This window comes from Anoplopoma fimbria, chromosome 20, assembly GCF_027596085.1.
Source record: "Anoplopoma fimbria isolate UVic2021 breed Golden Eagle Sablefish chromosome 20, Afim_UVic_2022, whole genome shotgun sequence".
In the NCBI taxonomy this organism is placed as follows: Eukaryota; Metazoa; Chordata; class Actinopteri; order Perciformes; family Anoplopomatidae; genus Anoplopoma; species Anoplopoma fimbria.
This window is the reverse complement of record NC_072468.1, coordinates 7,829,214-8,037,397: the sequence shown is the minus strand read 5'-3', so window position 1 is coordinate 8,037,397 and position 208,184 is coordinate 7,829,214. Positions and strand designations below refer to the sequence as shown.

The window sequence follows — 208,184 nt, the reverse complement described above, 5'->3', positions numbered from 1 at the left end:
AAAAGATTTTGGATTGTGTTCACTTGTATTTTTGACTTTAATCTTTTATGACATTTTGTCTGTTGTGGGGCTCTTTATTGCCCTACATTATTGTCATAAAATTGCATATTCTTTTTTAAATGTTAGGTCAAAGGGCTCCATGGCCCCTCCAGTGAATGAAGCAAAGCAAAAGGACTGTTGCAGGGAAAGGAATACGGCGTAGATGTTGTGAGTTGTTTTTGAAGACATCTGCTGCTGGTTACAAGTTAATGAACGATTCACAGATGTCATCCCCTGGGCCAGACTATCACTGCTCCAGACTGAGGGATTAAACCTTAAGGCTTACGGAGAGGAACTGCACTGAAGTGGATTCATTAAGCACAAGACCACCAACTTCAGCACACATTGCAGCTTCTACAATGGAAAAAAAAAAAAGGGATAGAAAGAAAATAACATTGCACGTATTAAAGGAATGATTCTCTTTATTTCCTCTCACCTTTCCCCTCTGACATCCATTCATTTTTTTAATCTACTGCTGTGAGAAACAGGACACTGATGGTACTCTCTGTGTTTTTCGGAGGGTTAGCAGTCATCCACACATCAGAAGGAACGGTCCTCCCTGTGTAAACCACTTCTGTAAACTATATGTGTGCACGTAGGCCTCTGCGTGTGCGTGCGTTTTACTGTTTGTGCCGAATGTGGTTAGGTGGCCGAGACTGAAGCTCCCTTTTAATCTGACAGAGAGCATTTTCATTAGTTCTGTTTGGTCCTATTATTAAAGCCTGCTTCAAAGGCACAACAAGTGAAACCACCAACGGGAAATGGACCCAGTGCGTTCTAGACTCTATAGATCAGTGATAGCAATCTGTGCTATTATAGCAGGTTGTTATGGCACCCAAATGCATCTATTGTACACATTGCATGTACCTCACAAGACAGTCAAAGGACGAGCGAGGTTCTATGGGACCTCTGCTCTACATTCGCATACTGTAGCCTACTGTGATCGTGCAGTTGTGGCACATGTGACACATTGGTTCCAGCGCAGATGGCAGGAATGGAAGTTATGACATTGGTGGGGCAAATGGGATTGCCTGGGATAATAAATGTTGTAATAATTTGCAGTTTTTAATAACTATATAATGAGCCATCGCTTGCCCTTAGAGTTGAGGGGAAATCCTGGAATCATTAATCTTCATGTGGGTTAGCCATGGTGTTTGGCAGCGGCCGAAACAGCAACGAGCGGGACCATAGCGGTGTCAGAGGACAAGCAGATCTTAATAGTTTGAACGAGTTGGCCATATGCAAGCCATCATGGTGCGTATGCGCCCCTAAATGGTGGCATTAATGGGTGACTTTTATTACTAAACTCGCTCTTAATTGCAAAAAAATGCAATCCAAAGTAAACTCTCAGCGCAGATTCTGGTTTCATTCAGAAGTTGCTAGGAAACAACTTAATCCCCAAAATAAATATGCTCTTCAATAAAAGCTAATTGTCTGTGACAGTTATTTGCTTTTCTTTAGAGACGTTCGAAATGAGAAACTGTAAAAAACGATTCTGAGCCGTGCTAGAAGTACAGTCATTTAGCCCCTCCACATCTGCCTCACCTGCTGGACAGGAAGTGAAAAACATTAACGTTTCTTTATGTTCACCTTGCGCATTCATATCACCAGGCCGTGCTTGATTTGACAAATGGGGGAATATTTATGAGTCACTTGCTGTGGCAGTGTTTCTGTGGTTCGGCCTCATCGCAGCAGGTGCAGTGGGGGACACGGGGTTTTTAATCACCATCTATTACATGGACAGGCATTACTATAACGACCTGGTTTGGTGTCTCCTATGGGTGCTGTAAGTATTTTTTGGGGCTTATTTAACCCCACGTTACTCTGTTTCTTTAACATTATGATCCAAACACAACACAAAGCCATTGTCCCTGTTCACTTAAATGGGGAACATAGGCAGAGCAGGTCTGTCCTTCCTCTCAGGATGTGACATGTGAGGGCTTTATGACCTGAACTGAATCATACAGCGCACCTTAAACACATTACAGACCGGGCAAATATTTCCTCTTACCGGTGCTCTGAGAGCCATGGGCACAGCCATTATATGGGGCTCAAGAGCCAGCTGGTGAGGACAAATCCACAAGGATTCCTATTTTCCCCCTTTCTGACTCTCTGGCAGCCTCTCTCCATTCATTCAATTTTTTTATGTGCCTAGTAGCCGTGTTACTACCGGTTTCAAGGGAGAATTAATCCAAAACAGGTCTTATTAAAGTATATTAAGACCAGTTGAAATTGCATATAATGCGCTCAGTATGGGCCCAAAAGGGTTGTATCTGAGCCATTGCCGACACTTGTGGCTTCATAGGAGCGGGTCTGCAGTGGCACTGCACTGGTTCCAGGGGTGCTATTCACTTGAGCCAAGTGTTGCATTGTGGGTAAGCAAATTTTAAGTGGGTATGAGCACAGCGGGGGGTAAAGGAGGGTCTCATTGTCCAGGAATGTTTATCTCCCCCCCCCACCCGCCTTCATTCAAGGCTGGATTATGCAGCGCCATGGTTCAGAAGCAACCTTTGCCTCCACTTGGAGGGTCTGCGGAGGAAATATTCATTCATACATATAAGCACGTACAAACAGGCATTATCCGCCCTATAAGAAGCCATAAAGGTTGATTGCTCCCTCAGGGCACAGCGAGTAGGTGGAAGTGGAGCCTGCTGCGGCAGGGTGTTACACCTCGCTCTCACTCGATGGGCCGGTCTCTCTGGAGCCAGTGATGCTCCCAGTGCAACACAGTCATCATCATCCTCAGCACAACACGTTTTATTGGGCAGCGTGTGGGTTGTAGAAACGTGTTTAATCAACTCAGCTGTAGGGGAGGTCTTGACCTCATGTCAGTGGTTCCAAGCCTTGATTTTGTGTGTGTGTGTGTGAATGGCTCCCAGGCTTTGCTGTGGAGTGTGACCTGCGGTGAAGCCTCTGGTTCGCACTCTGCTCTCTGCTGTTGCTGGTTTAAGTGATTAACTGTAGAAAGTGATGACTAATCTGTCGGTTGAGACCCTGAAACAATTGTAGTCAAATGAGTTATTACAGGCAGTATTGTATGTAATGTGGCGATCTGGTTCAAATCAAGAGGAACAGTAATGGAAAAAATAAATTCCAGGGTTCTATTCCTTCTCTTAAATTATTATTCACAATGCACTGTTCACTGTAGGGAGATCAGTCTGATCATGTTTTTGTCTTATGCCAAGCACAGAGTAGAGCTAACTAAGATGCTTTGCAAGGAAATATACATGACTAATTTTGTGCAGGAAAAAAAGGAAAATTTGATTCCATCGTTCGTTTTTAGCCACGCAAAACAACAAACAGATGGATTATACGAGACGTCATCAATATTTCGTTTTTAGACGTTTATGGATTCTGCGTTCAGCATGAATGCATGCGAGAATTCAAGGTAACACATTATGATTAATTTATATACAAATGGTCATTCTTTATGGGGAAGTGTTCCTTTACAATCCACGCCCCACTAACTATGTTATAATTGTTATTCTGAGCATGTTATAGCATCCTGATGTAAGTATTTAGCTCAAAGCAATGCTCTCCTATAGCCTCACTGAGCCTCTAGCGTAGCTTTAGAGTCTTTGTTTTTTATAGGGACAAATAAAACAAATTAATGTGTTCACCTTCTCATCAATCTTATGGCTGGTCTATCAGAAAAACCAAAGATTCCAAAAACTACCTGTTGCTTCCAATTTTGTGTGTGTCCACAATGGTAACATCCGGTGAATCCTTCAGCTTACCACCAGAGCACTTTGTACACTTTAGCTTGAGGATTTATAGAGCTAGTATACTGTAGTTCACTGATGAACAGGCCCCTAATTGCTGCCTGCCTGCCTTCATTGTGTTCCGTGTGTGAGTATGTGGGTATGAGTCAGATAAAATAAACCACATGGTGCGTGCGTGTGTGTATGAGTGAGGAAGCTGAACGTTTACTATCTCCTTGTGTGGTTTGGCAGCAGCTCTGTTGGCACGGGGGCGTGCAACGGGCATCCGTCTGGGCGCGAGGCAGGCCTGGCACGCCGCTCGGCCCCCGCAAGGCTGCATGAGGGTGGGATCAGAGCAGGAGTCCACCAGGCTCCAGACTGGTAGTCTGTGTATGTGTGAGCGCGAGCAAATGTGTGTGCTTCGGCTTGTATGTGCACTTGTGTGTGTGGGGGGGTAATTAAATCGTAATCGCATATGTTTAAATAGCAACAGGAGGTTTGCCATTGTTCTGCTTGTCACTGCAATGCGTCGACCTCTCTGTATGTTGTTTATCCATTCACGACATTATCACAGAATCCGTCTGAGTCTGTGTGTTCCCTAATCATTTCTAAGCTGAGCTAACACCAGACCTTTTATTTGACCTTTGTGGTCTTTATAATTGCAATGTGCGATCCAGCCATGCCGTAAAGTAACACAATAGCATGCGTACCACCGTGGCCAGATGCCATACCTCCCCTCTCTGTATCTGTAACAAATGAAGCAGAGCTGAGCTGAGCTGGGTCTGCTTAGCACTTGGACAGCAGACCACCCTTGGAAAATGAAGTTGCTTCTGGAAGTGTTTTGTTTGTCAGAGTCCAGTGGAGGACGATACTTCCTTCACACGCCAGTGTTTGGGCCTGCATGGGGGCAGGTATTAAGTGCTGGAGTTACATTATATCCACTTCTGTTGTTGGAACGAAAGGGTCTTACACTCTCTTTCTGATCGCCACAGTTATGTGTTATTGATTGTATGCAATTAATGCTTAAAGACAGAGGAAGTTTGTAATTGAGGCACTCTGTCAGTTGCAGCAGACAGACACTAGATCCTCAGGTGCTCCGTCTATTTTCCCTTTAACTGTAACTTCCCTAAAATAAAATGTGTTTCTTCCAGATTACATTAATTACATAACTAATAATGTTTTGAGAAGAAATTCGTCAACATGTTGCGATGGTGGTTGTTTAGTTTATTATTGTGGTCCCAAGAGACCCTAGTCCGTAGTTCTTGTACCTTGATTATGTTGGTAGGATGAGGTTTAAAGGAAAAACACATAAATTTACTCATTTGAATTAGCTCACGTTATACGTCTTAATTTATTCAATCACCATCCATGTTTCCACCAATGTCTCTTAATGTGCAACTGGACTGTCATTGCCTCCTCCAGCTCCTGTACCTGTTAATGCATTGCGGACATTTAGGGACATCTCTTAACATCCTGACGAATCACTCATAGATAACAAGCAAATTAAATGAGTCATGTTCCTACATTAGTGGATGGGACAGCAGGGGTCTGCTAAATACAAATAAAGGTGAGTACGACAGCCACTGCAACTGAAACACTGACTGTCTTCATATAAGGAGGGTTGACTATTTTAAGTTTTTTAATTCTTCCAGGGCAGATCAGTTAGATTTGTTGAGATATTTAGCACTTTTTATCAGCTCTCTGAGTCGTTCTCCTGTCTGATGGCTGAGTGTGTAAAACATGCAGGTAATTAAACTCAATGAAGCCACGGTTGCTTCATCACTGGCAGAACTCACTTTCCTCCAGCTATAGGCTTGCATCACTCCCTGGGTGATGCTGGGAATGGTTATAGGAAACTTCAGAGGAATGGGAATGGGATGCTCTCCAGTTTAAATTTCAATATTCTCAGGTTGTAAGATTAGAGTCTGGATAAGGGCCCAGTGTCTGTCGCAATATGAAATCAACCATGGACCATTATATAGAACACAGTTCCACATGTAAAAGTTGCTGACTGTGTTTTAAAATATACAGCAAGGGGACAAAATGTACTGTGTGCTCATGTGCACTTGGGTGAATTTTAAGAGATATATATATAAAAAATGTATATGTACAGTACTGTATATATATTTTCCGAGGAGAAACATGGAACAATCTTTCTCCAGAATACTTTTTAAAACCTTTCTCCTTATTGAGCACTATTGCAATAGTAATCCTAAAGACTTGACATCTGTTACAAATTGTTTATAGGTCAATGTCATATTATATTTTAAATATTCTGACAATGATGCATTTACATTTTTTTAATAATAATCTCAATTGTCAACAAAACACCTAGCTATAATTAGATTTAAACAGGCCCTATTATGCTATTTTCCGGGTGCATATTTTTATCTCAAGTTACAGTTACAGCATGTTTACATGCGTTAATGCTCATAATCCACCTTTTTTTTCTCATCCTGGCTGTCCTGCATCACCTCTTCTCACCCTCTCTCTGAAATGCTCCGTTGTAGCGCTTGCTCCTCCCTCCAGAGAGCAAAGTCTGCTCTGATTGGTCAGCTAGCCTGCTCTGTTGTGATTGGTCAACGTTTCACATTTCAAAAAACTCTTCCTCCATGAATGACAAATGATCAAAACAGCTCTTAACAGTGTTCAATCTTTTTCTTTCATGTTTGAGTGAGGGCCAAACTAGCCGGAGAGTTTTACATGGCTTCCGTTACATTGTGACCTCATAAAGTTACGGAAGTGAATGAGAGAAATCAATTGAGCTGTTTCAGGCAGCTCAGGAGCAATGATTCTGAGGGGGAGGGTGGACTTCAGGTTTTACGCTCTACGGACCTTTTACATGTACAAAAATATATATAACACACTAAAGAAGAGGGAAAAAGTAGAAAAGCATAATAGGTCCACTTTAAATATATTTTTTAGATTGTCTTGATTGTAACAGAAACGTTATATAAAATAAATAAATAATAATAATCACTGTGCCATTAAATGTAGGGGCCCTCTAAATCTTTAGTAACTTCAGACTTTCCAAAAAGCTTGCGCAATAACCAAAAATCCCTTCTCTCCTGCCACTCTGTCTGACCTGAGTACTTCAAATGATTACATCAATGTAAACAAGCAGAACCATGAATGGCTCCACATCGGTTGGACTATACAGCTGATGACCATTTTTAATTTTTTCAATATGAGAGGAGAGCATCACCATCAGAAATTCTGAAAACTACCGTTTGAGCTATTTCATTGTATCCGATCATGGTGATCACAATTTCAATTTCATCTCTTAATCTATGCTTAATCATATTTGTACTTCATGTGTGGTATTTATGTGTCATCAACCCGATATTACAGCTGCTAAATAAAACACAGTGTTTTGACTAGAGTGGTTGGATGGACGCTCTGCTGGAACAGATGTCAAAGTTTTAGTCTTTAACCCAACTGGTTAGCTGGTTTGTGCTTCATCTTAACAATTAAAGCTGCTGAGTTAGTTCCTACAGTTCAATGTAGCATTTTCTGACACAGTGTAATCTTTGTAAGTGATGCAAAAGATATGTTGGGAGTGTTTACTGGTTAAGCCAAATGAGGGACAGTTTAGGAAAGATATTTTAGAAGAAATAGAGAAGGTTTGTATTATTGGTAAAAGGATGATCTGTGACAATTAAAAGGTACTGATCATCCACTTTAATAGATTTTAAGAAAAATATTAGCATGATACAGATGCATGACTGAGAAAGAATTGTCATCCAGAGAAATCCTTACATTTTTTTATATAGCATGAATACAAATCAAAGTTTTACAAGTTCTTGAAAACAAATGACAAAATGTGTTAATCAGCACAGGTTCTGATTATGCTCAGAACCTGCAGCACAATCCACAGACCCCGGGTCTGCAGCAGCCGCAGCAAAACTTGCACTTAATGCCACGCTTCTCTCTGTTGTTGTACGGCATCTGTGTGAGAGATAAAAGACATGAGCAGTGTGTTCATCTCCAGCATCATCACTCACTGTGTTTATTCTCTCTCCTTCAGAGAGCATCAGGCCACTTTGTAGGGAAAACACATCCACTTCCTCTTAAATGAGCTCGTTGTGTTCGGCCACATTCATTCAGTCAAGTGAACATACCTGCCATGAGTCCACTGATGTCTCCTCATGTTCAGCCACTGGGTTGTCAATGCTCATTGGCTCCTCCAGCTCCTGCACCTGTTGGTGAATCGTGCACATTTACAATAGGGGCCACATTTTAGGACCTGGACAAACATTTATAGATAATAAGTGAATTAAATGAGTACAAGTCAAGTTCTTACCACAGTGACTGGGACAGCAGAGCTCTGCTGAATACAAATAAAGGTGAGCACGATGGCTACTGCAACAGCAACACTGAAAGTCTTCATCTTAGCACGGTCAGACTGGTTTAAGGTTTCAAATCAAGTAGATTTCTTCAGATCTTTTGGTGACTCTTGTCAGCTCTTCTGAGTTCTGTTGTCTGATGGCTGAATGTGTAAAATGTTCTGGTATTTATACTCACTTGGACCACTGTTGCCTCATCACTATCAGCACTTGCCACACTCCCTTCCCAGCATCCCTACATGATCCTGCAAATGGGAAATTCCTGAAGACTGGGAAATTATCTATGTTTGTTTGTCTGCCACAGTTTTTGTCCAACGTTAAATCAACCATTACTTTTGTGTCTTACCTTTTGTCTAATTTGCTTATAAGTACAGCTCAAACATACTGCATACTTATTCATTATTGATAAAAACAAAATGCTACAAAGTGCATGGAAAGAAACTTGACAAAGAATATATCATGATGTATGAAGCGTGTGACTTCCACTCCACTGAAGAGACAGAAGAAAAACACACAGACCTGTTTGGAGGAATGCTGTTCCTTCTTTCTTTTGCAATTGTTTAATGGCACCTGACAATGACCCAAACTTTGAATTAAACCTAGGTTAAACATTTAAATGCTATCACAGTTGAATTAAAATGTATCATCATTTAAACCCCTTAGGATTACTTGACCTGTCAGTATGAAAACAAAAAAAATGCTAGATGACGAATATCCATAAAACTATAATGGTGGACATGGAATAAAAAAATAAAAAAACAGTTGACAATGATACACTATGAATTGTTTGCATTAATAAAACCAATGGCCATTTAAATCCTTAGTATAACTCAAGTCTTTCAAAATACCGTCTGTTGTGCAAAAAGCAATATTCCAGTCTTCACTCACTTTGATTTACTGAAAACCCTGCTGGCCTGTGTGCTTTTTTGTGGCACGTGACCACAACATCAGTATCAACAAACAGAACCATGAATGGCTCTACATCTGTTTCTTTTATATGAAGAGGAAGCATCCCTTTGTCTTTTAACAATAAAACACATTTCTACAATTTTAGTAACTACTATCAGTGTCCTGGAGTTGTTGGTCTGGTCGCTTATTTGTTTTAGGGAAGTTTTTCTCAAATCAGTCAAAGCAGCTGAAGTTAAAAACCAAGCTTGCTTCCACATGAAGATAAAGAAATGTAAGTCTACATTATGTGCCACAAGATAATATCAACAGTGACTGTATATTTCATTTTCTTAAAATGTAACCTGTGGAATTTGTGGAACTTTTATGATACATACATCTTTACATATTCTAAACGTTCTGTATTTGAGTTCATTTCCAAATGTCTCAGATTAAGTCAGATTTAGTTATCAACTCTCTGTTTAAATATCTAAGCCTATCTGTAAAGCCTTGTTACCCAATGAAAACTTCACTCTTCTCTTGTTTTAGTTCCAACAAACACGTCACTAAACTTTCTGTACTTCTTCATGTTAGCAGAAGGATTGACAGTTTAAGTCTTCAGTGGGCAAAATCCCCTTTTATTAAATTGAAAAAATGTGTCGTTTGAATGATGACCAGCCACCTTCTAAACACAGCCGCAATATTTTTTCATTGCTTTTAGAATGGACGCTAATGTATTGCCATCAATACTTAGACTGTTAAGTAATGTGAGGTTTGAAACAAAAGCTGTGTGTGATATTTGTGTTTGCTGATAGATGTGCATCAGCAGCCATCACACCACCATCTGCCTTTTTTCACAGCAGACATTTTGACTTGTCATGTAGGAAAAGGACATGAGTTACTAATAACATTAAAGGTGTTTCAGTTCTATTCAAGTATCCCAGTAAGTAATGACAGTGTGCCAGCATTCACAATACCAGGACCCGAAGCAGCTAAATGGAATTCAGCCATCATTCATGTTTTTGTCTCCACCTGTGTTTTTCCTACTGTGACATTTCAAAATGTCTTCTGTGAAAAAGCTGTATTTGCTTTTGTAATTAAAACACTTTAACACATGTTCATATAGTGACACTAAAGTTTATTGTGATAATACACTGCAGTATCAGATATTTAGCAAAATAAGTGGACGAGGCAGTCACATCACTGACGTCCATGCACATTAACTACAGCATGACCAAAAATCAGAATTTTACAACTATGGTTGTTGGAGCAGGACCTCCTCAGAACCTGCAGCACAATCCACAGACCCCGGGTCTGCAGCAGCCGCAGCAAAACTTGCACTTAATGCCACGCTTCTCTCTGTTGTTGTACGGCATCTGTGTGAGAAATAAAAGACATGAGCAGTGTGTTCATCTCCAGCATCATCACTCACTGTGTTTATTCTCTCTCCTTCAGAGAGCATCAGGCCACTTTGTAGGGAAAACACATGAAAATGATATCACATTTGAATAAAGTTTTCTCATCATTTGAACACTTCAGGTTTACATTACACGTCAGTATGAAAACAAAAAAAACAGCCAGGTCATGATAATACATGAATCAATAATGAGGGACATGAAATAGAAACTATTCTAAACTAAAATTAATGGTTGAAAATGTTAACTATGTATTGCGAGCATTAATAGAACCAATGGCCATATAAATTCCCCCGTATAACTCAACTGTTTCAAAATACAGTCTCTTGTGCAAAAAGCAATATTCCAGACTTTCACTCACAAACCCCTGCTGGCCTGTGTGCTCCATTCTGTCACGTGACCACAATATCAGTGTCAACAAACAGAACCATGAATGGCTCTACATCTCTTTCTTTTCATATGAAGAGGAAGCATTACCTTGTCTTTTAACAATAAAACCAATTACTACCATTTTAGTAACTACTATCAGTGGCCTGGAGTTTGGTCGCTGATTGGAGAACGACCCTGCTCTCCACTACGCCACAGCCGCCCAATCTTCACCCTCTTGTGTCACTTCTGATTGCAAAGGGCAAAAAACTAAAATGGCAACGGTAAAAATGCAGAAGTCGAGGCTTCAAAATGGCAGTCCACAAACCAATGGGTGACAGCACAGTGACTACGTCCACTTTTTATACACATCTATGATTGTCATTCACACTTTCTGACACCATTTGAGAGGGCTATACACGAGGGTTGACATCTCATTTTGTGATTTTGTGGTTTTATAATATGACTTCAATCATTTATTTTGCTAATAAATTTGATTAGGAACGACATCTTAACGTTAAACCGATTGTAAATGATACACATAAAATGATTGAAGTCATGTTCTTACTCCAGTGACTGGGAAGGCAGAGCTCTCTTGAATAGAAAAGGTGGCGAGCACAACGGCCACTGCAACTGCAGCATTGAATGTCTTCATCTTTGGAGAGAAGAAGTGGTTTAGTTGTTGGTATCAACTAGATTTTTCTGATTTTCCGGTGACTCTTGTGGTCTTTTGAGTTGTTGTCCGTCTGATGACCAAGTGAGTAAAACGTACTGGTATTTATACTCAGTTGGGTTGTTGTTGTCTCACCACTGACCTTTGGCGCAAACTAACCTGCTTCCCGAAATGGGCCTCGCTGGGAGCAGGATTTGGAAAAGTTCTGCTTTTGACCTTGGCCCATTTTGTCTGCTCCAAAACAGTAAATGACCCATGAACCTATAAAATATCTTACATCTAATGTGCTTTTACCTGCAGGAAACAGGCCAGAGGACTTACCGACAGTAAGACTGCACAGGCCCAGCTATTGCATAGATGATTTAACTAAACAACAATATGTCCCTGTTTGAGATCTCCATTTTATGACCTTGACTTCAAATGTAACATAAGAAGTGTGACTGTTCTAGCATACGGCCAATTTCATACTAAGTCTGTACTCAGAGCTTGAAGCATCTCTCTGGCACATACAGTATAATTAAGATGCATTGTTGAAAGACCTCAGTGGTTTCAAATATCCAATGCAATAACCAAAATCCCCTTCTACTTCATGATTTGATAACCTTGCTGGCCCATGTGTTGGCTTCAGCGGACCACAACTTCAGTGTCAACAACAAATGGCTCCAAATCTTTAGGAATACGCCCATATTTTGTTAATTATTACCTTGTCTTATCTTTCTATTGCACAAAATGTCTAGTCACGATGAACCAACTTACAAAATGAGGTCTAACTGGTGTAATCATGTGAACATAATAACATTATTAATTTCGGATTGACAGTTTGACCCATCTTTGTTAAAGAAGGTAGAGGATGCTGTGTGACTGTTAACTGTGTGAGGAAGTGGGAGAGCATCTAAGTGTCTATTAAAACAACACTTAATACTCTGTTTTAAGTTGGTGTTTGTTGTCCCAGTTTTACCAGGATGAGAGTGGACAGACAGTTAAGACAACAGGAGCAGAGAGGGAAAGTGGACGAGTTACAAAACAATTGGTTTTCACTAAAGAGCATTAGCAGCACACACACCCTCACACAAAGTTGAGCCAGAGAACCAGGTAATATACAGCAACAACAAAAACAATTAACTTGTTTATTAATATCTCTATACGTGTCTAATGCAGCCTCTATTTTGAAAAAACACCCTGTGTAAGTGCAGGACCTTTAAACCACAGTTAATTTGTGATGGCTCTGTTCTTTTCATTTAACTTATTTTTAATGACATACAGTCCTCTGTTGAACACAGCTGCAATATTCTGTGTATGTAAAAATCACAATATTATGTCATTTTTTGGTTGTGTAAAAGATAAAAGACCTGAGCAAGGTGTTCTGTAGTTTCTGCAGATATTTAGTAAAGTGTGTATGATGCAGTCACATCACTGAGCACATATGAACTCCTGTAACATCCTCAGATAGTTACAACCACAAGTACAATTTAAATTTGTAATATTGGGATTGCCTTGGTAGGTGAGTGGGACCTTTGTTGCATGTCTTACCCCTCGCTCTCCCCAGATACCATTCGGTCCCTGATCTGTCAAAAGAAGGCCAGAATTTTTCTGTCTGTCATTTTTATGAGCATATATTAGCCAAAAAACAAATTTGAAATGAATAAAGTTTGTTTGGCCTGCCTCTTTCTGAATATTTGTCTCTTATCAGCTACCATGGCTGCTAATGTTCTGGCCAAATAAAGCAATCACAGCTGACAGATCAATACTTCATAGCTCTCTGCCCCGGTGTAGGGCATTGACCCCGTCCGTCCCCCTCTCAACATCATCCTGTTTGGGTCTCTGTCCAGTTTTTAACCCCTTTTCCCTCTGCATTTCTGTTCCTATTAGCTCTTAATTGTATGACTGCCCAATTGCTACCAAACCCACCATATGAACGCACTATGCTCCTTGCACTTCTCTCACCACACTCAGGTACCACAGGTAATCTATCTGTTCCCGTGCCCTGGATCTTTACATCCTCCCTCAAAAACCATACCATGTCAGAAACCGTGTGGGTAGCACACGGGAGCCACCTTGTTAATCCACTATACCTTGTTGGCTTCCATTGTTGCCCTCCCCTCCTTCCTTGCCTCTCCAAGCATGGCAGTAAGTACCACAGCCAGATCCAGTGAGGCGCTTTGACACAATACTGGGAACGCTGCCAAAGCATGTGTAACACAGGAAGAAAATCCAATGGGAGACCATTGTAATTAGTCCAATAAATGTTTTCACTTGGATGTATTCGAAACAAAGCGGTGCTTATTACAGCGTGCATGGGTTTTTATTGTGAGAGCTTGTAAGCGGATGATGTCTTCTGCACAGAGTCAAAGGGCACTGCTTTTGCTGCGGCAATGAAACAACTTAACGGGAGCCCTTGCACTAACAAATGTGTTCTGCCACTGTGGACGCAAAAAAAAGTAAAACTGCCGCTCTATTTCCAACTATGAGGACGTAATAAATGCATCAATGGATTTTGCTTTCATTCAAGCTCTGTTTTATCCCTTTCCACTAATCCTGATAAAATATATAAATAGCAGATACCACTGCAAAGGCACACTGTTTTTAATTAAGTAACGTGGATGCTTATGACTTTCATTAAAATGGCGCAGTAAGGCTGTTTCAGTAAGATTATAGAGCTTTTGAAACTGTCATGTGTGTTTAATACGGCACAGCAGACTGCCATGCTCATTGCTGAAGTCACATACATGCCCAGAACAGCCTTTTGTAGCCTGTAATACCTCCACACACACACACACACACACACACACACACACACACACACACACACACACACACACACACACACACACACACACACACACACACACACACACACACACACACACACACACACACACACACACACACACACACAACCCTGACATCCCGGCTTTAATGGGCTGGGGCAGCCAGTTAGGGCCCTGAAGGGATCCTGCGATAGATGTGGCTTCCCAGAGGGTGTCGGGGGAGGGGATTGGGATTGGGGGGCTAGAGGGGACAGAGAGGGGGTCAGGCACATTCACCACTGGGTGTCGGCCGGCCAAAAATTGCTGCCACATGAATGGCTTGTGCACTTGTGATTAAAGAAATAGAGGGAATGAGGTGTGGAAGCTGGTCTGTACGTCATCGGTAGGTAGGAGCACTGAGTAAAAGGCTGAACAGGGAGTAAACATGTGAAGTGTGTGTGTGTGTGTGTGTGGGGGGGGGACTGGGTGTGCAATATGGCATCGATGAGTGATATGAGAGGCCATTTGCATTGTGGTCGCCATGTGGAAAAGCCCACAAAGCATCCACTCAAAGAGCCTCCACCGGCCCTTTAATTAGTTGCGCCCGTGTCCTGTGTTAGTTAATTAAGCCACAAGATAGCCAGTCAGACCCGACGGTGGCCTTTCTTGCTCGGCTCCCTGGGAGGCGATATATTTAGCCGTCTCGTGTGGCAACGCGGGGCGGCTGTCTTGAGGTGACAGAGCTGTCTGTTGCGGCCCGCTCGGTCGCAGCCTCGTCACGCCTGTAAAAATGTTTGTGAAGTGAAGAACCCAGAGAGCTGTGGTCTTGTGCCAAAAAAGGGTCTTCGCCCGCTCTCGGTGTGTAATGACAGAGCAACACGTAGGTCGAAAAACTCAGCGACAGATCTGCGTGGGTCTGCTGTGAAGCCGCTTGGTCTTGAAGCCGTAAACAAGCTTCTTTTTTATCTTTTATCGAGCATTACACCAGAGAGTAAACAAGGGGGGGAGGGGGCTTATTTGTGCAGAACCCATCTTCTGTTTGGATCTCATTAAACGTACCTAGCATGCAATTAGCATGGCATCTTAATTTGCCTGGAAAGTTAATTAATCCATATAACTTTCAAGGCAGGCTCGTAAAGACTCACACTCGTATGGCTGTAACACGTTATTGGAGACACTCGCGATGGAAATGCTTAGTCTTCCAGCCACCCAGGAGTATTTAGTAAGCAAAATGGCCTTTTCAACACTGAATCCTGTCCCCCTCTTCACATTCTCGACGCCCACCACTTATTCCGAGCGGGCGGTAAAAATGAGGCGCGCTGGAAATCGCTCCTGTTTTATCCATGTCGCTTTACACCCAGCTTTTATAACGTAACGTGGCAAGCATTACACGATGAGGGACTAATGATATATTTTCTCAGCTGGAACGTGGGAAATGCACCGCCGACCCAAAAACAGTGTAGAGTCTCAGTAAATTAGTGTGTGCCGCTAAGTGAAAAGTGAACAGCTTGCCAGAGCTGCACTGGCTTGGGACCCATAGGGAACCCGCTATACCGCACGGCGGGAGGGAGAGCCAGAGGAGATATTGAACCTATGGGGAAAGGAAGCCCACTGTCAGCGAGACTCTCCAAAAACCCAGACTTTACCCTCTGACAGCTCGGAAATATCCATTTTAATGAGGGGGAAAAGTGGATTTGGCCAGACGTCTTCGTTCCTCCCATGGAAACTCATCTGTCCTGGTGTGAGGCGACACCCTCAGTGACTTTTAACTAAAGGCTTTTGAGCGTAGCAGACTACTGCAGACCAGAGGGCCCCACAGAATGTATCCTCAATTCTGTCCTCTGGTTTCTTTGAAAACGAATTCGCTACAAATCCAATGTGCATGAGGTCCTCTGACTGCTGCTGGTTGTCTTAAGTAAGTTGTGTTTTTCTCACGTTTTTATCTATTCTCTTCGAAGTTTGCATCTCCAAAAGGGTTCTAAATGTCAAAGGTCACCACCTCAAGTCCTCTAGTTATATCAACAGTCTGGTATGTCTACTACCTGCTGATTTACTCGGACGTTGCTCTGGATAAGACCACCAGCCATCTGCCTGCAATGTCATTGATGGGAAATATGTGGAGAGTGAGTTTTTTGGGGGGGGTTGACACTTACAAAAAGATTGCTAGCTGTGTTGAACCCAGGAAACCATTACAAGACCACCAGGACACGGCGTTACCCTGATGATTCCATTGTGCGGCTGCAGAGCCTGTCTAGTGTTGAGTTCGTTGGAATTGACAGTGTTTCAGTGTTTCAGTCAATATGTTCTGTAAACTCATTCATAACAAGGGCACTTCCCAGGATGCCCCATCTGGTCAATAGAGCAAACAAGGAATGTTTACATAAATAGAACTTGTAATCACATGTACCATTTCTTTAAATACGTCTAACAGAGCAATATATTTGTTAGAAATAATTGCTTCTTTGATGGTTGCTTAATCTGTTTCTTCCCAAGAATCAATTAGGAACTCCCAAAAAAAAATGCTCACAAAGGCTTGAACTCTACATTGGTTAACTTAAAATTTAAATGTTTAAGAGAGCCACATTACCTTTTTTATGATTTTGATTATAATGGGGTCTTATTTAAAACACATGGGTGTAGTAATATTCAGCAGCTGCGCAGCTCTGCCTTTGGGGCATTCTTTGTTCAGCTAGGAGGAAAGGGAGGGGGGAAAGGGAAAAGAAAAACTTCCACATGCTAACATTTACACAGTGATTTCTTTTAATTGCACTCTACTTTTTAATTTGCCCTGGACTAATGCTTTTTAAAAGCAGGACTGGAGGTATTTTATTGAAGTCGTGCCTAGCGCCGGACCAAGTTCTCCCTGATTGCTGTGGCCTTGTAGTCCGGCTCTTTCCAAACCTGACAACCTGCGTTATTCCTCTCATTCGCTATGTCAAACATGCCACACGGCATTTGGACTCGGAGAGGCGAAGGGAACACACTGACTGGGCGAGCTTCCTCCAGGTCCCCTCTTCAAAGGATTACGATGAATTAACGTTCCTTGTACTGGGTGAGCGGCAAAGTCGAGAAGAATCATGTTTAAAAAGCGGGGTCGAACTGGAAACGCAGATGGCCTAATAGATATGTGTTGCTTTTTAAAAGGGAAGGAGAAGAATGTTAAACAGATCCTTATCTAAGCAGCCACATGGCGGGCGTAACGTTTAGTTAAACACTTCCAGTCGTAATTAGGTATCTGTCAAACCAGTGAAAATCCACCACAGAGCTGATGATTAGCTGCTTATCATTTTTTAGGCTTTTTCCAACATATTCGGTCCTCTGATGGTTCATATAAAGCATCAGAAAACATTTCCCTCCTCATATTAACGATTATGGGCAACCAGTTACTTTGACACCCTGCATTACAGCAGCCACCGCCAGGGTGTGAGGATAACCTGGCAGAGCCCAGGTCAGCAGTAAAACAAGCCTGCTGCTGGACTGCGTGACAGCTCCGTCCTCGAGTGATAACTACCTCTATAAAGACACAACCGGAGACCAAACGGAGTCACATTTTTGCAAAATGACTGGTTAGATAAGAATTAGGTCTAACCCTGTCATGACCCCCGACCCTTAAGTTTTACTTCCCCATATCTCAGCCGCTATAAAATGCTCTTTTTATGATCACAGCTTCAAGTGTGTTTTGTGTTTGTTTGTGTGTATGTGTGTCCGTGAGGCTGAAATCAATACATCAGTTTGCAGGTATACTCTTTTTATATAGATTCCCTATAACTTTTTCTAGTACATTCTATTTCGTTTTACAGCTTCAGAGGAGGCAATCTGTAAAACTTGCAATTAAAACCGACCTCACCCTGCCAAAAAGTAACTATCCCTAATATATACCTGTGATTAAATGTCCATTTTTAATGCCAGTTCCTACAACAGACCTTAATCCTTTACCAAATGTGTATTTGCTGTTCTGCCCAGTGCTGTTTCACACTGACATAGCTCTCCTAAGAGAGATGTGTTTCAAGTTTATAATTTAATAGAGGAAGAACTGGGTAAACAGTGATTCTGAGCATGGCTGAACAAAAGAGCACCACAAATACCACTCAGTGCTGGCAATAGGGCTTCAGCTATCATTGAAGACAGTGAGTTAATGTCCACCGGAACTTGATTTCTTAAGATTTGACTACTTTTAAGGCCAACAAATAGCAAGCAGGTATGTCGGACTCCAAGCAAATGACGCAATTCTGAGTCAGAGGGACACCAAGCTGAGAGCATGACTGAACAGAGAATAAACAGGTGGTTTATTTAACATGTGTTAGTGTGTCTGGTCAGGTAGGCTGACTCCCTCCTGCGGTGCACATTGTCACGATCTGTTACTGCCTTGATCCTTGAGGGCCGTGAATTTGGTGTCCCGACCAAGAATTTTGTCACAAACAAGCTCACATTTTTGGATAGAAAGCATTCAACATGTTTCAACGGTAGCCCAGAACAGACAAACCGGACACAGGCTCTACATTGGGCCGTTCACTATTTACGTTTTTCACGCGTCGGCCACCTTAGTTTGGCACACGGTAGAAGTATCAGTTGGTTGCAATCTGCAACCTCACCACTAGATGTTGGCAATTCATAAACACATCATCATGACGTGTGTTTCGATCCACCTGTTTTAATGCACATTTTCATTTTATTTTTTTTTAAACGGAGAGAGAAAATAAGTCAAAATAAAACATTTTTGTTTTACGCTTGGCTGATCCACTAAAGCCTCTGCCTCACTGTGGTAGACAAAAACATCAGACCTGTGTGGTCTCATGAGGAGATTTTCCTAAAAAGAATGAAAGAAACATAAACGCCATACATACATCATGTTCTCTAAATTATTTTTATTCATTTTAGGTTCGATAAGTCATCTCTTTTTGTTCACCAGACTGGACAATTAGCTCCACCAGCTGTTTATCTCATTTCCTCTCAAAAATGTTAATATGGAAGGCAACTTGGTGTTTATGACTGTTTCAATTGTTCTTAAGACAAAATGTTCAAACTGGCCTTTAATATCAGGTAGCAGCATCCTCAGCATGCATTGGTATAGCATCAGCCCTTGAAAACCACTGCGTCCGATGCACAGTGTACAGTGCTGTTAGGCTGTTTATGCTGGGTCCTGTACAATCTGTATTTGTTGACATCCCTCATCATGACTCATCAGAGTGGATGCTGTTTTTTGTGATGAATCGGCAGCTCAGAATAAACAGGATTGCTTCATTAGAGGGGTAAATTTAAAAGTGAGTGTTTATGATCCCAATTACCACCTTTACTTTAGTGCCTACTTTAATCATAGCCATATCCCTTTTTTCCTCACTCAACACTGCAAAGCCTCCCACTACAACACCACACACACACACACACACACACACACACACACACAAATAAAACTGCAGTTCATTTGTTTCCAACTGCCATGCAACGTGGAAAGGAAAACAGCTCCGTCAGACGTTTACAGATTTTGTGTCTGAGCTATTGTCTTTTTTTAAGTTTCTTTCCTGACTTGTAAATAATCTTCATCTTCTTGTTCCATGTGGTAGAATATGACTCTTAAGGTCCATGTGCAATATTCTCACACTGTAATCGTTTTAAGGGGTTTTCCTTTTTTAAGGCCTACTCCACGCAGGACCGGCTCACACAGTCAAATAACCTGTGGCACAAAACCTTTCACCATGATGATCATCATTATAGTTAATCACCATTCATTTCCAGTTTCACAAGAGCCCACAAGATCAAACATGGGAGTATTTTGAGCATTTTTTTTTTCCTATGGCATGGTCTGCAACAACAGTTTTGCAGTAATTGAAACAATATGCAGCGTATCAACACTCACGGTTACCGAACCATCACCGCAGTTCTGCAGATATCGTGATAATGATGCGAGGCCTGTGTTTTTTTACTCTTTTGTTTGCTGCCACAATAGAGCTGGCACCGGCAGTTTGGAAGAGTTATATGACACGCCGGCGACGCCATCTTGTGGACAGGACAGGTAAAGGCCACTAAGAAATGAAGCAGGATCAATCCCAGTACGGTGGAACCTGTGGTAAACAAATATGTTTCCCTAAAAAAAACCTTGAAAATTAAATAAACAAGCAATCTTCCCTGAAACATTGGCTCGAATCTGACATGAGGACGTTTGCGGCTGGGAACCAAAAAGCACTTGTTTGGACACAAAAAATAAGCATGGACTGCCCAAGTCACTTGAAACCTTCACAATACATTCCCCTCTATTATGGCCAACATTTGATTTGTGGCTTTTTGTCACAGAGACAGCTATTGCTGTATTTGCCTCCATCATCAGGGTTTTTCTTCCCGCGTGTTTCTTATTTCCCTGCGTCCTCCTTTTCATGTTGCGCATGCCAGCGTTCAGGGCCTGGACTGCTGTATGGTGAGATGCGACAGTTCAAACACACTGTGGTTCATTAAAGACATCCTGTTGGCTTCGAGAGGGAGAAAAGAAAAAAAAAAAAGATTCCTAACCAGCCTTCTGGTGCTCTGGTCTGCCCTCTAAAACCCACACGGGCCAGACCACATCAGCGTTGAAGCTGGAAATCACAGGACGGTCCGCGGTCAAACCAAAAAACACACACAATACCATTTCCATTTGTCATGACTTATACCCTGCACCGTTCAATAGCCGGTACCATAGTGGGTAGTGTTGCTTCGGAACGCTGGTAAGCCGTGCAGATGGTGCCCTGTGATGTTTAATGTCACGTCTGTAGTGGCAGGAATGTCACAGCGGTCTCAATCCCTGACTTGCACTGCGCTTCACTCAATGCTGAATTTCTTTATTTTTAATGAGACGGATTGTGTTCAAAGTGAATGTAATAAGAGGGGACGACCACTGGCTGTAACTAATGGCATCGGGCTGAGGGAACGTGAGTTTCGGGCGATGGAGGGACAGTTTTTTGGGTTTCAAATAAGTCATGTCGTAATGAGCCGAAGGAGTCACCACCTCGGATGACTCATAGGAAGAAAGTTGTTAGCTGAGGTTGGTGCAGAAAATTGCTGGGTTCAAGGAGGAAACACAAAGGAAGAGAGAGAATCCTGAAGGATCAACGGCGGTGACTTCCTTCATTGTGGACAGTTAACTTAGGTAACCGTGGTCACAGTTGTTGAGAAAACAAACATCTGAAGATAAATCAATTTCACATCCTTTTTTTAAATAAACTTTAACTCTTTACATGTATTGTTTAGAAGCCTTACTTTTTTAACATACAATATACACTTGCTTTCTTATACCACAGTCTTACACAGTCAAGTCTGTAAGTAGTAGTACAGTGACACATTTTAGTAATGTGGCCTCTGTTGCCTTGAGACAATTATTAAGACTTTACAGCCACCCGCCCCCTTTTAATTTAATTTTAAATTAAAACCTTTTTTATTTTTGTATTATTATTATTTATTTTTTTGGTTTAGTTTGGTTTGGTTTTGTGTCTCTTAGTTGTTTTCTATTATTTATTAATTTATCTTGAATAAAAAGTATAAAAATGCATTGGACTATCTGGAAGATGGATGAAAGATGGATGAAAGATTGCAGCTAAGTATATTTAAAAACAAAAATGAAAGTGCCAACTTTCCGACTTAGTTTCTGGGTGTTAATATCACATTAATTATATGGGGATTTGTAGCCCCGGTTTTAGTGGTCCATTAGCAGTTTTGACAGTTAACAAACAAATTAATAGACACTCCACCTGTTCGACCGGCTTTGGGCAGTCTGGTTGTGAAGCAGTAGTGAAGCAACATTAACATTCATGTGGTTCTGTGTTTCTATCAATCTGTCAAATATAAGTCCAATATTCACCCTCCTTTTAGCTCTGTTTTGGTCTGTTTTTGTGCCTTCAACTCCTTAAGGAAAAAAAAACAGTCTCTTTAGCTCCAATGCTCCACCAGCTAAGTGTGCTAACTGTGTCTGTCTGCTGTTTGGTGCTGGTCAGTTAGCGCACAGTGAGTTAATCTGAGCTTATTGCTGAAAACAGCTGCTGCTGGAAACTACTCTGCTGAGAGCGGCAAGATTGGACTTAAACGGTGAAGTTGTGCGCCGTAAAACCAAAACAATGCGCTGAAAGATGCTAAAACTCCCTATGAAGTTGAGGAAACCTGCAGAGTCCGGCGAGAAGAATTCTCTCTTGATTGGTGCCGCTATAATATTTGGCTGCAAATCCTTTGACTGAAGTCTGTGAACCACAAACATTATCAGAAACCTTGTATGTCCCCTGACAGGCCTGGAGTGAAGCAGTCTCTTTCAGAGGACTTGTCATATTCTGTCTTTTCTTTTTCAGTGAAACACTTGACATTTTGGCTTACACTCTTGGGTTGGCACTGTTTAATATGGATGTGAACATATTCACTGTCAGCACTTTATCCTCATGGTTATTCTTTCATTCCAAATACAATGTGCTAGTCTGCCAAATAAGTGAAAATCTAACAACTCATTTGTTTCCTTTGGATTTTTCTTGCAGATACTTAAATTTGTTATATATTCTCTTCTCTTTATCTTCTATTTTCCTTTTTCTCTTGTCCTAAGTTCTTGCTTCAAGCTAAAATAACGTCACTGTCCAAACACTTGAAGACAGCCCTGGACATCCCGTGTGCGGCATTTTAACATCAGTAAATCTGTATGGTAATAGTGGTCGATGACCTCACATGTTGGGTTGTTTAACAGAGCACCAACAATGCATCACCTGTAAATGTTGTGTGAGTAAACACTGGAAGCAGTATAGGCAGGGGCCCATTCAAACAACTTGAATGAGTTCGTGCTCATGCATGCATGCATGCATGTGTGTGTATGTGTGTGTGTGTGTGTGTGTGTGTGTGTGTGTGAGTGTGTGTGTGTGTGGGTTGCAATACAGTAGCTGTGTACCCGAGGCTCCCATCCAAACAGCTGGTGCCCATCTGTTTCTTCTTCTACTCCTGCGGCCTGCGGCTCGGAGAGCGAGGTGCACTGGCATGCGGTGTCTGGGTCTGGACCAGTAGTGGGGAGGTATGCGCTGCAGGAGTGTGCGTGTGTGTATGAATGTGGTTTAAGGCCAGCGAGTGCTTCTGAGTGTGTATATGTGGTTTTGAAATTGACTGGTATGTGTGTGTGTGTGTGTGTGTGTGTGTGTGTGTGTGTGTGTGTGTACCGCCATGTGCGTGGATTCTGCATGTTTGTGTGGTGCTGTATCCCGCACGCCTGCGTGGTAGGACTTTGTGTGTATGTGTTTGGCGGTTAGTAATATTCACAATATGTATCCACTTTAATATGTTTGACACACAGTTGTGCGTTACAGCAAACATAAAGCACCCCGCTGCCCTCTCTGCTGCCCGCACAAAACTCTCCCATGATGCAGTCTGCTCCATTAGTGACTCATTGCGGACAAGCGTTCAGTCTTTCCATTTATTGTTTATGTAAATCATATAGAGTTAACGTAACGTCTCCCGTAGCGTTTCAGATTTCCGTCATTACTTTATGGCTTTATTGGCGTGACGCTGGCTGAAAAATATGCGCCTTCCATCACACAAACAGATAAAAAATACGAGTCTTGTGATGCTTTAAGCAGAAAAAGGCTCACAGTGGCTAAGGTGGTATTTCCGTTGGGTAAGGGAGTAGATGCCTGGTGAATGTTAAGTGCTTGAGGGATAGGATGATCTTTATTGATGTGGCCCATGTTATGTCTGAGGCTTTGTGGATAAAACAAAGTTCCTTCCATTTGCTTTAATAAGTCTGTTAAGAATTGGTCAAATAATCCATGGCCTGCCTTGAACTCAATCCTACTTTTTAATGGAATTTGAGGAAATATATATATATATTTTTTCTTTTGTATAATTCCACTGGAGGGCAGTGTTGGTTTAGTAATAATTCCCGGCTGCTCCAGGTGAACGTGTGTAGGTGTGTGTGTTGCCATTGGAGACGCAGACAATGTCAGCATCTCTGAGGTCGACTGACTGATGTCTCCCTCCGGTTAAACTGTGCGGTTATGTGCTCACATGACACACAGGCCCTCCAAATCCTCCATGGTGAACCACAAAAGCTAGTTGTATGAATTCACAATATGGTTGCCAATAGCAACCTGGCAGCCCTTACTGTTGCTGACCTGGAAGAACCTACAGCTTGTTGTATCGTATGTTAATTTTGATAGGACAGGACCATAATAACAACCTCATCATAACAAAGCTTTTCTACTTATTGAACTCCTACAACAATGAACAGCACTCTGTGTGACTGCAGTGTCAACCCCAATAAACCGGTCCCACCTCTCAAGTCTCCTATAAGTACAATGTTGAACGCTATTCTGTAGGTAAGCCTTCTTTACAACATATACACTAATACTCTTTTACTGTTTGTTCCAAAGTAAAAAAGTAAAAAAAAACAAATGTACCCACAGTTATTTATTGCCTATATACTCTGCCTTTCCTCATTTTGTCAACTGTAACCTGTACCCAGGGTAGTATGGTAATTTTGAAATAAATCACAGCATATTTCAGTTCTACAAAGCTCATTCACCCATCTCCACCTAAACTTCTCACTTTGTTTTATTTGTTTATTTGATTATTTGCACACGTAAACAGTTCAATTTAAAAGAAAAGTTGAACATTGTGCAGGAGAGGTAAAATACCTTCCCTATAAGATATGGATAGTCATACTTAAATAGAAAAAGATAAAGACAAAACTTTGTAATTCATTAAACTTTCAAGACTAAGGAGTAAATCAAACATTAATAGAAATGTTCAATTTACATAAAAATATATCTGTTTACAACTTGCATTGTACAACAGACAATGAAAGCCATGAAGTGTTGTATAATCTTTGCTAATAAAAGTCCTTTTTAAATGTTGAATAACGATTAATGCAGATATTGATTGTAGTGATGGAATTAGGTTGTTCCAGAGAGACGGTCCTCTGTATTTCAATTGATATTGTTCAGTAGATTATACTGTACTAAATAACTGTACCCAGTAGTTAAAAATGCATACAGTATATATTATTTTAAAATTCACAATGGTTACCCTCTTGTTCCCTAATATCTTGTTCACTTGTACTACTGTACCTATGTTTATGTACATATCAATATCTACTCTATTGGTATATGTGCTGAACTTGTTCATGTACTGTACCAGGAAACCGTTAGTAAAAAAATATGACACTGTAAATTGGAAAGAATTATGGTGTACATTGCGGGCAGTAATCTAAAGCGTTACTAAATATTGTTATATTTTGTGACAAATATGACATTCAAACTTATAAGCAGTGAAAGGGTCAAATAATGTGAAAATAAAAGTATATGAGTATACAAATTGCACCAAATTGCTGTGGTGCACCTTGATTCACAGTAATCCTTATTAATATTTCATACACAATTGAGTTAGTCAAAAATGCCTCTTTTTGAATGTGGTCAGCTCTGTAGCTTTAACATTGGCTCCACTTTGATGCTGCCAGCTGTAACTTCTCACAGGGTGTCAGATTGCCACATTTATACTTATTCAACCAGACAGCTAACAGCGATAAGTACAGGTACTGCATTAGAAAGTAGGCCATTATTTCATACACAACAACAATTACACTGGCAGCACCGCACCAAATCAGCTTGTCAAGTAAGGTCAGCCACTTGGTATAACAATGGAAATGTCTCAGATGCCTTTAGCTCCGTATTAGAAAGTTTTCTCAAATTTTTTAGTGTTCAATGTCTGCCCTAATCCTCTCATTATTAATATTTTTTCCCAGATGTGTATCACTTCTGTTTCTAGGGTTCTCCTTTATGCTCATAATGCTGGTTCTGTGCATGACCTCAAAGAACCTGTGTGACCCCATTAAAGATGTTGTCAGATGAAGAATAATCAAAACCTCCCATAAAGGAATGCAGTCTGGACCCATAGGCCCTTTCCAGGTCACTGAAGGTCTGGTTATACATGCAGTAATCGTCTGCTGTATGAGCTGTATGCACTTGGCTGTGAGGGAATAGTGAGACATTTGTCACTGACGAGATAATTGAGTTGTCCTTGGCAAGCAGAGGTGAGCGGGTACACAGACAGCGTGTCTTGAGAACAGAATGGTGATCGTGGTCTGTATATGACCTTCAGCCAGGGTTAAGCGAAGAGTTGTCTGGCTTATGTAAATAGATAGAACAGTTTGTATTTTTGGAGACAGATACGTTTTATAAAGCAGACATTCACTGACAGCATTAAGTGATATCTGCAATTAAGCTCTGTGTGGAAATGTCAAAAAGCTGTTTCACTGAGCAGATGTATTACCTGACCTTTGCATTTGGGTTTGACTATGTCTAGACGTCTCAGGCTGCAACAATGGGCATAGTGCTGCAGTGTGCTCTTATAATATGTATGTGCTGAGGATGTCCAGTGGTTGTGAAATTATAAGTGGCGAGATTCACAGTCCTTTCCTTTTGTTGCCTTGGGATAAATTCCACAAATAATTTCAAGCAAGGCATTTTTCTTGATGCAGGGCCTATAATGTATAATACACAGCAGTTGTGGCCTTTGACCTTTTAAAATGGAGCAACGTCCCCTTGTCACAGAGTAGTGATCAGTTTGACCAAAGAATGATCATTCCTCCTGATTTTTTTTTTTTGTTGTTTAAGGATTTTTAGAGGCCTGAAGATGTTTTGAATATTTACATGAAAAAAACCAAAGCATTCTTGGCCACCGCTGGGTAATTCATTTTACATTCTCAGACAGGTTTTCACGCCACATTGAATTATTATTTATTGTAGAGCCTGTGAAGTAATTTCTTTGTTTTACTTGCCTAAATAATGTATATTTAGGAATCTGATTGGCTGAGCACATGCGCATTACACAGCACAGCATAAAAGCAGGAACTAACTGTTTATAGTAGGCTGGCCTTGTGTGGGCTCCCTGGTGACATCCTTACATAATCTTAAATTTAAATACTGGTCTTTTGCTGAAAATATTTTTACATTGTAAACCCATATTAATAAATGTTGACATTGACATTATCTCAGGTCTCACTGCGTTTATATATTTTTAAATCTAGCAAAGCATATGTGTCACGTAATATCTGTTAACAAGTGATTTTTTTTTTTAATTGGAACAACCTCCTAATAAGATAGTCTTAGCATAACATATTTTCCTCATTTTCTTATTAAACTCTTGCCTCTGACAGCTCTGCGGACACAACGACACTCAGCCCAGGACACAGCCAGCCAGGCAGACCAATCGAGCAGCGAGTGGTGCAGCTTTTCACCGCAGAACAAGACCCTGCTGGTGGCGAAACGCCGCTAATTGATCTCTCGATCGGGGGGGGGCAGCAGCTCCACGGCGGGTCCGCGGTGGAGAGGATCGACCTGCTTCCTATTTACCTCTGCAATTATGACGAATAGAAGCAGCATTGTGCAGCTTGTTTGGCGGTATCAGGTATCGAATGCATGATTGATTGCCGACCTTTAAAAAAAAAAAAAAAAAAAAAAAAAAAAAAAAAAAAAAAAAAAGGTGAGGTGAGGTGTCGCCTGGGTGGCGTGTTTAGATGAGGATGAGCGGTGCAGAGCAAAAACATTGCAGCGGACTGCGGATTCTGCACGGCGGGTCGGGTCGTCTCTCCAGCCTCCTCCTCCTCCTCCTCCTCCTCCAGCAGCAGCAGCAGCAGCCCTGCCTCCTGTAAAGGGAGTGGCTTATCACCTTAACGTTACTGGCACACACATGCAATGAGCGACTTTTATTTGTTTTGACTGGCGATAACCTCCAGGACACGGACGGAATCGCCTGGATTCATGGCTGTTTGACAGACAGGCTTTTACGCACCGATCCAGCACAGCAGTAAGGTAAGACAATACTGCTCAACACTGCTGCTACTGTGTGTGTGTGTGTGTGTGTGTGTGTGTGTGTGTGTGTGTGTGTGTGTGTGTGTGTGTGTGTGTGTGTGTGTGTGTAAATGGTGTGTGTGTGCATGGGTTTGGGTGAACAGTTCAGGAAAAACTGTCAGGTTACGGAGAGTAGAGTGGTCCAGTGTTGGATCAGTTTGTTGCAGGTGCATCAGGCCGGGGGTGCAGGTTCCTGGAGTCCTGAAGGTGTCCATCAACATAATGTCTGATACCAATTGCACCATAGCCCTGAATAAAACGTCTCACATAGAGCATGTTTTACTCATACTGTAGCTGGCACCTCTATTACAATTCATAAACAAACAGACTGTTTAGTAGACTGATTCTTATTACATTGTGAGCTAGCTGAGGGGTAATGAGATCTCAGACTCTGACATTACAAAATGTATGAGCCAATTAGTAGCCTTCCTTTTACTGTAATCCTGCAGCGCCGGCCATTAATTAATGTGTGACTAGTGTGTGCTCTATAATGCAGTCTAGTAATTATAATGTGTCTGAGAACCCCTAGTTGCTGGAGCCTGTTTTGTGATGACATCATGACCAAAGACATTTACATTTACAGCATGATAACTTCACAAAGGACTGAACTCTGAACTTGCGTCAGCTGAGACAGTGTCGAGGCATTTTAGTTTGTAAATGAGGAAGAAAAAAAAGAAATGGGGTGGCGTGGAATTTAAAAGAAGTGAGCTTACCAGACCTATATAGCCTTCTTCTAGTCCCTGATTGAGGTTAGCGGCTTGGGGCTACATTAGCAGCTACTAGCATGACATACATGAATATGTGACTGTTGTCATATTGCTGGTTCTGCATCACCGATTTATACTTAAAAAAAAGTAGAGTCTAACACAGTTACAGGAATCCAATTCTCAGTAAGTGGAGTTATACTTTAGTAATTTATTTATGCTCTCTGGTAATATTTTACTTTACTCATCTCTCATTTCCTTATCAAAGTCCACGTATGAAGAGAAAACCAAGTCATGCAGCTGCAATGTAACATCTTGTGTTTTGCATGAGCTGGTGAAGGTCCATACAGTGCTGTTATCTTGGTCATCGAGCCTCAACCTGCTGCTGACATCACCACGCACCACCGAGGATATTTCACAGATGATTGTGTGTCTATCTCCGCATTTTGCATTTTATGGGGCTCTATTTTGAGTTTTATCTGGTCATACATTTCAATGACAGTTCAAAATTAGGAGAGTGAAGTCACAGCAGACAGGAGATAGCTGACACAACGGCTGACCCTGGCTACTTTAATTAAGGTCTCTAACACCTCGGTTCTTGTCGGTTAGATTCAAGATTCACTAGTTTAATAATAAGCGTAATAATAAGCCATGATCATTTAAATTTGTTTAGTGTTTATCTAATTTCAGAGGCCTTGCACCACTTATGATCAGTAATGACAGGATTTAAACTACGTTACATTATGTGACAACTAGGACAATAAGCATGACAGTTACTGCTCCACCTCCTCCAGCTTTTCTCAAACTCTGTCTTTTACTCTCTCTGGAAGGAAGGTGATGGCGTCCCGTAAAGACAGACGCAGGGATCAACTCCCAGTGGAGGAAAGCTACGATGAGAGGAACAGCGTCCCCTGTCCCGGAGACACCCTGCCCTGGAACCTCTCCAAGCACCAGAGGGTCAAACGCTCCAAGTCAGCCTCCGCGGAGGTCCTGGATCCCGCAGAGAGGGCTGTCATTCGTATCGCAGGTAGGATGAACAGAACAACTGCAATGTTACTCTCACACATGCGATTAAGCACGTACATGTACTCAGTGATGCACAAGTGATGTAACCAACTCACCGTTAAGGCCTGATCACAGCAAAATTGGAACATGCAAGCATTTGTTCCCATTGTGGCTCTTTGAACACTTTGTCATCATATACAGAGGTACTGAAGAGGGAAAGGGAGGAAATGCTGGGATAGCTTCTCTGCTGACTGTCATTAAGCAAGCTCATTAGTCGCGAAAAGGATAACAACTTTTCACATTCTAAAGATATATTTGTACCATTGACTTTCATAACTGTCAGCAGTTAATATTATGACAGAGGACAGTGGATGGTACGACACAGCTAAAAAAAACTACAAAATTCATCAATCAAATGTTAACACTTGCACTAGCTGTTGGTCAATGGCTCCATGAGCAGCACACATCTGATGTGTGTGGTCACTTGTGCAACAGACTTGAGACTTTAAACTAGAAAAGGTCAGTGAAACAATGCTTTTTAGCTTATTGTTACTTTCTGTTTGGAGAGGGAATATTGGGGAAATGTGAGCAAGTGTCCTTTCATGAAAAAGGTGAAACACGTGACTTAACAACAATAATATGGAGTGTATTTCAAATCTTGTTTCACACGTGCATCAGTGGGTGTCGTATAGCCCGACTGAAGTGGAAATCAGACGACTCACCACTTTGAAAATCAGCCTTCATAATCCGAGAAAGAAAGAACTTTATTCATAATGTTGACTTTTCCACTTCTGAAAAGCAATTGTTCATTTATTTATTACCTCAGTTCCATTGTCCTGTGTGGGAATGGCCTTGTTTGCATTCTGGGTAGAACTTGTCAGGCAAAATGACATCAATTGGTAGAGAGCTCAGTTTGAGATATTCATCCACAGATAATAAATTCATACTATGTGTATAATTTTTGGTATAATTGTTCTTTTCTGTGTGCAGCAAGAAGTACCAGTACCTGTACAGGGACACTGATAAAGTAATAAGTCCTGAACTTCTGTGGGGGTTGAGAACAGTTTTACATGGTGTTTTGTCAGGATGCTCTTGTTCTTTTGTTGCCCTACTATACATTTGAAGTTGCCTTGACCTGTCCAGTGCAACTTTAAATGGCAACTCACCAAGGAACAGTTAACCTTACTGAAATAATGTAGGCAAATAGGAACAAAAACAAAACATATGTAAGGTTTTTATTCCCCTGCAGACTAGTAGTGGGTTTTGCCAGCTGAACAGGATATACACCTTATACAGTAAGGAAAGGGCAGTAGTAGCAAGAGACTGTAGTTTTCAAAGAGTTAGGTGTGGTTCTCTTTGCTCAAACAATAGACTGGGATCCTGTCCAGTTCAACTGTAGGGATGCTGGAAACGCATTATTTATTTACACTACGTGTTAGAAGTCGCTGTGATGTGCTGCTTGTGAAGAGCTCATGCAAAGCTGACTGCAACAATCAATCAAAGACACAGGTTTTATTAGAAATACCAAGCCCTAATCATTCCTCATTATATGTTATTATCAGTGCCACCTCTACAACATGACTTATATCAGTAATATAATAGTACACTAGTCACTTTTAATAACTGAAATCAACCCCTAGTGATATAACTGTTATGATGGTGTCAATGCTATTAACTGTAATGGCTTATACTTCATCACATTGCAATGCGGTGCAGTAGAGCTCAACTCAGCAGGCTGAGATTATCAGAATATTCACATATATATTAGCATCAGTGTTGGCAGATTTGCCAAAAGAAATTGCATAATTACAAAATGGTGTTGCCATCACGGTCATAAGTCAGTGTAGAAAGGCTAAAATGATGAAGAGATGACTGGTAAATTATGATTAACATTATCAGTCATTGAGACAATCATTAAAACCTTCCCTAAAACATGTTTTATTTGTATGACTTCTTTATCATTGTAATGTACAGTACTCCCCTTTTATGTTTTATTTTTTAATAAGCCAGTTTTAGCACATAACTCTTTGATCAAGTTTGTTTTGGAATGCCGCGTTCCTGCCGGTCTAAGAGGAAGTTTGGATAACTTTAGCACCTACAATAGGCCTGCATCCACATCCTGCACTGCTCTTCCTCTATCAGTCAGAAGGCCAGGTCAGGCTGCGTCAGCACCCACGGGCGAGGCTGAGCTTTTGTTGTGGGCTCTGCTGACCGACTGACTAACTGGCTGCTACAGAATCCCTGACTGTATATAGATGAGCATTTGCTAGAGGGGTATCAGAAGTGGTCTGTGCATTATTGTTGTCAGTGATTAGCTGCTGTGTGGCTGAGGCAGCACTCTAAACTTTCTGTGGTTCTTTAGAAGCATTATGTCTTCCTGAACATAGAAATCCTGCGGTTCTGCCATTTATCAAACAGCATTAGTATCAACTGGATACATGCTGAAAGGCATGGACATCTCAGTGAGAACAAGGCACTCTTGCTTTGTTCTAGCTGCCATTTTGGCAACACGTTACATCGTTTTATGTATTAAGGAGTCTGAAACAACACCTAATTGCTCCAGATTTTAAGGTAACAGTTCAACATTGTGAAAAAAAAAAGGTTTTTTTGCTCTCTTGCTGAGATTTAAATGTGAAGATACCACTCTCATATCCACCCAATCAATATGAAGCTAAAGCCTGCAGCAGGTCAGCTTAGCTTAGCATACAGACTAAAAACAAACAGCTAGCCTAGCTCCATCCGAGCAAATGTAACAGAAACCACCTACTACTCAATAACTAATCTTATTATCTTATTACCTAGCAGTGGCATTACAAGGTTGTAATTAGTAATGAGGGGACTCCATTGGGACTTGACAGGACCATCCAATGTAACCATCAAAGTCTGTTGCATAAAACACTCACTACTCCATTGATGATTTCCTGCTTCCTCTCTTGACACAGTTTGGAATGATCTAAAATTGTTGAGTTGTGTAATGTTTTGACATCCTGATTACCATATTTTTAGGGTAAATCTCCAGGTAGAGTGGGTGCCCCATGAACTGGGACTGAGTACTTACAGCAGCGGCCCGGATTTGAATTTGACCAGTGGCCCTTTTGCTGCATATCGTTCTCTCCGGCCCCCCTCTGGTCTATCTTTTCTATAATTTAATATAGGCAAAAAAAAAGTCAGGTCAAAGGTCATCTCTGATGTATGGTTAAGTCACTTTAGTGCATGCATGAGAGGGTTACACAAGGACTTGCACCATGTTCTGCAACATAACTCAACATGAGGTAAAACGCTCCACCCTGCCCACTTGTGGTTAGCTGTTTTACCTTTCACTCGAGGGGTACGGTACACAGAATATGTCAGATCTTAAAATTTTACTAAAGAAAAGTTTTCCCACATAACCATGGTGGTATAGTTTCCTAAATAGTTTAAGTTGTATCTATCTTGGTTTTTAAATCTCCGTCACAGAGGCTTCTACCGACACCAAAATGCAATGGAGGTTAATGGAATTTCACCACAATACAGCAAATAAAACCAAAACTCTTCTACTCTTGATCTGTCTAGATACCCTGAGACGCCAAAAACACTTATGGTTCTTAGAGTCTTCTGGTCCGTTTATTGAATGTTTTAATAGGTTATTCTGATCTCATCCATGGTTTAATTTTATTAAGTTATGATGTGCAAATGTTTTGCAGTATATCTTCTTCAAACACTCATACCAGGAAGAGAAGTGCTTTCTTCCAGTATCAGGTTACACATTGACTGATGCTGTCAATGATGTGTGTATTCTGGTTACACATTATTTGAAATTGTACTGAAAAGTGCATTTCTGAAATGATCAAATTATGTCATAAGTGGACGTTCTGTAGATATTAAATAGTAAAAAAACAACATTCACACAAACCTCCCAGTGATATTCATCTTGCGTAGGATATGGGACTTTATGGTAGCGTCCATTCTCTCCAACAGGGAATCACAATTTGTGAAGTAATGCAAGAACCAAACGGCAATGAGGATGTCATTACCTTAATCATAAGCATGCATTAGCCATAGCTATTTTTTTTAAAAGGCTGTTATAAAAAAAGGTAATATATCATATGCAATGTGGGTTAATTGTGGTATTAATTTAAGTAGTTCAAGTATAATTTTATTTCATAAATGTTGGCTTCCCCTGCTATCCTAGTGTGTGTGTGTGTGTGTGTGTGTGTGTGTGTGTGTGTGTGTGTGTGTGTGTGTGTGTGTGTGTGTGTGTGTGTGTGTGTGTGTGTGTGTGTGTGTGTGTGTGTGTGTGTGTGTGTGTGTGCGCTCCAGTGTTGGCCTTGAGGGTCCAAGCTGTACTTAAACTCCTCCTAGCATCCCTGCTGAAAGAACTCCTCAATTATTAATTACGAGGAAGCTATGATCTGATACAGAGACGCCGCCACACAGAGACTCTCTCACACACTGTGGCCTAAGGTGGAAATGATCAGTGTAGAGGAAGTATTTAGTATTTAGCTCATATATTACAGGCTTTATGGGGGATTATGTGAGGCACCTACTGTCTGTTCTCCATATTATCAGTACCACTGTGACAGGACAAGAGAAAGGATGCCCCCTTTTTAAGGTGTTAATCTTCAGTACCACATGGACACATACTAAGACTCTTGCCCTCAGGCGGCTTTCATGATAGGGCAATAAAACAGATTTAATGGAAGCATTAGAGCTGAATACATTCATCATATTATGCTTCGCTGTTTCTGTCTGCTGATCTGATTTACCTACAGTATGAAAGCCTCTTTGTGTTTCAAATGGTATTCGTCAGGTTTAAGAAATGTATTGTGTGATCTAAATGCTGGGATTGTAGTTTTCTTAACAATCGCTGGCCTTTACCTATTCTAGGATCTCAGCTGCAGTGAGACTACAATGGCTTATTAAATGTCATCTCATCGTGAAAAGAGCTCTACGCTGTCAAGTGCACTCAGCTATTAGTCCTCCTTCATTAAGGGCAATAAACCATTTGCCCACTAGGTGTCACTTTCTGTTTAAGAGGCCAGCAGCCTGAAAGTTTTCATCCTGGAGAGTCATCACTGCTTCTGGAAAATGTGTCTCACTTCCCACACTAGTCTCAAAGAGCATTGACTGCACAGTGTGTTCCTTGTGCGTTACAGTGCTCTGCCCTTATTTCAGTGGACAAAAAGTGTTGCGCTCATTGAAGGAGTCTATCAGACAGAACATCTTTATTTCTTCCTTTTTTTTTTTTTTTTTTTACAGATTTGACCTTTCCACCTTTCCCCTTTACATACATGAATCAGGGAAGGAATGCTGAACCTCACCACCAGTTTTGAAATGTTGTAAATGAGCCGTAGCGAAATGGACAGACCCAGGCAAGAAAGAAGAAAAGCATACAATAACTCCTCACTACTGCGCATCAGTGCGTTTCAGTTAGACAATGTTTTGGATATCCAGAAGAGGGAGCCAGGTCTGTTTCTGTGCTTGTTTAATGGTTATTACAGCAGCATTGCAACATTATTGCACTATGCTAGAACAGACTGGTACTGGTGATAATGAGTTGATACACTGACAACGAAGAATGATGGAATGTTGAAATACTGAACACAATCATAGGGTTTCTGGACTTTTAATGCCTCTGCAATGCTATTAATCGTCGTCTAATGTCTGCTATACACAATGGCATATGTTCAGTTTTTGGTCAAAGTAGATATAATTTATAGCAAGGGGAGCTTTAGTTGAAAATACAAGAAAGGGAAATAATCACAGAGGGATTCCCTTGACTTTCAAACCATGTCTCCACTGACAAAATAATTTCCATTCTATCAAAATCCAGCAGAGGATAAGTCCTGTTTTAGTGCGAGCCAGCCATAAATTCTCCCATAATAACAGCCATCACACCATTGTTGAGAGGTTTGTCATCTTCCAAAGCCAGACTATCACTCTAGCTGTTGGCTAGTGTTAAACTCCTGCCTGTGTGTGTTTATATGTGTTGTGCACATTCTGGGGTGTCTGTGTGTACACAATGTTTGTTACCCCCATGTCTTTTTCCATCAGTGGTGAGCTGTGCTTCAGTATCCCCCTTGACACGTAAGCATAAAAGATGTGCTGTGACTTGTGAAGACTGGCATCTCATTCTCAGAACAGAATGGTGTGAAAAACAACATTAATAACGTTAATGATGTATCTTCCCTTGTCTTGAGAGTCAGCCCAGCTAGAATATCAAACAGACAGAAACTCACCTGGAAAAAAAAGAGAAGCAGGCTGTTTACTGTCCAGCTGTGTACTGTAGCTTCTTTTACCGCCAATGAATGTAATAAATGGTCTGAATGTTGCTAAATGGATTTTTATAGATTGAAAATGTAATAATATATTTTAGTAGTATGATGCAGAAAATATGTAGATTCATATTTTACAATGTCTATATAGTTTTGAGGAAAAAATGTGTATAGTATTCAAGACAAGAAATATTGTAATAATGTAATATCACATTATTGTGATTCCAATGCATTGCATGATCCTTGGCCTGACGCTACCAATGGTTGGTTGACCGCAGTTTTGAAGCCTCAAGTTTGGCATTTTGGCCGTCACCATCTTGTTTCTTTGCAAGCAAAAGGGACACTATTTAAAAGTGACATGTGGAGTTAAGTACAACCTCACGGTGAATAAGACATTTTTAGATGACCAAAAAGAATTATAATAATAACTTTCATGAATTGAAAACGCACTGTGAAAGGGTTAGAGTTGTGAAAACAAAACACAGACTACTGCCAGACCCGTCAACGCCGTTTTAGTGACCTGTCAATCACAAGGTAGCCTTGCCCCTCAAGCATTCCCTGCTCAATGGTCTATTTAACTCTAAATGGGATCAGAATTTACAAAATGAACATCATGTTGTATTGAGGAAGACTTGAAACTAGCGATGGAGACCATAAACTCACGTTTGCAATGTTTACTAAGGTAATAAATCAAGTTAAAAGTAGGGTCATTTTCTCTGGGCTTCCATACAATCACACTTCTTTTTCCACCAGAGGAGTCGCCCCCAGCTGGGGAACACAACGCATTGGCTTCACTTTTCAGAACTGAAGGTTGTCTCATGACTTTAATACAATGTTAACCGGTTAGTGTTTTATAAATACTGTATTTTTTTTACATGTCTGGTATACAGGATGCAGAGAAAATCATTAATTTAACAGATAAGGGCAAATGCACACACACACATACTACATTACATTACATTACAGTCATTTAGCAGACGCTTTTATCCAAAGCGACTTACAGGAAGTGTATTCAACATAGGTATTCAAGAGAACTACTAGTCACCAGAAGTGCATCTCCTTTCTTAAACAAGCATCTTAAAGCATAAGCCAGAGCAAAAGTATAGTGCAGAGGCAAATTACTACGAAAACAATAATTGCAACAGACTAATACGAATATAATAAGTGCTACAAACTACTACGAATAGGATAAGTGCAGTAAACAAATACGAATTCAATAAGTGCAGCGAACTGATACGAATACAGTAAGTGCTACGAGGAAGGCTCAGGGCAGTACTTCTTGAAGAGGTGAGTTTTCAGCCTGCGCCTAAAGATGGGCAGCGACTCTGCTGTCCTGACGTCGGTGGGGAGTTCATTATACAGAAGCCAAGAGTTCACACACATGTTGAGGGGTTCATACATTGGAACATGTACAAACACATTCAGATCTTCTAATGTGGAAAGCTTGTGCGAGCAAGCTGACGAACACTTCACCCCTGCATGCACCTGTTGAGTATTGTTGAATGATATCTGTGAAACAAACCTGATGCTTCACACACACACACACACACACACACACACACACACACACACACACACACACACACACACACACACACACACACTCTTACATTTTCACATACTCCTTCAGATCACAAGATCATGAGCCATTTAAAGTGGCAGCTTAAGTAAATGAACAGATGTGCTGGAGCCAGATTGGGTTGTCAAGCTATTTAGGAGCTGACATTAAGCTGGACTTATGTGTCACCACTGTGTGTGTCAAGCAACATGACATGATGAGATCCAGTATGAGTGTTAGTGAGTGTTAACGGGGGCTGAGGTGCTAAACGTTTAGTTTTTTAAATATCTTCACCTTGCTTCCCCTTCTATTAGTTAGCAGTTTAAGACTGACTTCCACTACTTAGAAACCGGAAAATGTGAGTGTGGCCTGATGGGAATAGTTTTTGACGAGCACATCTCAGTTACATCAACATGGACATTACACTTAATCATGTTCTGGTTATCGTATATGACGGATGAAGAGTTCATTCTTTTTGTGTGCTACTTGTGGGCTTCTGTTTATAGTTCTGAGCAGTTTTATCAGTCAGAGGCCTTCAGGCCAGAGTCAACATGTTGATGTCATATTTTTGTTAGGCATCAACCCCATTTAAAGACATACATAAGCATTGAGCTGATGTGACTGCAAATATTAATCTCTCTATGTGCACTGGGCTTTTAAAGGGTGCTTCTATGTACACCACCCACTCTTTTTTTAATAAGACAAGCCCCAGCATTTTATGGTGGACATGCACTCTTCATAAAGAATTATGTGAACAATTTGGGATACACAGTTGCACATACAGTTGTTGAATTGAATGTGTATTATGATATGCCTTAATTCATTTGTGTCCACCTTTTTACATTCATGTTATAATGGACACTGAATGCTGTTCCTTAGCGCTCAGCTCTTGCATCAGGTCCACTTATTATATACTCTAAAATAAAATAAATAAAATGATTGTTATCAAATCAATATAGGAAAAAGGAATTTTCTCGACCAAATAAATTCTTAGTTGACTAACACTTGCCTGCAGACTAGTCAATTAGTTGATTTGATAGACAGATCTGTAAAACTGAGTTTCTCCAGAAAGAATTTAAAGAAGCACCACTCTATATCTTTAATTTACTAGAGATGTACTCATACGTTTATAGGAAATAAGCCTTCAGCATTAAAAAAGCATAAAAATCCTAGTAGACTAAGACCAAAAAGACTAACTGGTCGACTTTGAGGGGGAAGCCATACTAGTAAGATCTGAAAAAAAATGTGAAAACATTTAATTGAATGGAATTGGGACTGTTAATTCTGTTTTTGCTTGTTACATTTCCTGTTAGAGAGATTGTATAGATAAACACACACACACACACACACACACACCTCTGCAGCAGCAGAGAGTTTGGAGTGGCCTTATCGTGTTTCCTCTCAGGAAAGAGTCCTGGCTGAAGAGTTCGGCCTTGGCCAAAGACATGTCTGATAATCAGTCTGAGCTGCAGGGATTTTCCTTTTCCTTCATCAAATTTCCACTATTGTGCTTCCGCAGACTCCTACGCAAACCAACATGGAAATAGTGCAGGCTGATATCGTCTTTGCTTCACTACTTTCTGTTTTAATGAGGCGTGTCATCATAAAACTACTCAACAAGACATCATTTTTAGATTTTAACACAGTCTAGCCGGCTTCAGCCATTAACTATGCATAGTATGTCTCTATTTGTTGACACAATCGAAGGTCACGGTTATTTATAATTTTGAATGCCACAACTTATAAAATGTATCATGTATTGGCACAACAAAGCAGATAAATGTAATTAAGATGACCAGTGAAGTCTTGGGATGAATGAATTGTAGTTGTTGTTTTTTTTTTTACCCATAATTCATTCTGGTCTGGGCTGTCATCAGCTTGGCTGGTCAGGGCATCTGTTGAATATTCAGTGGCCACTAGCCCAACTGTTGACGTTCCTGGTGGATGTCAAGGGCATATCTGCACTTTGAATGTATTCATCGTGCTGCAGGCATCAACTTTCTCTGTGTCTGGCTGAAACACAGCAGCTACCAGCTGGAGTTTGTCACTGCGGCACAAACAGGTTGGACGTCTTCTTTGTTATGAGATTATGTCCTGCAGCGACTGGCTGCTTCCGTTTCAAATGTGATTAAATTAAGGCATTAGAACTTGGCCTCAGTATCTTTGAAATAACAAGGGACGACTGAGTATTCAGCCTGATTTCATTTTAAGGCATCTATGAAGGTTTTGCAGCGAATATGGTGATATTATTTTGACAGAAACAATGTTGGGGTTTTAGAGCTGATATATGGACCATTTTTTTTTTTTTTTACAAATATGGCAGCTTGTCAGAAACAAGTAAAATTACTGTTAAGAGGTAGAATTGTTCTTGGCATCTCATTCTGAAATGTCTAGCTCTACAGGAAGTAAGAAATTAAATGTCACAAACCTTTTATAGGCATCTTGGGTTAAAAGCTCAAAAGCCCTCAATCACGTAACGTTGTCATATAATAAAGCCACTTGCTGGCCTACACAAGTTCTGGATATCAGTCAACCAACCAACCAACCAACCAACCAACCAACCAATCAATCAAACATTATTTGTACTGCACCTGTCTTACAGGTTAGTACAGATCAAAGTGCTTCACAGGTGACTGAAAAGCCAAAAATGAAGCCAAACAACAACAAATAAACCAAAAAAAGAAAATCTAAATTTAGTTTAGCTAAGAAAACAGTTGTGGTAGTTAATCAGCTTGAAATAAAAACTAGATTAATAAAATAACAATAAAATAGTAAAACATTCTAAAAGTTATATACAACAAAATAAGTCAATAAAATGGTTAGGATTATATTTGTAACTTTAACATGTATGAAAGTCTGGTTCTTTACTTTCCGCTCACAAGAAATTGTTTGAGTTTTAATACGATACTCTTCACACCTGTTTGAATGGAGCTGATCAGCAAAGCATCCATCATAGAGCCGGATTAACGTCTGCAATGCCTGTAGTGAAGTGCCTTTTTGTAGATACTGAACTGCCGTCAGTTTTATGTAGATTTATGATGATATATTTCATTCTTGAGTATATTAGAGGGTCACACCCAGTTGAATTGAAATCAGTAACGTTGGTCTGACAGTAAGAGGAGTGTATCTCTCCTTCAGCGGTCTTCTACAACCTGCTTGCCATCCATCACAGTCTGATCCAGTTGTAGTGCTACCAGAGAGCCTTACTGTAAGCTGCTGCTCTGCCTCTGCTCTGCTTGCTGCTGTGCTCGTTCCTGGCAAGCAGGCAACGCATGTGTATCTTTAAGAGGAGGGGCCTGACATTTCTATTAGTATTTCCGAGCCGGGCTATGGGAGGGTATGGGAGAGAGGAGGAGGAGGGGTGGTGGTGGGTGGGGATGGGGGGTGGCTGTGGATTGAAGTTGGGAGCTGTGTGGAGGGTTCACACACAGCTGAGAGAGAGCAGACAGAGGACAGCACAGGCTGCCTCACTCACATCCACACGCACAGAGAGCTGACACCAAAAGAGAAAAAAGGGAGGAAGCAGAGAGGAGAAGGAGGAGAAGAAGAGGGTGAGCATGGCCATGTACGAGCCCGCCTTCCTGCCTCCGAACGCCGATGAGCAGGACTTCATCCAGGCTTACGAAAACGTCAGAGAGAAGTATAAAGGTGGGAGCCTGAACTCACATTACAGTGATGACAGCCACGACATGTGATGATGGACGAGGTGTCTTTGCATGCTTGTAGACGGAGAGGCTTCTATTCATTTGTCTATTTTTGGGGGTTTTATTGACTCTGCACAGGTGCAAACATGTGACTGTTTGAACCGTGCTGCTGTGTGTGGAAACAGAGCGGCAGCAGGCGCACGCGCTGCATCTCTATGGTGCTGAGTGTTTTATTGATTGGTGCACATGTTCACTGTCACTCGTCCAAGCCGCCTCTCTGAGTGTGTGCTGAGAGAGTCCGGCGGATTTACAGGAGTGCTTCTCTTTGATATGTGACCCAAGCAAACAAATCCGCTCCGCTGACCTCTGACCTTGGCGAAGCTAAGAGAGGGGGTTAAGTTAAAGTCTGAGCGCTCCGCTTGATTGTTATCCAGTCACAACAGAGGTGAACAGGTGCAGTTGAGCACCAGTGAAATTCATTAATTCGGCGCAGGGAGCTCGAGTTTTCCTTTTCCATTCATCTCAATGTATCCCTCTATCCTTTTTATCTGCCTGTGTGCAGCTCTGCATGCCTTTACTGGATTATCTTACATACTTTACTTGTATGGGGAATCTTCCTGTGGTGCAGAAATGAATCTAGAGAGAGATGGCGGTTTGAAGGATGAGGGCGAGTTAGTTTCGGCGGGTGCAAAGCAAATCCACATCCATAGCAGGGCCAATCCATCCCATAACATATCTCTGCACCCTACTTTCGAGTTTCACTTTTTGCCAGCAGCATCCTCCAGGTGCTTTCATTTCAAAGTTTGGTTTAGGTTTCATCTCGTTCCATATCTCTTGTTAATATTCTCTCATTCTTCCCTCTGTTAGATGTTTTTCCTCCTGCATGTTGCATCTGTTCCGTTCCAACAAATCATCAAGAAGAGGGAACGCTCCTCTATAAATATTGCCCCAGTTTTCTGTTTCTCCCCCCACTCTGTCTCTTGTTGAGGATCTGGCGACTGGGCTTTTGCTGAATCATTGTTGCTTATTTTATCTGTATCAGCATGTTTGCATGTTTTTCTTTGTCAGTGAGTCTATTCCTGTGGATTTCTCATATGTTTCTTCTATTTTTTTTAAAGTGCTCCCTGTTGTTTAACATCTGTGAACCATTCATCGATTTTAGACGACAGTTTAATTCGTGTAAACAAACAGCGTCGTTGCCAGAAAGGCAGCCTTTACTGGCCCCTTTATTGTGTGTCATTGGGTTGGTTTTTGATTGGAAATCCACAGGACTAAGGGTAGATTGCTTTGTGACACAAACCAGGAAGAACGTGCTGTTATCAAGTGCAAATAGCGCTGAAGGCTTTGGGGTTTTTGGCAGTTGTTTTGTTGAAAGAGTAAAAGACTGATAGTAAACTGACTTCCAACATCTACTGTAGAGTAAGGAAATTAGCAATAGGGTTCATTGGAAATGCGGTCCTGAATTTGCAAATCACTGGTGGGACACGGGCTGCTAATCTTCTTGACCATACTTTTATAAATGTAGAATTATGTATTGATAAAACATCAGAATGCACTTGTGAGGGTGTGTGTGTGTCAGATGTCTGTTTGCTGTGCTTTTTGTGTACCAGGAGGTAATGGGAAGCAGGAGCCGGCTCTGTGGCAGGTGTTTATGTTCCAGACGTTCTGCTGGGTTCCTTCCTCGACAGCGTCTCTGCTCCACAGAGGTCCTGCTCTCCTTATTAAGGCACACTGATGTTGTAGCCAATCAGAGAGCTTTCTTTACCTTGGACTTTGTCACGTTCTCCTTCTCCTATTTAAAAACGAAAAATGTTTTCTCATATAACACATAGACATATTCTGCAGCATCCTTCTAAATCATGACACATAACATCATCTTTATTTCTGTAGAACATTTAACACTGTATGAAGACTTGTAACCCTATGAGTCTTATTCCTACTGTTGGGACTCTGAAGGTCTCAGTATACATCATAAGACGTGTGTGTATGTGTGGATATACCTCCTGATGCTTCATAATGGAAAGCATTTAGTCTGTAAACATTCTCAAGGTACCCAGCAGTACCAATGTCTGTGTTGCTCAGATACACATTTTTATCCTGCCAGAACACAACCAGACTGTCCTGAATACCCGTCCTTGTCCATATTCTCCTCATACTGGCACTTACATAGGCAGACTCCATTATTTTTCTCACAAACATATTTGTTGAAGAAATATATATGTCCTACATACTGGCTCAGATACAAAGACTAATATTTCTTGCTGCCATCAGACGGCCACAGCTACTCCACTGGCTACAGCTACAAGGTGATATTATGTAAAACCTTTACTGGATGTTAGAAAGCTGTCTCATGATATCTTAAACACGCTGCCATGCAAAGAAATAATTTGCCTATGTAATCACTGATGCCTTCTAGATACAGCTCACAACTTCCAGGTGTGGATGTTTGCCTATCAGGGCGCTGTCAGCCTACACTAACTTGTGAGGAAAGACTGTCCCCTCATTGGCATGATTTGTGTTTCTTAATTTCCTGTAAATGCCTTTGCTAAGCCGTAGCAAAGAGGATGTTACAACTCGTCAACTATTCATTCCTCTGTGGAGTCTCTGTGTGTTTACATCATTTCAGATTTATCGAATCAATAAATGGTCCAAGTTTTTGTTTTGCTGACACTTTTAAGAGCGGCAGCAGTGGGGCTTTATGGATGGCAATGTCAGCTTGTCGGTTTGTTGGTTCATCACTTTGGTGTAGACTGAAATATCTGAACAACTATTGGATGGATTGAACCCTGGACTTTTCTCAATAGTGCCACCACGATGTTACAATTTGTGGTTTAGAAGGAAATGTTTGGACAACTAGTGGATGGACTGTCGTGAAATTCTGTACCAACATTGATGTTGGGGATATGTTTTTCATCCATTTAATTTCCTCCATCATCAGGTCAAAATGTAGATTTACTCCACACTTAATACTTTATTATGAGCAAAAACTTGAAAAACGAATGACATTTCCATCAGCCTTAGCTGTACTATGTGATAAGTGCTAAAAGCTAATGTTTGCATGCCAACGCACTCAACTAAGACTGTGAACATGGTGAACATTGTGCTTGCAAAACATCAGCAGCGTTAGCTTTGTCATTATGAGCATGTTAGCATACTGGCTTTAGCATTTCGTTCAAAGTGCTGCTGTGCCTAAGTACAGCCTCTTTTAACCTGCTGGCATGGCTTAGATAGCCAAGCACTTTTTAGAATCTTTAGATTGTGTTTATGCTTGCAGCATCGGTGAGGGTTGCAAGTGTTCGCACCGCCAAATTGATGTCCCACCATCAGACACGGCCCTTCGAAGGGGTTCTCTGCTTCAGGTTTTCACCTGGCAGTGCACATCAAACATTTTACGTAGAATAAAACACCCAACAGTTTCCCTGTCAAGATTCCGCGTCAGCTCATATATATATATCCCTTCAGAAAGTATAACCAAAACTTTAATCTTGTTCATCTCTGTAAAAGGTAGTGAAAAAGATACACTTCCAATCTCATTTATAGATCATACTATAATAATGTCTACAGATGGTGATCATTTCCTAATGGTAAAATATTTGATTCAACAAATTTAAGATAAAAACAACAAAACAAGAAGACTAGAACATAAATATCATGGTGGATTTAATATCAGTTATATTTTCCAATTGGGTTGAAATGCAATTTTTGTCCATCAGTCGGTCTGCTGCTTTCTCTGATGTTACTCACTGCTGTCTCATTGTCTGCTCTAAACTGTAGCCGTCTGGACGGTAAAAGCCTGGCTGTCTTCCCACTGTCCTCTAGTGCAATTTGTGCAAGCAGCTGATCTTGATGTTGCCGGGCGGCCTGAGCAGGGGGTTGCCCTGTTCATGACGGGTTGACTGCTGAGGGTGCACAGTCACGGCTGGAATCCATATTTCCCCCCACCGTGTGTCCTGCGAGGCCCCGTCCTATGCCCCGCAGGGCTTAAAATAACACCTAAATTTAGCCGTGGCCATGTTCAGCCGGCCAATTAAACAGTTATTTTTGGCACGTCTGATTGTCTGCTCAGGGTAATTTAAATTCCAGTTTCTTCTTGCCGGACAAAAAAAAAAATCAAACATTTGTGAATTATTAAGTTCAAGTCTAGCTTTGATGTGCTTAAAAGAAACCGCAGTGTCTGACAAGAATATAAACCATAATGAACGCATCTTTATTTTGACAGTGATGACTGTATTAATGATTTCTTTTTTCGACCATTACCAATATAGACATACAGTGTAGCTATCTTTCTGAATGACTGCAGTGGAGGGTATTTAACAGAAGCCTATGTGTCATTGTGTGAGGTGAGGAGTGGAGTGGGAAGTGATCTATCACACAGACTTGTGAATGAACGAATCTTTAAAAAGCAGAGAGGCGACTGAGAATGTGTGAGTGTGTTTGCATGCTTAAGTAATGTGTATTTTTAAAACCTACTGTTAGGGTGTGTGTCTGTTTGAAGCAGCTGATTGAGTGAGTCGCCTGCAGGATCCCATCGCACACTAGTGACTGGTCAGAACTTGTCGCTGATGCCAATGAGGAATTTTCTTTTCCTGTCCTGCTTCTACAGTATGAAAAATTACTTTACTTTCGAAAAGTTGCGTTTGGCTCCTGAGCGCTGACAGACATCTTAGAAATGTAGAGTTCTTCTTTTGCCATCGTTTCCCATGTGTTTCAGAGTCCTATGTTGGCTGCCTGCCAAATGTTGAGGAGTGCTAACAGAGAGGTCGGAGAAAACAATAGACCCGCGAGAAAAGCACTTGACCCGCAATAAGTGGTAGCACTCACTTATGAGGTACTTATTCCAAAAGTTCAATAAGTTCTTATCTAGTTTCTGTTTCATTGTGATGTCAAACACGAGTTGCCCCTCAACTCTCGCTATTACCACTTTTAGTCCTTTAATTACGTGACATTGCAGAGAGACTAATACAGTTATAATAGCGACATTAACAGCATTAACAACAAGAAAGAATGGGAGAAGGTACATCTAACCAGTCTCCTGGCTGCATTGCATTATCGGTCTATGCCCTCCGCCTGAAGAGTAGAGAGAGTTATCTCTGCCTACTACCACTCTGGTGGATTTGCATCTTCACTAACTGTCATTTAATGTCTAAGCTAGAATTTCTCTCCAGCCAAACGAAGATAAACTAGACTGAGAGTCTACAGCCACGCTAGTGGCTCTCTGAGCTTTGAGCTAACATTTATCAGGTTATTTAGTCCCACTGGCCAACCGGTCAAGGCAAAAAATACAGCTTCAGAACAAAATGTGTCACCTATTACACATAACACACGTATAAGAACCTTAAATAAGTATGATGACTGTTTTATTGCTGCCAGTAATATCAATTCAACTTTTGCAGCTTATTTTCCTTCTCCCACTGCAGTTTAAACTGTTCTTCAGCTGGAGCCCACTCTGGCTCTACTACTACAAACACAAAGTGCTGAATTCATATTGAGGTCAGTTATACACGGATGTCAGCGCCAGGTGAAACGCTCATGGAAAGTAGGCCGTTGGTTCAAAATCTGTAGATTTGGTGTGTGTGAGCCTTTATTCAGTTGCATTTTAGGACATTTCCCCCAACTGCAGGTCAGCCAAACAGTGCCCTTTTAGAGTTGAAGCTGCCAGTTACCCGCCATTCAAACCAAACAGGAAAATCTCTGTAATGGAACTGTTCTACTATTATATTTACTGTTAAGCCTACCCACTGAAATGAAGCGCCCCATTAAGCTTATGCAGGGTGTGTCCCTGTGTAGCGTGTGTGTGTGTGTGGCTCAGAAAGTGCTTAGCTTTGTCCCCTTTGCCATGCTGCTGCTTTGCTGTGAGAGTTGTCACAATTTTGTAGCCAAAAAGACAGTGGGTTGTTCCTGTTTTTTTATTTTGTTCGTTTTTTTTTTTTTTCATGTGTGTCAGCATCCTGCTGCCTGGGATAGATCAGTGCTGACACACAGCTCAGGCCAAAGGTTACTGTGGGACAGGGCTTGAGCACGACTATGCTGGGATTCCTTCAGATCCTTTTATGGGGAGAGAGAGAGAGAGAGAGAGAGAGACGGAAGCTCCGGAGGGATGCTCCCCAAATCTGTCGGCTTTCCCGTTAAACGCTCAACAATTTCCCAGAGCAGAAGCTGCTGTTCTTTTATGCTTGAATCTCTGGTGTTTTATGACTGTTAGTGTGTGAGTGGGGGAATGTGTGAGAGAGAGAGGGAGACAGAAAGGAGGTGAATAAAAGTAAGGAATAGAGAATGTTTACAAGAGACAGGGATGTTGGATGCTGTTTACAGTTAGCGATGAATATATACTGAGATACATAAAGCAATAAAATATTATACAGAAATGTTTTGACACTAAACCAGATTTTTAGAATACAGAGGCCCAATGTAGCCCATGACAGCTAGCTGTATTTAAACAAGCAGCTTGGATTGCCAAATTTAAAAAGAAAGCAAACACAAAAAATTGCCTAATCTGTGTTTTGTAAACTTCTTTTCCAGCCATAGTCCTGTGTCCTGGGTCAACTTTGACAGACTGTACTTGCTTGCATTTTCTGTTTGACCTCCAAATGAATGAATTCTGCATCAATTCCACATTTTGGAAGCTTAAAAATGTCAATGTGCTGACAACCTTTCTTTTTCTTTTGTGTGCTGTCTTTAGTCCTGACCCTGTACTATCGGGTTACTTCAGTGTCTTTATTAAGCAATCAAACAACTTTCCACTGCAATCAAAAAATAGATTTAAGAGCAAAAAAACTATTGTCCCTTTAGTCAATTTTTTTTTTTTTATTGCAAGTAAAAACTATTTGGGATTAAAAAATGTATTAGCGCAAATCCAAAAGTTATGATGCAAATCCAAAAGGTTTGCTTGCTAAAACTCTCTTTGATAGAATAATAAACCCAGCTTGGTTCAAATGTCCGCACTTGCCATTATCCTTGCTTTTCTTTCCTCCTTTGAACTTTTTTTCTAACGATAGAAACCAAAAAATGTCTGCAATAAACTGGAAATTTAAATGAATTCATTAAAATCCAACATTCGTCATAACCAGCACTTTCTTATATTACAACAAGTTACAGGATCTTTTGGCATTTAACTCATAATTGGAAACACTGATGTGCCTTTCCCAGCCTCAAGGACATCAGGAGTGTTTTTGATAAAATGTACAAACTGAAATTCAGACCCCCTGACTTAGATACAACGTCACCTTCAACCTTCACAAGTTAACATGATGCTAATGTATACAGACCTCACACACATTCAGTTAAACCCATTTAAACTCTGACTCAGCCTTTCAGAGTCATGCTCCTGCCTGAGTGTATGACATTGCTGAGCCAGACACATGTATATCTGCTGTCTCACTGCCTATTGCTGCGCAGCAGTCCTCTAGATGATCATGTCCGCTACTGACGGCCCTGATGATCCCATTTAATCTGACATCTTGTTTGCGTCGTACTGCAAAAGAACTGCTTAACCAGCAGACTGAGTGGCAGCTTTCAGTTCATTATGCCATCATGCATCACATTTGAGCACCAAACCTTTCAGTCTGCAACTTGCCAGGGTTGGACCTGTAATTTTAACACAAACCAGGAGCCTTGTGGAATCTCCCCCTGATTTTTTACAAGGGCTGAAACACATGGCTTTGTGGTTTGAGAGGGGAAAAAAAAGTGTGGAAAACACATTTGTGTGGAAAGTACTTAGGTTGTAACACCTGGGTTGTTTCTAACACAAAGACTCTCTGTTTCTCTGCTTTGTACTGCAGGGTGCTTTATAAAGTCCAGTATTAGTCTGGGATTGTAGCTTCAAGGCTCCAATGAGCCATGAAAAAAGTAAATTGGGGAAAACAAAAACATCCCTATGTAGTACAGGTTAACACACAAACACACACACACGCTCACATGCACATCGTTGGAGCAGCATACTACTGTAGATGGAAAGGTCTGTTTAAAAGCCAGAGGAGTCACCACCTCCAAAGCTTGGAGAACATTCCCTCCCCCTTGTTTCCCACCCCTCCCCTCTCAAATGAAAATGAAAGTTGTACATGAAAGTGCATGCATCTGTGTGTGAGAGAATCAGGTAGATAAGGGGATGAAGTGAGAGATAGATGTGTCAACCAAAAGCAAAGGAATGCTTGTGTTCATCGATGTTGTTAAAGGAACAGTTCAACAATTTGGGAAAAACTCTTTCTACCATTAGATGAGCAGATTGGCTACACTGTAATGCCAGTATGGTAAATGCAAAGCTAGAGCTAGCAGGCAATTAGCTTAGCTTAGCGTAAAGACTGGAAACAGAAGACAACAACTAGCCTGCTTCTGTCCAAAGTTAAAATAAACCTCCCAACTAGCATCTTCAAGCTCTCTGATTAACATGTTATATCTCCTTTCTCCACTGTTTTGCCTGGAAACCTTACACTGACGACATTACAAAAAAATAATGATTGACTAAAAACTCACTGCACCCCCGCCAAGAAATAGTCCTGCACATAATTTAAAACCACAATTCTGTTTGTATGCAGATCAAAGGAGATTTTATGTGTTAATTAGTAGAACTAGGTACTTGTGTCTACTGGACAGAGCCAGGGTAGCTGTTTTCCCCTGCCTCCAGTTGTTATGCTAAGCTAAACTAAGCTAATCACCCACTAGATTTACTTTCATTTTTGTCCTACCGACGGTTAGCAAGTACTAAGATAGACTTACTATGTAGAGTCCTTTCTAAGATTGACGCAGAACGAGTTCATCTTTGCACTCTTTCTTGCATGTAGTTGTTGGTGAGTTTACACAGATGTTGTCCTGGTCTGAAATATCCTTATTTCTAATTTTAAGTAATGGAATGTCTTAAACCACAGACTGCCGGTCCTATTTCCTCCGCACAGTGACAGGTGTTTGGGCTTTATCCTGAGACTGCCCCTGTAGAATTGTGGAACCAGGAATTGAAAAGGCATGTTTGATCTGAAACAAAAGCTGTTTTGCCAACATTTGACCCTTTCAAAAGTGTTCAAAATGACCATGAATTTAGTTCCGTTCCATTCCCTTATTTTGGAAATGGTGAGAGAAGAGTGTGCCAGTCACACGGAAAGCCCTGTATCTGCCTCGCCACTGTAAACACCCACCAATTTTCATGAACAGAAAGAAAGCAGACACATAAGGACAGGATTCTGTGAAAGCGGACAGTGCACAGGCTGTTTGACATACTCTTACAGTAATTAGAGTACATCTGTTCAACAGTTCTGTTGAGTTGATGGAAACCTCTGTCTCCGCTGTGAAGGAGCACTCTGTTGAGGGAAGACAAGAACTTTTTGATAGCTGGAGTAATTTCATTCACATTGAATAGCGTCCAGATTCTGGAAGCCAGAGCGAGTGGAAACATTTCTGCTTTATTGCCAACGGTACTGAAATAGACTTTTGAGTTACTACATTCAAAGTGAGTAATAATGGAAACACCCCTCCGCACATGATCTGACGCGTGGGGATGTGTATTACCTGGTAATGATTTATTAGAATAGCGGCCTATTTATTAGTCAGCCCTGTCATTTTCTAACACTGACAGGCAATGAGTTTATTGCTGGTCAGTGGTATTCAGGGCAACTGGAGCCGGTCAGCGTGACGGTCACCACACAGGCCGGGAATGTCACAGCAGGTCACCCCACACAGCTGACAACGTGGGGGAATGTGCCCCACGACCAGACACACACACACACACGCCCCAAACACATTCTACATATGCATATATCTTCACTCACACGCACACCCTCGGGGACTGCAAACGCGCCACAAGGAATAACTTGTTACATTCTACTCTGTTAGCAGATCGGCTAATCTCTTTGGGTCTGAGATACCAAAGACGGAGGAGTAAAGCTTGTTAGCAGCTCCAAATACTTTCCGCAGACGTATTCTCTCCGGCTTTGACAAGAAGCAGTTAGTTAAAAACTACCCTAAATGGTGTGGCTGACTCCTTGGTTTCGCCAAAAAAGGGTTGTGCAAACTGGCGTTACACAAAAAGGGATGATTTGTTTCGGAGATAAAGCAGCTTCTGAGATGATAGAAAAGTAAACAGGGCCTCCGGTGCGTTCGTGTGTCTGTTGACCAGCGGGTCTCTGAGGGGTGTGCCCGTTCTCCCTGTGACCACGGGGTCAACCAACAAACCCCATAAAAATTGCCTGTTGTTTGCTTTCTTATCTCAAAGTTCAAATCACTGCTAATTCTGGCCTTCCTGTACTGCTGTAGCTGCACTATGACACGGTCTAACTATGTTGTGTCGGGACACAAAGAATGGCCGGGCTCCAGTTGCTCTCCCACAACCTTTCATCTCATCAAGGTTGTGTGTTTTGAAAAGTGCATTTGCGTGGAATGAATCCAGTTTGCAACATATTACTTTTCTCTCACTTAGTTGTTACAGCCGTACACACACACTTGATGTGTAGCAGAGTCATGGAAGCTTACACGAAGGGGAGGGGGGGGGCATGACCTCCGTTATACATCATTAATCGTTGGACTTTATGTTCATTCCATGAATTCACAGCTGAAGGCCAGGAGTGATGGTCATGGATATGATATGACTACATTACTCACTTAGTTGACGTGTATACTGTTTACTTAAAGTTGTGCCTAGAGCAATGTTGCACTGCTGAAGGACTTCTACAATGATTTCCAACAGTGCAGTATGTCACATGTAGACACAGGGGGTTTCTAATAACCTAAAGAGTGTTTTACAGAAAGACAAAAAAGCAAGAAATACACCAAATACAAACTTAGAACTTCTACTTTAAACAGATTATTAAAGACCAAATAAAAAATGTTTAACCAAGGTCAAATTTGGAATACAAAGTGACAGCCCTCTTCTGTGTTTTGGTCAAGGGATCAGTTGAAGTCCAATATAATCCTCCATGAGTCTCGACTAAAAAAACAAGGTCTGCTGAATTATACTATAGTGAGACCAGAAATATAATCAGCTGCCAAACTATGTCATTTGACTTCCAGTAGGAGGCAGTCGACTGCACAGACCGCTGTCATTTTTGGGAGAGCTGAAAGGTCTGAAAAAATCAATGTAAATCTGTCAGACATGTAGGAAGAGTCCCTCCATCCATCCTGGGAGCAGAGCTTAGGGAACCAGCCGTCAGAGCGGCGCCTCCGGCAGAAACTCCCCGTCATGCATAGCAGAGACAGAAAAAGATGATGAGGTACTCAGGGAGTGTGGGAGAGCAGGAAGACAGGAAGTAGGGAGACCGGGTGGCTGAAACGAAACTGAGACAAATAAGAGATGCTAAACAGAAATTAAGAGGAAGAAAAAGCAGAGCACGTAGGAGCATTGATCACTTAACATTGATCAGGTTTGTGGTTGCAGTTTGATTAGATGAAGAGACGAGTGTAAGGTGAGATGGGAGGCCTGTTTTCATGTTGGGCCTCTTCTCTCCTACTGGAGAGCTTTTATGTTTGGTTTCCAAAACTGTCTCTGCTAATTCAGTGGCATGATACTTAGTTTTATTCATACTCATACTGTACACAAAAATATATACTGGTTACAGAATGTTTAATACTAAAGCTGAAACAATTAGTTATTAGTGCCATGACAGAAAATAACAATTAAAAAAAACAATGTTGATAATCTGTTAATCTGTAACACTGGTTGTAGCTTCTCAAATGGAAATTATATTCTGGTTTTCTTATCCCTCCATGGTTGTAATGTGAAAAAAACTTTTACCACCACAGTCTTCCAGAGTACAAAGTGATGCCTTCAAATTGGTTGTTGTGTCATGAACAGTCCAAAACCCAAAGATATTTCATTCACCACCATGAAGCTGTAGCAAGACAATCTTTGGCTCTTTCACTTGAAAATGTCCAAAATAATGAACCGACTTTCAAAATAGTTGATGATTAATTGTCTTTCAATCAACTATTCAATCAATCAAGTAATTATTGCAATCTGAATTTCTTCGAGTTTTTTAGTATTGTGCCAAAACTTCAGCTTTTGCGAATATTAACATATAATCACTTTGTGTATATCTGCTAGTATTTGCTTGTATTGAAACATGTCAAAAAGTTAAAGATTTGATGCAAAGATGTAATATTAAGTTAAATTGATCTGACTCACTTTCACTTTTACCAAAGGTGTCATTTAGATGGAACACAACATGAGCCGCCTCTCATTTGTTTCTCTTCCCAAAAACAGCATGACTTTCAATTTCTGTCTCTTAGCTCATGTTGTCATCTTCCCTGCTGTTTCTACAACAGTAAACAAAGCACCAGTGGCGTGGCATACCAGTATAATCTGACTGGTTTGAACGGTGACGAGAGCCCGCGGCAGTGTCACGCTTTTCCATCCACACACGCACTGCCAGCTCCCTGTACTTTCCCCTCAAGGCCCATGGGAGGCATCGCTTGGCAAAGACAGTGTTTCCAGCTTCATGAGAGCGTCCAGCTGACAGGCCTCTGGAGTCTTTATGCCTCTCCCTGTAGAAGCACTGCGGGTTTAGAGTATCTGATGAAAGGGGTACATTCCATTTATTAAGTGTACATATCACTAAGTGAAGTATTCATAATTTATGGAAGTGTTCAACTACTCTTACATTTACCACTGCTCTTGAGAGTACATCGTTGTGAATAAGACTTTATTTAATATTTAGTTTTCATACATTGTTCATAATCTTCTTGTACATTCTAGCACCAAAAAGGATCATAATATTTAGTTTGCTGTCAGCTCCTCTCACTTCTCTTGCCGGTTGAGCTTATTTGGGCTTCACAGGGTAAGCACAGCCCCTAGTGGATCATTGTCCTCACAACAACAGACCTGACAATCAAAAAAAGTAAGAGACTTTTAAGGAAACATCTGAGGGGATAAAAAGCTTTCCAGGACATCTAGAACGGTAGCTGAAATGGATGACCATCATATTCCGTTGCATAGCAGGGCCTTCGAGGTCTTCTAAAATCATCTTTTAATCAAAGCGTGGATTAACCTCATCTCTTCTCCCTCAGTAGCTGAGTCTATATAAAGGTGAAATGACAGCATCCCTCCAGTTATGATGTTGGTCCAGATCCAAGCAACTGTTTCTCAGTGAAAGCCAATGAGTCAGAGTGTGGGTGGGGGACCTTTGGGGCCCTAGCTTGCTCCTTGTCCACTGAAGAAATCTCTAAATCCCACCCTCCATCTCATCTTTCTGCAAATAGGATTTGACTCGGAGCAGAACCTTCCAGTGTCCGCCTATCCGCTGTGATTTATCCAAATCTCAGAATGGGAGGCTCTTGATAGGGAGCGACCTCACACAACATGAAAAGCCCCCGTGGGACCTGGCCTTAGGTCTTTTAAGGGTGGTGCATGGGAGGAACCCCACAGGGGTCATTTGCTCCGTGCAACGTTTTCCCCTCCGTCTTAATTCCCAGAATTCCTCAGCAGTCATGCTAGTATCATTATGGAAGGAAAATCAGCTCCCTGTCAGGGTTTAAACAGCTGCATGATTGGCTGTTATCATGGATGCATTCATTTTCAGCTTTGTATGCACTTACAAGACATTATAATCATACAAAATGATGATTTAAGAGATGGCTCTCAGTAAATTATAGCTGAAATAGCTGAAACAACAATGTCTAACAAATAGATTTACTTTCCCTTCACAGTACACCACATCCCTGATTAACAGGCTGTGATCTGTTGTATTCATTCCCTTGGCTTAAATATTCTATCACAGGCTAACACAGAGTCCGTCTCTCTCCGGCGTGGAGGCTGGTCTCCTGCTGACTGCTGCCCAGGGCTCATTGGCCCCGGCACATTGGGCAGGAGCTTTGAGTGGCCGGGTGACCTCAGACAGAAGGAATGTTTTGTCTGGATGTCCACAGCGGGGCTACCAGTCTGATGTAGACCGAGCCGAAGGGATGTGAGCCAGCAGGGACTGTGAAACACTCGTAGGTGAAGAGTATCAAAATGAAGGGGTTAGGAAAGTAACTTTGTCCTGAACAACAATACCTAACAGAGAAATAAATGGATAAAATAGTCATTGGAAATGTTGCAAAGTCTGTAAGTCAGTTTGCATACCTTCATACTGGTACTTGGTAGCAAACAAGGCTAGTGAGCCCAATACTACGGTACGGTTTTATGTTTTAGACATTTATAACAACTGTAAATGTGCCTGGAAAAAACTTTTTGAGGCTTCTTTCATGAATACAAATCCTGCACTTATATCTAGCTCTTCAACACAGAAACAGTCAACTTCATTTAAGTGGAATTAAAGGGTCGAGCTTTGAAAAGAAAAGTATGCCTTTATACCAGAGAAGTGCTGAGTACTACAGAGTTTTACACACAAACTGACCTGCCTATGGGAAAGGGTTGGATTTGTTTTTTGATAATTACCAATGTCTATTAAAAGTGGCAGCCAGGCCTTTGCCCTGCGACTACATCAAAGAGTCTTCGCCAATTTGATTAATATAATGTCGCTATGCTCCAATCTGAAAGCCGCTCAGTGATGGGGAACAAAGCTGTATGTAAACAACTAACACAAAGAGTTTAGTTTTTTATTTGTGAACCATCATGCCATTTTGAAAATTGTGAGATTCATTCTTGAACTTGTAAATATTGAAGTATTCATTCAAGCATTCAACTGCTTAGACATTTGATTCTTTTTACACAAAATGCATAACAGCGTTGAGTTTTGGAGAATCTTCTTCTTCACTGCCTCTTATGGCGCTGCATTTGTTGGCACGTTGCCACCCCCAGCTGTTCACCAATGGAATAGCGTGAAACCATTAGCAGGTCAACAGTATGTATCATGTTGTCAAGTATACACGGTGTGTGTGCATAAGATACTATAGATACCCGGTCTTTAAAAAACATTGCTCCATGGTGCCATGAGAGGGTAAAATCTCCACAGAGGAGCTTTAACTGTTGGTCACATGATAGCAGGTGGTGGTACATTTGTTTTCTTTCTGTGATTTTTCACTTTTTTATATGTCAAATAAGTCCACACACTCTGTTTCTCTGACAAGGTAATAAAGTGAAGGAGAGACAGGATTCTAATAACCTAGCTGGCGTGCTCTGAAGTGATAAACTCATCACGAATGCGGTGAAAGGCGGCTTAGTGAGAAGCCAGGAGAAGATTTCCATAGCAGGCCTTAACAAATAAACCTCAGCAATTTACTGTCCGTCCGGCTGCCAGTAAACTCTTGTGTAGATTTCCTCGCAAACTGCACAGAAGCAAATACCTCCGGCTTAGACTGGGCTGGCATGACAAAAGCCCCGATCCTCATAACTCTCATTCCTCACAAGACCCAGTTATGAAACGCTGCTAGCAACAAAGAGATGTAACCTTGACCAGCCGAAGAGTTGGAGTTTGACAATGTTTGTTGCAGTGTGTTGCAGTTTGAGCATCTGCAGGCCTACGCTTTGTTTAACATCTAAGTAAAACATTTAAAAGGATGACGGAGGACAGTGTTTGTTCATTCCAAATGTTAAGCATGGGGTTAAAGTGAAGTTTGGATCCAACAGACATGTTATACACTAAAGAATATGTTGCCATATTAGAATGAGGTAATGTTAGATATTCCTTTAGTCAATGACATTATTTCTAAAGACCCTCTTCAAGCATTTTACACATTATGTAATAAATCTGCAACAAATACAGACAATATGGAGAAATCTGAACAAAGTCTGCAACCAGACCTCCTTCTGGCTCTGCATCAGACACAACTTAGTCACAGGTTTTTATTGCATCCATAAATTACTGGTAAATCCCACTATTAGATTTCCAGTCTTCGCTCTGACCGAGGAATTTACTCCTGCAATTAAAGGCATTATCTGCGATTGAATATCCAGCTGCAGGCGATGTATTAATGAGCATGATGTTGGCAAATCTGCCCCGGCTCAGCAGAATCAGTTCATTATTAAACAATTACACACGAGTCGTGTTGGCGAATAAAAGACACAAACGCATATTGCTCACTTCCCTGATTTGATAAGAGAGTATTGTTCCACCTTCAGGTGACTTAATGTTTACTGAGATTTATTTTCTGACTAAAGCACACACAGTAGCTAAGCTCAGCAGCTTTTGAATTAGGGAGCAACACACTTGTGTTAACTGGTTGTCATCACAAATACCTTTTAAGTTTTTAATATATATTTTTTTTTAATTAGATTTCTATACAGCGTCAATTGGCACATTTTTATGTTGTTTGAGTGCTTTGACAAAAATAATGTATGATGATGTATGATCAATTTAAGGTACATATCAGTCTTTGAATTAGGGTTTTAGTCAAAAAAAACAAAACGAACATGTGATGTTCTTGTCCATCCGAATTGTGGTAAAGGCAGTTTATTGCTTTATACCGGACTTATGGTCCACTCACACACATATTCCCTATAGTCGTTTGTTTAAGACACAAACATCTGGGTGAAGTTTTAGGTGTTTTACGGCCCACTTTAGGCCTTGGCTCTTAATCCAGATGGCAACACAAAAGACGCCTAAGTGAAAGTATCATCAACGTTACATCCACATTTACAGATAATTTTACTCTTACATTAGCCTAAATGACCTGAAAGTCTGCGTGCTATCCTGCCCGTTTCCGTGTCAGATGTTTTGTTGCCATTCTTGCTTAATTTCCAGTGCGATTGTGGGTGAGTTTAGTCTATGACTTCTTTATTCCAGTAACAAGTAACTTTACCTAACACTACTGGTTAGATAAATTCCTAAAGAAGTTATGACTGGCTGTTTTACCAGTCAGGAGTATATGTGATTCTGCAGATGCATGCAGGTAGTTGAGTAAGACTGCATTGAAACAGTAATCGGTTATTGTGTCCATTGTAGTTTTCATTTATTAACAAAAATTGTAAGACTAGGCGCTTATAGGTTGAAATTAACATTTTTCATCATAATTTTTCTTGATGAAAAATGACTACTGCTTACATTAGAAAAAATGTATAACTACTATGCCCTCCAGAATCATTGGCACCCTTAGTGAATATGAGCAAAACAGGCTGTGAAAAAATGTCTTTGCTGTTTATCCTCTTGGTCTTTCACTCAAAATATTCACAAACATCTTACCTTTTCATTGAAGTAAAATTATTGAAAGAAAAAAAAAATGTTGACATTAAATAAATATTTTTCTCCAAAACATGTGTGCCACAATTATTGGCACCCCTCGAAAATCTCTTGATTAAAATCTAACTGAAGTATAATTCCAGTCATATTTTACATTTTTAAGTTCACCTGTTTGATTAGGAACTCTTAAGTGGTCAACCAAGACTTCCTGTTTCACTGGGGTATAAATATGAGGTGACACAGGCCAAATTCCCTTAGTCAAGACCCGAGAACACAATGACGATGTGCGACGAAAAGTTGTTGAGCTGCACAAATCAGAAAATGGATATAAGAAAATCTCTAAACAGTTGAAAATACCCATTTCCACTCAGGGCAATAATTAAGAAGTTTAAAGCGACAGGAGATGTTAAGAATCAGCCTCGAAGAGGACGTGTGTGTACATTGACCCCACGCACCGTGAGGAGGATGGTTCGACTGGCAAAAAAATCTCCAAGGATCACAGCTGGAGAATTGCAGAGGTTAGTTGAGTTTTGGGGTCAGAAAGTCTCCCAAACTACCATCAGACGCCACCTACATCACCACAAGTTGTTTGGGAGGGTTGCCAGAAAAAAGCCTCTGCTGTCAATCAACAACAAACTAAAGCGCCTACAGTTTGCCAAACGTTACTGGGACTTTCAATGGGACCGGGTTATATGGTCAGATGAGACCAAAATAGAGCTTTTTGGCAACAAACATCAAAGGTGGGTTTGGCGTAGACAGAAAGATAGCCATACAGAAAAGCACCTCATACCCACTGTGAAGTATGGTTGCGGATCTTTGATGTTGTGGGGCTGTTTTTCTTCCAAAGGCCCTGGACATCTTGTTAGGATACATGGTATCATGGACTCCGTCAAATACCAGCAGATATTAAATGAAAACCTAACAGCCTCTGCCAGGAAGCCTAAAATGGGCCGTGGCTGGACCTTCCAGCAGGACAATGATCCGAAGCACACCTCAAAATCTACACAAAAATGGTCCACCGACCACAGAATAAAGGTTTTGCCATGGCCATCACAGTCCCCCGACCTAAACCCCATAGAAAATCTGTGGGATGAGCTGAAGAGGAGAGTCCACAAGTGTCGACCTCAGAATCTGAAGGATCTGGAGAGATTCTGCATGGAGGAATGGTCTCAGATCCAGTGCCATGTGTTCACCAACCTCATCACGCATTATAGGAGAAGACTCTGTTATCTTGGCAAAGGGAGGCTGCACAAAATATTAAATGAAGGGGTGCCAATAATTGTGGCACATATATTTTTGAGAAAAATATTTGTTTCATGATAAGAATTGAATGTTTCTTTCAATTATGTTACTTCAGTTAAAGGTTAGATTTTTGTGAATATTTTGAATGATTTTTTACTAAAGGGTGCCAATAATTCTGGAGGGCACTGTAATTACATGTGCAGTACATCCCTGGTTGAATTGTCTGGCCTCGTTAATGGTACTTGTTCCAGTGACAAGAGAGATGGGCACAGGTCCAGAGGGCTGCTGATGTCAGCCAAAGCCAGCAGACACAAAACACACAACTGGGTCCATGTGTAAGTCTGCACGCTGTGTGTGTGTGTGTGTGTGTGTGTGTGTGTGTGTGTGTGTGTGTGTGTGTGTGTGTGTGTGTGTGTGTGTGTGTGTGTGTGTGTGTGTGTGTGTGTGTGTGTGTGTGTGTGTGTGTGTCATTCTGTTGTATAAGTACCGCCTGTTATATAACAAATCCTCAAGAAGTACTCAGAAGCCTGCCACAAGCTGCACACCACACAAACATAGACACACATGATGGAATTATCCTTGACTGTGCAGAACAGCAAGACTTCCATTTTGCCCACTGCCAAAAATGTGTCAGTCATTTCCTCCAGACGTCTTTTATTATGTACAACGGGCCATGCAAGAGCTGAATTAAATAATAGCCCCGCAACAAGGCCGCCCGCTGTCCGATACGAGACGGAAGCTAAGTGATTATTAGAGCGTGGATTGATTTGCTATTATTTATTTGTTCGATTTTGATTTGGTACAGTCTAGTCCACTTCCTGTGTCTTTGAGCGCAGCCTGTGCTACTGACTACAAGCAGGGCCTCCTGCGTGATGTCGGGGGGGGGACTCGATCAGTGGGTGATGTTAATGCTTAGCCAGCCAATCACTACAAAGGGGGTAGTTTATTGACTAAGGGTAGTTTGGGATTTGTTCACACAGTTAGTCCCTCAATTCATTCTCACATCAGAAGCATTTCAGCAGATTTTTAGGAAATGATTAATGCTTTCAGTGCATCACATCAGGGGTGCAGGAACAACAGTAGATCTGTGATTTGACAAAAAAGCTGAAGATAAAAAAGATTCTCATTTGAGGGTTCTTTTAGTCATCTGTTGTAGGGCTATATTTTCTTAGTGAGCGCAATGAATTGGCAGACTACTCCAAGAAATAACAGCATGTATGAACAACTGTGTTGTGAGTATATTGCCTATGACAGAGCAAAATGAGGCTTAGGGGCACCTTCAGTTTAAGCACTTCTTTTATAATTTTTTAGCATACCTGCAGATATGAAAATGAACAGCCAGTTATCATTCCCCTTCCTTTGGTACTTCAGGCTTTTTGTTAGCTTTTCATTGACCGAGCATGTCTTAAAATGCCTGTGGAGGTTACTATTCTATTGAAACTGCCTCTTCTGCTGCACAGTTGTTGTTTTTCCATTTTTCCTACAAACCCAGTGTCCACAGCAGCTTTAAAAAACTGTGCGGGTCTGAACTTTGTTATAGGACTAAAGGTATACATCAGTTAATTATGCTTTTGACATTAGTCTGTGAAATAATATGTTGTAATTTTCTTACAGATACATATTTTATTAAACAATTACAGTAGGGCTGGGGATTACGTCCATATTATATCAATATTGTGTTATGAGATTAGATATCGTTTTCGATTTTGGATACTGTAATATCACATAAGTGTCTTTTCCTGGTTTTACAGACTGGTTTATAATTAAATGATTTAAATATCCTATATTTTGTAGGACGTACTCCACCAAAATAATATTTTGTAGGACTTTCATATAAATTATGTAAATACTTTGGGAGAGAACCAACAGTCAACCCTACAGAATTATTACAATATTGATATCGAGGCATTTGGTAAAATACATCCCGAGATTTAATTTTCGTCATAGCCCTGATTAACAGTTATACCAAAACAAAATTTGATTTGCATTATTGAATTATTATTGAATTAGTGTTTTACTTTGCTACTATCACAAAAAGAGCCTTGTTGCTTACAGTGATGTGGTAAGATACTCACAACAAGTGTAATTAGCGCTGAGCTCGTTTGGTCAGGACTTAGAGAGAGACAGGGGTTATATCTCCCCTTTATGTTTGTGGTTGGTCTGGGTAAGCAGCAGGCTCATCCTGGGATTTACTGCAGGGATCTGGGTGTGGCTCTGGGAGTCTGTTCCTCTGCATGAACACACACGAACACACACACACACACACACACACACACACACACACACACACACACACACACACACACACACACACACACACACACACACATTACATTACTTTATCTTTTCTCTGTGTCAACAAATGGACATAGCAGGTGGCTGTTTGAAAAGCCAGTTTTTTAGGTGAGAGAGGAGGTGGAGGAGGAAGAAGAGGAGGGGACAGGGGAGGAGCTTGTGCACTGTGCTGATGCTTGCACACAAAAAATGTTTGTGTTGGTGTGTGTATGTGTGTGCACATGGTGTATCACAGGAACCAAAACAGAGCAGAGTGCCGGTCAGCAGAGGAGGAAAGTGACCAAAGAGAGACTGATAAGACTTTGCAGCTGTAACACTTGAGACACAGGGGTCTTCTTAGACAAGCCATTTATTCTACCATCACTTCAGCTACACAAGGAAGGAGGCAAAACTATTGAAGCTTCAACATCAACATTTACAACATTCACTATCATCATTCTTCCCAAGGAGGCCAGGAAGTGACTATGGACTACGGCAGGTCTATCCAAAATGAGATCACGTCTCTCAAAGGTATTTCAACATTATGAATCAAATATTCGGGTATTTTACTGCACGTAAAGGCGGGATTGAAATTAAATTAACAGGCCGAACCGTAGAGAATGGGAGGGACATTTTACTGTGCCTCTATAGGAAAGTGGACAGGGAGGGGTGTCCGACACAGGCATTGTTTGAAAAGCAGCGGAAGCTCTGAATATCCCCCAAGCTCAGACACTTTTGACTCAGCTTTTTACAATGACATTTAAACTGAAAAACAAGAATTTAGGTGGGATACAAGTAAAGAATGAGCTGCTGTTGTTGTGTTGGACTGCTGTGTTTAATCACCGTCAACAAGCTTTTGTGACAGACGAGTGTGTCACTGCCTCCCAGCTAGGGTAAACAGACACATACTAAAGGAGTGAAGCACTTTTTGCGTGTTTGAGTACACTCAGACCTCAAATTTGTCATGCAAAACCCACCATGCAAATGTAAACATCATCCTGCCTCACCTGAAATTAGCAGTGGAACTTTTCTTAATGAATGAGCAGCTTTGCCATCAGTCATGTGTATGTCTATTTCAGTGTGTGTGTAAAAGACAAGGGGATGTGTAGATTTGTGATTATCCCATAAGACATGGAATATAAGATTTTGGCACTTTTTGCAAGCACATACTTCATTTTTGTTAGCAATCAGCTGATGTTGTGTTTTTTCTCCTTCTTGTTTCATCACACTCTGCCATAGTGTACCTCTTCTCAACATGTGACCTTTCAGATTCTACCTCTCAAAACAAGTTATGCACCGGCGTCACTCCACTTTCTGCTCTCTTAACAGGGGAATGCTAAGAATTACATCATCACTGTGAATAGCGGCTGGCCTTGTGTTTTGTTACACTGATGCTGGTGATGCTGGGGGAAGAAAGAAAAGTTGATAATAAAGGTTTCGTAACTGTAACCTGCACAAGCTGATAGGCGTATTGCTTAGCAACATAGCTTGTTAACACATACTGGCAAATGAGCAAAGACATTTGAGTCAGTTTAGTTGTGAGGAAGGGTATACAGTGTGTCAAAGGGCTTTCATTAAAAGTTCCCTGTGAAGGCATGGAAACGTTTCTCATAGCCATTAGCGTCAAGGCAAAGTATAAGAAAACAAGAGTAGAACCTCAGGAGAGGCAATTTAAACAGAGATGTTGCCTTCTCGGGCAGCCAGTGGTGTAGCGTTCAGAAGATGCAACAATCCATTGTGATCTAAGCCCAAATTTAGTGTACTTCAATATTAAGTCCCAATACTGTAGATCCAAAGCAAGATGGTATGTGATCCGATGCCACTCCCCAGCTCTAAAGGCCTGGGTGGTGGTGGCTGTCAGGGAGAAATAATGGTGGATGATGGAGGTGGTTTTATTGATTCCCTGTAGATGAATGAATGCTGACTTAACACACAGACCCCAGCCATCAGCCACACAGGAAGTGTGCTCCAATATGATGGTGATATTGAATGGCATCATAAATTAATTAAAAGCCAGACGGTATTTACGATCAAAACATCAGAGGGGAATGCATTAAGCGAGCTTGTCAGGTCTCATCTTTATGTAATTACAGCTATGTCACTGTCTGATGCTTTGGTTCTATCTGTAGACCATGTGTGAGAGTCTTCACAGAGTCACGCTAATAGGAAACTATTTATTGGATCTCACCATGGTGCAAAAGTGAGACATGGACCTCAGAAAGCAGGCCTCTTCGTGTACAGCATCATTAAATAATGCACAGAGGCGAGTGCAAAGAGGGGGGTTGATTCCAGGAAGCTGTCAATCATAGCGTGTGTGAAATGAATGTGATCTCTCCGGTAGTCTTACCTCGGATTGATTTCAGTCTCAGTTGCACTTCCTGGGGGGGGGGGGTGTATCCCAGTGGCCTCCTTTTACCTCATGACGGATGTCCACGGACAGCTACTGTCTAGTCTATGCATTAGGATGGGAGCTTTAGCTTCCTGTTGTCACCCTGCGACCGCTCTATGGTAAATACAGTTTAACAGTTCGGGTAACGAGAAGCAACCTGGAGACTGCCAGAACTTTGATTGGTCAGCTTGTGTTTCTCCTTCAAGCATCTGATGTTGGAAAAGACGGAAATAGAAAAATCTTCTCCTTTTTAGTAATACACATGTAGATGAGATGTTTCCACTGCACAAGCTACACGGTGGGTAACCACGGAGACACTGGATAAACAATAAACTGGACTGGACACACAACACTGACACCCTATACAGGAAAGGACAGAGCAGGCTGTTCTTCCTAAGGAGGCTGAGGTCCTTCAATGTGTGCAATAAACTGCTCAAGGCATTCTACCAGTCTGTGGTAGCCAGCGCCCTCTTCTTCGCTGTAGCGTGCTGGGGTGGTGGCATCAGGACTGGAGATGCCAACAAGCTCAACAAGCTGGTGAGGAAAGCCAGCTCTGTGGTGGGTCTGGAGCTGGACAGTCTGGAGTCAGTGGGTGAGAGGAGGATGAAGGCCAAACTCGGAGCCATCCTGGACAATCCCTCTCACCCTCTCCATGAGGAACTGTGGCAGCTGGGCAGCTCTTTCAGCCATCGGCTGATTCTACCAAAGAGCAGGACGGAGCGCTTCAGGCGCTCATTTGTGCCCACTGCCATCAGACTGTACAACAACAGCGGAGACCACAGTCTGTCAACATGCTGACCAGCCCCCCCCATGTGGATATACTGTACATTTTTTATTTGTATTCTTATTTTTTATTTTATTCTATTTTTATTTTTATTTTATTGTATAATATGTGTATTTATTATCTGTTTCTGTGTAGTTGAGCTGCTGCAACACTTGAATTTCCCCCATGGGGATCAATAAAGGAATATAATAATAATAATAATTATCCCTTTCCTTCAAGTATAAATCCACCTGCTCCTTCTAAAGGTTTTCATTGGAGCACCTGCTTTTTTCCAGATTTCAGACATCAGGCATTTAAATAAACAAATGTTAAAACTTTTAATAAATCAGTATAATAATGATGATATAATATTTAATTAAATATATTAATACCAATAAAACTGTATTTATGCTGCAGATTTCATACAAAAAGTTGCAATTCAATGTGCTTCTCAAAAGGCACATGCAAGAAATATGACTATCACTATTGTATTTCCGTACAAAAAATGCAATCAGACAATTATTGAATTGACAATGTTACAGAATATTTATTTATTTCATAAAACTAAGAACAAAAAACAAAACTTAACTCAATGTGAGAAATATCATATTTGCTGCCCATTAGTCCAAGTGAGGAGGAGGGTCAGGCCCTTACATGCGTGCACCCTCCTCTCCAGCATTGTCTGAAGGAAATAACTGTTATTATGCAGGAAATGTTCTTTAGTTCAAAATGGGTTTGTATTGCATTCCATCATGTTTGGAGAGAAAATTGGATTTTGAGTCAGACTTCTATTTGACCATATGTCTGCCAGCCTGCTTAAACACTGCATTGCGAGCTCGTAATATTTCTTTCTTGAGATTAAATCCTTATGCTCCTGCTTTAAGTGACTGATTGCATGATTACACAAATACCCCTCCTTTATCCATTGTTTAGACAATGTTATCTCTAAAGTGTCTGTATAGAACTTGCTCTCTGAGTCCCTGTGCTCAATCACTTACACTACACACACACTCAGCATACTTTTTACTGTACACTCCGTAGTCAGCGTCAGAGGGAATTCCCTGACCTGTGTGTAGGTATTTGCAGAGTTCCTGTCTCCTTTTCCATGTTTCCGTACCAGACATTTCAGCCAGTGACCTGCCTGACAGACTTTATCCCCATTTCCCACTTGTCGAGCACGCTTACGTAGACTGTGTTTCCTTCTGTCATAGTTGCTGCACCTCTGTTTCCTGACCAGAACAATCCGTGGCAGAGGTGGCATTCTGTGCCATTAGTCATATCTGATGTTGATGAAAGGTAAACAGAGAGAAGGAACTGTAGATAGACCAGGACTTAGGACTTAAAAGCAGTGCAAGCAGGCTCCCAAAATGTCCAAGTGTGATGAGAAAGTGTCCTACTGGTGCATCAGGGAGTTTTCAAGCCTTCCTCTGGTTGTTTACCTCAAACCTCTGAAAGATCCCTTGTCACATCATCCTGAAATTGCTGCTAAACCACACCAGAAAAGATGTATAAAATTGTGCAGGGAACGAGCACACAAGTAGTCATTAATAGTCTTCTAGGATGTGTTTTTCCCAGAATGGCATGTCGTGTCAGAGTGTAAAAGGGCTGCCTGAACACCCTTTGAAGTGTCTCTCTGAGCTGCCTTCATGGTGCATGGTTCATGTGAGCGACGAGCCGTGCCAGTAACAAACTGGCCGGCCACATTATTACCAGTTTGCTGATTACAGAGAACACTGTTTGCATTCAGGACAGTTTCAGGCCCGTGTTTGTTGTCAGACATGAGGAGGCGCCACAGCATGGGATAATGTGAACGCGTGCTCATTTGACAACAGAGCGAGAGGCAGTACGTCTTCTGTTTACCTTGCACCGCTGTAGTTCAGAGCGGCGTGGGCGGTGTGTGTGTATGTGTGCTAGGGAGACAGTCAGTTTGTGTCAATGCATCTGTGTGTTTGTGTGTGGTTGTGAGTGTGGAGAAGTATGCCCTGAATTTCTATCCCTGCAGTGTTATTTTCCATCTCGTCATCACTGGGGCCTGGTCCTGATTCTTGCCTCATGAGACACACACTAAGTAACACCTTTAGGGTGAGATCCCATTGACAAAGCCTGTTTATAGTGACTAAAGCTCTGATCATCAGTCATTAAAACTTAGTGTCTACAGCCATGCCAGCGGCTCTGTGAGGCTTCGGTTAGGCAGCGCTTTGAGCTAAATGTTAACATCAGCATGCTAACATGCTAACCATGACAATGCAAACATGTTGATGTATAGGAGGTTTAATGTTTACCATGTTCCCTGGTGTTTACCATGTTCCCTGGTTAGCACTAAAGACAAAGGGCAGCTGAGGTTGATGGGAGTTCCATTAGTTTTGCAGACATTCTATCATAAACTAAAGTAATGGACCAATTTAAATTTGGTTTTGATGATATTGCTTGATTAAAAGTAAGGGACCCACTGAAGTTATTACAATCCTGAAGGGTACATGACTGTCTGAACCAAATTTGATAGCAATCCATCCAATAGCTGTTGAGATACTTTTTTACTCAAAACTACAAATGTCAACATCATGGTAAGTGGCGATAGAGGAAATGTCAGGTGATCACCAACGAGATCTTTAAGTCGGGAACTAAGTGGCTGGTAGAATTTAGGCCACATTTTGCAGATTTTTCCTTCAGTCTTTTACCCTTCTACCATTATCATACACTTCTGTGTCTCAAATAGTTTCCGTTTCATTTGGCAGAAAAGGCTCCGATCTTCAAGGGGGCTCTGAGAAACAATGTTGGCAGATGATTCTGCTGGCTCAACTAATGTAAATGGCCATGCTTTACACCTCTATGGTTATATATGGAGTTGGAAGTTACTAGTCAGCTGTTGGCGAGTAACTGTTTAAGCATGAGTGAGGCAGCTGCTGCTAATTAATTAATGCTATGCTCCATATTATCATTTACAGTGACTTTGTGCATTGACGAAGCAGTGCCCTCTTCCTGTTTTGTTCTGTATAGCAATTGACTGAGCAGGTAATGTAAGGCTACAGGAGAGATGACTGTATTATTGTCTCAAGTCTAGGAAACAGAGAGCACAAAGAGAGGAAGGAAAAGTTGCAAGAGGCTTTTGAAGACTCAGGAAGTTGTAGCTGCTTTAATGTGGACTGGCGATATGACCTAAAACGTGTTATTTATCTCTAATATGCTGCTGGGCAGTTTTTGCAGTGGTGGAAGGAGTGCTTTGTAGTAAAAGAACAAAAGTATCAGCATTATATTGTTAAAATACCAAAATTACTCATTATGTAGAATGACCCAAATAAGAATAATGTACAATTTATATGATAATAATTATTATTGATGCATTTATGTTTGTATCACTTTGATGTTGCAGGTGTTAAATGAAAATGCATTAAAATATGTTTGCTAATTATATTTGTATGAATAATCTGAATCTGCAAAGTAACGAATCAAATCTTTGAAATAAATGTACTATATTCCCCTCGAAAGTTAGTGGAGCAGTATAAAGTAGCATAAAATGGAAATACTTAAGTGAAGTACAAGTACATCTAAATGATACTTGAGACAATACAGCTTTCTTTTTCTACTGCTCACTTGTGTTGAAATAGATATGCTTGCTTGTTCAGTATTACAGTAGCCTGGATCAAATCAAAATAATCCTACCTGGCTGCAGTTCTGAAGTAAAACATGATTACCAGAAACATTTAATCTTTGATCTGAGACTTCCAGCTGCCAAAAATGCCAAAAAAGGCAACAAACTGCTTGCCAAAAGCTGCATGTCAGAGGAATGGAATGAGACTCTGGTTTATTTAAGCTCAGATGAGAATAAGATAAGAATTTGGGTGGACAGTTCATTATTTAACTCTGACCTTAAAGGAATAATTGGTAGCTGGCTGCTTGAACTCTAAGTGTGAACAAAAGTTATTATTATACAGGTCGAGTGTGTGATTTTAACTCCGTCTCAATCTGCATTCATGCCAGTGTTGATTTTTCAAGAAACTGAGCAGCTTCATCAACTAAATGTCAGTTTGGGCAGGAAGTGACTCACTGACCAATCTCTGTTTTCCTTGGCAAAAGCGATGCATGATCAACAAATGATTCATGATTTCTGACCACAAGCAAATGAGTCATACTGACAGACTGCTCTCTGATTGGCAGCTCCCCAATTTACTGATTACCAAATCCAAGAATGCTAAATTGAATGTCCTTCAGTTGATGACAAACTTCCTACTTTAGGATAATGAACACAGAGACACAGATAAATGTGTGATGTTGCATATCAGAACCCGCTATTATCTTACTCTGTAATGATGTTCATGAATTGCAATGACTCATGTAATTAATATTTGAGCACTCATCTTTTTTTCTATTTCTTTTTCATTAACTGATTGGAACTGTCCTTCTGAAGAGAGAAAAATATATGTTAATTCGGAGGACTTTTCTCCTCGTTGGCAGAACCCCTCAAGGACTTCAAGTGATTAAATAAAAGTAGGGCCTGTTCCTCCCTTAATGTTGCAATGCTTCAACATGACAACAATTCTTCATAGTAGTGTGATGTAGTTGAAATAACTTTGTTAAAGTATCCCGCAGTGACAGTACAATATGTCAGGAACATTTTAAACTGTCTGAGCTTGTTTCGCTTCTCGAGTGGAAAGCAACTATACCAAAGAAGCATTAGTACCTTTTAAGATGATTTCACACAGACTCAGAGCAACATTAGCATTCATTTGAACCTGTTGAATGCGAGTCGGATATTCACTCTGTTTTTGCTCGTTTTTGGTCTCCACCAACTCCTGACAGAAATATCTGGCCATATAGCTGCTAAATACTGTTGTTCACCAATCCAAAAGTTTCCCATGGGTTCTTCATGCGAGCGACCACTTTCTAGAAGATTTGATCCATTTATATTATACATTTCTTTAATTGTGGTCGCTTTAGCAAAAGGAAAACTTTTAACAACACATTTGCCTAAATCACAAAGTGTAGTCTCTCTTTACTATGTGCCCAACATCTAACTATTTAATCGGGGGTAAACTCTTGATACACAGAAATTCTCATATGAAATTGGGCGTGTATTACAAAAATTTCCCCACTCAGATAAAGCTGGATTCTTTAACAATGATTGGACCTCACCAACATCTCGACCCCACCAATAGTGTCCAGTGTAAATACAACATTTATTACAGGCATGGGAGTGAACTCTGATTGTCATCAAACTGTTGAGGTCAGCAGGCTTCTGTGAGGTCTGAGCTGTGTGGTCTATGTTGATGAAGATATAAAAAGATAGGGCAGGACAATGGATTGTGCAAGTTGTGTTATTGTTGACTTGTGGAACAGCTCTTCCTATTTTTCCTGGTATTCCACCACATGGGAAATTACATCAAATTCCACTGCTGTTTATTATGTGTCAGGCTTTCTCTTGCATGTTACAGCTGTCCTGAATCGCTCCTACTGTTCTGATACATTTTTATTGTGTGGAAAACTTCAACATTGTTTTTCTCACTTCTGTACATCAGCACAGGCCCTCTACGTATCTAATTTCACACCCCTGTCCAGAGTCCCTTAAGCAATTTGTACACAATTCAGGACATTCCTGTGACATGGTTATCCCTACATCCCTGCTAGGAAATGCATCATGGGTAGTTTCCCCTCTCTGTTGTTGAGCTATTTTTGGTGATAGTGAGACCCCGGAGGGAAAGACCTTGTAGTATAGTCAGGCTAACCCACAGCTGTGATTTGACTTGGTGTCTCCCTCCAAGAGAAGAAGAGAAGTCAATAGAAGCCTATGCTGTTCACTTCCTTGTATTTACTATTTCCTCAAGAAGTGAAAACTGTGTGTGAGTCTGTAGTTTCAGGTCCTGAGTGGGTTATGCCATTAGAGTCACAAAAGCAAGTGGGTGGTGTGGAAACGTGTTTTCATGAAACACAGAATCAGTATGCCAAGTGCAAGGGCAGCACAACAAGCTGTTAACACAACATTATTAGCAAACGGTTGCCTATGTACATGTCCAGTAGACACAGAGCAACAATAGTACCGTATTTTCCGCACTATAAGGCGCACTTAAAAGCCTTTAATTTTCTCAAAAAACGACAGTGCGCCTTATAATCCGGAGCGCCTTATATATGGATTAATTCTGGTTGTGCTTACTGACCTCGAAGCGGTGTTGTGTGGTACACGGCGCTCTGTCAACATGTTTTAGTAGACTTAGTAAACTACAAAGCCGCACCGCAGCAGCATCACGGCCACCGTAGTCAGGAGCGTCGCGGAGTAATACATACTGTGCTTCACCATAATATTACAGTGTGTGTGTATAAGGACCCAACATGGCTCCTGTCAAGAGACACGCTTACGACGCGGACTTCACACTCAAGGCTGTCAGTCACGCAGGAGAACATGGGAATAGAGCAGCTGCGAGAGAATTCAACATTAATGAATCAATGGTACGGAAGTGGAGGAAGTTTGACTGACTGACTGTTTTGTTTCGCTTAATGCGCCTTATAGTCCGGTGCGCCTTATATATGAAAAAAGATCGAAAATAGACCATTCATTGACAGTGCGCCTTATAATCCAGTGCGCCCTATAGTGCGGAAAATACGGTATTAATTTGGAGGACCTTGTTTCTGGGGACCTGGATGTAATTACAATTTTCTTTCTCCTTTTCTTTTTGTCCTCCACCGACTCCTGAGGGAAATATCTGGCTCTTTAGCAGCTTTAGCTTTGTTGCCACTAGGTTCAACAGCTAGTTGCTAACTCTGGAGTTTGGCACTGGGCAGGAATTGTACTGTGGGTTTATCTTATACAGACACTGATAAGAACGGTGAGAGTGAACCAAAGCAGTGAGATAAAAGATGATAAAATACATTGTATACCTGAGGGGAACTGTAAAGTGGAGTGATGATTCTCTGTGAGCTCATCATTACGATAATTACCTTTCATACCACACAGCCATTTGATTCATTGTTAATATGAAGATAATGATTAGTGCAGCCTTAAATATATAATATCAGCTTCTTAAACAGGCTCAGCACCGAATATCGCTGTCAAATAATTACATTACTGGCCAATTAAATAGTTATCTTACTTCTAGAAAGTTTAGTAATGATAAATGGGGATTTCTGTCTTTTAAAATGAAAACTTGTTTCCACTTGAGGCAATGGCATTACAGTTATCACTTAAATGGGAAGCAAGGAAGATTTTTATCAGCTGCAGAAAAGACCTCTAACAGCACAACTATCTGAAGATACAAAACAAATGTTTTCTAGATTTAAGTTGAAGTTGTCCTGGAGGTAACACAAAGACTTAATCAGTGTTGAAATAAAGAAGGACAGGTATCAGTGACGTTTATTAGATATCTGCATCTGCACCAAGCATTACAGTTTAAGTTTAATGGGAGGTAAAATGCACAAGTGGAAACCAGAAATATATGGTAGAACGACTAAAACTGTCCTTTACAGTTAAAATATTTTAAGCACTAAAATGTCAAACAGGAAGGAAAATAACAGGCACAAGAACCAGAATGTATAATAGAAATAGCAAAAAAAAGGAAAAAAGAAATCAAGTAAATCAACACATCTAAAATAAAGCAAGGGGATTAAAATGAATAGAAAAGGAAAACTAGTTTAAAAACTTAAGGTCAAAATTTAGCAAAGGCAGCAAATGCCTTCCCTCATTTAAGTGCACTGGGAGAATCCAGCAGACACAAGGGGCTTTAACTTACTGAATTGACACAACAATTAAGAAATGTACTCAGGGACTACCCCATATACTGTATGTATATGTGCTATTTTTGCAGTGCAGCTGATAGGCCCAGCGATATCTACACTTTCATGATACAATGAAATAATGGAAAGCAAACATGTACCACTGCTTTTACACAAGGAAATGCTTTAGAGACGACAAACTTTCCTCTCATAAAGTAGGTGTGCTGCACTGTTGATTTTTCTCAGCAAATTAACTTTTGGCTCTCAGAGTCAGAGGAGGATTATAGTGGGCTGATCAGACTCAGAGATCAAAGGCTGCACCAATTTAGGATTCAACTTTTACTTCCTATTAACGTAGAACTTCTATTTAAGTAGCTACTATTTAAATAGAGAGGGACCATTATCCAACAAAAACATTAATTAATTCGTAATCTTTAATAAAGGAATTATTATGACCACTAGTAACTTGAAACTGAAGCTTTGTCCTTAGGCTTCATTCACAGTTCTCTCTCTTATGTGTCCACTTGATATCTCCATGTTGGGTTAATGTGTGTGGTGCTATGCTGCAATTTAAGAATACCTGTAAATCATTTACCCACACATTCAGCCAAACACTTGCCTGACCAGACACTGCCGAACACTGCAGCTACAGCTGATATTTACTTTACATGCAGGTTATAAATTAATTTGCATGTTGGACTTTTACTGGCTGTGAAGCATCCACGTGCACCAGCTTTAACACCGCAAGCCTGATGAATTTTAGGAGACCTAGTTAGACGGCCTGATTGCATACATATACTATATATAACTTTGACACTTTTTCACCCGCTGACACTTATCCCCCTTTTGCATGAACAAAGCTACAGTGTGTGGCACTGCAGTTAAATGCTGCAGCCCTCTTTGTCCGTGTTATCTGTAATGCTCTTGTCTCTCTCCGTCTGAATGCCACCCACTCTTTTTTTTCTCTGTACAGTAGAGGGAATTTGACACACAACATATTAGATGGTGAAAATGTCCTTTTTATCCTACACAAAGCTGCACGGAAACCTTGCATTTAGCTTCACAAAATACTCTGTGAGTATTGAATTAATAATTTCATCTGCCGTTCCAGCAGGAACAGATAGTCGGGGCTTGTGCCAGATTTAATTTGATCCTTTCACTCACGTTCTCCGTTGTTCCCTTTTAACTTTACGCCCTTGTTTGTCTTTGTTGCAGCATCGACATTTTAGCTCTCAAACACTTCAGCGCTGTACACACGCACTCTCACACACGAACAGAGGTATTATTATGGAGGGCGGCTCTGACCTGTGAGGCGGAGAGGGTGGGGGGGGGATCTCCACAGTGGGACGTGTTTGAAAGAGAGAGTTCAGAAGGAACATAGATTGTGTGAGAGGGAGTCAGAGATCCGGCGTGACACACTCAGATCAAAAAGGAGAGAGCGATCAAAGAAAAAGGTGTCTGGGAGAGGGGGGGGTAAAGACGCAGGAGTAACACCTGAGGTTCCAAAGTTCTTCACTGTAAATCTTCAGCATGGAGTCCTTCTGCTCAAGCAAAGGTAAGCGAGCCGTTGTGTGTACTTGCAAGAGAACAGAACTGCAGCTGAAAAGGAGAGAAAGGAGACAGGTAGTGGAGCCAACAGGTAAAGTGATACAGGTGGAGAGCAGAAGGAGAGGGTTTTTTTCAGGCTGTGGGTGGGACTGCACAGACTATAAAGCAGCAGTAAATGCGTAACAGGTGTGGGTAAGAATCTGATGATTACCAGTCCAGTTGGATAACATGAAGATAAACGGCCTACCATGTGACAATGGAGATGTGTAATTTGTCAGATTTTACCATGACATTGAAGGGAAGCTGTTCCTTGAGTGTGTCTGGTTGCATTGAGACCAGGATGTGTTGCAAATCAATGATCTGGACTGCTTTATGGCATTACTGGACTGACAGGATTTTTGCGTCAATGCGGTGTAATACCTCGATTTATCAGGTATTTGTATTTCTGAATTAGCCTAAAAAAGACAAAACCATTTGGTTATTTTATCTGTTACATGATTTAAATCTCAATTTACATTATATCACGAGCATTACCTTAAATGACACATATGCACATAAATAATTCATGCAGATAGTCACTTTTTCTGTCAGCTGGACAGTTGCTCATCTAACTTTGTCAGAAAGTCAGCATAGATTATAACATCATCCGTTGAGAGTTTGCTTGAATATGATACTGTTACAGTAGATATTCCAGCAGCTATCATGTTATGCAACAATGGTTTAACCATGGTTTAAGTATGTGTATACCCTCAGGGGATGGATACGAATGTTCACCTGCTCTGACTGGCGTTACAATGACACAAAAATAATTGTATAATTAGTGCAGAAACAATTAATTGATTTTTGTCAGCAACATTAGTAATGGTTTAAGTAATTTCTCAAGGAAGAATACCTTAATATTTGCTGGTTCATGCTTTTCAGATCAAATTATTTTATATCATTTGAAATTGAATACCTCAGGTTTTAGATGAAACAAGCCATTTGACTATTATCTTGGGATCTGAGAAGGACAAATTTCATTTTTTCTTTACATTTTGTAGAATAAGTAATTGATCAGTTAACAATTAAACAATCTACTGATAAATTGATGATGAAAGTAATTGTAGCACCACTACATATAACTGAATTGACCAAAATGTATAATGTGTAAATGTATTCTGCTGGTAGTAACAATGGTACAATGGAACTGCAGTAATCTCGCTTCCAACTTGTCTTTTATAATGAAGAAGACCCCGTTAGCCTTAAATGAGTTGGCATTTCGAACCAACACACCTTTTCTCCACAACACCTGAAGAGCATTTTCTTCTCTGTCCTCTGTGTTTGTCACTGGATCAGTGTTTCATCCACATCTTGTAGCCTATTTGCTTTTTCTTGTCTGTGCTTGCAGGTGAACACAGCACAACGTGCTTTAAAGCTGGTAATGATTGTGTGAACTGTAGTATAGCAGACTGCAGGTTATATGTCCTGATACCAATCCTCCAAGAATTCTCATGGGTTTGTTTGTTTTATTCTTCTTGAGAAGAAGTGACATTTTACAGGAACCAAACCTCAATGAACAACACTCACATTAATCCTTTACTCTAACTTCTTTTTACAATTTATTTTTTATTCTGCCACAGATTAAAAGCAGTCATGCTATTTAACAATACCTGGCTTTTGTGCAAAGGCAATAAATACGGTGTAACAGAGTGACGTGTGGCCCTTCCTCCGTCTTAATGTACTGAAAATTCTGCATTAATCTATGTCCTCATAATGCTGCATCAAGATGAATTAAACCTTTCAAAGTGTAACTCAGTAGTGAATGGATGCTGACTGTGGCTGTGTAGTCCTACAGAGATATACTATCTTCTCTTCACTAGCAGCTCCCTAATTTCCCAGTTTATGCCCCCGTTTTAGCAGCCTGAGCAGTACCGTATATTACCCTCTGTGTGCTCTGCTGAGCGAAATACTGCCGGGCTGCTGACTTTCAATCCAGAGCCCACAGGGGAGGGATTTTTCCTCTCATTTAAAGGCCTTTTGCTGTCACACTCTCTGGGATTACCGAGGAAGAATTTCCCACTGAGCTTCCAGTCAGGCCGCAGCACGATTCAAAGACCTCCCACAGAGCGAGAAGAAGTAGTGTACTGTCAGTCGCTGTATGAGTGTCTGGCCGGTGGAGGTTTGTCTGTCTGACTGGCAGTGACCAGTGTTCCCAACGCTGCAGCAGAACTGAGAGGAAAAGCCAAGGGCAGATTTCTGGGGCTGTATTGATGGTGGAATGTGTGTTAGGATTGCAGTGTTGACCCACTAGTGGGCAACCAAAGAGTAGTAGGTATCAAAACAGGAGTTATGGACCCCCAAGAGTCGCCATCACTGCATCATTTCACAATGCATAGTATACCTTTTTATTTTTCAATTCCAGTCTTTGACGAAATATTCTTAAAGTGTCACTCCAACTATTTTACACATAGAGCTCATTTTACTCTACTTAGTGATTTCTATTCTGTCTGTGAATTTCTTGTTTGAGAAAACTACCCTCATGATGTCATCAGGGTTTGTATGTCCTGATGATGTCATCCAGTCATCTTGAGTTCTGTTTGAACCATCAAACAAATATTTATTAGAAATCCTTAGTTATACACTGAGTGTGGAGACGTTAAATAGGGAAAGATCTATTGACTGACTCTCCTGAGTTGCATTGTGGGAATTGTAGGATCAATCGTTTTTTAAGCTTGACACTAGGGACTGAAAGTCAGGGTAACTTGGCATTTGCTTCTGTTAATTTATTTATTTGTTGTAAATCAGTCTCTTGCAAGGCATCACAATGTATGAAAGTGCACTAGTCCCTTTAGCATAGTCCCTTTAGAAACACAGTGACATCACTAAACAAAGGTCTAGTTTGACATTAAACGCAATTAATCATACTGACCTAATGCACTTATTTTCTGCTTTCTCAGACTTTGTAGTAGACATGCCCCCTTAATGAACAGAAAGCAGGGCCAATTACACTGGCTGGAGGCCATCCCATGACAAATATATGGCTCTGAGAATCTTATCTCCTAACATAATAATGCTTTCCTGTCCCATGATGTTGTCCTTGATACGGATATTTTGCAGATGTCACTATCCGGCAGCAGACTGTGCATCCAGGAAATGTGACCATGGGATGTTCCAGAGGACAGTCTGACTGCTCTTTCAGGATGCTTCCTCTAACATTGTGTTGTTCTGTATTTGATATTTATTTGTCGCGTCCACAAGCTTACACCAAAACGTGATTCTGGCAGCAGTTGGTATCACATATCATATGAGCAACACAAGGCCTAGAAATATTGTGACATGATGTCTGGAGCTACTGTAGATTTCTCCGTCCTTAGTGGTGAATCTTAAGTTGCTAAAGATCCATTGTTAGTGGCCAGTTTTCTTGTGTTAAACGCATCTCTGAATGCTGTTTTAGACACTTTTTTATTTGAATCTCTTCACTTTGAAATGTCACTTCTGTGCACAAATTTCCTGCCATACACACTACTTTATGTCATCGTACCATGCATAAATGGTTTGTCATATCAATAGGAATGGGACTGGATAATTAGTCAATTGATTGACAGAAACAAATAATTTGCAGCTTCTGATGTAAAAAAAAGTTGGTCAAAGTAGTACTCTGAAGATGTCACCTAAAACTGTGCTGGAGATTTTACAAATTTAAGACAAAATAATTGATATATCAATAAAAGTATTTGCTTAGAGTTGTTAGTTTCAAACCTAAGCCTAATTATCGACTGTAATTTCAACTGAAAAATATTTAGTATTTTCGCAGATTAATGACTCTAGCATAGTTTTAAATATCACTATCCTAAATCTATTTTTTTATATCTTGTGTTGTTGTTTTGTCTCCTATTGGTCATATAATATGTCTGATTGGATTCTTGTTTATTGAGGATATAAATCCCTGAGCTGAAGACATAACTGTTTAAAATGATCTGCGGAATGTAAAGGATGGGGAACCAAAAAAATGTAAATCCTTTAAACCTTAAAAGCTGCCCACGAAAATGTTGTTATTCTCACCATAACGTTATAATTTATTATGTAAAATAATTACCACACGTATTCACCATAAACACTTAGGGCAGTCAGCTGCTTGGTCAGTTTGTTTTTAGATCACAGATGTCATAAGGTGATGATTTAACACAGTGTTGGTTACTCCAAAGAAACACTAGCAGGGCTGACGGTTGGTAGCCGGTATTCATATGTGACTCACATGCACAGGAAGCTCTACTGGTGCTCACGTCGGGGAGTGTCCTTCACAGTAGTGGTGCGATGTGGGTGGTCAGGGCTTGGAGCAGGCTGGAATGACCCCAGGGTGAAGGACAGCTGTAAAATCTGAGCCTTTCCTCTGAAATACTTTGGAAAATGTTTGAGCCAACACTTCATTTTTCTGGAGCTTGAACATTGAATCTGATTTACTGAGTTGCACTTTTCAACATTTTCTTATTAAGCATTGTTTTAAATGTGTATCTCGTTGATGTTAGGACAGTGAAAAGTAGAGATAGCAACCACCAATGAGAAAGAAGTTTTCAGATCCTTTACTGAAGTAAATGTACTAATACCACACTGTGATAATACTTGACTACAAGTAGTAGTAAGTTCTGCATTCAAAACCCTTCTAAAGTAAAATATGAAAGTGTAATGAGAAAAAAGTATCAAAAGTAAAGGTCGTCATTGCAGCATTCATGCGTGTGTTTCATTTACTGCTTTATAAACCAAACCATCATATTATATTAGTTAGTAGCTTCCCTGTCCTGTGAGAACCATCTATCTGTAAAAAGTCAAAAAACATTAATGTTTAAAGCTTTCCGTGAAAGGCATAGAGGGAAATTTCCCAACACACAAAGGAACACATCATCCTACAGTTTTATCACAAACATTCATATTCAAAATAACTTAGTTTGGAGATAGTCGGTTTTCACTGGACAGAAAGGGGATCAAAAATCTAATCTGAAAAGTAACTAAAGCTGTCGGACAAATGTAGTTGAGAAAAAAGGACAATATTTGTCTCTGAGATGTCTTGTAGTAAAAAGGAGAAATTTGCCTAAAATGGAAATACCCAAGTACATTATAAGTACATTACGTACAGTAGTATTAGTTAATATTCTTAGTTACATTCCTCGGCTTGCTTTTCTATTATAATTGATTTAGACACGAGATCGGGTTGTGAATATTCAGGACCCATGCTCCCTTTATTCATGTACTAGACTGTCCCTGATGAATCATGACACTGATCAAATAATTAAGATGTTTTACAAGTTATCAATGTCTCACATGAATTATTCTGTATACCATAAGTGAATATGGAAGGTATGGTAACATGGAATTTTAAATAGCTAGAGTATAGTGACCCTGCTGTAAAGCTTTGTAATTTACCATCACGCAGCTCCAAACTTGCTTGTGTTCTTTTTGTCCAGTAGATGGTGATATTAGCCAGGTAACTTGAGTTTGCCTCCTGGACGTTGTTTTTTCATATCCAGGGATTCTTCTTGCTTTAATCTTCCGTGCAGCGAGATTCACAAGATCAAGATCTCTCCTCTCTTTTGTGCAAAAATCCCTTCAGCTGACGTAAACTTCCCCAAAGGCTCAAGCGTGGTGATTAATTTGTAACTTAGCTCATTGTCGGACAGCTATGAAAACCCGAGTGTTCCAGCGTGTGGAGAAAAAAAATGCACCCATTTCACTGAAGTCTTTCCAAGTGTCTCTGCTAATGCCACACACTTGGAAGACCAGTTTCTGTCTTGTCTAATAGTTAACCTCGCTGGTTACAATTTAACAGACATGTCTATGAGAGATTTAGTAACTTTACCCATATTTATAGTTTGTTATATAACATAGCGTACTCATATTTTTATTTACCACAGGTGTGATTTTACTAATTCTTTGTTTCTCTTTCTGTTTTTTAGGTGAGTGCCTCTTCTTCTGTGGTTTCATTGTTGTCGGAGGATGGTTCCGGAACATCTGATTACTGAACCAATAAGTACTGCATGAATTTATCCAAGAGATGTTTGTTTGAGCTTTGAGTGTCACATTTCCCTTACTGACATGGTTGCATCACTAGTTTGGTGATAGATATTCAGTGTTACACACTTTAAACCATCATACTCTCAATTCAGCACATGCTTTTTTTTGCCGTCTTAAAAGAGAAGGGCTCGGTCGAGACCTGCCCTCACAGGCCATCGTTTTCCTCAGAAGTACATCTGGAAGTCTTCTCACCCAGTTTGATGTACCAGCGGAGGGCCTGTAACACCTGGGTGTAGCTTGGCCCCCATAGCAGAGAAGGTCACTTTTTCCTTTAAGTGTGAATGCCAACTCATGGCGTGTCCGGGAACGGATGGCACACTAGGTCAAAGTAGGATAGTATGTTTTCTCACAGTGTTTAAGGAGCCATTGAGACTCTGTTGGGGTTCTGTTTGTGTGGATATCTGCTGTGCAGTGAACGTAGAGCGATAAGAGGAGAAATACCATCAAATGTTGCTGAAATGAATGTGCGGGCGTGTGATTGAAGTGTGGGGCGGGGGCAAAACAATGCCGGCTCAGTTACTCTGAACTTTACTCACAAAGCAAAAATGCCAAGAACGTTTGTGTGCCTGTGTGTGTGGTTGGCCAATGTCGGCAAACTTGTGTTACTGTTGGTGTTTGGAACAAGACGTGACCATATGATAGTACAGATATCTCTGTGCCCAAGCTTTTAGGCTTCACATTTCTTCACCAGAGGGTGAGTAATTTCTCCTGCCAAGACCTTGTCACACATCACATGGGTGCTCTTTAGAAAACGAGGTATATCATCGTTGAAGCAGATCCAACTGGTTTGTCTTTCCCTTCAAAGGGCATGCTGCTTATAAATCCATTTGGGACTCATATCGTATCTAATTCCCCTGCAGCACATGTGTCACTGTGTGGCTTCATTTTTTTGCCACAAGAGTGTACTGTTCGTAGCTTTTTCTGCTGAGCAATTGTATACATGTGTGCAAGCAACAAAACTGACCCCAGACCTTTTATCAATGTTTTCAGTCATGGATTCATTGCAGTAAGATCTTTGAAAGCTCATACTGAACCATGAGAGGAGGCTGGAAAAACATAAAGCAATTGTCGGATTTGTCAGTTGAGTAAGCTGATAGGTTGTTGGCTGCAGTTACTGTGCTGTTTAGTCCTCACAGGGGCCACATGCCCTCAAGGACAAACTGATACTGACTGTTCCCTCTCTGGGCTTTCATGTAGGAGTTCTCTTAGGGCTTTTTTTTTTTTTTTTTTTAGAGCAAGTAATGCTAAATGACTCCTCTGTATTGTTCAGTGTTGAAGCAGCTCCCACTCACTGTCTTTTATTACACCTTGGAACGGGAAGCTGCCCATTGTTTGGACTGTTATTCTCTCTTAAAGGCAGGCTTGTTATTTATAGGTGTTACGTTGGAAAGACAGGATGTGGAGTCAGCTCAGCCATGCCGATAGGAACAAGCAAGGAGGAAAGCAAAATTCTATCTCCTGGGGCAGTGAGGACACTCAAACTCTTACTCGGCACATGAATAGCCTGTAATTAAATACAAAATTTACAAGTCAAATGGAAACTCGATCATTTGGTTTAGTGTAGGTGTTTCTCATTGCTTCCAGTGTATTGTACTTTGATCATGCACCTTAACAGACCTGATAGTTTATTAATCCAGCAGCGGAGCAGCTTTGGGTGGGGTGTATTATTTCCCAGCCTTTGTGCCATGGACTCTTGCCAGTCTCACAGACAATGCTGTGTGTGAAAAAAAAAAAAAAACATCCAACCCTTTGGCTATAATTATAACTTATAATAATTCAAATAAATAAATTCTAATATCTCACTCCACCCACTGGGTGAAGCTCTGATGCTGCATGATTAATATCTCTTGTTGTTATCGTGGTTTAGTGGCAAGCACAGACAACCTTACGAGTTGTTCTGCTACATAGGTGTCAGGCTGTGCATATTTTTGTCACATTGTTGCATGAAAGGACATGTTGGGTTACATTTTTTCTTCTTTTTTTTACTCCATAATTAAACTCTGCTGCAGAGGTGCTGTCATTCAGACAACCAGAGCATTCCTTTAGTTCATGGAGTACAACTGTTTAGTTAGAAAGTGAAAAGAATGTTCAGGGAATGTGTTCATGACTTATCAAGTATCATATCTGCAGAAAGACACTTTCGTTTCTTCATACCTGTCTGCTCTGCTCAGGCGGTGGCTGTCTGTCCACATCTCTCAGGCGACAGTATTTCAGGAAGTGCGTCTGTGCATCAGATAAAACACACTTCATGAGTCTTGATGACTGTCTCTCACATGGAAATATCTTAATCTCTCAGAGCTCCAGTCAAAAGAGCAGCAGCATTGATTCAAATATGCCATGTCTGTTGTGTTTCTTTCCCACACGATGGAGTTACAAGAGCCCACTTGTGGGTGGTTCAGGTCAGTTTATGAATGTCACAGAGATTATAATGATGGTGAGTCACCGCTGTCTGAAACTGGACTGAAAAAAAAGCTGCATGTGGGAGAATAGGCCTTTCTATTTCCTTAGCCACAAAACACTAAGTAAGTTTACTGCAAGTCTTTCTTTTGTGAAAGGAGCAGCCCATGCAGTCACTTTTTTTCCCTCTGAAGTTCGAGGAAAGAAAGAATGCAACTCATTCATTCTCTCCAGATGGAGCCGTTTTATGGTAGTGAGGATAATAAATCACCTGTCTCTCTGTGTGTGTGTGTTTGTTTCGGAACATACGTGTGTGTAGTACGTGAGGAGTCACCTGTATTTTGTTTGTGTGGGTGCTGATCGTCAGGAGGCCTCTCCTATAAATAAAGCTCAGACTGTTCAGGTTACAATGCAAATCCTCACATTGTGGCAGACAGTCCGGAAAGTCAGAGCCCGGATCCTGTGTCAAGTTTTGTTGTTTGATAGCTGGTTGCCCATGGCAGCAGCAGCAAGCCCAAATTTTCCCCGAGACCTCAACCATGGACCGGCACATGGTATTTGACTAACCTGTGGGCTGCGTTGCTACAGCAACCAAAGCCCGGCATGGCCACACCCGTGTGTGGTTTGCAGACGCTGAGTCATCATGCAAATATTCTTTTTTTTAATTCCTAACATGTGGCTTTGTTACATTGTTTGGGATATATTTTATTTTCGGCAGATGTTTCCTCTCTTGTGCTTTTGCCACAGAAACACTGTTTAAAGGAGGAATGAATGAGCTTTCCCACTGGTGTGGCACAAACCGGTTGGTCCCAGCTGGCTCTGCCAGACCTGTCACTCCCTTCAGCCATTTTATACCCTCCTCACCAACCAGACTGGAGCTCCATTTTGTGAAGGTCAACCTCCATTGAATCATAATTGCAAATCAAGGCTACTTAAACGATAGCTTCAGATTTTCTTCGTTTATTTTCATACAATACTCACATGTAGTATGCACATTTTTGATCTCTTTAATAATTCCTGACTAGGACTGCAAGACCCTGGCCAAAATGATAATCACAATTATTTCTGATCAATATTGAGATCACAATTATTTATCACTTTTATTGATTTAATTTAAGTATTTTTGTTGCATTCCTACATTTTAAGAAACAGAGCACTGCTTTCACTTTCATGGTGTGCTACAGTCCTGCTTTTGTGCAATTATTTGCATCAGATTAAGACTTGAAATAAGGTTTTCTTCACCTGAATTCTGTTTTTTTTCATTTAGCAGAACAAGTAATATACAACATAATAATATCACAGTGAATCGTGGCAATTTGATTGTGGGAAAACAAAAGTTTTCCCACAATCAATCCACAGTCCTTTTTCAGTGCAAAGATTGAAATTAAAGTCTAACTGAAGCTCATATGAATCTGAGTTAGCCAAAAAAACTTGGCATCTAAAATTAATCTTTTAGTACAAAACTCCTTTATCTGTGTTCTCGCTGAGCCTTGATGGAGAGATAGTAACATTAAGAGACAATTTCGAAGAAACAAGGCTGTAATTTTGTGAGAGATTGACGCGCTTCAGCTGAACTTGCTGCATATGGTCTTGCACACAAAAAGGACTGATGATTTTGTCGGCCATCTCTTAGAAGGGGATCACATTGAAAAGGGATCTCTTCATGACCAGTTCGGACATGAGGAATAATGGCAGCAACCAATAACTCATTCACTGTACACGCAAAACATTGCTGTGCGTTAGACGTAATGTTTCCGTGTTTTAAATCCTCTCTTGAGTATCTAGTCATGTATGTCAAGACTCCACAAGTCAAGGGCCAATAGAGGAACCACATTGCTGTTATTGACATAACCAGGATGATTTTGCTTTAACAGGTTCAGCGGCTCACAAATTACAAGGTGCTGCAGTGTTATCCTGTTAGGCTCCGTCTGATCTCTATCTCTTGGTCTTCCCCCTCAGGGTCAACTGCACTCATCGGAAACAAGCCAGCACTGATAACGACTCAACAGTATTAGCTGTTCACTGCTTTTGAATTATGGTTACACCAGTTTCACATTGAAAGGAAATTTGCATATGAGCTCTACATGGCGGGACTGTTGTTTTTGGTTCCCTAATACTTGTCTCTAGTTCTAAGATTAACTCACTGGTCTTAAATGAATTACAAAAAGCTTAATTGCTCCCCATAAACTGAGGAGTAAGACAAAGCCAGAGTTGTTGTTTGGTTACTTGTGGATGCCTTGGTAGTGATTTTTGAAGTCCGGCTATTAGTTCTTTGTCTTCTGTGTTTCTCCATCTAGTTTTCTTGTTCTCCCTTTTTATCCTGTGTCCACACTTCATCTTAACGTCTGGGGCTGTTATTTGCGAGGTTTCTTGTACAATGCGCCCAGTGTGTATCTCCCAGTTAGCTGTTGTCGGAATAAAGCGTGGGCGCCTTGGGATGTATGGGACATGGCTCAGGGTATCCGGGGCAGCAGAGAGGATGTGTCCAGGCTGGCAAGGCCTCTCAAATTTATGGTGTAGATGTTCCTCTGCATTTATGGGCCACAGATGAAAAGATTGCCTTGTTCTTTCCTCACAAACACCCTCCCTACCCTGAACTTGCCCCTCCACTCCCGTTCCTCCTCTCTCTTAGACCCATCTTGCATGCCCTGTTGTTCCGCTGGACAGGCGGTGGGTCTCACAAGGGTGAAAATAAGGAGTAGTAATGTGGTGTTGACTGGGTGGTGGAAGCAGAAAACAGGGCGTTGTGTTTTGTTGGAGTCACTGAGGCCTTTGTGCAATCAGATCAAAGCAGCATGGACAGCGGCGATCTGCTTGGAGATCGGTTCTGGCTCAGCCCGAAGAAAGGTAAGTGGCATAAATGGATCATATAATGATACAGGAAAAGGAGGCAGGGTGCAGTGAGTGAAAGGTTGTCAGCATTGGTCCGATGAAGGTTTATGTCATAAAGAAGGTGTGGCCACATGCAGGCAGCAACTCATTTTTCACACTTTTGAATCCGGCAAACTAAATTGGGAGTTGCGCATGTCAAAGATCCATATTATGCAACAATAGTTAAGCCTTTTCTAGCACCTAGATGGTGTAATACCTCTCTTGCATGCTGATTCTGATCCCTGGCCGCCGTTTAGCCGAGCTGGCATACAGCTCTCACAGAGGAGAAAGAACAAGAGAGTCGAGGGCTGGTTTAGATTTTCTGTGCAGATCCCACTGCTGGAACTTGTTTGCAACACAGAGCGTTTTTGTAGTCTGTGGCTGTTTGCAGAAATCCCACCAAAAGATGATTTCTATTAGAGAATGAAAAGAAAACTATTCTGCTTTTTGTCTTCAGGAGACAAAAAAGTGCTGTATGTAAGTGCTGTATAACAGATGTAGAATGTTGGAGCGAGGAATACTTTGGAATCCTCTTCATCAATCATAGGGAACATTATCCATTACTATCCACGGACGATGCTGTTCTTAGTGTTAGACATGGCATATCTGTCAAGTCACAATTCCTACCTCCAGTTTGTCCTCGTTCGACCCCCCCCCCGTGGTTGGGCTCCTGTCCGAGTCTGAGAGGCTGCAGGGGGCGTTGTGAGGCTGAACACATAGAGACCCAACCACTACCACATGACATGACAGCTTGTTGGAGAGAGAGTGAGTAAGAATGGAAAGGGACTTGGCAGTCCTTTTGGGTGCTCCTGCTTATTTTTGGTCGGTAAAGAGGGCAAAGTGAGGCATAATCTGTGACTTCATTTCTTTCCACTCTGGAAAAGGAGAAGTCTGTGTGATCCGTGACGCGATGGAGTTGAGAACACAAGCAGGGCCTGTCATATTTACCTCAAGAGCACATTAGTTTATAGATTTTCCAATGTGCACTTATGGGTAAACTGGTGAGACAAAAGCCAAGACTTGGATTTATTTTCCTTTGCTCGCACAGTAGGCTATTCTACTTGTGACGTCAATACAGTTTTATATTGCTTAGCTTAACATTTCTGAAAAAAATTACTCTTTGCTGAAATTTTCTTTCACTTATAACCAGTAACAAAAACTTTATTTTATAAAACAAAGATGTCTTAATCCACATTTGCTTTTAACAAGCCTTATATAACTCGAACGATATTTACGAGGCAAGAAAATCGTTGCCAAAGCAGCAAAACGGTTCCTATAGCATCTGGATTGATTTCAGATCATTACTTTGTCTATTGTTCTTGCCCCTCCGCTCTGAACACAGTAAAGAATTTTCCTCTTTCTACTGTAATTTGCCCCTTGTTTTTTCAATCCATGAACAGTTGATTATTTACTTTCGCAGCAGTGTGAGGCATGCCAAAGACACCTCTTAGTTTCCTTTCATGCTCACCAACCTCTAACACACAGTGCTTCTTTGTCTGTAGCCATTCTGTGGTTTTACTCACTTCTGTGGGTTTGTGTTTGGTGGAACAGTATGAAAAGTGTTTTTTTTTGTCCTGGCCACCCTTTAAATTATCACTAGTCCCTTTGGCTATGCATGCAACTAGCAGTTCCCTACAAATCACCGATGTTTAACCACTAGATCCCCCTTATTACGTACAGAGTGGCCAGGGATCAGTCAGTGCCGTGGGGTTAGTCCTTCTGATCCTCTTGCATTATCAAAGGCTACTTGCTCTGCTTGTACAAGCACTTAATGACACTGTTGTTCAGCTGTCACATACAAATATCAGTCAAGGTTGTCTGTGGGTGGGATCAAGGCATCACATGCCCTCAATCAGCATGTTCAATTGTCAGGTCAACGAGTCAAGTTTATATATAGCCCCAAATGACAAACTTATCCCAGAGGGCTTTACAATCTGCACAATATGTAACACCTTAAATATTTAGGCCCACATTAAAAAAACTTTGTTAGCAGCTATTTGAGGCTGTATTTAGTTATAGTGGTGCTAGAAGCTAAATTTCAATGTCAGCATGCTTCAGTGATATTCTACCAGACCCAATCTGCTGCAGTTATACCATGTCAGTTATCGTAGTTTAGCATGCTAGCATGCTAACTATAGCGCTAAACACAGCGGAGGCTCTGGTGAAATAGCTCTAGAGCTCCCAGTCAATCTTATGGTGGCACTACAGAGAAAAGTCAAGACACCAAAGTCAGTCCACTTAATCCTCTTGGGACCATGAATGTCTTCGCAAAATCCATCCAATTGTTGTTGAGATATTTGAGTGCAACAGGCGTACAGATAGTCAGCCCATGAGCATGGCTACAAAAATAGTGTGTGTCTTGACTGTTGTCTTTACTCCTCCACTTAAACCTACAAACTTCTGATATCAGTGGAATAAAAAAAGTATATACTTTTATTTAATTTTGTTTTATTTTATTCATAATGTTTAAAAGCGAAAAGACAAAATTGGAATCTCTGGCATATCTTTAATTTGAATCATAGTGCTCTTTCAGTCTATGGAGGCACTTTCCCAATAATTCACTGTATGTGTTTTATTGCACCAGTTAAATTTAAATAATTAGTGAAAGCATCAATTCGTTAATCAATTAGAATTGACCAGTGGGATAGCCTTAAATGACTGTGGTGACAACCCCCATTCTATAAAAAGCTGACAACAATGTCTAACTTTAGCAGGTGCCTGGGTCAGAGGTGTTTGTGCTCTAACATGCGTCAGCACTGTCAGGGGCCACAGCTGTCCACGGCTGAGGGGGTCCCTCGCCACACTATATCCATCAAGGGGAAAAGATCTTCAAATTAATATGCGCTTATTGTCCAGATAAAAAGGGAGCTATCATGCATTGCAGATTGACTCTTCACGAACACAAATGTGCAGGTCATGATTTGGGGGCCACCGTTCCCAAAAAATATGTTAAAAATCCCTTTCTGAGTTTTTAATCCACCTCATACGCTATCATAATATGTGTCTCATTTAAAGCACTTTGCGAGAATCAGTTCCTACTACTCAGCTAAACATTAACAGTGTGTCATCAGTGGCTGGCAGAGACTTATTGCATTTGTCCCTGCTTAAAAAACTAAATTAAACCTTACCGTAAACTGTAACAACTTGATAGTCGTGTATTCAGCTGACCCCTACACTAGAATTACATGTGTCTTTCATTGGAGGACCCATCATTCTGACATGGTCTTCAGTTTTGACACAGGTGCGACTTCACACTAACTTCTGGTAATGTCAGAGCATACATTAATGGGCAAGAAAGGCTCTGCTGACCTTTGCTCTGCCTGGAAGTGGCTGGATTGGCTCGGATCTGATATCACACAGCCACCCTCAGTTTGGTGGTGACAAGTCTATTCTTGGACCTGTGGAGGTCTGAACCAATGAAGCAGAAGTGGACTCCTAACCAGGAAACTATTCAGATAGTCTTCCCCAAAGTCTTATTACTCCTTTATCTGCTTCAATCAATCAAATCATGATTCCATTTTCAGCTGTCTGCTGCTGTTTATAGACTGACTGCAATCAGACCGCATTGGTTCTATAGTGAGCGTTCCCTTCTGAGAGTCTCTTTCTAATGATTTATTATGTTGCAACCTCCTCCTCAAACCTTCACACAGCTATTGTAACTACCAGGTTGCTGTAAAAAGCAGCAGCACCGTGTTCATAGCCAGGGTTTGTCAGGCCCAGCGGTACAGTTTTTCTATTGAAGCCGGGCATATTTAATATTTGGTTGGCTGAAGGGGACCGGGCCTCAAGCCAGAATACAGGTCACTGTGGGATGTTTGAAGTTCACTGAACACTTTGTGCATAAACAGTGCATGAAATCACACAGATATGGGGCCAGGAGAGCAAAGCACCATGCCTGGTGATGCAGATTACCCCAATTTTAACACATAGTTGACTGTCGTATCATTGGGGCTGATGTATTTGGTTATTTTCTGTCACAAATAAATTCCTTAAATTGTTTTACATGACTTCTATAACTGCCAGCTAGACAGCTAGACAAGTGTAGCACAAAATACCAAAGGGGTTGAGTAACAAAATGCTTCACCCCTTTGTCACTCTTGTACACTTATTTAAGCCCAAACTTGCCGATTCACACATGCATTCACACACAGCCAGCTTGATCCAGCTTTCAACACCACCACCACCACCGCCTCTGTTTCAATGTCAGGCAAACTTCAGCAAGTCAATGATAAAACATTTGTTTCGTAATACAGAGGAATGCCTGTCTTGAACAATAAACCTGAGAATTCTTTTGTTCCTCTACTGAAAACTCCTCCAAGCCGTCAGTGTGAATCATTAACTTTACATGCACCGTCAAAGAAGATGTAACACCTGGAGGGATGTTTCAGAGCATTTCTGCTATAGGTGAAGTACACACATGGCCTGGGGCATCACCTCCTAGTCTGACTAGATGTTAAAGAATTGTTTTCATGACAGGATTTGTTTTCATGACATTATTAGAAGTGTCACCACAGTACTGCCACAAACGTTTTTTATTGTGTTCATATTTAATGTACGTCTGGGGTTTTAAGCACATTGACTATAATTTTGCCCTCGAATCATTTTTAATTTTCTTAATTGCTATCAAAAGCTTAACAATGTGCTAAATGGTTTGTTTCAGATCACGGTGTCTTTGCTAAAAGCTCTCATTAGTAGGTCTGATTACAACAGTTTAGTCCAGCTGTCCAGGAGAACAGATTTATGTCCCGCTGCTCCACTGCAGCCCTGAAAACTCGAAACTGGCTCACTTCGTTTGACTGTTGCCATGGCAAACAAAATGAAAACAGTTTTCGGCCAGTGTTTGGATGTGTAATAGCGCGTGTGGTTTCTACCAGCATGCGGAATGCATCATTTTATCACCACCACAATTTCGCAACTGGATCGCTGTGTTCCAGCACAGTACCGTGTACTTACTCTACTCCTCAGTGTACCCTTTTATTTTTCTTCAATGAGATGAGTAAACATCTGCTCTGCTCTATCCAACAACGGTCAGTTTTCCTGTTAGTTTGGCTCGGACACTGGCTGTGAGAGGACACTCTCACTGACACAGAGAGACAAACGGGAGACAGATGTACAGAAGGGAGAAGTGATCTCGGGATAGAAATCTGATATCATGTTCCTGGGAGCACTGGAAAGGTTAGCTGTAATGCACACCTCTTTATATAGTTGTGCAAGACAGATTCACGGTGCCCAGCTAAATGGAGGCATGAAGCCTAAATGTTAGCCGTCCGAAGCAGCAACACAACTTTAGGGTGCATTACAGCCTGTTGCATCACTTTAATGAGCTGCAATGGGAAACACTTATTAGTCTATGTCATTTCCTTCACTTGGTGTTTTGGTTACCCTCCAACAAACACAGCCATGAATAGAATCTCTCTCTCACTCTCTTTCTGTTAGACTAAATTTGCATGGGGTGTATCAAACTACCAGTGTGTGAGTGAAACTGTCATGGCAGTTTTGTCCTTATACCAGAATAGATGGATGGTGTATGTTTTCTCTTCAAATGGCATCTTTTCCTTTACACATTCACACTGTGTGACATGAGATCTGTAAGCCACACCTTGTACATAGAGTTAAAACTCCCCAGTGATACCTGATCGGGAAATGTGTAAAGCTAGACGCCTTAAACCTGCTAACCTACATAGATGCTCAGGGCTCAGAGATTGACGCCCAGTGGTTGACTCTCTTTTCTATAGACTAACCCTTTTTTAGAACAGCCCATTTACTGTGCCAGTGTGTGTGTGTGGGTGTGAGTGACACGCCAAAGGGTGTGTGTCAGCCAGTCGTAGTGTCTGTTTAGAGGTGTGTGTACATTACGAGGGAGGCGTGTGCTTTCGTGTGTGGTTCGGAGTCTTCGTAAAAGCCACAGAGCTGCAGAACATGTGCTCAAACACACTCCATAGGTGTGTTGCTCCTTTCATATGACTTAGTGCTATCTTGATTTCAATCAATTTATTGCGTACACTTTTTTCTTTCGCTTCCTACATCCTGCTGTACTATTTATTTTAGTGGGATACTTTTTCCATGCCCGTTTTTTCCTAAGAAATAGAGAGAGAAGGTAGGAGGAGCCCGACTGAGAAGTGTGCCTCACTCTCTCTCTCTCTCTCTCTCACACACACACTCTCTCACACACCACGCTCCCTCTCTTCCATTCTGTCATTGCCATCTCGCAAGAACGGAGACTGTTCATTCCCAGCCACGCTGAATGTAAGTGGGGGACAGCACACGTTTGACTTTGTTTAAGTTGGATTTCACAGAGGAATATTCTTTTTTCTTCACGTTATCCAAAGGATCGGCAAGAACGAGGAAAAGAAAGTAAGCAAAAAAAGATAACAAGGATTCCTTCCTCCATTTTTTTCTAATTGAATTGAGAAGCATGTGACAGCCGGTTTTGCCAATGGATTATTTTAAACAATAGGACGTGAGATTGTCTTATTTATGTTCCTTTCATGTTGTGATTTTCAGTTTTACTTTGAGAGAGCATACTGACATAAAGCACAATGGTTGCTGGAATGCTGATGCCCCTGCGGGAACTGAGGGCCATCTATGAGCTCCTGTTTAAAGATGGTGTCATGGTGGCCAAGAAGGACAAGAGGCCTCAGACCAAGCACCCTGAGCTAGACAGTGTGAGCAACCTACAAGTAATCCGTGCCATGGGGTCTCTTAAGTCTCGTGGCCATGTGAAGGAAACCTTTGCCTGGAGGCATTTCTACTGGTACCTGACCAATGAGGGCATTGTTTACCTGCGTGACTACCTCCGCCTGCCCCCTGAGATTGTCCCTGCCTCCCTGCAGAGGATCAGGAAGCCAGCTGCCACCTTGGCCATTGGCCACCGGGCTGCACAGGTCCAAACTGTGGAAGGTCCTACATCTTATGTTCCCAAGCCAGGGCGAAGGGGCGAAGTAGAGAGCCAAGAGTCTCTGACTGACCGTCAAGGCTACCGCCATAGGATGATGGGTCCTGGAGAAAAAGAGAGCTACTCTGATAGGACCCCTAGGTTTAGGGGACGTCCGCTGGCTGCAGAGCCAGTCAGGCCAAAAGCATCATGGGAAGTGGAGGACCAGACTCAGCCTCTCTTTAGGAGGGGGAACAACTTTAGAAGTGAGGCAGCGGTGATGGAGGAGAGCAGGGTAAGAAGAGTCTCTCGTCAGCATCCTGATGTGAGCAGTGAGAGGCCAACAGCAACACCACAAGAGAGAAGAGTGTCTGAAGTCCAAAAGGAGAGAGCACCAATGTCTCTCCAGATTCAGAGAGAAGCTTTGAAACAGGATGCGACGCAGACCACTCTGACATCAGTGTCCTCCAAGACAGCCCTACCATTAACTGTGGCTTCAGGTGCTGCAACATCAAATATACCAGCTGAACCCTCTTCTCCCAAAACAAATAAAGAGAAGCTCAAGATCTCTGAAAAAGCTCCCATGAAGCCTGGTTATGTTGTAACAAGCACTTCAGCTTTCACAACGCTTCCTGATACAAATATCAAAGAGGAGAAGACAAAAAAGGTGATCGTGGATCCAATTACACCTGGAGAGGTCAAGGCTACAGTTGAAACTGCAAATTATAAAGCAAAGGCCCAAACAGTTATTACAATGGCTGCTGCTGAGAAAACAACCACTCTACTTACTGCCTCTGCTGCCCCTGTCATCACAAAACCTGCCAATAAGCATGTCAAGGAAGACATGACAAAAAAGGTGATTGTTGATTCAGTTAAATCTGCCAAGGTCAATGCTACAGCTGAAACCGTTACCGTTAAGACGCAGGCTGCTAAGGAAACCTTGAAACTCTTTGCTGACACTTCCGCATCCACCCCTGTCATCAAAAAACTTGTCAATGACGAGAAGACAAAAACGGTGATTATGGATCCAGTTAAGTCTGTGCAGGTCAAGGCTACAGCTCAAACAGCAACTGATAACATGAATGCCCAGACAGTTATTACAGTGGCTGCAGTTCAGGAAACCTCCAAACTCCTCGCTGACACTGTCACTTCCACCTCCACCTCCACCCATCTCATCACAAAACCTGTAAATGAAAAGAAGCCTAAAAGAGCAAAGGTTAATGAGGAACCAGTGAAACAGGCAGAACTGAAGATCCCAGTTGAATCCAAAATAGATAATGAGAAAGCCAAGAAAACTGCCGAAGTAACTGTCACTCAGGAGGCCACCAAACCACAACCTGACAGTATCACAAGCAAGTCAGTTAAGGAGATCTCTAAAGTAAAAGTCACTCAGGACCCTGTTGTTTCCAAAGTGACCTTAGTAAATCTCCCAGCAAAGCCCAAAACTGATGAAGCACCCCTTAAAACTACTCAGGTGAGTGAGTCCTCAATTCTTCAAGTTAAAACTACCATTAGTACAACAACTCTCTCAGCACCTTCGGCCACATCTAAAAATGCAAAACCCGTCAAGGGCAGAGCTCCAGAAAAGGAGATTATTACGAAAAGTGAGAAAACTGATGTTAAAGTGGCTCCTCACGTTCAGAAAGATGAAAAAATAGTGCCAGAAGAGGTGCTTAAAGTCTCAGTACAGGGTGGCACATCCCCTAAATTGGGTCCAAATGTTGCCACCACAGAGCTGGTTTTGGAAACCAAACAAGCGGTTGAGGGAAGCTCTAAATCAAAAAGGAAGAAAAAGAAATCTCCAGGTGAGATATCCAAGATTGTAAATGCCGAGGAACTGCCCGACTTTAAGTTGGAGAAGGAAAAACCCTGTATAGACAAGACGCCTGAGAAGGTGGCTGAAAATACCCTCCAACCCACACCAACGGCTACCTCAAAGCCACTGAGCATGTGTACCAGCATAAAGATTGAGGGACCTGTAGAGGAATATACAGCTCAGGCTAAAATAGATAGCGATGGGCGGAAAATAGAGGAAGTCCCTAAACAAATTCCAGGGAAGCCAATAATGGAAGTCCCTAAACAAACTGAGGACCAGAGTATTTCTGAAGTAGTGTCACTACCATTAGTTCAGATCCCAGCAGCGCCCCCAGTGGAGCTTCGAGACAATGCAAAAGTAAAAGGGAAGGCTGAGGGAAGCATTGTCAGCAAAGTAACACATGGACCATCATGCGCCGAGGACGAGTTAAACGCTAAATTGCCCCACATGGAACCACTGAAATCTGAGGGAATGACTGTGACTAAAGTGGAAACAGTTACGGTGCAGAAAATAACTCAAGTGGAGCTCATACAAGAAAGTTCTAAACCTGAGGGCAAAAGCCCTGCAGCAGCGTCAGACTCTCAGAAACCAACAGTTGACACTAAATCCCTTATAAATACAGGGAAAGCTGCAGAAGAATCTTCAAAGGGGAAAAAGAAAGGGAGGGGGAAAAAGCAGGCTCAGGCAACAGTAACAGACACCGTAAACACAAAGCCTGTGTTTTTGCCTGAAGCATTACCATCCACTAACATTACATCATTGCCCAGGGCTACAGTTAAAGACAGCCGTGTCACGACCCCTGAAGTGCCTGAGCTGAACGTTTCTCCAAAGATGACTCCCGAAAGAATGTGCAGCGAGGAAGCCAGGCAGGCAGCAGCTGTGCTCTGTGAGGCCCCGGCAGACAAAGGGGAGGTGGAGCCATCAGGGCTCCTAGCAGAAAAAATCAAGCGGGAGGTTCCGAAACCAAAAACATCCTCCACTGCGAGGGAAGCACCCGCAGCCGGAGAACTAGCGTCAGCAGCACCAGCGGCGAGAGCAGAGGCAGCTGTAGCTCAGACACAGGCCAGCCCCCTCGGCAAGCAAGAGGAGCCTCCCAGAGTTGCACAACATTCACCCAGTCAGGCAGCAGAGCGCAGCACAGAGAAAAGGCTCTCTGTTGGTGAGGCCTTGAAGCAGGAGGGAGAGAAGAAGAGGGACTTGCAGGAGGACACACCCTCTGCCACTGACACACCCGCAGCTACCCAGCTTGACCAGCGTCACCTGGGGGACACCTGTGAGCCCGTAAGCCCTGACACGGACGAGGCGGCCATGAAGAGGAAAATTGTGGTGGTTGAGGAGATAGTTGAGGTGAAGCATGTTCTTAGTCCGGAGGCAACCGGGGAGCAGTCACCTCCTTCACCTGTGCAACATGAGGAGGAAGGCGAGGAACTGGACATGGATGTTCTGGAAGAAATCGCCATAGAGCGGGCACTTTTGGCATCTGCGCCGCCACCGGGGGCCTACGCGCAAGGAGCCTCACCTGAGGGAACCTGGGACCACTCACTGGAGGAGCCGGAGGAGAAGACATGGCCACACTTCATTGAAGGTTTGTTTGAATGCGTGCCGATTAACCTACTTCCTATCTTCTCCGACTCTCGCTGTGCATGTGATGTAATTGCTCTCGTAGCTAGTCTCCCACCTTTCTTAAAAGTGTGGGAGGTCTTAAGTTGGATGTTTGATCAGGGCTTTATTGTTGCCCCTCCATGTTGTCATTGTACTTAAAGCAGTTCATACTCAGAAGAATATAATTGTCTGTCTCTGACTTCTCTTCCAAAGTGTTATTTGGGGTGATTTGATTACAGCTTATGGCTTAAAGTTACATGCTACAGAGCCCAGCCTCTACTTTTTGTGATGTGGACGAGAGGCTTTCTCTCTCTAGGAGTAGTTTCAGTGAGCTGGTGAGAAGAGTCAGTTGAGGTGTGCCTGTGTGTTTAAAATAGATGAAGTATCAGTAACACTCTCCCTGTAGTGTGTTCGAGACACTGTCAGATTCCACACAGGCATTATCACATAATCACAGGTGAAAGATATACTTAAAAGTTATATATAAAACTATACTTGAGCATTTAGTACTAACTGCATCTAACCTATAATTTACCACACTGTTTACATGCAGATTATGTTCCAGTGGCAATTATAATTCTATTTAACAAACTAAAAAATCACACTTTTTTGGGTGGGGAACTGGTTATCTCTGGAACCATCTCTGAGTGCCAAATAAGATTATGCAGACCTGCAGTCATTCCAACAAGGTGGGGCTGTTTGCTGAGATTCAGCCTCGCCTGTTCCCTGCAGAGATAGTTGTGCGTGAGTTAAAGCCAGAGGCAGGGAGGTGTGGTGCTTTTGGGAGCATTTGTCCTCTTTGCTCCAGTAAGACTGTGTTCTTGGCTCTGTATTTTATTCTGTGATTGTTTTTTGGGTTTCTGTTTTCAGGCTGTCTTGTATATAGGAGATAGGCATGCCCCGTGCATACCATTATGCAATGGCGTGCGTAGGATATGGGAGTTATTTACACAATGTGATAACAGGAGTATATGTTGGCCCCCTCCTTTGCTGGATCTGGAAAATAATAGTTCCACACCTCCCTGGAAACGGTGGCATTTGATGCTGCGGTTGGTTCTGCTGAAGTGAAACTCATGAATCATAATGCTGTAGCATGTTCATGTGACTCCTGGTTTTGGACAATGTCTAATATTTCCTAACTTTCAAAAGTGATATAATGTGTTATTTTGACTATCATGTGCATTTGAGTGTATACTAGGGACTTCACATGGGCGTTGTCTTTTGTGGGTGTGAGCAACAGGACAAAGAGTCAGGAAGTTGGAATAGCTTGCTCACAGCTCACTGGGTGTGTTTGTTCGGTTCCACATGTGACAGCCGATCTGGATTCAATTAGCAGCCTGGCTCCTTTAGTCAATCTGTGGTACTCATCAGGGAAATACGTCCTTTCTGCACGTTGATAAAGCTGTATTTAAGACTCACATGTACAGAAAACAGCATATGCAACTAATCGTAAACAGAACTTCATCTTATTGCTTCAACATCTAAAAAAACTATTAATCGGAAAATTCCCAAATATTTCTCTTTTGCTTTTAATTATGGAGGTCTATGGTGCTATCAGATGTGGACACAGCAGTGCCAGTCTGTCAGATGACCACAGTGTTCAGTGACCCACTGCTGACATCTGCTGTCCATTACCAACCATTGTCATCTGTCAGATAGACCAAATGCTACACCTCTAATCATTTTAACACTCCTAAGTGATGCATATTTAACATCACATAGTGGAGAAGCCTTGTTTTCTGTTTTGTTTGGCCAAATTTTTTGCACTGTTGCCAAAGCAGTTTCTCTCTGATTGAACGTCAGATATGACGTTAGACAGGGAAGTGGTTTACATAGGTACATAGTTTTAGTGCTGGGATCCTCCTGACTCTGGTATTCTTGGTATGTTAGCTGATGAAATAGCTGTTAGCAGACGCAGTTGCGCCCTGGGACATAGTTGCAGTTGAGCAAGTCTGCTTTTGTCTTGTCTGTCTTTAATTGCATCAGTGATGTGGGAACCAGGAGAAAGGGAAAAAAATGGAGAAAATAAATTGCGCTACGAAAAAATGCTGCTTTCTAAAAGCAACTGGTTTAGATTTGAAGGATAGACTCTAACAATACGCCTGGAACTTTAGATTTCTTGAATGGAGGACCCTGTACGTGCTTTGAATGAAATGGACACGCATGAGAGGCTGTTTAAACTCTGCCCACACATGGCACCAGGGGCAATTAGACTAAATCACATCCCAGACATGGCACTGAGGTCCTCCATGTTATTTTTGATGTTTTTTTTATACTTCCTCTGAAATCATGCCTGATGCATACTTGTCTGATTGTTTAAATGAAGAGCTGCAGTACGCTGTAGCTTCTTGTCTTTCATTATGGCGGCACATCATTTTGATGTTATGACTCACCCGGACTGTTCTGAGAGCTTGAGTTATGAGCCTGACCTTTTTGAGTTAGAAAAAAAAAAGAATGGGGGACATAATGAATGTTCAATCTCATGCTATTTATCAATAGCCTGTGTTGTGAGCTGGCAGCTTAAGTAGAGTCTGCTGCTGCTGCTTTTGCTGTTGACCACCAGCAATGTTTTGCTCAAAACAAAGTGAATGACCTTTTCTGCTGTGCCCTATCTTTTACCGCTGACTCAGCCTGCGAAATCACTTAATATGCTATTGCACCCATAAGTGTCGGAACATACCGACCTTCCTTTCGTAAATTGAGACAGAGACACATCAAGCAAACATTTTGACAGTGAAGAAATCTTGTTGCTTCAACAGTGTTTGCTGGAAATACAGTCTGAATGAAACTTGAGCAGATGGCTATAATCCGACAAAGCTGCTGCATCACTCCTGTTAAATCAGGATTTTTTTCAGTTATCAATACCTTTGTCAGTCTAAAAATGTAAAGAAGAAGCAAATGATGTAAAGTGTGCAGACATGACTACGCAGAGTAATAAGAAACCAAAAGGGTGATCCTGTCTCATGGGCCGCTTGTGTGTGAGTTTGAAGTACCACGTTGGCGAGCACAAAGTGTTTGATATCAAATTGAATAGCAGTCCATTGCAACCTAATGACTGGACAGTGACGCAGAATCAGAAATCTGTTAAAGCAATATTACAAACTGTAGACCAAACCCTGGGAACAAGAGGGATCGATAACATGTTGAGCACATTGAGGGTTTGGTCAAAATGGTTATGATGTTAGTCATTTCCCAAGGGCAAATGTTTGGCCCTGTTACAGGGGCTGACTAACTCAACATCAGTTTTGTGAGTGCTTTGGTGGAATAGATGAAGTTCAGTATTCTGTTAAGTGTTCTAAAGTGGCCCTATTATGCTTTTCCACTTTTTCCCTCTTCTTTAGTGTGTTATATATATTTTTGTACATGTAAAAGGTCCGTAGAGTGTAAAACCTGAAGTCCACGCCTAAAAGGAGTTACCCTCCCCCTCAGAATCCCTGCTCCTGAGCTGCCTGAAACGGCTCCATTGAATTCTCTCCTTCACTTCCGTAACTTTATGAGGTTACAATGTAACGGAAGTCACGTAAAACTCCTTCCGGCTAGTTCGGCCCTCAAACAACAAAAGAGAGAGACAGAGCTGGAGCTCCAGAGGAAGATTTTTTTGGAATGTGAAAGGTTGACCAATCAAAACAGAGCGGGCTGGCTGACCAATCAGGGCAGACTTTGCTTTCTGGAGGGAGGAGTTAACGCTACAACGGAGCATTTCAGAAGAGGTGCTGCAGGACAGCCAGGATGAGAAAAACAAGGTGGATTATGAGCATTAACGCATGTAAACATGTTGTAACTGTAACTTGAGATAAAAATATGCACCCGGAAAATAGCAAAATAGGGCCTGTTTAAGCTTTATTTAGTATATGAATTTTCGATTTTGACCATTGCTTAATGCGGAATTTTCTCAAGAGAGACCCCACCACCTGTTTAGTCAAGACTGTGTTAACAAAATGGCGCTCCAGCAGTATATGGGTGTAGATTGAGACAAGAGGTATATTACCCCTCTTGATGCAGGCTTCGAATACCTTTCGGCTGTGTGTCTTAACATGAATGATGTTAGTGTGAGACTCGGTTAACTTCAGGAGTTTGTGAAGGATGTTCACTGAAGAATTCCCTGCAATCCTTCGTAAAGCCCCCTGTGTGGTTTCTCAGTATAGCTGCCTGTGTCCAACACAGGACATCCATCTATAGTGTCCATGTTGCATGAGAGGAGACAATCCCACCTCTACTCCCCAGACACTGGGTGGAATTGCTTTTAGCATTACGGAGATATGGAACCAGTTGTCAACACTGAGCCATATGCATATATTAGAAGCCACTATATTTAGAGAATGTTGTGCATTGCTGTGATCCCAAAAGCAATTGGGGATGAACATTGAGAGCTAAACTCTCTTGCACTCTGTCCATCACTAAACTCTGTGTGTGGCTATATGATTTCATAATTATTCCATCAGTCGTAGTTGTCAGTTTTTATATTTACTGGCTTTGTCGCTATTTCTGTCAACTCAGTTTTACTGGCTATGCTTTTTACCCATAATGACACCAAGTATATCCAGTCAGCCCATCTCATTTACAGTTTAAAATGTCAGACGATGAGTTAACACTCCTATTATAAGTGATGCATCATGAGAGGAACAGTAGAAGAAGATGATGTTCCTACATCTCAAAACATTTGGAAAAATAAATCAGCAACATAAATCAGCAACAAAGTAACCCAAAGTTAGAATATTAGAAATAGATTTTTTAGAGTTCGATGTGTAGTTTCGTCATCAAGCATATTATGTCCGAATGATGCCTCTGACCTATGCTGAGAATCGTTTTTCTGGCTAAGAGCTGTGGTGTAATATCACAGAATAAACCTGCCATCCTCATCATCAAACAGGAATAAGGGGGGGGGGGGGGCTTGTGTTTGTGGGGGTTGTCTCTAGGGGGCGAGTGCAGCCAAGTGTCCCGCCAGAGCTCTTCCATCAGTTTCTAACTGTGACACTCTGTGATCATCTGGCTTTGGTGGGTATTTATAACCCTCAGTCAGCTCCAGCCGGTCCCCCCTCGGCCACCCACCCTTCTCAGCCCTGTTAGCCCCTTGCTCCTGCCCCCTTCCCCCTGCCCTGGCGTGTCGTCCCTCCTCCCCTGGCCACGGGAGAGCAGGCTGACGGATCCGAGCAGCAGGCACAGCCTGTCAAAATCCAACACAGGGGAGAAACAAGGCAGTTCAGAGCTAACAAACAGGATCCTCTCCCGTCCTCTTCATTCCCCCACAGTAAAGCTCTCCTTCTCTTCACCCTCGTCCTCCTCTTCCTACCCGTACCGACTCTTAGATGAAGATCATACCTGGTAGGTCCACAGAGTGGGGTTGCTGTGGCGTGTCTGTCCGTGTCTAACTGCGTTTGTCCGTCTGCCGTCTGGGGAGTTTTTTTTGGCAAACGCCCCCGTGTGAAGTGTTGTTGTGTTCCCGATCGGTGCGCTCCCTCAAACACAACAGACGCACACGTTTAACGAAGAGCAACCTTCAACACTGATTCTATTCCAAATTTAAACATGTCTTCAACGTGACTAACTTGAATCATGAGGTTGGCTGCCTTCTGTATTGTCCTTTATTTGATGGTATGTAGATAGAAGTGGGTGAGGGCAGGGGTTGAGGAGAGATATGTCCCTCCCCGCTTACTCTCTTCAGGAGGTCTCTCTCCTGCCAATCATGACATCTGATGGACGTCAACACGCTGGGATTACTTAAACAGAGTGTGTTTTTTCATTGTCTGAAAGAGACGGCCATGTGTGTCTGTCCCAATGCGTCTGCTTAAGTGCATTGATTATTGTTGTGTCAAAAGTAAAGAGGTTTTTTTGTTATTCTTACCTTTTTTCACACTGTGTCACTGTTCTTTAACTCTTGCTGCTTCAAGATATTCAACAGTGATACATTTGAAGGCTGTGGTAATAATCACAAAGTCCTTTTAGGTGGACTGTATCAATACCTGTCATTGCTCCGATGGGTTTGACCCTATTCTCCAGAAATTAGTTATCTGCCAAGAATGCAGATGACCTGCCCATCAGGCGTGATAACCTGAGGCAGCTGTTACAAGACTGAGTGAGTCACAGATGTGCATCTGATAAGAATCACAAATACACCGTAGTTATTTTCCTACCTGCTTAATTGACACAGAAAGAAGCCCAACCTATTAGACAGAGATATTTATGATATGGATTAACAGTAAAACTTGGATCCAGAAAGTTAATTTCTTTTAACACTGTGCTTTGGTAAAGTACCACATATTTCGTAATGTGACGAGATGCTCTTATTTAATAGAAAGCATCTGTCAGGCAAGTGTTTGAAAAACAGCTGAACAAATCAGGAGAAGCAGACCAGACCTTCAGTAATAGCTGCAGACTGGAGCAGCAGGAATGCGTCCTTTTTTTCTTTTCTTTTTTTAAAATATCCTGCCACACCCACACTGACCCACTCCCTCCTCCTCACTCCCAGCAAAGGCCCACCTGTCACCACAGCCAGGGCTCATTGCCTGATCCCCCCCTACTTTATCTCTATCTGTCCCCACAAATGCCTTCAAGCCCCCCAGGACCCACCCTGGGGGGTGGTTTTGGGGCACTTAGTTACCCTGTTTGTATTCTGGCGCTTGAGACAACACAAGAGGAAAGGTAAGAGAGGAGATTTTGTAAAGGTTCAAAAAGCAATGAGAGAAAGTCAAAGTCTCTAATGCTAGAGGAGTGTTTGCTTTATCTCTTCCTCTGTCCCTCTAAATTGAGTTTAACCCGCTATGCTAATGCTGTGGTGGTGCTAATACAGCAGGATGTTTTTGCATATTTGTCATTTTGCCTTGGTCTTATTTATTATGTTTATGCCTGCTTCTTTTTTATTATTGATTTTTTGATCTGTACAGGTCATATTTCTAACACTGGGAGGTCCCACACATCTTCACATGTGGTATGTTTACCCTGTGCATTAGTCACGTTCATGTGTAACCTTGAGACATGTCAGCCGTTTCCCACTGTGACCAGTCGGAGGTGCCACCAGGCCTCTCTGTGCCAGTTTCACAAAGTGGCTGCTCTTAACTTCCAGCGACAAAGAGATTAGCCCCCATTACGCTCAGACATCGTGGGAGGCCTTCTCCATTTGGCTCACGTCGCAGGTGCCCCGAGACTGACGGCCTGACATGTCACCGTGTTTTGATGCAAACCAGTCCAGACAGCATCGGGCTGAACTTAGCTCATTTTCCCATGTTGTGCTGTATAATGGCAGATGAGTACTGGTGTAGCAATGACTTATTGGGTCACTCCCAAAACCTGTTTAGTCAAGTTTGGTTACGGATCAAAGGTGTGTGTGTGGGTGTGGGTGTGTATGTGTGTTTATGCTGGTGGGTGTCCTATTGTCTTTTCAGATAGATGAATGTCTTTTTTCTTACCACTGGTTTTGTACACAATCCCTAAACCGGCTGCCAGCCTTTGAAACGACATTTCCTACAAAAGACATGAATGCATGCATATGCTCTCAACAGACTGTAGGTAAACAATAAGCTGTTTAATCCTGCGACTTTGCATTAGTCTTTGATTGCAACACTTTGATGTATCACTCCCAAGTTACTCAATGTCTCACCTATTGCTTGTAAATTTCCCCGCTGCGGGATTTATAAAGGATTATTTTATCTTATTTTATCTATAGTCTATCTCAACTTGGATGGATTGCCATGGAAGGCATTCACTGTCCCCAGGGGATGAATCCCACTGACCTTGGTGATCCACCATCATTAGTCCAAATCCAAATTTGTCCAAACTTGCTAAACTAATTACATTTTATCAGCCTAACTGTGTGTTTAGTGCTGATTCACAAATGTTAGCTCGCAAACGCATTGATGTAAGATGCTGAATGTTCATGACATTTTACTTGCTAAACCTCAGAGCGTTTGCATCGTCAATAAGAGCATTTACTACAGACACATATCAAAAGTGCATGGGTGCCGCCTATCGAAAGCATTGGTATAATCTTATCTAATCTAAGATAGCTGTCATTGAAAGAAACAAAACTGTGGTGAGAGAATAAGTATGAGGAAACTGGGTTGAGATAAAGTTTATGTGTAAATCAGCTTCCATCTTGTAAAGGTATGTGGGGTTAATGAAATCAAAACTATTTTATATTGACATTTGGCCAGTGAGGGTAAAGCCATTAATATGATAAGCGCTGACCGGAGTAGCAGGATACTACTTAAATATACTATTACTAAACTATTTATTAAAACAGATCCATTTTAACTCTGCTGAAAAGATACAAAAGGCAAGTTTTAGAAGAAAAAGAAAGTATACATTGAAAGTATACATTGTGCCACTTGACGTTTTGCACACACATTTCTCCTAAAGTGCCCAGATATCACTCCAGTCTGATGTCTTTGGTTTTGGCTCCACATTAGCTATTTGACCGTAGATTACATGACCCTGACCTTACCGTGCTCTTACCGCTAATGTTTTTTTGTCTGAGATACTGAAGAGTTAAATGCAGCTGCTGTCCCTGGTTATCTCTGCTCTTGGGGCTTTCTGGTCTTAGCTGTCCCCTTTCCACTGGCATCCATTCAGCACGATGACAAACTCTTTCCTCTAGTTAGCCCCTCAGCTCGAGCCGTCGCATGTTAGAGCAGTAAGAGCCGCTTCAGCTTCTTGTCAGATGCTACACACTGTGCTGTGCGCTCAGAGGTGGGAACACGGATCTGAACATGCCCCTCCGACCATGTTGGAATGAGGTCAGCTGAAAGGTCACGAGGAAGGGCGGAACGGCTGAGTTAGACTGTTAATACTCTGTGTCACACACAAGGTGCATCACTCGGCATTCTCTGGCTGAACTTTGACCTTTCTTCTGTGTTTGTTTTCCCTTCCTCAGTTTGCTCCAGGGGGATACACAAAAGCAGATTTCCTCATTCAAACTCACATTTTGTCAATTCAGGTGTTGCAGCAACATCATATCTGACGCTACATCCATATTGAATTTTCTTTTAGATCTCTGGGTTTTTCCCCAGGCTGTTAATGGGACGTTAAATTGCTTTGCATAAGTCGTTGGTGAAGAATACACATAGTTAGCATAACAGGATTAGAAGGGGGCGGTTTTTATCTAAAGTGAGCTTGCACTCCATCTATCTTAGCTGAAAGTTGAGAATGTGTCAAGTTATTTTTTTTACAACTGGTAAAGAGTAACATCCTGTTAGACATGCTAAGGCCACAAATGCCATTTGACCAAACACACTGTCAAACAAATGCTTCAAGAGATGAATGTAAGGCACACACACATAGCTGTGTGGGCTGTGGTGGTTGAGCTCTGGCTCTGGCTTTGGCCTGGTTTGTGGAAAAGTCGGCATTCTTCCTGGAAACGGCAACGACTTCTGCTCTGGAGCAACCCAGCTACTTTACTGTACACCAGTGGGTGTATGTGCCTTATTTTTTCCAGGACTCATGAGTGTATATAAAAAACAGCCTGGATAGCCTACACCACTGTGACTGGTGCCAGTGAACCAATGGGCATGACTCATAAGATAAACAGTGAACGTGTGCCCCATGGGAACCCAAAGGGGCTGTGGATACTCTTCGTATGTCCTCTGGGAATAGAAAACGAACCCTGAGGAGACAGACAGACACATGGAGCACACACATTCATTATTCATGAGCTGTAATGTGTACGTGGATACACATCCGGTCCTGTGCAGGGAGTTTATTTAGACCTTATGTGACCTCCATCAGGGATTTCTCAGTACTCCTCGGGGCATATAGTGTAGTACATAGTGACATAGTTTACTTTAAGATGCTGATGTCACTTTATGACTATGGACGCAGTGATAGTGATTAATGAACGACAGAAAACATCAGTTCTGAATCAAATAAACAAAGGTTGATTGAAGCAACATGTTAAAAGTTTCTTGAGGCATTTTTCATGACTTTTTTTCAGACTGGGCCTCTATCCAGTGCCCCTTTCTCCTGATGACCAATCTGTCTTTACTGTTCAGTTAATGCTGTCACAAAACCAAATTTCTGACTTTGGCATGGCACAAAACTATAATGCGCTTATCTGAATTTCAAGTTATAGTTTTAACAATTTGAGAAATTTGCTTAGAGATGGAGGAGAAAAGATTGGACTGGAAGCAGGGTGAAACAGCTAGCCCGGCTCTGTCCAAAGGAAATAAGATATTGGCCGGGAACAGTGTTTTTCCTTGAGTTTTAACCCCATGGGGTTGCCACCAGCTGTGACTGTGCAGAGATAATAACTGTGCCTGGCCAAGAAATAGTCCTGCACGTGTCCAGGCTAGCTGTTTCCCTCTGTCTTTATACTAAGCTAAGCTAACAGGCAGTAAATCTTTATATTGAATGATAGATGAGGAGTATAGTGTCAATCTTCTTATCTAGCTCCCTGAAAGAAAACAAATAAGCATATTCCATAAAACGTCAAACTATTCCTTCCACACTTTCCTGAAGATTGAAGCTTAAAGGAAGAGCAGTGGCGCGCACCAGCTTGTCAACTATTATTAATGAACTGATATGATGATGTCAAAGATTTCTGTATGATTGATAGCCATCCCTTTGTTATCAATGATTGCATTAGGATATTATGGCCAATATTGGAATACTACCCTCTTTTGTTTGGCTAATATTTAAATTAAAATTTTGAATATCCAAATTCCAGCTCCGTCCATTCTGAGGTTGCTAAGATATGATGCCACTGATTAAATTCCAGACCCTATTAACACAACCTTTCAACTCTTGAATTTGGAATTCTTGAATCCAGTTATATTGCATATCGCACTGAAAACCTGTTATTGACAACAGATTAATATTAACTTCAGGTCAAACAGGATGATGTTTGCTGTAAAAAGACTCCAAGGAGGTCTTCCAAAAATGCCGCTCTGCGAGTGACTGTGGTCAACATGTGAGGAGATCATAGAGCATCCTGTATGGTCCTGGGTCAGAGGTCATTGCCTGTAAGAAGAGATCACAGCGTATTCAGGTCACTTTCCATTTTAAATGTGACCTAGGAAGAGCTCAGCTGTGCCCTGTCGTAAATTGTCACATGCTAAAGTTGACTGGCGACAGTAGGTGCTGCTCCTTTGACCGCACACAAAATCATGTCTTGTTGATCGTAACACAGTCAGGGTTTATTGTTTATGTTTATTGTATTTAAACATATCATATCCTTATGAAAGTTGTGCAGCTAAGAGAGTGTGTTTTTGGATTGGTTCTAGAAAGCCCAGTGGAGAGAAATTATTATTAATAATATTATCAGTAGATAATTGTCTCTGTAGCTCCAGGGCTTCATTAAACCTGTCACATACGCAAACTCCCGTTTTTACTGCCAGTGTATGCAAAAACTGGAATATAAACACCGACTCTGGACAAATTACACATTCAGGTACAGATGGCAGATAGATATTTCACTAGAGGTTAATACAGTACAAAAAAAGAGTCCAGTTCAGAATGTATAATAGTTAATATTGAGTCTATCAAGTATCCATCAATGTTGCTGTTGTTTCATTCCCCGGCCTGGCTAGAAAAAAATTCACCTCTGAAAATAATTAAGAAAGAATAAGCAACAAGCTTCCTGTGTATGGGCAAAGAACATGAGCAATGTGAAACTAATGTTGAATACCTGTGGGCAGGGCCAACTCTCTGGCTTTCATCTGTTAGAATGTGGTTCCTGTTTCCAGCTGGCACAGTGTTTATGGAACACAGAGTTCTACCGGTGATCTTGCGTCGTGCCCAATAATGGCCAAATTATGGGACTGTGAGCGAGGAAATTATCTGCATGAGATGGTCTCATATGGAGAAAGAAGCAGATATTTGTACAGTAAGATGTGTTGTGCAGGTGAGTGGAGAGACCAGAGATATGGTAATGACTGGATGTAGGGAGCTAGTTTGTTGTTCTGTAGTATTTTTAGTGTGGTGAAACCACATGGTTGTTACCATCAGAGCCAAACACTTGGAGACCGGACAGGGTTAAACGTTTTTGTGTGAATCTACTTTTTTGTATCCTAGAATTTCAGTTATTGTATTATATAGTGTATAGTTGTTTTCCATTCTTACATTTTGCTATACCACTACTACTAATAATAATGATATTAATAATAATAAAGATATTAATAATAATAATTATTATTATTATTATCGCTATCATTTTTTAATGCCATTTTTTCATTAATTTCAAGATTAATTTGTACAAATATTATTCATATTTTACACTAGTCACATGGTTTTATGAAAGAGTAATGAATGAATGAAGGGGTTAGATGCTCAGAGACTAAGTCCATATTTGTGTGTGCGTGTTGTTTTTGAGTTACCTTGGATTTCATCATTGAATGTGTAGTACTTGTTGCGCCAGTTGCTCAGCAGCTCGAAAGCCTTAACATTTGTAAAGTCCTCAAATTGAGTCAGACAGTCTGTTCTATAGCTGTAGAAGATTCATTCATCCATCCATTTTCCGTAACCTGCTTATCCAGTTAAGGGTTGCAGGGGTGCTGGAGCCGATCTCAGCTGTCAATGGGCGAAGGCAGGGTACACCCTGAACAGGTCGCCAGTCTGTCGCAGGGCTGACATATAGAGACAGACAACCATTCACGCTCACATCCACACCTACGGGCAATTTAGAGTCTTCAATGAACCTTAGCTGCATGTCTTTGGAATGTGGGAGGAAGCCAGAACCCGGAGAGGCTGTAGAAGATGACAGAAAGAAAATAAATAAAGAATATAACCGAACTAATTAATATATTAAAGGTGAAGGGTTATTTAATATACTTTTGTACACACATAAACACAAATAGAGAGGTCACCCTCTGCTTTCTATTTATTTCAGTCCTGAGGGGGGTGCTCTCTCACTGTACACTATAAGTTATAAAAAGGGGTTGAACTACTTTTCTGAACACGAACAGCTGGTTTAAAATATCTCACGCAATGCATATATTACAACCATCAACAGCTCTTTGGCACACCTGTGTTATTATGGGGGGAGGCAACATACCTACGGGAACATTCTCCCTAAAGCCAGGCTCCGAGCTGTGGTAACATGTCTGAGGATAATACATAGAAGTAGGTGTCATGTGTCTGGTTGTAATGAGTAACTCAAATAGATATGAAATGGTTGTTGTGGTCAGAATTATCTTTGTTAGCTAGATAAAAAGCAGCTTCCCCACCAGGATAATGTCAACTTTTATCTAAGAAATGTAATATATAGGCTGGAAGTTTCTATAGATAACTTATTTAGATAACAATTGCAGTCATCTTCTGAATAACCAACAGTCCAATTATGAGTGATCATAATAAGATATACACTTCCTTACCATCTATAGAGAGTTAAGGACGTCAGTGTGTTAGTGATTACTTCCTTTTTTAATCAGAAAGTCGTTCTTAAAGCAAATTGTTGTTTTGCTGTTGTGTAACATGATTTACTAAATACAAAATTATGAAAAAAAAAATCTCTTTCTAAAGAAGGTTTTGCATCAAGGGGGTGGTTTGAGTTTGATACAGGATTTAGTAATTAATATTATTCCTTATTTCCTATATTTTTTCTATATATATTTAACCTCTGTAAAAAACAAAAAGGACTGTATTTTGTTGTTAGAAATTCATCAAAAGCTTACAAAGTTATTGGGAGAAAGCAATTTTTTCCCTTCTATTCATTATTGTTGTAAATAGTAGTCAATCTTCTTATCTGCCGATCTTTTTTTTATCTTAGTTCATAGCTTTATAGTTGCAGAATATACTGGGAAGGAGGTTGGGTGTGGTTGTGTTCGGGCGCCATCTAGTGGTGAGATCAATGTGTTGCCTTCTGCCATTGGGAGAGAGCAGTGTATCGGGTGGAAGATGGTGTTTTCCTTTCAACGTCAAAATGGTCAGTTATGGGAGACTCCTTTGTCTAAAAATACAGCCCTGAGTAAGAGTGTGTCATAGCTACCACTACGCACATGGTTCTGTATGTTTGTAGCTGTTGTCATAGAAACCTGCTCAAGTTCCCCCTTTTTTTCCACATCTACAACGGTAAAATGGAATATGAAAATACCACATGTCATAATGAATCATTCATCAAACACAGGAGGAAAGGGGAACCTACAATATTCTCCTTTCAGTTTATTATAAGGTCTTATATTCCTTAGTGCTTCTTATAAATGGTGGAAGTAACGCATTACTTACTATTTAACATTCAATTTTTATTTAAAGTAATAATTCACAACTTTTCCATAGAAAAGTCTGCCGACTGATTAATTGACGCAAAATAAATCTGCAACAATTTTGTGAATTTTTTAATTGTCATTTTTAAAGTGCCAAATGTAACTTTTTTTACAGCGTCTCTCAGGAGGCTATATAGGTTTACCAGTTTGGGTTTACTCCAGTTGGGTTACTAGCTTGTTTGGAATAGGATAAGAAGTGTGGTGATAGTCATTGGCTGAACAGCAGAATGCAAACAGGATACGACAAAGACGGCATGTGTATTTAGTGTTTTTATTGAGGAAGAAAATTTCCCTATGGGGTGAAGTAAACAAGGCAAGGAACGTTGGTGGACATAACCATATCCAAACCCACAGTCACGGCTATTTTCTATTTATGTATCATCTCTGAACATAAATATGAACCCCAATATTGAATCCCAAATATGAACTTGACTAGAAAAAACACTAATACTGCTGTAAATGTTTGCTTACTTTGTAAACTTAAATGCAAAAAATTGTTACAACTAGTTCTATAATAAAAAAAACATAATGCAAATTTTTATTAGATTTTACTTATATTGGCAAATTAATATAAATTGCCTTTTTCATGTGTTATTTGACATCTACATTTCCAGCCAAGTGACAACTGCTCAACTGCGTTGCTCTCACCTGCAGAGGGAGACACATGCGGCTTTAAACGTTCTCCTCTGAGCCACTAGAACAGCCATCTCAGCTATTTCCCCCATTACCCTGTTGCAATAGATTTCACCAACTTAAACACTAGCAACTGACACAATCCCAGATGTGGGTCTTTCCACAGAGGCTTCCAAAGGTCAGCGCTGAGCTATTTTAAAACTCAGCTGTTGTGGCCGATCGAGAGGCCCGTTAAGTCTGAATTAAACCGGGTTTGCAGCTTCATTGTTAGATCTAATTCTGACAACATTATCTGGAGTATGCTGACGGGCTGGAGATCCGTGTGGATTATAACTGGTTTATAACACATCATGGCACAGTTATGACACACATCCCATTAAAGAAAATGATTACAAATGCATTTTACCTGATGTATTAAATGTTATGTAATGGCTCATTAGCTTTGCTCGACAAAAAAAAAAAAAAAAGCCACTTTTGACAGTTAATCCCCACAGAGTCTATGTTTTGTTTTTGACTTTTTCTGTTTTTCAATAGAATCAATTCATTCATGCCACAATATAAACAGGCTTTAAAATGTTTTCAATTTATTGTGCAATATGCAATATGCATCACAGCCTGGATAATACTGCTTCTGATCTTTATGAATCCTCACTTTTAAAAAGACAGTCGTGTTGCGAAAGATCTCTTTTTGCTCACCTGGCTTCTTTTTTTTTTTATTATTCAAAGTGCAGCAGAAATCTGATACAGTCAGGTGTTAGCTATCTTGCCTTTTCTCCTCCTCCTCCTTTTTATAGAACAACTGAGGTGATCATCCAGGGTGTGTTTAGGCTGCTCCTAGTTTTAAAACGTTCCTTTCCCTACGGGGTGTGGTGGCCAGATATCGCAATAAATATTGGCACTTTCACCTGAATTGACCATGAGAGACTGGGAGATAAAAGGGAGGGATGGACAAAAAAAGAAGAGAGGTAAAGAAAATCCTTTCTGTGGCTTTTTCCATCCTCTACGGTGAAAGGTGTTGTCCATCCTCCCTCTGTGTAAACCTTTGAAATTGCTCTGCGGTTCAGCGCTTTCAAAAACCATAATGACATATTCTTAGAATTCTTTTGTCCTGTAATGTGTTTTCTTGGTTTCAGAATGGAGTCCTCAGTGCTAGAAGTAAATGGATGCAAGCTCAGCCCTGTGTTTGTTGGTATTAGAGGCCTACTGTACATCATTTACAAACAACATAGTGTGTTGTATGTAGTTTGATTTAAACAGATTGATGCTAAAGGACAGACTTGAGGCTAAGTGATTTTAGCTCGCCGGATCCATAGTGTCTTTTTCTACTGTACTTTTGCTGCAGTAATAGCAAGAAACAAGATATGTCAAAGGCACACATGACTGATTAAAAATTAGATTGTCACAAATGCATGTGAGTTACTTTTATACAGGATCACAAAACAAAACAAAAAATGGCAACACCAAAATAGTTCATGGCGACTGTGGTTTTCAGAACCACAAGCACTGGTTTTGGGATAGAACCAACCCATGATGTTGGTGGTCAGATTTGTTTATGGTAATTATACCAAACCATTTTCACAATGATACAGTATCTTGTTTGGTAACAGCCACGCTAGCGGCTCTGTGTGTCTGCATTCATGCACAGTGGTGCCTTGAGTTAAATGCTAATATATGAGCTAACATGATTACAAAGATAATGCTAACATGCTGATGTTTAGGAGGTGTATTGCAGAGTATGCCATGCTCAGCATATTCGTTTAGCATTGGCTAGACAACAAAAATTAGAGCTGAGACTTACGGGAATGTATTTAGTTTTGCTGGTATTAAACCAAAGTATCAGACAATTAATGGTGACTGAAGTTTGCCAAAGTGGTTTACCGACTGAACAACCAACTGACATTTCCAAAATTATAAACAGATTAAGAAAGCTATCTTTAGACTTATAAAATCAATGCTAGAAGTCCCAATTTACCAAAACCCAACCTTCCTTTGAAAACCAGCAAGCATGTAAATAGATAGTTTGTATCAGAGTGGGCAGAGGGAAACCAAACTTCCCTGTCACTTCCATCATTGAAAAAAAACAATCAAACCTCAAAGTTGTCATTGAGAAAGAAAATACTTTCTCCTCTTACTTTTACTAAGCTGTCTCCGCTCACATAAAAAGCCCAAAGTGTTCCATCTGGTTTTGATGAAGCCAGATGAGGGAGCAGTGTAATAAGCATGTTGAGACCTTAATGATATGCCTCCTTTTAGGTGGAAAGATCTCATGACTAAGATGTTCCACACTTTTTACATTCTCTCCTGTTCGTCTCCTGCTAGTGTTTCCCATGAGCTTTAGAAAGCTTTAGTAGGTGTCGGTGCTAATTTCTCTGCCAGAACGTCACTTAGTTGTCAGTTACCGTCTACTGTTGCTTCTGCATCTCAGATAACCTGGAAAACATTTAGTATTATGTTAGATCTAATTACATTACATTTTATTCTACGCTGTATGTCGTTAATGAAAACTTTATAGACCTTTCGCTGTTCTCATTCATTAAAGCCTGATATGCTACAACTATTTGATTCAAATTAGTTACAAGGCTGCGAGGATAAATGAAAGTTCTACAATAAATTGTGTGTTCGGTATGATTCCTTTCCTTTAATTGCCTACCCACATACCACTCCTTAATTCCTTAGCCTGCCTAGGCACTGTATGGACCCACAAAGGAGTGTCTCCGAAATCTGCTAACGTGGCTGGAAATGAGTCAATCACACACCCACAAGGACACACTTACGCTGACACATGAAGCACCTTCATGTTCATACAGGTAACGTTCAGCCCCCAGCGCTCTTGAAGAAAAAGTGGTTTTAGATGCCTGATTAAATGATGTGATGGAGGGGGAATGGGATATAGTATTATTAGTGCTAGAGGGGGGCACACCCTGCCCTCAAGCTCAGCTGTCAGCACAAGACATATAGGGGACCATTATGGAGGAACTTTGTGTAACTAAGCCCCAAACTCCTCAGATAAACTGTGAATACATACAGGAACTATGTGCTAGAGAGACACTTTGCAGCAAGAAAGAGTTTTGAAATGAGAAATAACACAATCTTCCTTTCACAAAAGTAATAAATATGCACCGTGCTGCTCTTGGTCTAGTATGACCAGTAGCTTAATGTGGCTAAAAATTACTTATATAAGCTAAATTTACGCAGACATTGCTGTGTATAATCTGGCATAACTGACTCCCTGTACTGACGGTATGCCTCTTCTCAACCTGTGCTACATTTTAGCATTTAGCATTTGTCCGTGATTAACAATTTAACAGTAATTTGGCTGATGACACTGCCAAAAAATGCCTACATTTGGATCTCATGACTGATTGAATAGTCAAAGTTTTTTTTCTCTTTTTTCCATTGCAGATTAATCTATTACGAAAATTAACTTTGTATTCAGTGTGATCCAAAAACAGCGTTCCTGTAATGCCTGTTGTTTTGCCTTTACTGTTCTAAACACTGCCTGCCTGCATCTCCTCCTCCTCCTCCTCTGGGTAGCAGGAAGTGATGCATCTGATGTTTCCCAATTTGTTAGGATTAGCCACCACAGAGCAGGAAATGTGTAGTTAGGCTGGGAAACAATGGTGGCTGCGGCTGAACAGCCAAAGAAAGGAGCTCCGGCTAGAGTTACCAAAACTTCATCAAAGGGCAAAAATATCGAACAGAACTGTTACATGCGCCTCAATGAAGAAGTGAGAAATGCATTGAAACAAAAGATGCTTCGACGTGTGTGTTGAATTCTTGGAACAGTCACATTCACAAGCATGCTCAAACACTGAGCTACAAGCTGCTCTATCTCTCTCAGTAAATCAGTGATGTTTAGGGTGTGGTCATTCATCACTGTCTGGAATCCATAGCAGCCCTTCCCATAAATATGTCATCCCCCATCTCTTCTCTTTTTTTTTTAAATTTATCGTCACAGTGAGTAACTCTGAATGTGAGATGTCTGAGGAATGCTGTGAGTAAGTAATGATTAACTATGAGGATGTATGTGTGTGTGTATGTGAGCATTTGACTGATATAACTTTTATGGTACTTCTGGTAGTAGATTGTATATCAATCATTAATGTTCTAATCAGTGCAATATAAATCCTTAGGATGGATTACTCAGCTTGTGTGTGTGTGTGTGTGTGTGTGTGTGTGTGTGTGTGTGTGTGTGTGTGTGTGTGTGTGTGTGTGTGTGTGTGTGTGTGTGTGTGTGTGTGTGTGTGTGTGTGTGTGTGTGTGTGTGTGTGTGTTTTCTTTCGCAAACGGAGCGATTAAGTGATAGTCCATGCAGCTAGGTTACCACACCTCGTCCTAAGCTAGGCACGGCGTGCTGCAGGAGGAAGGGGTGTGTTCAGAGCCCTGCCTACCATGTCCTCCACACACCAGCGCCCACTAAATACACACTCTCTCATCACACACAGGGACAGGCCCAGACTTCGTAGCCCGCAGGCACCATTTGCTATGAAAGGGATAGAGTGAGCGGGAGAAGAAAAAGAGAGAAAGAGAGAGAGAGAGAGAAAAAAAGAAAGAGAGGCAGAGTCCAACCCTAAGAGGGAGTGAGGAGTTTGAGAGGCAAGAAGGGGGAGAGAAATCATAGGTTTGTGAAGTGCTGAGTGGATACTGGCCACAGGACTGCATACTCCGGGACGAACCGAGGGCCAGAGGGACAGATAGAAGCAAGAAAAGCAGAAGTTTGCTCTCAAGGGGGGGGAAGGATTAATATTGTGCGTGCTGACAGACAGTGACAATGAACTCTAAGCAGCAGAAGTACAGTAATTTCACTTTTGACAACACGGGCAGAGAGAGGGTGCCCTCAGATGACTCCTATTACCAGGGGATGCTGAAGGCTACCGACGGCAGGAAAGGTACCAGTATGGTGGCAGTTGACTGAAAACGGCTCCATTGCAAGTTTTGATCTTGATGTATTTGTTCCAATTTGTGTGAGACGCAGTTGCAAGAATTAAGTGTTTTTTCACGAAGAAGTGAAAGGAGCGTTGGACAATGTTCAGATTTGATGCTTTTTTTGTCTGTTAGAGCTTGAATAGGTTTATGTGATGGGCTTGATTGGCTAGCGTGTTGTTTTATGTATGATTTTGTACACCAGTTAGCTCATCTGTATGCAAGTTTGAATGTCAAAGAAATCTTACATTGATAAATGGCAGAGATGCAGTTCTGATTGGACTGTAGTGTCCAGTGTTTCTTCACTCTGTGACTTAAAGGAGGAAACTCCCCCTTTTCTAATGCATCAGCAGCTTCCTCACTTCGTATTGGTCAGCAAAGCCCATTCACAACTTTTGTTGTGTAGCATGCATGTGTTTCGGGGTGAATGAGTCACTGCAGCTGCAGTCCATTTCCCTTAACTTGTGCTGTAGACGGGATGAATGGTGTGCTACATTTTCTTCCTTTTTTTTTTACCCCCCTAAAAAAGGAATTCCCTGTTTTACCATGCAGTGGCATACATTGAATAGAAGGCACTTTTGATTCTGCAATTGTGATTCCCAGGCTTAAGAGCAACTGACCAGGGATGGACAAAGTATTTGGTTTCTTAAGTGAAAGTAGGAATTAAAACAACAATTAAAAATACTCATATTCAAGTAAAAGTTGTAGATAGGTAATATCCCCTAAATGTACCTACAGTACTCATCACACGGGGAAAATAAACTTGTTTTCTACTGTGGTTAACTACATTATTATTACTAATGCATAATGAGTAAATATTGGGTTAAGGTGGAGCCAATTTTAACAAGACTGTTGGTTTATTCCATTGATAAGATTAGATTGTGCCTTTATACGTTTATTGTATAGTATGTTTTGCGTGTACAATCTTCATCTGCAAGGCAACTAAGCTGAGTAGAGAATTTAAGTAATCGACTTTCCACCACTGCTATTCACCTTTACGCTGTTTTGGGCTGTAAACTCCACACCTCACGGAAACCTGTTTGTGTCTGGTGACATTTGATCCTTGAAGTTCTCTCAGCCCCCATCCACTTGCATACTCTTCACTTATAAAGAGCAATGAGTCCACAAAGAGCAGTTAAAACAGGATTACGTAACGTGATGTGAACAGAATGCAGAGACCCGACAGGTCAAGGTGCAACTCCTGTGGGAAACTGCTTTCTCTACAGCAGCCTCCATGTGATTCTTTCACCAAATCGTCACTCTTCCACTTTGTCAGGAGGTAGAACCACGGAGCTCACTTAGTTATAAACTCAGGCCCCCATTGGCTTGAATGATAAATGAGGTGGTTAAAGGTCTGTGGTGTCTATACAAGGTTTCCATGGAAACGTAGTTCCATAACACACTTGTGGAAGTCATGCTGACACCCTCCTGAGAAAACAAATGCAGACTCTGGGCGCCTATATTGTTTTAATGTTGAATCACAGCACTTTGCTTTTCATTGCTGGGTGTGTCGCTGTATGGTTGGACTTTTACATCACTACCTTTAAACTGATAAGACAAAGGACTTTAAGTCGGTGTCCGTAGTTCATTCTTGCTTAATGTTGATGGAATTATATGCTGTGTGAGTCAGTGAAGGTGGATTTTTCAACAAAAGAAATTAATGGAAAAAGTTCCTAAATATGCCTGATTGGCACCTTCAGATTTCAAAGCGCCACTTCTCATCCTGTAAAATCGAAAACTGTTCAGTAAAGATCAAGTTGCTTCACATGGCTGAAAACAGACCCGATCCATTCGCTGTGTTCATAATAAACATTGCAGCGCCGCCACACCTTGTGGGTTTTGCCTGAACTCCAATAGGAATTGGGTGTACGCAGGTTTGTTGTCTCAGTGGGCGAACTCCTTGCCATGATCCTGTTGTTTCTTGTTGGAAAATTGCACTCTCTAATAGTTATGCCGTGTCTTGTTGTAATCATGCAGAGTATCTTAACACATCTGGCCTTTATGATGGAATCCGTTAATGAATGTTTGTGTCAAAGAGCACAGCTGGCAGCGGTGTCAAATGTGACCCTGCATATACAAAGTGTCCCAGACAATAGGAGAGCATCTGCCGACAATGCCTGTCATCTGATGCGGTCTGACTCACATGCAGGCGTGCATAGTCAGGAGGCATTTTTTTAACCTGGTGATGAATCTGTTTGTCTTAGAGATATGAAACAAGTCTGGTATTTTGGGGATTTCCTCTTTTCTTTGCTGCTTTCATGCCAAATAAATGGAGATTCAAACCGCTATACATCCATTATCACAAAGCTACAGCACATGTTATTAAACGTTTAGGCTACATTCACAATAATCATGTCGAATTTTTTCCTTTTTGCACTTGTCTGATAATTAACTGTGGCGTCTCTGTTTTGCAGATGAACGAGATCGAGTACAGAAAAAGACCTTCACAAAATGGGTCAACAAGCACCTGATTAAGGTAAGCACCCGTCCTTGTCTTTAACTGTTTCTTATTCTATACCCTAAAGGTACATTAAAGCTCAGACACGCCTACAATGTCATGTTCTATGTTCATTTTCACATGCACAAGGAACAGTGTTGCAAAACAAATGCCACCAAAGTTTCACCAGAATTGCCCACACATGCTACTTTCTCTGAACCACACCAACATGTGGTTGATTGCTTTCTTACATAACAACAACATTTTGCAATTCAGATGTTGACAGGTTAGTGAGCTCTACATTTAGAATGAAATCCATGTCCTTTAATTACAGGTGCAACTAGTTTGGGATTCTTTATTTTTATTTTGGCAAGAGTTTTGATGCATTCTTTATTTTTTCTCTGCATAATTATGGGCGTTAAAAACAGTAATCACGTGGGATAATGTCCTTTTTATGAGACCATTTCAGTTTAAGTATAAGGGGACCATTAGCTTGGCAGTTATTCTGTCACACTTTGTCTTTAACATTGCACCGTGACGGGGGAAGCTAACCAGAATCCAGTCCTTCAGCAGCTGGGAGAAAGCATCCGTCAGCACTCGTCCACCCTCGCCTACATCACGCTCTGTTCTCAAGCTACGACCTGAAAGCCCTCCGATGCATCACGCTCAGGATGGGGCCAAACTCCTCACTCTGGAGTTCCTCATTATAAGTGAAAAATGTGCCCCCGTAACACAACACCTCTCCTACAGAGCAGTAAAAATAGCCCTGCTTGTGCCACTTTTCTTCTGGAAACTCCTATTGGCAGCAATTCATCAACAGCCATAATGCTTCCACATAATTTGAACATTCACTCCACAGACATAGAGCCATTCATTTTTTTTTTTTAAATGGAACAAGAGGGAAAAAATAAGCACAAAGACAGCGTTTTACTTTTATGAATGTGCGTTGCAATATTCTGCTACCACAGTATGAGAACATTCTGAAGTTCCTCTTGTTCCTCTTAAGTTATCACTGTGAATTTCAGAGGGTGAGTCACAGGCATCTGGACTCAATTAGCTCCCGCTGAAAAGACAAATTCTGGTCTTGGCCCGGAGCCCACGGTGGTTAAGGCCAACGGTACCACATGTGCTGCACAGACTCCTGGGTCTGGGTGTTTACCTGCGTTCATGCACGGCCTAAACTGATGTTGATGCATGGGAAGTGGCATAGATTACAAGTTTTCACATCCATATGGTACGGTTTGAGAACCAATCGTATAACATAAGCACAAGGTTGTTTTGTTCTCAAAAGATTGAAGGATTGCACATCAATATTTTGTATGAAAAATGTAACTTTCAACTGAAGAAGAGCAACAAATAACAAGAAAATGATCATCATCTTCACCTACATTCAGCTACTGAAAACGTCAGTGGAGAAAAAGGCACTCCTCTAATGTTAAACTGATGTTAAACTGATTTAATGTCTTAATGCTTGGCTTGACAAGGGAAGAATAGAGGCAGAGTGCGGCCATGAAAAGCTGTGAAGGGCCACTGAGTGGTTTCCCCAGTGCTGTAAATCTTTTTATAATGTAGAATGTCACACCAGCTGCAGGGCAAAAATCTGCTTCTAGCTTAATCCTACATTTGATTCAAATAAAAACTACAATTGTTAAAGATTTATTTCATAGTATACCTTACTATTATTGAAAGGACCTCCTTGAGACTTGAGAGGAATTGTGCAAGATGTCGAAAACATTACGTTAAACCCGAAGCATGTTAAGCGTTTGTTTCCATGTGGAGGGACCAGGATGATTTTCACCTTGACAGGTTCACAGAGCAGCTTATTTTGCGTCTGAGAGGGCAATTTGTAGCATAACACCTACCTTTCAGCTGCAACAGTGTGGTGGATCACATGGAGCAGAGTTTGAAGTAATTGAGGGGCGATGAAAGCTGGTTCTTGAGTAGAGAACTCTATGCAAGTTGATCAAACCACAAAACATAGCCTCGTGAGAATGTTTTAAATGTGCAGACAGTGAACCCTAGTGGTGACAGCCTTCACTACACTCAGATCCAGATGTGTTCATCTCCGCTCTTCCAGAAGGGAGGAGCATATCTAAGGTTTGGAGAACTGTGTTGAAACTCTTGCCTACATAAAATGAGCCACTGTTGTAACTTGCAAGGGAGATGTTCTTACATTCCATTCGAGGGCGGAGGCCTCTTTCACCCACATCAGCCAGAGCATTAAGATAACAGATTCACCGTTTGCCATAAAACACAACTGAATTTTAACTACTCTGTGTTTCATCTTTCTGTCCCGTATGCCATCGTGTCGATCGTCTACATCATCCAAATGATTGCTCTTCATTTCATTGTAATTTATTCCTGCTCTTCTCTCTTCTTTCTTTCCGTTCTCTCTGTTTCTCCATTGCTCATCAATCTGTCCTCATTCCTCCATCTTTCCTCCTTCTACACCCAGCATCGGAGGGCAGAGGTAGGTACTGGCACGTTCCAGCAGGGACTCTACTAAATGTGTCTGTTCATGGGGATGACTTTGCATGGAGACCTCCCTCAATTCTTTTTCACCCCCTATCCAATCTTTTCTTTTCTGGCATCACCACAACATCTTCCCTCCCTGTCTGGTTGCAAGTACACCACACCTCACTTTTATAACCAGGGACTGCACTTCTGACTGGTGATGGATTGAAATCCATAAGATTCATGTTTTTTTTTTGGGGGGGGGGGGTTTCTCAATTTTTTTTTTAACCCACTGCTCTGGCTTTTATATGGTCCCATCTATCACTCTTCAGGGATGACAGCTGATATTTGGAGCTGGAGACAGGCTTGGCTGCTCAAGGCGATGCATTCCTGGCCTGTGTAGAGTTGTACCAGTGGAGAGAACGCTCTGAGCACTGTGCACATATATAACACACGCAGCAGTTTACAAATCAGTATAAAGCACTTCTATTACAGCTGAACTGCAGCGTATGTTGTTGCCATTCATTTTATTAAAAAGCCTCTGAGACCATTGTGGGCATCGGCAACAACATTTGTAAAAAGAAACCAGTATTGTGATTTGATTGAATGCAATCTAAAAAGAAATGAATACAGAAATACTGATTTGTGTTCTGCTTCAGTCACTAAAACAAATGTACCAGCTGTTAGTCCTGAATAGCTGTCCCTGTATATAATATGGGGTTGTTGGTGTAATTCATGTTGCTTGCCTCTTGTATCCTTCTAACATCCTCTCTCCCCTTCGTCCTGGCAGACACAGCGTCACGTGACGGATCTGTATGAAGACCTTCGAGATGGACATAACCTGATCTCCCTGTTGGAGGTCCTCTCTGGAGAAACACTTGTGAGTATAGCCACGATGTCTGATTTCTGACCTGGGTGAGGGGCAACAAATGGCTGAAAACCAACCTGCATCTTTAACCTCTCAGCTGTCCTCCAAAACAAAACCAAATCAGACTAATTACACAAGGAGTGCTTGTATTCAGTCGACCTGGAATATCATCCCTGCGGCAACAAGTTGTAACCAGTCGCAGCCACGTTGTCAGCCAGAAGCTTAACCGGAGCTGAACTTCTCTAAACAAAGACTTATTTACTCACTCCGACGGCTCTTGAGTCTGCGATTGCTCTCTCTCTTTCCCAACTATCTATCTAATTTAATTAAAATGTTACTTCTCATACACCCTTTAGTCGTTCCATGTCTTCAACTAGAATCCTAAGGCTTACACACCAGATCTGTACAGAAGCTGCTCTGCTGCTGTAGTTCACCGCTCCCTCCACCAGCTCTGCTCATCTTCTGAACGCATCCATAGCCTTGACACATTAACCCCACTTTGGCCTGTGTGTGTGTGTGTGTGTGTGTGTGTGTGTAATATACTTCTATCTGACTTACGGTTCTCCTTCTCTACTCCTCCTCCTCATACTCATACTTTTCCTCTTACCTCCATCTGTGTGTGCTGATCTTTGCCGTCTGGCCTTTGCCTCCTCTCTTTGCACGGCTCTTGCTGGGGCTAGTCGAGGGAGAGAGACGTGGTCAGGAGCGTTCGGTTGGTGAGTGGGTTGATAACTTAAAGAAAACATCCTATTTTTTATTTTAATATTATTATTATCATCAATATTATTATTCATCTGCGCTTTCTCAGTGAGTTAGCTGTGCATGGTATCCAGACCTCCATTGCGATGTTTTGTTGCCTTTTTCTTTTCATTCATTGACATGCTTGCTTGAAGCATTTGGCTGCTGGATTTTAACTAAAATATTAAGTTATCAATAATCGCTGCTGACATTTATATTAATTAACTTGGCAGGAACTTTTTTCTTTGGTCAGCTTTACTTTCCTGATTTACATTTGAATTTCTAAGGACAAACTGAGGATTATGCATCATGAGCTCTTCTTAGCTTGCTGTCAGTTGATTTAAATAATACAAAACTTTGTCTCAGTGTCTTAGCCTTGCTTATTTTCCTGCTGTATTATGTATTCTAAAAAAGTGTTTTATTTCCAACATATAAACATCCAAGTGTGGGATGGTGGTGAACAACAGGACTGAATCAAAATAATTACTCACATGAAATCCTAGAAAAATATCCTGGATTTACCAGTTATGACTTCATTTATTCTTTCTGTTAAATGTCTTTCCATATGATTTTCTGTTTTTCTTTCCCTTCATTTCTCTGTTGTGGTTGAATGATTATTGTTCTCCTTCACCATGAGTATACCAAAAGGATCATCTCTGACAGTCTAGTGTCAATCATGTAACCAACCATCTCTTTATCTCTTTTTTTCCCTCCTCTTCAGCCAAGAGAGAAGGGCCGCATGCGATTCCACAAACTACAGAATGTACAGATAGCACTGGACTTCCTCAGACACCGACAGGTACGAGGCATAAGATGATACCTTGAACCTTCCCCTGTCATAAAACACCCTGATAAATATAAACACCCTGCATTTTGTCTTCTCAGGTCAAGCTGGTTAACATCAGAAACGATGACATAGCGGATGGAAACCCCAAGCTCACCCTGGGGTTAATATGGACCATCATCCTCCACTTCCAGGTCTCCGCATCTGTCAGTGTTGTGTTTCATTATGTTATCGCTCCATACCTCTGTCTCTGGGATCTACACCTGCTGTTTCCTGGGACCAATCAGAATGGATTCTGCTCTCCAAATCCCTCTCAAAAAAAGACATTTTATAATCAAACTAAATCAAACGAATAAATCTAACCATATTTCTAGAAGCAATTACAGTTACATATAAACACTGCCACCACTTGTTTGGTGTGCTTTGGCTGATTTATGAACAACAAAAGGAAATTAAACACCGTCAGGGTGTGTACGTATGAGTCACTCTCACCCTGACTCCCAAGGGGAGGGTGTGTCATGCCGAGTGTACAGCTTGTTGTCATGCTACCCTCCCGACCACATCCCGTATATACCCAGCCCTTTTCCTGACGTTCCCCTGAATGCCAAAGAGCTGCCAGGCAGAAATCCCTGGGCCCGAGCCTAACTGGCAGAGCCACACCTTAGAATATCAAATGGATCAGGTTCACGTTGCAAAAAGCAGAGCATGGGAAATAAAGGAGACATTGGTGGTGAGGGTGGTGATCTGGTGAAGGTGTCAGTGTGCCCTGTAGATACACATAATGAGGCTTTATACTTTTATATAACAGGGAGGGACAAAGCTGGGTCGTGGCAGCTGGTGAGTCATAGAGATCAGAGGGGAGAGGAAAATTCCAGTCTTATCATGTAATGTAGTTAAAGTTAAATCTCACAATTTGATTGTCCTCAATTAACTTAATTTACAGAGAAAATAAGATTTTGTACGCTCTGAAGTAAATAAGTGCATAAAAGCTCTATGTTTAAATAGTTACTCTAGGACCTACCTACATCATCAAACCATCGAGATGAGTGGTAGGTAAAATCAAATCTCCCAGAATGGTGACATCACTTTTTTTTTCAATTACTCCTCTTTTAAAAATGATTGCAGATTTGCAGGCTTTGCAGGTGTGACAGGAGGATAATTTAAATGGCACTTACAAATTGGTATTTACACACAAGCCTACGAATCCTCTTTTCTCACCCCAAATCCTCCAAATTAAAACTTATCTGGATGCTGCAACCTGGAAGGACATTAAGTCAGGGAATGATAAAAGGTGTTAATTGAGACTGTGTCGATATCAACATTTTATTTAAAGTTAACTATGGGTGTCTGGTGATTAAGTTCAAATTACATCTTATGGTTTCCACTAATGACTTATCTCTTCCACATTTCTTGAATATGGGATATTAACTCACTGCTCACATTTTCTAGCAGTATATTTATATATGTATGTATTTACATTGTTTCAGATCTCAGATATCCAGATCGGCGGCCAGTCAGAAGACATGACGGCCAAGGAGAAGCTGCTCCTCTGGTCCCAGAGGATGACGGATGGCTACCAGGGAATCCGCTGTGATAACTTCACCACCAGCTGGAGGGACGGCAAGCTCTTCAACGCCGTCATACACAAGCACCAGTGAGTGGGCCATTTATTGCTGATTAATTGTGGGATTGTAAAATGATGACAGCAATGTAAACAGCAGCGAGAGAATGTGAATCATTACACTAGCATCTGAATCATTTTGGAGAGTACGTAAAGATATAAAGACACATCAAAAAAAATCGGTACAATGTCAAATAAAACCAAGTTTAAAACATGCAGCACCTCTGTAATAGGACAAGAGGTGCTGGGTCTTGTCATGACACGTCACTATCCATGAGTTTAACTTAATATATTGAGTGCACTGGACCAGGAGTGGGATCTTTGCCAACATTTTTAAAGTCAAATTACAATTCACAATGCCAGATTCAACATGCTCTGTGATTAAATCCCACTCTGAGTATTGACATTGAGTATGTGTCTGTTTTAGTCTTAATCATTTTAGACATGATTTTAATGGCATTATATATTTTTTTATTTAAGGGAAAATGAATTAGTAGTGTGGAGAGACTCCATATTTTTGCATGTTTTTGCTTTACTTTACCTTTTAAAACATCTTCTGTTGACCTTTTTTTCTACTTACTGTTCCTGACAGTACTGCTGCTTTAATAAATGCTCTATTAATGGCTCTCCATGAACATTTCAGGGCCCTAGGCTAGGAATAACACTAGCAGGCGTTGGCTGTGAGTAATACTCTACCAACTTAAGATCATAACTCTCATTCTCTATTAAACATTATTAGCTTATTAGATTGTTTGCAAACCTAGGTATTAAAAAGAAAGAAACTGAAGTCCTTGCTGTTGACTACCAAATATGCTAATTCCCCTAAAGTTGTTGTGTGTCTTTATCATAGAATTAGTGGTTAAGGATCGCTTTGTGTGGTAGCATCCTGGGAAATGAATGCGCGTTTGTTTCTCAGGAAGATTTTGTGAATGCAATTTGCCATTGGTTGGTTTCTTTTTAGATGTTTCAACAAAGGGATTCGTGCAGAAGAGTCCAGAGAGCAAAGTGGTATTAGATGAGAGAAAGTTAAACGCCGAGGCACATTAGAGCCATTATGCGTTGAAAGAAAGTGATGCCTGCAGGGGCAAGTTCCCTTAAACTGGAGCGTGCACCTGAAACCTTTTTTCTTCTCTCTTTTTTGGAGACACCAGAGGCTGGATTAGTGCCGCCTTTCATAACGGCCAGGGGTGTGGTGTGTGGGCGTAACTGTGGCGCTCTGTGGCTGCTACATGAAAACTGTGGCGTTGCTTCGTGTGTAGGCACAGTTCAGGGCATCCTGGTGCAGAGTGTGCGTTCATGCAGAGACTTTTCCGGGGTTTATGTAGGTGTGTGAAGGGTTACTAATTAAGTCACAATGCCACAACAGGCGAATTAGTTGTCATGTGGAAAAAAGCAGTGACTTGGCTGTACCACTAGGAGGCTTTTTTCATCTCAGCAACCCTGCAGAAGGATTAAAAGGATCTCCACATGATGATGGACACCTGAGACAATGCATTGGATTAATTTACAAGCAGGCATCCAGCCACCGAAAGATTTGTAAAGCTGTAAGGCCAAACAACTAAAGAAAAAACTATTTTATTCTCACTGGACGAGGGCCCTCCTGCAGATTTTTAAGATGCTCAGTATAAGGAAGAAATCTAAGAAGAAGAAGGGAAGCATCGGCTTCACTGGCATCATGTCAGGATCTGTCAGCAATGTGGACGACCGGGTTGTCATGTTGTGTGAGGACATCCCATCAGAGGGATCCTCCTGGGACTCAGGGCAAGGTTCCCAGAGCTCGGGGGCCCGCTCCAGCGGTGACGAACTGTGCCACAGATGCAGGTCCCGTAGCTTTAATGAAAGAGAGGGACAGAGAATGACCGGCTCCTCTAGGCCAGCACAGCAGTACTCTTTGCGAGAAATCCGCCAGGTGGAGGCGTCCACTCTACGCATCAGAGAGCTGTATGAACCTGCTCCATCTGTTACTTATTGCACATATTGGATTTGATAACTAAATATCAGAATCAGTACTGCAGGGATATGCATTGCACTTTTGAATTTGTGGATTTGGTAATGCATTTAAAACTGAAATGATTAGAAGTTCTGTAATAGTCAAGTATGCATGCGTGATAGATAAGGTTATGTGATGCATTCAATCATGCTGCTCTGCACTCTGAAGACGTTATCTTTTTTTGATGTCCTGGGAGGCAAGTAGAGGGTTGCTTTCTACTTAAAATGTGTTGGCTTCGTTTAAGTTAGCTGCCCTATAAGTTACATTCCAGCTATGGATGCTCTGACATCTGCCAGGGAGAGTCAAACACCCAGAGGACAAAAAGGCAGTTGCTCATACAGGTCTGTCAGAGAGTGGGACAGGTGAGAGGTAGCCATTGGCAGAAGGTCTTAAAAAAACACATCCATCGCTTACAAGTGAGCCAACTCGTACAGACTTCATTAATTCTGTATTCATTTTGATGTTCATGGCATCTAGCCCTTGCTTCTATGCCACTTCCCAAGTTTTAACTCTGGATTTTCGAGGCTGAAAATATAACCCAACATGTGCGCATAGAAGCCACCAATGGCGCTTAACTTTTTAATGGCAGCTTTACAGTTGCTCTCATACATTGCTATCAAATGTGTCAGGGCAGTGTTATTGAGACTCAAAATGTATGTCCTTACACTGCAGATTGTAGTCGGTCATACTATTAAACTCTCATGAAACGTTTAACTAGACAGCCCTGACTTATCACCTGGTGATTAATTGTCCGCGTTTGTGTTCCCCCAGTCCAAGACTCATCGACATGGGCAAAGTGTACCGACAGACCAACATGGAGAACCTGGAACAGGCCTTCAATGTGGCAGAGAGCGACCTGGGAGTGACCCGCCTACTGGACCCTGAGGGTAAGACTGGCCGGAAGGCGATTGAATCTTGTATTTATTTGGTGCGTTATGCTGCCTTATTTTTAGTTACTGACTGTTTTAATTTGCGTCATTAAACAATGAGATGTCCTTACAGATGTCGATGTCCAACACCCTGATGAGAAGTCCATCATCACTTATGTATCATCCCTGTATGATGCCATGCCTCGGGTTGATGCACATGATGGCGCCAGAGCTAACGTGAGCAGAACTTGTTTCATAACATGAATCTTGGTTGAAGTGTAACTAAAAAAAGAAATGAATGAAAGCTTATTAGATAAATGTTCTTCAGGGTAACACAAAAATTTGCTCTAATTGGATCGGATTGAATGCTTGATCAGATTTATTCAAACCTGAAAGGGCTTGTGACTTCTTATAAATTAGCTTTCTTTTTTTTGCAGCGTTTAGCGATGCTTTCAGGCTTTCAAAGACAAATAGAAGTCTTGTGAAACCAAGTATCACAGGAAATTTGCAACCTCGGGTGTTTACACTGCAAAAGCCAAAGGGCATAAGCTTATATTTATCGACACGCATCATCTGTTCACATAAAACATACTATATAGTAGTTTATACACTCATTGGACTAATGGTATGCTGCTGGGGCAATTAATGTCCTGTTGTATCTCAAACCAAGTCCCAATTTAAATTTGATAAGTCAAGGTGAATAATGATATTGCATCTGACAGCATCCAATTACTCTGGGAGAACCAGAGAAATATTTATTAATTAGTTTTTTGTTTTTCTTTGCTATTTCGAACATAAAGAAGCAAGAAGCAGAAGTAAATATATAGCAAACTCTAAAAACATAAATTCTCATAAACAATATAAATCAACAATGAAAATAAATATCACATGTCTGAAAAAGGAGTAGGAAAATGTTTACGCTTATAAGATCTTACCCCTTCTCCATAACTCAAACAATGATTTATCATATACACAATTCTTAAACAACTACCCCACAGCCATTATGTTTAACCTGAATATCCACCCATTGGCAATCAGATATAACTAACACAATTACATCACATTCATTCAACCAACCCTTCCTCATCCCTATACCTATTAAAATATATATTTTGTACGTGTTCTTGAGTTGATTAATATTTGGACTTTGCTTGAGTTCTATATCCAAACCATTCCACACATTGAAATACATAAACTCTTCAGTTTTAGGAACACAAGGCTTCTTTAAATTAAACTTTCCTGCTACTGTCTGCCACCATTGTCTTCCTCCCCCTCCACTTTCTCCTCCACCTCTGCCCCCTCCATCCCCCCCTGCTCAACTCACACAAGACCTGGATTGTTTGGTACCTAATTGAGTTAAGCTTGGTGTGCAAGCGATCGAAACATGGGCGACGCTGGAGAATAAGTGCCCTCCTGTCTGTTGTTGTTGTTAAACTCCTGACTGTCTTTTCTGCTGTGCTGGCTGCAGGAGCTGGAGCTACGCTGGCAGGAGTACTACGAGCTGGTGACTCTTCTGCTCCAGTGGATCCGCCACCATGTCATGGTCTTCGAGGAGAGGAAGTTCCCTGCCAGCTATGAGGAGATAGAGGTTAGATGATATCCTAATATTATGCCTCTCTGTCAGAGATTTGTCTTTGTTGTGCTTGCAATTGAGCAGCAGTGAAGAGCTCAAATATCTTAGTATTTTATGTTACTCATAATAAACAATTAAAACAGAGTGCATGTCTTAATAATTAAAGTATTATGAAAAAGAGGTTTCCATTGTTAGATCAAAGGACACGCTTACATTATGTCTAACTTTGGGCAGATGGAAGTTACTGTATTCCCAGACATTGTTGTATGTAGGTGGGGCAGTGTCTGTGCTGAGAATATGCAGCCAAAAGACAGATAATGCTGAACCTAATCCTGAGAAGCATGACTGTGCCACTCCCTGTCGGCGCTGCAGAACAAAAGCGTAGCGTGACTTTAGTAATTTTCCTAATTCTCTTTAAAGTCAAATTATCAGCAACACAACATCATCTAAAGTAGCGGTTTAGCTGTGCTTTTTCAAAGCAGATATGTTTGTTTAGAGAGCCCGTAACGTTTTTCGTAGGTAATGCAGACAGGCAGGTTTTTTTGAGTCATTATATAAATCCAACTCAATTTAATTTAACCAGTCATGGGAATGAACAAACGGAGGACAGCACCCCATTGTGTAGAATTGTAGCGTGATGTGTTAATGTGCTTATGCTATTTTTTAAATTCATTTCAATGAGCAAAACATTATGTCATTCAAGACATGAATCAAATGACGATATATAATACTAATGTAAACTTTTTGTGTATTTTTTGTCTTTAGCTTCTTTGGCGCCAGTTCTTGAAGTTCAAAGAGACAGAGCTGCCCGTGAAAGAGACCGACAAGAGCCGGTCCAAGCACATCTACCAGTCCTTTGAGGCAAGCTAACCCTGATTTTCTATCCTTTTGTGTTTTATTGTTGCTCTGTTCTATTGTGCGGTTGCTCACACATTTTGCTCCTAACTCTCCACAGAGTGCTGTGCATGCCGGTCAGGTGAAGGTCCCACCAGGCTACCATCCCATTGATGTTGAGAAAGAATGGGGTCGACTTCACGTAGCCATCTTGGAAAGAGAACGGCTGCTCAGGATAGAGTTTGAGAGGTTAGCACAGTGGTGTAAATGCCGAAATGTATTCTTTTTAATTCCCACTTTACTTTATTTTACCAACCAAGGAATGTTGTCAAAACAAGACAGAACAGTTAAGAAATAAAGCTTCTAATATTATCAAGCTACTTACTGAGAAAACTCAACTGAGGGTTATTGTGTCAGCTAGCCTGCTAACCTTCCGACATCACCAAAGCTGTGCTCATGAAGGTATGATAAAAGTATGTCATTGGCAATAATGTTCATATTTACCTAAAATAAAGGTATTCAGTTACTTTTTTATCAAACAAACAATGTTATTTCACCATCATATATTTTTAGTTGTAGGTGCATTATTTCCCCGCTTTGATGGGAAATAGAGAAACATTCTGACTGGTGAAAGACTTTTTTCATCAAAACGTGAGAGATGTGTTCCTCAAAATGTAGAGTAGCGTGGCGTCATGCCTGGATAATGGGATGATTTCATGTCATGAGATTGTCTGGTCATCTCGCAGCCTGATGGCCTTGTTTATGGTTCTGTGATGAGGAACAACTGAATGAGCAGACAGGGCGTCTTTGTGAGAGGACATTTCCCGTCTCACTCTGCGCTGCTACGTGGCAGAGTATTTTCAGAAGACCTGATGGGAGCGTGAGGAGAGCTAACTCTCGTAGCTGGAGCTGTAATCTTTATAAAAGGGTTGAGGAATGGCGTTTGTGAGTGACCCTCACAAATTGGAGTACTTGCTACAATGCAGGTGTCCGTCAGTTGTGATTTTAAGCTTATGTTGTTCTAAATGTCATGTGGTTGTCTAATTTAATGTCTTATTGATCTTCATTTTATTTATTTTTTTATTGATCTCATCTCATCCAGACTCGAGAGGCTCCAGAGGATTGTCAGTAAAGTCCAGATGGAGTCAGGAACGTGCGATAGCCAACTCAACCAACTGGACACCCTGCTGCAGACGGTGAGTGCTATTCAGGTCTAACATTAGAGATACATCTCTTTGGTGTGTGTTCACAAAGCAGAAAGAATCCAGATAATTGTTTAGACTGTGTGGCTTTTTGTTAATTTTCAAGTACAGACTTGTTGAACCCTCTTTCATGCTATTTAGTTTAACATAAACACAACATGAACATCATTCCAGTCAGACATCCAAGAGAATAATGCACCTAAACTTATCTGCCTAATATGTCATGAAAAGCTACAGAAAAGTAAAATAATAAAATGATTGGAGTCCCTAGTGTCCTTCAGGCAGAGAAATGGCTGCTTAAATTTAAATTACTGTCACAGGCCTTTATATTCCTCTCTTAGTTGTTAGCATTCAAAAAGTAGATGACACTTTATATTTTATTTTATTTCATCCCTTCAGGACATTCGTCTGCTGAACGCGGGGAAACCAGCTCAGCACACATTAGAAGTGGAGCGGGAGCTGGACAAGGCCGACAACATGATCCGCCTGCTCTTTAATGATGTGCAGATACTCAAGGACGGGCGCCACCCTCAGGCTGAACAGATGTACCGCAGGTGGGTGCTATGTTTATTACATTCAAGTGAACGTTTGACAAGACTTACAAAACAAGACTTAGATCTAATTTCAAAAAAAAGATCAGCATTCTAAAGTGCTGTTTTTTTCTCATCTCCACAGGGTTTACCGCCTCCATGAGCGCTTGGTGAACTTGCGCACCGATTACAACCTCCGCCTGAAGTGCACTGTGACGACTATCCAGGCTCCCATGAAGGTCACCCAGCAGAGCTCCACGAGGATGCGGCCAGAGCAGGATGACGTGACCATCAGCTATGTCAAAGACCTCCTAGCCTGGGTGCAGGAGAACCAGCTGCGCATCGATGATGGGGAGTGGGGCTCTGATCTGCCCTCCGTGGAGTCCCAGCTGGGCAGCCACAGAGGCCTGCACCAAACTGTGGAGGACTTCCGATCCAAGATTGAACGGGCCAGGGCCAACGAGGTAGCACCGTCATCAGAAGGGATCACACTCTGTCCAATGTTGTGCTGGAGAATTTAAAAGTAACCTCTGTTGCATCTTTCATTTACTGCAGAGCCAGCTCTCGCCTCTCAGCAAGGGCTCGTACAGAGAATACATGGGTAAACTGGACCTGCAGTATGCCAAGCTACTGGTAAATTTTCATATTTCAAACTGCACATATTGGCTTTAAGTTGTAGGTATTTTAGAGCGGTTTATTTTTAACTGCTTGTATGTTGATCTTTTTTTTTTCAGAACTCTTCCAAGTCACGCCTTAAGAACTTGGATTCCCTCAACACCTTCGTCGGCTCTGCCACTAAGGAACTGATGTGGTTAAATGACAAAGAAGAGGAGGAGGTCAACTTCGACTGGAGCGACAGGAACACCAACATGACGGCTAAGAAAGACAACTACTCGGTTTGTTTTAGAAGTTGACTTCAAATTCTTATTTCACATGCTTCAGTCCTTAAATCTTGTCTCCAATTCCAGGCCATTGTGTGAAATATGTTAAAGTAGAGTAACAAAATGAATGCACAGGATTTTTTTCCCTACAAAGATTGCCATTAACTGTTTTCATTCTGATTATTCAGGGTCTCATGCGAGAGCTGGAGCTGAGGGAGAAGAAGGTCAATGATCTCCAGGTCACGGGAGACAAACTTGTCAGAGATGGACATCCTGGCAAGAAGACAGTTGAAGTAATTACTCTAATAAGCCCAGCGGAACTGTAAAAATCCACATGCTGTATAAAAGCTAATGAGTGAGGCCTGCACTAATGCACAGTCATCATGTCTTATTTTCTTTCTTTCAGGCCTTCACAGCCGCCCTGCAGACTCAGTGGAGCTGGATCCTCCAGCTGTGCTGCTGTATTGAGGCTCATCTCAAAGAAAACACAGCCTACTACCAGGTAAGGGAAAGCTGTTTCAATTAAAACTGATCTGTGTAATTCCAATAACCCTTTCCACCTATCAACATTAAGCGAGCAAAAAGTCAATTATTCTGTCCCCCCTGATGTCCTCCCCTTGCAGTTCTTTGCTGATGTGAAAGAGGCTCAGGACAAGATGAAGAAAATACAGGAGAACATAAAAAAGAAATACAGCTGTGATCGCTCCACCACAGCCACGCGCCTGGAGGATCTGCTGCAGGATGCCGCGGTGAGTGATGACTGCTGACATGTGTATATCTAGCTGTAGGTGCTCACGATCATGCCAGATGTGCTTCTTAAGAACATGTAGACGGAATAAAAAGAATATTAAAGCACTGACTTAATATACCTAATAATGATTTAATAGCGTAATTGTCCCCCTACTTATATTTAATGTTTTCATAAGAAAACTGGGAAATTATTTGACTCTAATCTTGTTTGTACTATTTATTTTTAACCAGGAGGAGAAAGAACAGCTGAATGAATTCAAGACCCTTGCGACCGGCCTGAACAAGAGAGCCAAGTCCATCATCCAGCTGAAACCACGCAACCCCACGACCTCCATCAAAGGCAAACTGCCCATTCAGGCCGTCTGTGACTTCAAGCAACAGGAGGTCAGTTATCTGTGATTTGTCTGTAGCCAAGAGTGATCAAACCTGTTGCTGAACCTCAGCATGCCCTCTTCCTTGTTTTTTTATATTTACCAATCATGGATTGTGTTTCAGATCACCGTCCATAAAGGAGATGAGTGCGCCCTCCTCAACAACTCGCAGCCCTTCAAGTGGAAGGTCCTGAACCGCTCTGGAAACGAGGCGGTGGTGCCCTCCGTCTGCTTCATGGTGCCTCCAGTCAACAAGGAGGCCGTGGACAGCGTGTCCAGGTGAGAACACGTGACAAGCAGCAGGGTTTATGGGAAATATTTCTTTGTCTTTTAACTGGCAACCCATTTATGAAGGCAATTCTGTTTCTGTCAACCGGTCCAATCTAATTACACAATATACATAATTACTTTAAAATTAAACTGTAAATGGCAAGGACGGGTGTAATCTCTGGAGTACCGTTTTACGATTTCCTAATTCTTGCTGTTTTCCTCTCCTACTTCAGTCTGGATACAGGTTATCAGCAGATGGTTACCATGTGGCAGACGCTCCATATAGACATGAAGAGCTTACTGTCGTGGCAGTACCTTATGAGAGACTACACACAGATACGCTCCTGGAACATCACAATGGTGAGCGTGAACACTTTAATACAAAACAGGGGGAAAAAACAGAGAAGAGTTGTTATATTAGGTGTAAACTTGAATCATGAGCTGACCTGTATGTGAAAAACAAAAAGAACAATCCAAAAGGAATATTATTTGATTTTTAAACCTAATAAATATTAAACAACATACAATCTTCAGCCAACTGTACCTTTTACAAAAGCTTCCATGAGCTGTAAAAAGCTAATGGAATCGAAATAAATAAATGAAGGCTAGGGGTGTTATACAAGTCTGTTAATTTAAGAGCAGGCTATGCAGGAAAGGGTTTTATTGCGTTGAGTGTTTTGAATCACATTCAGTTACTGTTGGATAATTTTATAGCTTTGGAAAGAGTTCGCTAGACTTGATACAATTAATAACGAAACTGTTTTGTTAGTACTTTAATGACTCTGTATATTTCAGTCTGACTCCAAACCAAAAATACATCAAATTATCAAATTACGGCTAAAACATCCTCAGAATACGTAGAATAAATCCTGCCTTCTACTCCCTCCCCCATTCTTTTCCATCCCTTGCAGTTGAAGACCATGAAACCAGAGGAGTACAGGCTGATGATGAGGAACCTGGAGCTCCACTACCAGGACTACATGCGCGACAGCCAGGACTCGCAGCTCTTTGGCCCCGATGACCGCATGCAGGTCGAGGCCGACTACACCAAGTCCACACAGCATTTCGACAGCCTGCTCCGCTCCATGGAGAAAGGTAACTTTTTCTCCAAACAACAAATAAATCATGGATGTATAAATGGTATATACAATAAGTGACTAGCAACTTTACAGAATGCAATTGTTCACCTTTCAGGACTAATGGTTGTTAGGCTCAAAGGTGAGTGATGTCAAACCGGTCAAGTGTTTGTACACGCTTTAAAGCTTTGGATGAGATGTTCAAAGATAACCATTAGTGTGATTAGAGTAGAGTTCTAAGTGACTGCATGTTGGTTTGGTTCTCACGTTGCATTTCTTCTTTTGTTGTATCTCTGCAAAAATCCATATTTTGTGAGTTAGGCTACGATGTGTTTTGCTTTTTGTCATGCAGCCATATCACCTAATGGTGCGATTACTTGGGTAGAAAAGACTTGCTGTTATGACTAGTTTATATGGAGCTGCTTGTGTCATGACACATAATGAGCTGCATGTATGATCGTGCTTATGCACACGATGATAGATGTCGCAAAAAAGGGATTTGAGTGCGAAAAATGTTTAGAAAGATGGCGACATGTGGTATCAACAATACCAGATCATACTGTGCCACACAACTCATATTAAAGCTGTGTGACAGTCCTTTTTTTATTTACAGTATTCAGTATTTTTATGTTCATGGCCCTCAAGACCATCAAAACTCACTTCTAGCCTATTTACTTAATCAATCTTTTATTTTGCTGTTCTAAAGTAAAACATACGCTTCTACACAGGTCAAAAGGATGAAACTCTTTGTAAGAACTACATCTCTGAGATCAAGGACCTGCGTCTGTGCATAGAGGACTGTGAGGCTGGGACTGTGGCTCGCATACGCAAACCCATGGACAAGGAACCTCTGAAAGAGTGTGCTCAGAAGAGAACAGACCAGCAGGTACTCTACATAGCCATGTGGCTAAATTAATTACACTACATTACTATATTAATTAGACATAAGTGCCTATAGGCTTGAACTAGAAAGCCTTGAAGATTATCTCAAGGGCTAAGTTAGCTTTTCTTGTATTCTTACTTGAGGGGATGAAGTAGAAACACATACTTATACACCTTTGCAAGAGGACACATCTCAATGTAGTGAGAAATGGAAAATATTGGACGCAATTGTTCACATTTGCCTGAGCCTCGGGATTATTTGAGTATCATGTTCCTGGTTAGTTTTCAAATAGGCCTGATGGCAACATCTATGGAAGTAAAGTAAGGCTCTTAGCAGCCAACTAGCACTAGAGGCTAATCAAATCCATCCACATAGAGTAAAGAGGGAAAGAGAAAGTAGAGGAAGGTGAAATGGGAGATTGCTAATTCTGTAAGGGGCAATGAAGGGCAGGATTGATGGAAAGTAGAACTAAACCACTGGGCACACTGTAAAATTGGAGTAAGAGCTTCAATCAGTGTAGCTTAGAGTGTGAAGATACCACAGAGAATTGTAATTGCTTTAAGGTCTTGAATTTGTAGCAGTTCAGAGAGACTTGCAGTAGAACTTCTGGCTGCTTTCCTACAACGGCTGCTCAGGTGCCTGCTGATCTGAGACTGTTCATTTAAATTATAAAGGTGCCTTAAAGCACATTTTTGGAATCTGCTCCTAATAACAGTCTGGTTGGGATTTCTTTGTCAGTGTTTACCAAGTTTTGATTCTTTACATGCTGCTAACTCTTGTTGTCTTCTTCTTCCCTTGTGCAGAAAGTCCAAGTGAAGCTTGAGGGCCTCAAGAAGGACCTTAATAAGGTGTCTGTGAGGACACAAGAGGTCTTGGCCTCCCCTCAGCAGTCTGCCTCAGCTCCTGTCCTGCGCTCAGAGCTCGACCTCACCGTGCAGAAGATGGATCATGCCTACATGCTCTCCTCAGTTTATCTCGAGAAGTGAGTCCCCAGCCAAGTTAAATGAGAATGAAAAACTGCACCGATGCCCTTATGCCTTGCTAATTTATTTACTTATTTTTTCTTGTCCCAGGCTGAAGACTGTGGAAATGGTCATCCGTAACACACAGGGTGCAGAGGGAGTTCTCAAGCAGTATGAGGACTGTCTGCGTGAGGTTCACACTGTGCCCAGCGATGGCAAGGAAGTAGAGACTTACAGAACAACGCTTAAGGTAAACAGCATATTGTTTTCAAGGTGTCAACTTCTGTTCGGGTATTTGCATACAAAAAAATAGAAATCCTCCCATCAGCCAATTGGGAACTGTTCCCATTAAGTAGTTCAGCCTAACTGTTGATCTGGACCTTGTTTGCTCACTGCTGACCTTTCTTTCTTTTTTTATGAAATTTGCAGAAAATGCGAGCGGAAGCTGAGGGTGAACAGCCAGTGTTTGATTCTCTGGAAGAAGAGCTGAAGAAGGCCACCGCAGTGAGTGATAAGATGTCCCGCGTGCACAGCGAGCGGGACGTTGAGCTGGACCGCTACCGCCAGCTCCTGTCTGGTCTTCAGGACCGCTGGAAGGCCGTGTTCGCCCAGATGGACATCCGCCAGAGAGAGCTAGAGCAGCTTGGCCGCCAGCTAGGCTACTATCACGAGAGCTACGACTGGCTGATCCGCTGGATTTCTGATGCCAAGGAAAGGCAGGAGAAGATCCAGGCTGTGACCATCACTGACAGCAAAACTCTGAATGAACAACTGACCCAGGAGAAGGTACATTGAGTACCGCTTGATACTAACAAGCATTCTTATTTCTTAGCACTATTATTTTATGTCTAATTAACTTCATGTGAAACTAGTAAGCTCAACTAATTAATGAAAACCCATTTTCAAAATAGAAACTGCTGGAGGAGATTGAAAATAACAAGGACAGAGTTGATGAGTGTCAAAAGTATGCTAAGGCATACATTAATACTATAAAGGTAAGCATATACAACACCATTTTTTATATTCATTACTATAAATAATGTAAATTTGAGCATTACTAATTCATGGAGTATTACCTTTTTTTTCCTTCAGGACTATGAACTCCAGTTGGTTGCCTACAATGCTCAGGTGGATCCTCTTGCTTCGCCCTTGAAGAAAGCCAAACTGGATTCTGCCTCTGACAACATCATTCAGGAGGTTTGTTTCCCGAGAACCCACGTTGGATGCAGCTTCTAGAACATAGTTTTGATAAAGAACAACGTAACCATTAACTATTTTCACTGTAAATGACACAGAAGTTTTGTTTGTCTCTCCCTGTATCAGTATGTAACACTGAGGACCAGGTACAGTGAGCTGACGACTCTGACTGGTCAGTACATCAAGTTCATCACCGACACGCAGCGCCGCCTGGAGGACGAGGAGGTGCGTGACAACTGGCTGAGGATCCCAAACGAACTAAATTCTAACATTAACCTAACCAACAAACAAATAATCAACCAACAAACAAACGAGTTCACCCGTCCGTCACCGAAACACATGCATGCACGCACTGTGTGTCACACACACGCACACATCGCATTAATGTACGGGTGACAAACAGTTCCTTTGCACTGGTTACGCTTGAAACATTGGCATACTGTAGCTGATTTACATGCTGTAGAAGCAAATCTTTTTTGCTTTCAGGAGTGATTATATCACGACAAAGGAATAATGAGATACTGAAGAAAAATATTACCAAATTGAGAATTGCAAACAAATATGATGCATGAGGTTTGAGTGTGTTTACATTCAAGTGAATACAGTATTTTGTTAGATTATTAATTTTGCTACATTGAGACATTAACGTTAATTCTCAATGTCAGTCTTAAACTAGACTAAATAAATACAGCCCACTGTGTGTTCGTACTAGCTACCTCATCTCCATTCATTTTGTGTATTGTGATGTAGATTAAGAGTTAGGGGTTCTTTCTTTCACTCCGATTCTCCTTACCTTTCTTATCCTTTTGGCCACTTCATTTCCTGAGGTTAAAGTCTTTTAGCCTGGTTGCCGTGGTCTTCAGCCCTCCTTCCCCCCTAAATTAACACAAGTTTCAAGTTTTAGATTATTTTCTAACCCCAACGTTTTGTTTGTTTCTTTGCTTCTCTTAACTGCTTGCCAGTGCTTTGCCATGATGAATGCTTAACTTGTTTGAGCATTAAAGAGGTAAATTATTCACAGTGTTTCTACTCTATTCTCTATTTTATAATCTCCATTCCCTCTGTCATGCTTACATCTGTGTTCTCTCAAACTGCACTTTGGCTTTTCATGGCATATTTATTTCCTTGCTTTCACTGCAGCCTTTTATAGAAATACAGTAGCTATCTACACTTCCCTACTCACACTATGTACTCGGTGTTCTTATAAACCCACGTTACAGTGCTTCTTACACTTCCTGGATCTATAAACTGTTTTCGTCATCTGAACCTGTTATCCTTGACTTTGCCTTTCCTTTCCATTCCATTTTGTGTCAAATAGTGATTTAAAGAACCCCAAGTGCATGGATGAGATAAAAGCTAGTCTATGTGAATGGTGTGAAGCATTTAGTTCTTATATTGAAAGTAGTATTTTATGTGAAACCACAGAAATCCACCGGGAAAAAAAACACTTTAACATCAATCATATCAATATTTAAACAGTTACAATAACTGTGTGTTAGAAATACTCTTACATACATGGAAATGGTTTTCCTTCCCCTTATGCAATAAATATTAAAATAAACATTTCAATAAACAATTTCTAACAAATTGTTAAGAATTAAAGCTAAATTGTAGACATACAATATTATGATGGAATCACAATTAGAATGCAGTTTTGAAAGTTAGTGCTACAGCTACAGTTGCATGCCATATGGTTTTCTTGCTGTGTTGTGAAGTGATCCTTTGTTTCCATACATTGATTCATTCATCCCCGTCATCCATTTTTTTCCTGAATTGTCTTGTCATTAATATTTAATTGCATCGTGAATTTAACATCACTTTGATGAATGTGCATCTAATTTTTGTCCAGTCATTGATCTTTAACTTGACCTTTAAGCTAACTTTAACATTAACATTACCTCGGTAATACGGTACATTAAGTTGCTCTTATTCTGGTGTGATTAGGTTGTGATTACTATGGTAACTACAATTTTAATCCACACCGGTTTGTGCTAGTTAATGTACAGTGCTACCTATAACATGTCATGCTTGATTTTAATCCTTTCTTTACCATTTGCCTCCACTAATGCAGAAAGCTGCAGAGAAACACAAAGCAGAAGAGCAGAAAAAAATGGCCGAGATGCAGGCTGAGTTAGACAAACAGAAGCAGTTAGCTGCAGCTCACGCAAAGGCCATTGCCAAAGCTGAGAAAGAAGCTCAAGAGCTGAAGCTCAGAATGCAGGAAGAAGTTAGCAGAAGAGAGATTGCTGCTGTAGATGCAGAGAAGCAAAAGCACAACATCCAGCTGGAACTCCATGAGCTCAAAAATCTGTCAGAACAACAGATCAAGGACAAAAGCCAACTGGTGGACGAGGCTCTTCACAGCAGGACCAAGATTGAGGAGGAAATCCACCTCATCAGGATCCAACTTGAGACAACAGTAAAACAAAAGTCTTCAGCGGAATCTGAGCTCAAACAACTTCGTGAAAGAGCAGCCGAAGCTGAGAGACTCAGAAAGGCCGCCCAGGAAGAGGCTGAGAAGCTCCACAGACAAGTCAATGAGGAGACCCAGAAAAAGCGCATGGCAGAGGAGGAACTCAAACTCAAATCTAAGGCAGAAAAAGAAGCTGCCAAGCAAAAGCAAAAAGCTCTGGAAGACCTTGAGAATCTCAAGATGCAGGCCGAGGAGGCTGAAAGGCAAGTGAAGCAAGCAGAGGTTGAAAAGGAGAGACAGATCAAGGTTGCGCACGTGGCAGCACAGAAGAGTGCCGCAGCTGAGCTCCAGAGCAAACAGATCTCCTTTGTGGAAAAGACCTCTAAATTGGAAGAATCACTTAAACAAGAGCATGGCGCTGTTCTTCAGCTGCAACAAGAAGCAGCACATCTCAAGAAACAACAGGAGGATGCGATAAATGCCAGAGAAGAGGCTGAAAGAGAGCTTGAGAAGTACAGGCAAAAAGCTAATGAGGCCCTCCGTCTAAGACTCCAGGCTGAGGAAGAAGCTCACAAAAAGAGCCTTGCTCAAGAAGATGCTGAGAAACAAAAGGAGGAGGCTGAGCGTGAGGCTAAAAAGAGAACCAAAGCTGAAGAGTCAGCCCTGAAGCAGAAAGATATGGCCGAGAAAGAGCTTGAGAGGCAGCGGAAGGTAGCTGAGATCACAGCTCAGCAGAAACTCACTGCAGAACATGAACTGATTCGACTTAGGGCCGACTTTGACAACGCAGAACAGCAGAGATCCCTCCTTGAAGATGAACTTTACCGCCTGAAGAATGAAGTCGTTGCAGCACAACAACAAAGAAAACAGCTTGAGGATGAGCTGGCCAAAGTGAGGAGTGAAATGGATATACTCATTCAACTTAAGTCCAAGGCAGAAAAGGAGACCATCTGCTACACAGAGAGGAGCAAACAACTTCTTGAGGCTGAAGCCAGCAAGATGAAGGACGTGGCTGAGGAAGCAAGCAAACTTAGAGCCATCGCAGAGGAGGCCAAGCATCAAAGGCAAGTTGCTGAGGAAGAGGCAGCTCGTCAGAGAGCAGAGGCTGAGAGGATTCTCAAAGAGAAGCTGGCTGCTATCAGCGACGCCACTCGTTCAAAAACTGAGGCCGAAATTGCCCTGAAAGAGAAAGAGGCAGAAAACGAAAGACTCCGCCGTCAAGCAGAGGACGAGGCTTACCGGAGGAAAGCTCTTGAAGACCAGGCCAACCAGCACAAGCAGGAGATCGAGGAAAAGATCGTCCAACTCAAAAAATCATCTGAGGTTGAAATGGAAAGACAAAAAGCAATAGTGGACGACACATTGAAACAGAGGCGCGTCGTCGAAGAGGAGATCCGAATTCTGAAGCTCAACTTTGAAAAGGCCTCCTCTGGAAAACTTGATCTGGAGCTGGAGCTGAACAAACTGAAGAACATTGCAGAGGAAACTCAACAAAGCAAACTAATAGCAGAGGAAGAGGCGGAAAAACTAAGGAAGCTTGCCCTTGAGGAGGAGAAGAGGAGGAGGGATGCAGAGGAGAAGGTTAAGAAGATCACTGCTGCAGAGGAGGAGGCCGCCAGACAATGCAAGACCGCCCAAGAAGAGCTCGCTCGTCTGAAAAAGAAAGCAGAAGAGGCCAGGAGGCAGAAAGACGTGGCCGACATTGAAGCAGAAAAACAGATTGTTGCAGCCCAACAAGCAGCCCTGAAATGCAATGCAGCTGAGCAGCAAGCCCAAAGTGTCCTTGCCCAACAGAAGGAAGACAGCATCATGCAGAAGAAGCTTAAGGAAGAGTACGAGAAAGCCAAGAAGCTAGCCAAGGAGGCAGAGGCTGCTAAGGAGAAGGCAGAGAGGGAGGCAGCTCTGCTTCGTCAACAAGCGGAGGAGGCAGAACAGCAGAGGGCAGCTGCTGAGCAAGAAGCTGCAAACCAAGCCAAAGCTCAGGAGGATGCGGAAAGGTTGAGGAAAGAGGCTGAATTTGAAGCTGCGAAACGAGCACAAGCAGAAACTTCAGCACTCAAGCAGAAGCAAGTGGCCGATGCTGAAATGGCAAAGCACAAAAAACTGGCTGAGAAAACATTGAAACAGAAGTTCCAAGTGGAGCAAGAGCTCACAAAGGTTAAACTTAAGCTTGATGATACCGATAAACAGAAGTCTGTCCTGGATGAAGAGCTGCAGCGCTTGAAGGATGAGGTTGATGATGCTGTCAAACAAAAGGCCCAGGTAGAGGATGAGCTCTTCAAAGTCAAGGTTCAGATGGAGGAGCTGCTCAAACTGAAAAACAGAATTGAGGAGGAAAATCAACGCCTCATCAAGAGAGACAAAGACAGCACACAGAAATTCCTTGCCGAGGAGGCTGAAAATATGAAAAGGCTCGCAGAGGATGCTGCCAGACTGAGTATAGAATCCCAAGAGGCTGCACGCTTGAGAAAGATTGCAGAAGAAGACCTCAATCAGCAACGAGTTCTTGCTGATAAAATGCTCAAGGAAAAAATGCAGGCCATACAGGAGGCATCTAGACTTCGAGCTGAGGCAGAGATGCTTCAAAGACAGAAGGATTTGGCTCAGGAGCAGGCACAAAAGCTGCTGGAGGATAAACAACTAATGCAACAGCGTCTGGAAGAAGAGACGGAGGGATACCAGAAGTCCCTTGAAGAAGAGAGGAAAAGGCAGTTGGAGATTGTAGCTGAAGCCGAAAAACTAAAACTTCAGGTTTCTCAGCTCAGTCAAGCCCAGGCCAAAGCTGAGGAGCAGGCAAAGAAATTCAAGAAAGAAGCTGATAATATTGCTGCCCGTCTTCATGAGACTGAGTTAGCCACCAAAGAAAAAATGACTGAAGTGGAAAAACTGGAATTTGAGAGACTAAATACCAGCAAAGAGGCTGGCAATTTACGCCACGCAATCGCAGACCTAGAGAAGGAGAAGGCTAGACTGAAAGAGGAAGCAGAAGAACTTCAAAATAAATCTAAAGAGGTATTGTGTCAAAAATGGCATAACAGAGCAGCTTATGTCATTGTTAACTTTCTGAAAACTAACACTTCTTTCTTTAAATTTCCTCTATTCCTTTCTTCGATTATACTAATCATGAAACCATATCTTTGATTTTAATTATGTTTTCATTTTAATTATTTTTACAGTGCACTGTGCTCATGCAGATCAAATCCTGAATGTCCCCCTCATACCCTGGAATGTTTCTTCATTTTGAGACATGCTTCATATATCTTCAAAACTAAAATTTATAAAAACATGATATTCCATTAGCAATTTAGCCAAAATGTTCATCTTGGGTGTGATAAGAGAGATAGCTTTGCATTACCATACATCCAGATTTACTAGAACCCCTAACCTCTAGGGAGATTTGTGCCAGTGCTTAATGGGTTTTAAAGGAATATTCCACTGCATTTATCATGGATGGTAGCTGAATCTTGAATATTAGCTGTATTTGCAGGATGAAAAGACCCACCCCTTAGTGTCGGTAACTGTCCCATTTGTAACAATGCCCAGCTTTCATGGTGATGCTGTGTTAAGATATGCATAGACATCTCCACCCAAACAGATATATGTATTTGTACTGGTCAGGCAAGCACAACTCTGTCACCAACATAGACATGCAAAAAACATTTACCAGAGATCTCACCATACCTATTGACCCTCCATCTGATATGACTATGATGTGTAATGGTGAGCATCGATATACACAATAGTGCATAAAACGTAGTTTTAGTATATGTTTGCATCATCCACATCCCCCACCCGTTGGTTTATCCATCACCTCTAGTGGAAGAGGAGAGAATTGCTATAATAATAAAAAAAAAAAATTAAAAATAATAATACATTTTATTTGTATAGCGCTTTAAAAGGTTCTCAAAGGCACTTTAAATGGTAAAGACAGAAACCATCAAATAAATAACAATGTAAACAAGGCAGATAGTATATACCATGCACTAAATTGGGAGCTTTGTTGATGTGATCATAAGAATCATTAAAATACAGAGAGGTAAAGTTGAACAGTGGAGTTTTCCTTAAATGTTAAACTTTGTGAAAGGACGGTATCCAAGAACAGTTTATCTTAAACTAATAATATGATGGGTCGTCCTGAATTCTAATCCTTGCCATTTAATAGATCAAAAATATATCAGAAATATATCAGGTGTATCTGTGTGTAACACCTTAGAATGTAACCAACACACGATTTCTAGTATAAAGTTAGCACTAAATTCTCATGCAACAAAATGATTCACTGTTGCAAGTGAGAGCATGCAAAACAGCACTATGACATTCGTCAATTTAAGGTTTCCACAATTTTGCAGAATAAGTTATAATTTCATTGTTTGTAACAGTTTTTGGATTTATACAAAAAGTCGACTTCATCAAATCTAGTTCATCATAATCCAAATTGACCATGTCAGTGACTTTTCTCAACTGATTTGTAGCACTTACAGGCAGAGTACTTCTGTGGCCCTGAGAGCTCAAAGCACAATAGATATGCACTACGAATATAGACAAAACCCAACAAAATACAGGAAAGTGCTGCAAATACAGAAAACACAATCGAAAAAAGAAATCCACTGCAATTAGAGAAAACAGCCAAATATGGAAACGTATCGCAAATTAAGGAAACAACCAAACATAGAAACATGCTACAAATACTGTAGCAAACAACAAAATGGAGACTGTTTCCAGGGGTCCCTAAAGATGGATGCACACGGCTGGAGCACATGGCTCGCGCACGCTTGTTGTTGCCATGGTTTTTGTCTTATGAAGTCATTGAAGTTGGCTATTCCTTAATGGTGTTGAAAAGCTAAAACGTAGTTATGATTTTTTGGGTAATTCTAACATTGAGATTTCAAAATTCAGATGTTATTTCAGATAACTGCTGATAACATTGTGTTTGCCTTTATCTTATTAGTCTGCCAATTCAAATCATCTGACAAAATACACACAATTAATTGTGAAACAGGATAAGTTATGTTAACTTGCTAAAGTTATTTTCAGAATCTTCACCAAGTAACGTTTTAGGACAAAACTAAATTGCAAATGTTTAATTAATGGTTTCAAACAATGCAAAATAAGTTTCATTTGGTTTTGATGAGCTTTCAGGGTCCCCATAGAGTTATTTAATTATTTACATTTTAATTTTTTTGCTCTGCAATTTTTACTAGTTGAGGCAAGTCATTCTCATGGTTGTTCTGGACTTATATGTTTTTGAAATATGTATATAAAAAACACTGCACCATCAAGATTGAACAATATTTTATCTCCCTATGCATAAGCAGAGTGCATTGTACAAATTGTATTCATTACAAATTAAACAGACAAAACAAACTATTTAGATAAAGAAAATAATTACAGAATATATGTTCTTTACCTACATTCCAATTGTAACTTACTTTTTCTTTTTTTTTATCAGATGGCTGATGCACAGCAGAAACAAATTGAACATGAGAAGACGGTGCTCCAGCAGACATTCCTGACAGAAAAGGAGATGCTTTTGAAGAAGGAGAAATTAATTGAGGATGAGAAAAAGAGGCTGGAGAGCCAGTTTGAAGAAGAAGTCAAAAAGGCCAAAGCTCTCAAAGACGAACAGGAACGCCAGAGACAGCTGATGGAGGAGGAGAAAAAGAAACTCCACGCTACCATGGATGAGGCCCTAAATAAACAAAAACAAGCTGAGAAAGAGATGCTTAACAAGCAAAAAGAAATGCAGGAACTAGAGAAGAAGAGACTAGAGCAGGAAAGGATTCTTGCAGAAGAAAACCAGAATTTACACAAGAAGCTGCAGCAGCTTGAGGAAGCACTGAAAGACCAAAACACTGAAGTCCATGACAAACAGCTTATTAGTGTTACAAAAGTTGAAACAACAAAGAATGCTTACAATGGACAAAATGACGGTGATTCGGTAGACAGTGTGGAGAAGAAACCAGATCCATTGGCTTTTGACGGCATCTGTGCGAAGGTGCCTGCAAGCAGACTTCATGAGGTTGGCCTGTTATCCAAGAAGGAGTTTGACAAGCTACGAAAAGGCAAAACAACTGTTCAAGAGCTTGGTGAGACTGAAAAACTAAAGACAACTCTTAGAGGAAAGAATTGCATTGCTGGTGTTTTGACACCATCTAATCAAAAAATGTCAATCTATCAAGCATCGAAAGAGAAGAAGATTACTCCTGGCACAGCCATGATCCTTCTTGAAGCTCAAGCAGCCACAGGTTACATTTTAGATCCTATTAAGAACCAGAAACTTTCTGTTAATGAGGCTGTCAAGGAAGACTTGATTGGCCCTGAACTGCACAACAAAATGCTTTCAGCAGAGAGGGCAGTTATTGGCTACAAAGATCCATACACTGGTGGAAAGATCTCTGTCTTTGAAGCTATGAAGAAGGGTCTGATCGAACATGATCATGCCATCAGAGTCCTTGAGGCTCAGCTTGCAACTGGTGGCATTGTCGATCCTATCAATAGTCATCGTGTACCCAATGAAATTGCCTACAAACAGGGACAATATGATGTTGCAATGAATAAGGTTATGGAAAAACCTTCAGATGACACAAAGGGATACTTTGACCCCAGCACTCAGGAACCATTGACATACTCTGAGCTAATGATGAGATGCACTACAGACCCTGACACCAAGCTGCTACTCCTGCCAATCACAGACAAAGCTGCTCAGTGCTCAAGTATATACACAGAAGAGGAGACCAAAGATGTGTTCAGCAAAACAACTGTGACTGTGCCATTCGGACGATTCAATGGGAAGACTGTCACCATTTGGGAAATAATCAATTCTGAGTACTTCACTGAGGACCAGAAGAAGGACCTTCTCCGTCAATACAAGACAGGCAAAATCACAATCGAAAAAATCATTAAGATTGTCATTACTGTGGTAGAGGATAAAGAGAAGAAGAATGAGATTACCTTTGATGGTCTCAGAGCACCTGTACCTGCAACTGAACTCCTGGAATCCAAAATCATTGACAAAGACCTCTACAACAAATTGCACAAGGGCAATAAGACAGTCAAAGAAGTGTCTGAAATGGAGCCTGTCCACAAAGCACTGAAGGGTACAAACTGCATTGCAGGTGTAGTTATTGACTCATCCAAGGAGACAATGTCCTTCTATCAAGCTATGAAGAAAGACATGATGAGGGCAGGACCTGCCTTACATATGCTTGAAGCCCAAGCAGGAACAGGCTACGTGGTTGATCCGGTTCACAATCAGAAGTACACTGTTGATGAAGCTGTCAAAGCAGGTGTTGTTGGTCCTGAGCTGCATGAAAAACTTCTGTCTGCAGAGCGGGCTGTTACAGGTTACAAGGATCCTTACACCGGAAAGACTGTATCTCTGTTCCAGGCAATGAAAAAAGATCTCATACCTAAAGAACAAGGAATCCGACTGCTTGATGCCCAAATGACCACTGGTGGTATCATTGATCCAGTAAAGAGCCATCACATTCCTCATGATGTGGCCTGCAAGAGAAATTATTTTGACGACGAAATGAAACAAATTCTTAACAGTCCCACTGATGAAACAAAATGCTTCTTTGACCCCAACACTAAAGAAAATGTCACATACTCACAGCTCTTCAAGAGATGTGTCACTGACAAGAAAACTGGTCTCCAGCTTCTGCCTCTTTCTGATGAAGCAATTAATGCAAAGGAGGAGCCAGCATACACTGATGCCCAGGCGAAAGAGGCTATGACTCAGGCAACTGTGGAGCTTGACTCTGGACCATTTAAGGGCAGGAAAATGACCATCTGGGACATCATCTACTCCGAATATCTCACTGAGGAACAAAGGCTTGACCTGCTCAGACAGTTTAGGTCAGGCACGTTTACAATTGAAAGGTTAATCAAGATTGTCATCACTATTGTAGATGAGAAAGAGGCCAAGAAACAAGAAGAGTCCAGCTTCAAGGGCCTTAGAGCTCCTGTTCCAGCTGCCGCTCTGTATGATTCTAAAATCATTGACAAACCAACCTATGACCTCCTTCAACAAGGCAAAACAACACCTAAACAAGTCAGTGAGAATCCTAATGTCAATAAATATCTGCAGGGCTCTGAAAGCATTGCTGGCATCTACCTTGAGCCAACCAAAGAGAAAATTAGCATTTATCAGGCTATGAAGAAAAAGCTCCTCAGACATAACACAGGTCTTTCACTTCTTGAGGCGCAGGCTGCCACTGGGTTTCTTGTAGATCCAGTGAAGGATCAGTGCCTCACAGTAGACGAGGCAGTGAAGTCAGGTCTTGTTGGTCCAGAGCTACATGAAAAACTTCTTTCTGCAGAAAAAGCTGTCACTGGCTATAAAGATCCTTACACAGGAAACAAAATCTCCCTCTTTGAAGCAGTGCAAAAAGATCTCATCCTGAAGGAGCATGCCATGCCTTTGATAGAGGCACAGATGGTTAGTGGAGGGATCATTGACCCTGTAAAGAGCCACCGTGTCCCAACAGATGTTGCATATCAGAAGAACCTTTTCAGCAAAGAAATTGCTAAGACCCTATCTGAACCATCTGATGATAACAAGGCGTTCTCCGACCCAGAAACCGATGAAAATGTTACCTACAGACAGCTTAAAGATAAGTGCCACAGAGATCCAGAGACAGGCCTGTACATCCTTCCACTCTCCAAGCCTCAGTCTCCAACTGTTGTGGAGAAGACATACCTCTACACAGAGGAACAAACACAGAGTGACCTGACCAACACCCAGATTGACCTTCCGATCGAGGGCCTTGCTGATAAACCAATAAACCTGTGGGAAATCATGAACTCAAATTTGCTTCCAGAGCAAGAGAGGCAGAAGCTCATGGATGAATATCGCTCTGGTAACATTACTAAAGAACGGATGATCATCATCATTATTGAGATCATGGAGCAGAGAGAGATCACCAGAAATGATAGTCCATTGTCATGTAAGACTATAAGGAGACGGATAACGATTGAGGAGCTCTACAGTGCTCGCATCATTGATTTAGAGACTTACAACCTCCTTAAACAGGGCAAGAGGGACATCCGTGATATAATGGAGATGACCAGTGTGAAACAGTATCTCTATGGCACAGGTTGTGTTGCTGGGGTCACAACAGACTCAATCTCTAAGATAAGCATATACCAAGCAATGAAGAGAGGTTTTATCAAGCCAGAACTAGCCCTAAGCCTCCTAGAAGCACAAGCTGCTACAGGATTCATTGTCGATCCAGTCAAAAATGAAACACTCACAGTTGACGAAGCTGTTCGTAAGGGTGTTGTTGGCCCTGAGATCCATGATAAACTTCTTTCAGCTGAGAGAGCAGTCACAGGATACAAAGATCCATACAGTGGCAAAATCATATCTCTTTTCCAGGCAATGAAAAAGGATCTTGTTCCAGAGGATTATGCTCTGAAAATGTTAGAGGCACAAACCGCCACTGGTGGTATTATTGATCCAGAATTCCAGTTCCACCTGCCAGCAGACATTGCCATGCAAAGAGGTTACATCAACAAGGAAACCAACGAGAAGCTGACTGACAGTGTTAAGGGATTTATTGACCCGGTCACTGACGAGGACCTGTCATATGCACAGCTGCTTAAGAGATGCAAGTTAGATGGTGGGTTGCGCCTACTCTCCATGGGAGACAAGAGACTGATGTTCAAGGGTCTGAGGAAACAGATCACAATGGAAGAGCTGATCCGCTCACAAATTATTGACGAGCAGACTGTCACTGCACTGAATGAAGGTCTTATGTCAGTGGAGGAGGTTAGCAATATGCTATCAAGGTATCTTGAGGGCACAAGCTGTATTGCTGGTGTATTTTTAGAGTCCACAAAGGATCGTCTATCAATTTACCAGGCCATGAAGAAGAACATGATTAGGCCAGGCACAGCATTTGAACTTCTTGAGGCACAGGCATCTACAGGATATGTCATCGATCCCATCAAAAACCTCAAACTGACTGTCAATGAAGCAGTAAGAATGGGTATTGTAGGACCCGAATTCAAAGACAAGCTCCTCTCTGCTGAGCGTGCAGTTACAGGATATAGAGATCCTTATTCAGGCAAGACCATCTCCTTGTTCCAGGCAATGAAAAAGGGGCTCATCTTGAAAGATCATGGAATCCGTCTCCTGGAAGCCCAGATTGCTACCGGCGGAATCATTGACCCAGAGGAAAGTCACCGTCTGCCAGTTGAGGTGGCCTACAAACGTGGCTTGTTTGATGAGGAAATGAATGAGATCTTGACAGATCCATCGGATGACACCAAAGGCTTCTTTGATCCCAACACCGAGGAAAACCTAACCTACCTCCAGCTCATGGAGAGGTGCATCACTGATCCTGACACTGGGCTGGTGCTCCTGCTTTTGAAGGAAAAGAAGCGCGAAAGGAAGACCTCCTCGAAATCCTCAGTTCGTAAACGCAGAGTTGTCATCGTAGACCCTGAGAGTGGTAAAGAAATGACTGTGTATGAGGCCTACAGGAAGGGACTCATTGACCACCAAACCTACCTGGAGCTTGCTGAACAGGAGTGTGAATGGGAAGAGATCACAATGACCTCGTCTGATGGTACTGTCAAATCGATTATTATTGACAGGAGGTCTGGCAGGCAGTACGATGTTGATGATGCTCTTTCACGTGGCCTAATTGACCAGAATGCCCTTGATACATACCGATCTGGAAACCTGCCAATCACAGAATTTGCTGATATGCTTTCTGGAAATACAGGAGGCTTCCGCTCACGCTCATCCTCCTTTGGTTCCACCACTGGTTCTACCTACTCCTCTCCCATGAGCCCCATACCCTCCATTAAACCACCTGCAGTCATATGGAATGACCCAGCAGAGGAGACTGGCCCCATTGCCGGAATATTGGACATAGACACACTGGAGAAGGTGTCTATCACTGAGGCCATACACAGAAACCTGGTAGACAACATCACTGGCCAAAGATTGTTGGAGGCCCAAGCCTGCACAGGGGGAATAATTGATCCCACAACTGGAGAGAGATTCTCAGTCACTGATGCAGCAGAAAAAGAGCTTGTGGATAAAATCATGGTTGATCGCCTCAACCTGGCTCAAAAAGCATTCCATGGATTTGAAGACCCCAGAACTAAAGTAAAGATGTCTGCTTCCCAGGCTCTTAAGAAAGGCTGGTTGTATTATGAAGCTGGGCAACGTTTCCTTGAGGTACAATATCTGACCGGTGGACTTATTGAGCCTGATGTTGAGAGCAGAGTGACACTAGATGAATCAATCAGGAAGGGTACAATTGATGCCCGCACTGCCCAGAAACTGAGAGATGTCGGTGCTTATTCTAAATATATAACATGTCCAAAAACCAAACTGAAAATCTCCTTCAAAGATGCAATGGACAAGAGCATGGTTGAGGAAGGATCAAGCCTGAGACTTCTGGAGGCCTCCTCACAATCCAGCAAAGGCCTCTCCAGTCCCTACAATGCCAGTGGACCTGGATCTGCCTATGGATCCCGGACTGGCTCCAGGACCGGATCCCGAGCAGGCTCCAGGAGAGGCAGCATTGATGCTGGCTTCAGCATGAACTTCTCCTCCTCCTCATTTACATCCTCTTCAAGTGGCTACGGCCGCAGATTCTGATTAACTAGATCTGTTCTTAACAATAGCCCAAGTGTCTAAGAATCAGCAATAATAATGCACTTTAAAGTTGCATTTCTCATAGGAAAAACTAGTTACATTAACAAAGAAAATATTATTTATTTATTCTGCCCTGCATGTGGTCACATCAAGAATTGCCAAGGCTACTTTTATTCTTTTTTTCATATAACGGATGGGTAAACGTGTGCCTCATATATGGAGACATAAGCAAACATTGCTAGATACATATATATAATGTTATTTTCTTTAGTACTAATTACCAAGTTAGTTTATATTTTTCAAAGCAAAGCATGACCTTTCTGCTGTTTTTTAAGTGACTTTATAGTTTTCATTTTACACTTGTTAAAAAGTTGTATACTTGTGCTTTCTGAAACTAATATATACTGTATGTATGTCAAACAGAGATATTTTTCCAGTATTCCTTTGAAATTCAAGGATATTAGTCTATTTTTTATCTTTTTCGACAGTCCTACTTCATGAGATGCTGTATGTCAACTTAGTTCTAACGTTTTTAACAGATTCTAAAATACATAGATGTCTTCACATTTCTGAATGTTTGTATAGAGTACGGACACATTTTTTTTTTGTTTTTATGTTAAACCTTGTCTTGGTCATTTAACAATATACCTGTGAGACACTACAAAAGTAGACACTACAAGAATACTGCCCTGAAAAGACATGCCAGAATTAAAATTATGCAGAATATTCTGAAACCAGTTTCACAACTGTCATTATTTTGTACTCATGCCCATTTATATTTAGTGTACCTTTGCAACCTTTGGGTTCATTGTTTCACCCAGTCCAAGTTTTAGATTCTATATATACTGACCATCAGTCAAGTGTTCCTGGTTAATCCCAAGATGATGTCAGACTTGACCTGCTCTTCCATACAGACCTGCTTCCTGTTCTTTTGGTTCTTGTAAGTTGAAATTTGTTTTGATTTTTGTTTGTTTTTTCTCATATTTGTTTTGTTGTCTGATTTCTTCAGTTGACTTTGCATCTCAGAGCCTAGATTATGTCATTTTTTAATGCCATTTGTTCCCTATCCCACCCATGGTGACACTACTAGGAGCTATTACTATTCAGAATTCTCATTACTGCTGATTGACAGTTTTGTTTTTGTCATCTTGTTTTTGACAGCTGCCTCAGTCCCCCAGAATCCAACATATCAACACAAATACTCGTTTGGCAGCAGCATACAATCCTCTCAACTTGGATGGATTTGTGAGTCCATGTCATCCTCATCCAGTTACACAGGTAAAGGTTTTAACTGTTTTTGAAAACATTGTCATTTTCATTTAATTTGCAAAAGATGAAACTAAGTTTCATCAAGATTTGTTTGTCAATTTTTATTTCATTTATATTTTTTCCCGCTGCATGGTTTAGTTTATTTTGATTTTAATTCATAGTTATTTTCTTTTATTTCTAGATCTGCCATTGAGTATATCCTTTCTCCCATTGCACATCCCATTTGAAGAGAGCTGAGGCCAAGTCAACTTGAAACCATCTTGGGATAACTTTCTAGGAACACTTTTCATTCATTACCTTTTTTTTTCATATATTTATTACTTGAATGCTAATAGTGATATTTGTGTGGTCATATCCTGATTTTCTTTTTTTTAAAAACACTCCCAAACAATACACACATCTGCATGTGTATTATTTATTTGAAATTGACATTAACTGTAGTGGTAGAGCAGCACATCTTCATTTATCTGCTCTTAAGTCCACTGAGTATATTTTTGTATTATCTCTTTTTAAATCCAGGCCTACATAAGTGCTCAAAAGATACATCGACAGTTTTGATATAGCACCAATTTGCATTAATGTATGTATTATCTTTGCAAACTGAAAACGAGCTTGATGCTTTATTTTGCCTATAGTTATTTTTCCACAGCAATATTTTTTTGTTCTGTATCTCTAAAGTGTTTTACCCCTGTACATCTTTTTAATTTGTTTTCATCAAGTTTTTGATATATCATGAATTTGCCTTGCATGTTTTACCAACCTTACAAAGGGTTTTTTGGGGAAAATGATAATGTAAAATATAGACAACTGCAGATGTAGCTGTGCTGATTTGATTTGATTTTAGCAATATATCAATTTACAAAGTAATTGGTTAGTTTTGCTAAGGGGTTTTGCTTTGAATGATGTGGTGAGTGGATTATGTTGTAATTTCTGACCATTAACACTATGTTGTAAATAAATATGCTCTGAAAAGGCCCTCTTGTCATTCATACATCAATATCTACGATCTGAAGCTATTTTAGACTAGAATATGCTTTTAAGTGGTACTTTCTTAAATAACATATATGAGCACTAATGACATATAGAAAACAAAAGTAAGACACTTCACATATTGCCTATATCCCATCCCTCTATGGTAAATCACAATATCAGAGCACAACAGCTGTAGAGCAGCGACTACCAGGGTTGCCTCGCCTCCTACAAAACTTATGACCAATTTTTCCAGTCATTGAAAACAAACATGGGAAATGAGAGACAAAGTAAAATGTCCTGGAAAGTTATTCCAACAGTCTTTGATATTCTGTTGGCTGATAATGAACAACAAGGCCGTTTATCCCATCTGAAGGGAGAAAGATATGTTCAGGGTCATATTAACGTTCAATGCATAGACTGTATGGTTCAAACGGTTGTAAAGACATTACCAGACGAGAGTATTTTAAAAAATCTGCCTATTGGTATGTTGTGGGACACGTCCCATAGTATCACACGTGGGTTGAATGAACTACATAAATTGGTTAGCATGTTTGGCTTGCTAGCTTGTTTTGACTGCAATTATGTAGCGTTAAGGTTTGTGTTTCAACTCTTGACCATTGGCAGACGTTTCAAATGGGTGTTGGGCATTGTTGAGAGTCGGATGATTATGAATGGGAAGCCGGGGTCCAACTGTATGAGTCTAACTGGCTAACGTTACTTTGCTAGCATAGCCCCTTAAACTTGATTAACATGTGTAACGTTAACGGTAGCTCACATTGAATGTGATGAGCATGGTCAATGACTCTCAGCAAAGGGGCTAAAGTGTGGTGAGATGGACTGATAAGGGTCTGAGGCACTTCATAAGTTCTATCAAGCTCGACTCTAACTTTGAATCCTACATTTAAGTATTTATAGTCCAGTCTGTCAATTGGAAATATTGTAGGCTACTATTTGTGTTATTGTTCTTCAGAGTGGGAACCCTGTGTTTTTATAGGATAAATATTCAAAGAAAAGTAATAGCTCGCTGTCTTTCACATAGTGAATTTGAAGGGTAATACCATGATTTCAAATGTTTACCTTTTTTACCACACTGCATCTGTCTCTGTTTCTGGTGTTAATATTCCCTCTGGAAAAGCAGTGGTTGACCACATGAGGGCATTGTTGGACTAACCAACACTCATCCCAAAGGAGGCCCGTGAATCAGGTCAAACCATGGTCTAACACCTGCTTGACAAGTGATCATATCATGAACCCATTGAGGTTTATTGTTACTATAAAGATTAAGTATTTGTCAGATTACTGAGGGTCTGACTAGGCTTTAAATAAATTATAGTACAATACTGGTCTTAACTCCTTGCAAAATTCCACGTTTCACACTGAAATGTAATCTGATCAGGGTTTAAAAGAAACACCAATACTGGTATGCATGTAGATTTACAGCCAATTCCTTGAGACCACATGCATACATATTTTTTTTTGCTCTATGTGCCAACATTAGCCACTGGGTTTGATGGAGGAGCCTGCCAACAGAAGAAATGGGGCATTCACCTCCCAGAATTCTTCACTAAGCTCCCTTGACTACTCTGATCTGACCCTGTCGCTCCCAGCTCTCCCTGCGTCAGAGGCTGGAGACGGGGAGGTAAGAACACAGAGACGAGTGTACAAACACTTGCACCATCATACTCTGTATACAGTAAATTAACTGTTGAATGAACAGTGTCCGCTCAAGCAGCTGGATATGCTATAAAAGTGAGCAAAACACAAGAACAACGATCATTTTGTATGATTTCTCTCCTATGCAGGATAAAGGAAGTGCTTCCTTTGGACCGCTTACACCTCCATCACAGGATCAGAGATATGGGTAGGCTAATTTATGACATTGTCATTGATTTTTGCCACAATAATATGTTAACTGCATCCATGATTATTTGACAAAGTTTAACATTTGGAAGTGAAACGGCAAACCTTAAAGAAATACTTAGATTATGTCCAATATCATTTCTAATGGTCCATTACACATGCAGATACTTATCTTTAAGCAAATATTGTTATCCAATCTTGATTGAAAGTGGCCACCAACAGTCAGATTAAAAGAAATCTTACAGCCTGCGACGACAGTTGGTCAATTGTATCGGCTTTGTAGACCGGTGCGTCTGCATTTGTCAGCAACACAAAGACGTAGCTGGAATGAATTGTGGAGTGAGCACACAGTGTAAAACATCTAACTGAAACATACTGAAACAGGAAAACTATGGTTCCTGCCCAGTGGACAGAGAATGAGCAGTTGCCTCCCTAATGAGATATTTTCTCTGCCCTAGTTATATATTATCCTGTGATGAGAATAATAGTTCTTGAAGGCTTTCTTTTACCTCTTCCTGCTGTAGCACAGGTCTTGGCTTTGTTGTTACCCAATGTTGTGCTTCCTGTCATCACAATCTTACAAATTTCAAGTAGGCATTTGCATTCAGAGTCCCACAATTATTATACAAATACACTGTATCAGTATGATTCTGTTCTAGATCATACATTTGCTGCTTATGATATGACACAACAAACCAAAAGCCTTTGTTCAAAATATATACATTACAGAACAACATATTACCAATCAATCTCTATTCAAACCAAGTAATAATAAGGTTATAATTATAATTAGATTGGCTTGATTTAGATAATCCTTGTAAGTGCATGTGTTCCATTTTACTGACCGTACTTAGCATATTTGATTTTGACAGATGATCAATATAACTTCTTACCCTTGTCTCTGTTTTAGGAGGAACGTGGAGGACTTGAGTCAATGGCAGTGTGAGTTCAGGGGTCAAATCATAGCACTGAGAGAGTGGCTGAAGAGCATGGAGATGAGGCTGCCTCCTCTGGACCAAAGGGTTAGTTGAGTTACTGCCTTTTCTGCCTTCTGTTGTCTCTCAACCTTTCACTATTTGTCTCTTTCACCATATCCCATGTTAAGTTGTCAGAAAAGCCCCGCATTTGTTTCATCCAATCCTCTACCTGGGGTGACAACAGAACATTTTTTTCTCCACACGGTCAAATTTCAAGTTACTGAAAATGAATTGAACACTTCAGTCTGGAAACATCAGAATTAGTATAAAAAAAGGTGCTTTTAGTTTTATTATAGTTTATAGTAGTTTAGTTTTATAGTAGAATTATTATTATTCTCTCAAATGAATTCCATTTTTTGAAGGGCTCGAAAGGTTGTGAAACTTTGCAAACACGCTGACACGGTGGAAAGACGTTGTGGAAAATTTGATTTATTAGGAGTCTCGTTCTCAGGCAAATTACATTTATGAAATTTGGTAGGCAGATGTTATATGTGGTGATGTACAAAAAAGCCTCTTTGATGTATACCAAAAACCCAACAGGAAGTCAGCCATTTTGAATTAAATGTTACATTTTAGCCCATTTGTAGCTTTTACAGGCTCTGTACACTGTAATAGACCTTTGTGATCATCAGTTATCATATTTTAGTGTTTTCATGCAACATTGTTCTCTTGACGTGGTTTGCCATAAAACAAGAAGTTGTTGTAACTTCAGTATAGCATGTCAAATCTGCTCCAAATTGTTCTGCCAGCATCCCTGACGCACAAATAAAATGTGAGGGTTCATCGCTGCCTGCAGATTTAGTTTGGATTGCTGCTATATATTGTTTAATGTTTTTTTCTGACTCATTTTCTCTTTCCATTCAATTTTTCACCATGAGCTATCTTGAAATGATACCATCTTATTATATAAGTAAGTGCAACATCATACTTTCCCTGTGGAGATCAACACAGATTGACATTGTATCTGATTTTAACAATAGTAAAACTGCTACTGTAAAGAATATTAGAGAATATGTGGGTCAACGAGTTAAAAGGAAAGTGAACCAATGAGTCATGCTGGTCAGGATACAAACACTTAAGTTAATTGAGCATTACAAAAAAGTGGAAAGGGACTATGGAGATTTTTCAAAGTCCGACATACTCAGACGGATACTGAGGTGGTCCTCCTTCACTCCTGCAGGGAGACTTCTTTAGGCCACAGGGGGACAGCGGGTCTGGGGAATCAGGCTCCATTGTGCCTGGACTGGACAGCCAGGCTACAGAAGTGCTTGGCACTGGAGGCCCTCTGCACACATGAGCACACACGCTGAAAAGACATTAGACTCAGATGGGTGGATAGGCCAAGAGGGCAGAAAAAAGAAAAGCAGGAACTTTGTGGTAAGAGCATTCAGATTTGAGTATGGAGGCATTTATTGATCGCTAACTGTAGATTTTGTCATGTACCATTTATACCAATATTTGATTAGTCGGTCAAAGCTTCAGCCCGAAATTATGTCACCATCTGGGTTATAAAACAGCAGGATTGAAGAAATCATTTTGATCAAAATATTAACTAATATTTTTGTATTTGTGGTCACAGCAGGTCAGCAGGTTTGCTAACAAGTTAACCTTAGCACTAGCATTGCTGATGTCAGTCACCTTTTCTAATTGAGCATTAAACCTGTTGTGCTAAAGTTCCTCCCACCAGGTCTAACTCAACCAATCAGATTACGTCTTTTTCAAAGCAGGTCTGCCTGGGAGAAATGTTTGCGTTACTAAAACTCTGCTGGTTGATTATTGCTAGTCAATACAATGGAACAATGAAACGGTTACATTATGTCTTCTGGGGCATTGTTCATTGTCACAGAGTTCAGCCTTAAGATAAGAAACATTTTCATTTCATTTAATCTATTGTACTGCACCAGCTGAAAGCCATTCTAGTACAAAACATTAACATGTTACATCTCTGTAGTGCAGTGAGATGGTGCAGTATTAATGCTTTTAAATATCCTTAGTGAAGTGTGACTGCACCTTCTTCAATGAGCTGTGATGCAATATCACAAAAGGATCAAGCGTTTGATGTTTTTATTGTGACAGTAAAAATTGGTTTTGGTTGATTTAGTTATATGGTCCATTGAAGTAGATGCGTTCCATTGTGGTAACGGAATGTGTGAGCCATTAATGGATTGTATGGTTTAAAAGGACAAAATACGATCTGTGATTGAACCCGTATGACCTTTGAAGAAACTTACTGATCCCATCTCAGCCAGAGAAAACACTCTTCAACAGGGGATGTTCAGAATTTTTTTTCTTTGTGTTACACATTTTGTCTCCGTTTAAGTAAAGCCACTGTTTCCCTGGGGACTGACGTGAGACGTAAGATGCACAGGCATGTCTCATCACGTCATGGAAGCTGAAATGCTTTGGAGAGCTTTAGTCTGACCCCCAATGAGAGTGTGTGAAATAAAGGGGTGCTTTCTCATCTCTACCATGCCTTTATCATACTGCATCCGACCACAGACCTTTGTCATGGTAATGCTCTGAGTCTGCTGCACTGCTGGTTTCAGTCTGGGCCTGAGGGACTCGTTAGTTAGCTGCATGAATGAGGACATCCCTCAGCAGCAGCCCCCCAAACACAGACCAGTCTACAATACACAGGAGAGGGACGCACACCTGCTCCTTAACACAAGGCATGCACTGGCACATCTTAAACTGGTTTTCCCATGAACACTGGGATACATATGGGCCTCAAATTGGACGTTGTCAAGCATTAATATAACAAGCATTTTAAATGGTAATACCGTTTAATTTGAGATTTCATGCCTTATGGACCAGGCAAGCCTTAATATGAAACAAAATGTTATTAATAAACCAAGAACTCAAATAACAAATGATCAGTTCACCAAATGTGCATGTTTGCATAATTTGCTTAACTTTTAAGCAAGCTTATACTAACTAAATATTATAATATACTACATCAGATCAGGCTCGTATAATACTTGATATTTCAGTTTATATCACAGTAGCGATTCCACAAGGTCCCTTCAGTAGCTGCTCTGGAGTTTTGATGGTATCACACAATCCACCTCAGCTGATGGAGTTGTCCTTTAAGGATTTATTTGAAGAAGGACTTTTTAAGGAAGATTTTATGATACACAGCTACTGAGTGGACTTTGTAGGGAGAATCTTTTGTCAACTGCTGTTTCCCAGGCAAAAAAATAGTTTTTAATCTCAACGTGATGGATACAATATCTTTAGGTTAATTCCTGGTGGCTGTATTAGTGAGCGCAAGAAACCGGAGTCAAATTCCATGTATGCATTCGCATACATGGCCAATAAAGCTGATTCTGATTCTGATTCTGATGTTTAACGATATTATATAGGGAGGTCACACTACTGTCTAAAAGCGCAAGTGCATCCTTGATTTAGCTGTTAACTTCCATACGTTTTTTAAGATATGATGCCTGCTGTTTAATCTCCATTTTATGAATACAATCTAAGATATGAACAATCAATTCAGACTAAGGTCCTCATACCTTGCCGAAACCAATTCATGTCAATGACAAAGATTCCACTGCCAATAATTTGTTAACTTAACTTAATGACATGTTTGTCATGTACTCTGTAATTTTGGTTGAAAAAAAGGTATAATAATTATCAGTCAGTCCTTTTCGGTCATGAGAGGCAGTAGAACAAGAAATCCTCACGTACCTGAGTAATGGTAAAATTAGGATGTCTAAATTCCATCTCTTCACTTTGACAGTCAGCTTGAGGTCAGAAGTTGTTCTTCCTGTTTTCCTGCCCCCCTGCTGGTGAGGCTCTTCTGGATAAAGGCTCTCTGTGTCTCAGAGGTCTCTGGTTACGTTGAAAACAGGCCCAGGAAGAGGGGTGAGAGATCGCAGCCTATTATCCTCCCATCTCTGTTTCTGACAACCAGCAAACAGCAGCCCCGCTCTCTGATGATGTCATAACCTTTAGGGAAAAAAAGAGGGCTTATTGTCATTGCTGTGAATCACTTACAAGACGAATGAATAATTAAGGATGCCTAGATGGCGGTAAAGTAGACTTGCTTTTTTCTGCAGACTCAATTTGAGATTAGATTTAACATCCAGTTAACTGTTTTTCTCAAGCTTGGTGTGTCAAATTGATTTTCAGGTCATAGCACTTCAGGATATCTCTCCCATAAGAGATATTTAGATTCACACACTCTAGTAGGGTTAATGGCAACGTGGGGCCTCTTGCTTTATTGCCCGTGGCTTCCTGTGTTTAACGGAAAATGGTGACTTACAGCAGTAAATCCTCTCTTCCTGGGAGCAGTTGAATCAAAGGTGGTGCTGATGATGCGTCGAGCTCCTCTATCCCCGAGTGGCTAAATCCTCGTCTCGCACATGACTGTGATTTCCAGCATCCAGGCAGCCCAACAGGGCCCGGGCGAACCAGCGGGGAAGCCCATCAGCCTTTCATCCACTTTTCTTGGAAGCAACCTCTTTTGGTGATAAATGACAGTGCTGAATGGTGCTTCTGGTTTGACCCTTAAAAGGGACCCCCTCTTTTTTTCATTTCTCATGAAGAGGGCTAATTACCATGTTCTGTAGAGGAGCCATTGAGGTCTTATTTAATTTGAAAGCAGCAAAGAGGTCGAGATAGCAGAGGAGGGGCAAAACAAACCTGTAAAATTAACTTTTTCTTTTGGCACATGGGATTTGTGATCAAATTTAGCCTCCCATTGGATGCTAATTTGGAATCACATTAATTTTGGAGACTCTACTTTATTATATCCCCCAACCTGTGTCCAGTCCATTAACGCATGCATTTTGGGAGGATAATGAGAACTGCTGACAGAAAGATGAGCTTTCTTTCTTGCCACCGGCAGTAGCATATTTCATCACTGCATAGTTCAGCGTGCCAGCTGCTCTTTAACCACATCAGCTCTTGTCTTTTTTAAGAACTGTGTGCAGGCTCTATGTGCAACTACCGTGATATGGAGAGGAGAGATTTTTGGCAAAATCATTTAATTAGTACAGAGGGAACTGGAGGTTGCTGAAAGCTGGGATCAGGTGTCATGGTTTGACAACAATGTCTTCCTGGAAAAGCGGTGCCTCGTCACTGCCAGCTCCTTTCAGATAAAGAAAGGGGGGACGGGGTTTGCAGGCCTTACTTGCTCATTAAGCAGCTAAAAACATTAGCTCCCCAAGTGACCTAAAGAAGCAGCTATGTCTGAGTTAGTGCATATATTTTTTACAGTTAAACTGCCTGAGTTGTGTCTTTTCAGCTAACAGTGTTCATAGTAATATTGATATGATAATGACTCCCTGGTTATTGTACTATTGTACATCTCCAAGACTGTGAGATACATCTTTTGTGGTTTGATTAAGGAGAGACTGGGAACTCTTGCATCAGCACTGGAGTACTCAGGGGTTAAATAACTTGACCCCACAGGGGTCATTCTTTCAATTCAAGCTCTCTCTCTCTGTCTCATCGGCCACGGTGACAGGAATTTTCAGTTTTCTTTCTTCTTTGCCTTTTTTTGAATCACTATTTGCATAAATTAGAAGGAGGGGTGTGGGGTCAGAAATGTGACGGTAGTGAAAGGGGCTTAGGATTGCTCTGAACACCTCAGGCAGCTTCAAAGTAGAAATAACAACCTATTTTCACCACCACCACCAGCTTTAGCGCTCATTCACTGAGTTTATGTATGTTAATGAATTAAAAGCTGTATATACAATGACGTGACTCTTTTCAAGACAAGAGCTAGGTAATATTTATAAGATTTCAGCAGTTTTTCACACATTTTTAAACGGGCGCTGTGTGTGACAACTGGCAGAAAATGTAATTAACACCCATATGTTATTATTCAAAACTTAACCTTCACCAGTCATAGCTGAGCCTCAGCACATTCCCTTCAACAGAGAAAAAGTGCCACATTAAAAGATTTTTTTGCAACAGCAACGGCATGGTTCTAGGGTTGGCAGTGTCGTCCCACTACTTTTGCCCAGACTGAAATATCAAAATGACTATTGGGTCGTTTGTCCCAATAGTCCCATTGGGCCTATTTTCCTAAATTAGTATTTTTCCCAATACCTTGCTTTATGACTACAGAACCTGTGAAAATGACATTCCCATTAGCTGTATTATTTATAATACACAATTGTCAGCATGCCAACTAAAGGCTTAACTAGGATAGTGAACAAGATAGATATCACTGCTAAAGTTATGTTAGCATTAAGCTCAAATTACCGCTGTGCTTAAGAACAGCCTCACACACCCACTAACATGGCTGTAAACTGTTCATATTGTTTAGTGACACAACCTTCAGTATTCACTGATATGACAATAAAATGAAAAAACTTTGGTTGAACTAAACAGTATGCTTTTAATTCTAAAAGGCACAAACCCTGCATGAAGCTCCTGCAGAATCTACTGAACTCAAGACTTTGTTAATAGAATAAATCAGGACTCTGAACACATTTCATGCTTAAGAAACCGAGTTTGCATTGACAGGTTTAAAGACATTTCCCCTCACATGTAACACAGAAGGCACTTTACACCCAAGCGAGTGGTATTGATTTTATGATATTTTATGACATGATATATGTACTTGCACGGTGGTATCTAAGCAGAAAGGCACATGAACATTCCTCCTAGAATATTTCATTTCTTACACCACAGGCTGAGAGACTAAAGAGAGGCAAATTATATATTTTATTTATTTCATTATTTTATATTTATTTATGTATTACTTCAAGTTTTGGCAATCTTGTCAGATAAAGTATATTGAATTATATTTTATTTAAAAAGATATAAAAATGTGAACTAGATGTGTTGTTTAGTGAAGAATCAACAGTAAGATTTGTCTTGCTTCAGATGCGTTCCTCTTTAACTAATCCTAACACTCGATGAGTGACCTTGTGGATTAGGGAGGAGGCTGAGTGGCGGATGTCTGCATGTTTGTGTGTGTGTGTGTGTTTGTGTGTGTGTGTGTGTGTGTGTGTGTGTGTGTGTGTGTGTGTGTGTGTGTGTGTGTGTGTGTGTGTGTGTGTGTGTGTGTGTGTGTGTGTTTATTGTCGAGACTGCGTAGGAGAGAGTGTGTGGGTGTGTGTACTGTACGTGCATGCACGCATTGAGAGATCAGTCGATTGGTTGATTATTTGGTTGGCTGGAGAAAGACAGAGGGAAAGGACTAAAGAGGGCAGGATTTGGGGTGTAAAAACACGCTTTGTGTCACCTGTACGCCTGTTGGGTTTCAGTGAACCTGCACATTAAGTCATACCCAAAGAGATATTTCTGGTGTATTATAACTAGTCAATCATATCACATGTCTAAATAAACACCTGGCATCATTTAAAATGCCAGAAAATGTGAGTAAATGTTGCTGTACTGGTATTTTTTACACAGAGTGTTTGGTGTTCTGCATTTCCTAGTCAAATATTGTGACTTATTGAAACAGGGCATGATAGAATTTCACAATAGGGGTCCTTCCTTTGCTTTCCCATGCCAAGACTCTTTATTATCGTCCCATTGCTCTCTATCTTTGTGTGTGTATGTGTTTGCTCCTAGCCTCTTTGTTTACGGATGGGCTGGAGTTGCAGAGGCTGGAACCGAGTTGAAAAGTAATCTGAGATGTTTTACAGTAATTAGTCGTCTTTGTTGCTGCTGTGGAGACTGCTGCACTGACTCTGAATGGGGAAGGGGGGGCCGTCAAGGGGGTTGGGGGTGAATGTGTGAGTGGGTGGGTAAGCAGGGTGGATGTGGGTCCCTTCTTTTGTAGCCTGCACTTCTCTCCCTCGCCATCGAGAGAGGGAATGGACTGAGGCAGCTGTCACTTAACATGTGAATGTTCCGAGGGCGGCCCGGGGGTCTTTAGAAAACTCTCCCTTTTTTTTGCCCCCCACTCATCCCATTTTTCAAGCAGAAGCAGCATGGAGCTTCTGAGCCCCAGTCAAACCCAGAGGAGGGGCTTTGTTGGATGAGAAGGGGCGAGAGACTAAGAGAAAAAGCCTGGGGAAGGTAAAGGGGGCACTTTGCCGCCTCGCTACCTCGTACAGGAGCAACCTGAGCAGCAGCAGCACCAGCGTTGGTGAGAGTGCCACCGCCTTGTCGTTACATGGAACTAGATCTAACCTCCATGTGAAAACCGCTCTTGGCTGGGAACTGTGGGAGTTCAACTGAGCCGTTGGAATACATTGTCTCCATCTGGGCGCACTATCCCATCGGTGGCGCTAACAAGGAAGGAATTCCTCTATCACAGCTCCCACAACAAAGAAGAAAGGGAGAGGAGCAGAGCTGGTGGGAGGAGAAGTGAAGTGAGGGGAGGGGAGGGGTGCGCTGTGAGGGGAGAGGAGGACATTGTTTGCCTGTGACTGTGGGCAACGGAAAAGCATGAGTTATCAGGGCATGTGTGAGTGTGTTTAGAAAGTGTGTTTGTTTGTGGGCATGTGTGAATGAGTGGACTTGATTGAGTGTGCGTTGGAGGGAGCATGTGTGTGTATGTGGGTGAGCGAGAAGCGTTCATGTTTGGGATGTTGGAGCTCGGAGGCCGTTCAAAGGATGCTCAAACAAAGCTGGATTTTTTTTCTCTCTTTTTTTTTGTTGAATGGTGATTGAGGACCGGCTGGATTCCTTTACTCATGCTGTTTGGCTCAACCGTGCTTCAGGGTAAGTGTGATTCACGTAAGCTTCAAACCGCCAAAAACTGCCAGTAACCCAGGATTGGTTCAGAGAGAGAGTTGGGTTTTTGGACTTTGTGATTAAGGGAGCCATGTGTCGGTAATGAGTTGTGACTCTCTTCACTTTTTCTAACCAAACTACAAGTGCGGCAGGTAATGAATTATTCCAGTAGAGGCAGCGTCAGTGTGAATGGATCATTCTGATGTAAGTATATTTTATTCAGTTTGTTCTTTCTAAATGGTCTCTTAGAGTAGGCATGGCCATTACCAGTAGCTATTCATTTTGCCAAAGCCATGCTGAGTTGATTCCATAGAGTAGCTTTGTGTTGCATGTTTAGATGACCGTGTGACCTTGTACAATATCCACCCAAAGATGTTATGAGTCTCACGGGTGACTGCACAGCTGCCATCCTTGATTAGAGACCACTACCATGATTGCTACTTCAGGACCTCCCTTAACAGAGACAGACACACACCAGTGACACAACATTATGGCGCTCCACTGTTGTGATTGATGATTATTGTTCTGCTTCTAATTACAAACCCACCCATTCAATGCTTCTTGTATCATGTAAATGGCTCAATTAATGCAATACAGAAGACGAACATTAAATCTTTTGTGTAGTATTTTGATATTTGAGGTGTTGCTCAAAGCATTTGTATACACACACATCTCCCATATTGAGATTTAGATATGTTAGGATTGTTTTTCATGGGTGGTTTGTGCGGGGAAGCCCCTATACTATGGTTGTAATAAAATTCATCAGGAAATGGACTGTGGTCATGTATCATAAATCACTGTTGAGAGCAGAGAAAGGGCCTGTCTGAATTAAGGGCCATTTCAAAATAGGTTAAGTAATGGGATGGGTAGGTCAGCCGCAATAAGAGTTAAATGGGGGAGTGGTTCACCGGTTCTCTTTCTAGTATCATTTTGCTAGAGAGCGAGAGGTGCATATCAGATACATGCTCTAGGCATTTTGAGAGGGTGGCTCTGGTTTGCTTAGGTTGTAGAATAATTTAGGTCATGTATTATTATATTCTTTCATATTAGGGCTACAAAATGGATTAAAATGATTTTGTTAAAAAGTATGTCTTTTATATCAGCGTCTGCGTGGCCCAGTCTAGTAGACGTAATACAAGGATATATTTGCATATTTATTTTAATAACATATTTCTAGTAGTGCTCCGTGTGCAGTTAAATGAGACTACTCAGATACATACTGTATGTTGCTGTGAGAGCATGGTTAAGGACACTGTGTAATTTAGGAAACGACCACACATGCACTGCAGTAACCAGACACGGCACACCCTCTCCCCTTGGATTGTTAACCCATATGAACACGGCCACAGACACTCTCTCTGAGACCGCTGGGCAGTGATCTGAGCTAACTGGGTAATCATTGATCTAGAGGCCGGGGCTTTGTCTGGGCACCACTCTCTGATCTGACTGTGTTCTCCCCTGTGGATCCACCGACTGCATCATCTGCTCTGCAGAGACATGCATGATGTTAGTAATTACTTGACTAATGCACATGGAGCCATCATAGCAATAGGTCATTTTCACATTCTCATTTAGTTAAAAGCCGTGATGTATCTTAATTCTGATTAGTTTTGGCGACACACAAATGAGATTTGATTCAAATTTTGCGTGGATATTTACAGGAGCACAAAGTTCTCTTCTGATGCAGACTGCTTTTGTGTTTAACCTCTGGCAAAGAAAAGAGAGCTGCATACTCAGCACAATTTTGTCAGCCTACAGCATGACTGTAACATACCATACAGCATCATAAATCCATTTCTTCTGCTTCTTTCAAACAAGAAAAAAATGTATTCTTCCCAGTAGTTTGAGGAGCCAACATCCCAATTTCCCCATTGTTGACCCATAGTAGCCCCCCCCCCACAGATCTTTAGTCACCAAGCATGACCTAAGGTGACTTGTATAATTCTGAATGGACCAGTCCAACCCCGCCTCAGAGGGAGCTACCCGGCCATGAAGGGAACCTTGCTATCTCCTGATGGGCTCACCTCAGCTCCTCTAGACCAAGATAATTACATTCACCTTTAACCCTTCTGTCAAAACAATTAAGGCACTGAGTTGAGGGGGGAAGCAGACGGGCTGACACAATGTCACTGCCAATGAGAGGCTTTTCGTTAATATACAAATTTTGGTCAAACAACATGTTGATCAAATCCTTGCTGGATTAAAAATTGTCATTCAGTGATGTAGTAGTGAGAGAAAAGCCCCGTATTATCATACAGGTTGATTGCTACTGTTTTACTAACTACCCCCCACTGCCCCCCATGCCACTCGGTGTTCCTAATCCCCCTTTTATTGTCACCCCTGAGAAATGAGGTGATGTCTGCGTTTTTTATGGCTGTCATATTTTATTATTGATCAGATCCTTAATGGGTTTCCCAGGACTGGTCCAGGCTGAGCTAGAGAAAGAGCTGGCTGTCTGCCACCGGTTCTGCGTGCCAGGCTCAACAGTGGGATCCTCGACAAGCCTGTCACATTGATTTCTTAGCCCAGAATATTTTGGTTGGTGATGTGCGATAGATGGGGAGCATGTGTGTATGTGGTCTAAAGGAAGACAAAGGGACAGCGAATATCCAGGCCAAGTATCTCTGTGGTCTTTCAGTGCCAAGAAAAGGGCAATGTTGGCACAAAAATGTACTGTTTTAAGGATGTGGGAGACTTGTTAATTTTGTCTCATAGCAGTTTTCTTAAGATGTAAGCTGTGGCAAGCAGTACTTAGTGACTTTAAAGCAGGGAAGTTGTGCTTTTAAAGAAACAATATCAGCGGTATACTTTTCCTTGATTTACACAATATGCACTTGTTCACTGCATGATGACCCAGAGCCCCCTTGTCTTATTTTAGGTAGCTGAAGGATCTTCCGCATGCATGGCCGAGGGGCCTTACCTCACCTATTACCTCGCGAGCCTCTGGGCTGAAGGATTATGGGTAACCTCGTCAGCCGGCCCAGCTGCCTGGGCCAGAAGTCCAAGCATGTGAGGTCAGACGAGGACTTCCTGAAGGAGTGCTACCAACGAAGAAGAGAGTGGCAGCCCCCGGAGCAACATGCGGAGGCCAAACCAGAAGTGGCAGTCAAAGACAAAGCAGGAGAGGATGTAAACAAGGAAGGAGAGGTGGAGAGGGACAAGGAGGCACAGGAAATTGATCATGATAGGGAGGAGGGGGCTCATACTCCGATTTCGGACAAACCCCTCCGCAGCTCTCCCACCTCCACGATCAGGAGCACCAGTACGCTGGACAATGCCTGGCACAACAGCCCTTCTCCGATAAAAACATCCAGAAATGGGACATTAACAAGGAGGACCGTGCCTCCAGAGTATACCCGCTCCCCTTTGGCTCACCCGGACAGGACCTCTGCTGAGAGGAGGGCCAGCTTCCAGAGGAGAGACTCCAGAGAAGGAAGCCCCTGGTCCTGGAAGACTCTGGCATCACGTGAGGTCACAGAGGTGACGGAGGTGACGGAGACGGTCGTAACGGAAATCGTGGAAGTGACAGAGTATCCGTCTGGAGATAAAGGAGGGGACCCCATTGTCACCAGAACTGTTAGAGTCCTGAATGGTGTCGCAGAGGAACTCGCTGAGGTTGATAAAAAAACTTTCAAACACGACAAATCTCACCTGTCTTCCATTTCATCCATTTTTCTTCTCATCTGAACTTAATAATATCACTTATCACCTAGACATTTTCTCTAAAAGCAATGTTTTGTCTCTTTAACATCGGGGTGGGACTTCTTAAAAAAGCAATTTTGTCAGTTAAAACAACAACATGTCCACTGTCTTTATTTTGTAGCTCCAAAGTGATGGACACTCAAGCTCAGATCAGGATTCCAGCCTGGATAGATGGAGGGTATGTTTTTACCCTTAACTCTTTTGCCCTTGTGTTGCAACAGCAAGGCGTATAATGCTTCTTGCTGACAGTACTAAAGCTAATACTTTGTTATGGACTCTCTCAAGGGAACAAGATCTGCCTTGGCTCTGAGGGACGTGTCAACAGATTCTGAGACATTTCTCCAAAACCTGGAAGCTTTGCTCACATGGGTCAGTGAGATAGAGGAGCTCACAGCCAATCAGAAACCCCCATCCTCGGAGGTCAAAGTGGTGAAAGCACAGCTCCAAGAACAAAAGGTCTGTTATCACCAACACCACATCACCTCATTTCTTGTTCCAGAAAAACATTTTCTGACATTTACTATAGAACTGTTATAGTAGTTTGAATGCACCTGAAAAGTTAACCTATAGAAAGGTGTGTCGAGGTCATGGAAAAATGCTCAACTTCTTCCTATACAACATCAATTTGGTTCTATTCAGCGGTGAATGGGTGTCGTTCATAGCCACAATGAGCTTCAATGAGTCTTTGTGAACATTTCCTGGGGGCATGAAGAAAGAAGGGAAGTCTCTCACCTTTCAGCTGTAATCTCACCCATTGTGAACCCTTTGGATGAGGTGAAACCTGCCTGACTCTTGACAATGTAAGCTTGAAACACGAGACAGGGCTTCCTTCACACTGACCCAAAAGCTGAAAAAACAAGAATGGGGCTTTCATGAATGTTTATTCTTACTGGAGAAGCAATGTCATTACCCTGAAATTACACCTCAAACTAAATGCAAACATCTTCTATAGTAGTGAGAACTGATTTGATTTTATACATAAGAGTCTGTAGGAGGGCTTAGAAAGATTTGTCCTTATTCTTGAATCTTGTGTTTTTCTAGAAATAGAGGTAAATAATATTCCTCTATCTTTAATATTATTTTACAGCTCCTGCAGCGCCTCCTAACAGATCGAAGGCGTAGTATGGACTCCATGATGTTGGAGGGCCCTCGACTTGTGGAGGCTCACCCAGGAGAGGAGGGGGAGCAGGAAAAAGTCAAGCTTGCCACCCTCCAACAGAAATGGGAGGCCTTACAGCTGGGGGCGGAGAAAAGGTCAGCTACCTTTACTGGCAATGTCACACATACATTTTGGCAAGGCTTACTGGATGAGTCACAGAAGCATCATTGTAACAAGTTACCATCATTGTAACATCATCCAGAAGTGTAATCTCATTACCCTCGACAGTTTTGTGTGTCTTGCTGATGCTAGTTTAGTGTACAAAGCGATCAGTGATCTGGCTCCTCCATTAAGAGGGTTCACTTCACTTCGCTTAGATAATGGGACCACCAACAGAGTGTGGCAGGTCAGCCTTCCCGACCTGCCTCTTCTAGAGGCGTTCAGTACTAAATTATAGAAGAGAGTGCTGCAGCTTTACTGATTTTAAATTCAAGATGAAATAATGTTTAATTTAACTCAATGATGTATCAATCACGCGTGAACATCTTCATGTCATGATCTCTAGTGGTTGTTGTTGTGCTGCCTTAATGCTGTTTTTGTGTTGTTGCTGATGTCGTTACTGCATAGTGAATATGATCTGTCTTGTAATTGTGTTTGATACTACAGTGTTTATTTCCTGAACAGATATGTTATTCTATGTTTCTTGCCCAGGGACTACAGAGAGTTAGTTTATAGCTAACAGCTGTGCACTGTCCCTGTCAAATAATTAAAGAAATGACACCATTCTTACTCACCGATGGTACCATGTTGTTGTTGGTAGGAGGGCGAGTCTGGAGCTCATTCTGCCCAGGGCCAAGGTCTTCCAGGAAGGAGTGGACAGCCTGCAGCAGTGGCTCATATCGGTGGAACAGACTCTAGCTGAACTACGGAATGCAGAGAGAGTGATGCTGCATCTCCCAGAGGCCACAGACAGGGCCAAGGTTGGTAAATCTTCCATGTATGGTTCAACTGCATGTGCAGTATAGTAAATATGTATTGTGCTATTTAAGTAAATAATTATAACTCTGACATGTTTTAACCTTATTTTAGGCTGTTGTTGAAGAGATTCAAGTCAAAACTGCTGAGCTAGGGAAAATACAAAAATCGGGACATAATCTGATGGAAGCAATTTCAGGTAACATTTACTTTATATTTCAAAAACTAATAGGCATAGTATGGTCATAGAGGTTGGATAAATATTAATTTAAAATAACTGTACTCATTTTTATTTTAAACTGCTGGTAGCATAAGCAGACCATTTCACTAAAACCTATTGACAATAATATTAATACATACTCCTGCATTTGGTTTTGTGCATAATCTGATTAAAATGTCAAAACAGTATAACCAATCCAGATCAATTTCCAGCAGATCTGGTATTGAATCAATTCAATATGTCCAATGTTTGCTGTCTGTCCTTTGTTGCAGAGGAGGAAGCCCAGCAGGTGCAGGAGAAGATGGATGCTCTGCGTATCCGCTGCTCTGTGCTGAGTCTCAGCAGTCTGGATGTGCTGCAGAGGCTGGAGCAGGCCCTGGAGGCCTCCAGTCGCTGTACCTCCAGCCAGGAGGACCTCCACCTGTGGCTGGGCCGCATTGAGAGGGAGCTGCTGGGGGCAGCAGGAGCGCAGACACATGCTGGAGATGCAGTACTATGTGCAGCTGAGAGACAGAGGGTAATGTTTCCACACCAAAGTACTATGGATAATCAGATTGTTCTGCAGTGTTGCTAACTATCATTCAATGTAAAGGATTGCTAGATACCTAGCTTGCTATAAAATGTTTGTTCAAGTGAACATTGTTGACTTGTGAAGCTAGCAAGTAACTAAATGCTCCAAATCAGTAGATGTATCTCATTTTCATTTCGCTATGGCGTATTGTAAATTTCCCCGCTGCGGGACTAATAAAGGATTATCTTATTGTAATGCAGTCACATGACATGTCTGACAGCCGGTCTAACCCAGCCAGCATCTCTCACATCTCCAATAAGGTTGCAGCAAATTTCCAAACAGGCCTTATTTGGATAAACTGACCATTTATTGGAATCTAAATAGTTTCTCTTTGGAATGAAAGAAGTATTTAAACTTAATAAAGTGACATATTATTAACTTTAAGCCTGGCTCAAAATCTTTGCACATTGTGCAGTGTGTGCGGCAGTTGAGTATGTGCAGTAGGCTCATGCAGCATGCTCATAAATTCTTGCTAATGTTGTATACATCTGGGCATTTCTCGCGTACACATAAATCCAAATAGTAAGCCGCCTAAACGCATATTTAATTTGACTTCATACTTCTTATGAAAAGTGAGTTAGTAAGCAATTCCAACTCCAGCTTATCTTGCCACTTATCCCGCTTTTGTTGTTCATTTGTAATTCAGCTTCAAACCATCTAATGTTACCACGGCAGACATTTTGACATGCTATTGCAGGTGAAATGAATGTTAATACAGGGAGTGTGATTATTTAAATCTGTGCTTTGCCTGCTTTGATGAGTCAGAATATCTGCAAAAGGCCTTACCTATATCTTAACCTAGAATAATACTACTGCCAGTATGTGCTGCCAAGTGGTATTACATTTCAGAAATAATAGTATCATAATGCTATACTAACATACAGTACATTCCCATCAGCTGGAACAGGCAGTGGTGAAGGAGATGGCTTGGTTCAGAGACACAGCGCTGAGTCTTGAAAAGCTGAAAACCATTCATCTGGATCCAGAGCTCATAGCAGAACAACTCTATGAACAGAAGGTTGGGACATTATTCAAATATACCTGACTAACTATTAAACTAAATGAATGTTTTCCCAATCAGAATAAAAAAACATGACATATTTTTTAAGTTAAATGTTAATGTTTGGTAATTTGATTTAATTTGATTTATTATCTCCCAAATAGATTTTGGCAGTGGAGATTCTCCAACACAGGTTCAACATTGAGAAGATGGTGAAGATTGCTGAAATCTTGCTGACGTACAGTGATGAAGGAGAAACATGCGATTTGCAGGTATTTGCCACAAGTAATTTATATTTAACTAAATAACTAATTTACTGATAATATGATAATAATAATGTAATTTTAAGGTGTTTTTATATTTTACATGTATTTATTTTGCCGTCACCTCTCCCACGCAGACCCCACTAGAGGCCTTACAGGAAAAATGCAACACCACCTCAGCCACCAATTCCCACGTGGTCCTGCAGCTTGAGCACGCTCAGTCGCTTCTTCTCCAGTTCTCAGAGGGCATCGCTGAGGTTTCGCCCTGGCTTGAAGAAACTCAAACCCTAATTGGCCAGCTTTCCATGAGCACGATAAGCTATGAGGCATTTCGGGAACAACAGGACCTCTTACAGGTAGAAGAGAGCTGCCTCTCCACATTAGAATGCCAGCCTTTCTCTTTTTTGTTATAATACCTTTCTTTGGCCAGTTTAACAAAGAAGTCCTTTTATTCTTCTCAGTCTGCCACCATTTCCCCGTAGGTGAATGAGCTGTTCTGTTCAAGTACTGTTCATTTATGTTATCTACTTCCTGAAAGGGTTACTTTTCCACCTGTGCACTATAATGGCAATTCATTTTTTTTCTAACTTCCTCTATCCATTTTACAGTTAAAGTTACAGGTTCTTCCTAAAAAATGAAGTATGCTCTCCATAATGTATTTAAACCTTTCTCTTTATCTCTCTTCTCCTTAGGGTCTGAGGGAGTCTATAGCAGAGCACAGACCCTTGATTGCACGCTTATGCTCTCTGGCAAAACGCTTGTCAGAACTCAACCCCGTTCAGGGGGATGAGTTCTATCGAAAGGCGACGGAGGCCGAGGAGCAGCATAGAACCATCAGAGACCGGGTCAGAGAGACTGCTAATCTACTTGAGGAGTCATTGCCTCGATTCATGCAGGTAGGACCGCTGGGTTAATGCCAAAAATGTTTTATGAATAGGCCTAAACTTTGCAATATAGTGTAATACACACCAGCACACAACATATCTTTTCTTGTATCTATAGCTGAATGAGAGGATGAACCTTATCAGAGAGAGTCTTGACCGTCTGCGCAGTCGCATACAGACTCCCACCCCTCTTCAAGGCCTCACACCAAGGATCCAGGAGCAGCTGCAAGACAACAAACACACCCTGGTGGAGATGTCTAAGCTGGACCTGGGCCTCAGCAGTGTGAAGACACAGGCAGATGAACTGCTGGCCAACACGCAGGCAGCTGGTGATGGATCTGTCGGCACTGGTAACGAACTTCTCAACATGGGGCTGCAAGTAGCATCACTGCTGTGGAAAAAAGTGCAGATTCTAAGCAATATCCCTCTTGTGTTCTTGTGATCTTAGCAATCCAAGAGCGTGTGTCCAGCCTGTCCCAGCTGTGGGACGAGACACATACTCAGGCCCAGGAGAGGGAAAGCTGGCTGCTCAATCTCTTGGATCTCGCCATGAGGTTCTGGAGTGACGTCAGCGATGTCACTGCTGCCCTCAGTGATGGTCAGCAGGCAGTTGTGGATCTCAATGCTAGTCGGACAGACTCGGAAACAATCCGCCAGAGCCTTGAAACCATGCAGGTTTGTCTCCAAGCTCCTAACGGAATCACGTATGAGAAACCCGCATTGTTAAATATAAGACACACTATAACCCTTTCTATCTTTTCAACTCGTAGACTCTCAGAGAGGATATTGACAGTTTACAGGGAGATTTGGACACTCTTGGTGTTTTGGGAATGGATCTGATGTCAGCATGTGGCGATACAGACAAACCAGATGTCACAAAGAGCTTGGATGAAGTAGGAAATACATTTAAATACAAATATGTTTTAACTAATAATGCTATGTAAACTAAACCTTTTCTCTTTGGTGTCTTGTAGCTTTATTGCACGTGGAACAACTTGAGCAAACTGTGGAACGAAAGTCACAAAAAGCTGGAAGAGTCCTTACAGATGGCACTACATTATCAGGACACTATGCAGGTGTGTGTTTATATACAGTGTATATGCATACCCATATACTAACTAATATTTCATGGCCATATCAAACAGGACTCTTTGGCCACCCTGCCTCACCAAAGCAGTGTTATGGCATCTTGCCAAAGACAAAGTTAGTCTTTTATTCTGTTACAATAGCAACGTTCAGACTCTTACTCCCTGTAGCTTTACATTTTAACGGCTGTGTGGACCGCTGCCAAAGGCAAATGAGTTTAATGGTGCAAACTGCATGAGACAGTGAAAAGAAACTATGTGAAATGTATCCAGCTGTGTTTACCAATAGGGTGAAATGTTTTGGTGTTGAGAAGATTTCTTCAATGTTAAAACCACACAACATGGCAAGAATTCTGGGCTGAGTGGTTGTACATTATATCATGTATTGTGCTTTAATGCACACTTTGCTATTGTCCTGTTGATAGGGTCTTTTTGAGTGGTTGAAGTCAGCTGAGCTGAGGTCTACTGAAGAGTTCATGGTAGGAACTGACCTGGAATCAGTCAAAGAGCAGCTACGTGATCTCAAGGTGAGTTCATATGTTGAAGTACACCATAACCACCAGTGATGAAAGTTCCTTCTCATATATAAATAGTATATTTGGTCTCATATTCTACAGAGACATTGCTTTTGGCTATTTGTGTGTTGTATTTTATTAAAACAGAAAACATATAAGTCATTACAATAGCTGATTTCCAAACATAAATTCTGTCTTTATTCTTTCTCTCAGGAGTTTAAGCGAGAACTTTACCAGAAGAAAATAGAGATAGAAAGCCTGAACCATCGCTTTGTGTGCCGGCTGTCTCCAGGCTCAGAGCGTCCGGGCTCCGTCTCACCGCTGTGTGACTTCAGACAGCGCTGGGACAGCCTGGAGTCAGAGACTGTCAGCAGACAGGTGAGAATATGCAATCAGATATCATTATGAAATATTGGTATTGGCAATGCCACTACAATCCATCATATGTACAATGTCATCATGCTTTCCATTAAGTTTGATGTTTTTTCAACATAAGACAGCTACGTCAATATAAACTACATTTAGCTGAAAAAACTGTATAGAGTAAATATATATATATTTTCCTTTCTCTCCTGTGCGGACATCAGCATCAGCTGGAGTGTGCTCTGCTGGGTCTGGGTCAGTTTCAAAACACACTGGATGAGCTGCACACATGGCTCTCCCGAACAGCTGAACAACTGCAGGGCGGCCGGCCAATCAGCATCGACCTGCAGGCCTGTGAAATAGAGCTGGCCAAACACAAGGTTGGTGGTGGCCTGAATACAATGTTATGTACTAAGTGTAATGACCAGGCGACAACCTCTGGTAATGAAAAGTGAATCCAATGCGTTGCATTTTTACAAATAGCCATCAGCCACTCCTCTGGTTGCAGAAAGAAGTCTGATTGTTTTTTTGTCTTCCAGTGTCTGTACCTTACGTATTATTTTCTTGCAAATTTATTCTCTTACCAACAATTCACACTAAGCACATTGCCTTTGTCTGAACTACCGGACACAACTCGGACCAGAAAACACTTCTGGTCTCCTAACACCTCCAAGCAATAAATTTGATCCCACTCTTCCTCTTTTGCTTCTTCCTCCTACAAGGTGTTGCGTAATGATGTCATGTCCCATGTTCGCACGGTGGAGTCCCTGAACCAGGCCGGCAGGGGGCTGCTGGAGGTTGGGTCCGGGGACAGCCCGCATGGTCTGCAGTCTCGGTTGGAGCAACTCAATGACAGCTGGGAGTTTGTCCGCTGTGAGACTGAACGCAGGCAGCTGGAATTAGAGAACAGACTGAGTCAGGTGAAGAGGGAAAACAAGATCCGTTATTTTGTCACAGTTGCAACAAAAGTCACAAAGTAATATAGAGAAATGTATATTTATATATATATATAAATTACTTTGTAACACTCTTTATGCAGATGCTGAATTTTATGGGTTTTTTGAGCAGTTTATCATGCGCCCTCTTGTGGTGATTGTAAAGGTTACATGAAAATGTGTAGAGGCAAGTCCAACTTTAAAACAGGGCTATGATTTTGAAATTTAATCCATATCTACAAATGACAATGTATTGTAATAACAAAATAAGATTTTATCAGTAACTAAGGTTGTAGTGAGCCGACACCTACATCCCCTTTGATTGAAACTTAGCATTCATTCTGTTGTTTTTTTCTGCAGGTACAAGATGTTACAATGGAGATTCAGGATCTCCTGCAGTGGCTGGAGAACACAGATCTGAGACTGTCCTCCTCTAAAACCGTATGGGGTATGCCGGACTCTGCCAGCGAAAGGCTCAATGCACATTTGGTAAAAAATGGACTACACTTATAACTGAAATAATAAATAAAAACACAAGAAATAAAAAAAATGTAACTCAGTAAAATAACTAACAAAAACAATTCTTCTGTTAAATATATTTATTCTTCTCACCCATAACAGGAGTTGTGCAACGAGATGGAGTCAAAGCTCCACGCCTACACAGATGTGAAGAATGCCATCCACAGGATGCTGGAGAGCAGCAACGTTGTGCGGGGATCAAGCACCGAGCACAGCTTATCAATCCTTGAACAGAAATGGGCATCTGTTTACAGCAAAGTCCATGAGCGAAAGGTTATTTACCTCTCTTAACATGTCATCCTGTGGATTTATCATTTATGGAGTGCATCATTATATCCAAATGTCGTGCTGTTCCCACAGGCAAGGCTTACAGAAGGACTGAGTCTGGCCAAGGAGTTCCACAGTAACGTCCAGGAACTTCTCACTAAAATGAGCAAGTGTGAAGAGTCTATCGGGCTTCTTCCTACTCCCAGCTTTGTTCTGGATAAAGTTTGTACTCAACTGCAGGAATACCGAGTAGGGTTTTTTTTTTTTTACATCTGCTGTACTCTCATATTTCTGCTCAAGATCCAGAGTTTACACATTTGTAAATATACATTTTTGCTTCACAACAAACTTTATTTGTACAGACACTGGTGAATGAGGTGAACATTTATGGTGAGAAGAAGACCACCATGGAGAGCACAGCCCGCAGACTAATAGAACTGAGCAGGAAGGAAGACTGCGACGTCATTCATAACCTAATCATGACCGTCCAGGATCGCCACAAAAAGCTCCAGCAGCGCGCTTCAGAAAGAGGCAGGACGCTGGAGGAAGTCAAAAAGAATGCCAAACAGGTATACAAGTATATCAAGTCCAATATAAATGGCTGACCTTCTTCATCCTTCTCACAACCACAGATAGACTTACTGTGTGACTTGTGCCACTCAGAGGAGCTTTTGTATAATATCTGTCTTTATTTCTCATATTTCAGTTTAATGAATCGTGGCGCCTGCTATTGGACTGGATGACGGAGGTAGAACAGACATTAGACACGCATAAAGAGATTGCTGTGACCCACGAGGAGATTAAACAACAACTGACTGAACAGAAGGTGCGGTAGTCTTCACAATGAATACAATTTGGTTATGTGCTATATGTTTAAGAATGCCTTCGCTGATCTCTTATTTTGTAATCAGGAGTTCCAGAAACTGCTGAGGTCAAAGAGGCCCATGTATGAAGCAACGTCGAAGAATGGACGCTGCCTTCATGAAAGAGCTCAAACTGGCCATGATAGACAACATCTGGAAAATCTGATGGCTGAACTCAAAGACACATGGGACACCATCAGTGGCAAGTCAATGGAGAGGTATGGATCTGTGTTTACAGCTGATAGGGGCACATTCATATTTCTACCGAGTAATTGAAAAATCCTGATATCACAATATGGTGGTTTTCCTTCACTCAGACAACACAAACTGGAGGAAGCACTGCTGTTCTCAGGCAGATTCACCGATGCCCTCCAGGCACTGAACGACTGGCTGTATAGAGCGGAGCCCCAACTAGCAGAGGACGTTCTTGTTGGCGGGGACAAGGACATGGTCAACAACTTGATCGACAAACACAAGGTACAAAATACAGCGTGCATTTTAATGTGTGGCTTCAATAATTTTAGAATAAATACAGTAGAATTAACAGCTACTATAAATATGTCACATCATCTACAGTAAGAATTCAGGATTCATGCTAACTTCACGCTAACTTTGCTAATGTCTGTCAAAGTAATTGTAATGCCTAGGTATAGATGCTATTTCAAGCTGGAATGATGGTCTAATTTACATAGATTTATTGTTATCAAGTTGTTATATGTCTGTCTTTGCATGGCAGATTTTGGACGTATAAGCCAGAGGGAGTTTGTTGATTATGTCCTGAACTCCAGTAAGACCCTGTTGTTATATATATCCGCTCAGTGTTTCAACCCATATATTGCTCATTTTGAGATATCAGAAAATGATGACGAACATTATGACCTATCTTGCTGAAACATGAATTCAAACTTTTTACAATTTATTTATGTTATTGGTGTTTTGTCAACATTGTTTCCCGGATTTATTGTTATCAAGTTGTTATATGTCTGTCTTTGCATGGCAGATTTTGCTTCTCCACAATGCTGTCTTGCAGCAAAAATGCAGTTTCTTAGCAACATTTCCTTTTCCCTTAGGCATTCCAAAAGGAGTTAGGTAAGCGAGCCGGATGCATCAGGACCCTGAAGCGCTCTGTGAGGGATCTGACCAGGAGCAGCACTGCTGACGCTCACTGGCTACAGGAGCAGATGGATGAGCTGGAGGGCCGCTGGGAGGCCGTGTGCAAACTATCCGTCAGCAAACAAGACAGACTGGAGGCTTCACTTCAGCAGGTGGTTCTCATAAATAACAAAAGTGAACGATCACTGAGCTTTTAGATTTCGAATGAAATTATGACTGAAGCTTTTGAAATTGTGTTTCACTCTCAAGAAAGAGTCTCCTTTTATGAAATGACACCCACCCATACAATGATCAGTTGATTTGCTGATAGCTGACCATTAATATAAGTTGATACGTATGGCCGACCCCCTGCTCTTATCTTAATCTTTGTCTTTGTTCTTGTTAGGCTGAAAAGTTTGATGGCCTTGTCCACTCTTTCATGGAGCGCCTCACTGAGGCAGAGAGGATACTCAAATATGGGGCAATACCAGAGGAGGAAGAAGGCCTGCTTGCTTTCCACAAACAACACGAGGTCAGTATAACGTGATGCTTTATCACTCCCTATGGAGAAATACATTCTGCCTAAGGGGAGGTCAGAGGTCAAGGTTTGCTACAGAATAACAAGTTGGTGCCGATAAGGATTCAGTATTATCACGTGTTGTTAAACAGGGTGGATACTCTCATACTTTAACCCATTCAACTGGTTGAAGGACAGACTCTCTGACCATTAGTAAGGGTACCCTAACACTTCAAAGAAAGAAATTTGAAATGGGTGAAATTTTTTGTTCGTGGGTCATCCTTCATGAGAATATGTGTTTTACTGGATAAATTGCTGAATAAATCCCTTTTCTCCCCTCTAAAGGAATCAATGGGAGTCTTGCAGACTCAGGCCATGGAGTTGCAGAATATCCAGTGCCTTGGTGAGGAGATCCTGGCCTCCTGCCACCCAGACTCCATAATCACCCTAAAGTCTTGGATCAGTGTCACCAAGACCCGCTTTGAGGAGGTGAGTGCTTTTGTGCCCAAATGTTTACCAAAAGCAAATTTGGATGGGGCTGGTGTAACCTCCTCCCCCGTCTTGTTTTCTGAGTCAGGTTCAGACCTGGGCTCAGCAGCAGGGCCAGAAGATCCAGGCCAGCTTGGCAGCACTCGAGTCAGAGAGAGAGGAAGTCCAGAGGCTACTGGACTGGATCTCCTCAGCAGAGGAAGCCCTCAACCTCAGAGACCAAGAGCCTCTGCCTGAGACCACAGAGCAGAACCAAGAACTGATTGAGCAGCACACAGTACGATTCTTCTCTGTTCTATGAGATTTACCATCTACTCATATTAATACTTTACCATTTAGTGCTAAAAAATATGCTTAAGAACGTAAATCAAAACAACAAGATTGGAACGCTTTGACTTTTAACGGCAAAATGATTTCCCAAATATTTGAGTTCCAGGGTGCTTATGATGACTTTCCATCATAATCAATACTTAACCCTGGTTACAGAACTACAGTACTTAGCTGTACCGTGTTATCACTGATCATTCCTCTCTGCAGGTATTTATGGAGGAGTTGAATAAAAAGTTCCCAGAGGTTGAACATGCCACAAAGTCCTGCAAACACAAGAGCATTTTGAAGCAGCAAGGTTCTCCCAGCAAACGGCCACTCACAAGTAAGCCAGCATAAAAACAGTATGGTTGAACTTCTGCTAAAAAAGTCATTGTTGTAATATCAGTTTTGAAAGCTTGATGATTACCTCACTGCTTATGATCTGTCAAGCATGAATGAGTTGCCTAAGCTGATTCCAGACTCCCATGGTGTTGTGTCTCCATCCAGAGAGGAGGAGCACTCTGAAGCTGCAGCCTGTTGTACCTATTCCCCTGGAGCACCTTGACCCCCAGACCCCAAAGCTCAGTCAGCTGGTCAGTCAGTGGCAGAAACTTTGGCTCCTGGCTGTGGCAAGACAAAACCGCCTGGAGCAACAACAGCAGACACTCAAAGAGGTTATTGTACCTTTTGAAATGTATATTTCGGCTGTGGTGTAGTGGAGAGCAAGGTAGTTCTCCAATCAGAGGGTCGGTGGTTCGATACCCGGCTTCAGCAGTCGATGTGTCCTTGGGCAAGACACTTAACCCCAAGTTGCTCCCGAAGGCTTGCCATCGGTGTGGACTGGATGTTGCATGAATGTTAGTTAGAGTCTGATGGTGGCACCTTGCATGGTAGCCTGTCATCAGTGTGTGAATGGGTGAATGATATGTAATATACTACTGATTGTAAGTCGCTTTGGATAAAAGCGTCTGCTAAATGACTGTAATGTAATGTAATGTAATATTTTAATAGGTTATGCCATTAGAGTTGGGGAAAAGTACTTTAAATGTATTTCTCTAACCTAGATTTTGTGATATTTTGCATTTCAGATGGAAGAATTTGCCAACTTCGACTTCAATATTTGGCGAAAGCGTTACATGGTGTGGATTAGTCATTTGAAGTCACGGATCTTAGACGTGTTTCGCAGCATCGACAGGGACCAGGACGGACGTATAAGCCAGAGGGAGTTTGTTGATTATGTCCTGAACTCCAGTAAGACCCTGTTGTTATATATATCCGCTCAGTGTTTCAACCCATATATTGCTCATTTTGAGATATCAGAAAATGATGACGAACATTATGACCTATCTTGCTGAAACATGAATTCAAACCTTTTACAATTTATTTATGTTATTGGTGTTTTGTCAACATTGTTTCCCGGATTTATTTTTTTAAACAAAAAATGGCTTTACACCTCTCTGCTGTAGAATTTCCCACCAACTCTCTCGAGATGAACGCAGTGGCAAACATCTTCGACATGAACAGTGACGGCTTCATCGACTACTATGAGTTTGTGAGTGCCCTTCACCCTAGCAGAGATCCCTACAGGAGAACGCTGGATGCAGATCAAATCAACGAAGAGGTGTGAACAGTGTGCGACCTAGAAAACATGCAGGTGTGGTGGTTTATTTATTGTGACACTGCAATTGTTATACTCTTGCCCTTTTTAGGTGAGTCGACAGGTATCGCAGTGTAACTGTCCCAAGAGGTACGAAGTGGAGCAAATAAGTGCCAATAGATACAGGGTGAGTCCTTTTTATAGACAATGGTTAAAAAACTTTGAAGCAGCTGACACTTTCGATCCATCATTCAACTCATGGAAACATCAGTGATACCTTGCAGACTGCAGTTTGAGGCTGCTATGGCAACGAGTGCTATAAAAAATATAACTTGCAATATATATTTTGTCCGCAGTTTGGAGATTCCCAACAGTTGCGGATGGTTCGTATCCTGCGTAGCACGTTGATGGTGAGGGTGGGAGGAGGCTGGACTGCTCTAGATGAGTTCCTGGTTAAGAATGACCCCTGCAGAGGTCAGTACACTACTCCTAACTATGTCTTCTTAAAAACAATCACCTTTAAATTTACATCATCAATTGTAGTATGACAAGTCTTCAGCACCTGGCATGACGTAAAGTGATACATGCTGCTTTGATCCATACATTTGGTAGATGATAGATAGATGGTGTCAGGTGTACAGGTAAACATTCTACATAAAACAATTTTTACTTTGGTGCCATCGTGCTATCCTATGGTATAGTTGTAGCTGTAATATGCCAGATATTGATTATGTACATAATTTAGCAATTTTGAATTTTTAAGCATGCATGCATCTATAAAAACTGTTCAAACATGTCCGTTTTGATAGCAAAGTTTTGATATTTTAGTAAGTTTTCCGTGAGTATTGCCTTCCATTTGAATACTGATGTTTTTCATACTGACTTATACTGGCAATCTTGCTTCAATTATTTGTGCATACAGTGTCTACTGTCTTTTATTAGAGGAGTGGCTGCTATCATTTTTTAACATGTGTTTACAGTATTAATTAAATGCCCCTGCTGTGTCACCAACAGTGAAAGGCAGGACCAACCTGAAGATCAAGGAGAAGTACTTGTCTCCTGCAGGAAGCACTTCTAAGGGTTTGACTGTCAGCAGGTCCAACTCCAGCCTCAGCCTCTACAGCAGCGCCTCTGCCCCCACCAGCCCCATGACACGCAAGGCAAGGCAAAAGCTGCATCCTGTTAGTTGGTTTTGAGACTTTTTTTTACCATAAACAAACTTTTCATACATTTCATAACACTTGCTTTCTTTACATTTTTTTTCTACTGTTTCCTTTTCATGCATCTAACTGCAAAGATTTAACTTCTTGTTAGTTTAAAGGGACGGTTCCCCCAAAGTCCAAACTACATATTTTTCCTCTGACCTTTAGTACCATTTATCAATCTAGATTGTTTTAGTGTGAGTTGCCCAGTGTTGTAGATATCGACCGTAGAGATGTCTGCCATCTCTCCAATATAATGGGACTCTATGTCCCTGGGCCAGGTAGGAACTATGTTTTTTCTTCTGAACTACTCCCCCTAACCGTATCACCGCACAGCAGGAAGCGTGCATCTACTCATGGACGACAGGCTGGTGTTCGTATACTGCTGGCACACCTGACGTAGTCAACATTACAGCTCAACTGAGACACCATTAATGTTTACATCATGCACTGCAATTCCTACAAGACACATCAATGTCTGTGGATTATCTTAAGTAACAGGGTCATGATTTCTGGAAGGGACCATTGCTGTTGAGTTTTTCAAATATGTTTTTTGGGGGCTTTGAGCACCACAAACCAAGTGCCATATAGTCCAATTATATTCAAGAAAAGGCCGACATCTCTACAGCCGATATCTCCAACACTTTGCAACTCACATCAAAACAATTTAGATTGATAAATAGCACTACGAGTGCGAAACAAGCTACAAGTTTTGTAGAATCTTTACCTATATAAAATGAACCCCAAGGCTGGAGTAACATCCTTTAAACTGAGTTTTCTTAAATGTGCTTTGGAGGAACATAAAATGTCCCATGAGCAATTTAAGATATTTTACCTCATCTTACTCTAATTAATCTAACATGTCTTGCTTTAGGCATTACTTCGCAGAAGTTTCTCAGGTGACCGCTGCATCCGTCCCAGGAGCTCCATCGCTGCTTTGGGGTCGGACCTACAGTTTGCCTCAACAGGGGGGACAATTCTCCCTCACCATCAGGTCAGTCAATCACCTCAGTTATTTTTTAAGGACATTTTCTTTTTTCATGCATCCATCCTGCAATAAGTACAATTCTCTCTGGATACACAAACATGAAAATACCTTGGGATGGTGAGCTAACCCCCACTCCTTCTGTTTTCATTCTTGTTCGCCACCTAGACGAAGCTGAGAGGTTACCCACATGATTATCCCCTCCTCTGAGAACCATGTGTATGCTGCAGTGTTGAACCCAAACACAGCCTTGGGGCCCAGAAACAGAGAGATAAGCAGAGGTAACGTGATAAAGAGGCCAAAAAACAATGCATCAACCACATCTGAAGAGCAGACACTGACATAAGAGTGCAGCGAAGGTCACCAGATGTGATGGTAAAGGGTTTGAGAAATCCGTGTGAAGATCATGTGTGGACAATTTGGAGGTCAGCAGGTGCAAGAACCCTGTTGCATTGCATACAGTAGTATCTGATTGCGTAGAGAGTAGGAAAGTTCTGCATGGATGCCTATTGCATGATAGCAAGAGCCTTGCTTCAATCAGATATAGTTTTTTCTCCAGCTTGTTATACTTTTTAGCTGTAAAGATAAGCAAAGTCAGACGGTACCTGAATCTGACAATAATGCTCTGTCAAGGGCAGTAATGTGGTGTAAGTGATTTAAGAGGGACTTACAACAAGAACACATTAGTACATGGTTTGTAAAGGTGTTGGGCTGTCTGACTGAACCTACTAGCCTCCAAAAAAAACCCACATATACCAAAACTGTATGTGAAGTATGTGAAGTATGTGAAGGGTACAGTATGCTGTCCTTCAATTTTGTGATATTACAATTTTGTTTTTATTTCATTCCATGGAGATGACATTGTTGGCAGGGCCACACTGTTTTTTGTCTTTTACCTTTTTTGACACCATGTTTTCAAATAATTATGTTTTTTATTGTTCTTTATTGTAAGGATGTTTTAAACACTGGAGATTGTGTAAAGAACAGTGCACTGAAGTACAACAGGTCATTGTTGATTTGTAGAGATTATTTTCTCAGGATTGGTTTTACATTTGGATGTATGTATTTCTATGGAACATTACTGTGAAAAATGTAGATGTGTTGTTTTCTTTATAACTGTACTTCCTGTGAATGTTTTCTTTAGCACATACTTTTCATAAAAATGCACTTTTTCTGTGTCCCATACTGTAGATAGGTTGTTTTACTAACTGAAAAAATCTGTCAGAAGTCATGAGTAAGTGAATTCAACTTTCATGAGAATGCACTGGAGGTGATTTGTCTTTCTTTACAGTGTAGTTATTGCAGTGAAATCTAACTTTTGGTTTCCTAGTTGTCCCTTTCCTGCCTCTTTTACCAAAAGCAGTATATTTTTAATTTTCTCTTTTTTCAATGTTTGTCTAATCCGACCTCCAGTCCATTCGGACATGTTCACAACTGACTTCATTTTATTACTCTACCTTCAATTGTGTTTGAGAAAAATGTAAGACACTACATCGGTTTCCTCCAAAGTTTCCTCATGATCCTGAAGATACCAGTATGCATTGTTTCAGCAAAAGATACTGAAAACCATTTTCTCTGAGAGAGAAGCAACTGCAGCTCCACCATCAGTCTACAGCAGAGGCTGTTCTGTGTTGCTGGCTTTCACTCTGATTCTATTATAAAGCAGTTAATACTTCACAATATGTTATCAGCAGTGGAAAGTTACTGTATTTGTATGTGCACCTTTGTACTATATACCGGAGGTTGAAGACAGTCATTTATGTATCTAAATGCATTTGGTCTATGCAGTTGTCAGAATGATTTTTTAAAGTCAAAAAATGTTTTTACATGCTAAAGTACCTTTTACTCTTGGCCTTAGTGTGTTAATGTTGGAGAAGGTCGACATTTTACTGTACTGTAAAAACACAATAGCCAGATTTCACTTCTATCGCTATGCACCCTAATCTTTCTGTACTGTAAATGTTTCTATACCCAGCACTCATTGTAATGTCTAATTTAGGGAAACTGTCAATTAATATTACTAATACTTTTGATGTCCACTTGTATAAAAAAAAAAAACTTTTTCTTAGAAAAATAAAAATATTTGCCATGATCATTCCCTTATTGATATTATACAGTACTGCATTTGTGAGCTATTTTGCCAGAAATCAAAGAGAGATGACAATTGATCGCAATTACAGACTTCCTGAAATGGACATACCTAAAGACAAATTTATTTAAAATACAGTATGTTTATTTGTTTAGTTTGGCTAACTAATACATGTTTCCTTGAATGTTCTTATGTCTGCAATAACTTGGGAGCAGCAGAAACAAGCTGAAAACACACAATATTGATAATCTTTTTGTTGATGGTGAACTTGTTAACAAAAAGTTGTCAATTCATATATCTAGCATTTACAAAGCAGCATGAGTATTCATTTGGAGTTGTGTTTTGGACCACCTGGCGAATGTAAGTATAATATTCACTCGCTTTTAGCTCTGTTTTTGGTCCCTACCAACTCTTGAAAAAATATCAGGCTCCTTAGCTGCTAAATGCTTTGCTCTGTTCACCAGCTAGTTGCAAACTTGGTTTGCAATTTTGCGCTCAGCAGGAAAGTTAAAGTGGTTTGATGAGAAAGTATAATAAATACAAAAAATACAGTTTTATCAAGATACAAACACCCTTCCAACTTCAATACCTTAATTTATATCTCAGGCAAGAATGACACCATACTAACGACATACATAACACGTACTACACTACAGTGATGTCACATGAATGTATGAATACTTTCGATTGCTGAGTACAACACTATCTGAGTGCGCGAAAGATAATCTACACATAATTTAGTACACTTAATAATCAACTTGTTTTTTGGTTGCTGTCCGAACAGCAGAGATCTCATGCACATGGCCAGTCAGCAAAACTGCCTCTCTAATTTGTCAACTTGACCCAATGCATGGGATATATCTTACTTACTCTGACAACAAAAACAACTAATTTCAACGCGGATAAAATCATATCTAATCGAAGAAAACATCTATTGTTGGATTTCTTGGTTTTATAAAGTCTTTAAAATAACACTGACCATGTCGGAGGTACAGATTCTGAACGGGACACTGTAGCACCATAATCCTAATTTAAAATGTACAATGGTGACGGAGCAGAGGCGTTGTCACGAATCCCACTAACTACTTCTCTTAGCAAGACTCGCCCAGTGCAGCATGCTCGCCAGATACTGGTAGCCTAATCTGTTCGGGTCCCTAGCCTGACCAGTGGCCTATCTTGACTGGGTCAATGCATTACATTAACCAATCATATCTGCCTCAACCAGCTACGGAGGGCGGGTCTTGCCAAGAGGAGCAGTGGGGAGTGGAGCGGAAGCCATTTAGGGTAAGTTTGTAAACCGTAGTTTCAGATGTAGTCAAATATTAGCAGTTAGAGTAAATATATCATTTAATTTGTCAATCATCCATTCCAAAAATTATCCTATATTTTTGCTTCATTCTAATTATCTCACCTCTCCACTTCCTAAAGTGAAATGTAGCTTGCTCCGAGCTTATCACACAAAAGCGTCTGCTAAATGACTGTAATGTAATGTAATGTAATATCGTGGTCAAATTCACTCAAATAATGCAAGGGGAAAACTGGAGATTATTGTGAGAAGGAACATGGCGTTTTATATCGACTTTGTCTATACTTTTCTTATTATCTGAGAAAATCAAGGCCACCTGTGGATGAGCACTTAGCTCATGGACAACAACATCAGGAGGAACTAAAACTGATTATGGTGGACAGGTAAAAGGGCAATTTGTGTAAGATTAGAGAGTTTAACAGACAATTTAATTCAAATAACATTTTTTAATGTGTTTTGCTAGAGGTCATCCTTTGTTTCCCTTGCTGTTTGGTAAAATAAGTTACCGTACAGGCTGCAAACATGATCCTGCTGCTGTTTTTTCTCTTGGTTGAATGTAGTATGTTGAGGTTATTAATCTGATGTGTTCAGCATTGGCTAGTTTTATTGTTTATGGTGCAGTTTTTATTTACGGCCCATGATGCTACCACTTTTGTCTTTGCCTCACATTACCAACTGTTATACTGTAACACTGCTGGCATTGAGGATAATTACCTAATTTGAGGATTAGGATGTACAAGTATATTGATACAGCAGCTAATTAACCCCTGTTTTGTCTGTAACCCATTTCATCATAGCATTAAGAATAAATTACTGGAATAATTCTGGACCATATTGCACTCGACATGCTGTGCTGTTAGACATAAATGTAGGTGAAGGTATTCATGTTTTAATATTTGTCCAAATCCTGCATATCTTTTTCATTTTATTCATGAACATTATGCAAATCTCAAAATGTTCAGTGTTAATGCTAACTATATATATATAAAAAAAATCTATAAAGGTGTATTATTGTTGTATGGTTTTTACTTTAACTTGTAACTTATTGTTTTGTATGTTAAGACAAGTGCTTTTATTTATCACACACTTTATTATTACATTATACGTACCAACTGAGACTACATCTTCTCTGCTAAAGCTCTAAGGTAGGACATTTTTTCTCATTACCAGCTGTGTTGTGTTTGATGTTGTGTTTGAACAGCACAACATATTAATCATTTAATGGCCTCTTTACCTTTTGTTATGAACATCTTTAAAAAATCATTAAATAATATGATATGGTCTTTAATAGACATCGACTTTCAGACGTCATTCAGCGTATCTCAAATTTCCAGAGGAAATCATCGTCTCTGATTTTCAGAACTTTACAATACCTGAAGCTGACATTAAAAAGATAAAGATAAAGAGGTTTTTATTGTCATTGTAGTGATACAACGAAATTCCGTTTGGTAGCCCTCAGCCAGCCAGCAGCAGCGAACAACAAACACAATAACAACAATATACAAGATAAAAATACACAAAAGGAATGAAAACTTTACTATGTACAGCAGGTGAGTATTTAAAATTAAAAATTTGTGCAAACAGTGCAGTGTAAACATTTGTGTTGGCAGTGCTCTGGGGAAGAAGCTGTTCCTCAGTCTGTTTGTGTGAGTTTTTATTGTTCTGTACCTTCTGGCAGGGGGACAAACAGACTGTGACCTGGGTGGGTTGGGTCCTTGCTGATGTTGCTAGCCTTCTTGTGTAGACGACGAGCATAAACCGTGTCCAGAGTCGGGAGCTTGGTTCTTACGATCCTCTGCGCTGTTTTAACTACCCGGGCCAAGTCTCTCCGGTTCTCTGCTGTGCAGCTGGTGTACCACATTGTCTCTATGGTGCTCCTGTAGCAGTTGACTAGGAGCTGAGAGGGGAGTTTGGCTTTTTTGAGTTTCCTCAAGAAGAAGAGCCTCTGTTGGGCTTTCTTCACCAGGTGGGAGGTGTTAAGGGCCCATGTCAGATCCTTTGTGATGTGGATTCCCAGGAATTTGATGTCACTTACACTCTCCACCTCTTCACCATTTATGTGGAGAGAGGGAGGTGTGGTCTTCCTGGTTCTCCTGAAATCCACGATGATCTCTTTGGTTTTTATATTGTTAAGGACCAGGTTATTGTCAGTACACCACTCAACCAGATGTTGTACCTCCTCTCTGTAGTGCGCCTCCTCGTTGTCTGATATCAGTCCTACTATAGTGGTGTCATCAGCAAACTTCACTATAGTGTTACAATTACAATCCATTTAAGAAGCTAATTTGTCTTTTTTGTTGGTTCTCAGCAAAACATTACAAGGTGTTGGTGGAGGAGCAGCATACTGTATAGAGACAATGACCTCAGTGTGAGGGGAGGTGGGGTAAAAAATACCACCGTCTGTACTCTGTAAACAGCTGGAAACTGCATGATTTTTATATTTGAATGACTGTTACTACTGACTTAATGTGTTTTTTTGCATCTCCATCCTCTCTAGAAAGCAGAGCCACAGGGAGGATCATCAGAAGTCGCTTAACTGCCCCCGAGACAAATACTAAGTCAAGCAGAAGATGCTGGAAAAACTCAGAGTAAGGAAAAGCCAGTAATCAAAATATTGTTTTGATAATTTAATAGTTGTTTGAGTAAGTATATTATGCCATAAAAAGTTCATAGTATAGTTTGAAGAAAGTCATAATTTAGTATGCCATAAACATTTCATAAAATATGATAATGTAACATGCCTTTAAAAATGAAATAGTAAACATGTAATAGTATAGTATGCTATAGAAAGTCATACAAAATCTCCAAGTGTGAAGTATTTCTTTAAAAAATGTCATATTGTAAGTAAAAACTGAAGGTCATAGAACATATTTTATTATGTCATTAAAAATAATAAAATATGTCATAATAAACATCATTTAAAAAAAGTTATACTATAGTATGTCAAAGAAAGTAAAAGAAAATGCACAGTACAGTGTTGCGTAAAAAGTCATGAAGTCATAGCATAGCATGTTTAAAAAAATTATTTTTATAAAAAAGAAATAATATAGTATGTCCAAAAAGTAATATCATAGCATGTCAAAAAAGTCAAAGTATAGCATGTAGGATAAAAGTCAAAGTATAGCATGCTGAAAAAAATCATAAAACCTCAAAAAGAAAAGAAAGTCATAGTATAGTAAGTCGGAAAAAGTCATAAAAAAGTAATTGTATTGCATGTCGAAAAAAGTCATAGTATAGCATGTCGACAAAAGTCATAGTCTAGCCTGTTAAAAACTGATTTAAATTCATAGCATTTCCCTGCAAAAAATGTCATAATAAAGTCATAGTATAGTATGTCAAAAAAGTAAAAGTATAGTATTTAGAAAAAAGTCATAGTACAGTCTTTAGAAAAAAATCATGGTTAAGTTTGTCGAAAAAAAAAAGTCATAGTAGTTTATGAAGACTTTACAATGATTTTCTTTTAACCTTTCGACATTTTTTGATGAAAGGTTTTTCTTTTTGACGTACTAACCTATTACTTTTTTTTACTGAATTTCTTTTACATGCTGTTTTACCACTTATTTGGGACATTTTTGTCAAAATACTATGATTTTTTTTAACTTGGTTGACAAACGTTACTACAAATTTCTTTTTACTTTTTTGACAATGATTTTTTCATGATTTCTTTGGACATGCTTTTAAGATTATTTTTTTTCGCCATTCTGTACTATGAATAATTTTGACATGCTATATATACTATGACCTTTTTATGACATTTTTGTCGACATTCTATATTATGACTTTTTTATCACTTTGTTTTACATATTATATGACCTTTTTCAACATGCTATATACTATGTCTTTTCTTACACTTTTTTCGGCCATACTATATACAATGTCATTTTTATGACCTTTTTCGACATGCTTTACTATAATTTATTTCAACATGCCATAATATGACTTTAAAAAAAAACTTTTTTCTACATGCTATACCATTACTTTATTTATGACTTTTTTTTACATGCTATGCTATAATTTTTTCCAACAAGCTATACTATGACTTTTTTTTATCCTTTTTATCACGAAAACTACAATAGGTTTTTTTTAATTACATTTTTTTACATGCTATATTATTACTTTTTACAACATGCTATACCAGAACTTTTTTATACTTTTTTCACGAAAAACTATACCATGATTTTTATTATTTTTGACCAGCTTTCCTATGATTTCTTTTTTTCAACATTACTATACTATGACTTATTTTGGACGTTTTTGTCAAGATACTCTACTTTGATTTTTTTTCCATTTTTTTTCCCTAGATGCTGTGCTATTACTTTTTAATTTTTTGACATGCTATATTATGACTTTTTCAGTTCATCCAACATACTATACAAAGATTTTTTTTGTAACTATTTTTATCACTTTGGTTGAATGAATATCAATATCAATATCATCTTTATTGGTCATGTACATCATGTACATACATAGATACATATATACACGAAATTTAACCCATCCCTAAGGAGCCACTTGGGGTTAGGAGTCTCACTCATGGACACCTCGGCATGTTGACTGTAGAGGCCAGGGTTCGAACCACCAACCTTGAGGTTGCGGGACAAGCACTCTACTTCGCCCCCCATTTGGTTGACATACTATACTATACTATACTATACTATACTATACTATACTATACTAAGACTTTTTTTGACATGCTATGCTATCATCATTTCACCACTTTTTTCTGACTTTTTTTATTATGTTATACTATGATTCATTCCGACATGCTATACTTTGACTTTACTTAGGACATTTATGTCGACATGCTATACTATGACTTTTTTTCAAGATTTTTGTAGACATACTATAATATGATTTTTTTGAACATGCTATACTATGACTTTTTTATCACTTTTTTTGCACATACTATCCAATGACTTTTTCCTTTCCGTATTTCAACATCCTATACTACGACTTTTTTATCACTTTTAGTAATTTTTTTAAAATTACTATGATATATTTCGACATGCTATACTATCACTTTATTAAACTTTCTTCTACATGCTATACTATCACTTTTTCTACATGCTTTACTATGACTTTTTACAACATGCTATAGGAAACATTTTTTATGATTTTTTTGGACACTTATTTTTTTTCAACATACTATACTATGACCTTTATATGACCTTTTTCGAAATGCTATTCTACGACAAATTTTTCAGTTTTTCCGATATACTATACTTTACTTTTTGATAACCTTTTTATACATGCTCTGCTATGACTTTTTCATATCTTTAGTTTACATATTATACTATAACATTTTGTTGAAATGCTATACTATTACTTTTTTATGTCTTTGTTTTACATATTATACAAAACGTTTTCGACATATTGTCCTATACAATATTATGAATTTTTTTATTTATTTCAACTGGCCATCCATTGGCTAAGGGTTTGAAATCTCTGTTTAATATGATCGACCTGTCATTCATTTTTCAGAACAGGTTACTTTGTAATATTCAGGATATTAGGACCAAACTGCTTCTTATGCATAAAGAAAAATGGTCAGTTGACATATGGTGTAAACCAAAGTTAGGAATTTATTGTCTCATAAACAATAACTATAATGCAGAACTTTATGTTAAGTACAACTTAAACAAAAGACAAAGATCCCTATGTGCACAGTTACGCTCAGAAATATTACCATTAGCCCTAGAGACCGGTAGGTTTCATTCCACTCCAGAGGAGGACAGAATCTGTTTGTTGTGTGAGCTCGGTGAAATTGAAAATGAGGTGCACTTTTTGTTTTACTGTCCTGTCTACGAGGACATAAGGGATCTCCTATTTAGTAAAATGACTTCCATTTATGTTGATTTCTTTTGGCTGGATGACTATGAAAAACTCGAGTTGTGTTTTAGGAAAGGAACCTTCTTTGTAGCAGATTGTATTTGCCAGGCCTGGGAGAGAAGGCAGAATGTTTTGTTTAAGATTGAGCGGTGAAGCAACCGGTTGTTTTGTAATCGAATGTGACTTGATGAGATGTGGATCCACTGCAGCTGTAATGTTGGTGTCTTGTAAACCCATGAGGTTTGGGCACGTTTTGTGCATGACATGAAAATAAAAAAATATCTATCTATCTATCTATCTATCTATCTATCTATCTATCTATCTATCTATCTATCTATCTATCTATCTATCTATCTATCTATCTATCTATCTATCTATCTCTCTTTTTTTAAGATGCTTTACTATGTCTTATTTATTCTTTTTTTTCCGAAAAACTATACTATAACCTTTTTAAACTTTTTTCGACATGCTTTACTATGTTTTTTCCCCCGACATACTATATTATGACTTATTTAGGACATTTTTGTCGAGATACCATAATATGACTTTTGTAAAACTTTTTTCTTCATTCTGTCCTATGACTTTTTTTACTTTTTTGACATGCTATACTACGACCTTAATATGACTTTTTGACACGCTATACTTTGACTTTTTTTAATCAGTTTTTCCGACATAAGATAAGATAAGATAAGATAATCCTTTATTAGTCCCGCAGCGGGGAAATTTGCAATACTGTACATACTATACAAATACTTTTTTGACATGCTTTACTAGGATTTATTTCCACATGCCATATTATGACTTTTAAAACTTTTTTCTACATGCTGTGCTATGACCTTTTTCATCTCTTTTTCAGACATACTATACTATGGAATACTAAAGTATGACGTTTAGTGAGACATACTATTACATAACTTTTTTTCAACATACTTTGCTATGACTTTTTTAGACATACTATAATATGATATTTTATGACTTTTTTGAACATTCTACACTATGAATCAAGTAGTTCAGTATCCCTCCAGAAGCCAAATACACTGGAGTGAAACTTTGCTTGGGCTGACTATTTATTTCCTTGAGATGTGTAAGCCACTCCCCCTGGCACTTAACAGGGCAATTGACCTATTGAAACTAAACCACACCTCTCAAAACAGCTTCTGATTACACAAACAGAAACAGCAAAAACAGCAAAAACACTAACACTTAAGCAGCCTTGGTACAGCTAAGAGCAACTTATAAAAGCAAGAACAATATACTTAGTCTATTCTAGCAGAATCAAGTAGTTCAGTATCCCTCCAGAAGCCAAATACACTGCTCATTATTTTTTTTGACATGCTATGCTATGACTTTTTTTTATACCTTTCTGTGATATATTAGACAGTGATCTTTAAAATATTTTTTCTGACATTTAATACAGAAACATTTTGATTTTCATTTTGTTCAACTGTATCAAGCTGCATTTCACATTGTATTTTGTATTACCAAAAAAAACCACAACCTAGCTGGTAATGCCAAAAAAATCCAACCTCAGGTCTTCATCACAGAGAAGATTCTGTCTTAGTTGGTAATATGTTCCTATTCAACCCAGATGACATCCATTGATGCTGATATTCTACAATTGTGTGACAAATAAAAGCTTGTCTTAACATGTTAGCGGACTGATAATAATACCCTTATAAAAAAATGATATACAGTACCAGTCAAAAGTTTGGACACACCTTCTCATTCAATGGTTTTAATTTATTTTTATTTTTATTTTTTTCTACATTGTAGATTAATATTGAAGACATCCAAACTATGAAGGAACACATATCGAATTATGTGGTATGTTAATGTTCAACAAACCAGAATATGTTTTATATTTTAGATTCTTCAAAGTAGTTGAAAGAGAAGGTGTGTCCAAACTTTTGACTGGTACTGTATGCAGTAGAATGTGAGTATTTTTAAAGAAATGACTGACAGCGCATAAAAAGCAGTGAAATTATAATCCTGAGAAACAACCTACTATCCAACCAGGATTTTGATTCTGACATGCAGTAAACCTCAATACGCGCTTTGATAATCAATGAGGAAACTAGGAAGGTGCACTCAGCAGAGTTAAGATCTATGCAGGTTTGTCTGAAACGACCACTGCTGGTTTGTGTGATTGAATTAATATAACCAGTGCTGTGGAGCATTGTCAGAGTTCATTCAAACTCAAAAGCAAGCAGCGATGTAACATTATACAAGCAATGGGCTCGAAGTCGCCGTGTTATACACTTCATACAATCATTATAAAAAGGTAAACTCACCAACCTGACTGGCAGCACCGCTAACAGCTGATTTACTCAGGATCCAATCAGTTACATGGGGCCAGTAAAGAGTGGTCAGTGAGGAGTAAGCGGGCAGTCCTCAGCAGGCTGTGAGGCATCGGAACCACGAGAGGTCCTTGAGCATGCAGCCATACCTGGCAACCCAAAATATTGTGCGGTCACAATAAAGTGTTTGCATCATTCGGGACAATTAGATTGCTGGGTCAACAAACAGCCAAATAAGTAAGCTTAAATTAGCTGTCAGCCAGCTAGCAAGGCAGCCCTCATGTGTTTGTGTGCCCGTTCGACCGTTGACTCACCTGATAATTTTAAAGAAACTCCTGTTCGTTCTGTAGTTTTCCTACAGCCTCTCTCCTTGTACGTCCTATCTTCCATATTGTCTTTATAAGGCAGGTTCATAAGAGGGAGAAGTTCCTGTTTAGTTACAGACACAATCAATTATTTCCCCCAAATTAAAATCTTTCATGAATGTGATGCATGAAGGCACGGTGGTGTGTTAGTTTAAAATAACATGTAAAAAATAACAGCAAGTCAACAGTGCCATTGTCGTTTACAAAGTGACATCATTATTCCAACATGATCTCACTATGAATTTTTGTACATTACGCAACAAAAATAATTTGTTTTTCATGTGTAAATTTCCTGCATGATATAAGTTAAAACACTAGATTTCCTCCTGCATAATATTACCTGCAGAATATTACTTACTCTTTGTGTTGTGTTGCCCCATACTCCACTTCTTAACCTCCCTACTCTGTTTTGGATTGAATGTAAATGTCACCCTTTTATAAGTGTTATCCCAATGCTGTTGCCACTGTTGATGTACCTTCCGCCACACTGCCTTTCCCCTCTGACTTTGTACATGTGTTTTGGTATCTTATTCAATAATAAATTCTCAATGGTACAAATTCAATCTGTGGATCCCCAGCTCATGTTGCCTTCCTGTTGATGTCTAACAAGTGAACCTTTCAAACTCATCGAACATGCAGTCCCTAAAACACAGACATATTTGTTCAAACACACAGGCCAGCAGTTTTGAGAAAGAAAGCAAAGTATTGTACTTCTACACAAATATTCACCATGGAAATCCTGAGGTTTTATCAAAACAACACGTCAGTGTATTTTGCTCACAGTGTAGCAGAGCAAAGAGGTCATGCATCAGGGTATATAATATGAGCTTTCCCTGGGTAATACAAACATCCTGCTGTTACAGTAGAAACTCTTTAAGTAGACTACTCCTACAGACACATTTCATCATTTGAAATTGTAACATTACTTAACCCAATGCTTAACTCAAAACATTTCAAAAGGCCAATTTGCAAACAAAAAAACCAGAATGAGAGCAATTATTATTTCCTTTTAGGAATTAATAACTGTTTGTTATTTACGCAACAGTCGCCTTAATCTCACATCCAAGAAACCTATTATTTACTGTATCAAAAGCAATTCTCTTTACTGTCAAAAGCCTGAAAGAAATGTTTTTATTCAAGAAGGGAACATGTAGTGCCAGTGAGTGAAGAGGTGGGTGCTAGGGCACTCAAATGAAATGCCAGGACGTTAGTGCCCAACGGGGGTCATTCATTTGGGCTGGAATTTGGGCTGAACAAAAGCCAGACTGACCCCGACCAAACACCCACTCAGAAAGAACAGAAAGCTGTCCAAAGTCATCTTCTGGTTGGCTAAGCTGCCCGCTCTCACCCTCTAAAAAAAAATTGAAAGGACAATCAAATTCATGTAGTAGACTCATCAGATTCAGTTTGTTTCTTTTTCCCTACCTTATTGCCAACATCTTCTAAGCTACCTGTCCTCCATTGATCCATCCTCTATCCATTCTTTCCTCCCTCCGTCCTCACTTTCTTCCCCCACCCTCCTTTGGTTCAAAAACTGGACCCTTGGCTTGGCTCCCTGCAGTCACATGACACAGACTCAGTGTGCATGCATAGTCTACACAAAGAAACATCAGAAGGCCACTGTGTTGTTACACCTCTGGACAGAGTAACCCTGGGCTCACTTTCTGCTGCACTCGTGTAACCTCTCACCAGAACTGTTTTTGCACCACCTTTCCCACGAGCAGGTAGGTGGTATCTTATTTAATTTAGAATGATGGATAGAGGTGATTAACATTTTTAATGAAGTCTACACAGTGTATTGTGTTTTGTGTTAGGCTGTATATTCGTTAAAGGAGGAACTTTGTCACATGGAAAATGGTCTTGTTGAAAGTTTTAGAAAAAATCAACTCTGTCAGGTTTTCCACTGCAGTTTTTTAAGCTTGTCTTTAGCAACTGTCCTTATCTAATAAAACTATACGTAATTATAATGTAAGCTGTATTTATTTTTGATGCTACTTAAACATTCTATGATGCAAAATTAACTAAATTTGACACTCAAAGGCAGTTTTATGTTATTATATTACTATCATGTAATTTGTTTTTCATTGGTATAAAAGTAAATGTGTAAGTGCAATATAAAATAGAGGTAAAATAATCTCATTGTTAATACATTAGTCACTATTTTCAACTCATACTGTATAGGTTATATAAAAACAAATCTTGGAATCAACTATAAAACCTTTTAATGTGCAGTGCTCCTTTACATTCTGCTATATAATATGGAGTCTTTTACATTATCAGCATTATCCAGGCAGCTCTCAATCCTGATATTTGTAGCTGACTACTTTTATTGTCTGAAAACCGTATTATCACAAATGAATGGGTGTGTGTCCCTTTTTTTAAGAATATTTATAGATTTCTGCTGTCTCCTAAATTATAATAAATATTTTAAAACAATAATCAAAAGTTGACATTATGATGGTGCTAGATCACCAACGTTGAAAGGAGGGTTGAACCAAATTTTGTGGTAAATCATCTAAAAGTTGTCAAGACTTTTTTTACTAGAAACCAAATTCTCTAAAGGAAAGTTAAGCCCACAGGACTCATCCTCTGGGCACCATGATTGTATGTACCAAATTTCAACCATCCAATATTTTTGGAGTATCCTCCAGGCTGGACTCCTCACTTACATACTTGCTATTAATGAAAGCATCCTGGCTTGCTGCGATAACAGGAGGCTCATCAGCAGCAGTCAGGGTAGCCGGTGGACAGAGGAGACAGCCGGTGTGACCCCAGCAGTCATTTCACTGAGCTGCCGGTAGGATAGATATAGTGAAGCAGCTGGTCGGAGAAGGCAAACAGAAGCCCTGCAGAACCTTTGAAACCACCTTCTTTATGTTGATGATTGTGAAACTAGAGATGCAACACACCCTGAACAAAATATCGGCTGTCACAGTGAGGAGCCAATAGAGGCTAAGCAGGCCATAAGAAAACAACTGAGGCAGGGACAGAGGATTAGAGGGAAATTAAGTGTATTATGTATAATATCTCGTACATGTGTTAAAACCAAAAGCCGGTTCACTCTTTTCACTCACACTGCAGACTGTTTGTTTAAAGGAGGGCAGGGCAGGGGTACATGCCAAGTCTCTTAAATTGCCTCCTCGATTCCCTCACTTGCGTCGTTTCCTGGAAACCAGGCGAGGAGAGAGGAAAGAGGAAATGTGTTTTAAGAGACATGGGACGTCCTTTCCTCTGAAGCGTCACGTGAAGCAACATCTGTTTCTGATCTGATCTGTTTCTGATCAGCTGTCAGTCTGCTTTAACAGCTGGAGAGACTTTTGATTTTATGTCTGCACACATGATCACTGTACCAATATTAATAATGAAACAAAGTAATCATCACTGTACTAATATTAATAATGAAACAAAGTCATCATCACTGTACTAATATTAATAATGAAACAAAGTAATCATCACTGTAGTAATATTAATAATGAAACAAAGTCATCATCACTGTAGTAATATTAATAATGAAACAAAGTAATCATCACTGTACTAATATTAATAATGAAACAAATTCATCATCACTGTAGTAATATTAATAATGAAACAAAGTCATCATCACTGTACCAATATTAATAATGAAACAAAGTAATCATCACTGTACCAATATTAATAATGAAACAAAGTAATCATCACGTACCAATATTAATAATGAAACAAAGTAATCATCACTGTACCAATATTAATAATGAAACAAAGTAATCATCACTGTACTAATATTAATAATGAAACAAAGTAATCATCACTGTACTAATATTAATAATGAAACAAAGTAATCATCACTGTACTAATATTAATAATGAAACAAAGTAATCATCACTGTACTAATATTAATAATGAAACAAAGTAATCATCACTGTACCAATATTAATAATGAAACAAAGTAATCATCACTGTACTAATATTAATAATGAAACAAAGTCATCATCACTGTACTAATATTAATAATGAAACAAAGTCATCATCACTGTAGTAATATTAATAATGAAACAAAGTCATCATCACTGTAGTAATATTAATAATGAAACAAAGTCATCATCACTGTACTAATATTAATAATGAAACAAAGTCATCATCACTGTACTAATATTAATAATGAAACAAAGTCATCATCACTGTACTAATATTAATAATGAAACAAAGTCATCATCACTGTACTAATATTAATAATGAAACAAAGTAATCATCACTGTACTAATATTAATAATGAAACAAAGTCATCATCACTGTACTAATATTAATAATGAAACAAAGTAATCATCACTGTACTAATATTAATAATGAAACAAAGTAATCATCACTGTAGTAATATTAATAATGAAACAAAGTCATCATCACTGTAGTAATATTAATAATGAAACAAAGTCATCATCACTGTACTAATATTAATAATGAAACAAAGTCATCATCACTGTACTAATATTAATATCCTGAAAGAAACAAAGTAATCATCACTTCCTGAAACAAAGTCATCATCACTGTAGATAAAATGAAACAAAGTCACTCTAATATTAAATGACTGTAATGAAACAAAGTAAATAATAATAATGTACAAAGTCATCATCACTGTAGTAATATTAATAATGAAACAAAGTCATCATCACTGTAGTAATATTAATAATGAAACAAAGTAATCATCACTGTACTAATATTAATAATGAAACAAATAAGAGACTTGGTATGCACCCAAGGTCGTATGGGGTTGGGGGAGGGAAAAGCAAAAGGAGGAGCTATTCTCATTGAGGCCTCCCCCGTGACTCTCCTTCCTCCTATCGCTGATCCCCAAGGCCCACACAGAGCACATGGCTGCACGAGTTTGAAACCGGCCTCCAATAGCAGGATAGAAGTGTCATATCCGGACATGCGCGCCTGTGCAGCCCCTCCCGCCAAGTGCAGCACAGACACGGAAGTAGAGTAATCCTGTGTTTGTTTGGAGGAGAAAAGGGGTGGTGGGAATGCATACATACAAGCACACACACATACTTGCGGCTGATGTAACAGAAACAAAGCTGTGATCACAATGGAGTGACCGTTTTTTTGAAAGGAAAGACGGAAGAGGAGAGCTGTCTGGTTATGTTCTGACGGAGGTAAGATAGGATCATCTGACGCCAACTGTGGAAGGTGACTGTATGACGGAAGTAAGGGTTATGGGATTTCCTGGTTATCCTAGAACAACCAGGCTTAACTCTTCTTCCATATGTATAAAAGGATGAAAGGGAACCAGGATGATTGTACAGTTGTAGATATTAGATTTAGCGTAGTCAGCACAGTTAGCAATACTGATTATAAATGATGCAATGATGACTGATTTTATTTGTTGGTTGACACTTTTTTTGTTTCAGTTACAGAATAACTATATGTCAATGCGTCGGTACAGTATAAATGAGTTTATTATTTGTTTATGGTTTTAGTTAGAGCAAGTCCTTTACAGTGACAGTGTTGATGTGGTTTTATGCACAGCTTCACAATAATGTTCATTTAATATATCTGTCTATGTCACAGCCACATGGGGCTTTTATTTGGGAGCAGTGTGTGAAAGGTCAGCCCATGAGACAGGTATGGAGTAAGAGACAGAGTTAGGGGAGACTGGGAAGGTCAATCCCAGCCACATGGGGACATGGTTTTGTATTAATAATAATAATTAAGCCTTTATTAGTCCCACAATGGGGAAATTATTTCTCTGCATTTAACCCATCCCGGAGGAGCAGTGGGCTGCAATGAAGCGCCCGGGGACTCAAGGACACCTCGGCATGTGGCCGGTAGTGGGATTTGAACCACCAACCTTGTGGTTACGGGACAAGCGCTCTACCTCGTGTGCCACAGCCGCCCCATTCAGTGACATGTATGGGATATTCAGCTATGCTTATTCACTGAAGCTGTATTTTTTTTTTATAAATCAATATATCTTTATATTTTTGCTATAGTGTAGTTAGCAAACACCCTTATTAAGACAGTTTTCTTCTTTTTTAGCGATGCTAGCTTTTGAGCTTTAGTGATGCAATGTTGAATTAGGTCCAGACTGAAATGTGGATTTCTGGGAAACTTGGTACACACATTCATGTCACTCTCACAATGTATCCAACTCCTCCAGTGCTAACATTATGTCAGAATTTTTATTTGATTGGTTTGTGTCTAAATACCTACAAAACTATATTGACATTCCCATCAGCCTCAGGGTAACTTTGCATTTGGTGCTGATATGCAAATATTAGCGTGCTTGTTTTTATGCGAAACTGTTAGATGCAAAACATTACTTAAATAATCACCAGCGTATAAAAAAATGTAATTGAAAGCATGTTAGAAAGCTAACATTAGCTAAAAGCACTGCTGTAGGCTACAGACTCACAGAGGTGTCTACAGCTAGCATGGCTGTATATTATTTTGGTATTGTATATGACCCACACACATTACAACAATCTTAAACAACTCCAAAATTCCCTTTTGAAGCCAAGTTATTACACTTGAGTGGACACTACTTCAGCTAGATTTCTTGCCAATTGCTTTTTTCATCAAATGTGACTTAAGGCCTAAACACTCAAGAGCACTTTGGAAAAAGTATTCCTTCAAAGTATTCTATTTCTTCAGGGTATACCATCTCTACTAAACAATAAGTGTACATTTTGTAATACTTTGAAAGCTCATATTCCATTTTTTTAATAAACTATCAGCGTCAATTATACAGTTCAATTTAAAAACATGCAATTTTTTCTAGATTTTGGTGAAGTTAATAACACTATCCTATCTTGCATCTTTATTTCAGATTGTGTACATCTACATTTCCTGATTGACCACATTCCTGCCTCCATCATGTCGCTGCTGACTCACGTTCTGGCGTGCCTGTTTGGTATGGGCTCCTGGGTAGCCATCAACGGGATGTGGGTGGAGCTTCCCCTGGTCGTACCGCAGATCCCAGAGGGCTGGTATCTGCCATCATACCTCACAGTCATCATCCAGATGGCCAACATAGGTCCTCTCTTCATCACTCTGATGCACCGCTTCCGCCCCGGGATGCTCAATGAGCGGCTGATCATCTACTCCATTGTAGGGTTGGGGATTGTTGCTACATTCCTGCTGGCCTTCTTCTGGAGGCACACAGTGACGATAGGGGCCTCTTTGCACAGTGTACCCCTGCTGGTGTTGAGCTTCCTGCTCTCTGTGGTGGACTGCACCTCCTCTGTTACATTTCTGCCTTTCATGATGCAGCTGCGTCCCCAGTACCTCACCACGTACTTCACAGGTGAAGGCCTCAGCGGTCTGGTGCCTGCACTGGTGGCTCTGATTCAAGGTGTTGGTGTGGTCCACTGTCAGAATGCCACTTTGGCTGATAACGCTACTATTGCTAGTGGAGAGCTACTAGCTGTCTACCAGCCAGCTAAGTTCTCTGCCCAGGTCTTCTTTGTGTTCCTCAGTGCCATGATGGTTGTGTGCCTTATAGCCTTCATCCTACTCAACCATCACCCAGCTGTGGCTCGAGAGAGAAAGAACGACCTGTACTTCAGTGGTGATCTGGCCCCTGGGAAGAGAGACGAAGGTCTGTCTCTGCACGCCCATACACCAGAGCAGAAGCCTATGATCAGCCCACTGGAAGCCGGCAGGAGGGAGCCCAGGAGCTCCTTTGGGAGGGGGACATACAGCAATCTGGAGGTGGGGTTCATCTTTCTTGTACTGGCTTGGGTCAATGCTCTGACCAACGCAGTGCTGCCCTCAGTCCAGTCCTACTCCTGTCTGCCCTACGGGAACAAGGCCTACCATCTAGCTACCACCATGGCAGCTGTTGCCAACCCAGTGGCCTGCTTCATCGCCATGTTTGTGCCGATTAGGTACGTATGATTACTGTAACCATCTCTTTACATTTTAAAGATTTTCGGTCTCCTCCAAAAACATAAAGATAAAAACTCCTACAGATAACTTGAAATAAAAAAAAAATCTGTATAAAAGTACTGAAATCATTGACACTCTTACATCAGTGTGTTTCATGAAGCAGTTCAGTGTAACAAAAAATGCTCAGAAAATGCATCACTTTTTGTTTCCAGGTCTCTCCTCTTAATGGGTTTCTTGGTCATGGTTGGGACTGGGTTTGGAGCCTACATCATGGCCATGGCTGCTCTTAGTCCCTGCCCCCTGCTGGTCCACAGTGACTCTGGAACTGCTGTCATAGTAAGACTCTTTCTTTTAATGAATTTGAACATAAATATGTTTTATTTAGACTATGAAAAACCCCACTTAATAGCACTAAGTATTGAACCTCATGTTCTCTCTTGTAATTGGTACACCCCATAAAAGAATGAGAAGTGCAATCTGCCTTACATAGTCACGCTTATGTTCAGTGTTGTGTGATTGGCAGGTTTTGAAATCAAGTTGTCAACTCTCCCTCTGACCTGATTAAGACAAAACTGTCAACCCATGTTTGTGCAAACTTTATGAACACTCATTCATTTTTACCATGGAAAGCATTCAGCGTCACATGCGTGTTGATTCATGTGTACATTAGCTGCTGCTCTTGTATTAGACTGTCAGTCCCTTGCTAGCCATTAGTTTTGTTAGTGTTATAAAACTTGAAGAAACAACATGCTGCTTTGTAGCTGCTATAAAAAGTCAACGGGCTCACTCACTCTTTCAAAATAAAGGGTTATAATGAAGAAAGAGAAGCTTAAAAATACCTGAGGAAAAAAAATGGCAAGTAAGCCGGGTAGGTCTAAGACAGCTGAAAAGAGGAAGAAAGGGCGAGGTGTACTGTGAAGCAAGAGGTGCTTGCAACTGCGAGAAGAACATCAGAAAAAAAAGTTTGAGATCCCAAGAGCTCAGAAGCCCAACCGAAGAACTCTTCGGTTGGGCTTCTGACCAGACAAATCCAAATTCTTCCCTATGGATGTATCATATTATCAGTTTCTCCATTGTTCATATATTCTATACTATACCATCCTATAATATATGTAGCTCTTTAAACAGAGTTCCACTTCACTTAACAGGAAATAGAGAAAAAAATAAACAATGCTAAAATAATGAGTAAAATGCAAGAAGTTCTGGAACTAAAAAACAATTAGTTGGTGTAGCGGTATTCATAATCCGATAACTGCAGCCAGCAGTTCCCTTTATTAACTGGCAGCCATGCGTTTAGAGAGGAGGAGCTCGCTGGTAAACAGATTCAGGTTTTGATAGGAGGGAAATCATCCTGTCACAACCTGTTCTTGATGGAAACCCATTGAAAGCCACTGAGTTGGACACCAGGACACTTTGCATATTATATTTCTATCTGAATAACCAGGACTGGGTGTCAGATGATAGTTATACTTATCAGTGATCTTTTTCTGTGATGCAGGTGCTGGTCTGGGTCCTGTTTGTCCTCTCCCTGTCCTACGTGAAAGTCATCATTGGGGTCATTCTGAGGGACGAAGGCCACAGTGCCCTCGTGTGGTGTGGAGCAGTAGTGCAGTTGGGCTCCATGATTGGTGCCTTGTCCATGTTCCCGTTAGTCAGTGTATATGGACTCTTCAGGTCAGGTGATGCTTGCAACACCAAGTGTCCTATGTAGTGAATAAATATGTTTAAGTTAAACACAGTTTTCAGTAAAAAACTGTATAATGATGCGCTTATTGTAGATGCACTGAACCCATGCAGTCGTGAGCTTTACATATAGGTATTGTTACGGTCCTGAGCTGTTTACCTACAACAGTATCACTCCCTGATGTTCTTTAACTGATATGCTCTTATCAGAGTCAGATGGTTTATGTTTTCTACAGATATCTGTATGTATTGACGAACGGAGCTCAGCACAAAGATGAAATGACTTCAACATTATTAATGTGTCAGATCACACAAGACCACTTTGTTGTTGAGCATTTTGAAATTCCTTCTCTGGTCAGAGGTTGAAGCCAGTTTACTTGAAGATAATACGATGTGAAGGTATAATTGATTGATGTTGCTTTTCTAAGAACATATGGTACTTTTGGCTTTAAAATGCTAATCTGACAGATTTGTACTTGTTTTGGGTGTACATGGTTGTACATTCTAACTTGCTTTGTATATGTTACTTGTGTGGAGAAACTGTTCAACAATACCAAATAAAACATGGTTGCCTAAATAATGCATTATACTGCAAATTCCTCATAATTATTCCCCTTATCCTCCATCAGCTGGGGCAGATGGTTTATTGCCATGGGTACAAGGGCAAAAAGTACAGTACCAGAGCGGGGTCAATAGTAGATAGGGGGACACAAATATCATCAATGTGTCTTGAATTTATTCTGTTGTGTGTTTTGGTTAAAAGGACATTACAGAGAAAGACGATTTTTGATTACAAAGGGTGCATATTGGACTTGGAATGATCTCTAACTGCATCTCTGACTTGATAAACAGTATACTGTGAATCATTTTTAAACTATCATGGTCTGATTGCGACTGTACAAAGTCTACAAACAGTTTACTAGAATATATTTCAGTTAATAGTTTGTCCATACTCTAATGAATAAAGGCACATCTTGTTATGTATTTCTCTTGTTTGCCATCAAGAGAAATAAGATAAGATAATCCTTTATTAGTCCCGCAGCGGGGAAATTTACAATTTGGATGGCTTTCTTTCCAATATATAACATATTGTAATGTAATAATGGTCTACTGTTGTACTAATTTACCACCTATTAACACTGTTTTGCATACCATAATCAATAAGCAAGTATTCAAGTATGCACAAACTCTCATATGATGCAGCATTGAAAATGGATAAACATTAGTTGCCTGCACACCTCTAAAACCACCACTAGATGTCACTGTATGATTAAAAGATGCTCAAGAGGAACTGAGGCTGTCATCTTAACTGCAACTTTCAAGATTCCAGTAGTGCTGCAGTTTTGATGTGGAGGAGTAAACTGCATATCAAAGTGTATAGTAAACTATTAAAAAATGACTTCACATTTGTTGGATCAAGTCACAGTTGCTATGTTGTACATAAAGAAAAGTGTTAGGTTAAATACATGGATCTTGGATGTCCTTTGGATTATACAAAACCTTAAATTCAATTCGGTTGAAAACCTGAGCATGTGCATTCATTTCTTGGTTCCCTTTGCCTCCATAATGGGTTTTTAAAAGTAAAGAGTAATTGCTGCGCCTCAGTTCAGAAGGAGTGATGCATGTCTCTGGGGAGATGCCCAGGTCACCAGAGTCATGTCTGCATCATTTCCTCCTCACACTAAATCAGAGAGTGTCTTAGCCATGTAGGTGTATTAATGTGTGTGTGTGTGTGTGTGTGTGTGTGTGTGTACGTGTATGTGTGTGTGTGTACGTGTATGTGTGTGTTTATC

General features: G+C 40.8%; 4 protein-coding genes and 1 long non-coding RNA gene across 6 annotated transcripts; 4 read left to right on the top strand and 1 right to left on the bottom strand.

The window, feature by feature from the left end:
* Window positions 1–7,406: 7,406 nt before the first annotated feature.
* On the bottom strand, window positions 7,407–8,246 carry LOC129109636 (hepcidin-like). The gene is made up of 3 exons (XM_054621743.1): window positions 8,044–8,246; window positions 7,862–7,939; window positions 7,407–7,688 (listed from the first exon to the last, which is right to left on the bottom strand). Exons 1-3 carry the CDS (start codon window positions 8,128–8,130, stop codon window positions 7,593–7,595), a joined length of 261 nt encoding a protein of 86 aa, XP_054477718.1. The 5' UTR covers window positions 8,131–8,246; the 3' UTR covers window positions 7,407–7,592.
* A 19,636-nt stretch (window positions 8,247–27,882) lies between these two features.
* On the top strand, window positions 27,883–154,026 carry plecb (plectin b). Its single transcript, XM_054621526.1, has 36 exons — window positions 27,883–27,965; window positions 29,539–29,735; window positions 117,878–117,939; window positions 120,356–120,370; window positions 121,145–121,234; window positions 122,682–122,759; window positions 122,846–122,938; window positions 124,232–124,398; window positions 127,127–127,242; window positions 127,358–127,461; window positions 128,693–128,812; window positions 129,563–129,658; window positions 129,753–129,880; window positions 130,734–130,827; window positions 131,233–131,387; window positions 131,509–131,827; window positions 131,919–131,996; window positions 132,098–132,259; window positions 132,433–132,537; window positions 132,651–132,746; window positions 132,868–132,993; window positions 133,226–133,378; window positions 133,490–133,644; window positions 133,869–133,995; window positions 134,547–134,730; window positions 135,440–135,597; window positions 136,398–136,576; window positions 136,668–136,806; window positions 136,986–137,342; window positions 137,468–137,551; window positions 137,649–137,753; window positions 137,880–137,978; window positions 139,825–143,178; window positions 145,616–152,723; window positions 152,945–153,061; window positions 153,234–154,026. Exons 2-34 carry the CDS (start codon window positions 29,546–29,548, stop codon window positions 151,784–151,786), a joined length of 13,659 nt encoding a protein of 4,552 aa, XP_054477501.1. The 5' UTR covers window positions 27,883–27,965; window positions 29,539–29,545; the 3' UTR covers window positions 151,787–152,723; window positions 152,945–153,061; window positions 153,234–154,026.
* A 19,003-nt stretch (window positions 154,027–173,029) lies between these two features.
* LOC129109455 (uncharacterized) lies at window positions 173,030–173,588 on the top strand. The gene is made up of 3 exons (XR_008532013.1): window positions 173,030–173,092; window positions 173,239–173,346; window positions 173,475–173,588. It is a non-coding gene; the product is annotated as an uncharacterized LOC129109455 (long non-coding RNA).
* A 54-nt stretch (window positions 173,589–173,642) lies between these two features.
* macf1b (microtubule actin crosslinking factor 1b) lies at window positions 173,643–183,968 on the top strand. Its single transcript, XM_054621249.1, has 28 exons — window positions 173,643–173,693; window positions 174,030–174,233; window positions 174,340–174,571; window positions 174,670–174,896; window positions 174,992–175,114; window positions 175,196–175,297; window positions 175,732–175,833; window positions 176,035–176,199; window positions 176,409–176,564; window positions 176,907–177,104; window positions 177,480–177,608; window positions 177,741–177,911; window positions 177,999–178,154; window positions 178,268–178,474; window positions 178,612–178,731; window positions 178,817–178,986; window positions 179,086–179,245; window positions 179,839–180,033; window positions 180,267–180,392; window positions 180,723–180,866; window positions 180,955–181,143; window positions 181,404–181,518; window positions 181,683–181,849; window positions 182,264–182,426; window positions 182,642–182,796; window positions 182,885–182,959; window positions 183,129–183,246; window positions 183,787–183,968. The coding sequence occupies exons 1-28, from the start codon at window positions 173,643–173,645 to the stop codon at window positions 183,966–183,968; spliced, it is 4,302 nt and encodes a 1,433-aa protein (XP_054477224.1).
* A 17,825-nt stretch (window positions 183,969–201,793) lies between these two features.
* Window positions 201,794–206,961, top strand: LOC129109799 (riboflavin transporter 2-like). 2 transcript variants are annotated; one of them, XM_054621937.1, is made up of 4 exons: window positions 201,794–201,974; window positions 203,648–204,707; window positions 204,921–205,044; window positions 206,207–206,961. In XM_054621937.1, exons 2-4 carry the CDS (start codon window positions 203,695–203,697, stop codon window positions 206,417–206,419), a joined length of 1,350 nt encoding a protein of 449 aa, XP_054477912.1. In that variant the 5' UTR covers window positions 201,794–201,974; window positions 203,648–203,694; the 3' UTR covers window positions 206,420–206,961. The 2 variants fall into 2 exon arrangements, with proteins under 2 accessions (XP_054477912.1, XP_054477913.1); XM_054621938.1 differs by having other exon boundaries at window positions 201,964–202,008.
* The last annotated feature ends 1,223 nt before the right edge of the window (window positions 206,962–208,184 follow it).

Bases quoted from the DNA above. Each gene is read 5' to 3' on its own strand.
- LOC129109799 (XM_054621937.1), top strand. From the start codon at position 203,695: ATGTCGCTGCTGACTCACGTTCTGGCGTGCCTGTTTGGTATGGGCTCC. The intron at 204,708-204,920 runs GTACGTATGATT...TTTTGTTTCCAG, and splicing joins GCCATGTTTGTGCCGATTAG to GTCTCTCCTCTTAATGGGTT. The intron at 205,045-206,206 runs GTAAGACTCTTT...TCTGTGATGCAG, and splicing joins ACTCTGGAACTGCTGTCATA to GTGCTGGTCTGGGTCCTGTT.
- LOC129109636 (XM_054621743.1), bottom strand. From the start codon at position 8,130: ATGAAGACTTTCAGTGTTGCTGTTGCAGTAGCCATCGTGCTCACCTTT. The intron at 7,940-8,043 runs GTAAGAACTTGA...ATTCACCAACAG, and splicing joins CTGCTGTCCCAGTCACTGTG to GTGCAGGAGCTGGAGGAGCC. The intron at 7,689-7,861 runs GTATGTTCACTT...TCTCTCACACAG, and splicing joins CATCAGTGGACTCATGGCAG to ATGCCGTACAACAACAGAGA.
- plecb (XM_054621526.1), top strand. From the start codon at position 29,546: ATGGCGTCCCGTAAAGACAGACGCAGGGATCAACTCCCAGTGGAGGAA. The intron at 29,736-117,877 runs GTAGGATGAACA...TCTGTTTTGCAG, and splicing joins GGCTGTCATTCGTATCGCAG to ATGAACGAGATCGAGTACAG. The intron at 132,747-132,867 runs GTAAGGGAAAGC...CTCCCCTTGCAG, and splicing joins AAAACACAGCCTACTACCAG to TTCTTTGCTGATGTGAAAGA.
- macf1b (XM_054621249.1), top strand. From the start codon at position 173,643: ATGAGCACGATAAGCTATGAGGCATTTCGGGAACAACAGGACCTCTTA. The intron at 181,850-182,263 runs GTTATTGTACCT...TTTGCATTTCAG, and splicing joins AACAGCAGACACTCAAAGAG to ATGGAAGAATTTGCCAACTT. The intron at 182,960-183,128 runs GTGAGTCCTTTT...TTTTGTCCGCAG, and splicing joins TAAGTGCCAATAGATACAGG to TTTGGAGATTCCCAACAGTT.